A 248,491-nucleotide genomic window follows, 5' to 3' on the forward strand; every position below is an offset into this window, starting at 1 on the left:
ATCCCGCGTTACTCATGTCAGAGGCCATCATCAAGAGTGGGGTCTGAATCCAAGCTTGTCATTCAGGAATGTCCCTACAGATGGCGAATAATCCTGTTTGTGGCTAGTAAGCTTCGGATGAAAGCTAGAAGGGATGGCCAAGGTTGTATGTGGGGTTCTCCTCCGAGGCAACGCACTAATCCAGGTCTGGCAGCAGCTTTAAAGTGAGTAAAGATGCGGAAATAAGGGCCAGAAACTAAGGCTAAGAGGAAAAAATAGCAGTAATTTCAATATGAAAATCAGTTGACGGTAAGGAGTAGCTGTAGAATGACAAAAAAATGCTTGTCAACAATCATGGGTTCCAAAATTTTTGAGCCAGCAACGGCTAATGGCTCTTAAAATTTTGGTGATGAAAGCTGCATAAATCTTCTTTTTGTTAACCAATAAAAATTAAATTAATTTGAACGAGCAAAAATTAATCTAAAGAGATTTTTTTCGGAAAAAATTCTCAATGGAAAGTGAAGATCTAAATTAAACATGAAGAAAGGAGAACACTCCGAAAAGTCAAGTGATCGCAATGATAACCATACCATCAGATTAAGCGTGTCAGACAATTCCACTTTAAATATTTCAAGTTTGTATCTACAGAAACGCAAATGTGATTTTTTTGCCAAAAGAAAGGTCATGGATGTTGAATTTTTTCCCCCAGAGCTTCCTGTATCGAATCAATGGTCCCAGACAAAGGTGCAGCTAAAGAAGGACTCCCACACCAAAGCTCCAAGGTTCCAGCACTGAGCACGGATACCTTCAAATTTTTCTTATGTTTTTAGTTTAATTTAGCTTATGTGTCCGCACCTAATCGGCACCCTGAAGGATTTTGTCGGCTTATTCTATATAATCCCTTTCAAACTCAAAACCCAAGCTGCGTCCCGGGTGATAAGAGATCGGGAGTGATTAATCGGACGAAAATCAAAAGTTGTAGCGTCCCACAGTTCCAGTGTTTAATATATAATGATATCAATTCCTGGAAATCTTAGCAGCTCAAGAATTAATTTGACTGTAGTTTTTGATTTTTCAATGGTATGATTATGATTTTTTTTAAATATATTCTTCTTTCAGTAAGGTGGATCTATATCTACACATTATCTTTGAATTTAGTTCAACATCCACCTGAACGTTCCCTGAAAGTTTCAACTAAATACCATTAGCCAATTCCGAGATAAAGTAGACATGCCCTTATGACAACCTGCATACACATATTGTGTCTTTTTAGTTCAATATCCTTCTCAACATTCCAGGAAAGTTGTATTATGATTAAATTCAACCTTCCCCCTAAAATTTCCTGAAAGTTTCGACCTAACAGCCTCAACTGTTCCTAGGATATTACTGGCTATTTTGACAACCTGGATGCATATGGGGTATTTTGATTTAGTTCAACATCCCAATCTGAATTTCTTGAAAGTTGTAACGTAAAAATCTTAACCGTTCTTAATATATTGTAGCTTTGCCTGTTTGACATCCGTGATGCACAGAGTGTCTTGAAGTTCAACATAGTCTTCATAATTCTCTGAATATTTGAACTTTATACCTTTCCCTATTTCTTCTATAAGTAGGGAAAATATGCCTCTTTAGCCACTTATTTGAAAATAGTGTCGTTTGATTGATCTTGATATCCAGCTTAGCTTTTCTTGAAAGTTTCAAATTAATATCCGCAGCCGTTTTTGAGATGAAAATAGATTCGTTTGACAAGCCCTTTTGAAACCATGGATGTATCTGGTATATTTAGATTTAATGTTACACCCCCTCAACATTCACTGAAAATATAAGTTTAAAACGTTTAATTGTTCCCCTCTCATGACATTCACTGTTCCCCTCCATGTTTCCAAAAATTTTCAACTGAATAATTTTTGCAATTTGTGAGATACTTCAGATAATCCTTTTGAAAACCTGGATGCAGTATGCCGTTTTGACTAGCAGGATTCACTTACACCTTTTGGTTTTGTTCAATAGTTCTACTTGTAGTATTAAAAGTAGCAGTGACTTTTTGCAATCACAGTCGCAATATCTTAAGTAGCAGTATTCGTCGCAGTCATATGGAGTTAATAGTAACTGTTGCAAGCAATATCAGTTACAGTCTCAAGTGGTCACCCTCGCAAGTTGTCGCAGCCTCAAGTAGTCACAGTCACAAGTAGTTGCAGTAGCAGGTAATCGCAGCCACAAGTAGTCAGAGTCACAATAGTAAGTTGTCGCAGCCTCAAGTAGTCACAGTCACAAGTAGTTGCAGTAGCATGTAATCGCAGCCACAAGTAGTCAGAGTCACAATAGTAGCTAGTCTAAGTTTCAGTCACAAGGAGTCACAGTTGCTAAAGGTGACAGTCACAATATATCGTAGTCGAAGATACAAGTAGTTTAGGTCACACTTACTAGTAGTTATAATTGTAGTCGCAAGTAGTCACAGTAGTCTGAAATAAGAATGACTACAGAAGCCATAGCAGTGTTTGGAAATTTTGAAAAGCATCTATCCCAAGGGGCCTTGGAAGTATTATAGTAATGGCCGATTCTAGACCACCTAGGTTACCCCATTAATTTACTTCATTTACAGTCCATTTTACATAATTTCAGCATTAAATATTAGACATTTTGATCATTTTCCATCCCGACATTCAACATGAAAACAGGTCTTTGGAAAACAAAGTTTGGTCTCATTTTTACACTGTTTTGCAATGTGAACACGGGTTCTAGGCCCCGCCTAGATCATCCTATTAATTTACCCCATTTTTTATGAATTCGAACCATTTAAAATAAAAATTTCCAACACTTTCACAGTTTCCCATCATGAGTTTTAAGATCAACGGAGGTCTTGTAAAATAAGAATTTGATGAATTTGTTAAATAAGAGTTTAATTATATTCCGTTTTTCCTATACAACTGAAAAAATGTAATAATTCAACATCATTTGTTATTTAGCAGATAGTTCGATATTAATATCTAAATAAATGTTGTTATCTTTCCCTTTTCTTTTTATAACCTTTAAAATCATGCCTTTATCTAGTTTTTATATTTCTTTTCAAGATATGCTTCTTTAAAATCAAGATAATTTAAGATAATGACAACAATTTTCTTTCCATATTTAGCTGTTACACATTTCATTGCTTTAATTTCTTATTCATTTTCGGCATCCAAGTCTTCTTTTTTAACGGTTCGATCTTATTTATTTTTCATTTTCATTTCTCTTAAAAGATTCTCCATTTATTAGTTAAGGATTTTATTAAACAAACTTTCTGAATCGGAAATTATTTATCTAACAAAATGATTTCCGTCTAACTTGGAGAGTTAGACATCTAACATGGAGAGTAGTTTCTGAAACATATAATGCAACTAAAAGTGCTGAAAACAGAAAAAGATGATAATGCTTCACTAAATAATATGGTACTTGATCATATTAATATGAACAAAATTGAAGAATGAATGGAAATAAATATCCAAAAGAAGATTCAAAACGTGATTTTAGTGAGAACAATGAGGATTATTCTGATACTTATCCAAGATTTTTACATTTAGGGTACAAATATCGAAGCATTGATAGCCGAACTATTATTAACTATAATGGCTATAAAATAATATGTCCATTGTTTCGTTTTGATGTTTCAAAACATGAATTTAATATTTCTACGTCTGTATCAACTGCTGGTATAGAAATCAAGGTTTTTGTTTGATAATGGGCCTGATAATCCATGCAATATTTGCTGCTTTATATTTTCAGAAAGAAACGCAAACCTGGATGTCGTTGAACATAAATTATATGTTAATCTTTAAATTATTTCCAATTCAGAAATACGAAAAATATATGAAACATTCTAAATACTGCTCCTAGTTTATAATGTTTAACGGATAAATAAAACCCTTCTTACTTTCCACACTATATTTTCCAACACTTTAAAAATACAAACCATCTTATCTTAGAATGCTAAGGCTATACTAAGATCAAATAGCACGTCATTAGTCAGATACTTATCTAAGATTTTTACATTTAGGGTACAAATATCGAAGCATTGATAGCCGAACTATTATTAACTATAATGGCTATAAAATAATATGTCCATTGTTTCGTTTTGATGTTTCAAAACATGAATTTAATATTTCTACGTCTGTATCAACTGCTGGTATAGAAATCAAGGTTTTTGTTTGATAATGGGCCTGATAATCCATGCAATATTTGCTGCTTTATATTTTCAGAAAGAAACGCAAACCTGGATGTCGTTGAACATAAATTATATGTTAATCTTTAAATTATTTCCAATTCAGAAATACGAAAAATATATGAAACATTCTAAATACTGCTCCTAGTTTATAATGTTTAACGGATAAATAAAACCCTTCTTACTTTCCACACTATATTTTCCAACACTTTAAAAATACAAACCATCTTATCTTAGAATGCTAAGGCTATACTAAGATCAAATAGCACGTCATTAGTCAGATCGTTTCTGACACTTGTTTGGATTTTTTTCCCAGAATCTTTCACTGGTAAAAGATATCAGGGAAGAAATCCAAAGGTTAGTAAAGGAATAAAAAACATTTCTGATCCAGAAAATTTGTTTAGTAAAATTATTTACTAATAAATGGAGAAACGTTTAAGAGAAATGAAAACGGAAAATAAATATGGTAGAACTATTAGGAAGGAAGATTTAGACATTGGAATGAAATACACGATTAAAGCAATGATATGTGTTACAATTAAATATAGAAAGCAAATCGTTATTATTATTGATTTTAGAGTAAATGATTGATCTATTTGCCCCTAGCTGTTTTGATTCTAAAGCAGCTGATCTTGAAAATAAATTTAAAAAAATAGATAAATGTATGATTTTAAAGTTTATAGAGAGAAAAGGGGAAGAAAACAACAATTATTTAGATATTTACATCGAACTATCAACTAAATATTAAATCACATTAAACTATTACATTTTATCAGTAGTATAGGGAAAATGGAATATAATTAAACTCTTATTTTACAAATTCATCAAATTTTTATTAATTTTTTTAACAATGGGTGAAAATGATGCCAAAATTTGACTTCCAAGGACATACTTTCATTTTGAAAGTCGCGATGGAAAAGGTTCAAAATGTTTGATATTTGATGTTAAAATCATGTAAAATGGACTGAAAATGATTTAAATTGATGGGATGATCTAGGTGGTTTTTAATCGGGAATTACAATAACTTTCTTGGACGCCTGACATTTCATCCAATTTTATGGGTCCATCCTGATTTAAATTAAATAATTAGCTAAGATTCTATTTTTATCCTGCAGCTCAAGTCTTATTAAATCGCTATCCACATCTGTGACCAATAGTTTGAGGTATGTGACCACTAAAAGTAATTGGCGAACTCTAACTCAGTTTTTACGAGTCTCATATCGAACTAAGAGGCCGTCTATCGCGTCGTTATGCTCTAAAGCGTCATGTCAGCCTCCCGGACCGGTGGGAGCATAGTATACAATAATTGTCCACATTCCATGTTTTAGCTGGAAATGAGCCATCAGTTTTCTATCTGATATTTGCTTATAATAGAGAAGGAATCTCTTGGCTCTGGTTTTCAGCAGAAAGCCTATGCCGTTTGTCTTAGTCTTTGTGATCCCAGGCCAAATTAGGCAATATTCTTCACCAATATTCTCGAACTTTCTTCCGACAAGGTGGGTTAACGTGAGCCTAGCCACAGCTACATTGAAGTGTTTTAGTTGGAAAGCAAGCATTGTTGTAGCTTCGGGAAAGGTGAGTGTCAGTACATTCCGGGTGGCGAGCTGTAGTCCACCTTGGTCAAGAAAATTCATTCGATGGTCTGGATTCAGTCCAGGGACATGCTAGGGTCGTGAAAGATTAAAAAAGTGTTGGTCATCCAAGGCGGTTTTATCGTTATTGGTTGCAACAAAATGATTTGAGTGGAAGGTTGCAGGCCCAACCGACTCTAGGCCAGGGATCTGATTAGAGCTAGAACTTGCCAATAGAAAAAAAAATCCATGGAATGGGCTCCACCACCTGATCAGGCTGAGGCTGCCCATTAACAGCCTCAACTTGACCGAAAACCTAACTTTAAAGGTCCTATCTGCAAAAATATGAAATTTTGATATTTTGGCCAGATGAAAGATCATGGACGCGTGTTTATTTGTTTTTTCCTCAGGGATCATCAAATCCACCCAGTGGGTGTAGAACGTTGGGAGAGAGCTCATTCTAAGATAAATGAAAGTTCTAGTACCCTTTTAAGTGGCCAAAAAATTGAAGGACAACTAGGCCCCCTCCAACGCCACTTTTATTTTAAAAAATCCCCAACACAAAATCACCAACTTTGGGATAGCAATTTTGTTCAGCATGGTTAAAAGGCCCAATAACTATGTCTTTGGAGATAACATGGCCCGCAACAGCCCATGGGGAACGGTCTTTAGGTTATGAAATTGGCCATTGTTTACGCATAATATTTGTTATTTAGAGGTATGTATAATTTGTTTGGGGTGGTGAGGGGAGGACAAATAGTCTGCTGGGGGATTTTGCGCTTGGAGAATTTTCCCTGGAGTGGGAAGTTTCTAGGAAGTGAAATTTTTAGGCGAAATTTTATGCGGGGGGGATATTTACGCACAGAGATGTTAAGGGTGATTGTCCGGGGTAAAATTTCAACAGGATTGAATTACCCAGAGGATAATTTCGTGGGGATGGGATTTTTCCATGGAGGTGGAGCCTGATTTCCTGACGTTCTTTAAAAAATCTATATATATATAAAAATAAGTTGTCTGTCTGTGTGTCTGTCTGTGGATCAGGTGACGTCATGTTTCTGTGTTGACTGACGTCATGAAATTAGTTGTCGTCATTTTTGCTTTGACGGTGACGTCATTCAAGATATTTAAGACATATGTTCACGTAGAAATCTATTAATGTTTAAGTTTACAATGACTGATGAACTTACCATGGCAAAAGCCGATGAAGATGCTCAAAGAGTCTATGCCAAAAAACTTGCTGCTGATAGAGAAAGTCAGAAAAGAAAGCGTGCCGAGGAATCAAAAGAACAGCAAGGAAACAGGCTTGAGGCTGATAGAGAAAGAAAGAACAGAAAGCGTGCCGAGGAATCAAAGGAACAGCAAGGAAACAGGCTTGAGGCTGATAGAGAAAGAAAGAACAGAAAGCGTGCCGAGGAATCAAAAGAACAGCAAGGAAACAGGCTTGAGGCTGATAGAGAAAAAAGAACAGAAAGCGTGCCGAGGAACTACCAGAGCAACGCGGAAGCAGACTTGCTGCTAAAAGAGAAAGTGAAAAAAGAAGGCGTGCCGAGGAATTACAAGAACAGCAAGAAATCAGGCTTGCTGCTGATAGAGAAAGTAAGAAAAGAAAGCGTGCCGAGGAATCACAAGAACAGCAAGAAATCAGGCTTGCTGCTGATAGAGAAAGTAAGAAAAGAAAGCGTGCCGAGGAATCAGAGCAACCTGAAAGTTATCGCCTGGCATTCAGGTACAACCCAGTCGATGATTATAGCTTGAGTAGATGTGTTCAAATCGGGACAATGTCTAAAATTTGTCCCTATTGCAAGGCCTTGAAATTCAATGGTGAAACAATGGGAATGTGTTGCGCCTCAGGAAAAGTTAAACTTCCTCTATTGGCTGCACCACCAGAGCCATTGAAGACGAATGAATGCTTGCCTGAAAAATTCTAATTTATGGGCACACGTAAAAATATTAAAATTAACTACAAATATGCGGGTCCGATTGCAAAACGATGACTCTGGTCAAACATTTTCAGATCAATTGCTGACAATTGGAAACGGAAAGCTCCCAGTAGACTCAATTTCAGGACGTATACAACTACCTGCTGATTTCTGTAATTTAGTGACGTCCAAAAATGAATTCATTGAAAAAGTATTTCCGAATATTCTAAAAAATTATAAAAATAATAAATGGCTAAGTGAAAGAGCGATTCTCGCACCCAAAAATATAGACGTCCACGAAATCAACAATATTGTTTTGACCAAGATTCGAGACCAGGCAGTCCTTTACAAGTCAGTCGACACAGTTTTGGAACCAAATGAAGCGGTTAATTATCCATCTGAATTTTTAAATTCCATAGATCTTTCAGGGTTTCCACCACACGTGCTACAACTAAAAATAGGCGTACCAATAATACTTTTAAGAAATATAAACCCACCAAAGCTTTGCAATGGCACTCGACTTGCCGTAAAAAAAACAATGGAAAACCTAATAGAGGCCACAATCTTGACAGGGCCTTTTGAGGGTGAGGCTGTTCTTATTCCTCACATTCCCATGATTCCAACGGATCTGCCTTTTCAATTTAAAAGATTGCAATTCCCAATTCGATTAGCATTTGCAATCACCATTAACAAAGCTCAAGGTCAATCATTAGAAAAATGTGGTATAGATCTTAATACTGATTGTTTTTCCCATGGACAATTGTACGTTGCATGTTCGAGGGTCGGTAAACCTGACAATCTATTTATATGCAGCGACAATTGGACAGCGAAGAATGTTGTATATTCGCAAGTTTTACGCAGTTAATTTGTATTGTATCTATCTATCTATCTATCTATATAAAAACGAGTTGTGTGTATGCATGTTTGTTTGTTTGTAAAAAGAGCGTTTGCATATGATGTCATTATTAGTACATACGGCTTTGTATATGCAGAGACAATGGGAAAGCCAAGAATGTTGTATATTCGCAATTTTTACGTAGTTTAACTCCTGCAGACGAAATGAATGCTTGCCTAAAAAATTCTAATTTATGGGCACACGTAAAAATATTAAAATTAACTACAAATATGCGTGTCCGATTGCAAAACGATGACTCTGGTCAAACAGTAGACTCAATTTCAGGACGTATACAACTACCTGCTGATTTCTGTAATTTAGTGACGTCCAAAAATGAATTGATTGAAAAAGTATTTCCGAATATTCTAAAAAATTATAAAAATAATAAATGGCTAAGTGAAAGAGCGATTCTTGCACCCAAAAATATAGACGTCCACGAAATCAACAATATTGTTTTGACCAAGATTCGAGACCAGGCAGTCCTTTACAAGTCAGTCGACACAGTTTTGGAACCAAATGAAGCGGTTAATTATCCATCTGAATTTTTAAATTCCATAGATCCTTCAGGGTTTCCACCACACGTGCTACAACTAAAAATAGGCGTACCAATAATACTTTTAAGAAATATCAACCCACCAAAGCTTTGAAATGGCACGCGACTTGCCGTAAAAAAAACAATGGAAAACCTAATAGAGGCCACAATCTTGACAGGGCCTTATGAGGGTGAGGCTGTTCTTATTCCTCGCATTCCCATGATTCCAACGGATCTGCTTTTTCAATTTAAAAGATTGCAATTCCCAATTCGATTAGTATTTGCAATCACCATTAACAAAGCTCAAGGTCAATCATTAGAAAAATGTGGTATAGATCTTAATACTGATTGTTTTTCCCATGGACAATTGTACGTTGCATGTTCGAGGGTGGTAAACCTGACAATGTATTTATATGCAGCGACAATTGGACAGCGAAGAATGTTGTATATTCGCAAGTTTTACGCAGTTAATTTGTATTGTATCTATCTATCTATCTATCTATATAAAAACGAGTTGTGTGGATGCATGTTTGTTTGTTTGTAAAAAGAGCGTTTGCATATGACGTCATTATTAGTACATACGGCTTTGTATATGCACAGACAATGGGAAAGCCAAGAATGTTGTTTATTCGCAATTTTTACGTAGTTTGAAACACATATATAAATCTTTCTATATTCACAGGTGGGACACAGGGACACAACTACAATGGCGCATAACTAATATGGCGCGTAACGACTTACGCGCGCGGGGGGGCTTGGGGTGGCGCGAAGCGCCATCCCAACAGCTAGTAATAAATAATACTATAATTGTTTTTAAATTTGAAAATGGGAAAGAGGGCTCGTTGAATTGGGGCCTTAGCTCTATGATTAGAAAAACTTTTACACTGATTGGACTGAAGTTTTCATAGGATATAGTCTCTAGTCTAGGAATACACAAAAGTCACAAAGCATTTGAAGAGACATTCAAAGATATTGGGAAGAAAGCAAAGTCTTACAAACTCAAAAATGTCTGCTGAAAAAAAAATTCTAAGGGAATATTGTGACTGTAGTGACTACTATACTTGTAAGTGGGTTTGAATAGTGAATCAATCGTCTTTTTATTTGGAAATTTCGGGTGAAGTATGCTGTTTAAAACTCAACTAGTCCTCAGTTAATGTACACCTTTAAGGGGTGAGGGAGATAAAACACTAATTCCAAGGACGTCAAAAGGTATTCCTATTCTGTGCTACTACCATGTTCCAGGTTCAATAGCTCCTACTCTCCAAAAAAGTTGGAGGGTGTTCAATGGCGGTATTTCGAACACCAGCATTAGGATTTTCGATTGTGGAGATTTCAGTGGTAAACCTTTCATGTTTTCAAGCCTTTATACGTTAGGAATGACACCATAATTGTATTTCAGTGCCAAGGCATTTTAGATGGAGATGTCATAAAGAAGTTATAAAAAGCTGAAAATATGAATATTGGATTTCCAGTGACATTAAACAGCTCCCTACGATAATCTAGTGTCATATCATTACAATAGAACTAAAACACAAAAATGAAGACTTACCAGCGTTTCTGGCCCTTTTTAAAAAATTACAAGAATTTTTGTGAAACAAACTTTTATTTTAAATTAACAAAAATATTAATTTAAATCATAAAAATCATTCCACAATCAGCATTATCGGCAAGTTTTTCCTGTGAAATAGTTTTTTTTAGTGTGTCTTTAAGATTTTGTCAATATGGACTATCTTTGCACTAGGGCACAGCTATACCTGCAGCCATGATTTTCAAGTGTGTTTGGCCCCGGGCATGAAAAGCTGGTGCTAATATTCAAACCTATAGGACAGAAGCATAATTTGCTGTTTATAGATGGAGGGAATAGTTTTACGTCCAAGCGGCATAAAAGAAAAGACGCAAAAGAATCAACCAACAAATAAAGACAATTTCATTCGAGTCAGCTTTTGTCACCTTCGACAAAACAGGCTGAATTACAGTTTTTGCTTACATTATTGGTTTGATTACATCATTATTGATTATTAATTGTTAAACTATAATTGAGTTGAATGAGGATTTTGTTAAATTGGACTGAATTGCACAGATGATGAATAGAACTGGGGTTGAAACAAATGAGGGTTGAATTGCACACACAGAGGTTGAGTTGAATGAGAGTTGAGTAGCACGATGGTTAAGTTTTATGGGGCTCAGTTGCACGAGGACTCAATTAAACGGCAGTTCAGTTACACAAAGTTTCGGTTGCAAAGGGGTTCTTCAGTTGTACGAAGGTTCAGTTAAAGTAGCATTGAGCGTGACCAGGGTTTCATTAAATGGGGTTCGATCGCACCAGAGTAGATTGCATGAGGGTTCAGAAGCAAAGGGGCTTAGTTGCATGAGCCTTCAGTCACACCAATGTTAAGCTGCATGGGAGCTCAGTAACATGGGGGTTAGTTGTACCTGTGGTCAGATGCACGATGGTTCAGTAGCGAGGAGTTTAGTTACACGTGGGTTCAGTTGAAGTGGAACCTATAAAAATACCGTCTTCAGACTATATGTTTTATTAATATACAAAAAAGGCCTAGAGGACAACCCAAAAATAGACAATAAGTTAATAACCTTTTAAGCTTCCTTAAAGTGAATATACGTAACATTCTGAATTAAAGGAACGTAAATACTACGATGGGGGAGGGGATATCAGTATTTTAGAAATGTCTTGGTGGAGCGCGGCTCAAATACTAGTGGCAGCCATAGATCTAAAGTTTGGACTATGATATTTTTCATAGGCAGTGCAGTAGCACTGCCTAAGTAAATAGTGATTTGGGCATAATGTGCTATTCTTTGTTTTTTTTTTTTTTTTTTTTTTAGACCAGGGCACTACGTATCGAAGGATTTATCGTAAAAACTCTGAAAAGGGTTCATTAGACAGGAAATTGCAAGTTCTAGTGGCTTTTTAATAGTCAAAATTGATTAAAGGGCAACCAGACTCTCCACCCTACCCAAAAGCATGATTTCCCCAAATACATACAATCAAGATTGAAATAGCCATTTTCTTCAGCTTGAAAGGTCTAGTAATTATTCATCTGAAGATGACAACCAATACCACAGTCCTCAGGGCAAGGGTATTTCAAAAATATTGGATGTGGCTTCTTAGATTGAAAATCGGAAATCCTAGTGCCCGTTTTAAGTGTCAAAGCAATTGGCGGGCAACTAGCCTCCCTTCACGGCCTATTTGTTCCAAATCATCCTATTGAAATTTCGAGATAGGCATTTGTTCAAAAACAGTTCAAAGATCATAGACAGTGCAATAGCGCTGCCTAAATAAAGAGCAATGTCGGCACAATGGAAATTGAAATATCTAGTGCTATTTCTAATATTCCAAAGTAACTGAAGGGCAGCCAGCCCCCCTTCCACGACCTTCATTTTACCAAACACATCTAATCAAAAAAATTTTCTAATCATCTAATCTAAAATTTTGAGATATCCCTTTTGTTCAGTGAAGTTTAAAGGTCCAGAAGTTATGTGTTTTAGGATGACAACCCCTCCCCCGCAGCCCTCAAGGCAAGGGTTGTAAGCTAGTGCCCCGATGCCTATTTAAAGTTTTTTTGGAAAGTATGGTCGTATAAACTTTGGAGGAGGATGATTTCATGGAAAATAAGAAGCTCTAGAGCCCTTTTTAAGAGTCAAAGTGATCATGGGCACCCCCCCCCCCGATGTCGTATTTTCCCAAGATACATCCAATAGAAATTTTGAAATATAGATTTTTTTTAAATAGTCAAAAGTTCATGTAACAAGGCTTTTAGGGTTAACACAGCACCCAGAGTCTGGGGGTAAGGGTTATAAGCTACGCCCCGGGGGCATAACTTACATCCCTGCGTATAAAACTTACAAATCACCTTTTGCATACTATTAATTCTACCACTACAGTTACTGCAACTATTGACACTAAGGGTATTAAGGTGAATCTTTCAGGGGCCGTTTAAAGGGAGCTTTAATTAAACGAAACATTATTTGCATGCAGGTTTTCAAAAGGGCACATAAGCAATATTCATAAGCAGCACCACTCTATAATAGCTAGAAATAATATTAAAACTTTTAAAGAAGTTAATTCAAATAAAAAATAAAAGTTCTAGTTTTTTATTTAAGAATAAAAATAGATTGAAAGCCAGGCAGCCCTCCTCCCAAACCCATTCATTTTCCAAACATATCCAGTCAAAATTTTGAGACAGCCATTTTATTCAGTATAGTAGAACGGTCCAGCAACTATGCCTCTAGAGTTGTTGGGTATATCAGACCCCCACAATTATGCCATTAGCCCATTTTCTTTCCAAACAATATGTTGCTTTAAACTACATCAAAAGGTACTGTGTGTATGGTTGCCAACAAGTCACCTCAGCAATATATCCAGAATGACTGGGGATATTAAGTTGAAGCTTGCGGTGCTACTAATAATACTACTTCTGTTCATACAATTTGAAAAATCAAAGGATGTAAATGTATCCAGGTTGTCATTAACATAGATAACATTTTTTGGGAAAGATATTGAGTTTTATTTTACGGGTTAAAACATATGTTAAATATTTTAATTTTTTAGTTTAATAAATAAAAATGATTCAAACTTTAAGGAGCAAATATTAGTCTATGCATATTAAACTGACAATCATGGTCGTATTTTTTCTCTAAAGGGCAATTTATGTTTTGATCTTGATAAGACAGGGGGCTTTTGAGCATGACCAGGTTATTTATTGTAATTTCTGTTCGTTTTGGGTTCCAATTATTTATTAATTGTGATTTGTGGTAATTTTAGTCTTGGAAGATAAGCAAAACTAACGCATAGAATTTTGGGGCTACTAATATTACTACTTCTGGCCTTACAATTAAAAAAAAGTATGCAAGCATATCCAGGGTGTAAAATACCATAGATAATATGTTCTAAGAATGGCACCAAGTTTTATTTTTCAGGTTAAAAAAAATGTTAGACGATTTTAATTTTTACTTTAATACATAAGAAATATTGACACTTCAGGGAATAAGTATCAGTCTATGTCTATTAAACTGACAATCCACGGTCATTTGTTCTTTTGCTTTTTTTTACGTAAAGTGCAAATTGTGTTCTGGTCTTGCAAGAGAATGGGGCTTGTCAGCCATATTCATGTTTATTTTTGTTTGTTTTGAGTTTCACTCGGTTATTCATTGTACTTTATGCTTGTTTTCAGTTTCATTTATTTATTGATGATGATTTGTGGTAGTTTTACACTTGGAAGATTCTTTGACTTTATTTCTGCTCATTTTTGGCTCAATGAAGTTATTTACTTTTCTTTAACAAATTATTTTATGGACAAAGTTCTTAAAACTAATTTATTAGAGATTTAGTGGTTCTATAACAAGTGATGATTTAGCAGTATGTGTTTATGAAATATTTTATGCCCGTAATTTTGAAATATTTGACTGGCGTATTTCGTTTGTACTTTTTAGTTTCTGACGATTTGCTGTTTTTGGCATAAAATTGATGGCTCACATAAGATTAAACTGTTTATAGCCCTTTTGATAAAGTTGTAAAAATAACTGGTTCTCACTGAGAGCCGTGGTGGGCCTCGGTAATCATAAGAACTGCACTGGATATCCAATGTTCCAAAGATACCCTAATGTTTTATCCATTGAGATTGTAATTATTCCAACAGATCTGAAAAATAAATAAAAATTGATTTCTTTGTCGCAATCACTCTACTTTGATCTTCGGCTACATGATACCATATCGTGATATCTTAGATTAAATTAAAAAATTTATGAATGGTTTAGTCACGGATATACATTGCATATTCTCAAAGACTGTTAAGGACTAGTATCTCCAGAACAATGAAAGATAAATTCTTTTTATCTGTTTTGTGTGGTTTAGTTTTGTTTCAAGTAAGATTAGAACACAATTTTATGGCCTTAATGTAGGGAATTTCGAATAAAATTAGAATTATATTTTGCATGGTTGTTTTCATCGGTGGTTTCTCAGCATAAATGGCTCATAAAATGTCTAAATTGATTTGAATCGAAGAATTTTACGACGTTTAGCTCTTCCGTGGTAATCACTAGAAAATAAACAGCAGCCTGCGCTAACAGTAGCGGAAAATCTAAACCTGAATACCATAATAAAATTTGTAATTTAATGAAAAAATCATGATTTTGAGCTGAATGTTGTTATTTCTCAAAATATCGAAAAAAAAGCATCATAACCAAGGCTATGGAGCAAATAACCAACGAGTGTGAAATGACAGTTCAATATACATTTACTGATATTTATTCCTAAGAATCTTAATACTTTCGGATTTTGGAATGTTAAAAAGTGAAAACGTTTAGAATGCATTATGCTTTCAGTAAAGTGCAAATTAGGCTATGGTCTTCCGAAGACGCGGAGGGTGCAAATCTCACTCATCTTAGTTTCTGTTGGTTTGGGTTTGGCTCTGTTATCGATTGTAATTTTTGGCAACTTTGGGTTTCATTTTTCTATTAATGGCTATCATTTGGTAGTTTTAGGCTTGGAAAACTATTTGACTTTATTTCTGTTGATTTTTGTTTTAATTTAGCTCTTTACCTTTCTTCAAAAAAACTTATTCGTGGAAAAGTTTCATAAATTAACTTCTGTATGTTTTCCATTGACATATTTTTTTTTCATTGGAAAAGAAATAATATATATTAAAACTTTGCGGTTTTTTTCTAGAATGAATAACTATTGGCTAACTATTTATATGTCAAAGAAAATTTAAACAATTTGCAATTACATACGTCACTTTGAAGATTTGGACACATACAGTGTTCTTTATTTTAGTTTTACACATCCTCAGGTTATCCTTAAAACTTATTAAATAAAAAAAAACAAGTTTTTTTTAAATTAAAGTAAGAAGCGACATTAAAACTTAAAATGAACAGAAATTAATCCGTATATGAAAGGGGCTTTCCTCCTCAAGGGCCCGCTCTTTACGCTAAAGTTTGAATCTTTCTCTTAACTCTACTTCTTAAAACGGTAAAAAACTCAGCATGAAATTGTGATTCTTTTGATGTAACTATTGTTATAAAAATTCCGTTTTTTAGAGTTTTGGTTACTATTGAGCCAGGTCGCTCCTTACTACAGTTTGTTACCACGAACTGTTTGAAACTTAATACCATCTCCAGAAAATTGTATCTATGCTATTTTGACACTATGCTTTGATTTAGCCCAATATCCCCTCAGTAGTCCCAGACAGTTCCGAGTTAGTACCATAAGCCTTAGTAATATGAAGACTGACAGCATTAGTGGAACTACCACTGCCATTACCTCTTGTCTTGGTAGTAATAGTATGCATGGTATTTTTTTATTAGCTCAACATACTCCTCACCCCTCAGCACGCTCTGAAAGTTTCAACCAAATTTTTTAAGCTGTTCTCGCTTACTGCTGATACAGCTCTTTGCCGGCCCGCACAATTACAGCGTTTGTCAATTTGTTTTAACACACCCTTCCAAATTATTTGAAAATGTCTCCTTCACGTCCTTGACCTTACAAGTAGTATTAGAAGCGGCATTAGAAATAGTAAAGGACACATGCATATAGTACTATTTGGTTTATTTAACATCGCCTTCAACATGCACTGAAAGTTTTAACTTAATACTCTTATCTGTTCCTATGATATAGCTGTCACGGCCTTTTTATAATCTGCATCCACATAGTGTAGTTCAATCTAGAGCAATATTAAATAAAAAACTAGTTTTTTTAATTGAAAGTAAGGAGCGACATTCAAACTTAAAACGAAAAGAAATTACTCGTTATATGAAATGGGTTGTCCCCTCCGCAATCCCTCGCTCTTTAGGCTAAAGCTTTTAATTGTTTTAAAAACAAGAATTGTGGCAAAGAATAAAACTTTAGCGTAAAGAGCGAGGGATTGAGGAGGGGACAACTCATTTCATATACGGAGTAATTTCTGTTCGTTTTAAGTTTTAATGTCGCTCCTTACTTTCAGTTAAAAAAACTAGTTTTTTTTAATTTAATTTCTGAACCTTTTTGAATTAATGCATGTTTGATTTTGGCTCTCCACACAAATTATTAAAACGAACTTTGTATATTAATTCTTTTTTCGGCTAAATGGCTTTCTCTTAGTTTTGATCAGACGATTTTGAGAAATAAGGGGTGGGAAGAAGGTCTAGTTGCCCTCCAATTTTTCGGTTACTTAAAAAGGCAACTAGAACTTTTAATTTTTAACGAACGTTTTTATTAATAAAAATATACGCAACTTAAGAATTAACTTACGAAACAAACTTTTATATTCTTATATTTTTATTATGTATACGAGGTGGTTTGTACCCTCGTTAATACCTCGCTCTTTACGCCAAATCTTAAGTTTTGTCCCAATTCTTTAAGAATGACCCCTGAATCAGAAAGGTCGTAGAATAAATAGTTGAAATTACTAAAAATACTTTAGCATAAAGAGCGAGGTATTTATTTCCTCCTAAATACCTCGCTCTTTATGCTAAAGTATTTTTAGAACCCCTCATATGCGTAATAATCTCTGTTCGTTGTAAGTTTCAATGCTACTCCTTACTTTCAATTGAAAAAACGTTTTCATGTTTATTTTTTCATTGTTTTTTTTTTATAGTAATGCTAGAAAATCCTGCTCCCTTTTCATTGAATTTTCTTCCCCCATGACATATTCCTCAAAGGAAAGATCCTCCCACATACCTTTTTTTTTACTTTTCCCTTCAAGTGCTTAAAATTCCAATGGATGTAAAAATTCAGATTTGATATTTGCAAGCTTTTTATAACTTTATTTCAAAAATAACTAGATATATATTCCTGTTTTATGTGCACATCTATATTTAGATGTAAGCTAAGGTTAATAAGCATACTTTTCCCAACTAATCTCTTTAATGACTTTCTAGTTTTAATGGATTTCGGGTTTCAAATATAGTCAAAGCAAAGTTATCCATGGATATACTCATCAAATAGTTCGTGGTAACGAACTGTAGTAAGGAGCGACCCGGCTCAATAGTAACCGAAACACTAAAAAAGGAATTTTGATACCAATAGCTGCATCAAAACAATTGTATTTTAATCCTGGTTTTAAATATATAAGTTTCATCAAGATTAGTCTTACCCATCAAAAGTTACGAGCCTCAGAAAATTTGCCTCATTTCAGAAAAAAGGGGGAAACACCCCCTAAAAGTCATACAATATTAACGAAAATCACACCATCAGATTCAGCGTATCAGAAAACCATATTGTAGAGTCATATGAAAGAGTCAAACTTTAGCATAAAGAGCGGGGTGTTCAGGAAGAAAAGCCACTTTCATATACGGAGTAATTTCTGTTTGTTTTAAGTTTTAATGTCGTTCCTTACTTTCTGTTACAAAAACTTGTTTTTTTATTTAATTTCTGTACGTTTTTTAATTAATGCATGTTATGATCTTGGCTCTCCGCACATAAATAATTAAAACAAAAATTGCATATTAATTAATTGCAATTAATCGGAAGATTTTGAGAAAAAAGAAGCGAAGGAGGAGGCCTAGTTGCCCTCCAAGTTTTTGATTACTTGAAAAAGCAACTAGAACTTTTAATTTTTTACAAACGTTTTCATTGGTAAAAAATATACGTAACTTACGTAACGAACTTCTATATTCGTAGGTTTGTATTGTGTATATGAGGGGGTTCAACCCTCGTCGATACCTCGCTCTTTACTCTAAAGCTTAGATTGTGTCCCAATTCCTTAAGAATGACCTCTGAATCACAAAGGCCGTAGAATAAATAGTTTTAATTAGTGAAAATACTTTAGCGTAAAAAGCGAGGTATAACGAGGAGGTAAAACCCTCATATGCGTAATAATTTTTGTTCGTTTTAAGTTTTAATGCTGCTCCTTACTTTCAGTAGAAAAAAACTTTTCATATTTATTTTTGCATTGTTTTTTCAAATAAAGCTAGAAAACCCTGCGCCCCTTCATTGAAATTCTCTTCCCCCATAAGAAGTTTCTCCATGGAAATATCCTCCCACATACCCCCCCTCCAACTCTCCCCCCCCCTAAACCAAAAAATACCCCTGAAAACGTCTGTACACTTCCCAGTAAGCATTGCTATTTGTAAACACAGGTCAAAGTTTTCAACTTGCAGCCCCTCCCACGGGGACTGCTGGGAGTAAGTCACCCCTAAAGACATAGTTATTAGGTTTTTCGACTATGGTGAATAGAAGGGCTATCTCAGAATTTTGATCTGGTGATTTTGGGGAAAAATGAGCGTGGGAGGGGGCCTAGGTGCCCTCCAATTTTTTTGGTCACTTAAAAAAGGCGCTAGAACTTTTAATTTCCGTTAGAATGAGTCCTCTCACAAGATTCTAGGACCACTCAGTCGATACGATCACCCCTGGGATAAAAAAAAACAAAAAAAAACAACAAATAAACACGCATCCGTGATCTGTCTTCTGGCAAAAAATTCGAAATTCCACATTTTTGTAGATAGGAGCTTGAAACTTCTACAATAAAGTTCTCTGATACATTGAATCTGATGGTGTGATTTTCGTTGAGATTGTACGACTTTTACGGGGTCTTTCCCCTATTTTCTAAAATGAGGCAAATTTTCTCAGGCTCGTAACTTTTGATGGGTATAACTCATCTTGATGAAACTTATTAATCTGCATATTGTATATTTAAAATCTGCATTAAAATGCGATTTTTTGATGTAGCTATTGGTATCAAAGTTCTATTTTTTAAAGTTTCGGTTACTACTGAGCCGGGTCGCTCCTTACTATAGTTCGTTACCACGAACTGTTTGAACACTGGTCAAAGTTTTTAACTTGCAGCCCCTCCCACAGGGATTGTGGGGGAGTAATTTATCCCCAAAGACATAGTTATTATAGTTTTCGACTATGCGGAACAAAATGGCTATCTCAAAATTTTGAACCGTTGACTTTGGTAAAAAATGAGCGTGGGAGGGGGCCTAGGGGGAGGGGGTCACTTAAAAAGGGCACTAGAACTTTTCATTTCTGTTAGAATGAGCCCTCTTGCGACATTCTAGGACCACTTGGTCGATACGATGACCCCTGGAAAAAAGAAAACAAATAAACACCCACCCGTGATTTGTGTTCTGGCAAAAAATATGAAATTCCACATTTTTGTAGATAGGAGCTTGAAATTTTTGCTAAAGGGTTCTCTGATACGCCAAATGCGATGGTGTGATTTTCGTTAAGATTCTTTGACTTTTACGGAGTGTTTCCCCCTATTTTATAAAATAAGGCAAATTTTCTCAGGCTCGTAACTTTTGATGACGAAGACTAAATATGATGAAACTGATATATTTAGAATCAGAATAAAAATTCGATTCTTTTGACGTATCTCTTAGCATGAAAATTCCGTTTTTTAGAGTTTTGTTTACTATTGAGCCGGGTCGCTCCTTACTACGTTACCACGAACTGTTTGATCCTATTCAACATTCTCTGGAAGTTATAATGATGTTAATTTCTGTTTGTTTTGAGTTTGACTCGGTTATTTATTGTAATTTGTGTTTGTTTTGGGTTTCATTTACTTATTGATGCTGATTTGTGGCAGTTTTGCACTGATTTTTGGTTTAATTGAATTCTTTACTTTTATTCTAAAACTTATTTTGTGGAAAAGTTTTTTTAAATAAAGCCTGCTTTTAGTATGTTGAAAAAAAATTCAACAATATTTAAGAACACACACCCACTTGAAAATATTGACAAAATAGCAGTGTTTAATTTAGTTTTACATCTCTTCATACTAACCTGAAAAACAAAACTTAAGACCATTCGTAGAAAATTCTATATATTCTCTTTGACAGCCTGGATACACGTTCACTTTTAGGATTTAGATATATTTTAGAAGCAGAAGCAGCAATATAAGCAGTTTAAACTTAATGTTTGAACTTAATGCCCTCAGTCGTTTTTGAGATATTGCTGAGATGTCTTACTGGCAAATAGCATACACACAGTGCGTTTTGATTTAATTTTAAAGCAACATTTAGTTTTTAAGTATAATGGGCAAATTAAATAACTGTAGGGAGTTGACCTAACCATATATAGTTATAACCCTAGATATATAGTTAATAAACCATTTAGTTATGCTGAAGAAAATGGTTGTCTTAAAATTTTGATTGGAAGTGCTTGGAAAACTATGAGCTAAATAGGAGAACTGATTGCTCTCCAATCCCTTCTGACTCTTAAACAAGGAACTAGAACTTATAATTTTCAATAGAATTAGCTGCTTTAAAACATCAATGGTATTACTAGCTATGATAGAGTAGCCCTGGCTATGATATTTACTATATGTCCTTTTAAGACCTGTGTGCATATAAGTAAGTAAGTAACGGTAACAGTTGTAGTGGTAACAGTAGAATTAATAGTAGCAGCAGCTTTAGCAGCAGTAGCAGTACTAGCAGTAATGATAATAGTAGTGCTAGTAGTAGTTGTAGGAGTAGAAACATTAGCATTATGATGCAAATATTGTCTTTTGGTTAGTGCAACATCCACCACAACAAGTTTTGTAAGTTTTAACTTCACCCAAAAAACTGTTCCTAAGATTTTGATGATATACGCTTGTGACAACTTGCATACGGATGGCGTGTTGTAACTCAGTTTATCTTCCCACTAAAAGTTTTCTGGAAATTTCAATTTCAAAATTGTATGTATATTTGCAATAGTAGTCAGAGCAGTAGTATTAGTACTCAGCTAAATACAATTAGGTATTGCTATGACAATTTTCGATATATCCTATGGGTAGCCTGTCTATTCATATACTTCTCGGAATTTTAATCTTAATGCTCTTAGCCTTACAAGCAGATAGAAGAGAAGCAGCAGCAATAGTAACAGTAGCAGTAGAACTAGTAAATGTAGCAGCGGTAGTAGTATCAATAGTAGTCTGCCTACATTGCATCTTAGTCAAATTATCTTACTCTTTAAGTATTCTCTGAAAGTTCCAACTTAATACACAATCAATTCTTAGGATGCGCTTTTTTGACAATATAAATGCACATAGTGTCTTTGGTTAGATCAAATTTACCATCAATGTTCTCTCAAATTTTACCTTCATAGACTTAGCCTTAATAGTACTAGTATCACAGTAGTTGCGGTGGTAGCAGGAGAAGTAGTTGCAGTTTAGTGTTGTATTAGTAGCAGTAGCAATACTAACAGCAGTTGTAACAATATTAACAGCGGTAGTAGCACGTACATCCTGCTCAGTTGGTCAGTTGAGCATCCCTTTCATGATGCCCGGAAGTTTCACTTAGACACTGTAAGTTGTTCCATAAATATTGCTGGTGTGCGCTTCTGACCCCCTTTTGACGACAATTTCACCTTAATACTCTAAGCCTTACAAGTTGTTGTAACTGAAGCAGTAATTGGAGTAGTTTAGCAGCCGTAAGCACTTTAGGTATTCTTTGAAAATTCCAACTGAATGCCCAAATCCATTCTCAGGAAACACCCTATTGGCAATCTGCATGCACATAGTGGGTTTTGATTTAGTTCAAATTCACCCTCAATATTCTTTCACATTTTCACCTTCATACGTGGGTAATATTGCTATAATACGTCCAGAGGATGCCCTCCCTCAGGCCATTCTTGAACACATAGAGTTGGCTGTTACGTTTCACTGCATATAGTTTAGCGAGTGTTACGTTTCGAAATCAATTACCTGTTAAGTAAGCATCATTTCACAATAATCTATCAAACAACCTTTTTCAATTACGTAGGTTTTTGCAAACTTAAATGTAAATGAGGAATTTTTAGGCAAATTTAGATGTGTAATGCCCGGACAGTTTTTTGAGGGTCTACGACACTTGTTTTAGTTCCAAACCCTTTGTAATCCGACAACAGGCCTACATTTTTGCGGTGTAGTGCTTTCGAGCACCCAGATTTTTCCAACGTTATCACCGGGCTTGGGCAATAGTTTGTTGATCCTTTGGAGTGCAATACGAAATTACCGTGGACCTTCAGGGGAAGGTAAATTTTAATATTCGGACTAAGAGGAGCATAAAAACTGCCTTTGGTTGGCTTACGAAGTTAGGTCTGGTGGCGAATCTTATTTATTTTGATTGTGATTAAATTTTGTTCTGGTTTTCCGGTTCCAGTTATGCCAGTTCCAGTCATGGTTCCACCGGTTCCAGTCCCGCCATTCCAGTTCCAGATTCAGCAGTTCTACTTCCGTTTCCAGAAGTTTCGGTCCTGGTTCCACTAGTTCCAGTTCCGGAATGGCGAACTATTATTACTTTAGTTTATTTATTCTATTATTGTTATAGTGTGTGGCAAAAGTCTTATGATAAATGAAGACTGTTGCGCCAGATATACATTCATACAGGGACTTGAAGTGTTTAATATTATTGGACTGGACTCGTGGTGGATATTGAGGATTTAGCTGAATCCGTTGAAGAAAGGTCTCAGCAGAAGTTGCAATTTCTTATGGTCTGGTCTCATCATGACAAAATTTCCGTAACCGTTGTTCTCCATAATCTCTTTCATCAGAGTAAGTTAATGAGAACAATTGCTTTGAATCATGCAACGTCAACTTATAAAAAATAACTAAAAAAAACTTAAAAGAATTAAAACATACTAAAAAAAACTAACAAAGAAAAAAAACAAAAAGAAAAAAACTTAAAAGAAAAACTAAAAAAGAAAAAAACTAAAAGAGAAAAAACTAAAATATGACGTCAAAAAATAAACAAATAAAAAACAAAATAAAAAAGGAAAAAAGGAAACAAACTGTAATAAAATATGAAAATCTATAAATTACGTCATGTTCACAACGCGAAACGAAGCTTGAGGTTAATAGAGATAGTACAAAAAGAAGGCGTGTCGCTATATTACAAAAGCAATGCGTGAATATTTATCCTACAACGTCACCAAAAAGGGAATACAAGAGCAACACAAAACCAGGCTTGCGGCTCAAACAGAAAGGGCCACATTAGGAACGTCCAATTTACGTCGTCAATTCGATCCAAAATTATGCATCAATTCGATGTATATATATATATATATATATATATATATATATATATATATATATATATATATATATATATATATATATATATATATATATATATATATATATATATGTATATATGTATATATATATATATATATATATATATATATATATATATATATATATATATATATATATATATATATATATATATATATATATATATATATATATATATATATATATATATATATATATATATATATATATATATATATATATATATATATCAAAACACCAAAACAGGGATCATTGTTTTGGTATTAATGATTTATGATATTTTTTCATATATATATATATATATATATATATATATATATATATATATATATATATATATATATATATATATATATATATATATATATATATATATATATATATATATATATATATATATATATATATATATATATACAATATATATATATATATATACATATATAGATAAAGCAGGGAAATAGTGTATAAAGTGTTGTTCTATTAGGTGAGGTGGTGACTTTTTGCTTTTATTTTTTTAGGAAATCCATTGATAAGTAATTTATTTTGTAGTTTCTAGAATGGCCTCACAAGCCATAAGGTTTTTTGGCGAATTTTTCTTTTTTTTTGTATATTTTGTCTTTTTAATAAATTCTTCTTGTATATATATTATCTATATGGTTGTTCGCAATCCAATTTCTCTTATAAGTTTAAAAAAGCAAATATATTCCAGTGAACTGAAATTTTGTCTCTCGGCATACAATCAGGCTACAAATAAACCCTATGGTTACATTCTATTGGATCTCAATGAAAACACTCCGAGGATTTACGTGTGGTCACGAACATTTTTGACAATGAAATTTCTGTATATCTACCCTTCGTGCTCTTGTACGTACCCTAGTCCACAAAAAGAAAGAAAAATATTTATAAAAGGCGCTTGTTCAAGCGGGTGGTAGATTCTTTTCATTGTTACTACCGATAATCGCAGGACTTGTAAGAACTATTCTCTAGAAATGGCAAAACCCTACAAATTGACGCTGATAGAACTCGCGCTTTCACCAAAAGAGTATTTTGAAGATAATATTGAAAAAATATTTATCTAAAGTTTTATCAAGTGTTTCAGACCTAATGTCTCAATCGATCCGTGAATAAGGGAAAAGACTCTTAACATATCTCATTGAAAACAAAAATGTGTTAATTGATGAAAAATAGAATAAAGTTCTAATCCATGACAAGAGTTACAATTTAGTTGATTTGGTATCAGATTTAATTGCGAATCGTAAAAGACTTGAGTCATTTGATAGTCATTTGTATAATTTTTTAAAGTCATCAAATTTTCCCAAAAGTCTTACTGAGAATAAATACGTATTAAAAGATCAAAGGGATACGGAGAAACATCAAAAGATGTTTATGAATCATTTTTGGATACTACGCCAGTTCGCGATGATGATTTAAAAGGTGTCAAACGTACGTGTCATTCCAACGTAGCTAGTAGGCAAAAGGTTAGTGAATGCTTCACACCATGCTTACGTTAAAGTTGCTAACTTTTAAAACAATTTTTATGAAAGTATTCGTGAAGCGGGAAGTTTAGGCTGCCCCACGATACCCCCCCCACGGCACGAGTAACTGGTGTTAAAAAGAAGCTGGCAACAGAGTATTTACAGAATGAACCTAGCCACACTCTTCATTGAGATCATAAAGTTCGCAGTATTTATTATAGAAAAACTAACTTCTATTTCTCATTGAATATATTACAAGCAGATCTTTTGACTCTACGCCAGATTCAAAGACGTCACAATACCCTGTACAAGTATATCTTATTTGGAATCAGTGTTTTTATTCGCTATGCACATGCCGTTCCATTGCGTTCAAAGAGAGGCGATGAAGTTGCTGGAGCCCTTGAATCTATCTTTGAACAAGATTCTTATAGAAAAATTCAAATGGATCGGGAGAGTTAATTTGTTAATCCACATGTAAAAAAGGTTTTTTGAAATATAATCCAATACTCTCTAATAGTCATATTCCAACAAGGGTGGCATAGTCTGAACATTGGATAATATCAATTCGACTTTTAATCTCAAGATATTCCACATTGAAAAACACTGCCACTTTTATTCAAGATTTAGATCAAATCATGTTCATTTACAATCATCGATCCATTTCCAATCTTAGTCCTTTTGAAGTTCATCACGGTAATAATACACTTAACACTTTTCTTAAGCAATATTTCTATGAAAGGAGGCAATTGGAAAAGAAGATATTTAATGTAGGTGACACACTTCAAATCAATCGAACAAGTAATAGTTTTGAAAAGAAGAATTACTTGTGATCCATTGAACTTTTTAAAGTGTCAAAAGTCTTAGATATTAAGCTTTTAATGTATGGTTTACGTGATATGAAACATGACGAGATTTCTAGTGATTTTTTTTATTATGAATTGCAAAAAATAAAAATCACTGGAATGTATCAAATTGAAAAGATATTAAACAGTCGTAGTCATAAAGGCAAGAGACAGTTGCTTTTTTGTTAGCTCAGATACAACTTGGATTTGATTCTTGGATTTTCGTTGGAGATGCTCACAATGCTTAGCAGTTTTTATGTGACATTCACGTCCAATGTCTCTGACCCACTCTATGATGATTTGAATAGAACAAGCCGTTTTGGACAACAATATTCTTCACCATCAAATTTGATGGAAGGTGTGAAGTTGCTCTATTCAATTGTATTCTTAAAATAAAGACAGGAGAAGATAGGTACACCTATCTTCTTTTTACCTTTTGTTTAATGTAATTAGTAGGAGGATGGCGATAAGGTTTATCAAGTGGAAATGTGTTACCAGCAGGAATAATTTGACCTTCTTCATCAACTAAATGTTTTTGCGTTCTTTTTGGGCCCTATCTTCTTTGGTGGTGTTACTCCGGCATATCGACCCCTATAAGACTGGAGTTTTCTCGGTACTCCAAATAAATTTAACTCCTTTCTTTCATGACAGCGCACACATGCATTTCCAATAAGATTGTCATTCGTACTTTTCTCCTAATTAAAATATTTCTCTGTGCCAGCATTCATTGTTACGATAACTTTATCATGAACACATGTCTTCTTGGAATATTTCATCTTCACTGTTTTAAAACAAGATGTAGATTTTATCCTTTCTAGACAGAAATAATTTTGAAGCAAATCATATGATTCAACAAGTCGGGCAAGATTACGTCAGACTCAACTCAAATTACATAACAGACACCTGCATATCATCTCTATTACGTGATTAAGACTTGCCTCTTGAAGAAGTTTAAAATAAGTGTCGGGACTGGGATTCAAAGGGATATGACTGCCCTTAAAAGCAGATAGGCATCAATACTAACCTATCACATGCCAAGTACCGTGGCCTAACTTCAAAATCGGCAAGATATTTCTTATTAGCAGGCGCATTGGCATTAATGGCAACTAAAACTATCTAAAAAGGCCACAACCTTAGGGAAGAATTTATCAAGGGTGTATCGAACCTATGGTAATGCCGTAACATCATGAAGAGGCTGGCATTGCCTGTGGCTACAAGATAAGTGGCAAGGAGACTAAATATAGACAAGACTGTAAGGTAGCCAAGACGGGGCTTGGCTTGGAAATTTGATACATGGTTGTTTTTTCCTAAAACTGACAAATTGACATTTCTGGCCATCAAAACAATCTAAATAGGTCACAACTTCAAGAAAGAATTCGTATTTTTCCCAGGATTGTTGCATCAAACCTGTGGTGATGTCATAACCTCATAAAAAGGCTCAAATTGTCTGTAGTTAGAAGACAAGCAACAATGAAAATCCATATATAGAAGCTTGTCACCTGCTGAGTGACGGGGCCCCGTGGTGAAGTCACTGATCTCCCGGTACTATATATGTGTATATCAGCTTAAAGGGAAACGTCCTTGAAGCAACGTTTTTTCGCCATAGTAACGTTTTTCAATCTTCTAAATTGTTGCCGTATCAGACAATACTCACTAGGAACTTTTCTCAGATATTGTCCGTTATGAGTAGGTTCAATATTCAAGATCACCACAAAAACCTTTCGCTTTCCGTATGAAAATTGTCTCATGAAGGTATCAATTTCTTAGTCTGTCTTCCAGGCTATCTTAAATTTTTGAACAAAAGACTACTTCGTTTAGTAGATTGAACGCTACGTTTAATCTACTTTTGAGTTTGCTTTTACTTTGTGTTTTTATTCCTCTCTGTCTGAGTGATAAAAAAAAATAATTCTTCATTTTCAATCTTTGTAAATAAGTAATGTACAAGGATTTTTCTAACAAAAATCATTGAAATTTTTTTATAGGTAAGGTCTGAATTCTGCTATATTTTGAACCCAGATTCAGGAAAGCCTAGAATTGCATTTGAGTAAGTATTATTAACAGCCTGTTACTCCTGAGTAAGTATTTTATGTCGTTTTTATTCTTTTTTGATGAGCATTTGGTGATTTTGAGCAAAGATTTATGAAATCCTAGAATGGCTTTTGAGTTATTACACCATATACCTTCTTGAATTATTTATTTTCAATTGGTACACTCGGAACAATGCTTCGGGAGGGCTTAGAATCCTCTTTCTTAAGTATAACTTATCTATTCTTTTAATTTTCTTTCTCAGTATATGAACAAGAAAAACGCTTAGAATGGCTACTTTCACTTTAAGTTATAAATCATTCGTTATTTCAGTCACAACTGTGGACAGAATTATTTACTTGGCAAGAGCTTGATTTAGGTAATAGGTGGCTAGATGGCAACCTCATATTCAAAACTGCTTATTATTATACGAGTCGCTTTTTTGGGGGAAGGGGAACCTTGAAATTCTCAAGTATAGCAATACTAGTTATGAATTATTATGTAAAGCCATACTGGTTATGCAACGTACAGCCGTACAAGCTATGCACAAAGTTAGCAGTGACAGTATTGTGGATCCGAGCAGACCCAAAGGGGTTATACTATTGGAACTACTAGTCCCTCAAGACAATATTAAGTGTACCTATAACGTACCTATAACGGAATAGTACACCTGTACTTTACATAATAGGGTGTTTCTTCTTCAAGGCGCAGGTGCTTGTTACGGAATAAGAAATGTGAAATTTATTGAGGGTGACGCAATCAGTGTTTCCACTTTGCATGCTTCGAAAATCTGTATATCTACCTAAAATTCGTTAGAAAATCGGTAGATGGAGCCACGCTATCGGTAGGGAATTTTTAGACATGCCCAAACCCTCTAAGTGCAAGTTAAGTTCGCAAAAATGCTCAATTTTCTGCTGAAGTCCCAGATCAATTCAGAATTAGATCACTCTACAACGGTCTATCGACTTACGATTAATTATACGACGATTTAAAGCAATTTTTTCTTTAAAACTACAAAAGAGTAATGGGGCGTTGTTTGATCTCGTTGCAATAAGGACGGTTACGAAATGTTGCAGTCGTTGCAAATGTAGCGTTTGGAGTGGTTCTTGTAAATCTCTAGTATACTAATATGGTATACTCTTGAGCTAGCGGCGATTCTAAAATGTTGCAAACGCGGCATTTGCAGTAGTTACTGCAAATCAGCAGTGCCTGTGAATCCGAATTCTCACATAAGGAAAGAACGATTTTCATGTATTAATTAAATTGGCATTTGGTGTTTATGCCTACGTCGGAACAAGATATGTTTAGACACGAATATATTGCCTAGCACGCTTGTAAACACAGATGCTTAGCTAGACACGCATGAGAACGGGGCTTAAAAAATGAACTTTCAATATCCTTAGTTATTATTAATGGAATCCTATTCTACTTAATCAGGTACTGTTCATCATAGTAAAGCATTTAAAATTGGACTTCAAACAACAAATGAGATACTGGATTCAAATGATTAAAGCAACTGATACGCAACTGCAAACGATGGAAGCAAGCCTAGGATCGTATCGGTAGAATATGTTGATTGAATTCTAATCTACTTAATTAGGTACTTTTCATCATAATAAATCAATAAAGCACACTTTGGTCTTCAAACAACAATTCAGGAACAGCGGCAGTTTCAAATATCTAATGCAACTCAAAACAGAAACTCTTGCTCTTCCACCGTAGACATACATCACTAATATTCTGAAGCCATAGCCTAGGATCGTATCAATACATAGGTTGATTGAATTCTAATCTACTTAATTAGGTACTTTTCATCATAATAAATCAATAAAGCACACTTTGGAACAGTGGATTTTTCAAATATCTAATGCAACACAAAACAGAAACTTTTGCTATTATAGACTAACTTTGATCTCTCATATACAATCTTCAACGGTCGCAGATGCTCGTACTTCCTTTAGCCGTTTCTCTAGTTCATGATCAACTATCAGCGACGAAGAATGCATATTCATCCTCTTCGTCCCGCATTTAGTACGAAAGATGGCAGACAAGGTCAGTGTCGACAATTTATTTTGTTTATCAGTCTTCACCTCTTTTAAAATGCTGAAAAGACGTTCTGCAACAACATTCGAGAAAGGCAGTGAAAAGAAAAAGTAAATAACATGCCTTAGATTTACAAACCTTGGTCGACCACTTGGGGTAACAATCGACTAAACGAATCTCCAATATTCTACTGGTGACTGATATAGATCCTTCGGAACATCAACAAAGCTTTGTTCACGCCATTCCGAGTCAATGGCAGCTCTAGGACATGTAGGAGGGAAATGCTTAACTGGAATTGGTGCAAGACTAGAAAGATTGAGCTTAGCAGCATTTGAAGGCTCTACAAGACAGGACATCTCATACAAATCATCATCAAATACGAACCTGGTTTTGATCTGTGTAACTGCTTGCTTGTAAAATTCTCTTGCTGTGAGGTATAGCTTCATCTCTTTATTATGGTTCACCTCAGGGTCGCGGTCTACAAGCTCTGAAATAGCGATCTGGGCATTCAGTCTAAGATAAATTTTTTGGATAGCTACATAATAATTGTCATCATTTACATCAAGTGGATTTTTCAAAGCATTTGCATATCCTACCTCAAGAAAGTTCTTGGAGAGAGTTGCAACAGGTCTTTTTGTTTCTAATTTAAATGTATGGAAAAGGGGGAGACTGTGATTGGAAAAGAGCATTGAATTCAACTAACATGCCCAAAATATAGTCCATGAACATCATCATTATTCTCATAAAGGGGTTTTTCAAGCCACCAAGTGCTAAATCGTTTCCATGGGTAGGATCATCAAACATGGCCTCAGTAAAATATAATGTGAGAGCATCCCATTGCTCAAGAATCCTTTTGACGCAGCTATGTAAAGATAACGATCTAGTTTGTCCAGGGGACAATATCTTGTGATTGTCAATTTCTAAGAAGTCCTGGAAAGCGTTCAATGAATTCACTCGTTTTGCACTATGACTGAAGTGGCTGTGAATGGCTCCAGGATTTCGCTAAATGGCACTGTTCGCAGTCACACCTATTATGTTGAATTAAAAAGAAAAAAATTGGCAAATAATCGCCAAAAGTCGGTAGAAAATCGGTATTTCGGTAGGCTTGAAATTTATTCGGTAGAAAGGTCCGAAAATCGGTAGATCTACCGATAAATCGGTAGAAGTGGAAACATTGGACGCAATCTTGCGTTACTTGTTGGATCTTACAATTTGCCACAGTATTGTTTACGCATCGGAAGGATAAACATCTACGTCTTATCTTTTTAAAGTGACGATGAAACATTCCTAGAGAGTGTTTGTGCATTATAGCATTGAATACAGAGAAAGACAAATATTTGAATTAAGAAACAAGTGGCTAATGGTAAACATTATTGGATATGTATGCGTACATTTCATGGAAGTAAGCGGTTAAATTTCTTTGGAGTACCGAGAAAATTCAAGTGCTATAGAGATGGATATGGGAGAGCAACAACCAGAGGAGTTAGTATTGAAAGAGATTGCAAATATAAAAACTTTTAGTTGATGACGAAGGCCAGCTTCTTGCTACTGGTAACACATTATCACCTGATAAATCTTATCACCATCCTCCTCTTATTACCGTTCGACAAAAGTTACAAAGAAGACAGGTGCACCCCCGCAACATTATCATGCAACATATCTCGTCTAGGCGCCGAAACTGCAACCTATGTAAAAATAATGTAGTAATAGACATTAGCATTTTTTTCTTACTTTTATCTTCACAACCCTTCACTCAACTTCAATTGACCTAATCTTCTTCTTAATCATGCCAATTTATCTCCCGGAAATGAATTTTGAGGTACCAAACCACACACCTTCTCCCTTCTCAAGGTGCCGACATCTGATAACGTTTTGCAATGTTTGTGTGAAACCTTACAAAATAGACCTTCTGCTAAAATGAGCTAAACTTATAGTAAAACCTATAGCGTGCTTTTGTGAAAAGCCCAGATTTCATTCTGTCTAAAACCTGAAGTCTCACTTAAACTATAAAGAAGTTGGAGAGAAAAAAAGAAAAAAAAATTGTTTATTTACCCCGAAAAATAAGAATTTTTGAGTTTTTCTGAATTTCTGAAACAAAAGACTAGTGGTTTCAATCTTTAGTCTTTGGATGTTTGGTACAGTTTCTAAGATATTCATAGTGCACAAGCACAATGGTCCAAAATATCGACACCAAGTTATTACGCCACTAAGAGGTATGGACTATGTACTGACTCGATTACATCAGTTAATAATGTTCAATCAAAGTGCTACAGTGTGGATACCATTTCCTGAAATTTCTTTTGAAAATGCTCCTAACTAAAACACATGTAAAATCTCAAGTTGCCCAATTTATAATCGGCCCATATTTCCTGGAAGATTTATGCACTAATTCTTCCCAGAGTATGAGACAAGATGCCCTTCAAGATGCAAATTTTTATGTTTCGAACTTTTTGACTTGAAACTTCGAAAACGCTATGTCTGTTCACCAAGGGATATAAATTGCATAGGCTGAGAGAATTGCACGAGTTGGAAGTGTATTTGCTAATCCACATTTAAAATAGGTTTTATTGAAAGATACTATAATACCCTCTCAGAGTCCAATAAAGGCCGAATTGGATGAATGATTGATCAAACCTATTCGACTTTCAATCTCAAGATATAGTACATTGAAAAATACTGCTGCTTTTATTCAAGATTTAGATAAGATCATGTTGATTTATAATCAACCCCACCCCCATCAATCCTTTTCCAATCTTAGTCCTCTTGAAGTTCATCTTGGTAACAATACACTTGACACTTTTCTTAAGCAATATTACAATGCAGGGAGGCAAGTGAAAAAGAAGAAATTTAATGTTGGTGACACAGTACGAATCAATCGAACAAGTAATATTGTAAAAAAGGGAATTACTTGTGATCCACTGAACTTTTTAAAGTGTCAAAAGTCTTAGACACTAAGCCTCTAACGTATCGTCTACGCAATATGAAAGATGACGAGATTCTTAGTGGTTTTTACGAGTATGAATAACAAAATGTTCAAAACAGAAGAATGTATCAAATGGTAAAGATATTATATAGTCGAACTCGCAAGTGTTAAAAGCAGCTGCTTGTTCGTTGCCTAGGATACAACTCATGATTTTGACCCTTGAATTGCGGCTGAATGTGTTCGCAATGCCTAATGATTTTTATGTGGCATTCATGTCAAATGTCTCTAAGCCTCTATGATGATTTGAATAAAACAAGCGATTTGAAACATGGACAAAAGTCTTTCCAGCCATAAGGTTCGGGGTGAGGTATGGAGTTTCTCTTTTCGATTGTATTCTTAAAAATACACTTGATATCCTGAGAAAAGATCGTGCATATGACATGAAGTTAGGCCCCATGATTGGTCACTCCTTACCGAGGAATGGATAGAAACAATTAATTTGGGTGAATATCCATTCATCATATTACCATACACAGAATATGATAGTAAGACTGATTTGTGTCATGATATCAATAAAAGAATCTCTTGTCTTAAGAATGGTACATTCCACTTTAACTATTCAATGGAACAAAGAAAAATCTACATTTGTTCCAGGGGCGGATGAAGGGGGCTGGGGGGACCTTAACTCCCCCAAGATTTTTTTGGCGCCCACATTTGCATTCCGTTCTTCTTTTTTTTACTCTTTTTTTTAAGTAAACTTGTCAATTTGATCAATCATTCCTAGCTGATTTACCCAATTTACAACAAAAAGCAAAGCTTTCCAATGAATATAAAGAGTGAAGTTGAAACTTAAAACGAACAAAAATTATTTATCTTCAGCTGGTTCAGTATATAATTGCAAAATTGGCATAAAAATCTTAAATTGCTGCAAATGCTTTTCTACGAACATGGAACTTTCCCCTATTTTACGAACATGGAAACATAAAAGTTTCACTTTCATATTGAAAATGAAAGTTTTTCTTTGTGTTAAACATTCGGTAACACCGAAAAATATAGCTAGTCGTCTATTCACAATGAAAAATTAAAAAGTAGCTATGTAGCTAAAAGCTCAAAATGGATAAGAATGAAAACTCGGGACACGAAAACATTAAACGGATGAGAGACGAAGACTAATGGCTGAATGTGCAAAGGGATCGAAGGATATTTCCAGATATTCTGGTAAAATATCCGAAAATACCCAGGATTCGAAAGGTAAGTTTTGACTAATATTAAATCCCTTCCACTTTCAATTAATCCTTAATTATAAAAGTAAAACTGTTCAAAATAGGGATGAAACCTTTTTATTGACAGTGAATAGATATAAAATTATCCCGATTAAAACTGCTGATGATGAACACTGTATATGTGTTCGAAATATCCAGTTAAATAATTTTATATCTTATTCACTGTCAATAAAAAGGTTTCATCCCTATTTTGAACTGTTTTACTTTCGTCATGGGAAGGCAGTGTGGTCTTCGAAGTTATCTCCTTAATTATAATTTTGTGACTAACTAAATAGCGAATGGCCCGAAAGGTTTTTCGTGTGAATAAATCTATCGATCTATTTATTTTAACTATACAGCTAATTTGGTTGAAATTAGATGACTGAAAGAGATAAAAGAAATCTAGGCCAGGAACAGATCTATGGGATCGGACGGGGTGAACCTCACCCCAAGACTCTTTTGGCACACTTATTCCGTTCTTTTTTCTTTTTTTTTTCTTTTTTGTATAAATTTGTTAACTTGGTGCCCACCTCGAGTCATATTGGCACCCTTGGTCCAGTGGCCCCCGCGCTCAAGATTTTTCTCTTGATCTGTTACAGATTCAGACATGAAACTGCTCGCACGATCAGTTTACGAACCACTTCGTCATGAAATTACAACATATACCTCGTTTTTAGGAAAAATGAATCATATAATCAAACTTGCTTGCTATATCTTCATCTTCAGATTGTATTTTCTTTTTTTGGCAGATTTTTTTTATTCTCTTTCTTAATAGCCCGTCAATTTAGGGTACGGTTTCTGGGCGTCAATGATGGGGATATGATGAGTCAACTTACACCATTAATTTATATTAAGGCATAATTTTTGAACTGCCCCTACCCACTCCCCACTCAAAAAAATCCTTAATTTCAGTTTTTTGACTAATTAAATAGCGAATGGCTCAATAGGAATTTCGTGTGATAGATCTATCTATCTATTTATTATAACTGTATGCATAATTTGGTTGAAATTAGGTGAATGAAATAGTTAAAAGCAAGTTAGGCCAGAAAGAGATCCATGGTTTTGGAGGGGGCAACCCTACTCCCAAGACACTTCTGGCACCCTTATTCGGTTCCTTTTTCTTTTTTTAACATTTTCTTAAAATAAACTTGTCAATTTGGTGCCCTCGTCGAGTCACATTGGCACCCTTGGTCCAGTGCCCCACCCCCAAATTTTTTTCTAGATCCGAATACGTACGCATACGTACATGCCTTACATGTACGTATGGATTCCAAGCTCAATTGTACAAAAATGGTTAAACCTATAGCTAAATTAAACAAAAAAAAAGTTTTTTTAAATGAAAGTAAGGAGCCACATTAAAACTTAAAACGAACAGAAATTACTCCGTATACGAAAGGGGCTTTTCCTCCTCAATGCCCCGCTCTTTACGCTAAAGTTTGACTCTTTCTCTTAACTCTATTTTTAAAACAGTAAAAAACTTCTACATCATGGTTCTCTGATACGCTGAATCTGATGGTGTGATTTTCGTTAAGATCGTATGACTTTTATGGGGTGTTTGCCCCTATTTTCTGAAATGAGGCAAATTTTCCCAGGCTCGTAACTTTCGATGGGTAAGACTAATCTTGATGAAACTTATATATCTAAGACCAGCATTAAAATGCCATTCTTTTGATGTAGTTATTGGTATTAAAATTCCATTTTTTAGTGTTTCGGTTGCTATTGAGCCGGGTCGCTCCTTACTACAGTTCGTTTAGAAAGTCATTAAAGAGATTAGTTGGAAAAAAGTATGCTTGTTAACCTTAGCTTACATCTAAATATAGATATACACGTAAAACAGGAATATATACCTAGTTATTTTTGAAATAAAGTTATAAAAAGCTTGCAAATGCTAAATCTGAATTTTTACACCCATTGAAATTTTAAGCATTTGAAGAGAAAAGTAAAAAAAAAGTATGTTTATTGACCTTACCTTACATCTAAATATGGATCCATACCTTAAAAAGGAATATGCCTGTTTAACATTGATTGTAAAACTTGATTAGGAACATTTGTTGACCTTGGGATGTAGTTAGGTTAGGTGTACGAAACTCTCAGGCATGGAGCCACAGCCTTTACGATCTCCTAGGAAAGTATTTTGAAAAACGTGGCTCCACTTTTTCTCTCTCAAAGGGTACTGCCTTTTGGTGACCTTTTATAATCTTTGTTTTAAACGTTAAACATTGCAAAGCTGATCTTCCCTTCAAATGAAGAAGTAAGAAAGTATTTGTAAGACACACCTCTTTCCCAATTTATAAGGTTTAAAGATCTGTAAATATAAGCTATTTCTTAAATTTAGGGGGGGAAATTCTTGATATGACTTAGAATTCTATTGAATTAACAGGTATTGCATTTTCAAAAACTAACGCCAATAAAAAAGATATTGACAACTTGAAATCCAAGTAAGGGTTTTTGTCAGAATTAAACAGTCTAAGTATAGGTATGTTATGCATAAAATCTTTAAGCTTTAGTAATACAAAAAAGGTAGAGATAGTAGCTAAGCAAAACTTTTCACGGTATGTTTTAGGTTTTGAATTCATTCCTGAAAGTTAAAATCACCTAATTTAAGCCAGTTTCACTAATTCATTTTTATTAGCCTTACATGTACACCGATATGTTCAAATCTTGATAACACACAAATAGCTAAATCTATAGTCAAATTGAGTCTATTTATGAAAAACCGTACTATCATTTTAGCTAAAACTTGAAAATTGTAAAGTAACTGGAGAGACAATTAATAAAAAATAAGTTTATTTAACTTACATTAAAAGAATTGTCCGTTTATTCTTGTCATAGGCAGCGCAATAGCTCTGCCTAAGTACAGAGCAATGCTGGCACAATGTATTATTTATTTATTTGCCTAGACCAGAGCACTTCGTATTGAAGGAGTTGTCGTAGAAACTTCAAAAAGGACCGATTCGATTGGAAATTGAAGGGACTAGTGTTCTTTTTAATACTCAAAAGTGATTGGAGGGCAATAAAACCCCTCCCATGTCTAACATTTCTCCAAATACATCCAATCAAAATTTTGAGATGGCCATTTTATTCAAATCAGTTAAAAGGTCCGGAATTTATATCTTTGAAAATGACAACCCTCTAAAACGCTCTGGCCAAGGGTTGTAAGTTATGCCCTGAGGCACATAGGGTATATACGAAAGGACGATCATAAGAACTCCCGAACAGGCTCATTTGGTTGAAAATCAGACGTTCTAGTGCCCTTTTTAATATTCAGAGTGATCGGAGGATGGTTACCCTCCTGGCACCTCGTATTTTCCCGAAATGCATCTGATAGAAAGTTTAAGATGGCCATTTTTTGTCATAGAAAATTCGTAAATAGCTCATTCGTTTGGAAATTAAAAGGGATAGTGCTCTTTTTAATAGTCGAAAGTGATTGGAGAGCAACTAATCCCCCTCCCGTACCCATCGTTTCTGGAAACATACCTATCAAAATTTTGAGATAGCTATTTTGTTCGACGTAGCTGAAAGGTCAAAAAATTATGTCTTTGAGGATGACAATACCCCTTCCACAGCCCTCAGGGCAAGCTTTGTAAGTTATTCCCTTGGGGAATATAAGGTATATATAGAAAGGGTATTCGTAATATGTTGCCAATAGTCTAAAAATCATATAACAATGTCTTTAGGGTGGACAAAACCCCCCAGAGCCCGTAATACTGCTACGACTATTGCTACTGCTCAAGCTAAGGGTACCAAGGTCAAGCTTTTAAGGAATTAAATTAAAAAAAACAAGTTTTTTTTAAATAAAAGTAAGGAGCGACATTAAAACTTAAGACGAACAGAAATTACTCCGTATATGAAAGGGCTTTTCCTCCTCAACGCCCCGCTCTTTACGCTAAAGTTATTTTCTGTTTTAAAAAATAGAGTTAAGGGAAAGAGTCAAACTTTAGCGTAAAGAGCGGGGCGTTGATGAGGAAGCAGCCCCTTTCTTATACGAAGTAAGTTTATTACTAAAAAAAAAAAAATGCAAATTTCAAAGTAAGTTTGACTCTTCCTCTTAACTCTACTTCTTAAAACAGTAAAAAACTTTAGCGTAAAGAGCAGGGCGTTGAGGAAGAAAAGCCCCTTTCATATACAGAGTAATTTCTGTTCGTTTTAAGTTTAAATGTCGCTCCTTACTTTCATTAAAAAAAACTTATTTTTTATTTAATTTTTGGACGTTATTTAATTAATGCATGTTTTGATCTTGGCTCTCCGCACATAAATAATTAAAAAGAAATTTGCATTGTTTTTTGGCTAAATGGCTTTCTCATAGTTTTAATCGGAAGATTTTTAGGAAAAAAAGGGAGGGAGAAAGCCTAGTTGCCCTCCAATTTTTTGATTACTTAAAAAGGCAGCTAGAACTTTTGTTTTTTTTTACAAACATTCTCATTAGTAAAAAATAGACGTAATTTACGAATTAACTTACGTAACCAACTTCTATATTCGTACGTTTTTATTGCGTATATGAGGGAGTTCACCCCTCGTCAATACCTCGCTCTTTTACACTAAAGCTTAAATTCTGTCCCAATTCCTTAAGAATGGCCATTGAATCACAAAGGCCGTAGTATAAATAGTTGAAATTACCAAGAATGCTTTAGCGTAAAGAGCGAGGTATTACGAGGAGGTAAACCCCTCATATGCGCAATAATTTCTGCTCGTTTTCAGTTTTAATGCTGCTCCTCACTTTCAGTAGAAAAAAACTTTTCATATTTATTTTTTCATTGTTTTTTTAAGTAATGCTAAAAAATCCTGCGTCCCCTTCATTGAAAGTCTCTTCCCCCATGAGGAATTTTTCCATGGAAAGATCCCCCCAGGTAACGCCCAACCTCAACTCTCCCTCTCAAACCAAAAAAATCCCCCTGAAAACGTCGGTACACTTCCCAGTAACCATTGCTACATGTAAACACAGGTCAAAGTTTGTAACTTGCAACCCCTCTCACGGGGGTACGGGGGAGTAAGTCGTGCCCAAAGACATAGTTATTAGGTTTTCGACTATGGTGAATAAAATGGCTATCTCAGAATTTAATGCAGTGGCTTTTGGGAAAAATGAGCGTGGGAGGGGGCCTAGGTGCCCTCCAATTTTTTTGGTTACTTAAAAAGGGCTCTAGAACTTTTAATTTCCGTTAAAATGAGCCCTTCCGCAACATTCTAGCATCACTGAGTCGATACGATCACCCCTGGGGAAAAAAACGAAAAAAAAAAAAACAACAACAAATAAACACGCATCCGTGATTTGTCTTCTGGCAAAAAATGCGAAATTCCACATTTTTGTAGATAGGAGCTTGAAACTTCTACAATAAGGTTCTCTGATACGCTGAATCTGATGGTGTGATTTTTGTTAAGATTGTATGAGTTTTAGGGGATGTTTTTCCCTATTTTCTAAAATGAGGCAAATTTTCTCAGGCTCGTAACTTTTGATAGGTAAGACTAATCTTGATGAAACATATATATTTAAAATCAGCATTAAAATACGATTTTTTATTTAACTATTGGTATCAAAATTCCATAGTTTAGAGTTTCGGTTACTATTGAGCTGGGTCGCTCCTTACTACAGTTCGTTACTACGAACTGTTTGATATATAGGCGGATGTTGAACTAAACCAAAAAAGGCTATGAGCATGTGGACTTTCAAAAAGCTGACAAAGCAATATCTAAAGAACAGCTTATATTACTCATTTAGACCTTTAAGGCTAAGTTGCGGATGATTTTGAACTAGCCAGAAGGTACTATATGTATACTTTTATTTCTACCACTATAGTTAATGTAACTAGTGACGCTAAAGGTATTAAGATGAAACTTCTAGAGAAAGTGTAGCAGTGTCAATTAAAGGCAAAAACTGTATGCATGCAGGTTTTTAAAAAGGCATATAAGCAATATCATAGGCAGCACCACTCCATAATAGCTAGAAATGTAATTGAAACTTTTAAAGGAGCTAATTTAATCCAAAATTAAAAGCGTCGGTGCTTTGTTTAATAGTAACAAGAGATTGGAGGGTAAGCAGCCCTTCTCCCAAGCCTCTTCATTTTCAGAACGCATATAGTCAAAATTTTGAGACAGCCATTTTTTTCAGCATAGCAGATTAATCCAGCAACCATTTCTATAATGATATTAGGCAGGTCAACCCCCCAAATTTATGCAATTGACCCATTATGCCTTAAAACTAAATTTTACTTTAAGATAAAGCAAAATGGAGCCGAGGCATGGCAAGTATCAGCTGGAATCGTCAAGAGAGTTGACGTATTTCATACGAAGAGCCTGAGGAGGATCGAGGGCCTACGATGGTCCGACTTTGTCAGCAATGACCAGCTTCTGCGGATCACAAAGCAGTCTCGGTTTTTGACTCAAGCAGCCGAGCGAACCTTACGATGGTTTGGGCACCTGCTTCTAATGCCACCTTATCTACCCGTTAAGATTGTCTACGACTTCGACCCTATCAAAGCCGGTTGGAAGGCACCTCACGACCGACCCAAGAAATGTTCGTCCGACAGCCTGTCCGAGCCTGTTCATTTACATAAAGAAAAAAGCTTTCGTGTCTGTACAACAGAGTTTGGTTAGACACTGGTGGGACTTGTCAGAAGCAAAATGATAACTGGTCTGAGAAAGTTCACGATCGAATCTTAGCAGTAAATTTGGATTTACAGGCAGCAGATGTTGTATACCAAAAAAATATGATACTAAAACTTTACAACTGGTAACAACCTCCCTTTGAAACATGCAGAAAATCTGACTGACAGACACAAAAAAAAGGTATAAGAGAGTAAACATGAATCAAAAATAAGCATTTGAAGAGGTGATGCAGTTCTCTTTAGCGACTAATGACGAGGAGTTAACAGTTCGTGATTTGGTCAATATGATAGGGAGTTTATCGGTGATTCATAAGAGCCTGTGTGTAGCCAAATTTACATCAAGGGGCTCCTCAATGATAGGTTTTATGATGGAGTAGTGATTGCAGAGAACCACTGTAATGCTAGTGTTGTCACATTAAGGCACACGGCACATGCTATACCACGATAATTTCATGCACAACCAAATGATAGTGACGAAAACCAGAAGAAAATGAACAGTATTAGTGCAGCTGCTGAGTTGTTGAAGAGCGACGTAACATGTATCACTAAAGATATGACTGAGTAAAGTAAGACGGACGACCCGAAAAACCTCGAAGAAAATTTGAACCACCTGCCACAGGCTGAAGTTCTTCCAGGAGAACTTGCTCGTGGGCAAAGATACTTAACTGAAAATAGCTGCCATTGGCCAAAGAACTATGCAAGCCACTCGACTAGGGCCATTAAACCACCTTTTCAAGCAGGATTCACACTGAAGGCTCATATCAGCAAGGAAGCCGCAGTCTAGTTGAAACTCTCTGCCCTAGGGGCTTCTGTTCACCTTACTACGATACCAGTTTTTTTCAGTGAAATGCTTCAGCGTCTACAAACACTGAAATACAGGGCTGCAAGGCAAGTTCTGTATGCATCAGGTTGCTGACAATGTGGATTACAAGGTAAGAACGATTAATGGACACAACACGGTCCATGCAATGGGACTGTTAGTTGCAGTTACGCCACGTTTTCAGTCGTCACGAGCACTCAAATGACGAAAAACAGTCAGCGCGACAGAGATACAGAAGGCGTGAAAAATACTTATCCTTTGCTACAGCGATTCAAGCAACAAGCCTTCCATCCTATATCAGAAACTACCGAGACTCTTTGCACCAAATCCTTAGCGCAATTTGAATCTTTTGCGGAAAATGTCAAGATTGTTTCGCGTTCCAATCCCGAGCTGGTTAGGAACACTACAGACTATTTTTTTCCTACAATGATCCATCGGTTTACCCTGGAAAGGCTTCGGTGAGCTTTATGCCGACGGTAAATTTTATCCCGGATGATCCTATCTGTATTTATGCTACTCTTCATTTCGTTAATGCCCAGTGTGAGAAATGAGGCACCATACCCGCTTTGACCTTTGATAAACCATTTTACTGGAAAGCATTGAATATCATGGAGGCTGAATCAATAGGAGCTCCTTTGAAACGAATAGTTTTACTCATGGGACTGTTTCACAATAGAATTAGCTTCTTAGCTGCCATTGCACATCTGACACAAGTTTCTGGTTTGCACAAATCTTGGGGCTGACATACGTATCGAACTTGTTCTGCAGACTCTCACTGGAAGGGCGTATTCTCGGGATATCACAGCTTTAGTCATTATTAATTGGGCCGTGAATACCTTATTAGCAGCAGAAATGTACAATGTTGGCTTGACATTGGATTTTGATCAGATCAATCTTTGCAACAATTCAGATGAGCTTCAAGTTTTTCACTCAACATTTGTCGTTGTCTTAGAAGGATGCATTAAAGTTAAAGAACTAGAGCAAGAGCCGTCAATTAGCGCTTTTGCAAGCAATCTCGAATCCCTCAAAGTGTAACTGTCATTGACATCATGGACTTTGAAGCTCTGGATTGATGTTTATATGAATGCTGTTGATTTACTGGAGTCTTCAATTGTGACAGAAAGAACAGGCAACTAGAACCTTGCTTTGGCTGAAACACCTATACTGATGAACAAATGCTTTGATTCTTCACATCTTCCAACCATCGCTTATACGCATAGTCCATGCTTATTTTATTTAATGCTGCAGAAAATGACACAAGTCTTGACCAGGTCTGCTACAGGAAATTTCTCGAAAAAACTGGAAGTTCTGGGAAGTATGTAGAAGCAAAAATGCCCCACCAACAATCAATGTTTGCAAGTGTCATTCGCCTTGAGCATACTTCCAAGTACAAGCGTGGAAAAATATTGTTCTATATTTTACAACCTTTGTAAAGGAAAATTACGATCTTTGTGTTCAGATAGATCACCAGTACCACCTTCCTTTCTCTCAGTGTTTCACTGTAATCACAAAGCGAGTGTCTGATGCTGCGATGTTCTTGCAAAAGAATACTTAAAATATACCTGGGCTTGTGGCAGTTTTAAAGGAACAAGTTGTTATATCTGCGAAATAGTTGGTTCTGGAGACCTTGAAGACGATGGTAGCAAAGAAGAACACCTAATTTTTGGATAGATTTGCCACTATCCAATGAATCTCTGTGTTACTGTGATTTGCATCTCCCTTATGTAATTGATCTCTCTGTTGCATTATATCTGAGTATATTGATCTCTAATTTGGAACTAGTGTTTCGTCTCAACTAAAGGAAAGTATTTGACATAATTGTTTTTTTTGTTGCCAAACATGCGTTTCAACTTCCCCTCCTCTTCCTCATTTATACTAACTTTCACAAAACTGAGGTTCCGGGTATACTGTACTTTACATGGACCTAGTCTTGGTTATTACAAAGGAGCGAGGCTGAAATTTTTTTGCCATAAGCCAAGTTTAATATACACCTGCAGGCTAAACCTTTCCCCAACCCCCCTCTCTCTCAAAGCTTTAAGCCCCAGACAATTATTTTGACTTTAAACATTTATTCTCATGTTCATCAACAAAAAAAAGCAAAGAAATGACATATATAATCACACTTGCTGGTATTTACTTCATAAAATGTTCTTCCTTCAACCTCAAATTAAAGCTAAAAAAAACTCAAATTTGTGAAAGAGCTAGAGTGGCAAAGTTTTGGATTCGGATTCACCACAAAAATTTTTTTTGCTCGGGTAGTGAAAGAATCATTTGTATATCAGTTTCTTTGAGGTTGAATCCTTTTTTTCACAAGCTTCCTATACTCATGGTCATTTCTTTTTTTCTTTTTTTTTTAGTAAAGTGCAAGTAGTATTCTGTCTTGATACGGCATGGGGGTTATCAGCTCTACTCGTGCTAATTTTCGCACGGTTTGGGTTTGGCTTCGCTACTTATTATAATTTCAGTTCGTTTTGAATTTCATTTATTTATGGATTGGGATTTGTGGTAGTTTTACGCTTGGCAGATTATTTGACTTTATTTATGCTCATTCTTGGTTTAATGGAGCTCTTTACTTCTCTTTGGAAAACTTATTTAGTCTAAAAAGATTTTTAAATTAATCTCCTAATGTCTGACAAGTGGCTAGACTTGTAGTCAAAATCATTTAATCTATTAAAAGTCAAGATTTCCTTTTGCCTAAAAACCTGAAACTGCAATGAAAATGATATTGAACATAAAGAAAAAATTGATAAAAATTAATTTTGTTTACTTCAAAAAATCCGAATTCCATGGGACCTTTGGTTCCAATCATAGGACGTTTAGTTTATTTTCTAAAATATTCACACTGTACAAGCGCAGGGGTAAAACACAGTGAGACCGGGTGGTCACTTTGTTAAAACAGCCCGCGAGACGTGCAGACCCCATATGTGACCTTAAAATAAAACATTGGATTCATTAACTGGCTACATTTTTCAAACTTAAATATGCAATAATATGGGATAACTTTTGTTTCTCTTGAGCTTTAATAAGTTTGGGATAGTTTCTCAGAATACCTTGAATACCAAAAATGTTTTTGGTCAAAGAGTCCTGTAGACTGAATTCTACAAAGCATGATAATCTTTTCGTAAATTGCAATTATGAAGTTTTCTATATAGATTGAGTAATCCTTTATAGCTTTCGGTACTTGGAAAAAAGAATCTACGGCCACTCTCTATTTGGAGAGATAGTTTTTGTATATTTGAACCTTTTGAAATAAAACTAAAATCTTGAACTATTGACATGACAGCGTGCCTAGTCATGATGAGTCCAAGAATTGAAAATAAACAATCAAACTTTCAAAGGGAACATAAACGAAATAAACGAAAACTTTCAAAGAGAATATAAACCTTTATGTTGGATCCATTTTTTAGGGGTCTTTTCTTCTCTCGCATAATAATTTATTTTGATCTACTTATAGGTGCAATCCAAACGAATATTGTTGTGGAATCGGATGCTGTGTTCGACAGTCCAAAGCTTTCTATCAAATTTGGTATTTCTGGTGAGTGCCAATTACCAAGATTTAATTTAAATAAGAAAATAGCTGATATAAAATTAAAATTTTTATTCTTAGTTCTTACACTTAGAATATAATCTAGTATTGCTAAATCTTCGGAAAATACTGCAGGAAACTGCGAGTACTGCAATTTCAAAATGTAGTAAAAAGTTGCATATTTGTATGTAAGAGCTTGGAAATTCTGCTTCAGAAAATTGATGGTAAGAAAATTGTTGAGATCGTTGGGAAGACCCGGGCACTGTGGACACTTTTTCACCAAATTGCAAATAACTTGTCAGAAAGACTCTTTTTGCACATCCGACTTTACCATCATTAACCTCAGTATCTCAGAAATCTGGGGAAGGTAAATAGGAAGGGTGTGCGAAAGCACAGTATCGTTTTTCCCCAACCTTCCATTCCACTTGCTGGCTGAATAGCCAAGAAACGGAGATCAGCATCTTTGGTAGGGGCTGTAAAGTCCAATGCCGTTTTTTTTACCATTTACCTTATAATGGACACGTAGTATGGGTAATTTGGACTCTGATGTCCATTAAGCCTTAGGTTGCTAAAAGACTTCGTGATCCATAAAAATATCACGGTTAAAGGGGATAGATTACGCAACCTCTTTAGCCAGACTGAATAATTTTCAGTGTGAAAGCCTGTGGAAAAGTTGTACCATGCGGTTCTGCAATATTGTCAACGTCGATGAGCTGGCCAGGCTGGCTAAGTATCCACGCATCAGCAGCTCTATTGCAGTGAGCTTTTAGTGGTCCAAAGACAGATCTATCCAGGGGTGGAGATTTGTGACTTGTGTGGGGTGGGATAGTAAGTATTACAGTTCCGTTCAGTTTAACATAATTCTACTGATACCGGGCAGATATGGCTCGCATAAGTGTTCATGATTAATAAGGTGTTTGAGGTAAGAATGCATCGTGTGTGCTACTTCTGTAAAGGTTTTAACGGCCATCCATCCACTTACATAAGCAGCTCTTTTCATGCTAGTAAGAGCATCAGAGACCATACAATCTTAGGAGTGAACACACGGAAAGACTATAAGGGGGGGGGATCGCTGAACCTGTAGCACTGACTACACAACATATAGTTACAAATTCACCCCTCTTGTCTGATATGAGCTGACCCACCTGCTTAGCAACTTTTGGATCTAAAACTGTCTTAGGATTCTGTATAATTATAAGGCTAGTTTCATCAACATTTCATATAGTACAGGCTTCAAATTTCTGATTTTCTAACACAGCTGAGAGTTGTCAAAAAACTCATTGACTATTGTATGATTGGATGCTGTTGCCAGAGAAATACTCTTGGCCTGAGGAGAACAGATAAACATACTTCGATTTCTTTTTAGGAAGGAAGTAAAACAATCTCCAAGAGCAATTTTACTATTTTGGTTTTTCTTCTGTCAAATTTTATTTGGCTTTGTTTTTTTTTCAATACCACCTTACATTTTTTAATGCCCTTATCAGCTTTAAATGCCTCTGGTTTCCTTAGTGCTTTGGTTTTTTTTCTTGGAAACACCTCTGCAAATCATGATCAGAGTTTCTTTAATTGTCTACCTGTCTGTTCTGTCTGTTCCTGTCTGTTCAGCCCCTGGCTGACTTTTTTAGATAGTTTCTTGCCATCTGAAACAGAATTAGCTATTATAATCTAGACGTGGAGAAGATTTTGCCACAAGTTGGGCATCATGGACACCCCTGTCCATATTACCCTGGTCATCTGTTTTCATATTGCCCCTTTATCAGTTACAGTAAAACGAATAAAACATGACCTGTCCACGAAGTGCATAAACACGGCCTCGTCTAAGTAGTACTCTCTTGAACTTGGCTTAAAGACATTGTGAAACTAAATACTGCTTGTTGAAAATCTTTACTCGTCGAAAACAAGAAAAGAAAATATAAAATTTAAAAAAGAAAATTTATACTCTTAGAAATGAATACATAATCTATACGACTACTACTAACAATCCACCGCAGCACCAAGCCACCTGAGGCCAACAGATCTATGCACCCTCCTCCTCCATTCCAATCTATTCAAAGGATCCCTCTTTACAACCTCCCAGAATGTTCTCATTTCCCTTAAAATCTTTCTTTATGACATCCTCCCACCCCAACTGCAGACGACCTGCTTTCCACTTAGCCCTTGACGGTTGGTCAAAAAGGACAACCTTCGGTAATTTGTCATCTTTCATGGGTAGAGTGAGCCCAAGCCATCTCAACCTTTCTCTCATTATACCCCCTAGAAAGCGGGATGGAACCACATTTCTCGTGCAGCCTGCTGTTTGAAATGCGGTCAGCCAGCCGGCTACCCAGAACAATCCGTAGGCAATTTCTCTGTAAAATATCTAGCAAATCTTCTTCCGCTTTTCAGAGTGCCCCTGCTTTGGAACCATATTCGACCATTGTCATAAATGTAGCTTCCAATATTCTAATCCAGGTTTGCAAACTTGTCTTCCTTTTCTTCCAAACTATGTTCAACTGTGAAAAAAAAACCTTGGCTATTCTACTTTTAACATTTTCACTGCTCCCACCGTCTTTACTAATATTGCTACCAAAATAAGTAAAGCTGTCCATCTGATCAATCTTTTCGTTAGTCAACGTAACCTTATCATTTTCACTTATGCCTAGCACTAGCGACTTAGTGCTAGGTCGTGCTAGTGCTATTAATTATGATATTCATAGCCGTTTTACTGCTTTAGTGGCGAAGGTTCATCCTAATAGTGTGAGCCAAAGACATGTTATGCCTGTTGATAAAGCTAATATTGTGAAATCTCTTCGACGGTTAAAGTCAAAGTCTTGTGACCTTGATGGTATTTGTGCCGCTCATCTTGATCCGAGGTCAGCTGAACTTCTGTCGCATCTTCAGTTATTATTTCAGATGTGCTTTTCAAGGTCTATTGTTCCTGATTCATTTTTATGTGGAAGTGTTACTACTATATTAAAGAAAGGAAAAGATCTAAATTCGTGTAATTCGTACAGGCCAATTACCGTCGCCTGTACTCTAAGTAAATTATTTGAGTATGTTTTACTCCCACATATCGATGAATTTGTTAATTATGAGGCTAACCAGTTCGGCTTCCGGTCAGGTCTGAGCTGTCAACATGCTCATCTTGTTTTAGCGCAGCTTATTAAGGAAGCCACTCGGAATAGTTATAGTCTTTATTTTTGCACTCTTGATATATCTAGAGCAATCAATAGTGTTTGCCATGCTCAGGCTTGGTATGCTCATAGTCAGCTTGGTGAGAATGCGTCTGTGATTCTGGTTTTGAAGTTTTGATATTCAAATTCTTATTTAAGATTAAAGTAAGGAAATGGTGATTTTTTCGGACATATACCAGTTAAGTGTGGAGTGAGACAGGGAGGAGTTCTCTCTCCTCATATCTTTAATGCTTCTATTGAAAATGTTTTGTCTGGTATACGTAGTTCTTGTTTTACAGGATTCACAGACGTATCATACTTAGCTTATGCTGACAACTTGCTTCTTATTAGCCGAACTGAGGCCGGTTTAATTTTCAGATGATTCGGGATATTCAATTTAAGCTTAAACTGGGGTATTCTAAAATTGTTGGAAATTGAGGACATTTCCGGCGACAACCACTTACAAAGCTGTACTCGAGTTTCTGCGACCATTCTGTGTTATTTTGTGCTGTTTTTTTTATGCTTTCGAATAAAGGTGACGTAAAGAGGGTCAAGACGGGTTACTATCGGTATTTAAAGTTCCTACTTTATTTACCACGATCATTTCGGAACCGAAGGTTAATTAGTAAATATCAGGCAACGGATATTGTTCTTTCAGTGGAAAAACTAAGTTCAAATTTAATTGATGAAGCGCCAATCTGTCTTGGTCCTAATAATCATCTTATCCGCCTCTTTTGCTAAATTGTTATTTTTTCTTGTATTTGTGTTATTTGTTTTTGTGTTTTTTTTGTGTTCTTTTTATTATTTGTAGTTCTTTATTTTTCTCCTTGTACTCCACCTTTTCCCTTTTTGTAAGTGGGTAAGAAATAAATTATTATTATTATTATTATAATGAATTTTAATCTAGAGTCACCTGGGGAACATATGAGTAGCAAGTGTATATTAAACAGGTATCATATTGCCCCAGTCTCCCCTGCTCAATTTCTTGGATGTGTCCCTTCTTCTTGTAAAGTTTTGTAATAGTCTCTAGTCAAATAATTTTTAATTAGCAAGTTGAATTTAGTCAGTATTATTTAATTAGAAATCAGCAAAAGTAAAAGAAAAATTGTTTTCAAGCACACATTGTTATCAAAATATGTTTCTTTTTTGTTTTGATTACGGGTTTTGCTTAACATTAGATCTGCCAATAGAGGACTAAGAAGAGCTCCCATCGGTAAACAAAACATCTGTTTATAAAGCTCTCTTCTAAATTAGAAGTAAGAGAATATTCCTTAACAAAGCAACAAATCTTATTATAACACTAATATCCATACTACCTAAGGCTACATCCCGTAACAAATTGAATTTTTTTTGTATTTGATTTTTAATATGTTTTCCTACATTTTAAAATCGCAATTGGAATTTATGAAAATGACATCAAAGCTGCATGGAATTGAAATATGCTCTGATGCAAAAGTCTTTAATTTCTTAGTTTTTTCATTAGAATTTTTCAGATAAAATGTTGGAGTTACTCCAAGAATGAGGAGCACTGCAATTGCAAAATGCAGGAAAATTTTGTGTATTTGCATAGGGGGCTTAAAAATTCTGCTAAAAAAAACCATTATGGTCAAACTGGTTTCCTTGTCAACTTTACACCACAATAACAATTCTTTTCAATAAAAATGAAGAGGTAAATTAGAACTTAAAACAGAAAAAAATTATTCTGCGTATGAGGGGGACTACCCCATATTCTTTGAGCAGAAGTTTCACTAATGCCTAAATGGAAGCGTCGGATTCTTCAGTGCAATAAATATAGACAGTCGGTAATTTTTAGAGTTTTATTTATTGTTTAAGTTTAAAACATTTAGACTTAACATTTTATTCTTAAAAGCAAGTGCGTATTAAATGTTGGTTTTATTCTATTCCCATTGCCCTTGTGATAGAGCATTTGTTCTTGAAGTATTAGGTGAAGAAGGCAAACTTTTACGTACAGACTAGGGACACCCCTCCAAGTTTAAGGTGGATATTTCTGTTAATATTTAGGTGAAATGAAGTTCCTTATTTTCATATCAGAGTTAAGAATAATTTAAGGATGGTTCTTTTAGCTTGCAGCAACTGCTTGTTCAATAAATTGCAAATTATTTGGTGATTCCAGTTCCAGCTTTTAGTTACTTTTTTTTGTTCTTCTGGTTTTTGAGAAGCTTTTTTTTTGTGATAAAGGAGACACATCTCTCTTCTTTTTTTCTTTTTTTTCACCACTCTCTCTCTCTACCTTTGTTTAAAGCTGGTGATGGGTTTAGTTTTTTTTAATTTCTTGTCTTTTTTTTAATAAAGTTTAAAGTTCATCTGAAATATTTTTTTCCTATCCATAAGTTGTGTCCTTTTATAAATGAAGCCTAAAACAGCACAAAATTAAAGCGGAAATTAGCAGAAATAAAATTAGAAATATCGCCTCCTTAAATCCTTTAAAGCTGGAGCGTAATTTAAGCTGTATCAAAAACTCTTTGTATTTTGAATGATTGCTTTTACAACTAAAAATTGGCTGCCAACCATTCAAACACTTTAAAAGGCCAATATCGTTAACGCTTTTACTGGAAACTAAATGCATTTTGAAAAGGTTTTTTTTTCCTTTTGCACAAAGATCAGCAATGAAAATCAATCACAGTATAAGGAAAGCATAATTAAGGGTACAAGAATGAAAAGATTGTTAAAATAGTCATATTCGTGATTTCTAACATAAAATTATATTAAAAAACCCTTTTTTCAACTGAGAGTAATAAGCAACATTAAAACTTAAAACGAACAGAAATTATTATTATGAAAAGAGAAATCACCAATGCAACAGCACAAACACACACAAAAAAAAAGACAGAAGGAGAAAAGGAAGACTGTTTTCCTAAATTAGTTATTAATATAGACCAGCACTTGAATGAGGCCTTAACCCTACTCATCCATGCAATCACATAGGTCAAACAGCATAGCCATACACAATCAACCATAAAGAATAATCCATGGACAGGCAGTCATGTCGTCAATAAGTATGTATACGAAGGGGTTTGCTCCCTCCTCTACACCTCGCTCTTTACACTAAAGTTTTCAGTACTTTTGAAAAGCTTCTTACTGTTCTAATTAAACGACCCTTGTGTTTCAAGAGTCGTTCTTAAGGAATTGGGACAGAATTCAAACTTTAGCGTAAAGAGCAAGGTGTTGAGGAGAGGTAATCCCCTTCATATGCGTAATAATTTCTGTTCGTTTTAAGTTTTAAAGTTGCTCCTTACCTTCAGTTAAAAAAAAATGTTTTTTGTAATTAGTTTTTGATCGTTATTTAAATAATGCAAGGAAATCTGGCCCAACCTCCATGGAAAACTCTCCCTCCCCACGAAAATATTCTCTAGATAATTCAATCACGGTAAAAATTCACCCCTGACAATTACCCTCATCAAATCCATGCGTAAAATTTATACGGAAAAGAGAAAGGATATAAAAAGAATTTTGTTTAGGACCTCAGTGTATAATTTCCCCTGACAAGTTCATCCCTGGAATCTTCCCTTCCCATGGAAAATTCCCTTTTTTAAAAACTCTCAGTAGAAAATTTGTCCCCCCGAGGGGTCACGTCATATCTCAAAGACTAGTTGGGGGGTCTTCCAATCATAATGAAAAAAATGGCTGTATCAAAATTCTGATCGGACGACTTTGGAAAAACGGGTCAGGATGGGGCCTATTTCCCCTCTAATCTCTTTGGTCACTTTAAAAGACACTAAAGCTTTTTATCTCCGTCCAAATGAGCCTTCTCAGGAAATTCTAGGACCACTGGATCAATGCGATCCCCCTGTGAGAAAAAAACAAATAAACACGCAACTGGGATCTTTCTTCTGGCAAAAATGCGAATTTCCGCATTTTCAAACAGTTCGTGGTAACGAACTGTAGTAAGGAGCGATCCAGCTCAATAGTAACCAAAACTTTAAAAATTTTAAAAAAATTGATATCAATAGCTACATCAAAAGAATTGCATTTTAATGCTGATTTCAAATATATAAGTTTCATCAAGTTTAGTATTACCCATCAAAAGTTACGAGCCTGAGAAAATTTGCCTTATTTAGGAAAATAGGGGGAAACACCCCCTAAAAGTTGTAGGATCTTAACGACACCATCAAAGCTTTTAATTGTTTTAAAAAGTAGAATTGCGGCAAAGAGTCCAACTTTAGCGTAAAGAGCGAGGGTTTGCGGAGGGGACAACCCATTTCATATACGGAGTAATTTCTGTTAGTTTTAAGTTTTAACGTCGCTCCTTACTTTCAGTTAGAAAAACTAGTTTTTTTTATGTAATTGCATATAGAAGCTTGAAACTTCTACAGTAGGGTTTTCTGATACACTGAATCTGATAGTATGACGTTCATTAAGATTCTATGATTTTTAGGGGGTGTTTTCCCTTTTTTCGAAAAGCCGGCAAATTTTCCCAGGCTCGTAGCCTTTAATGGGTAGGACTAAACTCAATGAAACTTATATATTTGAAATCAGCATAATAGGCTGATTCTTTAATATACCTATTGGTATCAAAATTTCATTTCTCAGGGTTTCGGTTAATATTGAGCCGGGTCTCTCCTTACTTACAGTTCGTTACCACGAACTGCTTGATTTTACGTTTTTAATGGGAATTTTAAAGGGAAATTCAAAACTTTTCTGTTTGATTCTATTTCATTTAGAAGCATAGGAAATCGGTGCCTAGAAAATTCTTAAACAAACACTGATTATTTATGAACCAATTGCTTCATTTTATTAAAGCAATGTTTTGAATTGGCTATTATGTAGATGATTCGCCAACTGATTTGTTATGTAACGGAAAGGATGAATTTAAAAGGATAAAAGTCTAGATGAAAATTTACTTATTTCAGACTAATATAAGTTTCAAACAAATAGAACAAATAATTGTTTGGATTTGTTGAGCCATCTAACGCGCTTCCCACCCTCACAAATGTGGGACCAAGAAACTGTTTTATGAAAGTTTATAGCAGGTAGGTGAAACAAGCTTTTGGCCCATTTTAGGGCTCCATTTCCTAGGGGAGGGGCTATCACTATTGAAATTATTTTTTTCAATATGGTCCTGTTGGCTCAGAAAAATCGATAATTTTATCCTTCAAGCCAATTTATTCAAGATATTTGGAAAATTAAGTTTTTTTTATCCTTTATTCAATATAGGTTGTTTTGACCATTTCTTGAAAAAATGCTTTTCAGGTTCGATATCAAAGTAACCCAGTATTTTTTTCTTTTCCCTAGGGGCGTCGTTTTTTGGGGTGAGAGGAGGTGCAGGGGTGTAGTTTTCCCCAATATTCTTGGAAAAAAATTAGTATTTAGCCCATGCCCCTTGACTCCCCAGATGGGGACCCCTATTGTCTCCCCCCCAATAGAAATTCCGGAGCTACGCCCCTGTTTATTACAATGGGTCCTAAGGAGTTACAGGTATAAGTTTCAATATACACGCGCTCTCCTCCCCAATAGCCGATGCGCAAATATGCACATGGTCTGAAAAACTCGGTGAAATAAAACTTAAAAGTAACCTACCGTTTTCTTTGTTTGGACTGCATGTATTTTTAGGGTCAAAATGCACCGCTTCCTGGTATTATGTGCATTGAAGCTTGAAAGCTAACAACTGTAAATATTTATTTTCAATCATTCTAAAAGGATGGGCCATGCAAGGTTTTTCCCTAGATAGCATTTTGGTTCTCTTCGATCCAAAGTCCTCCCACCCCAACTGCAGACGGCCTATTTTCCACTTGGCCCTTGAAGGTTCGTCAAAAAGGACAATCTTCGACAATTTGTCATCTTTCATCGACAGAGTGAGCCCAAGCCATCTCAACCTTTCTCTCATTATACCCCTAGAAAGCGGAATAGAACCACATTTCTCGTGAAGCCGGCTGTTTGAAATACGGTCAGCTCCGTCCAAATAAGCCTTCTCAAGAAATTCTAGGACCACTGGGTCAATGCGATCCCCCTGTGAAAAAAAACAAATAAACACGCATCTGGGATCTTTCTTCTGGCAAAAAATGCGAAATCCCACATTTATGTGTGTTATGTATTTATAGAAGCTTGTAACTTCTACAGTAGGGTTTTCTGATACACTGAATCTGATAGTATGACGTTCATTAAGATTCTATGATTTTTAGGGGATGTTTTCTCTTTTTTCGAAAAGCCGGCAAATTTTCTCAGGCTCGTAGCCTTTTGTCGCAGCGTTTTCTCAGACTGCCCAGATGGGGACCCCTATTGTCTCCCCCCTAATAGAAATTCCGGAGCTACGCCCCTGTTTATTGCAATGAGTCCTAAGGAGTTAGAGGTATAAGTTTCAATATACACTTGCTCTCCTCCCCAATAGCCGATGCGCAAATATACACATGGTCTTCGCTTTTGAGCTTAAAACTTAGCATTGGAAATTTTATTTCTGTTCAAATAAGCCCTCTTCCAATATCCTAGGAAGATTGAATCGATTGTATCACTGAAAAAACATAAATCAATAAAAATAAGGGTGTATTCATGACCATCCTTCTCGAGATACACGAAATTCGTTTTTTTTTTGTTGACAAGGCTTAAAACCTCCGATATCCTGAATTTTGCTTTTATAAATAGGCATGGAAAACTTGAAAAATTTTCAAGCTTGAATGACTGTTGTTTTCTTTGCAACTCAGTTCTGATTTAGCATACCGGTGCCGAAATATGTTGTGCGTCATCAGCCCTTTATAAACAGAAATCAGCGTAAATTACGTAGACCAGCTGCAGGCATTAAGTTAAGAAACTATATACTGACCTCAACGAGTCCCGAATCCCCATTCCATGAAATTATCTATTAGCATCATCTGAAGCCTAGACAACTACACAAGCTATCTCTAAAACGATCCCAAATCATATTTTAAAATGTTTCCTATGTTCTAATCCCTTAATTTCTTTGAGTTAAACAAAAGTCTTTAATTTCCTAGTGTCGTCATTGGAATTTAGATATAGAGAAAGGATATAAATTTTTTGGATATAGGATATAAGGATATAAATAATTTTGTTTAGGATTTCTGGCAAATTCACCAGTGTATAATTTCCCCTGACAAGTTCATCCCTGGAATCTTCCCTTCCCATGGAAAATTCTCTTTTATAAAAACTCTCAGTAGAAAATTTGTCCCCCCGAGGGGTCACGTTATATCTAAATGAATAGTTAGGGGGTCTTTCAATCATGATGAAAAAAATGGCTGTATCAAAATTCTGATCGGACGACTTTGGAAAAAAGAGGTCGGGATGGGGCCTATTTCCCCTCTAGTCTCTTTGGCCACTTAAAAAGACACTAAAGCTTCTAATCTATGTCCAAATGAGCCTTCTCAGAAAATTCTAGGACCACTGGGTCAATGCGATCCCCCTGTGAAAAAAAACAAATAAACACGCATCTGGGATCTTTCTTCTGGCAACAAATACGAAATTCCACATTTTTGCATATAGAAGCTTGAAACTTCTACAGTAGGGTTTTCTGATACACTGAATCTGATAGTATGACGTTCATTAAGATTCTATGATTTTTAGGGGTGTTTGCAAATTTTCTCAGGCTCGTAGCCTTTAAAGGGTAGAACTAAACTCAATTAAACTTATATATTTGAAATCAGCATAATAGGCTGATTCTTTAATATACCTATTGGTATCAAAACTTCATTTCTTAAGGTTTCGGTTAATATTGAGCCGGGTCTCTCCTTACTTACAGTTCGTTACCACCAACTGTTTGATTTTACGTTTTCAATGGGAATTTTAAAGGGAAATTCAAAACTTTTCTATTTGATTCTATTTTATTTAGAAGCATAGGAAATCGGTGCCTAAAAATTTTTTAAACAAACATTGATTATTTATGAACCAATTACTTTATTTTTTAAAATGAAATATTCAAAATGAACATTTTTTTTTAATTGGATATTATGTAGATGATTCACCAACTGATTTGCTATGTAACGGAAAGGATGAGTTTAAAAGGATAAAAGTCTAGGTGAAAATTTACTTATTTCAGACTACTATAAGTTTCAAACAAATAGAACAAAGAATTGTTTAGATTTGTTGAGCCATCTAACGCGCTTCCAACCCTCACAAATGTGGGACCAAGAAACTGTTTTATGAAAGTTTATAACAGGTAGGTGAAACAAGCTTTTGGCCCATTTTAGGGCTCCATTTCCTAGGGGAGGGGCTATCACTATTGAAATTATTTTTTTCAATATGGTCCTGTTGGCTCAGAGAATCGATAATTTTATCCTTCAAGCCAATTTATTCAAGATGTTTGGAAAATAGAGTTGGTTTTTTTTTTACCCTTTTACCCCATTTTCAGGTGAACCATTTTTTTTTCGTTAAGGTTTCCCCAACGTTACTGAAATATGCTTCAAACCGAAGAAAAAAGTTTTCTGGTGCATTTTTTGGTCCCATATCTGGTGTCTTGTAATTCCAAACTAAATATTTCTTCTTGTTTATTGGGCTCCAATCGGTCTCAGAAACTTTCAGATTAAGTTTCAGACCGTTCGGAAGAATACAGTTTCTAACTTTGTCATACCTTTGGGGACCCGTTTAGGCTCGAGGATTGCCCTACTTTTTTTAAATTTATTTTATGCATTCAAATCCATTTGTCCCAGGACTTAAAGATTTAAGTTTCAAGCCTATTGGAGGAAAACATGTGACCCGTGTCCACAAAGCAAAGCGTGGTTTCAATATAGGTCGTTTTGACCATTTCTTGGAAAAAATACTTTTCAGGTTCGATATCAAAATAATCCAGTATTTTTTTTCTTTTCCCTAGGGGTGTCGTTTTTGGGGTGGGAGGAGGGGCAAGGGGGTAGTTTTCCCCAATGATTTGTAGAAAAACTAGAATATAGCCAATGCCCCTTGATTCCCCAGATGGAGACCCCTTTTGTCTCCCCCCCCCAATAGAAATTCTGGAGCTACGCCCCTGTTTATTGTAATGGATCCTAAGGAGTTACAGGTATAAGTTTCAATATACACTTGCTCTCCTCCCCAATAGCCGATGCGCAAATATACACATGGTCTGAAAAACTCGGTGAAATGAAACGTAAAAGTAACCTACCGTTTTCTTTGTTTAGACTGCATATATTTTTAGGATTAAAATGCACCGCTTCGTGGTATTATGTGCTTGGAAGCTTGAAAGCTAACAACTGTAAATATTTATTTTTAATCATTCTAAATGGATGGGCCATGTAAGGATTTTCCCTTGATAATATTTTGGTCCTCTTCGAGCCAGAGTTGCTCTTTTATCTACTAAATAACAGAATTTTTACAATGGCATTTTCTCTTTTGAGCTTAAAACTTGGCACTGTAAATTTTATTTCTGTTCAAATAAGCCCTCTTCCAATATTCTAGGAAGAGTGATTCGATTGGATCACTGAAAAAACATAAATCAATAAAAATAAGGGTGTATTCATGACCATCCTTCTCAAGATGCACGAAATTCGTTTTTTTTTTTTTGTTGACAAGGCTTAAAACCTCCGATATCCTGAATTTTGCTTTTATAAATAGGCATGGAAAACTTGAAAAATTTTCAAGCTTGAATGACTGTTGTTTTCTTTGCAACTCAGTTCTGATTTAGCATACCGGTGCCGAAATATGTTGTGCGTCATCAGCCCTTTATAGACAGAAATCAGCATAAATTACGTAGCCGAGCTGCAGGCATCAAGTTAAGAAACTATATACTGACCTCAACGAGTCCCGAATCCCCATTCCATGAAATTATCTATTAGCATCATCTGAAGCCTAGACAACTACACAAGCTATCTCTAAAACGATCCCAAATCAAATTTTAAAATGTTTCCTATATTCTAATCCCTTAAAATTATTTTCTTGAAAATCAAATCTGTCTTGAATTAATAGTGAATTTATATGAATGAAATGAAATGTAAACGATATGAATTATATGGATGAAACTGTAACATAATTTCAGTGAAATTAGATAAATGTCAGTGAACCGAAGTTGATTAATATGAATTGTTTTTATTGTTATTGTTGTGTTGTTATTGTTGAATTGTTATTATTTTTAAACGTTACACTTCTACATTCTCCTTAGGATTTTTATTATCACCCTTATTGGAATCTGCATAGCATTCGGCTATTGGTGTCAAGACAAGGAGCAAACACATGGAAGAAGCTCACGACATTATCCACGGTTCCAAAGAGAACAAAGACAAGAAAGGTATCGTTTTTCTACGCTAAACAACTTGACGTACTAGGGACCACAAAATAAGAACTCTTTTCTCGTTAGACATATTTTAAGTCTTGCCCTAAGATTATGATTTCCCCAAACCTTTCTTTTGTTTGGTTCAAAATCAAATAGGTAAACTTAATTAATTTAATTCAACAAACATTTTTTGTCCGTGTATATTCAAAATTAGCAATCTGAAAAATGTTGAAGAAAACATATTCAAACATATTACTTAAGTTAATTCTTAAGTTACGTATTTTTTTTACTAAGAAAACGTTCGTTAAAAACTAAAAGTTTTAGTTGCCTTTTATAGTAACCGAAAAATTGGAGGGCAACTAGGCCTCCTCCCCCACCCCTTTTTCTCAAAATCATCTGGTCAAACCTAAGAGAAAGCCATTTAGCCAAAAAAAGAATTAATATGGAAATTTCATTTAAATAATTTATGTGCGGAGAGCCAAAATCAAACATGCATTAATTCAAAAACGTTCAGAAATTAAATGAAAAAACTAGTTTTTTTAAATGAAAGTAAGGAGCGACATTAAAACGAACAGAAACTACTATGAGTATGAAAGGGGCTGTTCCCTTCTCAACACCCCGCTCTTTACGCTAAATTTTTTACTGTTTAATAAAGTATAATTGAGAGAAAGAGTCAAATTTTAGCGTAAAGAGTGGGGCATTGAGAAGGGAACAGCCCCTTTAATGCACACAGTGATTTCTGTTCGTTTTAAGTTTTAATGCCGCTCCTTACTTTCGGTTAAAAAAATCTAGTTTTTTTGAATTTAATTAAAGTGTAAGACTGAAGAGTGTCCTTATAAAAAACAGAACTTATTTCGAGTGTGAGAGAGACTGAGGCTACTATTCCTCAACCCCTGCTCGATACATTAAAGCCCAACTATTTGCCCCTATTGAAGAACTGATTAATACAAAGCTTCTTTAAACAGTAAAATTGTCAGGTTAGATGCTTTAACAGCAAATTGGTAAGTATTGCAATTGGCCATTAGCAACATTTGTTGTACTCATAATTTTTTTTAGTAACATCCTATAGCCCAGTACTATAGCATAAAAAGCAAGGAGTTCAGGACGCAACAATCCCCGTCTTGTAAGGCAGATTTCTGTTTCTCTTGTGAATTGTCGCTCCTTGTTTTCACTTGAAAATAAATCGTTTTTTTATTAAATATTAATTAAAAACGTTTTCCACAAAAAAAGTTTTCACAGAAAAGTAGAGAAATCCATTAAACAAAAAATGAACAAAAATAGAATCAAATAATCTACCAAGCATAAAACCACCACAAATCTGCATCAAATCACCACAAATAAATAATCAATAGTCGGCTCGATACCATTAGAGCACAAAAGGATCTCTTCCAATTTTATATTAGAATCCATAGTAAAACTTCGTTTATTAGACATCATGTTACTTCAAGCTCACTTCAATTCTTGAACATTGAACTTCAATGCTTGGCAATCAGATAATAATGCTTCCTAAATTTCCTTATCAGCCAGAAATGAAGATAACATCATCTGTGTCGTAGGACTGATTGGGAACTGTGCGCTTCAAGTAATAGGATGCCTGTGCACTTAAAGCATCGGGATACATGTGCGCTTAAACTGCATACAGGGATACTACTATTGGGACTACCGTAAATATATTTTTCAAAAACAAGGATGCAATAAAATCTGAGACGAAATTGATCTCCCGCCTTCCCCTTCTCCCTAATTAGTGGTACTGGTAGGAATCATATAGTATGATTGTTTCATCAGTATAATCTATATATATATATATATATATATATATATATATATATATATATATATATATATATATATATATATATATATATATATATATATATATATATATATATATATATATATATAAATAAGTTGTCTGTGTGTGTGTTGAGTGACGTCATGTTTGTGTGTCGACTGACGTCATGTTTGTCTACTAACTAGATTAAAGACCGGGACATCGGGACACAAATGACGACCGGGACACCGGGACATCTATATATATATATAAATAAGTTGCCTGTGTGTGTATGTTTGTATGTGTGTCGAGTGACGTCATGTTTGTGTGTCGACTGACGTTATGTTTGTTGATTGACGGAATTACACACCGGGACATCGGGACACAAATGACGACCGGGACATCTATATATATAAAAATAAGTTGTCTGTGTGTCTGTGTGTCGAGTGACGTCATGTTTGTGTGTCGACTGACGTCATGTTTGTTGATTGACGAAATCACACACCGGGACATCGGGACACAAATGACGACGGGGACACCGGGACATTGGGAATATAAATGACGACCGGGACACTCAAAGAGAAAGCGACCGGGACACAAGGAATGTTTGATTAGCAATCACCATCAACAAAGCACCGGGACACAAATGACGACCGGGACACAGGGAATATAAATGACGACCAGGACGCTCAAAGAGAAATTACAGACCAGGACACCGGAACACAAATGACGACCGGGACAAAAATGACGACCGGGAGACCGGGACACAGGGAATATATTGTTTTACCCATGGAAAATTATATATATATATATATATATATATATATATATATATATATATATATATATATATATATATATATATATATATATATATATATATATATATATATATATATTTACAGGTGGGACACAGGGACACAATAGGGAATATAAATGACGACCGGGACACTCAAAGAGAAAGCGACCGGGACACAAGGAATGTTCGAATAGAAATCAGGGACACAGGGAAACAACAACAACGGGGACGCCGGGGGGCACAGGGGGATATATAAATGACGACGGGGACACAGGGAATGTTCGATTACTAATCACTATCAACAAAGTGCAAGGGCAATCATTAGAATAATAAGTTATAAATCTGAATACAGATTGTTTTGCCCATGGACAATTATATGTTGCATGTTCAAGAGTCGGTAAACCTGACAATCTATTTATATGCATAGACAATGGGACAGCCAAGCATGTTGCATATTTGCAAGTTTTACGTAGTTAAAAATATGTTTATATCTATCTATATTCACAGGTGGGACACAGGGACACAACTACAATGGCGCGTAACCAATATGGCGAGTAACGACTTACGCGCGCGGGGAGGGGGGCTTGGGGGGCGCGAAGCACCCCCACCAACTAGGTGTTGGGGTGGCACGAAGCGCCACCCCAACAGCTAGTCTATACATAAAAATAAGTTGTCTGTCTGTCGAGTGACGTCATGTTTGTGTGTCGACTGACGTCATGTTTGTCGACTGACGAAATTACAAACCGGGACATCGAGACACAAATGACGACTGGGACACCGGGACATAGGGAATATAAATGACGACCGGGACACTCAAAGAGAAAGTGACCGGGACACAAGGAATGTTCGATTAGCAGTCACCATAAACAAAGTACCGGGACACAAATGACGACCGGGACACAGGGAATATAAATGATGACCAGGACACTCAAAGAGAAATTACAGACCGGGACACCGAAACACAAATGACGACCGGGACCAAATTGACGACCGGGACACAGGGAATATAAATGACGACCGCGACACTCAGAGAGAAATTACAGACTGGGACACCGGGACACAGGGAAACAACAACAATGGGGACGCCGGGGGGCACAGGTGGATATATAAATGAAGACGGGGACACAGGGAATGTTCGATTAGCAATCACCATCAACAAAGCTCAAGGGCAATCATTAGAATAATGAGGTATAGATCTGAATACAGATTGTTTTGCCCATGGACAATTATATGTTGCATATTCAAGAGTCGGTAAACCTGACAATCTATTTATATGCACAGACAATGGGACAGCCAAGAATGTTGTATATTCGTAAGTTTTACGTAATTATATATATATATATATATATATATATATATATATATATATATATATATATATATATATATATATATATATATATTCACAGGTGGGACACAGGGACACAACTACAATGGCGCGTAACTAATATGGCGCGTAACGACTTACGCGCGTGGGGGGGGGCTTGGAGGGGGGGCTTTGGGGTGGCGCGAAGCGCCCAAAACTAGGTGTTGGGGTGGCCACCCCAACAACTAGTTATACTATAATTATGAATTATTTCTACTCCATTGGTTGGTGCCGTTTTAGTAATTTGATGATGGATGGTTGAATTTTGGAAGTAATCTAGAAATTTTTAAATACAGGTAAATATAACCTGAGTAAAATATTGAATATACAACAGTGAGGAAGATTAATTTTGGGCTTGGAGTTTATGGAAAACAGATTGTTGTTTAGTTCGTAAATTCTGTTATGCTGAAAAAATCTCCATCAGTTTAGTAATTATTTTATTTCCAGCAGTTTAATGTATTTTCCCTTAACCTCTTTGTATTAGTTATGCCTCGTTATTTCATTCAATTTTCATTTTGAAAGATTTTATAAACATTTGTATTCTTCCCCATTCAATTTGTCAGTTTTATGTTCAAATTTTGTATTTTGTATAATTATTCTTTTAAATATTAAAAAACAATATCTGATTTCTTTCAAGGAACACTTTAAGACTAACTCAAGAGTCGGTGCCAAACCAATTAGAAATATCAACAATCACTGGTGGAAAAGGTAATACATTTCCCTTTCTCTCTCTCTCTCTCTCTCTCTCTCTCTCTCTCTCTCTCTCTCTCTCTCTCTCTCTCTCTCTCTCTCTCTCTCCCTTTCTCTCTCTCTCTCTCTCTTGGAAAACTTGTGCGGTTTATTGCGTGATACTTTTAATCCATCGGTTAATTCAAATCAATAAAACATACAGGATCATATTTGACTTTTATTCATATAAACTTTTTTCTTAGTGTAATTACATAAAAAAATTTTTTTTTCAACTGAAAGTTAGGAGCAACATTAAAACTCAAAATGAGCAAATATTATTTCGTACATTAGTAGGGTACTGAGAAGGAGGCAGCCCCTCCCTCGTATACGGAGTAATTTCTGGTCCTTCTAAGTTTTAATGTTATATCTTACTTTCAAATGAAAAAAACTGGGTTTTTTGTTTAATTTTTATTCGTTTTTCAAATAATGCCAAGAATCCCACCCCCTCCTTGGAAGTTCTCCTACAAGAAATAACTGAAAATTCTCCCGCGTAAAGCGCTCCACCTTCCCCCGGGAATTACCCCTGGGTAATTCCATCCTCGCGGCAAATTCCCCCAAGAAAATTTCTTGTTCACTCACTCCGCCTGAAAAAATTTCTTTAGCATACTCTCATTCGGAAAAAAAAACTTTTTTTTATTGAATTTCTGATTGTTTTTCAATTCATGCCGGAACTGCCCTATGTGGAAAAACTTTCACGGACTCCACCGCCAATGGTAGTTTCTCCCACGGAAAATATCCCCATGGAAAATTATTCCTGGTGGTAATTCCCCACGGGACTTTCTCCCACAGAAAATTTTCCCTCCACAGAAGAAGCCCCTAGAGAATTCCAACCCCATTAAAAATTTCCCTTAGAGAATTCCTCCAGAAACTATCGACATTGAGTCGTCGAAAAGGAAGTAAGACAAATAAAACGAATTTCGTATGGGAATTCCGACAACGTCCCCCCGTGCAAAATTTTCTCTTGAATTCTTGCCTCCAGTAGCTCTCCTTAAAATGAAAAATTCGCTGCTTAGCACGTTATCTTTGTAGAAAACCTCCCCCTCAATTGTCTCTATGCTTCGCAATAATAAATACTATTCGGTATGCAAGCAATGGATAGATTTTATAAATTGGAGCCCTTTCTCCTGGGGGTAGTGGGGGGTAATTTCATCCTCAAAGGCAAGCTATTGGACCTTTCAACAAATCTGAACAAAACGAGCCTCCAAAAAGTTTGATCAGCCGCCTTCGGGGAAAAAAGGGGCGCGAGTTAGTGGCCCTCTAATCTTTTTGGTCATTCATAAAGGGCTCCAGAACTTTTAATTTCCTTTTTAATGAGCCCTCTTTCGATCTTCTAGAACCATTTGTTTGGTACGAAAAACAAAAAATAAACAAGCATCCTTGATTTTTCTTTTTTTTGGGCAAAAAATGTTAATTTCAACATTTTTACAGACGAGAGCTGAAAAACTCCATAATAGGGTTTTCTCATACGCTGAATCTGATGGTGTGAATCAAACAGTTCGTGGTAACGAACTGTAGTAAGGAGCGACCCGGCTCAATAGTAACCAAAACTCTAAAAAATGGAATTTTGATACCAATAGCTATATCAAAAGAATCGCATTTTAATGCTGGTTTTAAATATATAAGTTTCATTAAGTTTAGTCTTACCCATCAAAAGTTACGAGCCTGAGAAAATTTGCGTTATTTTAGAAAATAGGGGGAAACACCCCCTAAAAGTCATAGAATCTTAACGAAAATCACACCATCAGATTCAGCGTATCAGAGAACCCTATTGTAGAAGTTTCGAGCTCCTATCTACAAAAATGTGGAATTTTGCATTTTTTGCCAGAAGGCAGATCACGGATGCGTGTTTATTTGTTTTTTTGTTTTTTTGTTTTTTTGTTTTTTTTTTTTTCCCCAGGGGTCATCGTATCGACCAAGTGGTCCTAGAATGTCGCAAGAGGGCTCATTCTAACGGAAATGAAAAGTTCTAGTGCCCTTTTTAAGTGACCAAAAAAATTGGAGGGCATCTAGGCCCCCTCCCACGCTCATTTTTTCCCAAAGTCAACGGATCAAAATTTTGAGATAGCCATTTTGTTTAGCATAGTCGAAAATCATAATAACTATGTTTTTGGGGATGACTTGCTCCCCCACAGCCCCTGGGGGAGGGGTTGCAAGTCCCCTCTATCTATCTCCTCCTAAATACCTCGCTCTTTATGCTAAAGTATTTTTAGAACCCCTCATATGCGTAATAATCTCTGTTCGTTTTAAATTTCAATGCTATTTTTACTTTCATTTGAAAAAACGTTTTCATGTTTATTTTTTCATTGTTTTTTTTATAGTAATGCTAGAAAATCCTGCGCCCTTTTCATTGAATTTTTCTTCCCCCGTGACATATTCTTCAAAGGAAAGATCCTCCCACAAAGCCCTCTCCCATCAACCCCACCCCCCAAACCAAAAAATCCCCATGAAAACGTCTGTGCACTTCCCAATAACCATTACTATATGTAAACACTGGTCAAAGTTTGTAACTTGCAGCCCCTCCCTCAGGGATTGTGGGGGAGTAAGTCATTCCCAAAGACAAAGTTATTATGGTTTTCGACTATGTTGAACAAAATGGCTATCTTAAAATTTTAATCTGTTGACTTTTGGAAAAAAATGAGCATGGGAGGGGGCCTATTTGCCCTCCAATTTTTTGGTCACTTAAAAAGGGCACTAGAACTTTTCATTTCCGTTAGAATGAGCCCTCTCGCGACATCCTAGGACCACTTGGTCGATAAGATGACCCCTGGGAAAAAAACAAGAAAAAAAACAAACAAATAAATAAACACGCACCCGTGATTTGTCTTCTGGCAAAAAATACAAAATTCCACATTTTTTAGATAGGAGCTTGAAATTTTTGCTATAGAGTTCTCTGATATACCGAATGCGATAGTGTGATTTTCGTTAAGATTCTGTGACTTTAAATGGATGTTTCCCCCTTTTTTCCAAAATAGGGCAAATTTTCTCAGGCTCGTAACTTTTGATGACAAAGACTAAATTAATTGAAACTTAATATTTAGAATCAGCGTAAAAATTCGAATCTTTTGATGTATCTTTTAGCATCAAAATTCCGTTTTTTAGAGTTTCGTTTACTATTGAGCCGGGTCGCCCCTTACTACAGTTCCTTACCACGAAGTGTTTGAAAAGAAAATAATTCGGTATTTCGGGGCTTCTGACATTATTACTCCTTTGCGGAAGTTAGGCTCAAAATTGAAAAAGGACTATATTTTTTCTCTGGGCCCCTTCCACCTCTTAGTTCGTTTATTTTCCCGTTGGTTTTCACCTGTTTTCGCTTTATAGTTGTGTTATCTCTTAGCAGTTATTTCGTTAGTTGAGTTATGGTTGTGGTATATATGTTTTATCGCTCGTATAGTTGTGTTATTTTCAAATTATACTCCATAATAGAGAGGCTCCGAACACCCAGCATTGTATATTAAGCTCTTAATTTGACATTTTTTTCTAACGTGACCAGATTCGTCCTGCGCCCTTTTCATTGAATTTTTTTCACCCATGGCATATTTCTCCAAGAAAAGATCCTCCCACATAGCCCCCTCCCTCAACCCTACCCCCAAAACCAAAAAAATCCCCCTGAAAACATCTGTACACTTTCCAATAGCCATTATTATATGTAAACACTGGTTGAAGTTTGTAACTTGCAACCCCTCCCCCAGGGGCTGTGGGGGAGCAAGTCATCCCCAAAAACATAGTTATTATGATTTTCGACTATGCTAAACAAAATGGCTATCTCAAAATTTTGATCCGTTGACTTTGGGAAAAAATGAGCGTGGGAGGGGGCCTAGATGCCCTCCAATTTTTTTGGTCACTTAAAAAGGGCACTAGAACTTTTCATTTCCGTTAGAATGAGCCCTCTTGCGACATTCTAGGACCACTTGGTCGATACGATGACCCCTGGGGAAAAAAAAAAAAACAAAAAAACAAAAAAACAAAAAAACAAATAAACACGCATCCGTGATCTGCCTTCTGGCAAAAAATGCAAAATTCCACATTTTTGTAGATAGGAGCTCGAAACTTCTACAATAGGGTTCTCTGATACGCTGAATCTGATGGTGTTGTCCCCTCCGCAGTCCCTCGCTCTTTACGCTAAAGTTTTTAATTGTTTTAAAAAGTAGAATTGTGGCAAAGAGTCAAACTTTAGCGTAAAGAGCGAGGGACTGCGGAGGGGACAACCCATTTCATATACGGAGTAATTTCTGTTCGTTTTAAGTTTTAATGTCGCTCCTTACTTTCAGTTAAAAAAACTAGTTTTTTTTATTTAATCTCAATAAGAGTCATGAATCTTGGGTGATGTTTATCCCTTTTTATGAAAATAAGCAAAATCTCTTAGGCTTGTAACTTCTGATCGGTAGAATTAAACTTAATGCTTTTTATGCATTGTGAATCAGCATAAAAAGCCAATCCTTTTGATGTATCTATTATTATCAAAATTTTATTCCTTAGAGTCTCGGTGTATTGGGCCGATTCACTTCTTACTTACAATTCGCTATCACGAACTATTGGGCTAAATAAACAAAAAACAAATTTTTTCTACTGAAAGCAAGGAGCAACTTTAAAACTTGCGATACACAGAAGTTTATTTTTTAGGGGGGCTGCCCCCTCTTCAATCCCTCAATCGTTACGCTAAAGTGTTTTATTGCTCTAAAGAAGGTTCGTACTCTAATTCAATGGCCTTTGTGTTTCAGAAATTGTGTTTAAAGCACTGGGAAGAAAAATTAAATTTTTAGCCAGAGGTGGTTCTGGGCCTTAGAGAGCGAGGAAAGCTGCTGTCCCGGTTTTTCTGATATCTGAAATTAAATTCCTTTCATTTGTACACTCTTACGGTACACTTTGCCCCCCTCCCCGCACATTATGAGTCCTAAAACTGCTAACGACTGTAACGCAAACAGTGAAGAACTGAGGAGAGGGCAATCCCTCTTTTATACGGAATAATTTCTATTCCTTATAATTTTAAATATTGCTATTGAAAAAACCTGTTTTTTACCTACATTCTGATCGCTTTTTAGTTCAATCCAGGAAATCCGCTCCCCCGCCATGTAAAATTACCCCCTAAAAATATCTTCCAGTAGAAAATTCCACCTGAATAGTTTCCACATATTTACCAATAACAAAAACAATATGTAAACAATGGGTAAATTCCATAACTTACAGCCGTTTCTCCAGGGGCATTGGGGACCATGTTATCCCCAATGGCACAGTTATTGGGGCTTTCAATTATTCTAAGCAAAATGATCATCTAAAAATTTTGACTGTACGTCTTTGGAGAAAATGGGGCAGGGAGGGGGCTCTTTGCCCCCTAAATTTCTCTGACATTTAAAAACGGAACTAGAACTTTTACTTTCCCTTTGAGTGGAACCTTTTCTTATCTTCTGAGACCAATGGTTTGATGTGATCATCAATGGAAAAAATACGAATAAACACGCATCTATGATCTTTCTTCTGGCAGAAAGTTCAAAATTCTAGATTTTTCTAGATAGGAACTTGAAACCTTTGCAGGAGGATATGGTGGATCTGAAAGTGGGATTTTCATTGAGATCGCTTGAATTTTGGGGGTCTCGCCCCTTTTTCAAAAATTAGGCAAATTTTCTGCGTGAAGTATTAATTGTTATTAAAGTTCCCACTTTTAAGGTTTCAGCTACTACTGGGCTGAGTGGCTCGTTATTTACAGTTACTTACCGTGATATGTTAGAATAATTAAAAAATAAGCTTTTAAATTGATAGTAAGGAGCAATTTTAGAGTTTAAAATGAACAGATACAATTCCGTACATGAAGGGGACTGTCCCTTGCTCAACCCTCGCTGTTTGCGCTAAAATTTGACTTGTTATCTCGATTCCTTGAGGAAGATTTCTCAAACACAATAGTCGGTGAATTCGAATGAGAATTATTTTTAAAGAACTTTAAAATTTTAGCACAAAGAGCGATTGAGGAAGGAATATTCTCCCAAATATACGGAATAATTTATGTTTGTTCTAATTATTAATTTTGCTGCTTTTTTGCTTACTTGTTTTCTTATTTAATTCCACTATAAATATACAAACTGCTCGATGAAACGAATAACTGTTTTGAATCTTTCATCTTTCTACATCTTCTACAATGTTGCATGTGTACTCGTTCTATCAATGGCAGACAATTGAGGATGAGGGCGTTTTCCCTAGGCTTTTCATTGGCATAGGTTTTGAAAACACTTCCTTTTTAATTTTTTTTTTGTCGGAAAAGGCCCTTTATTGGTGATTTAATTAAAAATTGGAAAAAATTGCCCCATAGTACACTTTTTTGTGTCTTATGCCAATTTATTTTGGTGTTATCGAGTAAACTTCATAAAAATTGTTTAGATGTACAAACTGGCTATTAATAGGCCATTAAACATCTCTCCATCACTTTGCAAAAGCATTCTAGTTCAGATAGTGTGTAGAAGATTAACGAATAATGTTAAGGAAGCTGAGAGGGGCTATCTTAAAAAATGAGGGTTTTAAACTAAACATTGTTATAGTACTCTTTTCATTCTTCCTGGCCTTTCCATTCCAGAAATGGTACCCAAAGTGTACCAGCCTTGGTTTTTAAAATACCTTCTTTTCTTAATCTTTGCATTGGATAAAGGATCCTTTTTTGGTAATTCCATTAAAAATTGGAGAAACTCTAAGTGGTGTCTATTTTGGTGTCATATGGTGTCATATTTGGTGTCTAAGTGGTGTCACCTTTGGTGTCATATGGCACTTGAATATGGTGTTATCGAGGCAACTTCACAAAAATCGATCATATATAAAAATTGACTATTAGTAAACCCTTAAACAACTCTCTATCATATTGTGTTAGGCTTCTAGTACTGCTAGTCTTTAGATGATTTAAGAATAATATTAAGAAAGCTGAGGGGAGCTATATTAAAGAGGGGATCTCTAAACCCTAGAATTAGGGCTTTCATAATAAGCTTTTTATTCTTCCCGGTTTTTCTATTCATGAAATGACCCCCAAAGGGCAATATTTGGGTGCAATAAGAAATTTTATGATGAAGTTATGAGTCAAGTCAAAAAAGGGGTTATATAAAAAAAATATTTCAAATTAAATGTTAAACAGCTCTATACGATGTTCCTGTGCCCCACCCAACCTTTCCATTATGAAAATTACACTCAAATTGAAATCTTATGGGGCCATAGGGCACTTTGTGATTGCTTTATGAAGGTCAACTTTTAAAATCGATTAGATATAAAATATTAGCTATCAAATAAGCCCTTAAACAGCTCTTCATGATATTCCTGCTCCCCACTAGAAACGAAGAAAAAAAAGGAGCAGCTTAAAAGAAGACACATCAGTGCTGCTCCTGCAGAAAAATCTCCTGCTGCTCCTGTGATTTGCCTTCTTATTCAAGATGGGGGACTGTAAGTTTACATTATAGGGCTTTTCACTTTGAAAATTCCAGGCATATGTTTTAAGTTTTTTCTGATGTCAATTTCAGGGAGTATCGGGGTCTTCTTTGTAAATTCTTGTAAAAGTGTTTCCAAATAACACTTTAAAATGCCGATCAACCCAAATGAGAATTACCATTCCTGAATCAGCTACATACGACAATGATTTGTCACTAGACGGTTTTTGTAAAAATATTAAATAAAAAAAACAAGTTTTTTCAACTGAGAGTAAGGAGTGACATCAAAACTTAAAACGCACAGAAATTACTTCGTATATGAAAGAGGCTGCTTCCTCATCAACGCCCCGCTCTTTACGCTAAAGTTTGACTCTTTCTCTCAATTCTTCTTTCTAAAATAGTAAAAAACTTTAGCGTAAAGAGCGGGGCGTTGATGAGGAAGCAGCCTCTTTCATATACGAAGTAATTTCTGTGCGTTTTAAGTTTTGATGTCACTCCTTACACTCGTTTTTGAATCAATGCATGTTTTGATTTTGGCTCTCCGCAGAGGAGAGCCAAATTTTTTTTTTTGGCTCAATGGCTTTCTCATAATTTTGATCGAATGATTTTGAGAAAAAAAGAGCGGGGGACGAAGCCTAGTTGCCCCCCGATTTTTTGGTTAATTAAAAAGGCAACTAGAACTTTTAATTTTTTACGAATCTTTTTATTGGTAAAAGATTTACGTAACTTATAAATTAGCTTACGTAAAGAACTTTTGTATTCTCATGTTTTTATTACATATATGAGGGGATTCGCCCCATCGTCAGTACCTCGCTCCTTACACTAAAGCTTAAATTTTATCCCAATTCATTAAGAATGACCCCCTGAATCACAAAAGCCGTAGAATAAGTAGTTGAAATTACCGAAAATACTTTAGCGTAAAGAGCGAGGTATTAGAAGGAGGTGAGCCCCTCATATGGGTAATAATTTCTGTTTGTTTTAAGTTTTATTGCTGTTCCTTACTTCCAGCTGAAAAAGCTTTTTCACTTTTATTTTTTAATTGTTTTTTTTTTTAAATAATGCTAGTAAATCCTGCTCTCCCTTCATGGAAATTTTCTTCTCCCATTACAAATTCTCGAAGGAAAATTCCCCCAGCATATCCCCCTCTTCTCAACCCCTCCCCCAAACCAAAAAAATCCTCCTGAAAACGCCTGTATACTTCCCAATAACCATTACTATATGTAAGCACAGGTCAAAGTTTGTAACTTGTTGCCCCTCCCACGGGGACTGTAGGGGAGTAAGTCGTCCCCAAAGACTTAGTTATAAGGTTTTTCGACTATGCTGAATAAAATGGCTATCTCAGAATTTTGATCCGTTGACTTTGGGAAAATAATTAGCGTGGGAGGGGGCCTAGGTGCCCTCCAATTTTTTTGGTCACTTAAAAAGGGCACTAGAACTTTTTATTTCCGTTAGAATGAGCCCTCTTGCAACATTCTAGGACAACTGGGTCGATACGATCACCCCTGGGGAAAAAAAAAACAAAAACAAAAAAACAAATAAACACGCATCCGTGATCTGCCTTCTGGCAAAAAATGCAAAATTCCACATTTTTGTAGATAGAAGCTCGAAACTTCTACAGTAGGGTTCTCTGATACGCTGAATCTGATGGTGTGATTTTCGTTAAGATTCTATGACTTTTAGGGGGCATTTCCCCCTATTTTCTAAAATAACGCAAATTTTCTCAGGCTCGTAACTTTTGATGGGTAAGACTAAACTTGATGAAACTTATATATTTAAAACCAGCATTAAAATGCGATTCCTTTGATGTAGCTATTGGTATCAAAATTCCATTTTTTAGAGTTTTGGTTACTATTGAGCCGGGTCGCTCCTTACTACAGTTCGTTACCACGAACTGTTTGATATTTAAAACTTTTCTTTTCTATTTGGCGTGGATCACTCATTACATGGTTGCAGCTATCGCGGCAACCATGATTTGGATTATCTAATTCTTTGCATGAAAAACCCTTATCTTTAAGTCTAACCCAATAGAACAAAAACAGTTTCTGAATAAAAGTAAAGAGCCCTATTTAATCTCACAGCAAACAGAAATTATACCGTATACAAGGAGGGCTGTTGTCCTCTTGGTCCAACGTAATCTTTACGATAAAGTTTTAGTTTTTCCACCCAAAATTTCCCCAACTACTTGAGGAAATGAGGAGCTAAATAAGGAGCAGCGTAACATAAAGTTTGTTTTTATTCCACTAGGCCTCAAGAATGCCTTTTTCTCATTCATTTTTGTTGATTCAATCGTCAAGAATGTAAGAGAGCTTTACGTTCCTCTGTGCTTTCATTTGAAAGCTTGTAGTCCTATGTTCAGTTAGGGTTGGATTCACTTTAGTCAGGGTTAGGATAAATTCTCTTACCGAGTCTAGCTAATGTTTACTTTCTCATGAATAACATTTAGGAATCTTTCGGCCTGTCACGAATAGCGAATATAAGCAATAGGAAGCTAACCAAAATTCAATATCCAGTGTTTAAAAATAGGCCTTAGAGTGTCTTCTACTAAAACTGTTTTACGAACTGTTTCACTATAACTTGTTTTACTAACTGTTTCACAAAACTTTATTATGGTGTAATCAAGTCAACTTCATAAAAATCGATTGGATATGAAAATTAGCTATTAATAAGCCGTTAAAAATCTAAAAATATTACAGCACGTAAACCTTAGATTTAGGGTTTTATCTGTGTCATCGTAAGAGTTGAATTTTTAACATACTCAATAAAACAATGGCTCACTCAAAACCAACGTATATATATTCGCTAGGAAAGTACGCAGTATCAGTTCTCACGTCCCAATCTCACGTATCCCCACATAGAGCCTCATATATGGCTGGATAGTCTAAAAAAAGAAGTGAAAATGAATAGCAACTCTCCATTTTCAATTTTGGTTTTTAATAGAAGTGGCTCCTCCATCACAAAAACATCGACGTAACCACTGAATGTATTCTGTTAATACTAAAAAAGAACAGACATCCATTGATTGGACGGTAATTCCAAAACAACATCATTCAAATGTGTTGGATCATCAGCAATAAAACTTGTAAAGTACAGCCGAAGTGGGTTCCACTGTTAAGCAACCTGGTTGACAGATGGATATATTCCAGTGGGTGAAGAACCAACTCTTCTGGCCAGATGCTAAGAGCTTATGAATCTTTTTTTGGGCATCTGTGTTTTTTATTTTCTATGTCTATGTGTAAATGATGAATCATCATCTACAATTTTTTCCTTTCTTTCGTACGAGTTCTTCTTTGGGTATAATACACAGTTTATTTTTAATCTTCAACTCAAGTTTCAACGTGTTACCACAGAGCTATTAGGGTTGCTGATGAAAGGGTAAATTTAACTTCCAAACTCCTAAATACGCAACTTTACGCAATAAATGATTGACAAAAATGCTTTCAGAACTAGATGCAGCGGAAATATACATACATAATAATACATAATATACATAATATACATACATACATACTATATACAAAAATAGTTTTACTGCTGATGATGAACACTGTATATGTGTTCGAAATATCCAGTTAAATAATTTTTTATTTCACTGTCAATAAAAAGGTATCATCCCTATTTTGAACTGTTTTACTTTCGTCATGGAAAGGCAGTGTGGTCTTCGAAGTTATCTAAATATACATACATAATAAAAACTCAAGCAGAAGAAACTTGTAAGTCCTAAATTAATTTCTTGGTAAGTTCCCAAATAGCATGATAAAAATCTATACTAGTAAAAGTAGCTTTTCATATAAACTAAAATTTTACTCACCGCCCCATTTCCTTGTGATGATTTACATTGATCCAATTCTTAAGATTACGAGTTAGCACCAATAGAAGAAGTAGCTTTGAATAATTTCAAATGACACATTGTTTTTAACACGTTTAAACTTGCAAGTTCTTTGCATCAAAATTTATTTTAACCCTTCTTTTCAAGTCCTAAACAACTGAATAGGTTAAACAAATCTTTAAATAAAAATTAAAGAAGCAAATTTAAGCTCAAAACGAACAGAAACTAGACCTACGTTGCCCGGGCAACGTGAAGGGTTGCGGCAACCTTTGTCCGGCTTCACCGACACAAGCTCTCGCAACACAAAGTGTTGCGAGAGCAACACTTTGGTTTTCTTTCTTGGATATCGATCAGTTATCACATGATCAAAGGCTATTCCTCAGCGTTGAAAAAACAACAACAAAATAGTATCGAAAGAAGGGACTAAATTGACTTTGCAGCCAGATGAACTTTATCCTTTTCAATCGTAGACATCGTGACGGATGAAAACTCGGAACAATATTTTATATAATCTAGTTGTGTTGCGAGAGCAACACTTTGGTTTTGTCCCGTTTTTTTTTCTTTTTTCCTATGCCACAGATGTCGGCTTATTCCTGGAAACTAGTAAGGGTCTAACATGTGCGGTTTTTACGGAAAGTGTGGACTTCAGGCCGGATTGGTGAATATGGCATTACATTTTGGAAAGCTCCACAGAACTCTTGCCTGGGGCCAAAAACGATGGTTTTGCTTGTCCTTGAGCCAGAGCCTATGGTGTGCGAAGTGAAGTGGAGTTATGTAGCCTATGCCAGAGAGGAGTATCTGAAGTAGTGCAGCCAAGTTTTCGTTTCATCAAACCATGCTTCTGCTTTCGAGTGGAAAGCTCCGTTCTAGCAGGCAAGCAGGCAGGCGCCACTTTCAAATTGAATATGGACTAAAATCTATATGTGTTAAATATATGCGGCAGTTACCCGGCCCCACAGCCAATATATCTTCATTGAGTGATAAATAAAAAATTGACAGAAGAAAAATGTGGCATTTTCCCACGGGTCCGAAAGTGCTGCCATCTTTCTGATTTAAGATCAAGTGTAGAATGAAATCAACGGGACAAAACCAAAGTGTTGCTCTCGCAACACAATTATCCTTTTCACAAGAAGAGTCCCCTGCTGTCTCTAAGCAAAAGTTTTAATTTGCACCCCAATGCATCTAGAAATAACACTCTAACAGAAAATCAATGAATAAAAAGATTATTTTTTATAAATTATTTTTTATATCACGATAACTCAAGAATGGTATTAAAAATAGAATACTAATTGCTTATTTTACGACTAAAAAGTCAACGGTCTCCGTCGTAGTAGTATGGGAATTTAGCCACTCTGTATGATGTTCTATTGCTACACTAGTCATGGAGGAAATAAAAGGAAAAAAGAGAATACATCAGTACTACCCATGGAAAAACGTAGTATTCCTTGTTGGCCAAGCGAAGGGAATGTAAATTTCTTTTAGACGGCTCACAGTGATGGTGATTTCCATGGCGTAATTTTTGTTTTGATTCGACGCTATTCTTGGGAGTTTCGGGGTATTTTGTTTTTTTAATCCCCGTAAATTTGTTTCCAGAATGACATTTTATGATTAAGACAAATTGAAATACTAGTTACCATTCCTGAATGAACTATAGATACTAATTTTCTCACAAGCCAGATTCTGTTAGCACGCTTTTTATTTTTTGTGTGTGTGTGTGGCTCTTGGCCGTGGTTCGTTCCTTCCTATTTTACACCCACCACTTCAACCATGATAAATAAAAATATAATAAGGGTCTTTATAATACCCAGGTATGAATCTTAACTTCATTAAAGAATTTAGAAGCTTACGGATTTTAGCGATGATTTGCTCAATTATCGAATTCAATGTAACAAGCGTGAATAAAAAAATCTTACTTATTTACATATCTTATTTACTTATTTCCATCCTCATGGGACGTTTTGGGACCACTCCTTTCGAAATTTCACCAACCAGTGCATGATATGCTATTCGGTCAGGTGCAGTTGTCGATAGTTGGGTGATATGTTTTCCATATCACCACAGACCTCTTATGAGGTCTTCCTCGTGGTTGACCCCCTTCAACAGTCCCTTCAAGTGAGATCTTCAGTGGTCGAATATGATCCATTTTCTTGACATACCTAAGCCAGCGTAGTTACTGTCTTCTAACTTTGTTTAAGTTCATGTCTGGTAATTTTAGTCTTCTATGGACCTCTTCATGTGTGACACGATTCCTGTATTTAATCTTCGCTATTCAGAGTAGGCATCTCATTTTGAATGCAAGAAGGGTGCGCCCATTTTTAGCTTTTATTGTCCATGTTTCACACCCATACAGGGCAACGGGTATGATCAGGCTGTTAAAAAGGTGATTCTTCAGATGGTCCGAAAGGTGGCTGGATTTCCATAGATTCAAGATTCCCCTCAATATAAAAACATCCCCTTGGAAGCCTCTGTACACTTCCTAATAACCTTTGCTTTATGTAACAATGGTCAAAGTTTTTGACTTGCAGCCCCTCTTTCGGGCACTATGGGGGATTAAGTTGTTCCGGAAGACATAATTATTGGGGCTTTTGACTATACTGACCGAAATGGCTACCTCAAAATTGTGAACCCGTGAGTTGGGAGAAAAAATGAGCGTGGGAGAGGGCCTAGGTGCCCTCCAATTTTTTGGTCACTTTAAAAGGGCATTATAACTTTTAATTTCCGTTAGAATGAGCCCTCTTACGACATTTTAGGACCACTGGTCGATGCGATCACCCCTGAGAAAAAAAAAACAACAAATAAACACGCATCCGGGATTTGTCTTCTGGCAAAAAACACCAAATTCCACATTTTTGTAGATAGGAGCTTGAAACTTTTTTTAGGGGGTGTTTCCCCTTATTCTCTAAAATAAGGTAAATTTTCTCAGGTTCGTAATTTTTGATGAAAAAGACTAAGCTTGATGAACCTTATATATTTAGAATCAGCATAAAAATGCGACTCTTTTGATGTAACTATTGGTATCAAAATTTTATTTTTTAGAGTCTTGGTTACTATTGAGCCGGATCGCTCCTTACTACACTTCGTTAACACGAACTGTTTGACAAATAGGATAAAACCCATGGGAAACAGGGTTTTTGAAATTACGTGCAAAACATCAAATTTATTTTAGTTTTTAACTTTGGAGTCGTGCACTGTACAATACTCAAGGATGAAGAAATTTTTCGGGGTATCATCATAAAGGTTTTTATGAGGTCATAATACTAAAATGACTGGACTATAAAATATATCCATCATATGCTACCAAGACAAATAAAGTGAATGAAAAAAGGGCATTTTTTAACAATGTGAAATGAACCAAAATTACAGTAAACAGCCAAATAAAGCTCAAAACGAACAGAAACTACCAAAAAGAGGAGTAGAATTAACGCCCTCTGTGAGGGCGTTAAGAACCAGAATATAATTTGTACTCTGCTGAAAACAATATCTGTTTCAACAAAGTGTTTTTATTTTTCATAATATAAAATATCACCATCGTAACCAAAATAACAGTATATCCAAGATAATGAAAAAAAATTAATGTGGATTGACAGTTTAATTTACATGATAATATTTAATCCCAAAATACTTAATAATTTTGAATTTAATAAAACCGCAAGGGCGAAACTCTTTTTAGTGAAGTGCAAAGTATTTTCTGATCCTTAGAGGCACAGATGGAGTTAACTCTACTTTGATAGTTTGATAATTGTTTCTTTTTGATAGTTTCCGTTCATTTTGAGTTTTACTTGGCTTTCTACTTTAATTTCTGTTCGTTTTGGGTTTCATTTATTTATTGATGGTGATTCATGGTAGGTTCAAGTCATAAAATTATTTAAATTTATTGCTGCTCGTCTCTATTTTAATGTATCCTTTTACTTTCCGTTGAATTTTATTTGAACGGAAGTTAAAAGTTATAGTGCCCTTTTAAAGTGATCAAAAAGATTGGAGGGAGCTAGACCCTCTCCTACGCCCATTTTTTCTTAAAATCGTCCCATCTAAATTTTAAGATAACCATTTTGTTCAGCATAGCTGAAATGCCGAATACTATGTCTTTTGAGATAACATTGCCCCCCATAGCCCATTGGAAAAGGTCTTTATGCTATAAATTTGCCCATTGTTTATGCATTGAATCTGTTATTGTGAAGTATGCAAACATTTTTCGGATGGGGTAAACAAGCTCTCTGCTGGGGATATTTGTCATGGGGAGAAGTTGCCACGGGAAAACATTTTCCAGGGGTGAATTTTCAGGGGAAATTTGCCAGAAATTCTATTAGAAATTCTTCTTATGTCTTGCTTTCCCTTTGCCGACTCAATTTTACGAGCGGGATGTTAAGTGTAATTTTCTGGAGTCAAATATCCCCAGGATTGAATTGTCTAGAGAATTGAACTTTCCCTAGTTCATACCCCAATCCGGTCTTGAGATATACCACCTATGTCGTTTTGAAAACCTGGAGGTATTTAAACCAGTTTTGTTTAGTTTGATACTGGTGGTAGTACTAGTAGTAGTAGTAGCAAAAGTGGTAGTATTAGTTGCCCTAAAAAATTTAGCTTTTCGCTCAAAGCCGATGCTGGAATTTAGCTGATATGCTGATATAATCGCCATGTTCATTGTGTATTTCAAGTTAGTTCAAAATCTCCTTCAGAATGCCCAAAAACCATCAACTTTATCCTACAAGCCATTCTTCAGATATTTTTGATACGCTCCTTTGACAACTTATATGCACATAGCGTATTTTTATTTAGTTCAATACTGCCTTCGCCATTTTCTGAGAGTTTTGCCTTAATACCCTTAATATTGGCAATAATATTTTCGTTGCTTCAGCAGGAATAGAACACAGGGAGTAGTACTAGTGATAATGGCATTAGTTTTTGCATAATGCCTTTTTGGTTAGTTCAACATTCCTCAACGTATTCTGATATTTTCGACTTAAAACTTTGAGCGTTTTCGAAGATAATATTGCTACACCATTTAGATAGCTTGCAAGCACATACTGTGCATTGATTTAGTCCAACATCCCCATCAACAATCCTGAAAGTATCAACTTAATACCTTTGGCCTTAGTAATATTAGTATCAACAGCAGTAACAGTTGTAGTACTACTATCAGTGGTCGTAGTAGTCGCACTAGTAGTCTTAGTAGTAGTATGCGCACAGTTTCTTTCAATAGTTCAATATGTCCCTTAACATGCGTTGAAAAATCCAACTTAATGCTCAAAGCTGTTCCGGAGATATTGCTGATACGCCCATTTGACAGCTTGTATACATATAGCGTGCCTGGATTCAATTTAAAATCCTCCTCAACATATCCTGAAAATGTCTCCTTGGGATACATTGTCTTATTAGTAACAGTAGTAGTAGCATTAGAAGCAGTAGTATTAATGTCCATATAGTTCCTTTTGGTTTGTGTAACATCCTCCTCAACACTCCCTAAGAGCTTGGAAGTTTTCAAAGAGATGAAGACCTTAGAAGATTCTAGTTTTACTCCATAGCTTCAGTTTAGATCTAATAGACTAAGGGCGATAACAATTGCTTGGTAATGCCTTTTTAATTTAGCATAATTTGATTGACAAAAACTGATTTTGTTTACTAAAAACCTATATCTATTTAAATGAATTGTAACAACTAAGGTCTTTCCGATATTTGCATTACTAAGTTTCATTTGAGGATTTTGGAAAAACAAGACTTGAGAAGAACAGATTTGAGAAATCAAAACAAAACAAAAAGGTGGATACAAAAGGAATGAGTAGGTCACCGAATTAGAATAAGAAAAAAATACACCATTGCTTTCCACAATCACATTGATGTGATTAATATTCTTTAAGAAAATGGAGCGAATCAAAACATGACGAATACTTTTGATAAAACAGGCTCACATTATTCTTCTGAAAATGACAGACTAGATGCTTTTTGGTTGCAGGTATCAAATGTTGCCACTATAGATGGCTTTGATAGTGACGTATTAACACTAACTATTGGCAGTGAGGAAACATCAATCAGATGTTATCAGATATTTTTTAGAAAATGGAGCAAATCCAAACGTAAAAATCAAATCTCTAAATACAGCCGTACTATTAGTTGTTAATAAAAATCTATTAGATGTAATTCAACATCTTTCAGAAAAGAAAGCAAACCCAAATGGGACCAATAGTGGCAGGTAAATTGCTTTACATCTTGCTGCTGAAATAGGAGAGCTAAGCTTTTGCCGGTTACTAGTTTTAAAAAGCGTAGATGCTTTCAATGTTTTCAAAAATACGCCTTTACAGTATGATATAAGACAAAATCATATAATTGTGACAGGGCAAAACAGAAAATCCATAATTATTCAATTGTAGATTCACAGCATGAAGTTTCGCGTCTACCAACTTACAGTGGAGTGACAAAAAACATGTCTCTTTATCCTTCGGTCTATTCTTGTTTACCTGACCGCAGATATTCTGAGGAGCCACCACCTAAATATGAAGATGTGCATCCTCTAGCTACAGAGCAGCGTAGCCTAACTAGTAGTTCCAGTTCACTTCAACAGCAAAGAGAGATCAACAGTTTACCAGGTGAGTCTATTTTCATGTGTCATGAAGACAGTTGCAAAAGCTTTGCAGAACAAGGCTATACGAAAAATATAACTTTCTAACACCTCAATATTCAGACGTAATTTTCCAGGCCAGATTTAGGCCATCTGTACCTTATGTTTTAATAAAAAACATTTGGCACACAAGGCAGTCCCTCTAGAAAAGGTGAAAAGGGGGAAGGGTGCTAACTACAGGCCTTGAGTATTATTTTCACTTAATTCAACCATTGTTAAAGCTATTTTGTTAATATTAGGCTTCTTCTCCAAATACTTTTCATACATGTTGATATGTTATGTCTTGCCATATGTTGCTGATTGTTGGTGATATGTTGTTGATACATTTTATGTTAATATTATTTTATGTCTTAACCAACAAATTTTTAACTGAATTTTCTCCTGTTTCAATAACTCTAGATATAAAAGAGATTAGCGTAGTTTTAATATATATATATATATATATATATATATATATATATATATATATATATATATATATATATATATATATATATATATATATATATATATATATATATATATATATATATATATATATATATATATATATATATATATATATATATATATATATATGTATATATGTATATAACTGTCTTCTTTGCAAATCATATTTAGATATACAACACGTTTCTATGGAAATTGAGAGAAAAAAGTAGCGAAAGTAGAATAGCAAGATAACGTATGTACAAATATTATCATACAGCATCAATTTTTGAAATTCAAACGCACTTCACAACAAATTTCTTTATACAGCTAATAAACATATTTTTGTCTAGCTTGAACTAATGACAATGTTTGCTACATCCTCAAAGTTAAAGTCCTTTGTCGAGACTTCTGCAGTTGCAAATACAACAAGAAATAAGTTCGTATTTCAATAATTCTTTCATATAAGTAAAGCATGTCACACTAAGAGTTCACTCGGTATTACACCTCGGAATTACACCCCATAAGCTCCATACCTGCATTTCTATCTCAATATGTGTGTCTCATTCCCATAGATTTAAAGGACAGAGGGGCCAGTATTTGTAAGTACTCATTTGACTACAAAAATATGTGCTCTGTTTTGCAACAATAATTGTATCCATCTATCTTCTCTCGGTCAACATTTCTCGATCCATGCAGCCAACAACATTCGAAAGTAAATTGCTTCACTACTAGCCAAACATTCAGTAAATCCAAGATGAAACTTATCGTCACAGGGAAATGAAAGTGTGTTTAGGGGGACGTATCTCATTCGATTTGCTCAAATGATTCCCTTGCGAAAAAATAAACACATAAAATCTCCCCTGATGCCTCCCAAGAATAAAGATATTTGCAGCTGAGAAGATGTTTGAATTTTAATAATAATATTACAAGTTAAGAGAGAAGTGACGTAACATGTTCTAAAATGGTGCCAACAGGAACTTGATAAAAAAGGAAGGTTGTCACAAAACAAGTAAACTTGACCATTAGACAGTTTGTGGTAACCAACTTTAAGTAAGAAGCGACTCGGGTCAACAGTAACCGAATCTCTAAAGAAGAAAGTTTTGAGAACAATTAATCAAACAGTTTGTGGTAACGAACTGTAGTAAGGAGCGACCCGGCTCAATAGTAACCAAAACTCGAAAAAACGGAATTTTTATAACAATAATTACATCAAAAGAATTGCATTTTAATGCTGATTGTAAATATATAAGTTTCATTAAGTTTAGACTTACCCGTCAAAAATTAAGAGCCTAAGAAAATTTGCCTTATTTTTGAAAATAGGGGAAAATACCCCTTAAAAGTCATAGAATTTTAACAAAAATCACACCATCAGATTCAGCGTATCAGAGAGCCCTATAGTAGAAGTTTCAAGCTCCTATATACGAAATGTGGAATTTTGCATTTTTTGCCACAATACAGACCACGGATGCGTGTTTATTTGTTTTTGTTTTTTTTGTTGTTTTTTCCCAGGGGTGATCGTATTGACCCAGTGGTCCTATAATGTGGTGAAAGGGGTCATTCTAAAGGAAATTAAAAGTTCTAGTGCCTTTTATAAGTGACCAAAAAATTGGATGGCTCCTAGGCCCCCTCCCACGCTCATTTTTTTTCCCAAGTCACCGGATCAAAATTCTGAGATAGCAATTTTATTCAGCATAGTCGAAAAACCTAATAACTATGTATTTGGGGACGAGTTACTCCCCCACAGTGCCCGTGGGAGGGGCTGCAAGCTACAAGCTTTGACCAGTGTTTACACATAGTAATGGTTATTGGGAAGTGTAAAGACGATTTCGGGGGAATTTTTTTGGTTGTGGGGGAGGGGTTGAGGGGAGAGGGCTATGTGGGGGGAAATTTCCATGGAGAAATTTGTAATAGGGGAAGAAAATTTCCATGAAGGGGGCGCAGGATTTTTAGCATTTTTCTTAAAGAACAATTAAAAAGTAAATATGAAAAGTTTTTTCAACTGAAAGTAAGGAGCAGCATTAAAACTTAAAACGAAAAGAAATTATTACGCATATGAAGGGTTTACCTCCTCCAAATATCTCGCTCTTTACGCTAAAGTAATTATATTAATTTCAACTATTTATTCTACGGCCTTTGTGATTCAGGGGTCATTCTTAAGGAATTAGGACAAAATTTAAGCTTTAGTGTAAAGAGCAAGGTATTAACGAGAGGGTGAATCTCCTCATATACGTAATAAAAACAAACGAATTTAGAAGTTCGTTACGTAAGTTAATTCGTAAGTCATGTATATTTTTACTAATAGAAACGATCGTAAAGAATTAAAAGTGCTAGTTGCCTTTTTAAATAACCAAAAAATTGGAGGGTAACTAGGCCTACTCCCCCGCTCCTTTTTTCTCAAAATAGTCCGATCAAAACTATGAGAAAGCCATTTAGCCAAAAAAATAAATTAATATGCAAATTTTGTTTCAATTATTCATGTGTAAAGAGCCAAAATCAAAACATGCATTAATTCAAAAACGTTCAGCAATTAAATTAAATAAAAACAAGTTTTTTTTCTGAGAGCGATATTAAAACTTAAAACGAACAGAAATTACTCCGTGTATGAAAGGGGCTGTTCCCCTTCAACACCCCGCTCTTTACGCTAAAGTTTTCATTGTTTTAAAAAATAGAGTTGAGAGAAAGAGTCAAACTTTAGCGTAAAGAGCGGGGCGTTGATGGGGGAACAGCCCCTTTCATATACGGAGTAATTTCTGTTCGTTTTAAATTTTAATATCGCTCCTTACTTTCAGTTAAAAAAAACTTGTTTTTTTTTAATTTAATACATCAAAAGAATCGATTTTTTATGCTGGCAAGCAATGTAGATGAAAATCACTCCGTCAAATTTAACATACCAGAGAAACCTAATTGTACATTTTTCAAGCTCCTATCTACAAAAACGTGCAATTTGGTATTTTTCTTTTTCCCAGATGAAAGATCACGGATGTTTGTTCTTTTTTTGGGGGGGGGTTGAATGTATCAAGCCAATGGTCTTAGAAAACCGATAGAGGACTCATTTGAACGGAAGCTAAGATTTCGAGTGCATTTTTTAAAAAGAATTTGCCAAGAGAAAGTGACGTTTTTGGCCATTTTAAGGCACATATGCTAGGATTTGCCCTAAAGAGGGCCCAATTGCATTCGACTTAAAATTCTGAGACAGCCAATATATTTAAAAGCATCGGGAAATCTATATATTGAGCCTCCCAGTTTCAGAAGAAGTTATGCTGCACGGTGGCCCATTCGTTCCTACAAAGTCACGTAGTCCATGTAGTTAACATTGACATTTGTTTAAAGCTTCTTTTAATTTGGTTGATTTAAATAATTTTTAACAGAACTATAAACAGTGATGTATAATTGTGTATCAGTTATCATGAAGAAGCGGTTGAGTTTTTTTTAGTCGGGGGGGGGGAGAGGTCCGTAGGCCTTAAGTACTGCATTTTAATTCTCTCTTGGTCTTACCATGAGCCTTCAGATAAATATAGGAATGGGTTTTCTACATATTTTTGTTTTCATCAGAGTGATCGTGTATTCGAAAAGCAAATGCACTAAAAAAGCCCTTTCTCTTGTTGCCTTGATGTACATAAATTAAATTTTGATTTAAAGAGTTGGGGTTGGAAATGGTAGCCCTGTTCATGTTTAGGGTAACCCTATGAAAAATCAAGGATATACCATAAGAAATGAGAAGAAATTAATTATAATTTTTTTAATGATGATCGGAAGAGAGAGCGATATTAAAACTTAAAATGAATAATTATCTTCCAGTATATGAAGGGGTTGCCCTCTCCACAATTCCCAGTTTTTTACGCTGAAGTTTCACTTTCTGTCCAGTTTTTTAAAAGCGACTGCTAAAACACAAGGGCTGCTGAATTGGAATAAGAAGTATCTTTAATGCACTTTACAACTTTAGCGTAAAGAGCGGGCGTTTGAGAAGCAGTCAACCCCTCTCTGATATACGGTATGATTTCTGTTCATTCTAAGCATTAACGTTGCTCTTTATTTTCATCGGAGAAATATTACTTTCAAATGAAATACTGAAAATTATTGAAAATTTTAAGACCGTAGTAAGGAGCCACGTTAATCTTTAAATGGATAGCAATCCCCTGCTCTGAACGATGTTTGGTAATTTGTCCTTTACCCTAAGCATTAAAAATTCAAAACAATAAAACATAATTTAAATCTTATGTCTAAGACAAGTTTTTTTTTTACCGATCTGACACCAATGACAATGGGGGAAGCCAGGGGCAACCCCCCCCCCTTGGGTTTTGAAAAATACTTCCATCAGCAATACCATTAAATTTTACTGAGATATCTAAAATACGTTAATTAATTGATTGACCAGGAAGACTTTTAATGATTCATTTAATTTTTTTTCCTTTTTTTATCAATGTTGCTCTGTGTTTTCAGTTTTGTGATTATTTATTTATAGACGAGGTATGAATACGTAGGAGTATATTATAAGCATAGAAACAACTATCATATACAACCCAATGGGTTTCCCTGATTTATGTTGAAAGATGATGCTTAAGTATTGCATTTGATAATAAATTTATTTGTCTGGTAAAAAAAATTGCTTTGTCATTCAAAATGCCTTTGTTAAAATTTTCATGGGAAAAAAAGAAAATTAATCCTACTCCATAAATTAGTAAAAAATGTACTTTGCCCCATACCCTCCCACCGAATCTTTTTGAATCCGCGCCAATGTTTAAAACTGAAAAACACTGAAAAAAATATCTCACACTATTCTATTGCAGAATCCCAAGCCCCAAAGCTAGTTCTTTCAATCCCTTGACTCAAATTTGTTATTTTATTTTATATCTACACTACTGTCTGAAATTTGTGACCAATGGGGTACATCTCTGTTTTCAAAGCTACTTTTTAATTTTATTAAGTCGGGGGGGGGGGAAGCCCTTCTAGTCCTTCCCTGAATTCAATTGTCTCCTAGATGCTGCAATTACTGATAGAAAATCGCTGTTATAAATATTTACTGTTAGAATATGGACGTTTTTTTCTGAGTTTATTTGTGTTAAAGTTTCTTGATTTTTTTTTTTGCATATCACAACCCCTTCAGTCTGGCAATTTTGTCAACTCTGCCCCATTGTCTTCCAAGAGAATGTCTTCTATAATCTGTACAAAAAATGGGGTTCAACCGCGCTCTCTAGGACTAAAATGAAAAAGAAATTAGGATGGTCACATTCTACAAATGATCGATGATATATTTCAAAGACCTTTTTTTTGTCCATCTATATGAGCAAAGGAAAAGCCATCAGTTCCAAAATGGGTTAGGAAGCTGTCATAAAAGGACTTAGAGGAAGTTCGAGCCTTATGGGAAGCGTCAAAGAGTGAAGCTTTGAATAGACTGGAATGATGGAGGAGCTGTATTATGCGTGAGCTAGTAGTAGTAGTGGTAGTAGGTAGTTAGTAGTAGTAGTAGTAGTGTAGTAGTAGTAGTAGTAGTGGTAGTAGGTAGTGGTAGTAGTAGTAGTAGTAGTAATAGTAGTAGTAGTGGTAGTAGTAGCAGTAGTAGCAGTATTGGTAGTAGTAGTAGTAGTAGTAGTAGTAGTATAATCAGCAGTAATATAAGTAGTAGTAGTTGTTGTTGTAGAATTAGTAGCAGTAATAGTAGTAGCAGTAGTAGTAGCTGTAGTAGTAGTAGAGGCAGTAGTGGTGGTAATAGTAGTAATAGCATTTGCAGTAATAGTAGTAGTAGTAATAGCAGTAGTAGTAGTATAAGTAGTAGTAGTAGCAGAAATGTACCTTTAGTAGCCTTAGTATTAGTAGTAGTGGTAGCACTAGTAGTAGTGGCAGTAATATTGATTTTTCTTAAATATCATACCCAATAGATTTTGGGTTACTGATTTTTTTTCACTAAATTTCTTAAAACTAAATAACAAACATTACTGAAAAAAACTCACACTTTAAGGTCTTGTTGAGGATCCCACTGATGAATCAAGTCAGGTCCTACCCAGAGCTGACGATACTTTGAATTTGAACATGAATTCTACAGATGAAGAACTGCCGAGCGAAAGACTAGAGCTTGCTACAATTCCGCGATTTACCAACTCTGGCATAGGAAGACCAAGATTTCATAGTGCAAAAATTTGATATAAATGTACTACTTTCTGACAGTATATAATGTGTTTGAACTTTTATTTTTTTTTTCTGCATTTGACCAAAATTGGAGGAATAAAACTAAAATGAATTTTCTTACGATGCTAGACTGATGGTTTGAAAACAGAGGCTTGCGGAAACCCGGAGTGTTCCGTAATAGTATTAAGGCTACTGTGAAAGTTTTAAAGGTCCTCCCATCCTCTCTCAACAACACTGAACCAGGGACGTACACAGGAACTCATTTCATGGGGGCTGCATACTGAAGTAGATTTAAGATCTTGGAAGAAAGATGGAAACAGTAGAACTATACGGAACATATACAGATAATGTATAAAACAATTTAAGAACAGTAGTAAAACCTAAAAAGTTTTGTGGAAGAGGCTCTGGGCCCAAATGATACCCTCGCATAAATGGCTTGTGTAAGTGTAGTCAAATTAGCCCAAACCAATTAAAAAAGATGATTCTGAAAAGAGAAAAAACTCTATTGAATTGTATTTTAGTTCGAGGTTGTAAAAAATTTGCAAGTTCGCAGTATTTTCCGTGTTTGAAGATGATAAAAGAGAAGACACTCACGAGACAACTGATATCAAGAAAATCTTTTGCTAAGGAGTTGCTGCTGAGGGTAATGCTTGGAGGTTCGCAGGCCTACTTTGCAGCTTTTATGACGCGAAGGCTGAATCAAACAGAAGCGCACTCAGATACAGGCCCACTCAAAGAGGAGTAACCTGAATGCTAGAATACGAAAAAGCCATCTTTTTCAATGGAAAGGACGGTTCTTCGAAGAGAAAAAATGTCGCATCATGGTATTTTAAAATGGAGAAGCCAAATAATTACTTCCATGATATGTTTTGGTCAGTCAGCCCCCATATCGAATCCTTAGGCATTTTAGACTGTATCGACCTTTTTCTGTTAATGCCAAAAGATCCAGGTTCTCTATTAGATATCTGTCGATTTTAAATAAATTTGAATTGAGAGACCAAACTCCAACTGTGTGATTTACCCTAAATCAGGATGAATTGAAAAAGAAAGTATCAACTATTATTTCATGAGCTTTGATGAAGGAGCATAGGCAAATTCTATTTTCTTTCTTATTGTTCGCTTGAACGTGTCAAAGTTACCTTCCTTGCACTGCTTCCCCAATATTTCTTTTCTTGTCCAGGATTTCTTTTTCTAATTTTGTGTTTTTGTGTTATCTATTCATTTACTCTTTGTTCGTGTGGAAAAATTGAATTCTTATCTTTGTTATACCCAAAAACAATGGGCACAACATTCTGTTAGGCGTGTATTACTTATTGTAATCTTGTGTTTTATTGGGTTGTGTAAATAAAGCTATTCATTTTTTCATTCATTCAGTCTTACAGCAAAGCAGAAAAATTATAGTGAAGAATATACACATATTGAAAATTAATTGATTTCACCAGTAAGTCATTGCGTGCTCAAATAACCAAGAAAGAAAAATTGTTAGATTTAAGACAAAGCTTGTTTTTATTGAAATCCTAAGGACAAGGATACTTGATATTACTGGGATGATTATCTGAATATGTCACAGACTAAGTCAAAAAGAAAAATGGAAAAAAACATATATTTCGATTTAACTCTATAAATTCAGGAAAATTGCAGTCTTTAGTCCTGTGTTTAAATCATTTTTATTTTTGGCCTAGCTTTCCTTTTTTCGGTTTTACTTTAGTTTTGGGCTAGCTCTTTAATTTTCCATTTTTAAAAACTTGCTGTTCAAAGAGAACATGTTTGTGTTTTGATTTTTATTCCCTTTTTCGCTTTCGTTAAGATTAATTTCAAAGTTTTTTTTAATACTTGAAATGTTTTTTTTGGACTGAAGACGAAATGGCGGAGGTCTTCCCTTTTGTTTTTCTCATTCAACTGCTGAAAATTATCTTCTTTGTTTTTTTTGTTTATCTTGTCTTTGTTTGGTTGTATAACATATATATCATCTAATTTTTATGTATTTCAAGCCAAAAATATCATAAGGTTACCCATCAAGTACACAAATCACTTGAAAATTTGAAACTGATGTCTTCGTGTTTAAATCTTCTGTTACAAAAGGAAAATTCGAATATTTATAGATAGTGTTTCCGTCGGTTTCCGTTTCGAAGTAAAACTCACTTTAATTAGAACCTTATGTTTCCAGCCGAGATACATTCCAAAGATTTCTTTTGAAGAGATATTCTTTGTTAGTATGCTTAGATTAGAAACAAAAATAAAATGTTGATATTTAAGCAAATTTTTGCATATTTGAAAGCTCTTTTTATTGGGAATGCGGTCAAAAATAGTCCAGAGGATAGCCTAACTAGCGAGAATCTGAACCAAAACATTGGTAAGTGAGTTATTATTATTATTTAGCTGTACAACAAGTTTGGCCTCTATGTTTATTTTTTGCAAGTAGCAATTGCTGAAAAAATATTTTAATAACTATTTTTCAATTCGCTAATAGTTGTTCAACATTCAGCTACACAATTCAAAATTTTAGCAAAAATTTCGAAACTTGAGTGATATTTGAATTAAATCGATCAAAAGAGTTTGAAACTGGATTACATTTAAAAAAGATTCGAATTAAAAAATAAGATAATAACAATATTTATGTTTAACCTTTCAACATTCTTAAAACGTCAAGACATCTACATAAAAGCATCCCCCCACCCCTGAGCCCACCAATCTTAGGTTCATTCGTACCTGAAAACCCCAATTTTCGAATGTTTTTCTTTTGTTCCATTTACAATTATAAAGTTTTTAAGGCAGTACCACATTTTCCCCGGAAATTGTCCTTTTTGGCCAACGTCTGAGATCCTTCGTCTGAAGTGGGAGGATGTCATAAATAGAGATTTAAAGGAAATCGGGACTTCCTGGGAGGGTGTAAAGAGGGAGGCCTTAATAGATTGGGTTGGAGAAGGAGCGTGCACAGCTGTTTTGGCCTCATGTTTGGCAGATTTTGCAATCCCGTTTCTTTTTTTTCAATTTAGCACCTGCTACTGCAAAAAAATTGCTTAAAAGCATGTAGATATCTTTTTCATTAGAATCAAACTCTCGATTCTTCTAATTTATTAAGATGTATATGGTTGCGCAAATCTCTACCTAGCGAATTCAATGAATCAGACTTCTTTTTTAGTTCTTTAGTACTTTAGTACTTTAGTACTATTTTTAGAAAACAGGAAGACGAGGATTTTTTATGACTGATTTTTAACCACTTCCCTTCGTCAAAGTTTCGTCTTATGCAAAAGCTTAAATCAGGTGAAATATATCATTATAGGAAATATCAAGCACAAAGAAAATTTGTGCACAAAGGAAATTTGTGCACAAGGAAAAATATGCGAAATTTGGAAACTTAAGCAGGAAGGAGATTTGTGCCTGCTATAAGCAAAAAATCAATTGATGACTATGTCATTGGCTGGCCGTACCTCAAAATTTAATTTCATCAAGTACATATAATGTAGGAAAAAATTTCAGATCTAGGTCCGTTGCATTTATTATCAGAGGAAATGTTTATGATACAAAAATTCACGAATATGTCATAATGGCTCAATAATTTTACAGTAATAGTGCGACAGTATCGTAATAATGCCGTAAATAGATATAATAGCATTCAATCAAATGATTCAAACCTACAAAAACGTTTCAAATTCTCAATTAATGAAAAGGGGGTGAATAATTTTGGTGGCAGGTTCTTTTCTTTTTCTCTGGCAAAGTCGTTTTGTGGATATCCTTTCTTAATACTTATTCATAAAATCCAATCTCTTTTATGTCCTAAGAAAGGTAATGTTTGATAAAGTAAACTTGATTAAAAAGGGTCTCGATTCAAGAAAATTTTAATATCCTAGAATGCAAATTTTAACAATGATTTTGCAAATGCTAGGAGAATTTAATTGCTATAAATTTTGGCTCGATATTCTTTTTTTGATAATTTGCTTTTTTGGAAATTCGACTGTCTTTGTACCTTAAAATATGTTGTTGAGGAGATTTTTCTAACGAAAATATTAATGCTTCATTTTGAAATGTAATCAAATATTATTTTTAACACACTTCGTTTTTTGTGATAATTCTTCTGAAGTTTTTGCTGTTTCCAATATCAAAAGTCTGACCACAAAAACCTCAAAACAAGAAAAAACATTGACACTTGTAAATAGATTTTACATATTTATTGTAAATAACAACAATGTAGTTACAAAAATTAGGGTAATCTAACATGATATATAGTAGAACATTTATGATTAGAGGGAATGGGTGGGGGAAACAATTTACGCTAAATTCATAAAAAACAGTTGAAAATCATTACTTAGGAAAAATAATATGTTTTTAATAAAAGTAGATTTAAAGCTACAAGGCGAGATATGATACTTACATCTCATTCTTTGTCAAATTTCCAATAATTCTAAAAATTTTTGAATTTCCTCAAAAGTCGATGGCACATCATTTTCTTTCAGTTCAGTATTGCAAATGGTGCAACTCTATTACAGGACTGCCATTGTCCAAGAAAAAAAAACATTATTTATTTCTCGTTTTAATTTTGAAGTTAATGTTATGACAAGTAAAACCACACAGGTTAAGATACGATTTATTACAATTGTAATTATTACAATTTATACAATTTATTAGAATTATTAATTAGTTGCATTAGTTTGTTAATGATTACTTTGCATGCTAGGTTTTGGCAGACGACAACAGAGCTTGTATGTGTTATCTTTATCCTTTACTCTACAGTCTAAATTAGAAGTAAAGTTGCAATTTGCTGCAACTATTTATTAATTGTATTAGTTAGTTAATTATTAGATAATCATGCTATTTTTTGGTAGAGGACAACAAATAGGGAAATACCCTACAGATATGTAAATTACCTCCATACGAGGCACGGACCATGGGGGACCTTGTCCCTGGAGTCCATAATAGAAACTGGGGCTCCCTTTCCTGGAGCCATAAATACAGGTGAAGGAGGAAGAAATGTACGCTCAACAGCACCCACTGGCGTGTCCACACGTACCATGAGTTACAAACCTTCTACCAGTAATGGGTTAAGCTGCATGGTGATGCAGATCACCATCATGGGAGAATCCTCTATAAGAGGACATCTGCGGCAGTGCGTAAGATCTAGATCTATGGACAACGGCCTCTGCAAAAGGCTGCCTCGACCCCTTCAGGGTACCTGCAAGACTGGGGAACTTGCGGGTTAACTTTTTGGTAAAATTCTAGTTAATTGACTTCTTGCTATCTCAGAAAGGGTTTAGGTTAGGAAAATGAAACTTTTAGAGATGGGTCTAAAGGCTAAAGTATACCCTGGGAGAGTATTTCAAAGTACCCACCTCCACTCCTCCCTCTAGAGGGCCCTGAAATTTGCCTACATGACAGGTCTATACCTATTGAAATTTTGACAAAACAACAATTTACCTTAATTTTCAGTTACCAGCTGCCTTTTCTCTGCCTTTAGTTCTTAAAATGCAATTCCTGTTATTTGAGTAGAATTCTGAGCCTTATCAATGTTTTTTTTCCAAAATTTAGGAAATGTATTTGCATATCTTTAAAACCTTATAAATTGGGATTGAGCAAAGTTTTCAAGCTGAAAACAATTTTTGTTGTATTTTATTCAAGCAGAAGATCTATTTTGCAAGGTTTCAATTTTATAACATACATATTTTTAAAGTTCATCAACGGTCAGGGCCCTCTAGAGGGAGAAGTAGTGGAGGTGGGTATTTCAAAATACCTTCTCGGGACATACTTTAGCCTTTAGACCCATCCCTGAAAGTTTCATTTTCCTAACCCAAACCCTTTCCGAGATAGCAAGAAGTCAATTAACTAGAATTTTACCAACTTTTCTCACTTGAGGAGTGTCACCCTTGAGGAAATTATAGCCTAGTAAATAACACAGCACTCGCATGGATTCTGATTATTATACATTTTTCTGGACTTTATTCGTTTTGATGGATGTTTTCGGGCTGAAATGCCTCCTCTTAGCTAATTTATCTACTATGGGTTGCCTCCCCTTAGTAGCATAATATTTGTAGGCATGAATATATAATGAGCCGGAGGTAATAGCCTTGGGACTGTCTGTGCAGGATTTCGACACTTGTTGATAGAAAAACATCGCCAAGTGCTGAAAACCATGTTGTGACCAAGATGGGCCCAGGATTGCACGAAGCCTCCAACTTACTGGAGGTCCCAGGGACTTCTTGCTGTCCGGTTCTAAGCAGGCTTAAGCACTTCAGTGTACACTTGAGAAGATATGTTGGTCCCCGTCCCGCAATGGTATCCGGGATCATTGCTTCTCCTGACGCCGAAATAATTTCAGTGATTTAAAGAACATGAAATTTGGAGCTTGGAATGTTACAACATTAAAAAATGTCTATCGTATTGACATTTCGACTGGCGAATTCAGACGGTTTGAACTGGATTTATTAGGAGCTTCAGAAACTCATATCCCACGGGCAGGAAGCATGAAATTAGGCGACATAGAATTTTTTTTTCTCAGGCAGGAAGGATGGAGTACATAGGCAGTGAGTAGGCTTCAGGATGAATAAGGAAGCTGCTAAGTCCTGTTTAGGCTGGGAAGGTATTAATAATAGAATATTAATTGCTCATTTTATGACAAAAAGTCCAGGGTATCAGTTATAGTAGTATGTGCCCCTGTTGAACCAACTGACGGAGATACTAGTGACTAAGATGAATTTTACTTACAGTTAAAGGAGCAAATAGACAGGGTAGGTTACCAGGTAGAAATACGGTGTTTTTACTAGGAGATTTTAACGCTCATGTTGGTAGAAATAGGGATAGATGGTATCCTAGCCTAGGTGAATTTTGTGTACGAAAAGAAAACAGCAATGGCTACAGACTTTTGCAATTTTGTAGGTATAACAACCTAGTTATAACCAATACGGTGTTTGGTCATAAAATGGCCCATAAGTTGACATGGTATTCACGTGATGGTAAGACATCAAACCTCAATGATTATGTTATTGTAAACCGAAGACTAGCAAGATCGATACAAGATACTAGGATGTTAAAATTAAAGATCACCATCTAGCAGTGTCTAAGGTTAATTTAAAGCTGAAATTTCGGAAGGTTAACTACCTCCCGAAAAGTCATGATGTTGGTAGACTCCAGGATGACGATTTGAGAGAAACATTCCAGGAACAGTTGAATACTAGCTTGAGAGTTTAAAATTTGACGATATGGAAGATGGATGGAATAGTTTTAAAAAACAATATGTGAAGTTGCTGATGGTGTCTTAGGGAGGACTGTTATGACTACAACTAGGAATATTAATGAAAAAGCTTTATGATTAATAGAGAGTAGAAGGGGTTTGTACAAGAATTATCTGAGTGACAGATCATATGAAAACAAAAGAAATGTAAAGAAAGTGGAGAAAGCATTAAAATATGAACTAAGGAGATGTGAAGTGGAGGCCATGGATAAAATTGCTGGGGATCTGGAAGATGCAGCTAGACGGCATAATAGTAAATATTATACTGGCATGTTAATGAATTGAGAGGGAGCAGTCAATCCGGACTAGTCTCAGTTAAAGATAGGAATGAGGCCACAATTAGTGATAAGGAAATTGTTAAAGAGAGATGGGCGGAACATTTTGACAACGTGCTAAACCGAGATACACTTGCAGGAAAAGATATAGATGAAAATGAAAAAGTTTGTGATACCTTGGATGTGAAGGAAGATTTGTTTTGTGAGGAAGAATTAGCGACAGTACTAAGGACTAAAAAATAATAAGGCTCCAGGTGCTGATAGTGTGATAAATGAATTTCTTAAATATGGTGGCTCTGAGGTTAGAAATAAGCTGCTGAAGATTATGAATAAGATTTTTGAAAAAGGGGGAAGTACCTAATGATTTTAGAAAAACTTTAATTAAACCACTGTATGAGAAAGGTGATAAGAGTGAGTATCGTAATTATCAAGGCATTAGTCTGGTCTCTGTAGGTAGCGAATTCCTTAGTAATATGATACTTTTTAGACTGAGGGATGCTGTAAACAAAGTTTCAAGAGAAGAACAGTGCGGTTTTAGGAAAGGAAGAGGGTGTGTCAACCAAGTTTTCACTCTTAGGTTATAATTGAGAAGTCCCTTCGTTGTCAAACACCTTTGTTCTCAGTTTTATCGATTATGAGCAAGCGTTCGATTCTGTTGCTAGAAGAGCTTTAGCAAAGGTCTTATTCTTATATGGTATACCAGACAAATAGATTAAAGTGATTTGTGCTATGTACAAGAATAATACTGCTGCGGTTAAGGTAGGAAATGAGATTAGCAACTGGTTTTGCATTAAATAAGGAGTTAAGCAGGGTTGTGTTCTATCCCTCTTTATATGGATCATTTTGATGGACTTCGTCTCAAGGAGCACAGGAGAGGCAATTGGAGACAACAGATTCAAATGGGGAGGAAAACGTCCTCTGGACTTAAATTATGCTGATGATTTAAGGCATATTAGATGAAAGTTTGAGCAAAATGAATGAATTTCTAGAGGTTTTCCGAATTCAGGGTACTAGAATAGGTTTGAAAATTAATGTTAAGAAGACCAAGTCACTAAGGCTAAGAATAAGTGAAAATGAATAGGTGACGTTGGGTAACGAAAGATTGATCAGGTGGGCAGCTTCACTTACCTTGGTAGTATTATTAGTAAAGACGGTGGGAGCAGTGAAGATGTTAAAGGTAGAATATCTAAGGCTCAGGGTGTTTTTACACAGTTAAAAAGGGTTTGGAAGAATAGGAAGATAAGTCTGCAAACCAAGATTAGAATATTGGAAGCAATTATGATGACAGTGGTCAAATAAGGCTCCGAAGCATGGGTGCACCGAAAATCAGAAGAAAATTTACTAGATGTTTTCAAGAGAAACTGCTTACGGATTGTTCTGGGTACCCGGCTGACTGATCGCACTTCAAACAGTAGGTTGTCCGAAAAATTTGGTTCAATCCCACTTTCTAGGGCTATAATGAAAGAAAGGTTGAGATGGCTAGGCCACGTTCTGCGGATGAAGGTTGACAGATTGACGAAGATTGTCCTTTTTGGCCAACCAACTGGGGATACACGGGAAGCAAGTCGTCGATGTCATAGATAAAGATTTAAAGGAAATGGGAACTTTCTGGGAAGGCATAAATAGGGAGGCCTTGAATGGATTAGTTTGGAGGATAAGCGTGCGTAGCTGTGTTGACCTCAGGTGGCTTGGTGCTGTAGTGAGTTATTAATAGTAGTAATAGTAGTTTTAAACTAAAATAAAACTGATCAAAGATGAACGTCATCAAAACTTGTTTGAAAGAAGATTATTCAAGAACGATGATGGTTTTAGTTTTGATTAAAATTTAGACCTTTAGTACTATCGTTTTTTTTCTTTTTTATCCTCAGAATACTGAGGAGATAATCCAGTATAATTTTGTTAATTTACATATTCTAATAGCTAGCTTTTTAAAAATAAAATTTAATTTAATAGCCTTCCGAAGAAAATCAAAATGTATCGTTTTCTAACGCTGTTTGTATAAAATATGACAAAAACTATGCTTTTAAATTCTGAGTTCCTTTTAAGATAACCCTTCTGGCATCAGAAATGATTATCAGAGTAATCTTTTCTTTTTTTACGACAATTAATATAATTTTATCTTTCTTACAAAAAAAAAAAAAAAAAAAACAATTTGCAATTGCAAAACACCAAGTAGTAAAATTCCGTAAGATGTAGGGTTTCCACAGGCCCGAAAAATTAAACTGTGTAAATTTTTAAGAAATACCTTAAAATACAAGAACACTAAATTAAGATTTTTATTTGGCTTTTGTGGCTAAGAATGGAAATAAATTCTTTAAGGGTAAAGACTATTAAAATCATCATGTATTTTTTGGAAAGGCTTAAAGTGAAAAATTTAGATTGTTTCTTTTCGTTCCAGTTCAGCTAGGAAACGATAAGCAATTCTGCACAAAAACCAATAAAGAAATCCCTGTACAAAAATGTCTCTAGGGAGAAAATATCACTATTTCTATTTACCTGAGGTGGCAACCCTAATTTTAAGTGAATGTGCAACTTTTTTCACTGGGTCTTCCGCATTCTTCTGCTGGGACAATTTTGGTTCAATCTAAATATGTATAACCCCCCCCCTCTCTCCTAAAATACTAAAAAGTAGAAATTGTATCCGATTCTCGTCACATTTAAAATAATATGGGACTGTAAGGTAGAACTTTTTTTTAGCTTTGCTGTCTCCCTGGCAATCCTTTCCCTGGCTGGTGTCTTTACCCTCTTGCAATAGTTTATGGAAGCTCATGAATATTATGTATTTCATTATTTAGTTTGATTATGTGTCTCATTTGGACCCATTTCAAATAAAGGCTTATGGTTTTATATACAAAATCTGTTATTTTTTTTCAAATTTTTTACATTTGAACATTTCGTTATGGCTTATGGATTTTAGCACAAGCGCGAAGGGATTTAAATTGCAAATATATACGTCTTTCCTTATTTGTTGCAACCAGTTAAATTTGTTATACATTTTTTGTTGCATTTTCAAGGATCTCATTTAAAAAAGGAACTCGATATTTTTTTTTTACAAACCATCAATCTGCAAAATTAGTATAATTAAGGAAAATGATTACATAGAAAAACAAAACAGAACATTCCCAAAAAGCAAAAATAAAAACTGAAAAACAGATATTACAACAATATTGGGTTTTAATCATTAAATATATTGACGTTCATACGCAGCAGATTTTTCCTACAGTGCAATTTTGTACAGGACTTTTTGTAAACAACAATTATTCACTTACTTATTGGATGGTTACGAAAATGAAGAATCTAAAACCGATCACTTTAACCGTTTTAAACCTACCTAACTTATATACTATTAATACCAAAGTAAATGAAATTAAGAAAAGGCTATATAGATTGCCACATAATACAAAAGCAAGGAAAAAATTGTGTGGATGATTTTTAGTCACCTAAGCAAACATTTTTCTACTCAAGTCGGTAATTATAATTTCTTTTTCTCTTTAGCTTCTCAAAATGGATGTTTGATACTACTCCCTTCTGATGTTCCAAGTCGGCCACCTTTGATGTACGAGCTTAAGGGATTATTACTAATGCCAAAGAAGATTAATTCGACCCGAAGGATTTTTCTAGCTAATAACGAGGCGATTACACTTTACTGTCCAGGGGTTGGTAATTTCTTGGAGAAAACTCAGGAGCAAATATCAGAAATGACATGCACAGATGGAGCAATCTTCACAGCTTCCAAAGAAAATGTATCTTTTTCAATGCTATCATGCAGATCTCCTATTAAAGAATCGTTAGTGGAAGAAGATAGATGCGGAAATTCGAGAAAAGGCACAAAAGTTCTAATTGGGTGGATCAGCAGTACTGTTTTTAAGAGGCAAATTCTTGTCTGCCATAATAAAGATACAATGCGAACATCTTATACACACTCAACCATAAATGGAACTGGCATTGAAGCGAAGGACCTTGGAAATGCCAGACCTGGTTTCAAAAAAGGAAGCTACTTTCCAGGAATCGATTTAGAGACTTTATATAGTCAAAGTAATCAAAAATCATGGTTTAATTTTACTTTTGGAAGTGAATTGAGTAAAAAGTATATAGATGTCCCAAAGAATTTATATTTCGCAAGAGGTCACCTTACTCCGGAAGCTGACTTCGTATATGACTCAATGCAAGATGCAACTTTCTATCACATCAATGCAGCTCCACAGTATCAGGTGTTTAACAATGGGAACTGGAAGCAATTAGAAATTGCAGTACGGGAGCTTTCTGCTAAGCTGAATCGAGATCTTGAGGTAACTTATTTAGAAGCGAATATTGTTTAGAAAAAAGGTTTAATACGAGACATGGGGATCCCCTTGACAGGAGGGGTAAGTATTGAAATGCTCGTTGAGGTAATAAGGAGTTTTAAGGAAATTGAGATTTAATCCCCTGGCTATAAGCAACGAATTTCTAAATAGAATGGGCACAATATTCACTAATGAGGCGGGTGTTTTGGAATCCCACTGTCCCCACCTTTTTACGCCTATCATGCGGTCGAACTTGTGTGCTAAATTTTGTGGCATTCCTTGAAGCAAAGTAAAAATGCAAAAGATAAAATGCATCTCCCAAAGATATAACAGAATTTCAAAACTCAGAAAACAATATAGTCATAACTTCCTATACTTAAAGGAAAACTTCTTCGACCTTATTTTCAAACTTTCATTTGCAATTTCATTATTTCATAAATTGTGAAATTTTTCTTGCTTTAAACAGCAAGATTGGATAAATGTGTTCAAATTATTTTAGTTACACGGGGGGGGGGCAGCCTTACTTAATTTCATTTTAAATGTTTAAGTTGAATTTTGAAGAGAACTTTAATATGAAGAAATTACTTAGTATTTTAGAAAATATTTCTTACTAATCCTAGGCATATTAAAAAAAGACAAAAATCTACATCCTTGTATAAGAATAAAGAACAAAGCCAGGTCGACAATTGTCAAAATTAAAGTCAGTTAGATGAAATTATGAAACAAAATCCAATGCAAAAGACTAAAACAGGAGTTAGAATCATTATTTTACTGAAGCGACTTGTTATTAGAATTTTTTAGGGTTTTCAAGTTTAACTTTTCACAAAGAAATACTATTTCTGTGGGCAACAAATTTGATTAGAAATTTTAAGGCATAATTTTATTCAACTTCCAGATTTAATTCTAAACCATAAATAAAGATATTGAACCAGACTTGGTATGAATTTAAGTAAATTAATTTGCAGTTAAAAAAAAACACAGCAAGATTATTTCGTAAATTGCACTTTGAAGCTACAAGTTTCATAGAAAAAAAAAATAGAAATTATGATGTTTTATCCAGAACTCATCAAAGATTTATTTCAGTTTTGACCAAAAACTATCAAAAGCATCACAAATCAATGCAGCAATACCTACAAATAATTTGTGTAGACTTTCCTCAAAGTGCGCTATTTTCAAGGAATGTGTATTTATTTTGAATAGCCCACTTTGTTGACGCAGTATTTCTGATTCATATTTGAAACAAATAGAATATCTTATTTGTCTTATAAGAAAATCATTTTAAAAAGATTGGTACTTTCACTTTTGATAATCCTTGAATACAGATTTGAATATGTCCCCCAACTAATGCTATTCACATTCGGCCTTAGCACTTCCCTGGTGTCGAATACTTGAACTATTTATCACCAAAAACGACATCGGTAGTCTTTTTCAATTTATATTTCATGATTCTTTATGAATTTACTTGTTAATATTTCAAATTTAGTTTTAGTAATTACTAACATATATTTATTTTTTTTTATCCTAACTAAAACTTGGGACGTTAAATAGCTTTTACCAACTGTTATCGGTCAAAACATAATTCAGACAATTAGCACGAGCTATCGCGCTGCTAAGCCTGGGCTGGAATGGGGAAATTCTTAAGAAGATTAATTTGACACTATGTTTCAGAAAAAAAAGAATTCAGGCAGTAGCGGTGCCATTAGGCAGACAGCGCTTCCAGATGGAGCAGTGTATGTGGCATCAGATTTAACATTCTACATGTGCTTACAGCATCTTTAATAGGGGTGCATTTCAAAAACCATCTCTTGCAGAAATATTTAGAGCTAGGTAAAACAACTATCAAATTGGGTGTGCAATAAGAGTTAGATAAATAAAAGCTTTTTATTTTGAGCAAAATTAAAATGAATAATATTGCACGACCAAGCTGTGAAGCTGAGTTTAATGTTAACGCACGGGTCATAAGAAATATCAGTAGAAAAAGCACTATTTAGTTAGAAGGTTGTCATAGAGAATTACAAATTTTGTAGTATGTAGAGAATGAATTAAGTGGCAGTTTTAGATCTTTGTGAGCCTTTATGAAGACAGGAAACAATACCACACTAGACAGCTACTATGTACTTAAAACCTTTTTCTAAGACCCTTTCGTCTCTTTATTGACCCAAAATTGACAAATGAAGGTTTCATCCAAATCGTGTAACTGTTCTAGATGATAATAGGTATTATATCCTATGCTGTTCCAATGTGCCCAAACATCTCCCTAAATTTGGGAGATTTAATGGCTAATTCTGGTGTCTTCATTTTGTCCCTTTTTTATGAAGTGCAATTAGGCTGTTAGTCTTTAGACGAAATTTACATCTTCTATGCTAGAATCTATCTTAGTACCTACATTTATCAACTATATCTTACTATCGTGTTATCTACATTCCCATTATCTTTTAATCTGCAATACATTATCGCGCATCAATAATTATCTATCATATTGCCCCATTCATTTCTTGTCAATCTTATTATCTATATTATATCATGTGCACTTTCCTTTTATTATTTAAATCTAAATTATTTTATTATCTATATATCATCTAATATTGCGTATCATTAAAATTGTGACATAAACAGCTCACCCAGATAAATCGAAGTTTCATGCAATGATGTTCTGATTCTACAATTGAGAAAAAGCAACTGATTGAACTTTAACTGAATATCCTGTTTTAAATTTCGTATCGTCAATGTTATATTATTATCTACAATCATGTCTTATTATCTACATTTATACATTATCTAGCTTATTATCTACATTACCTTATTATCTACAATTACGTTTTATTATCTAAAAAATTGGCATTAAGGGAAGTTAAAACTGCGAAATTTTTTGATTCTGCAACTGAAAATGGGCAACTGAGTAAACTCCAATCGAATATTTATTTTAGCTTCCTATCATCTTTAATTTAACCACTTTAATTAAATGCCTGTATAAAAAAGGTGACAAGAGTGAGTGTCGTAATTATTGAGGCATTAGTCTGGTCTCTGTAGGTAGCAGATTACTTAGTAATATGATACTTTTTAGACTGAGAGATGCTGTAGACAAAGTTTTAAGAGAAGAACGGTGCTGTTTTAGAAAAGTTAGAGGAGTGTCGACCAAGTTTTCACTCTTAGGTTAATAATTGAGAAGTGCCTTCATTATCAAACACCTTTGGTCCTCAGTTTTATAGATTATGAGCAAGCGTTCGATTCTGTTGATAGAAGAGCTTTAGCAAAGGTCTTATCCTTATATGGAATACCAGACAAATACATTAAAGTGATTTGTGCTATGTACGAGAATAATACTGCTGTGGTTAAGGTAGGAAATGAGTTTAGCAACTGGTTTTGTGTTATATCAGGGGTTAAGAAGGGTTGTTTTCTATCCCCCTTTATCCGGTTCATTTTGATGGAATTCATCTTAAGGAGCACAGGAAAGGCAATTAGAGACCACGGAATTAATTGGGGAGGAAAAATTCTCCTGGACTTAAATTATGCTGATGATTTAAGCATATTAGATGAAAGTGTGAGCAAAGTGAATGATATGGCTCTGAAGCATGGGCGCTCCGAAAAGCGGATGAAAATTTACTAGATGTTTTCCAAAGAAATTGCCTTCGGATCGTTCTGGGTACCTGGAGCTACACGGAAGGCAGGTCGTCCTTGTCTTGAGTGGGAGCATGTCATAAATAAGGATTTAAAGGAAATGGGAACTTCCTGGGAGGGTGTAAAGAGGGAGGCCTTGGATAGATTAGGTTGGAGGAGGAGCGTGCGTAGCTGTTTTGGCCTTAGGCGGCTTGGTGCTGGGGTTAGTTATTAGTAGTAATAGTAGTAGTAGTAGTATCATCTCTACTCCCTTTATCTATAATTGCATTTCATTATTACTACCAAAAAATGTTTTATCTGCCTCATTATCGACACCTACATTATTTACTATCTACTAATCCGTCTTATTATCTCATCAGGTACGTTTTTCTCATATCTATCTTGTTATTTACATTTAAATCATCTTATTATTTACAACTCGTGTTAACTCACCTTCAAATTCGGCCTTAGTAGCCTACTGCAATTAACATAAACTGCTTATTCTAATGGTCTTCAAAAATGCAATTAAAAAGGGTAACCGAGGGAACTTCTAGTGAATCTTCTTTTTCTACATGCACTATCTCCACTCATATACAATAATGTATTTTATCTTTTTAGGTATTAACTGGCACATATGGCACTTTGTCACTTCCAGATGAAAATGGCAACAAAATAAATATATTCCTTGGTAAGGATGTTAATGGCAATGAAGTAATTCCAGCACCACTATTCTTTTGGAAAGTGGTCACTGATCCAATTCTCAAGCAAGCCAATGCATTCATTGGCCTTAATAACCCTTTCGTAGTTGAGCTTATAGATGAACATAAGCTATGCAAAGATATGTGGAACGACATTTCCTTGACTATTGCTTCGAGACACGACTTTTCCAAAGGTTATCTATATTGCTGCAAAGTAGAAGAACTAAGATCAGCCATTCCTGATATACCGAGCATAGACCAACGTGGCCTGTTACGTTTTGAGCGTTAATTATTTGAGACAAAATCAATAGCCTTCACTAGTTTTTTTATAACTATTTGATTTCATTATAAACGATATAAAATTCTCAGTTTATCCAGAAGAGTAACATTTTTGTCAAATAATTCAATAAGGATACAATCCTACTACGCAGCAAAATTGTCCACAAATTCAAGGTTTTGAAGAACTGAAAGATGAATCTTACAAAATTAACATGTAAATAATATACAACGTAAAAAGAAATTAGAAAAGGTCATACATTTAGAGAATCAATTAGGCAATTTAGCCTAGTCACCTTCAATTAATAGATTCTTTATAAAGAAACTTGACTTTACTTTGAAAAAAGGGCGCATCTGCTGAAAATTAGGCTGCCACAGGCCAGATTCTGAACAGCATTGTGGGATATGGCATACAAATGTCATTCAACTGAGTTATCACTGATAAATGACCAGGCTTATTCTATTTTGGGCGGAAATTTGTTTTAAAGAATCGCTAGAGTTAACAAAAGTAATATACTAATACTGGATCAATATATATGAGACAGATTTTCTATTAATCTATAAGCATGATTATTATCTAAACACGATTTTGTACAAAAACAACTTTAAATTAAATCGACATTCGAAAAAAAAGTGAAAGGTTTCAAACTTCACATCGACAGTTTATTTCACATCGAAACAAAAGCACTATAATGGACAATCTGGAACCCTAACGGAAACTCTCTCAAAAACCTGATCCGTTCACGTTTTAATTTATAGCAAGCTCGTTGTCATTACAAATGGAATTAGTGCATATTGAAAGTAAATTTCCAAATTTATTCACTATTTCTTAGTGTTGCCTAGCCTAAACCACTTGTGTCATTATCTAAAAGCGTCCTATCTGGTCATATATTGTAGCCATATGGAAGGCATTCGTCTCCGAATGGGGTGCAAAAAGATTAGTAGAAAGGATTTAAAGGAGATTAAAACCTCACAAGATGATGCAATGAGTGAAGCAAAGAACAAATAGAGCTGGAAGAGGACCGTATATAGATGTGTTGACCCCTGGTGGCTGGGTGCTGTAGTGTGCTGTCATTATTAGCAGTAGTGAATTTTGTATTTTAAGGTATGCCTTGTTTTATCGGTCGTGTTGGTAAGATTTTATGCTTCTGTTCTTCAAAATATTTGAATTTTTCCAAAAAGTTCGGCAGTGGTAATCTTGCTCTGTAGCAAGATTCTTGATCAGAAAATCTTGTAGGGTAGCTAGTGAAAACCGGATTCTTGCAATCAAATTGTCAATGAAGATCGACATTCTCCAATCCAACATTTAATTTGACAATCCAATCATCGCTGAGTTCCGACTCTGGTAAATTGTATTTTTTGACGATTATTTGGAAATAGTTTGCACTCAATATTTCTGATACCAATTTCATCAGTAAATCTTGTATTTTATCAAACAGTTCGTGGTAACGAACTGACCGAAACTCTACAAAATGGAATTTTGATACCAATAGTTGCAAACCAATAGTTGCTGTCACCTGTCGACGATATCACGCTTATTGAGTCCTGTAAACAAAGACTACAAGAATTTCTAGAAGATGTACGTGACAGAGGCCGACTTATGGGACTAAGAATCAACGCTGATAAAACAAAAAGTATGGCAGTAACCGATTCACCTTTACACCTGAGATGCGATAACCAGGACATTGAGCAGGTTCTAGAATTTAAATATCTTGGGAGCACAGTGTTAAATACGGGATCAACTGAAAAAGATACATCATGCCGCATTGGGCAGGCCTCCGGCACATTCAACAGACTGAAACCGATATGGAGGTCGCAGAATTTCTCCCTCCGACTCAAGCTTCGTCTATTCAATAGCAACGTCATTCCCGTCCTGTTATATGCTTCCGAAACCTGGCATCTGAATAACACGCAAGAAAGGCGAATTCTAGCTTTTGAGAATACATGTCTCCGGAGAATACTAAACATCCATTGGTCACAAAAAATCTCTAATGAGAAGGTGAGACGGATGACCGGACAACCCATAGTGACAGATGTCATTAGGACACGTCGGTGGAAATACTTGGGGCATGTACTTCGTATGGACGATTCCCGGATCCCGAAAGCGACGTTCCAGAGGCAACCAGAAGGAAGAAGAAGAAGAGGCAGGCCGCGCAATACACTGCGGCGCACCTATCAGACGGACCTGCGAAACATAAATGCTTTCCTTCAACCGGCGTGGGAAGATGTCCTTGCTGCGGCGCACATGAGGGATGACTGGCGGCTTCTCGTTGATGCCCTGGGCGCCTCTGGGGGCACAAGGATGATCTAAGGTCTAAGGTAAGGTAATTTGTCACCGTAACCTTGACCATTACCAAAAAAAAAATATTCCAAAATTTAGCATCAACTGATTTATCTTCTTATGAGTGCTTACGACTTTTTTATTATTTTTGTTGGGAGCTCCGTTTGATGAATTATCAATAAATGTTATTAGTTCTATATTCAATTCAATTATTCTCAGTTTTCATTACCAAATGTTTCAACTACGTTGATTTCAATTTTCAGTATTACAATGACTGGGTTAGCCTATTTGGTGCACTACTATGCATCTTTGTGATGTTTTTAATGAGCTGGGTAACTGCACTGATCACATTCGCTGCCTTTATTGTCCTCTACCTTGTGGTTGTCTATAGAAAACCTGGTAAGTAACATATTGATCTATTGTTATTATAAATTTTGTTGAGCTGAACAGGAATTTTCCTGAAAATGTTGATTTAAGGTTCGTCGTAAGAACAAAAGAATATATTTTATGATTTGAGTGCCAAGCGGGTATAATTGCTGAACAGTTGTCAAAAAGTGGACAAATTAGAGTAATAGAACGTTAAAAAGCTTTTAGTATCAAATGCTAAATAGATGATTCTCTTCGTAGAGAGAATTTTACTTTGGACACACCTTCCTCCTTAACTTACAATGGTCACCAATATTATTGGAAATAAACTCTTATTTTGTCATTTTTGCTTCCTTTGCAATATTAAATATAAAAAAAACAAGTTTTTTTAAATGAAAGTAAGGAGCAACATTAAAACTTAAAACGAACAGAAATTACTCCGTATATGAAAGGGGCTTTTCCTCCTCAACGCCTCGCTCTTTACGCTAAAGTTTCACTCTTTCTCTTAACTCTATTTTTAAAACAGTAATAAACTTTAGCATAAAGAGCGGGGCGTTGAGGAGGAAAAGCCCATTTCATATACGGAGTAATTTCTGTTCGTTTTAAGTTTTAATTTTTGCTCCTTACTTTCATTTAAAAAAACATGTTTTTTTTAATTTAATTTTACTAATAGCCCAGTGTGAAGACATTAATTTTTTTCAAAAAGAAGTTTGAAACTTCTTTTGAAAGTAAAACTTCTTTCGACTGAAAGCAAAAGCAACATTAAAACTTAAAAATAAATAGAAATTGTTCCGTATTTGAGGGGTCTACCCCTTTCTTAACCCTTGCTCTTTATGCTAAAGCCTTAAACTCCTTTAAAAATACTTCTCATCAAAATTCGACGGCCCTTGTGTCTGAGTAGTCTTTCTTAAAGAATTGTGAGAAAAAGTCAAACTTTTGCGTAAAGGACAAGGACCGAGGAAGTGGCATCTTTCCTCATACACGGAATAGTTTCTGCACGTTTTTTAAATTTGCTCTTTACTTACAGTTGAAAAATCTTGGTTTTTACTTTATTTCTTACCCTTTTTTAAAATCATACCAGGAAATTTCCTTCTCCCCTCCGTTTGCAATTTCTCCTACAAGATTCGCCGGGGAACTTTCCTTCCCATAGAAAATTTATTTCCTAGATTGTTTTGGCCCCCTCCCCTAGATTTTGTAAAAAACCCTTTTGAGGGTGTTGAAAAACAGCTTTTTAGTATTTTTGTTAAAATAGCTGAAAAACTGCAACCACCTTAGATTTAGAAAAATCAATTTCATTACCCCTCCCCCTCCTACATTTCGTGAGCTGCAATGTGGCTGCCACCGCATCTGAGTGGACAAACTAAGAAAATACGGCATGAGTTTTACGACTTTTTTTGGAAGCAGTTCTTCGTATGAGAAATGCAGTTTCTGGTATCTGAAAAACAGTTACTCCAGCAGGTTGAGTCAAAGAGTATGGGCCGTCATCTTCCAGGTGACACTTATCAAGCATTCCGGCTGTAGCATTTCACAAAGCCTATGACAAACAACAGGAGACTGTAAGACCCAAAAACACAATTCGTATTTTACAACCATTTTTGAAGAGCAGATGTTTAAACAATGGAGGCTATTTCAGGCATCCTGATATAACAAGAAATCGTACGTCCAACTATTTGAAACATTTAATCAAGAATGTTTAGTCAAATGGTGAGGTCTAGATATCTCAATATGACACAAAATGTTAAATAATACGTTTTGTCTTTCTGCAGCCGATTTCGGCTTAAGGTGAGATAGAACAGAAACATTGTATATAGGTCTCAATTCAAAATAGGCTAATTTGCACCAATGGGGGTAGTGAAACTTCATATTTGGCTCTTATATTTTCCAGAAAAAACGACAAGATAAAGCTGTGTACTGTCCTCGTTTAGTTTCGAACAGGAATATTTTTAAAATATATTGTAGCCGAACAGAAGTGGTACAACCCGAATTGGCACAAATTAGTCCCATTTTGGCAATGAGATAAAGCAAGTTCAAGCAGGGGCACACACAGAAAAACAAATGGTAAGATCTCTTTAAACAAAAAATAAATAAATCAGAAATGATACAAGTTCTTAGATATTAATCATTATATTTCTTAATAAAGGAAATACAATGTTAGCACAAGGACTTTTTCCAAGACCTCAGCTTCGGATAAAATATATTACTGGTCGATACGATCTCAAAAAAAAAACAAAAAAAAAAAAAAAAAAAAAAAAAAAAAAAAAAAAAAAAAAAAAAAAAAAAAAAAAACACAGAAATGATACCAATTCTTAGATATTAATCATTCCCATTTAATTGTACAAAGGAAATACAAAGTTTGCACAAGAACTTTTGCCGAGACCTCAGCTTCGGATGAAATATATTACTGGCGCAATAACCAAAACAAAAAGTATCAAGTTCTATTTTAAATACAAGTTCCAACCATTAAAAACTTCTTTATTTAACTTCGAAATTAAAAAACTCAAATCCATTTCCATAAACTAGAATTTGTGGGTGTAATACATAGACTCCATGGATGTCAGAGACTGTCGTACACACTGTCTGAACATGTTCAAGTTGAGCGTTATCATTGTTGATTTTCCAGACGGATATTCGTTGATCCGAAGAAACCGAAACTAGCAATGATGCAGAAAGCCACCTAACTCCTAAAATACACAACCATTTGAAATACATTAAAGAGAGGGATGGAAACAGAAAAAAAGAATAAGAAGTAATGAGAACCATCCCTTTCTTCTTCTTGTTCTCTAAATAATTTTTCAGACCAAATAGCCTTTTCATTTATAGTTGAGACGACAATGCATTAAAAACCGGTAAAACTTTTATAAGACTGTACAAGATTAAACAAAAACCTCAAATAAAAATAATTGCAAAAATTCCAATATTTCGGCTTCGCATCTCCAGTTATCAACTGAAAACAACTAGCCTAAGCAAAATTTATAAAGAAAATAAGAAGAAAAAAGTAACAATGAAACCCTTTACAAAAAAAAACTAAAAATTAAACAAAATCCAATATGGCACAGAAGCAAAGCACAAAAAACTAAGGTATCAAAGAAAGATGTATGGTATATGTGTACTATGTGTACATGTTCAGAAAATATCTTCTGAAATGGAATTCTATTAAAAAATTTTTGGCCCTCGGATAAAGCTGGACCTGGATCAACCGTAATATTTTCTCAATAAAAAAAAAAAAACTATTTCATCTTAATGGAGTTCGATATTAGAAGATATTTTGGGCTAATCCATATAACACACACATAGCATGCTTTGATACCTTACTATTTTATGTTTTGGCTTCGGCCAGATCGAATTTTATTTAATTAGAATTTTTCCTCTTTTTTTTGTTGATTTTTTTGTCAGTTGCCAGATTGCCTATATGTCCTGTGAACATGGTCAGTCATAAGTCTTTGAATAATTTTTTTGGAATCTCCAATTGCGTTCAAATGGCTCATAGAACTGATAGACTATTTGAATTATTCTTACTCTATGACCATCTACCTTAGTTCTGCCCTAGGAAGGATGATAGACTATCTATCAACAAGTGAAAAGAATTATTTTTATACAATTTTGAAAAAAAGTTATGCCAGCTTTGCCTCTCACAGAGACCATCTCTCTTGGCTTTACTCTATTTAGCCATGGCCCTACTGAGCCTTGTTTACTTTATAAGTCTTGTCTAGGCTAGTTTTCTTTCCGTTGATAAAGGCTTCCGGATGTGAGGTCAAAATATTAAGATTGTTATTAGTATCTTTCTTTTGAAAAGTTTTTGTTTTAATTTTTCACTATCTTATTAAAAAACTTACCTTCTTTAATATATTGTTATTCTGATTATATTTCATTATTCTATGAGTTCCTTCAGACTACTTCCCATACTTCGTCGGAGCTAAACACGAAATGCAAGCCTTCTTATGAATCGAATATCTACTATTTGATATCAACTTCAATTAGCCAAGAGTTTGGCTTACTAGTTAGTTTAATCCAAATGCATCCTGATTTGGAAGGGAGTTACCTCGTGAAACAAAAATTATGAAATGAAATATGGAGGGGAAATAGGAAGAGACTAGAAAAGAAGTAAATGAGAAGTAGCAAAGACAAGTAAAAAAGAAGATTAAAAAAGAAACGTCCACTTTTTCCTTTTATCTAAAGTTAATTCTAATGGGTCTTGAGTTTGAGGAGGGAGTCCAAAGTCTACTAAGTATAAATTTCAGTGCCTTTTTTGATAATTACTTCTTTACTTACCGTTCACTACCATGAACGGTTTGATTTAAATTGCATCTTTGGTTTAATAAATTGCTACGAAAAAATATGATTAATATAGTATAGCTTTATTCTCCTATTAGCGTATCTTGTCATTATTATATTGTACTTCTCCAAATTCTATATTTAAAAATTGCGTGATCATCAGAATCTAAATCTATTAGTTTACTGTAGTTAGAGTAGCCCCTTTTGTTCTTAGTAAAAACATGCACCTTACATATCGAAACCAAATGATTTGGAAGGGAAGTACCTCGTGAAAAAAAATTCATGAATCGAAAAATGGAGGGGAAATGGGAAGAGATAAAAAAGAAGAAAATAAAATCGTCCACTTTTTTCTTTTCTCTAAAGTTACTTCTAATAGGTCTTGAAAATTTGAGAATTTAAGGAGGGAGCTCTAAGTTTACTAACTAAATATAAATTTTAGTGCCTTTTTAGATAATAAAAGACTTAATCATTTATTTTAATCATTGTGAGTAATAAATTTACAATACTAGGCTACATAGGCCAAAATTGTCAACAGAAAAATATTGTGAGACGGGCAATCTTGACAAATCTGCTGGCGAGTCATAAAACTGGATGTTTACTATGGTGCAGTTTTCACCAGGGTCGCAAACCTTGTGGGTTTTTATCCACTTTCAAAGATTATGTTAATTTTAAGGTAATAACTGGGGCTATTTTTTTTTTTATCTAATTTTAGCTAATAAAGTTTGCTTTTTTAAGCGCTTATGTTAAAAATTATGAATTTTACACACTGGAAACAACAGAATAAACAGATTATTATAGACGTCTGGTTTCTATTGACGAGCGTGGCTCTTTATTGTTCACTACCATGAACGGTTTGACTTAGAGAGCATCTGTAGTTTACTAAATTGTTATGAAAAAACATGATTAATATAGTGTAGCTTTCTGAGTTTTTGACTAAATCTTGAATTTATAATTAGTAAAGTTATATTTTAAGATTTTTGACAGGGTATTAGATTAATTGTTAGTTTAGTGTAGTAGATTAGTCAGTACGATGGAGCATGATTGTGAAGATGGCGGGTCAATATAAAACTAATCTAGAATTAGTGTTTTTTTGGGGGGGGTTTTCTAGGTTGAAGAAAAAACAGAAAAAGGATCCTGGAGCATAGAGAAGAAATTCTAGAAGCTCCATTCAATTACACCAACAACAACAATAGTGCAGCTTTATTCTCCTATTAGCGTATCTTGTCATTTTTATTTTATTTTTTATTGCATTGTACTTTTCGAAATCCTGTATTTAAAATTGCGTGATCATCAAAGGCTAAATCTATTCAGCAGCTCATGAAAAAAGAATCGCACCATAATGCTCCTGCTTAAATACATAAGCCAACACGCAGGGACATGAGCGGGGTGGGAGGTGCCACTGGAAGATCCATCCAATCACTCAAGAGAATATAAATATTTTGGAGACACCAATTCGCATTTTTGTGTTTTGACTCCGTCGCACTTCTTGAAAAGTACCTGATAACACAAACTCGATAGGAGCAAAACACAGGTAAAAAATACATCACTTTTTCCATATGCAACTATAGCTAAAGGTTAAGAAATAAAAGAAACATCTAAACTGTGGAGGAGGAGCGGGTCTGGTGTTTCATGACAGTGCAGGTTTTAGAAGAAAATACTCAAAATGTAATGCTTTTTATTGTAAGTTTTTTCAATGTTTAATTATGTTGGGTATAGCAGTATTAACATATCTCAATTACTGATAGGCAACTGAGACAATAAATGAAGAGATCTGGTAAAATCATAAAAGAATAAAAAAATATAGCATATCAACAAACTAACCAGTAATCTGCGCAGAGTGAGCTGATTCACGACTCCACTCTTTTGCACTTCCCACAACCTTTGCAAAGATCTTCCCATCATCTCCACCAGAAGCTACAACTAAGTCGTTATTCACTGTGAATACATCTATGTCATTCACACCAGATTGGTGACTATAATACACTTGCTGAGGAGCTTCTCTAGAGAATGAGTCCACATCCCACGTGGCAATTCTTCCGTCGGTGGCAGTGGAAAAAACGTATTTTTGTGCGATAGCAGTCTTGAGTACGCAATGATTGTGCCAGTTAGTGTGAGAAATGAGTGACAGTTTTTGATCAGGGACCGAATAAAAAAATTTCCTAGAAAACAAAGTCAATTAGAGGCCTTTTCCACTGACAAACCAAATTTTGAAATCACAGTCTGAATTGTAAACTTCCTGTTCCACTTATAATTCAGGTTATGAAAATTATGTACTACTGACAATCAGGATTGTAAGTGTCGGAGAACCGCCAAAGCCTGTTACCACTATTTTCTAATTTTTATCTCCTCTTTCGTAGTGCAATTGTGAGACCGAGTACATGAATACTCGACGTCCTTCGGTGACTACATTTACGCCCTAGAGATCATTAGCCAGTCCCTAGAGTTGTGTTTTATTTGTGTGTTTATATTCAATAAAATCAAAGTCACTTATAAACTATTGGACATCTCCCAAAAATGGCATTCGATATCACCTCTTTGTTTCGAGAGAGCGAGTTCACAATCTAGATTGTGAGCTCGACAACTACGCTCGAAAGGGAGATTGCGGATCTGGGTTATTAGTTTTGCCCAGACGGCAGTTGAGTTTACAAACTTTGTTGTTCCACAGATTGTGATTCGACAATCCAGTTTTATAAACTGGTTTTATAAGCTCCTCTGTTCTACTGATAATTGTCAATCTTGTTTTAACAATCGGGTTTGTCAGTAAAAACCACCTTAGGTCAGTGTAATATTGGATATTTCCAGCACAAAGAAAAGCAAAACAAAATTTATGACACATTACTGAGTACTATGTAAAAACTCGAAGATTTTGCACTCAAAGGGATCTAATCAAAAGCCAGCACTCGTGTTGGTTCTATGCAGATAATGGATAGATTATTGGAGTAATACTCAACGTGACTTTTTTCATAAACCGATTCTGTGATACAGTGTGTTACTCAATTTTTTTTTTCGGGAAAAGAGTGCTTTGAAAGGAAAATATTTAGCCGTTATTTTACTTGACGGGAGCATCTTAGACTGGTGCTCTAGTTTGTGATCTTTGTGCTCTGGTCACAAAGTGAAGCATCTTGAATAGGAGTCGGCACCAGTTCCGGTTCCGGTTCCGTTTCTGTTTTTTTTTTCGCCGTTTTCTGTTTTGTATTTTTTTTTTTTAGAAAACGGAAAAAACAGAAAACAGGTAGCTGTTTTTTTCATTACCGCTTTTGTTTTTGTTCCATTTCATTTCTTATCGTATTTGCCGTTTCTGTTTTTCTTAAACCCGTTTTTCTTCATTTTCTGTGTTTTGGTTGCGAATAAAATCATATCGCATTCTTGCCACTTTTATTGGATTTGGACACTTGCCATGTATAGAGTCTGGATTCTTGATAACCACGAATCCAAACAAAATCCAAGCATCCAGGGTGAGTTTCGTCTGTTCAGAAAATGTCTGAATGAAAAGGAGCTTGTAATCAGAGAAATTTAAGATAGGGTAATGTAGCTACATAGACATATTAAATTAAAAATAAAACAATTTTTTTAACTGAAAATAAGGAGCAATATTAAAGCTTAAAAAGAAAAGAGAAATTATTATGTATATAGGGGGTTCGCCCCCTCGTCAATAGCTCCCTCTTTACGCCAAAGTTTTTCTAGTACTTTCAAATTTATTCTAATTAAACGGCCTTTGTGATGCAGGAGCCATTCTTAAAGAATTGGAACAAAATTCGAACTTTAGCATAAAGAGCGAGGTATTGACAAGGGGGCGAACACACTTCACATACGTAATAATTTCTGTTCGTTTAAAGTTTAATGGTGCTCCTTACTTTTGAAAAAAAACTTGTTTCTCTAATTTAATTTATTATTGTTTTTTAAATAATGCTTGTAAATCGAGCGCCACTTCATGGAGATTCTCTTCCCCCAAGAAATATTCCTCCATGGAAAGATCCTCCCACGTAACCCTCTCTCCCAACCTCCGCCCCACCAGAAAATCCCCCTGAAAACGTCTGTTACTTCCCAATAACCAATATTATAAGTAAACAATGGGCAAAGTTCATAACTTGCAGCCCTTCCATCAGGGACTGTGGGGATTAAGTCGTCCTCAAAGACGTAGTTATTAAATTTTTCGACTATGCTATACAAAATGTTTATCTCAAACTCTTGATCCAGTAAATTTGGGTAAAAATGAGTGTGGGAGGGGGCCTAGTTACCCTCCAATTTTTTGATCACTTAAAAAGGACACAAGAAATTTTAATTTTCCTTCGAAAGAGTCCTTTCGCGACATTCCGACCCCCTACTCTTGAACCCTCTTCACACATTGATTTTACAAAAAGACAAATCGGGAATGCTACTTATAATGTCTTTTAGTTTTCACACGTCACCGTCACTTCAGAAACGCTTTTGGTTGACGTGATAGCCATAAATACCAAATTTGGTGTTCTCTGCGAGGAGAAATTTTGATCATCCTTTCGTTACTTAACGCAGCTTTCTCTATAAGGAGATGCCGCGAAACAGTGACGCATTCCTTTTCCTTCACGTGAAAAGAGCGCTTTGCAAGGAGAAAACTTAGCCGGTCTTTTACTTGATGAAGCCATTTCAAACGTCGTCACTTCCTTATCATTTTTAGTTGGTGCAACAATATAGCATGCCAAATTTAGAGCCCAACAAATTGTAGTTTCTTAAACGGCTTTCATGCATTGATTATTCACAAAATGATTAATACAGAATGCTACTTAACGCGGCTTTCAGTAAAAGCCAATGCTGTCATACAGTGCCTGAGTACATTTTTTTCTTTGTTTCGCGATGAAAGAGCGCGGTCTTTGCGAGGGTAGCAATTGCCCCACCATTTTTTAATGGACAGATTTCAAAAATTGTCACTTTTTTAAAGCTTAAGATTTGGCATGACTACGGTGCTTACTAAATTTGGTGCTTTTCTCGCAAAGTGTGGCCACTTAAACCGTGTCTGCAGAATGACTTAATGGAGTGAAGACTCCAGTTTTTAATTTCGCCAGGAAAACGCTTCGGAATATGGCCAACATTTTATTAAATAGAGAGATCTTAAATGTTTAGGGCGAGAATGCCGTGAATACCAACACCCTATTGCATCCATCATAGCAAAAGGAATTTTTTTTTTTTTATAAACAGCTTATATTCTTTTTACTGACCCCAAACACTTCAAAATCAATAAAAATGGTTAACAAGAATCTGTATACTTTCTTAAAATGTTAAGTTGTATCAAAATAAGATTGTGCCTTCAAGTGAAGTCCAAACTTTAATAGACTGGAATTTAACAAATTGCAGCCAAGTTTGGAGTTTTCTAGTTCAATGTGGTACTACTTCACTATCAGTGTTGCTAGTAACTAATTTTTAACTAATTTAATTTTTAATTAATTGATTTAATTATTTTAATTAATAGATAACACTGCACTTGAAAGCTTGGTCAAAGCATGTCATTTTTGGCTTGTGTTAGGTAGGAGCATTACGGACGACAAAATTTAGTGCTCTCCTCATATATCACAGTTCACTTTAGTAAAGGAGACTCTAGAACGCGTAAATTCGTCAAAGATATTCTTTTACCACAGAACATACAAAAGAAAGAGCATTAATATATAGAACAAGATATATGAATCCTCGTTTCAAATGGATGTTTTTTTTCCAACATTGTCTTCAAAAGGAAGAGTGAGACCATAATCGGAGACCTTTGTTTCCCTAGTGAAGCTATCCAACATCAGAAGAAACTCGCAGCAACACTGGGAACTGAGTTTGATACATCATACCAGGTTACCAGCTCTGATAGATCTATTGACGAAGTCTGTGATATTGACGAAGTCTATCATATGGCTAGATATCCCTTTGTGATTGATCTTTGCTCTGAAAACAATGTTCACTATCAATTGCCATTGATCTCCTTATATCCAAATTATGTTTACTAAACTAGATTTTTGCTACAAGACATGTGTCGAGTTTGAATAAATGTAAAGTCGAACAGAATTGGAAACACATTGACAACATAGCATACATCTTGGATCCATCATTCCCTACTTTATTATTGTCAAGCGAGGTCCAGCCTTATAATAGGCAAAATCGAAATGTTCGCTACGCAAACGGTTATCAAATCTAATGACTTAGCTCAAAGTATTAATTGCTAAAATTTAATTGAATGAAAGCTTCTACTAGCCCCTTATACAAATTAGACAGAATGAGGGAAAAACAGAGAGAAGTGAAAGATGATATTTTTAAGCTTATTGGTATAAAGCTGAGGACAATGAGAGAATCGAAGGATTTCCTTTTCCGGGAAAAAATTTAGATTATGGACATAAATCTCTGTAACCTTGTTCCTTCCTTTTTTGTAAGCTATATGTACCTGATTTCTCCATCAGAACAGGAACAATATACGACAAAGGAATCTTTAAGAGCATCAGTGATTTTGAGGTCGTTGTAACGAGTTTCTGGATCGAAGCCTTGTGCCACCAATCCTCGGAGCATATGGGAACAGGTTTGCATTAGTTCAATTTCTGAACCTTAAAAAAGAATATAATTAGTGTATTTTCATACAGTAAAAAGTAAGGCCAATTACGGTTCATATGCCCCTCTCCCACCAACCCCCCTCCCCCTCTGAAAAAGGAGGAAGGAAGAGGAGACAGATAGATAAAGAGAGAAATGGTGCGGGCTTACTATTCAATCTGGAAAACATAGAACATCAATTGATTTTACAAATTTTAGAATGATGATATGTACTGGCAATCAAATCCACTGTGCAATAGAAAAAGGTATGAACTTAAAATAAGTTCAAATACGGCGAAAATTGGCCTAAACCAATATCCCTCAAAGTTTCGTTAAACATAACCTGTAAGACTAGTTTCAATTCTTTCCTATTTTAATCTTTCCAAAAAACAAAGAGATCTAAAACTCTTCTTTCAAAAATCTTTGGCAATGAATTTTCACCAAAATCTAATGGAGATAAAAAAAAAAAGATGTCACTGATATGTACTAAACCGTCATCACAACAAACTACTGTGAAAGTACAAACTACTTTTGTCTGTGTTCCAGAGAAGAAAGTATAATAGTTGAAATGCACTTGGAGACTTAGCAAAGAAAATATAGTTTTACAAAACAAAAATCAAGATAGAAAGAAGAAAAGGAATTAAGTACCAACTATTGAACATCAGCGAACAAAGTAGTATTTTGGTGCTTTTTGACGATAAATTGTACATTCTCTATTAAAATTTAAATACTTTAAACAGGGTCGTATCCAGGGTTTTTTTTCTGGGGGGTGGGGTGGAGATGTTACAAATTTTTTTGGGGGGAGGGGTTAAAAAATTTAAAAAACGCATAAAAAAATTCCCTAGCCCCTCCCCGTGGATACAAATTTGCCTTTAAACTCTCCATTTAAAGCAACAGCATAAAATATTTTTACATGGACTGAATATTAGGCATAAATGATGCCTGAACAAATTAAATAATAACAAGTTTTTTAATTGAAAGCAAGAAGCGACATTAATACTTAAAACGAACAGAGACTATTCCATATACGAAACGGACTGTCCCCTCCTCAAAGCCCCGCTCTTTACGCTCAAGACTGCCTTTTCGTCACAACTCTACCTTTTTAAAGTAACAGAAAACCTTAGCGTAAAGAGCGGGGTGTTGAGAAGGGGACAGTCCCTTTCATATACGGAATAATTTCCGTTCGTTTTAGGTTTTAATGTCGCTTCTTACTTTCAGTGAAAAAAAAACTTGTTTATTTTTATTTAATTTCTGAACGTTTTTTTAACTAATGTAGGTTTGAATTTGGCTCCCCATAAATGAACAATAAAAAGGAATTCGCATATCAGTTTTGGCAAATTTTCCTCCTGTGTAAAATACCCTCTAGAAAGTTCACCTCTAGAAACTGCTCTCCCAATGGCAAATCTCAACGTATAAAACCAAAATTACTTATTATAGTTATGAGGGGGCTGTCCCTTCATACATTGCCGGGAAATCTGGCCCCCCCTCCATGGAAAACTCCTTCCCCTCACGGAAAATTCCTCCATGTAAAATTCTTCACACAGAATACCCCCCTCCCCATCACCGGGAAAATTCCCCAGACAATGCCATTATAGCTGAAAATTACTCCTATAAAATTTCTTGCGGAAGGATAATCCTCCCGCCTGCGGAAGGATACCCTAGACAATTCAACCCCGTTAATATTTCCCGGGCAAATCCCCTTAATTTCTCCAAATGTAAAATTGAATCGGCAAAGAGAAAGTAAAACAACTAAAAAAATGAAAATATAAAAAATCTTGACAAATTCCCCCAGTGTAAGATTTTCCTTGGAAAGTTCAACCTCCAGGAACTTCCCTCCCCATGGAATATCATCCCCGTAGAAATCCCCTCAGTAAAAATTTCCATCCCTACCCGGAAAAGGTCTGTATGCTTTTCAATAAGAAATACTGTACGTAAACAATGGGCAAACTTCCTCAATAACAAACATATCCCCAGGGTCTGTGGGGGGTTATGTTATCCTCAAGGACATAGTTACTGGGATTTTCAACTATGTTGAACAAAATGGCTATCTTAGAATTTTGATCAAATGGCCTTTAGGAAAAAAGGTGGGTGAGAGGGGTTATTGCCCTCTAATCTTTTTGGTCATTTAAACAGGGAACTAGAACTTTTAATTTCCGTTCGAATGAGTCCTTTCTCGATATTCAACGACTATTGGTTCGATGCGATCACCACTGGGAAAAATAAACAAACAAACAAAAAATTGAAATAAACACGCATCCGTGATCTTTCTTTTGCAGATGGAAGCTGCAAAGGGAGTTTCCTCCCTTTTTCGAAAGTCAGGCAAATTTTAACAGGCTCGTAGCTTTTGATGCGTAACACTAAACTTAATGAGCCTCGTATATTTGGAATCAACATAATAAGTCAATTCCTTTGATATATCTATTGATACCAAAATCCGTTTTTTAGAGTTTTTTAATTGTTTTATATTTTACGTAGAGACTCCAGAACGATAGTACTTACAAAAGAGGAGATATGTAAATGGAGAAAAATGAACAAACCCTAGTTACTCAACACTATTGAACTAAGCTTTGTCTTAGTGTTATAGTGATAGATTGGAGTGATAGGGATAGATTGGAACAATACAACATAAAATACAACACAATTATAGAATGCAACATAAATATACAATAAAATAAAACACAATATGGGATACTACAATATAAAACTGGAACAGCAACAGCATAAACTGACAACTAAAAGTTGAAAAATCAGAACGTTGCCCATTCTATAATTAGAATCAGAATTAGAAATTAGAATTATAAATTAAAATTAGAATTAGAATTAGAAAGAGACATAAGACAGTATGTTAAAGTGCATTTTGTAATATTTTTTTATTTTTGAAATTAAAATCACAACTTCGAATAACGAAAAAAATGAAAAAAAAAGTCAAAAACAGAAAAAACAAGGGTTGAGTCCAGTTTCAAGCAAAAAAAAAAAGAGGGTAATTCGGGGTTTAGTACGGCTTTAGTACATTTTAGTCCAAAGACAAAAAACACTGGTTGAGTGCAGTTCCAAGCAAAAAAAAGAATTGAAGGTAATTCGGGGTATATGGTTTAACTATTTAATAATTACTTAATAGTGACTGAATGAATCGTTAAATTTGACCGAATACATATTTCTGGTGTAAGAAAAACAAGGGTTGAGTCCAGTTTCAAGCACACAAAAATTGAGGGTATTTCGGGGTTTACGGCTTTAGTACATTTTAGTCCAAATACAAAAAAAAGAAACAAAAAAAAGGAAAAAAACAAGGCTTGAGTGCAGTTCCAAGCAAAAAAAAATTTAAGGTAATTCGGGGTATATGGTTTTGATATTCAAAAATTACTTAATAGTGCTCCTACTACTCCAACACCTACTACTACTATCATTACACCTACTACTACAACGACTACTGCTACTACTACTACTACTTCTCCTACTACTACTCTTACTACTACTACTACTACTACTACTACAACTACTGCTACTACTACCACTACTACTAGTACTACTGCTACTACTACTACTACTGCACCCAGAACATGAAAATGGCGTCACAAAAATGCGTCACAAAAATCATCCAGCAGAGCCAAAGGTTCGTGGACAGATTTATTCTAATGATGATTGAAACTGAAATAAAAAGCTCATTTTCTTATCTTGAAACTATTATCCGGATTGATTCTAAGCAATCCATTTTATTACAAATACTATTACTACTACTAGTAACAGTTCATTGTAACACCAAGTTGACTGAGGCCCACAAAGCTGCGCAAGCTTCTCCTCTGCACCAATCTCTAGAAGGCTTTACCCTTTACTCTCTTCGTGAAGGACGTTCAATTTTTACTCCTTACTTCCTTTACTCTTTACTTCCTTTAAATTCTTTCTTTCGACCTATTCCCACCCCCTCCGCGGAAAAGCTGCTTATTGTTTTGCCGAAGTTACATGGCCGAACAGCACGATATTTGCCAATTTATTATCCTTCCTCCTAACTCATGAACCAGCACTAAATACGAGATAGAATTCCATTCTTTGCACTACTTCTTGTTTGATAGACGGTCAACCAAACGAATATCTAAACTATCTTAGACAATCCCTCTAAAAAAAAACCTTTAGGACACAAGTACAATATATAAAATCATCAAAATAAAGCAGAGTAATTTAGGGCGAACCCAACAACTATCTTCAGGTTGTTCAAAGCAGTAATAAGTACATTCAAAACTGCAAACAGCTTGCCTACAGAAAATTGACCTATCCGCCATTATTCTTTAAAAAACTCTCATTAGTGCAAAACATTTAAGCATTTGAAGGTTGAAGATTTGCATCTGAATCGCACAATTTTGCACCCAGTATTGAATATTTTCATTTAGACAGAAAATTCCTCAATGATTGATACCCGAAAGACAAAGAGAATAGGAATGAGTCACTAAAAACACTTCAACTAAAAACACTAAAACTAAACAAGAGCTAAGAGCTCGTATGGCACTTGTGACGAGGCGAGAAGAGCTAAGAGCCAAGAGATCATATGGTATGAGCTCTAACAAAATTCTATGAATCAATAGATTGATTTAAAAAGGAAAATAAGAGGCTTAATTCCGGTCAAGATTTAAAAGAAGAGCTCTGAGTCACAAAGTCCTTCTAAATATCGAAATTCATTAAGATCCGATCACCCACTCGTAATTTATAAATACCTAATTTTTTCTAATTTTTCCTCTCCCTTTTGCCCCCCATATGGTCGAATCTGGGAAAACGACTTTATCAAGTCAAATTGTGCAGCTCCCTGACACGCCTACCAATTTTCATCGCCCTAGCACGTCCAGAAGCATCGAACTCGCCAAATCACTGAACCCCTCCCCCCAACTCCCCCAAAGAGAGCGAATCCAGTACGATTCTGTCAATCACGTATCAAGGACATTTGTTTATTCTATCCACCAAGCTTCATCCCGATTCCTCCACTCCAAGTGTTTTTCCAAGATTTCCCCCTCCAACTCCCCCCAATGTCAAAAGATCTGGTCGGGATTAGAAATAAGAGCTCTGAGACATGAATTCCTTCTAAAAATCAAATTTCATTACGATCCGATCATCTATTCATAAGATAAAAATACCCCAATTTTCATGTTTTCCAAGAATTCCGGTTTCCCCCTCCAACTCCCCGAATGTCACAGGATCTGGTCGGAATTTGAAACTAGAACTTTAAAGCACAAGATCCTTCTAAATATCAAATTTCATTAAGATCTGGTCACCCTTTCGTAAGTTACAAATACCTCAATTTTCAAAATTACCCCCCCCCCCCCAAATCAACCAAAGAGAGCAGATCCGGTCCAGTTATGTCAGTCACGTATCTTAGACAGGTTTCTATTATTCCCATCCAGTTTCATCCTGATCTCACCGCTTTAAGTATTTTCTAAGATTTCAGGTCCCCCAACTGCCCCCCCCCCAATTACGCATGATCCGGTTGAGATTTAAAATAAGATATCTGAGTTACGAGCTCCTTCTATATATGAAGTTTCATGAAGATCTGATCACTCCTTCGTAAGTTAAAAATACGTCATTTTTTCTTATTTTTCAGAATTACCCCCCCCCCCCCCCAATTGAGCGGATCCGTTCCAATTATGTAAATCACGTATGCAAGACTTCTGCTTATTTTTCCAAATAAGTTTCATCCCAATCCCTCCAATCTAGGCATTTTCCATCATTTCAGGTTTCCCTACCCCAAACTTCCCCCAATGCCACCAAATCCGGTCAGGATTTAAAATAAGAGCTTTGAGACACGATATCCTTCTAACTATCAAATTTCATGGAGATCTAATCACCTGTTCGTAAGTTAAAAATACCTCATTTTTCTAATTTTTCAGAATCAACCCCCCCCCCCCCCAACTACCCCAAAGAGAGCGGATCCGTTCTGGTTATGTCAATCTGGTAATGTATCTAGGACTCGTGTTTTTTTCCATCAAATTTCATCCCGATCCCTCCACTCTAAGTGTTTTCCAAGTTTTAGGTTTCCCCCTCCCAACTCCCCCCCAATGTCACCAGATCCGGTCGGGTTTAAAATAAGAGCTCTGAGCCACGATATCCTTCTAAATATCAAATTTCATTGAGTTCCGATCACCCGTTCGTAAGTTAAAAATACCTCATTTTTTTAATTTTTCAGAAATACCCCCCCCCCAACTACCCCAAAGAGGGCGGATCCGTTCCGTTTATGTCAATCATCTATCTAGGACTTGTGTTTATTTTTCCCACCACGTTGCATCCCGATCCCTCCACTCTCAGTGTTTTCCAAGTTTTAGGTTTCCCCCTCCCAACTCCCCGCCCCCGTCACCAGATCCGGTCGGGATTTAAAATAAGCTGTAAGACACGATATCCTTCTAAACATCAAATTTCATTGAGATCCGATCACCCGTTCGTAAGTTGAAAATACTTCATTTTTTCTAATTTTTAAGAATTACTCCCCCCCAACTACCCCAAAGAGAGTGAATCAGTTCCGATTATGTCAATCATGTATCTGGGACTTGCGCTTATTTTTCCCATCAAGTTTCATCCCGATCCCTCCACTCTAAGTGTTTTCCAAGATTTTAGGTTCCCCCCTCCAACTCCCCCCAATGTCATCAGATGCGGTCGGGATTGAAAATAAAAGCTCTGAGATACAATATCATTCCGAACATCAAATTTCATTAAGATCCAATCACCCGCTCATAAGTTAAAAATACTTCATTTTTTTCTATTTTTTCCGAATTAACCGGCCCCCCACTCCCCCCAGATGGTCAAGTCGGGAAAACGACTATTTCTAATTTAATCTGGTCCGGTCCCTGATACGCTTGCCAAATTTCATCGTCCTAGCTTACCTGGAAGTGCCTAAAGTAGCAAAACCGGGACTTTAGGTTTCCCCCCTCCAACTCCCCCCAATGTCATCAGATCCGGTCGGGATTTAAAATAATAGCTCTGAGACACAATATCATTCCAAACATCAAATTTCATTAAGATCCAATCACCCACTCATAAGTTAAAAATACTTCATTTTTTCTATTTTTTGCGAATTAACCGGCCCCCCACTCCCCCCCCCCCAGATGGTCAAATCGGGAAAACGACTATTTCTAATTTTATCTGGTCAGGTCCCTGATACGCTTGCCGAATTTCATCGTCCTAGCTTACCTGGAAGTGCCTAAAGTAGCAAAACCGGGACCGATAGACCGACAGACAGACAGACCGACAGAATTGGCGATTGCTATATGTCACTTGGTTAATACCAAGTGCCGTAAAAACACTGTTCACCAAAAACAATTTTCTTGCATAGTAGTCGATAAAAACTATTATACTTGCATAAGATTGACAAAGACCATAACAAAGTGGTTTCCAACCTGTTGGGCGCACCCCCCCCCCCTCCAGGGGGAGCAAGACTGTTGCAAGGGGGCATGCAACTATGTCAAATAGGTGAAAAAAATGAATCAGTATTATACATAATCCGCACGTTTTGGCTACGAGTAAAGGACGATTTTACCTACTTTGACAAACAAAGCTTTATAAATTTTATTGCCATTTGTAACATCTTAATGATCTTGCTTAATGATTGAAAAGGACCTGAGAATCACGATTTCTTCAACGATACAAAGGTTTGAGAAAATTTGTGCTGAAAAACAAGTTCAACCGTCGAATTAAATTTTTATGTTGTAGTTTCTTTTTTGTTTTGTTTTTATATTTCTTATAATAAACATATTAGATTCCTACATAATATTGCATATTATTTTGTAGCCCATTAAATAGATTATAATATCAGTTGAGTATTTATGAAATTTGATTTTTGGATAAAATTAACGGGACGCAACATTTTGTTTCTTAAAGGGGGGCACACCATTTTTTTAAGGGAGGCACTGGTGCAAAAAGGTTGGAAACCACTGCCATAACAGGTTTAAAGCAAGGAAGATGTGTGATTCCCCCCCCCCCCTCTATTTATAAACATCCTTCATATACGGGAAATTGGAGAAAGTAACCCTTGATATTTGTGTGGAGAACCACCTAGAAACACTGAAAAATAGTCATTTAAAAATAAACTTTTTTTATTCAGACCCCTCTCTTCAGGAAAATGTTCTGATACTCAGACTCCCCCCCCCCGGAGTCAGACCTGTGTGCAGCTTTCTATAAGTACTGATATTCATCATCCAAGTCTTTGGAATCTTGTAGATTAATTCCCCTTTCCGGGAGCTTTCCACACTTCGGTATCTAAACACAATTAGACAGCCAATAGTGGCGGCAATGAGGGACTTAAACGTCCAACAGCTATGACCAGCAAGAATTTGCGTACCCTCAGTTTCCTAAATTCTAAGGCTGCACCAAAGGGTTAATCTAGATAATGAGACACCATTCCCTAAGATTCTTTTTTAGCTTGAAGTCAACACCAGAGCAATCACTGTTCTAAGTCTACAAGTTTTGTGACGTTTTAGAAAATACTTATTATAGCCTATATTTTTAAGTCTGTAACAATAGCCTATAGATTGCAAAATATCACTATTCATTTCTTTAAAGGCTTATTAGGCTAAGCCAGTAAGCTGAATCAGGTGTTCATTACAAATGAATTATTATTACCTCTGTCAAGTATTTTAGATATACAAAGTTCGGCTCTTCCTCCTCCAGAAATAAGAAATTGCAAGCTGCCTCCTAGAGAGCACACAGCAACGGCTCTCACACTGCTTCGGTGGAATTTAAATTTTTTGGACCACTTCAACATCGAGTGACTGAAGAGCGAAAGTCGAATTGTAGTATCATCACTGCCACTTATTAGAAGAAAATCGCCATGTGTTTTCTTAACAATTGTGGCCGTATTGATCACTTTTGTATGAAAACCAGACTAGGAAAAAAAAATACTCATCAATAATGAGACTTAATTCAAGAACGAGGAAGGCTAAATTAAAATTCGCAATAAAAATATAGGTATTGAGAAATTTGTCGGCGACATTCGACGATTTTGGTAATAAAAATTCGTGAACTTGGAAAGACTGGAATGAAAATTTTGAATCAGAATTCAGTAAGAGGGTAATTTGAAAAGGCTGGGAGAAAATTCGGAATAAAAAAAAAAAGGCGAAAACCTGTATCAACGCTTAAACTGTAAGAAAGGAATCCTATATTATCCATTTTGGTAAAAAAAAAAGGGAGGTGGGGGAGAGCTAATATAATCCAATATGCAATAAATAAACTTCGAATCATAAATATCTGCAAGTGCGCACTTCCTAAGATCTCTCCTTTTTACTATTTTTTCTGTTTACCAGTAACCAGCTTGTTTTTTAAGTTTTTTCTAAGGGGGTTGGGGGTGCCCAAAAAGGGCCGCGTGTTTTTTTTCTGAGTGTTTCAACATTTGGTGCTTTTGCCCATTTTTTGTCTTCCAGAAGAAAAGGGGGAGGAAAACCTCCAGTTCTCCTCACTGGGCGTCCTTGGTCAGGAGCATCAAAGACACGGTCCTCACTCTAAAATATTTAGATTTAGCCAGCTACCTAAATTACTGGTGTTTGAAGCATACGATATTTGATACAGAATGTATTAAAGTCAATTCAACCATAATAATAATGATAATTTATTTATGACTCGACATACAAACACTTGGAAATAAGGAATAAAAGAAAAAAAAAACAAAACAAATCAACTCTGTATGTAAACACTTAGGTTATATAACACACCGTTCTGTCAACTGAATTGTTGATTAGAGTTATAGCTTTAGGCTTAGTTAAACACACTACTACACAAACACTTTGAAACCAACGAGTAAGAAGAAACTAAAACCAACCCTGTATAGAACACTTAGCAGGAGTAGCAGAGTAAAAAGAAAACTAAAAGAAAATGAAGTAGCAACATTACCCAAATAAGCCACCCCTACGAGCAGTCAAAATGTTCAAAAATCTAGTTTTTCAGCGGCTTCAAACAGTTTATCACGAAGAGTTAAAACCTTTTAAGATCTGATGCCTCATACTAAGTGACCGGTTCTTAATTTCAAGTCGATGACGCTACATAGGGCAAGAGCTTCATGGCATCCACAGGCGTCAAACATTCAAGGTGCTTTAAGAAATTGGATAACCAACCAAAAATAACTTAAGCATGATCAAAGTTTAAAAAAAAAAAAAGTTTGTATGGAGCCACCTGATTGTACTTGACCCGATAAGCAACTATTTTTGAATAAGCAACTTGGATCTTTCTGTCGTCAATCATCAATAAGCTTCGAAGCTGTGTCAAAGATGTATTTACTGGAATTAAGTTATTTCGATAAAATAGGATGATCAGAACAGAGCGGGAATTTGCTACTTTAATACTCACACTTTTCAATATTAAAGGTTAACCCATTTCGAAAAATAAATCATAGAATATCACCAGGGTGCACTCTACACGGGTAACTTTCAGCCACAAATGTGCATATTCATCCCAATATTATAAAACGAAAATAACTGAAAGATTGACACGGTTAGAATATAGCGAATATAAAGCTAGGGTGTACAAAGCACTGTCAAACGCCTTCGATAGGTTAATAGCTTAAGATCCTTTGATGGGTGCAAAAATTCAATGGGATATCTTAAACTTTTAGCGGAAGATTGGTCAGTATGACCGCAACCAATTTTCTTTAGAAACTTAATTTATTTTTATCATTTTCATATGGTGATCTACAGTTTATGGTTATATGGTTTTCAATTTCTTTTCTTATCGTCGGCTAAATAATGTTACTAAAAACGTGAACTGTTTCAACTGTTTTATATAATCAACTTAATACAATAAGAGACATTAGCCCTCAAACACCTTATATATATGTAGACAGTACGATCATCTCCTATCTCCACAATTAGACAAAGCCAGACCGCAATGCAACTCCTCCAGAGAACATCCAACTAAACCAAGAGAATAAAAAGGGACATTAGATGTTTTTATGGGTAGGCACACGTGTGGTATCGGTATTCACAGCCTGGAGAACAGGAAAAGAAATCAAACGAATCGATTGTCTAGGGGATAAAGAAGAATGAAATACGTTGAAGAGATAAGAAGAAAAAGGAAAATAAATGGTTTGAATGTAATAATGCAAAAGGTAAAGATAACATTGGTTTGAGAATGGAAAGGAAAACAAAGAATGAATTTATGAGGATAATCAAGGTAAAAATAAGCTTTATTTTAACAATGCCATTACTTGATGACATTTGATCAGGAAGTTAGGTACTTCGCACTGATATTTCAGTTTCATAGTTTTATCAGTTTTTTCTCAAAGGGAAAATATGTGGTCGGCTTGAATGCAAACTCGTAGCTAAATCAAATTTAGTCACTTCCTTTTTCATCTTTATTGATATTGCTTTGATTTTTATTGTTTGTAGTACTGAGGAGCTCATTAACGAGATATTCAAATACTATAAATACTAGTTTTTTTTTTTAAATTGCCTCTTTGGTAAAAAAAAAGAGATAATCAAATATTTAAACTACTAAAATTAAAATAATTACTTGCTAGCTTATTTTCCTTGGTTGGGATTTCTTTTGATTTCATGATTCTTAAATTTAATTTCGTTAAATTTAGCTCATGTGCGCAATAAAAATATCAAATAGACTGTTCAAGGGGTCAGTCCTTGCAGCCAACTTCCCAGTTCAGGTCTTTGCACTCAAGCCAAATTCGATGAAAGTTCCAGCGGATAAGACAAAGATATTCAAAAGCAAAAAGGGGCATTTAAATCAAGCTTTCAAATATTTAAGCTTAATTCTTATTAATCTTTCAAATATTTAACTTCTACAGACGGATTAGACTACGATATTCAAAAGCAGGAAGGGGCATTATAAAATTATGTTAGCTACCGCAAAAAGCCTAAGTGAGGACAATTTTCTTAAAAAGCGTAGCTAATTATGACAAGACAGCTAAAACGAGAATTGAATGTAAAGAATCAAAAGAAAAAAAAAGAATAAAAAACTCAACTCCTTCCCTTTCTCCAAAAAATTAAGTCCTAGAAATGCGCATGACCAAAATCATTTGTTTTGGCATCTGCAAAAGTATTTTGCTACATCATATATCAAAGCTTAAAAATTAAGCTTCAGCAAATTGTACAAGCAAGGCCATTGGTGAATCTAATGAGGAGCCATGCCCCCCTCGCTCTGGCTCCATACATGCCTTGGACAAAACAAAGTTTGATTAGGAACTGACAATAAACTTGGTAACTGGAATGATTATATAACTTTATATAATCTTAACACAATTCAGAAACATTACAAGTTTTATACCAAACTTGTATGTAACCCAAAACTGGAAATAATGAAAAGAATCGTGAGGGTCAACTTAATGAGTTTTAAACAAAAATGCTTTCTGTTGAGAAGTTTTACGCAATTTGAAAGTTCGTGGCAAAATATTTACAACAATAATAACAACAAGCATCACTATATTCTTCTTATAATACAAATACAATCCTTCAGATGTCCTTAAATGTTCGGAAAACTCACAAACAATTTCACGAAAAACAGTTCTTAACAGACGTTTGGTATTTTCATGTATAGGGCTATTCCACCAGTTATTAGAAGAATAAGAATGGTCCTACATCAAATTTCCAAGGACATTTTTATGGCCAAAAAAAGAAAATAAAAGAGAAGAATTCAAAGAAAAAATCATTGTGTGGTTTACAATAAAGCTAGAAACCTCATTCAGGAAACTAGTCGTTCATGAGTTATTACCTTACTTAATCCCGAGTCACTGTGTATTCTTTCGTGTGTATGTTTTACTTTTTCTCAGCTTCATGGGGACCTCCCCCGGCACCAAAGTTTTCCACCATCTTTTACCTCTGATAAGATTAATTATAGTCTTCGCAATACAAAAAATCATATTCAAGTTCCTATTACTCCTTGCGTAAGGTCAGATTTTAACCCTTTAATGGCGAGTCATGTTGTATGGAAGAAGTTGCTTGAACCAGCTCGAAGGATCCACTCATTCGGTTTGTTCCAAAAAATTGTTTAAAATTCTTTATCTTTATAGAAGTTATATTCTATCTATTTATTTTTTTTTTATATATATTTATTATTATTTTGTTGGAGTCTATTTAATCTACTCAATTAATATAGTCTGGTAAATCTATTTAGTTTTGTTTTCTATAGTTTTTATTTTACTTATATTATCTTTACTTTTCTTTTTTCCTCGTCTCTCTGTGAGTAAGTAATTATTTTTTTTTTCTCTGAGTATGAAACTCGTTTTTCTTCCCTCTTCTTTACAGGCCAATGAGCCTTTGAGGGGAAAGTAAAATATTATATTGTATGTGTATTTCATGATGAATAAATCTTATCTTATCAAAGGGAATATTTTTCCTTACCAAGAAGAAAGAAGTTCTGACGGTCCATTGCGAAACATTACTATCTAAAACCAGAGATTATTGTGAAACCTAATAGATAATCTGTGCTAAAACTATTAGGATGCCTCTTTGTGGTAAAACATTTTGTAGCAATTTTCAGATAGTCCCGCCACTTCACGGATCCCTCTCCCACTATTTATGAAATTCTGGCTATTTCCTTGTTACAGCGTTGATCAGAAGTTATCAATGGAAATTTTCGTATTTACAAAAAAAATTAATCCGAACCCCCCCCCCCCCTTTTACAAATCTGGATCCACCATTCAGTCAAGTCATAAGCCATACCTGTGAGATGCGACAGTAGCAAACCACTTCGCCGGCTCACCCCCTTTATTTCTGCTTTCGCAATCATAAATGATGCAGGATCGCACCATTTTTCAAAGTTGATCGGGCAACTGAGGAATATACGGTGAATCGTCTACATAAAGGAAATGGGAGGAGCTTTTATACACGCCGAGACTCTTGGTGACAGACAATTTTTAGTATGATCGTACTGTCTAGAATTCTGTCCTGTGCCACCAACAGAGAACATAGCTTGTTGGGTATATCGACGAAAACATTCATTAATGTCAACATAATGATGATGATCGTTCAGGGAATTAGTTTTAAGGTTTTGAAGGAATACTTTTATATTCTTCTTTTCCTCGGAACCAGGCCTTGGCGTCATACTTTTAAAGCAAAAGGCAAGGATATCTGAAATGCACTCTGTTTTACACATATTGCTTTCCATCAAAAAGTTTTCGGAGCAAAAAAAAAAGATACCTATAAGCCTTTATCTCATTTTCGCCTTATAAATCTTTTTTTTTTTGTAAAAGAAAAACAAAAACAAGGACAAAACCGAAGTATTACTTACGCAACGCAAATAAGAAGCAGCAAGTCATATAAATATATCACACTAAATTTAAGTCTTTGCGGATTTTATATTTTTGGCGTTTTATTTAAAGTTCTTTATTTCATTCCACACTATTTATTTTGTGCTTGCATTGAGAAATTTAAATTATTCTCGTCCAGTGGGGTAATTTACTCTGAGGCAGGGGTCAACTGCCCCCTCCAGATCACAGTTTGTCAGACTCCAGTTTTTCCTATTTCTTTTCTTAATTTTCTTTATTTTATTAAATCGATTTAAATAACCCGTCAATTACCGAACCCAAAGGACTTTTCCCTGAGATGCAGCAAACTATGTTGCAGGTTTTTCGTTAATAGAAATTTAGGCCTGTTAAGTGTTAGGTTGGGTTTGTCCACGAAACAATTTATAAGATGACTCATCGATTCATCCATGATCCTTACTATAATAAACATTATAAGGGTAGGTTCCGAAAGAAGTGAAATATCACTTTGGGAATCAAATCTCACAGCGGGGGAGAATAGTGAATCCTCCTATGAGCCAAATTGAAAATTACAAAGATTATCATGTTCATTTTTAGAAGCATTATCATACTACCACACTAGGTAGCATGACCAGCATCTAGATTTCTTCTTCTTCCTTTTTAAGGTTTAGATAAATTTTGTTGCAAGGGATCAATTTGCACTCTCGCTCATTAAAATGAAAACTAGCAGAAATTTGTTAGACGGCTATTTGAAATTAGGGCGACAGGCCAAGGCCGTATTCAAGGGAGGAGTAAGGAGGGTTTAATGTTCGCCCGGCTGAAATGTTCACCCGGCTCGGAAAAAGGTAAGGCATAAACCATTTTTGATGCCTTTTCTATAGCTTTTTTTACCCACCCCCGAAAAAATCCTCCCGAAGGAAAATCCTGGATACGGCACTGCAACAGACCTTTTGTCTTCGTTCCGGACAGTTAGTTCATTTTTGGCTATTAACTAAGAGTCTTTATAAAGAAATTCGACAACGTCAGTCAGCCAAATATAAGATTTGTTAATTTAGAGAGAAGATTTTCCTTCTTACCTTTATCGCCACTTTCTTAAAAACATCTCTGTTTATGTTACATTTGAACAGGGCTCTTTCCTTAATAAAACAGAAAGTGTCAATTAATTGGCCATCAGTATGGTGGTAGTCCCAAGATCTCTGTGCTCCCCCACATACAATAGATGCCATTGTTCGCTCTCCACCTTCGGTTCTTATAAAGAAATGATTCTGAGAACAAATAAGAATAATAGTATAAACAAAAGTATAAATAAAACAGCCACGTTATCTTTGTATCTATCGACGGGAAAAGGAGATTCTGAGAATCTGATGATTCTGAGAACAAATAAGAATAATAGTATAAACAAAAGTATAAATAAAACAGCCAATTAAAAGGAGAGACAATTAGGACAACTAAGTTATATAGAGACTGTTCTTGATCATGATTTCTCAAACTACAGGGGTTTGCAGTAGTTTAGAAAATACTAAGCGTTTGCATGAAGTATGTTTTATTTATTGACGGATAAATTTCAATCATATGTACATAAAAATACGAATAACAAGTGAGAAAATTAAGCTCTACCAATAAAAGAAAACTATTACGCTCAAATTTATATTCAACAAAGAGGAATCTTGCGATAATTAATCTATTTTTAGCCTAACTCGGGGGGGGGGGCTAAGAAGGCAGAGGAAGCCTGTTTTAAACTCATAAATACGACATGAACCCTCCCTCACCGGTCCTTGGGATTTCGATAAATATTAATTCATAATTGCGAGACATAATTGAAGAAATTTCCAAATTGTGTTTAAATGATAGCCTAATTTCAAAACTTGAGACGATTTAATTTTTCCCTCTTCGTTCTAGAGAAAATATTCCGGGATAACCCAAATTTAGTTTCTTCTTTTGAGGCATACGACAAATTTATCAGTTGCTTTCTAATAAAACTACTGACAGAGGCAAACACAGATGCGCACGCTTCTTCTCCTTCTGAATCTAATCAAACCCTCCCTCTTAAAACCCTCCCTCTTAAAACCCTCCAAAGAAGTTCGTATTTCTCTTTCTTTCCTTACGAAATTTCCCCACCCCATTCGACGACGACCTGCTTTCCTTTTGGTTCTAGACGGTTGGCCGACAATCATTGGCAATCAGTCACCCTTCATCTGTAGAACGTGTTCTAGACATCTCAGCCTTTCTCTCATTATAGCCCAAAACTGCTTTTTTTGTTCTGCTTACTGTTTGAGAAACAGTCAGTCAGTCGAATACCCTAAACAGTCCGTTGGTAATTTCTCTGGAAAACATCTAGCAATTCCCCCTCTGTATTTCAGAGTGCCCACACGTCAGAACCATACTTGGCCACTGTCATCACTGTGGCATCCAATTTTCTAATCTTGGTTTACAAACCAATCTGAGAATAGGAACATAAGTCTGTGAACTAAGAATATTTGAAACCCCAGTGATGACATAGGAATGTCTTTCATCTCATTTATCATAGTTTCTTTGAGTCCATTAACAGTCCTTGTACTATTTTGAACACTCTTTCCATTAGAATAAAAATACAGAGAAAAACCTGACAGACGAAGATCTGGTATACTGGGGAACTTCTTAAAGTAAGTCCAAGACAAACCAGCTGGCTACAACAGAAATTCAGCTACAAATTTCTAGAAAGTATTTGAGCTGGGAGGGCTGGCTTCACCTTGCCATAACCATAACTTAGTGATAAGTCGGTGAAAGGCAAGGTATACCCAGGAACTGGGTTTATTTCTGATCTTTGTACACTTAGCTGTAAGCCCCTGAAGCATGCTAAGAGTCTTGAATGTTTTGACTGGCTCTTTGAGATCCCTCTCGGTCCATTCTTTCAAATTGTTTCATCAATTACTGAATTCTGCTCTAGGAGGAACTTCTAAGATTTAAATTAATGCACATAATTGTCCTCTATTATCTTGAATGAACCTGTGTTTTCATTGTGTTTGGTAAAATACATTTTCTAGAGCTCTTGCTCATGTCTTGCTGCTTCCGTTGACATTGTTGGAAGTCAATAGGTCAGCCAAAAATCAAGCAATAAAATCCACGTCTTCGGATATCTATCTTTTTTCGGATCATACGGCAATTGTCAGATATAATAGGACAATTCGTAAAATATTAAACAAAAACCAGACCTAATATCAAAGATCTTTGATGCATGCATGTAAATAAGATGTGGGAGACAAAATCCAGAAGCAAAGGGGTCAAACTCCCTGTACTAAAAAATAAGAGCAATTAGTGGCTGATTCTTGGTTCATCCATGTATTAATCCACCCACCCTTTAAAAAGTAGAAAATAAATAAAACTTTACAAAATAAGGAGATGATAATCACCAGTTATTTTGTTTACAGTAATGTTTCTCCATTTATTTTAAGATTTGAGGCAACATTTGCTCCTTTTCTTTTCTTGTTGTTGACATTCTACCTCTTTCGTGCTGATGAAATGTACGTTGTACTGGGGCTCGTACTGATGGAACGTTTCAATTCAAATACCATTTAGAGTCTATTTGAAAACCCTGTCTCGCAACCTAGGCATAATGGCAGCCTAGGCATGGAAAACGTAAGCGGTTTTCCCTCTATTTGCCCTACTCCTTCAACATTTTTCCCTTATCCATCTATATATGGCGTACTGCAGTAGCGTTTGGCTTGGTCTATTGTCTTCCATTGTTCGGGCTTTACGAATTTTACAAAACAACGCTATTCGATTGTTGGTTTACCCACAACCCTAAGATTCGTTAAAGGACGCCTGTGAGTGATTAAGAATACTGCCAGCTTCTGGATTAAGAGATTTTACACACTTTTCTTTATTCTTAGGCAACAACATGATACAAATCTTTCATATTTTGACAATAAAGCAAATTTGAGACCTTCGGTAAACGATTATAACACTCGATCTTCTACAGAGTTTAATGCTTCACCGGTTGTTTCGACCCTGTCAACGTTTTCTGTTTCATAGGGGGATTCAGAGTTAGAAACACATTGATCAGAATATAAAAAAAATGCTAGTGACGGTTTCTTCGTTTAACAGTGTAATTGAGAAAACACTTTTTTTAAGTATGAGTTTTAGTTGTTTTTTGGAGGGGGGGGGGGGGTAAATAAAAGAAGTAAATTAATAACTACCACCTCTGAAGGTATGAGCCATTTAATGAAATTGTTTATTATACGGTTTATGGTGTCGATTAGGAATTTTGCATTAAAATGTCAGTTTTTTGTTTTCTTTGTTTATATTTTTCTTCTTTTGTTTTTAGCGTATATTTTGCCAACATTTCGGACAAGTTTTTCGCTTCTGTGCGTGATCGTTAAACTGTAGTTGTTGTTTATTTGTATTAAATTTATCTGTCTCTCACTTTCTCCCTTTAATCTGAATTTGTTTTGTCACTTGTGAATGCAAAGTAATTTCTACGAAATTCTGAAAAGATATCAAACGTAAGCTAAAAAAGTATATATTAATCATAAATACAAATTAAAAAATTATATTTGTCTTCTCAATGATAGAAATAATAAAAAAAAAATAAAAGATATATCTTAGTAAATATATATGCTTGACAAGGGTATAAAACATTGCAAGAGCATTTACCTTGATATAAATATAATTTACTGTTTATCCACGTACAAAATCAAAACTAAATCACGTTTTTTAGATACTTTAGCTTTTATCATAGATATATCTTTTGTAATAGAAAGTTTAAGCTGTGTAGCAGATTTTAAATTAAGTTTTAAGCAGATATAAAGTTTTTGCAAATGTATCTCTTCCATCTTCAAACTGTTGTATAGGCATGGTATTTCGTCTTCGCAACTCTCAAGTTCTTGATGATCTAGAAATAAAATTCGTTCTGGAATTTCGGAATAGTTTAAAGTTTCAGGATTTCAACATTTTGAGTTTGGTACGTTAACTTCTTGCTGACAAAATGAAGATAGAACTGAACATAGAACAGTAGCCAATTTTCAGCATCAAAACATAGTCCCAAATGCCAAGGCCTTAACAAACAAAAATGAGAGAGTTGAATTCAACACTTTCACGGAAATGTCTTCACGGGTAAATAGAACTTGGTCAGGGTTACAAAAAAAAACTTTTAAAAAACGCATCAAGAATTTGTTTATTTTCATTATTATTACATTTTTGCGAATCACATAAACATTTCTGGGGGAATGGGGGGGCCAAAACTTCTCTATCTTCTCCTTTATTACCATTTCTCAAAATGAAAACCGATTTCTTACGCCTATTAAAAATATATATGTAACTCACTACTGTTTTTGAATTTGACTAAGTCTGCAGCAATTTTCCAGAATGAAATAAAAATCTCTTTTTTCAGCATTCCAAATTGTATAAACAAGAATAGAAATTACAATATCCGAACTCAGAAAGTAAACTTGTTAGTGATTATTTAATACCAGATTCCTATAGAGTATGAAATCCTATCTTTGAGCCCAGGATCATAAGTTTGCTTTTTATTTCTAGAACAAAATTCTGGAAATATCAATGTGGGCATTCAAAATTCTGAATTTCCTTTCACGAGGCCTTCGATTCGGATCGAATATCCAAAAAAGAAAAATATACGCATGAGACTGGGAACCACAACCACGCATTACGGGATGACTTACCCCCAACCACAAATTGCACTTCCCGCCGAAGGCATATAATCAGGACACGGGCACCTGCCCTATGCAGACCATTGGTCAGCATACGACAAAGTCAAAAAAAAAGAGGCTTGGAGCCATAAGCGGATTAAACAAGTCTAGCTGCGGTCCCACTCAAACTTGGATGAAGGGAAGGGGGAGTATGCACAATATTGCCATCTGCAAACTTACTAGAAGGTGTTACTGTATCTCAGTCACATTTGATAAAAAGTAAAGGCCAGTATCATATCTCTTCCCATAGGCTACCCGGGCATAATTTAGCTTCCACTGGTAACTTGAAGAGGGAACAGTCCCCAAAGTACTCGTCACAAAATCATCTACCAAAAGGGACGGTCTGGTCGACCATGAAGAAATTTGGCGTGAAGTGAGGGCTGGTGTTCCAGTTATGCCTTCTGTAGCCTCAGAACCCCACCCAAACTCTACGGAGAATGGGCAGAGGGTCCCAAGATTTTCTTTATAACAGCATTTAAATAAAATAGTTGAGCCTTAACCGAGTGTAACAGAAAATAAGAGTAAATGTCCTTAATTTTCTAGTTTTAAGTCAATATTTGCTGCTCTATGGGGTGTCCATCAAATCAATCCTCAAGCCGTTCTCCTCAATGATATAGCTGGTACGCTACCTCAATAGCCGGAGTACTATACTGTCATTCGAATTACATCGCTAATTCACCGCGAATAGATTTTAGTCCCACAGGAACCTATAGTTCCAAAACGCCTAGGCATATTGGAGACAAAAATATTAAGCCCCTCTCTGCCCACTCCTCCAGGTAAAACTTTAAGGTTCATTTCCACTGTCCTTCCAGTACACTCTCAAACCTTCAACTTGATAGCCCAACCCATTCCACAAATACCACAGGCACACTAATCTGATTGCCTGGCAACAAATAGTGTCTTTTGCGTTACCTCACCGCTTGATCGTGGATAGATTCCAAGTCCCAGAATGGCTTATAGCGTAGATATATTTTTGAGAGTTCATACAGTAAACACCTTTATTGGATACAATCTGGATATAATCTCATTATACAGTAAGACTCAATCGTGATTCCCTATGGACTTCTCTTAATCAACCTTGAACTTGGATGTTCTGAGTGAAAATTCCCTTGGGAACTTTGATTAAGAATTAACCTGAGTGATTTCCCTAGAGTCATTTAGTATCCGATTGTTTTGATCTATTTACTATTGACATTTTTGCAATTTGAACTTGGTGTACTCAGTAGCGATATTTATTATGGATCCGGAGCAGTGTGGGATCTGTTTAAAAAGAATTACAAGCAAAACAGGCGGCGTGCAGTGTATCAAATGTAATAAATGGTCTCATTTTAGTTGTGGAAAAACTAAATACTCTAATGACTTGAAGAAGACCTTTGTGTGCGTAATTTGTACACAAAAAGATTCCCCTAAGACCTTTACTCTGAAAAAACTGAGATCGAAAAATAATAGTCCGAAACAGCAAAGTAACAACGATAAAATCCAAGATCAACTTAAAAAGAACACTATCTTCCCAGTAGAAAACTTGTCATCTAAATCTCCAGGCATTCCTGGCGGTGCACTGAGAATTATGGATACTATAGAAAATATCACCGAGGAAAGAATCGATACTATAGAAAATATCACCGAGGAAAGAAATGACTACTCAGGTCCTGATCTGAGCTGCCTCTTATGTGACGAACCGACAAAAGACAGCCCTTCGTTTGATTGTCACCTTTGCTTACACCGCATGCATGCGGCCTGCGCTGCAATTGATGCAGACATAGTTCTTGCTCTGCAGAAACCCTCGGGACGTTTCTTTCTTTTTACCTGTGAGAAGTGCTTAAACCAGGGTAATATAACCAGCTCTAGAGTTCTCAGTAATAATGTATCTGTTCAATGCAGTAGCTTTCTTATTAGTCAAACAACACAAACCGACCTAGAGTATTCTCAGTCTCCGCATACAGAAGAAGAGGGTGTTACAACAGATCATATTCCTGAACGACGTGTCTGCAGATTTCACATAAGGCGAGGCTGTAGAAAGGCGGAGAATTGCACGTTTCTCCATATTTGCTTGGATTATTTCAAAGGCATCTGCCGTGATGAGTGTTGTATTCTGCCTCACAGATCTCTGTGTAAAAAATTTGCTCATGGCCTTTGTTTCATGAACTGTTGTCCTAATGTGCATCTCACTTCCCCCAGAAGGAAAAAGCTACGTTCCAATACTGAATTGCGAAGTTCAAAAAACGGGGAGCGAAAAATTCCACCTCTGTTAAAACATGGTTGCCAAAGACAACAGTTTACAGTCCCACTTATGAGTTTGAAGCTCAAACCACCTGTCTTAAATCAGCCAATGCAGATCCCTCCCCCCTCATACCAACCACTCCTCGTGAAAACCTGGAGAAACTGGCAAGAACCAACATCTGCCAGCCTTCCGACAATATATCCAGTACTAACAACCAACCAATTTGGAATTCCAAAGAAATCAAAGATTCACCCACCCCTCAAACCATGTCTTCCGAGTATCCCAACTTGGAACCGATTCAATGTGTTGGCAAGGAGATTCGAGACCGCAGTGTAAAGCCCCCCTTTCGTCCCTATATATTTCCAAAAATACTATTATCAAATGTCCGGTCACTTATGAACAAATTAGAAGAGGTTGAACTATGCTTGAAGAATGAACTGGTTGATATTGCTTGTATCTGTGAATCATGGTCCGCGACTGAAGATGTTGTAGCATTTGAAGGATATGATACCTATTTCAAACCTAGAATGACACCCAATGATATTTCAGTAACACATGGTGGTGGTGTTGGTATTATTTGTCGATCGTCTATAAGAAATCGAGTTCTCACTTTCAGTAATATACCAAATAAGCATGGTTTTGAAGTATTATGGTTGTGGTGCAGGCCTAAGAAGCTTCCCAAGGAAGTGGCATCACTGGTGATATGTGTTGTTTACTATCCGCCCCGTGGCCCCTATCGTAAAGACCTTGTGAATTACTTACAGAATTGCACTGACAATGTACGATCTTTGTACCCTAATGCTGGTATCATAATGTGTGGTGACTTTAATGACTTAGATGCCAAATGGCTAAGTAGTTCACTATCACTTAAGCAGGTTGTGAATGTGCCCACAAGAGGTAACCGTATGTTGGATCTCATTTTTAGCAACTGTCCTGAATATTATAATACTCCAGTTACATTACCCCCATTAGGTTTGAGTGATCACTTGTGTGTTGCTTGGACACCCAATCATTTTATCCCAAATCGACAAATAAATAGTGTGGTGTACAGGCCTTTCTCACCTGAACTAGTAAATCTCTACAAGAATTGGCTCACAGATCGTGACTGGCGTGATATTCTCTCATTGTCTGACGGTGACAAAATGGCAAGTTTATTCTGTAAGGAACTATTCGAAAAATACTGTGAAATTTTCCCACCAAAAAAAATATATGTGAAATCTAATGATAAACCATGGATTACTCAAGAGATTCGGAATCTGATAAAAGTGAGGAACGAATTGCATTTAACTGGATCCGTAAAAGATTTCAAAAGAGTAAGAAATTTAATTGTATATAAAATAAGATGTTCTCGTAAGCAGTATGGGTCTAAAATAATAAGCAAAATATATAAATCCAACCCAAGGAAGTTCCATGACTTAGTTCAGAACATTATCGGGAAAAAAGTAAGCAGAGTTGAAGTGAGAGATGTCAATGGTAAACCCCTGTTACCTAGTGAAATTAATAACTTTTTTGCATCTGTTTGTAAAATTCATCCGCAACTAAGAACATTACCACCGAATGATTCAGTTTCAAATATCCCTATACTAGAGATTTGTTCAGTTGCTAAAAAGTTAAAAGCACTTGATTCTCGTAAATCTAGTTATCCTAGTGAGATACCAATTAAATTGATTATTGAGTGTGCTGATCTTTTATCTACTCCTTTAACGGCAATTTTTAACCAGTGTTTTATTGATGGTAATTTCCCATGTATTTTTAAACAGGCATATGTAACGCCAATCCCCAAATGCAAGGCACCTAAAGATATAACCGAGATGAGGCCGATTTCGAAAACTCCAGCTCTCTCAAAAGTATTTGAAAGTTTTATTTTTGATTGTTTATTTGAGGACATAAATGATAATATTGATCCCCAACAATTTGGATTTAGATCCGGGCATAGTACTGTTCATTATTTGGTTGCATTATTGGATACTATCCTTAAGCACTTAGAGAATAATGGGGCCTATGTTGAAGCATTATTTGCAGACATAGTTAAGGCTTTTGATAGTCTTGATCATAATGTAGTTGTGGAAGAAGCAAAGGCTATGGGTGCCCGTCCATTTGTTGTACGAATGCTAGCTAGTTTTCTTTTTGAAAGATCTCAGTGTGTCCAACTTCCTGATCATGAGCCATCTGAATTTGTAAATATTTTTTGTGGTTCGCCACAAGGGACTAAATTAGGCCCGCTTTCTTTTCTTATTGTTTTTAACCGTATTTTAACAACAATACGTGAGCGTTTTAAATTTGCTGATGATTTAACTGTTTTATCACTGCGACTAAGCCCTCCGACTACTGAACAGTCTGACTTGATCAAAATCTATCATGATCTAAAAGCTGAATTAGGAAAGGTAAAACTGGCGGTCAGTGAAACTAAGAGCTCTTATATGACATTTTCCTTCCTAAAGGGTAACAACCACTCTTCTCATAATTCCATACTGCCAACAAAGAAAACTGTTAAAATACTTGGGATTCTTTTGGACGATGATTTAAGATGGAATTCGCACGTTGACTATCTGACTAAAAAAGGCGCCTCGCTTTTACATTCATTTTCCAACCTAAAAAGATTTGGTACACCAACTGAGGTTTTAAAGTCTGTATACTGCAGCTATGTTAGACCTTCTCTTGAGTATGCATGCCCTGCTTGGCATCCGGGATTGACAAAAGATCAAACAGATAGACTTGAGACAATACAAAAAAGAGCTGTAAAAATTATACTTGGACAAAACTACTCAACTTACGAAGATGCCCTGAAACAACTCAATTTGGACTCACTTGATAGTCGTAGACATGGCTTAACATATAGATTTGGACTAAATTGTTTAAATTCCCCAGCACATTGTCGTCTACTACCCAACTTTGCGAGCCCCCCGACTGGAGGACCAGTTACTAGACTTCGACAAATAAAAAACAATTGTCCACAGTTACTGACTTGCTCAGCATATAGTACTGAGAGATATCGCAAATCATTTGTTCCATATTTTACCCGTCATTTTAATAATATTGACGCGACTAATATTTAATGTTTGATTAATATATTGTTTGTTTAAATTTTCCTGTGAGTGTTTTTGAAGGTATAAATTATTTTTGTCATGACATGCTAATGCTAGCTCCGGCTATTGTAGTGAATAAATATATTCTATTCTATTCTATTCCTCTTAGCTATCCCTGAGATATTGCAGATATAGTATTTTGATAGCCTGAATGGACCCAACATCTTTTGTTAATCTCTTCCCCCTCCACTTAAGTCAAAATTCAAGGCTTATCCTCCCCCCTCCCACGTACTCTCTGAAGTTTCCAGCCTGGACCCCTAAGCAATTCCCGAGATGTTGCAGACTACATACTTTGAAAACTCGGATGCAAATAATGTCTTTTAATGTATTCGGGTACGTATGTTGCTTCACCAAAGCATTGGAGGAAAACTGGGAATCAAGACCCAGCGAATAATCCATTAGAGTTTCAAGTTTACTGGACAACCAAGGCCAAACATTCCTGCCTTTTCTATTAAGACCTACTAATGAGTAACGGCTAGAATACATAATTTGAGACCATTACCCCTGAGGGTACGGGGATCATGTCAACCCCGGAGGCATACTCATCAGATCCATTTAACTATTCTGAATAAAATTTTTATCTTAAATTTTGATCCGCTACTATGAGGAGGGGACAGGTTACAGGGGATAGTCAAAGGTAGAACGGCACAGGAGGGTTCTCGTTGCCCAGCAACTACTTCTGGCCCTTGATAAGAGCACTAGATTTTCAGCTCCCTACTGAACGGGCTTCCTCCCAAATTTCTACAAGAATACCTTCCATTCGAAGTGGTCAGAAAAAATAAATATGAAATGCAGTGATCACGGCTCTTTATTAAGGCAACACTAGTACGTAGCTTCTTATACGTTTCCCAATAATACCTTTATCTTGTTTCATCATTTTTGTTTAGGGGTTGGCGTTGGCTGTTACATGACAGCATTTTTTTTAATAAAAATATATTTCCTAACTAGAAAACACAGCGAATCGTACTTACTCCATAAAAACCAAGCTGAATATCATCTTGCACAAATCTTGAAATCCATCCATTTTTCTCATGTACTTCAGAGAGTAGAACCAAAGTATTGGTTTCTTTGTCAAAATGAAATTTTTTAACTGAGCTGTCTCTACCAGCAGATACCACAGTGCTGCTATTTGTACACATAACGTCGCTGACCCCTTGTTTCCCATGAGCGTGCTTAAAGAAACAAACGGGTGCCTAAAATTCAAAATTGAACTTAGTAAAAAAAAAAAAAAATAAATAATTAGAGACACTGAAAAGCTGAAAAGAGAATTTATCAGAAGTTTAGCCATGATCCTATACTAAAAGAGTTCTACAACAGCAAAAGCCTTTGCATTTGCATTATATATATCGTACATACTAAACTATATGTACATCATATATACTATTATTTATATTATACTATTTTATTTCCATTATATTACTATATTCTATATAAATTTTATATTATTCAACAAGAAAACACAAAAACAAGAACACAAACAACAACAAAAAACGTAACTTTACGATTTAAGGGAAGCCGTTAAAACGAAGACCATCACCGAATTGCATCATCAGTTTGTGCAAGATCTACGGGTCCTAACTAAAGAAGAAGAATCGAAATAAGAGTTGTTTACTGGAAGAATTAAGCAAGTTCGTGTTATTAGGCATAAATTGCTGCATGAAGATCACTTGAAAGGATGGCAGGTAAATAAAGAGATCACCATACAGAGTGAAAAAAAACTTGAATTAGGTTTTTAAAAGAACAGTAGTAAAAATAAAAACTTCTTCGAGAAGATAAAGGTAAATAAAGAAACAATTTAGTAAAATTGCTCATAGATCAGTACGTGAAGATTTATATATAAAAAAGAAATATAAATAAACAATTTCGGGAATTAAACAAATATTTGTGAGCGAAAATTCATAAAAAAAATTAAATAAAAAATTTTTAATGTCAAAAACTTAAAGAATAAAACAACATTTTGAAAGGTTCCAAAAAGGCTATTAGAAAAAAAAAGAAAGAAGGAAGAGCAACCACGTGATTCACATAAAAAATCAACAAGCGAATTATACAATTTATATTCATAAACAATACAGAAAAACAAATAAATAAACCATTCCGTTAAATTACACATAGATCAGTACGTGAAGATCCATATATAAAAAAAACATAAATAAACAGTTTTGTTAAATTACACATATATTAGTGGGGGAAAATTCATAAAAAAAATTGTTTTGAGGGGAAATTCATTCAAAAACTTAAAGAATAAAACAACATTTTGAAAGGTTCCAAAAAGGGTATTAGAAAAAAAAGAAAGTAGGAAGAGCCACCACGTGATTCACATAAAAAATCAACAAGCGATTTATACAATTTATATTCATAAACAATACAGAAAAACAAATAAATAAACCATTCCGTTAAATTACACATAGATCAGTACGTAAAAATCCATATATAAAAAAAACATAAATAAACAGTTTTGTTAAATTACACATATATTAGTGGGGGAAAATTCATAAAAAAAAATTGTTTTGAGGGGAAATTCATTCAAAAACTTAAAGAATAAAACAACATTTTGAAAGGTTCCAAAAAGGGTATTAGAAAAAAAAAGAAAGTAGGAAGAGCAACCACGTGATTCACATAAAAAATCAACAAGCGATTTATACAATTTATATTCATAAACAATACAGAAAAACAAATAAATAAACCATTCCGTTAAATTACACATAGATCAGAACGTGAAGATCCATATATAAAAAAAACATAAAAAACAGTTTTGTTAAATTACACATATATTAGTGGGGGAAAATTCATAAAAAAAAATTGTTTTGAGGGGAAATTCATTCAAAAACTTAAAGAATAAAACAACACTTTGAAAGGTTCCAAAAAGGGTATTAGAAAAAAAAGAAAGTAGGAAGAGCCACCACGTGATTCACATAAAAAATCAACAAGCGATTTATACAATTTATATTCATAAACAATACAGAAAAACAAATAAATAAACCATTCCGTTAAATTACACATAGATCAGTACGTAAAGATCCATATATAAAAAAAACATAAATAAACAGTTTTGTTAAATTACACATATATTAGTGGGGGAAAATTCATAAAAAAAAATTGTTTTGAGGGGAAATTCATTCAAAAACTTAAAGAATAAAACAACATTTTGAAAGGTTCCAAAAAGGGTATTAGAAAAAAAAAGAAAGTAGGAAGAGCAGCCACGTGATTCACATAAAAAATCAACAAGCGATTTATACAATTTATATTCATAAACAATACAGAAAAACAAATAAATAAACCATTCCGTTAAATTACACATAGATCAGAACGTGAAGATCCATATATAAAAAAAACATAAAAAACAGTTTTGTTAAATTACACATATATTAGTGGGGGAAAATTCATAAAAAAAAATTGTTTTGAGGGGAAATTCATTCAAAAACTTAAAGAATAAAACAGCACTTTGAAAGGTTCCAAAAAGGGTATTAGAAAAAAAAGAAAGTAGGAAGAGCCACCACGTGATTCACATAAAAAATCAACAAGCGATTTATACAATTTATATTCAAAAACGATAAAGAAAAAAAACATTCCGTTCAATTACAAATAGATCAGTACGTGAAGATCTATATATAAAAAAATATAAATAAACAGTTTTGTTAAATTACACATATATTAGTGAGGGAAAATTCATAAAAAAATTAAATAAAAAATTATTAATGGCACAAACTTAAAGAATAAAACAATATTCTGAACGGTTCCATAAAGGGTATTAGAAAAAGAAAAGAAAGAAGGAAGAGCAACCATGTGATTCACATAAAAAATCAACAAGCGATTTATTAAATTTATATTCATAAACAATAAAGAAAAACAAATAAATAAACCATTCGTGAAATTACACATAGATCAGTTCCAAAAAGGGTATTAGAAAAAGAAAAGAAAGAAGGAAGAGCAACCATGTGATTCACATAAAAAATCGACAAGCGATTTATAAAATTTATATTCATAAACAGTAAAGATAAACAAATAAATAAACCAATCCGTGAAATTACACATAGATAAAGAAAAAACTAAATTTTGAACGGTTCAAAAAAGAGTAATAGAAAAAGAAAAGAGAAAAGAAATAGCAACCACATATTTTTTTTATAAGAAATAAACAAGCGACTTTGCGCAATTACAAACAAATTAGTTTATTAACATCGATGAAAAAATCAAAATAATATACAATAATAGAAAGAAACAAAGAGGCAAAAGACATATGCGTAACAGTAAAAAGAACGCAACGGCCCCACATTTTTCTCCAAGGAGACGCAGAAAATGCTGAAAATGTAAAGACATTTGCTTATATGGTGGAAAATAACAATGTAGTATATTAGAGAGAATACAAGTCAGAATTTCGTAAACGAAACATGGAGCTTTCTCATTATACAAAGCCATGTATGTCTTTTCTTGTGGTAAAATACATTATTAAATTAAATATGATAGTGGTGAAGTGGCATGTTAAATAACAAGGAGTAGCATACCAAGGATTTACTTGTGAAGAGCAAGAGAAATGGGGGTGAGGAGAAGCATATGAACTTCCAATACGGTTTTTGCTATATTATAAAAGTAAGGCCAACTTTAATATAATTTGTGCGTTAAATCTGGACTATAAATATTTCTTATAATCCCTTCTTATGGTATTTACCTTGTAAAAAAAGGCTATTATAGATCCCTTGTGCAGACATCGAGTTTCCTCTATACCCAAATTCAGCATCATACTAGTCTCAGAAGGAGCTAAATTGTTTAGAGTTAAATTGTGGCTCCAAAGCGTAATAAAATCAATTTTTTTGTTTTACTACATACGCCTCACGAGATTGTATAAAAGCAAAAAACTATAAAAAGTGGTTTGAACCCAGTCAGTAGTCCATCAAGAGCGACAGGGCCATATCCAGAATATTTTTGGGGGGTGTTTGACGTGGGGAATTTTTTCAAAAGGGGGAAAGAACGTCACAAAACGCATAACATATTTGTTTCTATCCATATTTGTTACATTCCTACGAGTCAGAAAAACATTTTTTGTACCCCATACCCCCCCCCCCTCCCCGCACACACACACACCCTGGATATGGCCTTGAGAGCGAATAATGCGTTTTGGACACTTCTATACACAAACACAGTTTATCCACTTAAGAATCACTAAAGGCTCAAAGGGGTAAGCAAAAAGTAAGATCTCCAGATAAAGACCGGAATGAGAATGTAGAAACAACCCTGATTCTTTGAGGGTTTCTTAGAAGGCTAAAGCAAAATTTTAAACAGGGCAGGAATAATGAGGTTTAGTAAGACTGTCGGCCTGACTCGATTTAATACTTTTATTTTATTATTATTATAGATTTTATTTTATTATATTATTAGAGATTTTATTTTATTATATTTTATTATTATTATTATTTATTTTATTTTATTATCATTTTACTATTTATTTTATTATTATTATTTATTATTATTAAATTTTATTTATTATTAGAGGCTGCAACAATTTTTCAGCAATTTTTGTCCGTCCGTGGCCGAGTGGTTAACGCGCCGAACTCACGAGCGAAGGGTCGCTGGTTCAAATCTCGGTGGTGCCGACCGTTTGGTTTAGGACGAGGGTTAGTGGCGTTTCCCCGTAAGACAAGCCAAAAGTCCACCCAGCTTCAAATGGGTACCTAGAGAAATCTAGGGAAAAGCACGGGAAAGCGTCGGATGGCTTGCCCCCAACCACGCATTGCACCCCGGCCGAGGGCTGAGAATCAGGAGATCGGCACCTGCGCTACGCGAACCCTAATCGGTTTGCATGCGAAAGTTTGCTTTGCTTTGCTTTGCTGCAACAATTTTTCAGCAGTATGAACACACCAAGATTCTTTTTGCTTTTGAAATTTTTTGGTATGCTAATTTTCTGCAGTTTTGCGGTTCAACGTGATACACCATTTGTGCTACCACTCGATAGCTAAGATTCAGCTTTATTCCTCCTCCAAATCATCTTTTCAAATTTAGTTTCTTTTTTAGACTAAAAATTGCGTTGAAAAGTCGTGAAAATCTGAAGAAAACAGAAAGACTTCCTATTTTACAAGCAAGTTTAATTGGTCCTTTAAGAAAGAGCCTAAGAATTATCCGGCTCAGTGAAAGGAAGGATCTCAAACTAATTAGTCTTGTGATATAATATCTCTTTCTTATGGTGCGGCTGTAGATCATCGCAAAATCGCATGTTTTACAGGGAACATAAAACAGGATACTTAATCAAGTTAACAATAAAATGATTTGATATCTTCATAGGCTCAATGTCATTCTAATGAAAAATAGCTCGTTAATATTGACAGACATCGATTTGATTTGATATCAAGAAAAATCTTAATTTTGCATATTGCCCAATTGAAATTGTTATATTAACATATGTGATAAGAACAACGCCTCTAGGGAAATAGGGTTGAATAATTTAGTGTTTTATAATGTTTTTTTTGTTTTTTAGATACGACAATTCGATTAAACATGTCTAGGCCTGAATATGACTGATTAATGTCCTTACTTGACCTTAACCAAGACTGCCCTTACCAATTATTAAAATAAAATAAATAAAAACAAGCCACTTACAAAAATGACTAAAGTTAGCCAAGATGGTAATACTATTTCAACGCCACTGACGCGCAAAGATAATGAGAACACGGCAGGGGCGTTGGTTGAGCCCCCGATATTTGTGCAAAGATGACCGTTTTAGGGAAAATAAGCTAGAGTGCACCATAAATTGGTTATTTTAGATACAAAAAGACATGTTTTGCATTTTTTGGAAATTTTTTTTTGGTCACTTCACCCTCTGAGCATTTCAAAATGTCCATATACGTATAGATCATTATGGCTACTGAAGGATTTGTATTTTATTGACGTCATTCTAGAAATACACCAAAAACACAAGATAATTCAATCGCCAGCTGAGAATTTGACGGGTTCAGGACGTTGACGTACAGAGATATATTTCAGTCCCAATCGTCGATCGTGTGATTCAATATCATGATGACCCTGACAGCAAACATAGAAACGCGCTCTTTACTGTTATATGAACATAGTTTTCATTATATAAATTAATAAGTAATTTTTTGTGTTTAAGGGAATGGGGGAGGGCTTTTTTCTGTCCAGTCAGCACAAAAGAGTATTTCATAATCTCCACGTACGTTGGTCAAATTATGGCTACCAAGAAATGATCCATTTCTTGATTTAATCGAAAAATGTTCTAAAGACGTAAAATAATTCAATTACCAGCAGAGAATTTGTCTGTTCCAAAACATCGACGTAGAGAGATATATTACCATCTCGGTCACCAATAATGAGATTTGATGTGTCAGTAATCCAAGCAGCAACCGTAGAAACGCGCTCTTTACTATTAGGCAGCTCCAACTTCGCTACTATGTTAGCTATGCCTGTACTTTCATCTGGAATTAAACATTAAAAAACTACTTAAAATATTTTACTGAATAGTAAGTAAAACTTTACATTTTAATGTTTACTAATATGGAAAAATACTGATTAACATGAAAAACAGGAGTCAATAACTCTCCAGCTTTGGTACTAGATCAGCTGTTCTTGTGTTTATGTCTTAGAAATGTGTCTCAATAATATTTACTAATTCTAAAGTCTAAAATCAAAGATTAGGATTTAAATAAAAATTAATGCATGACTAAATGTTATTAGAAATATTTTAATAATGTACTTTACTAAATATAAGAAAATAACAATATGTTCCATCTTAATGGACATTGTTGCTTTGGAAAGTGAATGATTGGGGATTTTTCCAACATGACTTTTGCTCAAGAGTTATAACATGAAAGGTCAGATGTCTTTTTCCCTTTTTTTCTACGCCATCGATTTTGATTTCTTGAGAGAAAATGGTAAGAGTCTAACCACTGTGGCTTTCACGAAAGTGTGGATCTCAGCCCAGGTTAATCGTTACGATATTATATTTTGGAAAACTGAGTATAATTCTTGTCTTAGAGCAAAAAGCTTGGGAATAATTTGTCCTTGAGCAAGAGCCAATACTGTATGTATGTATGCATAAATTTATTGTCTATCATGAATGTAAAAATACAACACTGACTGAGTAATATATAAATAAAAGGAAAAAGAAACGAATGGCTTCTAACAAATACCAATAAAAACAAAACAAAGAACAACTGACGAGAAAAAATACAAAATAAGGGCAATCTTACAAGGGTAAACATCGAAGGACAATCTCAAGGGTGCTTTCACCAATAATCTGCTTCCTATATCATTCGTTTCTTTCCTGCACCGCGGACACTGGACTAGCAACTCCGTACCACGAGGGTAGGGAGCTGTTGGTAGTCCAGAGAGGCAGCTGTGGGAAATATTTCACATACTCAAAAAAAACTTCTGGATATCCTCAACAGCCGAAGCAATAAGAAGAAACCAAAATAGCGCAAGGGCGAGCAAATGCAGTAAAAAAAAGACACATTATAGAGGATACGGCGGTTAAATTTAAGCTTTAATGGAACTAGTAAACCGTACACTTCCTAGAATTCCTGGCAAAAGTTCTTTCAGATGTTGACACATGGTACGAAGCTTTGAACTAATCACTGCACCAAGGTACATAAATGTATGTTGTGCTATAACAACGTTTTCATCCAGCTGAATATTTGTTGGGCAATGCCAGCTACGATTGAACACCAAGAACTCAGTCTTGCTCTCCTTAAATCGAAGACCAATACGTTATACGTTTATACTCGCTCGCTATCGCAGATTCAAAATTTTTCTCAGTTCCAAAATCTGTTCTTCTAACATCAAGGAAGTAGTCCGCATAGTTAGCTAGGGAAACATCAATACCTTTGAAAATATATTTGATTAGGATTTTTTCTTGTGACACAATGACAATATTGTTAAACAGGGGCGGAGATGTAACAGCATCCTATCTAATATCTTTTTACTAGAATACAAGCAGTAAATTCCAGTGCAAAAGGTGAAACGGTGACCTTAACTCTGCCATTTTACTTTTTATACATACCACGTATCGCTTTGATGATGGAAGTATCAACTCCACGCTTATAAACAGTCAATAAGATATGCTAGTATACACCTGTGTCGAAAGCTCTAGACACGTCTAACCCAGCATAATATAATACCTAGTTATTTTCATGAGCATGTAAAAGTAAATTAGCAATCATATAGTGAGCATGGTCACGGCCTACTCCTTTTTTGAAGCCGAATTGATTGTCTGATGTACCACACTTTTCAGATACCTCATCAGTAATTCTAGAAGGCAATCGGGTAGGCACTAGTTTTAAACTGGATTTTGACTAGTCTCAAAGTGCTGAAGTGAGTTCCGTTGCCATACACAAAGTTTTTTATTTAAGAATGACCAGTAGAATAACCAGTAGTATAAAACACAAAGGAGCATTTTCCCTCGGGTACGAAAGTGCTGTCATCTACAACTACTAGGTGTTTCTGTTGGTGATTTCAGTTGCTTCTTTTTATTTTCTGCGTTTGTGACTCAGCCGTCGGAAAAACGTCAAATCCTGCTAAGCTTTCATTGTCATCTCATTAGTAAAGAAACAGAGCCTTAACATGGGCTCTTATGTAGTGGTAGCATTAGAAAGTGGGTAAGCAACAAGAAAATCAGTTTTTGGCCAAATACAAATATTTTTTACCCTGATCAATAGTCCCTGATGAGCTGATAAATGTAATCTGTTTTTTCGTATATAATTTGTTATAAATAAAAACTATTTTGAAAATTTAGAAAATTATTTAGAACTATGAACAACTTTCATGTTGTGATATAAATTGAAAAAAAAAATCTAGATGGAGACTTTGTGAAAAATGGTTGGAGTACCAAACCGCAGTAAAAACGAGCTTGTTTCAGAATACAGTTGGTGTTTCCCCTCTGCTGATCTTGACCGAAATAGAGACAGGTAGCACCTTGTTCGAATCAGAACGGTACAAAGTGGGCCCAATGGACTCTCCAATAAACCAACATACGGCCTCATTCAAATGCATATTTGTTGTAGAATCGATTAACCACAGTATGCTAGGGCTCAATATGAACACTTGCTCCAGTTTCCAGTGGCAGGGAGGGTTGCCTACAAGAGATTGGTGGGCCAAGTCCTTGTTTGGGTGCCTTATAAAGTGACCAAACCATTTCTGTCTTCTGTTCCAGACAATATCTGAGATCTTTTGGTTGCAGATCTGCATCAACTAAGCAAATTTAAAAATAAAAAAAAAAACGTGAGTTTATTTTCCTTCTCATTAGTATTCGTATTACATTTTCATTACAGGGCTTATTTCTTATTGATTTTCTTATTTCTTATTTTCTTTTCATTTTGGATGGAATAATTATGCTTTCTTATCTTCTTATATTTCCTATAATTAATTAATTTCGTATTTAAGGGTGTTTATTCGCTTATGGTTTGTATAGTGTTAATTTTTTTTGCATTAGTCGTGGCCCCTAAAGGCTTTTAGAGTTCATTAATCTCGTATTATATTACAACGCGTTGAGAATGTCTTGTATTCTGGGTTATAAAATCCCCATAGAACACTCTTACTTGGAATTACTGTACTTAAGGTTTTAACTAAAATTCACGGTCTTTTAGCATACGTAACTGCAATTTCCTCTGATAAAAAATAGAATTTTGGAGCCGAAGTCAATAAAAAAATCTGCTCACAGAGCATAATAAGGTTAAACATATCTTAAGTCAATAAACATATCCGCTCACCCATCATAATAAAATTAATCATAATGTAAGTCAATAAACATATCCACTCACCAAGTATAATAAGATTAAACATATCTTAAGCCAATAAACATATCCACTCTCCGATCATAATAAGATTTAACATATCTAGTCAATAAACATACCCACTCATCTTAAGTCAATAAACATATCCACTCACTGAGCATGGTAAGATCAAACATATCGTAAGTCAATAAACATATCCACTCACTGAGCATAATAAGATTCAGGATTCCATGTCTTCCGCATACAACGATAGACTGCTTGTCCACCCAGTGTAAAGAAACAACTCCTTCTTTCAAATATATGCTCGAGAGAAGCTTATCCGATTCGAGATCATCTACAAATACATTAAAATTATCAGATTTTATTAAGATTCAAATTTAAGCTTTCCTTTTTAACCTTAAATTAAATACATACTAAGAGTTAACAAAATACTGCTTTTACCGTGATTCTTTAGTTTGTTTTATTATTTTGAATCGGTACCATTTCAGATTAGGGACTCCTCAGAAGACATCGTCTTAATGCAACGAAAGTAGTACCGTTAGATTCCATGTTTTATACTCTTATCGAATATTATTTTTGCATCTTGTTTTACATTGCAAACACATTTTTGCACCCCTTGGTTATTTGCACCTCTTACACACCAACTAAAAATCGACCAATACTGAAATTCTTACGTTATAACACGGTGGAACATCCTATTTTGCATATTTTGTTTTATCCCTTTGATAGTACAATGTTGTTTCAAATCATGATAAGCAAAATATATTTTTAGCGATATATGAGACCATAAGGGGGGGGGGATTTTCAGAGAAGCGACCAGGATATTTGGGAATAGCATAAAATAAGGAACCTAATGTTACTGCTTTGAGGTGCAAATAATTTTTGCTGGGATGCAGGGGTGCAAAACCTGGGGTGCAGAGTAAAAAACACAAATGCGACATCGAAATGCGCACAAATTATGGAATCTAACAGTACCCTTTTCAATTTATTAAGGTATTTCCTTCTGAGAAACCAGCAATCCAGGAAGGTACTTTTTGAATTACAAAATTATTTTTGTATCATTTAGAGAAGATAAAAAACAATATTTAGAATAAAGTTTCTTTTATAAGTAAATAATCTAAAGGCAGCCAACAACCGAATATTGTTGTCCAGCTACAATATTCGTTAGCCACTGTGCTAAAAGTGGGGTAGCAAAGTAGCAATGCTACATAGCAGTTTTCAAAATTGTTGGCAGATTTTGTCTGAGAATACCATTTTTACATATACAAATAATTTTTGCTCAAACAAAAGCCGTCAAAACACAAGTTGTACTCTGCAGTGCAAAAAATGGGCGTAGCATAGTAGCAATGCTACTTGGCAGTTTTCGTGGCCTACTAAAATTTGTTGGCAGATTTTGTCTAAAAATACCGGTGCTTCCACTATCCCCGAATTTCAGAGAATTTGCACAGAAGTCTGTCTTCTCAAAAGAAATTGTTCCCCAAAAATCCCCTTTCATTGAGGGTTGCCACCCCTAGTGCTTCATCATTAGTGACAATCCACCCCTAGCAACGATCACTTTTACTTAACTTGTAATAATTTTTTCGCTACTTTCCAAAGTTTTTTTCTCAATTATTTACTACACATCAAAAACCTGATATAGATCAGTGAATTACTTACCTTTCTTCCTGTGCTAATATAAGCACAATGTTTAAAAGACTAAGTCATTTTATCAAAGATTCTCTTGTTACTCGTGGTAAATAATTTCATTTGAACATATTTATACTCAGTGTAATTCTGAGCATTGCTACAAAGAAGGTTGTTTTAGACATCTGGACAATGACACTGATTTTTTTTTTTTTTTTGCTATTTCGGTTAATTTTCAAACGTCCGAAAATACAAGATAGTTGGATTGAAAAATTATTCGAAAATGAAAAAGAAAAATCAAAAAAGCATGGTACCTATGCAGAGAGGGTGGGGGATTTTATGATAAATTTTGGGATATTTTCATAATCATGCTACAAATTAGATGAATAGTTATGCTCTTTTAAAACATAAGCGTCACTTTACTCAGAAATTAAATGGACCGTTTAAGACAATAATGTTTGCTCTTATTTTCTGCAATTTAGTTTGAGTCTTATTTTCTTTTACTCTAGGTTTCGGGCATAATGTATTAATCATAAACACATAATAATTGAATGCATATTATATTAACGGGTACTTATATATTATACCACCAACACTCAAGTTTACAATGGCTAAAACTAAAAAACAAACCGGTTTTATCTGTCTGTATTAAGAAACAATTAGCTTACGCTCAGTGGAAAACAAGTGGTGGGTGTCCAAATAGATTGGAATTATATGATTTGGGCTATATATTTGCACATTAGTAAAGTGGGGTGGGTTTCCCATAGTCTGTCGTATCCATGACAACAAGTGAATTGCTTTTGTCTGCTTTGGCTATTATAATAAAAGGGTCTTTGCGGAGATTAGACAGTATTTTTATCTCGTGCAAATTTTCCAGTGTGGAAGTGGTAGAAGGCTTAACCTTTTTTTTTTGCTGTTATAAAGGGTAGTTATATGACCAGATCTAACTTCACCAGGATTAGAAACAGATGGATAGTGTTAATGCAAATTTTCAGTTCACCTTAGAAGTTGAAATTGAAAATAAACTACCGTTTTTAGATGTGTTAATTATTCATAATACTGATAAACTGGATTTTACTACCTATTGAAAGCCAACAGAAAGCAAAAGATATCTTCACTTTAATTCAAATCACACCCCCCCCCCCACAAGTTAAAAGAGCAGTTGTAACTTCTCTCATTGATCGTGTCCTGAACATTTGCTCCGATTCGTATATAAATGTAGAAATAAATTTTATCAGAGATATTCTTTTTGGTAATGGATACCCCATTCCTTTTATCAATAAGATAATTAACCGTAGACTAAAAAGACATTCCCGTAAAATCGAAGAAGATATTTCACAATGTGAGGCAACTGATAAGCCCTCAAATATTATCTATCTTCTGTATATCCCAAAAATCACAACAAAATTGAAAAATATTTGCACAAAAAAATCTGTATGTAGTTTTTACTAATAATTTTAGAATCATTAATTTCCTAAATTCCTTTAAAGATAAAACCCCAGTTACTCGCCAAAGAGGGGTCTATCAAATACCTAGCGACTGTGGAAATTACTATGTTGGCAGGACCCATCAGAATCTAGAAAAACAACTACATCAGTCGTTAATATAACTACGTTACTATAGCACGTTAATATAACTAACGTGTTTGTTAGTTATGGAAAGGCAATGTGGTCTTCGTCGCTATTCTTACGAGATGTATGTATCTCTTCTGCAAGAAGAGATGTATCTCTTCTCATGCTGCTGCTTTTTAAAACTTATTCAAACTAAAGGCTATAGGATCCAAAAATCCGCAGAGATTTATGTACATCGTTATGGAACAAATTCGATGTCTTGGCTGTTGAGGCAAAAGACTCAGAAAGCGTCGAACAGAAATGGGAGCAAATAAAAAGTATACACACGGCAATTGCCGATGAAAAGCTAGGTTTCCGAAAGAAACCAAAGGAAAGGTGAATCTCTGAAGTAACATGTAAACTGATTGACGAATGAAAGACACTAAAGCAGGCCACAAAACAATAATACAAAGAAAAAGATAAAGAGGTAAAAAAGAGTGCAAGAAAGGACAAGAGACAGTTCCTTGAAAAGAGAGCAGCTTTAACTGAAAGAGCCGCTACGAAGGGTGACTCCGAGATTGTCTACCTATTGACATATAAAATTGTAGGGAAGCAGAGCAGCCGAAACACCCTTGTCAAGGACAGAAATAGCATATCTGATTCAGAAAAAAATTGATAAGAGATGGGTTTCCCATTTCGAAAAACTTTTGAACAGATCGAGAACCTGTGACCCAGCGAATGTACCTGATATCCTTTTTATGAATTTAGATATCAATACAGATCCTCCGAGTGCGAGGAGATCATGCATGCACCAGAAAAGTTAAAAATAGACGAACCCTGAGTATTGATGGCATTCCAGCAGAAATGCTGAAGTACTCAATTAGTACCTGCATATCCGTTTTGTTCTCTCTCTCTCTTCACCAAAATAAGACTTTATGGAAGGTCCCAAGAGATTGGAGCAGATTCATTATAGTCAAACTCTTCAAAAAGGGAGACTTGACGAACTGACATAACTGGAAAGGCATCAATGTTCTCCATGTCTCATCCAAACTAATAGCCCCTGTCATTTTGCAGCGTCTGTAAAAAGCACCTAACGCAACTCTACGAGAAGAGCAGCATGGTTTCAGAACTAGGAGATTATGTCCTCATCTAATATTTGTACTGAGAATGCTTGTCGAAGAGTGAAAAGAAGTAGAAAAGTAAGTAAGAAATTAAAAAAGGGGGAAAGAAAGAACGTAAAAAGAAAGATGAAAAGCTACTAAAAATTTGTAATCCTGCTGGGGCCAAACAAAGAGCCAAATGTGCTCTAATGGGGTAGGTTTATGAAAGTAGGAAAGTAAGTAAGAAATTAAAAAAGAGAAGAAAAAAGTAAAATAGAAAGAAAGGAAGAGAAAAGACTAAAAATTGGTAATCCTGCAGGGGCCAAACAAAGACCCAAATGTGCTCTAATTGGGCAGATTTAAAAAAGTAGAAAAGTAAGTAAAGAGTTAAAAAAAAGGGAAGGAAAAAAAGAAAGTGGGGTAGGTTTATGGAAGTATGAAAGTAAGAAATTACAAAAAGGGAAGGAAAGAAAGTAAAAGAGAAAGAAAGAAATGAGAAAAAGCTCCTAAAAACTGGTAATCCTGCTGGGACCAGACAAAGAGCCAAATGCGTTCTAATGGGATAGGTTAAACTACGTAGGAAATTAACTAAGAAAGTAAGTAAGAAATTAAAAAAGGGAAAAGAAAGAACGTAATTAGAGACTAAGCGAAAAAGTTACCGAAAATTGGTAATCCTGCTAGGGCCAAACAACGAGCAAAATGTGCTCTAACAGAGCAGGTTTATGAAAGTAGGAAAGTAAGTAAGAAACTAAAAAAGGGTAAGGAAAGAACGTAAATAGAAACTATGAGAAAAAGTTACTAAAAATTGGTAATCATGCTGGGGCCAAACAACGAGCAAAATGTGCTCTAATGGGGCAGGTTTATGAAAGTAGGAAATTAAGTAAGAAATAAAAAAAAGGAAAGAAAGAAAGTAAAAAAGAAAGAAAGAAGGAGAAAAAGCTGCTAAAAATTGGTAATCCTGCAGGGGCCAAACAAAGGCCCAAATATGCTCTAATGAGGCAGATTTGAGAAAGTAGAAAAGTAAGTAAAAGGTTATAAAAAGGGAAGGAAAGAAAGCAAAAAGAAAGAAAGAAAGAGAAAAGGCTGCTAAATATTGGTAATCCTGCTGGGGCCAAACAAAGAGCCAACTGTGCTCTAATGGGGCAGGTTTATGAAAGTAGGAAAGTAAGTAAGAAATTAAAAAAAGTGAAGAAAAGAAAGTGAAAAAGAAAAAAAAAAAACAGCTAAAAATTGGTGATTCTGCTGGGGCCAAACAAAGGTCTAAATGTGCTCTAATGAGGCAGGTTTAAGAAAGTAGGGAAGCAAGTAAGAAATTAAAAAAGGGCAAGGAAAGAAAATAAAAAAGAAAGAAAGAAGAGAAAAGCTGCTAAAATTTGGTAATGCTGCTGGGGCCAACCAAGGAGCCAAATGTGTTCTAATGGAGCAGGTTAAAATACGTAGCAAATTAAGTGAGAAAGGAAGCAAGAAATTAAAAAAGTGGAAGGAAAGAACGTAAAAAGAAGGAAAGAGAAAAAGCTGCTAAAAATTAGTAATCCTGCTGGGGTCAAACAAAAAGCCAAATGTGCTCTAATGGGGCAGGTTTATGAAAGTATGAAAGTAAGTAAGTAATTAAAAAAAAAGGAAGGAAACAAAGTAATAAGGAAGAAAGAAAGAAAAAAGGTTGCTAAAAATTAGTAACCCTGCAGTGGCCGAACAAAGACACAAATGTGCTCTAAAGGGGCAGATCTAAGAAAATTGGAAAGTAAGTAAAAAATTAAAAAAGGGAAGGTAAAAAGTAAAAAAGAAAGAAATAAAGAGAAAAAACTGCTAAAAATGGGTAACCCTTCTGGGGCCAGACAAAAAGCCTAATGTGCTCTAATGGGCAGGTTTAAAAAAGTAGGCAATTAAGTAAGAAAGTAGGAAATTAACTAAAAAGGAAGTAAGAAAGTAAGGAAGTAAAAAAAGGAAATAAAAGAAAGTAAAACGAAAGAAAAAAGAAAAAATGTACGTGAACAAAAGAAAGCACGACATTTCAAGAAAGTTGGTTCTTAGGGGAGGGAGCAAAAGTATGAATAGAGCATATCCACCCACATTAAAATGAGTGGGATGGAAAAGAAGCGTCTGTAGCTGTGTTTTCTTAAATGATTCAATGTTGGGACAACCACATTTTTTCTGAAACACTACGGACAGCAAGACGAAGAACAATATTATTCACACACTTCACTGAAGTCGTAGCTTGTTACAAATCCCTCAAAGTTTGCCACATTTTAAAATTAGCTTGCCTTTGTTTTCTGCATATAATTTTGTATGTTTTTCCAAATTTTGAGAACACTGAGTCTTTTATCTAATAGTGACAAAACTTATCCGAGTTAACAAGTTTAACATATCTGACAACTAATCCAGACCGTCTTAAGTAGTAATCGTCTTAGACTCTGAAGTCATTTACGTCTTTTGAAACGCTAAGGATAGGTGTTGGGCTTGTCCGATAAGTAATCTTGGTATGCTCGAACACACTAGGAATACTCAACAGTACTAGATAATATAGAAACAAAATCAGAAACTAATTAATGCCATCTACATTTCAGTTAAGAACTATTCATAGATGGTGTATAAAATATACAGATCCGGTATCTGAAAAACATGATATCCTTTACATTCTACTAACCCTAGAAATAAACAGGCACAAAAAAAACCTTAAGCAGAGATAAACTTACCTAAAAAATAAAAAAGAATATCTCCCACCATCTTTCCAAGACAGAAATATTTCTCACCAGCCTTTACGAGTGTTGCGTTTTCAACCTTAAAATCATTTAATATTTGAGTCCACTTGTTTTGGACTTTCTTAAAAATGATTCCATTGCTGTCAATGACCAACAGTTCTCCCGAAGGTAAGATGATCACGTTGCTTGGATGTCCTGCATCATTTGAAGGGAAACCAAGTTTTTCCGAAACAAAAGGCTTTCTTTCTTCTATTCGCCAAGCAAAAACCCCTCCATCATCACCACTGGAATACTACAAAATTTAAGTTCAATTATAGAGAGAACCATAGAAGAGAGAGAAAATAGATAGAGGGAGATATATAATTGATAAACAGGGAAGTATCATAAAGAGAGGGAGAGAAATAGATATAGAGAGGGCAAAGTAATATAGTTGGTGAGGGGGGTCTATGTTCAAAACTGTTGCCCTAAAACATTTCGCTTCATCTTCTATACTATAAATCTGTAAGATATGAGTACTTGCAGATTGCCATATGTTAATAGCGAATAATATATGAGCTAGCTAGGTTATTTTATTTCTGCTAGGTTATTTCTTTGCTAGGTTATTATGCTAGTTCTGCTATTTTATTTCAAGATAATTTTGGGCCTTAATTACTTTCTAATTTTGTATTTAATATCAAACCAGCGATTACACCATGTAATAACCGTAATGATTTCTACAAAGCCAAATTTTCAGATTACCCAGAAATTACAGATATTTATCGAGTGCAGGCATACCCTTGTTAATGAAACTAAATGACCTGTCGAAAAGTTTACGATAAAAAAACTGAAGTCACCTTTTCCCGCAAGATTTCATTTTTAATCTGAGCTCTAAATTCATCTTCTTATCTTCAAATGACAACTTGAACAAATTCACTGAGCTTACACTTTCTCATCAAAACTTTCATTTCGACTATTGCTAATTAGGGATTAATCATGCCTGTGTATCTCGTCATATATTAATCCACAATTTAAGATCCATTCAATCATCTATTAAAATTAAAATTAAGTTCGCAAAAGACAGTTATTTACTACTTGTTTACTCTTACCTCCAAAACTTTTCAATGAAAAGGAGATTAACGCTCTTTTTTCGAAATAATGGTGAGCACTGTACATTTATATACATTTTAATTTTAGCATACGAAGCCGTGTAGTCAGATGAAGAAGGTCCTTCAGATTCAGTTAGCGACCGAGGATAGGTAGGACAAATTAGGCCCATTGGCCTTTCGGGTACAGCTGGTATTCGGGTACAGCCGGTGGGTGACAAGATATATTAAATTAACTCGAAAATTGTGATCGAATGCATTTTATCTGGTTAAGTTTCTTAATCTCACTATATCTGACTGTTGAGAGATTTTTTTTTTCTAAAAAAATAAGTGCTTCTCATTAAGGTGGATCAGTGATAGCCACAAGCTAAATATATATTTAGCTTAGTCCTATGAAAAAACGAAAATACCTCAGTAAATATTGTCTAGTAATAGTTGCGAATGTTTTTGGTACCCAAAGTAAAAACCAGCCTTTGAGAATAAATCTGACTCTTTCTTCAACTTAATATAAATTGGTTAAAAATCTGCATTATTCTAATCGTTCAGAAACGGTAATAAACTAGATCTACGGTGCATGAGTAATGTGAGGTGTTGCGAAAACGTTTTTTCGGCTTCGCCGAGCAAAGTGTAGCAAGAGCAACACTTTGGTTTTGTTTCCTCGCTTCGATTAAACGCTGAAGTTGTTAATCTGTAAGGATTTTAAAATAAACAATTCCCCTATATGTATTACCTCCGGAACCAAATTGGTCCCACCATCAAATACACCGGAAACAAATAATATGTACACTAACTAGCGAAAGTTGCAAAGCCCTCATTGCCAAAGATAATTGCGAGCTGACAGCCGACTGTTGCTGAAACATCCCCTATATGTCTTATGGTTGGTATCGCCGTATTTTTAGTTTTGGTGTGTATCTTACTACTGAAGCTGCCAACTCTTTAAACTTTCAAACTGGTACATCTTATGAAGGAATTTTTCTACCAAAAAACGGATGACATATACTTTGATCAGCTCATCAAGAGCTACCGACTGCCTTCGAAAATAAAATCTATCTGTCTTAGTTCAAAAGTAGACTTTTTTGCCGTAGGCCAAGTTTCTAACATCATCACTTGAGCAAAGGATAAACTCTAATTTCTTTAGCAATGAGAGACCTTTTAAAGTTTAAGAGGCACATATGATACCAATTCTCAACTGCAATCCCAAGTGCGAAAAACCAAATAACAAACTCAGCTGAAATCACGAACAGAAAGGGGTAGAAACAATAGATTTGCAGCACTTTCGGACCTGTGGGAAAAAACCACTTTTTGTTTCTGTAAATTTTTCTATTTATCACTCAAAGAAGATATATTGGCTGTGGGGTCGGGTAGCTACCGCATACATTTAGCATTTATAGATCTTAGACCATCTTCAATTTGAAACTGGCGCCTGCCTGCTTGTCTGCTAGAACAGAGCTTTCCACTCGAAAGCAGAAACATGGTTTGATGAAACAAAAGCTTGACTGCATAACTTCAGATAGTTCTCTCTGACATAGGCTATAAAACTCCACTTCACTCCATACGATACAGGCTCTGGCTCAAAGACAAGCAAAAACCATCCTTTTTGGCCACAGACAAGAGTTCTACGAAGCTTTACAAAATGCAAAGTCATATTCATCAATCCGGCCGAAGGTCCACACTTTTCGTAAAAACCGCATAGGTTACACCCTTACCAACTTCTAGGAATAAGCTGAAATTGAGGTGTTAGGAACAAAAAAAAAAAACTACGACAAAACCTAAAACAATTAATACAATCCGAAATAACTTGGGAAATGAAATAAATGGCAGCAGTCCGTAATACAGCAATTCGTAAAATGCAGCAAATGATTTTAATCCGAAGTAATTTGGATAATATAAATCATTACTACTATTAATAACAACTTACCGCAGCACCAAGCTGCCTGAGGCCAACACAGCTAGGCATGCCCCTCCTCTATCCCAGTATCTTCAAAGCCTCCCTCTTTACACCCTCCTAGGAAGTTCCTATTCCCCTTAATTTTTTCTTTGCTACAACTTCCCACCCCAACCGCCGACGACCTGTTTTCCGTTTAGCCCTAGACGGTTGGCCGAAAAGGAGAATCTCAGGAAATCTGTCATCCTTCATCCACAGAACGTGCCCTAGCCATCTCAACCTTTCTCCAATTGTAGCACTAGAGAGAGGAATTGAACCACACTTTTTGTACAGCCAACTGTTTGAAATACCGTCAGTCAGTCGAGTACCCAAAACAACTCGTAGGCAATTTACTGTCCTGGAATAATTTCTCTTTTTCTTGAAAAGACGTTTTTTTCATCTTCTTTGTTCTTGTTGTTTGGATTAATCTGGAGACGCTTGCTTATGAGCTCATTACCAGAATCGAATTTTGAGCCCTGCAGTGTGTTGCTATAGCTGGGTTCCTACTCTGGGTCCCGTATTACCAAGATGAGATCAAACACGCTTCAGCCTCACAGTCTGTCATCTTTTTTAGCTGTATTTTGATTTAAATAGCTATGCGATTAAAATATATGCATACGGGAATGTTATAATACTAAAGCAACAGGGTATTTATATCATATAATACGTCACAATATTATATAATAATATAATACTTCATATATTAAATAAACTATAAGATTTCTACTTCATTTATCTTTTGTTTTTTATACAATTAGGTCTGGAGTCTTGCCAGTTCTTTTTTTTCTTTTTTTTGATAAAAGGATTTGGATTTCGATTCGTTCTGAAGAAAATATGCAGAAGAAACAGCATAAAGATAAATTGTACCAAAAGTTTTGTGTCTTCAGAATAGTCAATGCATCGAACACTGGCTCCGTCATGACTTTGCCATTTGTCAAGAAGCTCTCCCTCATATGACCATAAGCAGATAAATGAATCCTGAAAAAATAATATTCTTTGTAAAATATCCCATACGCCGCTTTTATGGATGGTACTGATCAGATTTGTGCATACAAATTTATGTGGGGAGAGAAGAGAAGAGAAATTTGTGGAATGAGTGTATAATATTAATTAAACAGAAATGCTGAGTACAGAATATGCGTTCCAAAGATTAAATATCATTAATCATAACTATTAATTTGTTACTACCTTACCTCCTAAAATGGAGCCCAAGACTCTATACTGAAGAGGGTTAAAGAATCTAAAAACTCACATAAACACACAAAAGTAGGGAAATGGTACGAAAAGTATAAGAAATAAGAAAAGAATGCATCCTGAGATTAGGGGGGTACGGGGGTACGATTTTGAGCAAAATCAATCAATCAACATCTATCTAACTGTTAACACTTAAAAATTTTGAAAATCCTTAGTGATTTTAAATGTACCAGAAATAAGTCGAGGGTGACAAAAAGAAGGTTTCTAGATTTTTGAATATTTTCAATGAACATTGAAAATGTTGAACATTTTCGATTTTTGAACATTGTATAGCAGTTTGAAGCTGCTTTTTTCGAAGCCAGTTTTCTTGGTTAAAGCAGAAACCTTACAATTTTTCGTTTGTGGGCCATTTAATGTAAAGAAAAATTAGTTCTGACAGAAAGCGCTGTTTTTAACTGACCAAAACAGAAAAGGACCAAAAGGAGCTTTAATTTAATGAAGGCGGATCAGTGCAATAATTTATTGTAACGAATGGTGTCGGCTTTAAGCATAGATCAGACAATACAATACAGTGCAATACTACTATAAAACATCTAGCAAACCCCCATCTTTTTTTTGGAGCGCCCATGCTTCTGAGCTACATTTGCACCCTCTTTTATAAGATAATTTGCACCCTCCTTTATGCAGTACCTAGCTACCCACCCCCTTTTGATGCATGTTTACCTACTCTTGATGCACGTTTCTGAATTATTGCGCTTTTTATTTTGGAATAATTTCTGTATTTTTGATGTAGTTGCGCTATTTCTGGTCTTTTTTCTCAAGGTTCAAGATTCTTTATTACAATAACAATAAAATACAGAGTTTCACCCATTTTTTCCGTTGGCGGGGAGGACGGGGCTCCGTTGGCGTATACCAACGGAAAAAAAAACAACAACAAAAAAAACCATCATACTGGTGAAATAAATACAACTATTCTTGCCTGTATTTCTTATTAAAGAAATAACATGCCACTCCAACCTACTGCCACACACACGTTCATTTGAGACAATGCTAACTTAATAATACCAATTATCAGGCTTACAATGGGCAGGGAATACAGAATGATCATATCCAAACAATCACAAAATAATAAATACAAGGTACCATTCTTTACCTAATTAAAATTTTAATTTTTAAAGCATTGAGTGAGCAACGTTCGGGGCCGAGATCCAATGGCAGTAAGTGACAACATTACATCTATGGATGCAACAAACTTAGACCAAATCAAAGGAACCCCATACCGCACTGTAAATTTTGACCTCTCAGATTTTGGCAAAGGGATTAATAGACGAGGCCCAGATCGAGTAGAAATGGGCATTTGGTACATATAGAACACAGGTTCATTTGATAAAAACATGAAGGAAGATTTTCACGGTCGAATTTAACTTTAAACAAAAATATAGAAGGCTGGATACTAAGACTCACCGGGAGAATATCCATAATATTAAATAATGATTTTGTAATTGATTTATTTCGCAAAAGGGAAGGGGATGTAGAAATGACTTAAGGACACGAGCAGCCTTATTCTGTATGTTTTAAAGTGGAATAAGATTAGACTAAAATGTATTTAGATAAACGGGTCCCGTATAATCAAAATGAAATTGCACTAAAGCAAAATAAAGGGATTTAAATGTTGAGTAAGAAATTAAATGATCTAACCAGTTCACAATACCAACGCCCTCTGATACTTTCGCACAACATTGATGTGATCCTTCTATGAAAGATTTTCGTCGATAACTACATCCAGATAACGAATACTTCTCAATCTTTCAATAGATGATAAACCGTCTCCAACCATAACGCAAATGTTAGTTAATTTTGGAAACCTGCATTCAACTCTACAATAAATAAGAAGTTTTGTATTTTCTTACTAAGCAGTTTTATTATCATCAATCCATTTTGAAATACGACTTTATATATGGAAAAATTTATTTGAAGCTCATTTAAAGCTTTACCCCACACAGAAGCAGCTTTATCATCAGTAAACCTTGTATCTAGAGAAGCTGAAGCTGTATCAAAACACAGATCATTAATATAAGGAAGACAGAAAAGAGTACTCAAAATTGAACCCTGAGGGACACCAGCCGATGACGATAGTGGAAGGAAGGAGAAGCAGAATTATTAACTACAGTAACTTGTGTTCTCTCAGAAAGATATGATTTTACTAAATCCAATGCTTTCCCACGAACCCCCGAATGATTAAGCTTAGAAATTAAAATAAAATGAGAAATTGAGTCCAACTCTTTTTGAATGTACAGGAACAGGTTTGCAGGAATTTCTCCTTTGTCAAGACAATCACTCACAAGCCGGCTAATAATGATCATAGATGCCCAGTCCCATGTCCCTTTCGAAAACCAAATTGGAAGCCTTGAAAATAATTCTGATATTTCAATAAAAAATATACATCCGATTAAATAACGCTCTTTCTACAATTTTCGAAAATGCATACTGTATTGAGACTGAACTACTTTCATAAGGTTAGAAAAAGAACCAGGTAACGTTTCAGAATTGCCACGTTTCACAAGTGCAATAATGTTCATCACCCCGGATTCAGCGACTGTAGGCAGGAACATTGATTTGTCTAAAGGTGGTGGTAGGTACTTACAGTGTGAATTATAATCTGACAATAGTTACGATAAAGTTGCTGTTTTTTACCTATAGTACCAAAATGATAATTCAAAACGTCGGCAATTTCATTTTCATCATATACCATAATACCATATTGACCAATCATTTCACTCGGTTGTGAAGACTTCTCATGTTTCCCAACTAACGAATGAATTTACCTCTATGTTTTTTTTTTGGCTACCTTGTGATTGCAAAAACTGAGCCTCAAAATATAGCTTTTTTGCATTACAAATCAGTTTTGATAACGTGTTTTTATAATTAAAAAAATTTGCTTTATCGTTCCGATTTGGTTCTGAAACCTATTATTTCAATAGCGAATTTTTTTTACCTGAATTGATCTCAGATACTTGGCAAAATCCACGGCTTAGTAGGCGTATCATATTTTTTACACTTACGAGACACAAACGGATATTCTTCGTTTAAACCATTTTGAAATTTTTCGAGGAACATCACTGTAGCCTCTTCGGGGCACTTTAATTCAAGAATATATTTCCACTCGATTCCTGGCAACTTATTTTAAAGATTAAAAATATTAACTTCACTAAAATTCATCTTTCTAATATTCATCACATTTTTAGGTAAAAATGCAATTCGGGTAAATAAATTCGGGTAAATAAATTCGCTATTGAAATAATATGTTTCAGAACCAAATCGGAACGATAAAGCAAATTTTTTTAATTATAAAAACACATTATCAAAACTGATTTGTAATGCGAAAAAGCTATATTTTGAGGCTCAGTTTTTGCAATCACAAGGTAGTCAAAAAAAAGACATAGAGGTAAATTCATTCGTTAGTTGTGAAACATGAGAAGTCTTCACAACCGAGTGATATTGGTTGGTTAATTTACAGAGGATTATTGTTTGGATATTTATTTCATTGCGCAACTATTGAAATTGTGTACAATGCTATATAGTGCTGTGAACAATTTGCTTTTGATAATTGGATAATTAAAATCGTGTACGCAACTATTTAAGTTGTGTAACGTACTGTGAACAATTTGCTTTGAATAATTGGATTTTGGATAATTAAAATTGTGTACACAACTTCTGAATATATATCTTGTGAGTATTGCTACCTGATTTGCTATTGCTTTTACTGACAACTATTGTGGCCCCGCCCACGGATTTTGATGAAATTTGATCATTTCACCGGACGATGCCAGGTGAAAGACTTGTCAGGAATCCCGTGTTGAATTTCATTTCACGGGCTAGAAATGCAGGTTGTTCAGCTGATAATATTGTAAAAATTGCTTGCGATTTTTTCAAAGGATATATGTTAATTGAAGCAAAGAAGATTTCGTGGGCTGACGCCTCTATTACTAGGGTAACTGAGCGCCCCAAAGTGACTGATAATGTAAGTGGTATGGTTCGAGCCTTTGATCTTTGTGATGAGAAAAAGATCAGCCTACCTCAGTATCTGATTTTTGAGCCAGATCAGGTCCCATGTGTGCCAGGGGAGACAACAGCTACGTTAACTCGAAAGGTTAATGAACTCTACATGGAATTTAAAAGCTTCGCTGAGCACCATAAAGCAAGGTCAGTAGTGCAAACTATTCCTGATATGAAACCTCCCCCACCCGCAAAACCGTCCTATTCAGTTATTGTGAAAAATACACCAAAAAACTTGAATAATCCTGACGCTCGAAAAGATTTCCTGGATAAAGCTTGTGGGGGTGTCAGTTCAAGCATAGTTGTTTTGAGGCCTAGGAGGGATGCATGGCAAGTAGTTCTGTCGGACAAGGGTGCCGCCAATACTTTGGCAGATGCATTAAGCAAAGCAGACCAATCCATTAACGCTAAAGTGAAGAGTCCTGCCTTTTTCGGTATAGTACGCCGAGTGCCTGACGGAACATCTAAAAGTGACCTATGCGATCTCGCTAATAACTGTATAGAAGTTGTTCAGTTAGGAAGTACGAGGTCTTTTCGATTAAAGTTTGAGTCACGTGACCACCTAAACTATGCCACTGAGAATCCCCTTGTTATTGGTTACGAGCGTCTACCTATAACTGAGTACAAGTTTTTGCCTACCCAGTGCTACAAATGCCAGTGCTACGGCCATGCTGCAAATAACTGTAAAGCTTCCCTGAGATGCTCTAAATGCGCTGGTGACCACCAGAACTCCAAAGAAAACCCGTGTCAACTTGTCATGAAATGTGCTCTCTGTGGCTCCTCCGACCACCCCTGTTATTCGTATAAATGTCCAGAAGCACAGAAACTACTGCTTAAGAAATGAACAGTCAAACAAACACAAGTACAAGTACTTTACAAGATTTTACGTTTCTTAATAATTTGTCACTGTGCAATAATGTTGTTTTTAATTATTACGATGACCAAAATAATCTGTCCACCAACACCTTAGCTAGCCCCGATAGCCCTTTAAACCAAATTAACTGTAAATATCTCGACACTTTTGATTTTGTGAAAAATTTGAAACCTAAGCTAATGGAAGAGACCAAACTTAATGTAATTTGCTTTAATATCAGAAGCATACGAGATAAGTGGGCTAATTTTAAAGATTTAATTTTAACAAATGGTTACTGCCCTTTCGACGTAATTGGAATAACGGAGACGTGGCTTTCAGAAATTGATGATACTAATGAATTTTCCCTCACTGGCTTTCAAGCTATTCATATTGAAAGAAAATTAACCAAGTCCTCTGGTGGCATTTCTCTTTACATCCGATCAAGTCTAAAATTCACCAGACTATTAGATTGTGAATTCTTGTTCTCACAACCTATAAATAATAGATGCATTTATTCAATAATCGTCGACATAAGTGTAGACGAGAATTCTTTTATTTTTTCGTTATTTTATAAACCACCCTCATTTCCGACACCTTTCTTTTGTAATCAGTTTGATGATTTTTCTAGTTTTATTAATTTACCACAAAAGAAGCCAATAGTTTTTGGGGACTTCAATTGTAATTTATTAAATGTTAGCAATAACAATGATAGTGATACCTTCTTTGAAACATTTACCTCAAGTGGTCTTCTTCTCACAATCCTTTTTCCTACTAGAGTTGATCCCATGAGGTCTACCGCTACTTTAATTGATAACATTTTTGTATCCACTTCCCTGGGAAACCACCTGTCCTCCAAAATAATATTTTCTGACCTGTCAGATCACTTTCCAATCTATCTTTCCTTACCCTCCCTATCAGCTACTCAACCCCGTAGAACTAATACCCCTACGTCTAATAGAATATATAATACTGTGAATATGAACCGGTTCACGGATTGTTTGAAATCCTTCGACTGGTCCAAGACTTTGGATTGTCAGGATGTTAATTCAGCCACAAGTAGTTTTACACAGGGATTGAGTGATCTTATTAGTTCAACCTTTCCAGTTCGTAAATCAAACCGAAAAACTACCCATATACGCCCCTGGATGTCAAATAGCCTGATAATCTCTTCATACCGAAAAAATGACCTATATAAGTTAGCTTGCAAAACCAGTAGCGTTATTGACCTGACTGATTATAAAAAATACAAAAACATATATACCAAACTCATCCGGGAAGCAAAGAAAAATTATTATTATTCAAAAATCTCTCACTGCAAAGGGAACTTGCAAAAAATTTGGTCTACAATAAATGAAATCCTTTCAAAAAAAAGGAATTCAAGATCTGTTCCTATTAACCTTAGGGACATCAGTGGCAGATTAATTGACCCAATTTTAGTACCGGATGCTTTTAATAATTATTTCACTAATATTCCAAATGCTAACTCCTGTTCCTTCTCACAGTCAGTACACCCTAGCAAGAATCCCAGATCCATGTTTTTCCCTCCAACTGATCGCAAAGAGGTGCTTCAAGTTATCGAATCTCTCTCTAATAGTAGTACACCTGACTTCTTTGGCATAAGTAATAAGCTTCTTAGGACCGAATCTTCCTATGTTTGTGAACCCATCGTGCACATAGTAAACCTGTCTATGACCAATGGAGTCTTCCCAGAAATATTTAAATCAGCAATTGTTATCCCGATTCATAAAAAAGGCGATCCGTCTGAGATAAGCAATTATCGTCCAATCTCACTTCTCCCAGTTATATCTAAGGTGCCCGAGAGAATTATATTCCGACGTCTTTCTCCCTTTGTATTTGGGAATCATTCATCAGATTCGTTGATTTCTCCTCATCAATATGGCTTCCGTGCCAAATTTTCAACTGCTCATGCACTAATAGACGCCACACAGTTTATACGTTCCCAACTTGACCTTAAAAATACTGTATTGGGCTTATTTCTGGATTTTTCAAAGGCCTTTGACATGGTTGATCACAGTGTTTTATTAAGTAAACTCAATAACCTAGGGATTCGCGGAGTTCCTTTCTCATGGTTCGGCTCTTATCTCTCTGGTAGAGTACAGAGTGTGAGACTGGGCGGGGTGACTTCACATCCCCTACCTGTCCGGAGGGGCGTCCCACAGGGCTCTGTTCTTGGTCCAATACTTTTCCTCCTTTATATTAATGATTTGATTACGGACCTGGGCCCATCAGTGCACCCAGTACTTTTTGCTGACGATAGCAACTTTTTCATCACCGGTCCTAATTTACCATCCGTCGTCACCTCTACTCAAACCCTTCTGAATAGAGTACAGGAGTGGTGTCTCATTAACTGCATGACCATTAACAGCAAGAAAAGTCAGGTGGTATTATTTCAAACCCCTTACAAAAAAAATGAAGATCAGCCAGCACTTGGCCTAAAATATTCTACCAATCTCCTCCCGCAGGTCGAAGTTGCCAAGTTTCTTGGTGTCCACATAGACTCCTGCCTATCATTTGCAACACATGTGTCCTATATCAGAGCCATAATTTTGCGACAGGTAAGTATAATTAATCGTGTGAATTATTTTCTTCCTCCCGATATCCTTGTCACCCTTTATTATTCTTTTATTTACCCATATATCTCATACTGCGGATCTGTATGGGGCAATACTTATCCTTCATTTACCAATAAATTAAAATCTGCTCAAAACCGTGCCGTCAAAGCAGTTTTTCGATTGCCACGACTATATCCCACCAAGGACTTGTACTCCGATTTTGGTATTATCCCTTTTGAACAAATCATCAAAAAGTTAAATCTATCCCTTGCATACTCCGCTTACCATAAAAATCTTCCTCCCCACTTATTATCTTATTTTAATAGTAATAATTCTGAAGGTCACTGTCTCCGTTCATCCAACCGTTCCTTCATTGTCCCCAGGTGTATCTCTAGTTCCGCCCAGCGATCCCCAATTTATAAATCTATAATTCAATGGAATTTAATACCCTCCAGTGTCGAGCTATCCACAAGTTTTCGGACGCTATATAACAATTTACTAAAATCTTGATATCATATTTCTCTAAATGTTTGTTCAATTTGCTTTAATTACCCTTGTTTTCTCTTTTCTTTTTTTTCTCTCTCTTTTTCATTTACAATTTTTTGTTGTTTTGGTCCTTAACAAGTTCGCTTCTAGGATCTTTATTATTATTGTTGTTATGTATTTTCTTTTCTTTTTGAATAAATTGAATTGAATTGAATTGAAATGATTGGTCAATATGGTATTATGGTATATGATGAAAATGAAATTGCCACAAAAATACGTAGACCATTTCTCTGGAAAACATCTAGCAAATCCTCATTTGTTTTTTGGAGCGCCCATGCTTCTGAGCTACATTTGACCACTGTCAACACTGTAGCTTCCAGTATTCTAATCTTGGTTTGTAGACTAATCTTTCTATTCTTCCAAACTTTTTTTTAACTGTGAAAAAAACATCCTGAGTCTTGGCTATTCTGTATTCTAACATGTTCACTGCGCCCACTGCCTTCACCCGTCAGGGTTCACCCATAAATAGTTGCTTTTAACGACAACCCGTGGAATATTTGATATTCTACAATTTTTTTGGCATTTAGCAGTGCAATATTTACTAGTAGAATTACTTGACAGTATAATTAAATAGCAGAATTATTACAAAGTATACGAGAGGTAAGACAGAAGATAGTTGACAACAGGTATTGAAGTACATAGTAGAATATTTCAGAGCAGAATTAAATTATTTGATAGTGGAATTTTTTCTAGAATAGAACATTTTTATTTATACCTAAATATATACATACAAGCTAGATAAACAGGACCAATGCCTAGTGACCTATCCTATACCTGATGTTTGATAGAAAAGAACTTCATGCTACTTCGAGAACGAAAAAAAAGCCATGCAAGAGTAGGTTCAGAGGAACTGAAAAAGCGGCACCCCCCGATACACAAAATTCGTTATTTACCCTGGGAGAAACACTGCTGTTAACTTGTAAGTTGAAAAAAGGCAAACGATCATTTTCCAACTTTATTTACACTTCTCGTAAACCCTACTCTTATAGTCATTACCTGTTAGTGCTAGAGGGTTTGCGAATGAATTTTTGGAGGTTTTGCGAGTTCAGGGTGCTAGAATAGGTTTATAAATTAATGTTAAGAAAACCAAGTCACTTAGGCTAGGAATAAGCAAAGATGAAAACGTAACGTTTGGTAACACAAAGCATGATCACATGGACAGCTTCACTTACCTTGGTAGCAACATTGGTAAAGGCAGTGGGAGCAGTGAACATGTTAGAATACAGAATAGCCAAGACTCAGGATGTTTTTTTAAAAGTTAAAAAAAAAGTTTGGAAGAATAGAAAGATTAGTCTGCAAACCAAGATTAGAATACTGGAAGCTACAGTGTTGAGCGGTCAAATGTAGCTCCGAAGCATGGGCGCTCGGATGTTTTCCAGAGAAATGGTCTACGTATTTTTCTGGGTACGCGGTTTGCTGACCATATTTCAAACAGTAGGCTGTACAATAAGTGTGGTTCAATCCTGTTTTCTAAGGCTATAATGAGAGAAAAATTGAGATGGCTAGGGCACGTTCTGCGGGTGAAGGAAGACACATTGCCGAAGATAACCATTTTCGGCCAACCATCTGGGGTTAAACAAAAGGCAGGTCATTTGCGGTTGGGGAGGGAAGATGTCATAAAGAAAGATTTAATAGAAATGGGAACTTCTCGGAGGGGTGTAAAGAGGGAGTCTTTGAATAAAATGGGATGGAGGAGGATCATGCTTAGCTGTGTTGGCCTCAGGCAGCTTGGTGTTGCGGTGAGTTGTTAGTTGTTAATAGTAGTAGTAGTACTACTACTATTGCTAGTAACAACAGGACCAGGCGTTTCCCACCTAACCTCGAATCTTAAATTCATCTGTTATGTGAGAATTTAATTAACCATAAACTCCCCTGCTCTCCAGTTTGTTTTACATCCTATAATCATGGCGGTCAAGCAACGATTATCATCGTCATCACGAAAAATACTGAACTCGTACTTGTCTGTCAAATAAATAATTATTTACATTTTTTAATAGCTTTTATGATTGGTTTTTTCATTATATAGTCCAACCGTTATTCATATTTGACCAATATACTTGTATCCTATTTCCTTGTTTGGTATTCGTAATATAACGCTTTGGCTTTTAATACAACTGTCTATATATCTATCTATTCGACGGTTTATCATTACACTATATGGTTACGGAATTCTAACTTCGAATATACTATCACTAATTTAGGCATTAATATTAGCTATAGTGGGGATTGCTTTCCTTTATATATTATTTATGGTTTTTGGTTGATAAGGAATTTTCTGGAACCATTATTATCTGAGTTACGCTTGCAAAGTATGATATTCAATAATTGAAGTGAGTTGGAAGTGAAAGGATGTATAATAAACGAAGTTTTGACAAGGATTCTAATATACAGTGGATAGAGATCTGTTGGTGCAATAATGATATCGAGCCTATTACTGATTATTGATAATGGATTGTGACTACAACCGGCCAGTTATCATTATTGTAATGTAATAGCCCTGAGCAAATGGGTTTTCCAGTACCGGGCTTGCGCATGAGTTTGAGTCCCCACAGTCTCATCCAGGACCCAATGCCCCCTCCCCCAGCTTTTTTTTACTTTTAAATTTTTTCAACTTATTTTTTGGGGACTTAGAATTTTCTTGGGAAGAAATATTCTGGAACATGTAATTTTTGGACTCAGAATTTTTTTGGGATTTTTCAGAATTTTTATCAGAATTCTTTTGGGATTCAGAAAATTTCCTGTTATGTATTCGAGAGTCTAGAGCTAAACGGAAAGCAGATCATCCTCGTCTGGGATGGGAGGATGTCATAAAGAAAGAATGAAAGGAAATATCCTGGGAATGTGAAAAGAGTGAGGCTTTGAATAGATTGGGATGGAGGAGGAGCGTGCGTAGCTGTGTTGGTATCAGGCGGCTTGTCGCTGTGGTGAGTTGTTAGTAATAGCAGTAGTTTCTAAGAATTTCAAGAATGATGCGTTATCTGGTAGTGCGTAAGCATTCATATTGTTAGTGAAACAATAAAATACATCCTGTGACATCTCTCACATCTTATCTTTTGAGACACAGATACTGTTGCAGCCCAGACTCCAATATAAGTTGCTACAACCTTTCTTGACATAATTCAAAGAATTAGAATCTTGATTTTCGAGAATTTCTTAGCATGTTTCCGAGAACTACAATAATAATGCTTTATCTGGTATTGCAAAATCATTCATGTTGTCAGTGAAACAATACAATACATCATCTGACAGCCCTCACTTCTGGTCTTCTGAGATAACGACCGAGTCAGCAACATTTTAGCCTTCAAAACAGTGTTCTATGAGATTTCTGGGTTTTTGGGACTTAAAATTATTAAATTTTTTTGGATTTGGAATTTTTGGGAACTTCGAATTATTTAGTAGAGTGATGTCAAAAAAAGGTGTTAGCAACTCCAACAGTACATCGTAGTATGAGCTGCCAGAGTATCTGTGTCTCAAAAGACCATATGTGAGGGTTGTCACATGATGTATTATACTGTTTCACTGACAACATGAATAATTCATTCATGAAATTTTCGGAAGGTGCTGCATCATTCTTGAAAGGTGCTGACAACTCCAATAGTACATCAGAGTAAGGGTTCCCACACCAGCCGTGTCTCAAATGACCAGATGTGAGAACTGTCAAAGGATGAATTGTATTGTTTCACTGGCAACATGAGTAATCACGCAACACCAGATTATGCATCATTGTCCTAAAATAATTCCCCCAAAGTCCCCAAAAGATTTCAAGTCCCCAAAAAAAAATAATTCTAAGTCTCAAAAAAATATAAATTTTATAATATCAATGGAAAACTGTTTGGAAGGTAAAAATGTTGTTGACTTAGTTGTTGTCATAGAAGACAAGATGTGAGGGTTGTCACAGGCATTGTATTGTTTCACAGACAACATGAATGATTGCGCAGTACCATATAATCCATCATTCTTGAAATTCTCGGAAACATGCCAGAAAATTCTCAGAAACCAGGATGCATATTCTTGGAATGATGTCAAAAACGGTGTTAGCAACTCCAATAATACATAGGAGTAGTGGCTGCAGCAGTATTTGTGTCTCAAAAGATCATATGTGAGGGCTGTCACAGGATGTATTCGATTGTTTCACTGACAACATGAATAATTACGCAATACTGGATAACGCATCATTCTTGAAATTCTCGAAAACATATTAGGAAATTTTCGGAATCTCAAAATAATTTAAGTCCCCAGAAAATTCTAAGCCCAAAAATTATATGTTTCAAAATAATTCGAAGTCCCAAAAAACTGTGTTGAAAAAAATTTGAAAAAACATCAAAGTTAAAAAAATTGGGGTGAGGGGGGCGAGAAGTTGAAGGGGCATTGGAGCCCTGAAGGGGGACTTGGGGTCTTGAAGGGGGACACGGGCCCTGGTGGGAAGCATTGGGTCCTGGATAAGAATGTAGGGACCCAAACACATCCGCAAGCCCGGTAATGAAAAACAGATGTGCTCAGGGCAATTAAATTACAATAATGATACCTGGCCGGTTGTAGTCATAATCAATTATTGATAATCAATAATCAATAATCGGATCAATACCAATATAGTACAAAATATGTCTACCAATTGTATATTATAATCCATATCAAAACTTCGTATATTAGACATGTCATACCGAACTCACTTCAATTATTGAATAACGTTCTTGCAAACACAACTCAGATAAAAGTGGTTCCAGAAATTTCTTATCAACCAGAAATGATTACGTAACACCGGATCTTTGACAGACCCGATGCCTCCAATAGCACGCTGGGACAGGATTCTTGCCGTATCCAAAGGGACTATACGAGGGGTTTGTTACTTCAATGGCACATCGGGGTGGGGCTCTCACAGAATCCAGAGGGGGGATACTACTTACAGATTTTTCGCCTGTGGTTACACCCCTGCTTTAAGAATATTCCCGTTTTAAACAACAATTTATTTAGATTTCACAACTAAAGAGTTATGTTGAAGAGAAAGCGTAAGTATAAAAGAACTTCGTTTAAATAAGCGTAAGCTAGGGAAATATAATTTTTTATGGCGTGAAACTGCCCGTTGCCATTTAATCTGCTATACTTTTCTACATTTATAAACACTTCTTAATCAATTTACATTTTTGTACGTTTATTATACAAATTTTTTAAGTAATTGATTTTGTTACGTGTTTAATACGAATATAAATCGCTTGTTTCAGTTTATACCATTTAGCATAATTTACAGATTAATTCTGCATATTGTATTGTTTAGAAGTTGACTTTTCCTCAGTTGTTTGTGGGTTCTTTCTTTTCTTTTCCCTTACTCCACTTCTTTTTGCATGTTTGAAGGCGGGCAAAGATAACTTTATTTTATATCTATCTTCAAATAAAGGGCTAATGATAAATGAGAAATCGAACAGATAAACTGAAATTCCCTTAATGCCTATAATTGTACTATTTTGTATCATTGAAAAAATGTCATTCCGTATTTCTTTTTCTTTTCACATTCGTTATTTTCAGTTTCAATTTTCGCATACGATAAGTTGATTTGATCTATATATAGTTTTTCCCTTCCAAAAACTTTATAGGTAAAGGAGAGTGTCGATTACATAACGTTTTATGCACCAATGCCTTTTTTCTTAAAAGTTCAGGAAGTTTAAAAGTGATCATTATGAGAAGCTTGTGTTTCGTGCTAAACTTTTACTCATGTATAAATAGCGACGTACTGTTGATGTTATAAGCTGCAAGGATTCTGAGGGAAAACCTTGCCAGTCAAATCACGGATTTCTTAAGAATGATATCTTCGAAGTGTAGTGCAAATTATATCAAATCAAACCTAGTAAAGTTTTATATGTTTTTAGAATCTTTGATGGCCTAGAACAAGATTAGAACTGTGTATTTACTTCACTCCAGCGTATTCATTTACTTTGTAAGTCGACATTTTCCATCATTGTATGTTAACTTAGATTACCTATTATTAGCCAACATTGTCACTCCGAATCCATCTTAAGCTAAAACTGCTTGTGTGAACATTCCTAAAAAGGCAACTGGAGTGGGTTTCTCCTCTGCAAAGGCTCTCAATCTTACATGATGAGCGTTGAACTTTTATTATACTTTATATCTCTGTGTTTCCTTCTTAGTGTGTGTTTACATCTCAGATTTAAACGAAGCGGAGGTAAGATTAGTTTGTTAGCAGGTCAGTAGTGAGGCCTTTTTGGATTTATAGCATCCCTATCCCTACTTTTAAAGACATCCCTATCCACTAATTCCGACGACAGCAAGCAGGTGCATTTTACGTCATAGGAAATGTTTACTTTTGCATGTTATGTTCGCTTGTTAAATAATAAAGAGTGTTAAAAAAAAACCTAAGAGGGCTAAGAAAAAACCTACGAGACCCCACCAAATCATGATTTCTTTGGTGGTTACGTAATAAGGTGGGTTATCTAAACCAAGCATATTTAAAAACCTAAGGATGTAGGGAAAAGCCTTCAGGATCCGCAAGTCAGGATGCACACGTTACCTAATAGTTTATTTGATTCTTTAAAAAAGCCTACGAGACCCCACCAAATCATGATTTCTTCGGTGGTTACGTAACAGGGTGGGTTTTTGTAACGGAAGCATGTTTAGAAAACTTAAGAGTGTAGGGAAAAACCTTCAGGATTCACTAGTCAAGGTGAAGACGTTACCTAATAGTTCCCTTGATTCTTCAAACAAACCTACCAGACCCCCGCCAAATCAAGAATTTTATTGGTTGTTATGTTTGAAAACCTTAAGGGTCCTCCGATTGGTAATATTCTGACTACGCCACTAGACTCGCCATGTCCAGATTGGGAAAGTTCATCCCTAGTCAAGGTGCAAATGTTACCAAATAGTTCCATTGATACTTTAAAAAAAGGCCGCTCCCGCCAAACTCGCCCTGTCTAGATTGGGGAAGCTCATCCCTAACTCAAGTATTTTTACCAAGATTCTAAATTCTGGCAGAGGGCAGCCAAATCTTATATGGCAGTTGAATTGAACTGGATTCCTCCTCCATCCCAATATACTCAAAGCCTCCCTCTTTACACCCTCCCAAAAAGTTCTTATTTCCCTTAAGTCTTTCCCTGCAATATCTTCCACCCCATTCGGAGACGACCTGCTTTTCGTTTGAGTTGGCCGACAAGGACGATCATTGGCAAACCGGGGTGAAAGGCAGAGGAGATATTCTGCAAACCAGTAATAAATTCGCCGTAGTTGTTTTGTTTCCACTACCGTGACTTACTTCTTTTTTTCTGTCTCTCTTTAGTTTTTTTTATGTTTACAAGAGTTCATAAACAAACCCAATTCAATTCAAATGCCATATAAAATTCGGCTGCTCTCTGCCAAAACTTAGTACCTTGGGAAAAATATTTGAGTTAGGGATGAACCTTCCCAATCTGGACATGGCAAGTCCAATGGTGTAGTCAGAATATTATCTATCTTCTACAGTTTCTGAGATACAACTAGGTATTCATACACAACTATTACCCTTCCTATTGCCCGGTGATTATCGTCCAATTAAAAGCTACCCGTCTCTTCTTCTCTCTTTAAAATCCCCCCGTAACAACCCAGAACACTTCACACATGTAAGTAAAATCATTGTCAGGCCAAAATATTTTAGATAGGCATGGAAATCCCCAAATCTCGACACGGCGAGTCCGATGGCACAGTCATAAAGTTTTTTGTCCTAAATTCGTGGTACCAGGTACAGTTAAAAATCTGATTTGCCGCAAGTCCTTTATTGATGTTTTAGATGACTGTTGAACCTTCTTTTGAAACAGTCAACATAGAAACTTTTAGAGATACCTTCCCCGGGAAGATCATTTCAGATCAAAATGCAATGTCAATTAAAGCTGTCCTTCAAACCCTCTGTTCTTGGCGTGCAAACATTAAGATAATCGGACCATGATGTGTGTCTTCGTGTCAGTCTTGTCCATAGGACACTTCATTGGTAACGACTGAACCAGCCCCATTCTGGAATTTTCGGAATGGTGCCAACGACGTTTTCAGAGCACCAGCATACAGCGGACATCCAAAACCGAGAACGAACATACTACAGTCGCAAAATATAGTTTCAATGTCCAACAGAAAACGGGTTGGCAAGGACAGGAATAAAACGGACTTCGAAAAACCAACTCACGAAAGTCTTTATTTTTGTCTCTTTATCTCGTTCAAAAAAATGTAAAAACCATTATTTTGCTCTTTTTTTCTCTAAAGCTTGAAAAATCGAGGTACTAGATTTTTGCGCAGGACAGCCGAACTACAAAAATGGAATAAAAAGCTTCAATTTTAACAAAATAGGACATTGCGTCTCATGTTGTCTTAAATGATACCAAACCAATTGAAATAGCTAATGAAGCATTACCTCTCCCGCACTAACGATGACGTCCTCCAGTAGAAGCGACCTCCAAACTCGAGCTGAATGACCATGCAACACAAGATGGGGCACAATAGTTGCATCTTCCCACTTGAATGAAGAATCACACATAGAGAAATCCACTTTCCATGTTCGTATGCTTCGATCATCTGATGTCGAGCAAATCAATTGGCGCTTTTGACAATAGGCAAGTGAAAATATGACTCCCTGAAAAATTAATGTATATCAGGATAAGTCACATACTTGATAAATTTAGTTTTAACGTAGTTGGTAACCCTTTCTTCTTCCACTTTTGCCTGGCGTTGAACAGACACAAGGAAATCGAACAAGGAATCCAATGGAAATAGAAAGCTGGCTTTCAAGACCGGTCATCATAGTCCTGTTATCTCAGTTACGACTTGAAGAACAAATGCTAAAACAATTATTGTTTTGAAAGGCAATACTGGATTTATTTTTCAGATTCAAGAATGCTATCTGCAAAGCATTATTATACCTCAGCGTAAAAAGTAAGGATTTCGAAGCCCCCTCATATACAGAATAATTTCAGTTCGTTTTTAGTTTTAATGTGACTATTTACTTTTCATCTATACTTGCTCTTTTATTTTAAAAAAAGAAAGAGCATTGACAAAAGAAAAATAAAACAAAACTAAAGGGAAAAACACATAGCTGAAAACACTAATAGAGACGGTAGTACCAACGTCAATAGACATTAAAATGACAGTAATACAATACAAGAATATAGTAGATCATATTTTTTCTTGCCAAACATTTTCGATATTTAAGATACGGATGCTCAAAGAAGAAAATCTGTTTGGCCAGTTTACCAAGAAGCATACTTGAGATACTGAATGAGCTTATACATCTATAATAAACATTCCCATTGATCCCCAATTAGACATATTGAGTAAAACTCTCTAACTTTAAGCCACATTTAAAAGGCAGTGAAAGTAGGCGTTAACCTAGAAATCGTTTCTAGATCTATAACTGGCACAAAGCACACACAATATTAGATAAATATGGCCGTTTTAGCTTGAAAATGTTGCATCTGTACGGCCCTTGAAATTCCTCTCGAGGGCCTCAAGTTAGCGACAATAAATTACGAATTACTTTTTACAATTTGTTAACAAATATTGAACAGACTATATAACAGCGAAGTTTAAGAATTTTATAAAGTCAGCTGGTCATTTCTCACCTGGTGGCCTTTTAGTCTATGCAAGACCCGACAGGTAGCTGAAGAATTCTGTAAAGTGGGACTCCAAATTAGTATTTCTTGAAATACTGTGCCAGCAAATAAAACCATATTAGAAACATCTTCTCCTTCAATATGACCAGAATATCTGAAGTGAGGCTGTTAAGGAGAAAAAAGAAATGGAAGAAAAAACTCATGTGATTTTTCCCAGACAACTGAGAACTGATTTTAACAAAATAAAGAGAAAATCAAGAGTTTTTAGAAAATGGAATTATACAGACATTTCCCCCTATGGAGCTTGAGCATTCTTGAGGATACTGGATTAGTCCCATTATACATTGCCGTAAACATCAATAAAAATATATATATATATATATATATATATATATATATATATATATATATATATATATATATATATATATATATATATATATAGCACTTTTGTTCTTGATTTTTGAAACCAAGATATAAAGAAAAGTTTTGACTCAATGCAAAAAACTGGTAAGAGATACGTCAGGATTGAAACAAACAGAGATCTAGAGAGATAGGAGAAGCTTACAGGTAACTGAAGTCTATGGCCTAGACCAAGGCTGTGGAAACAGAGTCGTGGAGTCAAAATTTTAATTTTTTTTTCCTAAATGGAGTCGGAGTTACAAAAATAATATAAGAACCTTTGGAGTCAGAGCTGGAGTTATGGGAACATACACAGGCTGGAGTTAAACCAAATTCTCTTAAATACAACTAAAAAGTGACAATAATAGCCACAATTAATATTGTAGGCTAGTTAAAAGTAAGAGCTCTGATAATAGGATTTTTAGAACTAAAGAATTTATTTAAGGGGCAATTTGTAAACTGTAAAATTAGCAGGAATGTTCAAGTCAAGAGTTTTTTTGAAGAAAACCTTAGGAGTCAGAGCTGGAGTCGGGGCAAATATGTTAAGAGTTTCAGGAGCCAGAGTCAGAATTTGAGTCGACAGTAAAGTGGACCGACTCTACACCCTTGGCCTTGGACAAGCACAGCTGAAAGCTTCTTAACGCCTGTTCTGCAAAAATCAATGTGGAATCTAAAATAGAAACTGGTAAAAGAGAAAACTAAAAGAAGACAGAAGGAGTGAAGAGGAGATAGAGGAAGTTCATACGAGAAAAAATAAGTCTACAAGGAAGATAGAGCTTAAAACTTGCAGTACTTTCTTTAAAAACGAACAGAGAACATAAATTCGAACTGGTAAAAATGAAAAAAAGAAGTAAAAAAAGGATTCATGAGAACATTGGTAGGGAAGGGGTGTCTAAAAGTAAAAAAAAAACTACAGAGATGATGCAGCTAAAATCTTACAAACTGTTCTTTAAAAACTAATAGAAAACCTAAATTGGAACTGATGAAAACTAAACAAGGGTGAAACGGGTGGTGCTGTAGAGATAAGACAGTCAATATGTAAGACAGTAGTTTATAAAAGAAACAAAGTTAATATCCCATGACTCGTTCTTTGGGTATTAATAAAATTGGAACTGTTGAAAACAAAAAACGAAATAAAATGGATACAGGAAAGTCTACAGGGTATACAGAAGCCTATGAAGGAACCTTACAACTTGGTTCTTAAAGTTAATGATGAACCTAAAATGAAATTGGGAAAAGAGAAATTTGGAAGCCAAACAGATAGGGTTATGAAAAGATATGGAGAGTCTAAAGCTGAAATAGAAGTCTATATAGTAGATATAGTTGAAGTACCATGGACAGTTGAAAGAGAAATTGCTCGTTCAAGTTGGTTCAGGGTAAACTCACACAGCCACATACATCTTGAAAAATTAGGAATACCCAGGAGCTCAATTTTTAACAAAAAAAAAGACCTACAGATGCTGTCGTGCAGTTCTAGTACTAAGTGGAAACCAGGTTTGAAATTATGGAAGGTGTAAAAATCTGCAGAAAATGAGCAAATAAATATACCATCTTGGAGCTCTAGAAAGTGCAAGTTTCTTGACTAGTGATAGCAAAAACCAACGCTACCATAAATTGGCAGTAAACTGGCCAAAAAAACGGCGATTGAATGAATGTAATTTTGTAAGAATGCTACCCTAACATCTTGTTACTAAATGGGAATTAAAAAGAAATGTATATATTATTGAAGAGTTAAAATTGTAAGCTATGCATTAATATATTTACTATTAAAATCATTCAAGACTAAACACTTCAAAAAAGTTACTTACTTACAAGAACAACTTAGAAAGACCAATTATCTTACTTTTTTTTACATATTTATGAATTTAGGGTTCCGAAGATTATTTACACACCACTAGAATACTTACTTTCTTCTGATTCTGAATGTATCACTTTTATGTTTAATGTCTGTTATATGAAGCACAAAGATTAAATAAGAGAAATAGCACAAATTCCAAGATAGGAATCTAGATTTGACGCATATTTTCAGTGTTATAAACGTATTGACCGAAAGATAAGGACTCAGCTTGAACTTAGCAATTCACTCAATTCACACCAATTGCTTAAACAAGCAATAACGCGTGAGGGGATCAAAGGATTGTCTATTTAAGTTTTCACAAACGAAAAGCACCGTGAAATTTACGGAATTGCTACTCGCTTATTTTTGCTTTGTCGTACAGCATGGCAACACTGTCCACAAAACTTTGTGCAAAGCTTATTACCTAAATATCAGGTCAACAATTAAAAGAAATATCACAAGAAATCCCAGTTTCCAAATGTGCGTAGACCTAGGACGGATCCAAGGGGCAAAAGATGTTTTCACTTTCATGCCCTTGGTACTTTAATATTTTACAAATCGTTCTAGAACCTAAATGAAGACAGAATCTAAATTGGAACTGATAAAATAAAATAAAATTAGAAATAATACAGATGGGGGTAAGGAAACACGGAGAAATTTATAATTGAAAGGAGGTCTATAGGTAATATTACCTTAATAGCCAATAAACGGTTCCTTGAAAACTAATATAGATCTACATCAAAACTGTTGAAATAGAAAGTAAGAAGAAGTAAGTAGAGAAAGTGAGAAGGATGGCAAAAGGAGAACATGCAGCCAACTCAAGGCAACCAACAATTCTTGCTTAACAAATCGAACTAGACTCCTTGAGGAAACAAATCTTGTTAAGATTAAACAGATTAAAACCATCTAAGTAAAAAAAAAACCTGAACAGTTAGTAAAGCGAAGATTTATAAACAACGGAAATAAGTAAGTGTTTAAACCTTAAAAAGGAATAACAAAAAAAAACTAGAAATCAAACAATTATCAAAGGTTATTGTTGTTGATCTTCATCCTGAAGATAATTTTCAAGTTCAACTTCAAATTAAAATTTGACATTCTTCAGAATAATATTCCAACAGAAAGTAGCCTAATTTAAGGAATAACTCATTATTTCTCAAACGCATTATCGAAGTGATATTTAAAAGAGACTTTTATATACTTCAAATAGATATACAAGGGAGTTTTAATTCCCAAAGTTAGATTATATTACAAACTACAAGATTTGAAAGTATAGGTTTTTAGGAAGTCCAATTGACCGGAAAAGTGGCCTAATTTCATTGACCGAGCCATTAGTTCCCAGACAGACAGTTTAAAGGGGTTTATGTAAGTACCAAAAGGATATTCAGGGGCTTTAGATCCAAAGAAGGTCACTTCTAAAATTCCCGTTTCAATTACAAATTAGGATTTGTGGAAATATTATCCTCAGAAAGGACATTCCACCAGATAGTAGTCCAACTTGTATGAAAAAGTAGTTCTCGAATATAAAAAAGTTTCCAAGGAGATTCTCTAAAGACATAGAAGGATATACATTGGCTCTTCTGTTTGTTAGTTGCCAAAACTATAGTATTCCAAATAATGAATAAAAATCTTTTAAGATTTAGATTACAGATTGCAAAACGAGAAAGAATTAGAAAGAGATTTAGATTACAGATTGCAAAATGAGAAAGAATTAGAAAGAGAAACTAGAGAATTTTTATAAAAAAAAAGAAAATTGGAGCTTTCCGGAAACGATCAAAATTCCATCCGTGGGAATTAAACTAAAAGGATACAATAAACATTTTTCTTCGCAAACAAAAACGTTGATAACTGACAAATCATTGTGAAACAAGGACATGGCATAATTGTGAGCCAACAGGCAAAAAAGACTACCATCACTACTCCATTTGATTGTTTGGACCCAATCTTCTAACGACGAACAAGATTCTTGTCTACAAAAGAGTGCACATATTTAGTAAGTGTGACCAGTAATCAACATGAAAAAAAATAGGATTTATGGGTAAGTATTGTTGAACCGACGTCAAGAGTAAGAAAAAACAAGATCTCCAGTTGACCCCCGCTTTGTTTCGTCACCCTTGATTTTGTTTTTCGATACTTTGGTTAGCTTCAGCAGAATCCCATTGGATTTGTAGCTTTCTATTGATTTTTTGTTTCTTTTTTTGTCAAAATTAAGCAGTAAAAAAGATAAGTAAACAAAGTTACAAAATACTCCAACAAAACAGCAAAAAAGTACGGTATGTGTTCAATATCATGACTGGTGAAAGACTACTGAGACACTTATAAATTATTCTTTTATTTGCTCTAAGCAAGATGATCTTCAAATTATAATGAATAAAGGGGCTAATTTCCGTCTTTCTCATCATCTGAAGCCATCGAGTGTTCTTGATGGCTTGGAAAATGATTTTGATTTATTTATTGATAAGTGGTGTAAGAAAGAGAATAAAAATAAAGAGAGTTTTCAAAGTTGGAAGAATTTAATTATTAGTAGAATAAGAAATAAAATATATTCTAACTTAAAAAATAGTAACACTAAATCATTAATTTGTAATGCGAAGATTAAACAAGAAATTGCTAATCTAAAGAATGAATTTGTAATTGTGCCAGTGGATAAAGCTAATAATAATTTTGCCATAATTTGTCAGAAGCTGTATTGTGATATCTTAAAAAGGGAGTTATCCACAACTAATGTTTACGAAAAGGTAAATATAGAGGATGAGAATTTAATTGAAAAGACTGAAGAAATACTTTTTAAAAATTTTAATATTAAAATAAATGACAATGATAAAAAGTTCCCTTTCCTATATTGGACTGTAAAATTTCATAAGAATCCCCCTAAACCACGGTTTATTGCTGGAGCAGCTAAATGTCCAACCCGCATTGCTGCTACTGACTCTCTTTAATTTTAAAGGAAATTGTAAATAAACTTAAAACCTATTGTTCTGGTATTAAAAGATAAGTAAACAAAGTTACAAAATACTCCAACAAAACAGCAAAAAAGTACGGTATGTGTTCAATATCATGACTGGTGAAAGACTACTGAGACACTTATAAATTATTCTTTTATTTGCTCTAAGCAAGATGATCTTCAAATTATAATGAATAAAGGGGCTAATTTCCGTCTTTCTCATCATCTGAAGCCATCGAGTGTTCTTGATGGCTTGGAAAATGATTTTGATTTATTTATTGATAAGTGGCGTAAGAAAGAGAATAAAAATAAAGAGAGTTTTCAAAGTTGGAAGAATGTAATTATTAGTAGAATAAGAAATAAAATATATTCTAACTTAAAAAATAGTAACACTAAATCATTATTTTATAATGCGAAGATTAAACAAGCAATTGCTAATCTAAAGAATGAATTTGTAATTGTGCCAGTGGATAAAGCTAATAATAATTTTGCCATAATTTGTCAGAAGCTGTATTGTGATATCTTAAAAAGGGAGTTATCCACAACTAATGTTTACGAAAAGGTAAATATAGAGGATGAGAATTTAATTGAAAAGACTGAAGAAATACTTTTTAAAAATTTTAATATTAAAATAAATGACAATGATAAAAAGTTCCCTTTCCTATATTGGACTGTAAAATTTCATAAGAATCCCCCTAAACCACGGTTTATTGCTGGAGCAGCTAAATGTCCAACCCGCATTGCTGCTACTGACCTCTCTTTAATTTTAAAGGAAATTGTAAATAAACTTAAAACCTATTGTTCTGGTATTAAAAAATTTTCGAATTTTAATCCATATTGGAGTGTTAATAATTCACTGCAGGTGATAGATTCTTTAACAATGGTTTCAGCTAAAAGAATTGAGTCTTTCGATTTTGCGACAATGTATACTAATTTATCACTTAATGTAGTGTTTGATAATTTAAAAACTGTTATCAAGAAATCTTTCCTCTTATCTAGTAAAAGGTTCTTAAAAATAGACATTTATAATAAAAAAGCTATATGGACAAACTGCTTTAATACTACAGTTAACTTGAGATGTTACAGCTTGGATATGATTTTTGAGTTATTGGAATTTGTTTTATACAATACTTATATAAGATTTGGGGGTGATTTGTACAAGCAAATTATGGGAATTCCCATGGGGGGGAATGCCAGCCCATTTATAGCTGACTTGTTTTTAAGTCAACTAGAATATAAATATATGATGGATAAGAATAATCCAATTAATTTAAAACATGCTTTGTCAAATAATAAAAGATATTTAGATGATATTTTGGTCTTAAATTGTAAGGATTTCATTGATATTTCTAAAAATATATATCCATCAGAGCTTATTCTTGAGCCTAGTCATGGCGCTGGTTATGAAGATCATTTCTTAGATTTAAATATTAATATTTGTGATAATAATAAATTAAGTTTGAAAATGTATAATAAAACGGATGATTTCGATTTTGAAGTGATTAGTTTCCCATTCCCTGAAAGTAATATACACTCAAATATCACATATTCAGCGTTTTTCTCACAGTTACTTCGTTATGCAAGGATTTGTAGTAATTATATTGATTTTAAAAATAGATGTAAAATCTTAAGCCAAAAATTGATATCAAGAGGTTTTTCTGCAAATAAATTAACTTGGCAATTTAAAAAATTTAGTTTTCATTATAACGAACTTTTAAATAAATATCAAAAGAATTATCTAGAAATACTTAAAGAAATTTTGAACTAATTTCGGAGTTTCGAGAAATGTTGTCACAGCGCCATTTATTTTGAATTGTGTTTCTAATTGAGCGAATTTTCTTAAAAATTAGCCACATGGTAATGATGAATTCTATAATTGTTTAGTTCATTCAGGTTTTTTGCAATGTGTTAATATTTGTGATTTGGTAAAATTTATAATATTTAGTTTGCCTATTGTTGCTAAAGGGAGGGATATATTAACAGGATAAGCTTGTTTTGGTTTTACTTGGTTGTTTTACATTTGCTGTTTTTTTTTCATAGGCATGTATTTTGGGGGTGATACCTGACGCGGGGATGCCATGGATATTCTGTGGTAGCCACAACACTGTGCTGGGTAGAGAATTTAGAGTGACGAAACCCTATATAGGCCAGTGTATTCTCCTGATGAGCCCTTGTGTTGGGTGTTGCCTCTGAATTATTTGTCTATATTATTTTTTCTATTGTTTAGTAAATGACGACTTATACTTATTGACGACATGACTGACTGTCCATGGATTATTCTTTATGGTTGATTGTGTGTGGCTATGCTGTTTGACCTATGTGATTGTATGGATGAGTAGGGTTAAGGCCTCATTCAAGTACTGGTCTATATTAATCACTAATTTAGAAAAATAGTCTTCCTTTTCTCCTTCTGTCTCTTTTTTTTTTTTTTTTTTTTTTTTTTTTTTTTTTTTTTTTTTTTTTTTTTTTTTTTTTTTTTTTTTTTTTTTTTTTTTTTACTGTTGCATTGGTGATTTCTCTTTTCATGATATTATTCCAGGTTGGATCCAGTGCTGGTGGAGAAAATCCAGTCGCTGTCCAGTGCTGGACAGCGAGCTGTCCTAAACAACTAAACAACTCGGCCGTCCTTCTTTTAATGAACTTCTTGGCCAAGTATTTCACCTTCTAAGTGTATAGAAGCTTCTTTCTGGAGTAACAGTGGTTACAGACAACGTCACTAGAACATCAAGAAGAAAATAAATATTTGGGGAAAAGGAAGAATAGCATTCCTGATGAGAACACAAAAAGGTCTTTCTGCGATCAGGCATTTATACAAGTTTCCGTGCCCAAGTTTAACAACTTGCTTCAAACAGTCTGCTTTGGGTAGAACATCACCATATAACTCAAGCACAGACTTAAATTTCAGGGCCTTGGCATAACAGAAACAATCTTAGAAGGGACAATGACACAGAGATTAGACACAATCTTCTGGTAAAGCTCAAAACGTTGTTTCAGCTGTGATATGAAGTAGCCTCACAAAGGAATAAACAGAGAGGTTCTATAGTGAGCAAGCATATCAGAATCAGATAAAAACTCCTTCCACCTCTGCTCCTTGAACGAGTCATCTCAAATCCTAAAAAATTGGAAAATCGGTTAAGATTCGTAAAAATAGTAGCAAAAGTAGTAGCAGCATTCTCTCCCATCTCTATAGTTCTGGAAAGGACAGGCTGTGCACGTCTACAAGCAGCAACCAGATCTTAGTCGACGAACTGAAGAGTCTAAAACAAGGCAGAAAGATTACTTTGTCACATGTAGACACATCACAAACTGTTATTGATTTCTTATATCTAGCAGCTGCAACGCTTTTACAGACGTTTCAACATAACTATTCTCCTCAAGAACTTCAAAAAAAACACATAATACGTCGATAGAGCCCAAATAAATGCATAACTGAACCGTGACGACTGACCCATCTTGTTTTACAGAGTCCAATAATATTCTATTTTTGCAAATCGAATAGGAATTCATTGATTTTTTCATAAAATGTTTTTGTTCTAAATGGCAAAGAACCATATAAGTTTCAGACTAGTGATAAGGTTCTGAAGACTCGCTTAAAGGCTGAAATTTAAAAGATGGACAAAATGAAAAGTTGAGACTGTATGTACTACAGTGCATGTAAAGTGTCTTTGGGTACGGTTTGCTTATAACTGTCTGAACACCCCTGAGATGACTTCTCATTGCTGCTGCTCCATCGCAGCCCTGACCAACCATCTTTTTCAGATTAAAGCCCAAGGCTTCCAAGGAACTGTAGGATTGACAAAAAAGAACTTTTCCCAGCTAAATTGGTAACCGAAACAAAACCAAGAAAATCCTCAAGAAAATTTCCAGCAGATGGAAACAGATACTTGCTCAATATTTGGAACACCCACCCTTTTACAAGTACAAAAAGCAAGGGCCTGCAGTCACTTTTTTTCAAATATTGCTGAAGAAGTTCTCCACGTGCGGCCCTTGAAAGAAAATGTTTCATTATACTTTCGTTACGATGTCTTGCTGTCAGTTGTGATAAAGCTGGGAAGGTGTCATTATTATAAAGTGGTTCTGGCCCCATGATTGAAACTGAGACGGTATCCTTGGCACCCCACAAGGCAAGTTGTTGCACTCCTCAAAATATTATACTTTCAACAATTACCATCAGCGATTTTTCTTAAACCACAATTTCCTTGCTGTCTTATTGAATAATGTTACTATAGTACTTTTTCACTGAAACAGAGATAAAGCACCATTTTTGCGAAACTGTGTTTTTTGATGACTTGTGTAACATTCAATTGCACCCTTCCACTTTCTGAACGTTTGTTGACAAGACTGCGTGAGTACTGATGGTTACCTTTCCTAGTTGTTTTGGATGAAAAAAGAACACAAAATCTGCAAAAAGCAGCACCCTCATGTGAAGAATAGGACAGCTAGTTGAAACGAGTCAGGCAACTCAACTATAGTTTCAACTTTCTATTCCCAGATGCTGAAAAAGTGAAGGAGATGTATGGATATTAAGGGCTCTGTAGCAGATAAATTTCTGGCACTGCATCAGGTGTTAAGGATTTATTTAAAAATTGACCAATTATAATTTGGAACCAACAAAGAATACTTTGTAGGTGTGGGCTCTAAAGTAATTATGTGAGCATTAGTTGGATTGGAGTTATAAAGTTCAGCAGCATAAGCAACCGTTTAAGTATCTTGCAATCCCAGAGAATCAGATGAACAATCTATAAATCGCTTGTTAACGTTATCATATGCAGCACAATAACGGGGCCTAAGTAAAGAGCGATGTGGGCACATATGTTTGTTTTTTCACCAAGGCACTTTGTATAAAGGAGTTATTGTAGAAACTTTGGAAGGAGCTCATTGGATTGAAAATTTTTAGTACTCGTTCTAAGAGTCAAAAGTGATTGGTGGGCAACACACCCCGCCCCCTTCTCGCCCATCAATTCTCCAAACACGTTCAATAACAATTTTGAGATAGCCATTTTGTTCAGAATAGTGGACAAGCCCATTAACTGTGTCTCTGGGATGTCAGCCACTCCCCACCCCCTACAGCTCTCAGGGCAAGGACTATAGGTTGTGCAATTTGCCTGTTGTTTAAATATTAATTTTTTAAAAAAATCACACAATAAGCTTTTCAAAGAAAAGTAAAGAGCTAACTTAAACCTAAAATGAACAGAATTACAGTAAAAAAAATTGAAAGCATAGAACTATCACAAAACACCTTTAATAAATAAATGAAACCACAACAAACAGAAATTACAATACATAATCAAGTCAAACTCAAAACTAGTAGATACTAAGTTGAGTAGGGCTGACCCCCCTCCCCCTGCCTTCTGAAGACCAGTGCATAATTTGCACTTTACTGACAATAATCTATACTTCAAGCTGAATGCATGTATCTCTCACAATATCAAAAAAATACTCTGTCAAAACCAAGCTTACTGAAAAAAAAAATGGTTGTGGATTGAGAGTTTAACATCTGTATACTGGTACTTATTTCTTAGTCTTAGTCTAATAATTGTGGATTTAATAAAGTTAAAAAAAAGTGAAAACATTTGAAATATATTTTTTTTGAGTAAAATGTAAATTATGTTCTGGTCTTCAGAAGGTATGAAGGCATCAGCTCTACTCATCTTAGTTTCTGCTCATTTTTAGTTTGACTTGTTTATTTACTGTAATTTCTGTTTGCTTTGGTTTTCATTTATTTTTTGATGGTGTATTGTGGTAGTCTTACTCTTGTAAAATGACTTTACATTATTTCTAATAATTTTTATTTAATGTAGCTCTTAACTTTTCTTTGAAAAGCTTATTTTGTGAAAAAGTTTTTAAAATTAATCATCAGATATGCCCATTCTGGTTTGCTTGGCCATAAAAAAATGAAACTTCACAATACTTCTTCATTTCATAAATTGCTTTTAACTTCGCAGTCATAAATAGTATTGGGTGAACATTCAATCCAATCTTTTGAATCCTTTGCTCATAGGCATTAGTTCACGCGCTTATCTCAAAACTTGTTTCGCAACACATGAACTATGTAATGAAATAGCTTATTGATTCTTGTTAGAGACCTTTTTCTACATGCATTTTTAGACCAATCTAAAAGTCGTAGTTTTTTGGCGGGAGGGCTATAACAGGTAAACCCTATGAATGAAAAAATGAAAATATCAAATGAAAAGAAATGAAACAAATGTGTATGAGGTAAAATTCAATAAACGCATACAAATGCCTTTATTTACATTAGTGTTAGCTTGTGCCTGTAGCAACCTTCAAGAATTTTTCACTTTTTTCCAAAAATACTAAATTATGGTTTGTTGCTTCACTTCTTTTTCAAGATTTATGTTAAACTAGTCTCTTTTTTTCATCATTAACTTGCTCCTTTTTCTGCTTTTCATTTGCTGAAGGGCTTTCTCCATTATGCAATCCAGAAATGCTAGTTTGGCATAACTCAACTTCCTGTTTTTAAATTAGACATGCATTCTGCAATAAATAAGTAAATCTAAAGGTTTTATAAGGGAACCAAATACATTTTCTGCATCATGTTTTCTGTGTTATCCAAACTTTAGACAGGCTTCACTTTAAATGTACACACATGTAGGGGAGAGGGGGCAGGTCCATCATAAGGGTAGGTTAGGACATTGGCACTGCAAACCACAATCTTGAAGTTTAAACTACGCGCCGTTTCTTTTCAGAACTTGTAAACGTATACGGATCTTATGTAAAAAATTCCTGCAGCTGCAGTCAAGCATTCATAGAAAACAGAGCTAAGTGACACTTTTTTTGCATGAAAGCAAGTTTCACGGAATATCTTTGACACCTTGTTTTCGTAATTTACGCTGTTGTTGATTTTTCTGTTGACATTAAAACATTGAGGCTATCATGCCGTACAACAAAGATCAGATCAAGAGTCTGAAAGTAGCAAATAAGATTCTTAAGAATGTCCAAACCTGCACTAGAGGCAGTTTTGGATAAACATGATTGAGGCAGGTTCGGACATGTCCAGACCTGCCTCAAGTAATTTATGTTTCACCAAAATAAGATCTGTATTTTTTTAAGAAGCCTTTATAACTGGAGTTTTAGGTTTAAAGTCTTGCAAACTTGTCCTACTTGTTAACCAAGTCTCTTTTCTTTCAGACATGGTTTGAATGGTTTGAAAATACAAATTACTGTAGAGCATATCTGGAACCTAGACAAGACAGGTGTTAACATCATGGGTAGGCCTGAAGTTATTGCTGGAACTGGTGTCAAACAAGTTCGAAAGGAATCATCAGCTGAGCAAGGCAAGCTTATGTCTGTCTGCTGTTTTATCAATGCCTTTGATATTTCTTCCAAGAGTCATAAGGCTCAACTAGAAGGTATCCGCAGGACGTGACCAAGCCACTCTAAGCAGTGCTTTTTAATGGTGGTAGCAACATCTCTTCTAATCTTGTAGAGTTGGGAATGTCAGAGTTACATATACGATCTTGCCGGCAAATTCTAAATATTTGGCGTAAACATCCATGTTTGAAGGCAGCTAGTGCTCTCTCGTGTTGAAGCTTCAAGGACCAAGTTTCACATCCATAGAGAAGGATGGTTTAGACCACGGCGGTATAGATTCGACTTTCAGTTGGAATAGAGATTTCTTGGTGGTTCCAAAGGGGTTTTCAAAGGGATGTGAAAGCAAATTGGGCCTTATATATTCTTTGCTGGATGTCTGAGTTTGAAGAGCCATCAGTGCTAAAGTACTGAGCCTAGGTAAATAAAGCACTCAACCCTTTCTAGCTGAGTTGCATTCATGCTCAAAGATATTTAGGTTGGATGATTCATGATCATAAATTTAGTTTTCTCTGTGCTTACTTTAAGTCCGATCAGATTTGACCATTCAACAATATTATCTAGCATCTTTTGAGCATGTTCAGCATCAGAGAGGATTTCAACATCATCAGCATAATCCAAATTGGTCAAGGATAGATTTTCTCCAATTTGGGCACCATTGTGTTGCATTAGGACATTTTCTAGCACCCAGTCTATACAACAGTTAACCAGGATTGGAGAGAGAACACAACCTTGATTTACTCCACTTTTGACAAAGAATAATTCAATTTCCTTGCCATAGATTCTTATCTGACTTGTTGACTCTGAGTATTATGCCTGAATAAGTTTAATAAACTTTACAGGCATGCCATCAATCTCCAAGATTTTCCAGAGCTTGTGACAAGTAATGGAGCCAAAGGCTGCAGAGTAGTCAAGGAATATTAATGCTAGAGGTATATTATACCTTTGGAACTGCTGGATAGTAAGTCCATCCTCTGCCTGGTCTGAAGCCAGCTGATCTTTCAGCAACTGGATGACTAGTCACCTGTTCCAGATGATCCAAATTACTGACATAGGTAAGCTAGTTGGTAAAGCATATCCAGCAGCTTTTATCATGCAAAACATCATATCTGCTTTCTCTAAGCCTGGTATTTGGCCATTCAGCACAAATGCATTTAGCAATGAAGATTTCTATTTATTTATTAATACCAAATACGGTAAGCTTTCAAGCTTGTCGCACAAACATAATAAATAGAAATTATGACAATACTGACAACATAATACACACATACAAATCAATGAAAATAACAACTACAACAAACACTGACAAATAATACTATAAATTATTTTAAAATGATTTACTTTGAAAATTTGTTTCTGCTAGTTTTGTTTTGAATCTGTTTATGTCATCTGTTAGAAATGTTTTAGGTGGAAAGGTCATTCCATGGCTTCCACACCCTGCTGTAAAATGAAAGTTGGCCTATTTTCCTTTTTGAAAGTGAGGGGTACAATTTACGTGGGTGATAACGGGTCCTGTTAGTGTCATTAAATGTGAAGAACTGTGATGTACTTATATTATCAATGCCTTTGATTTTACGGAATGTGTTAATAATGTCTGCCCTATCCCTTTTAAATTGGAGACTTGGCAATCCTAGCCAGTGCAGTCTATTTTCATACGGCAAATGTTTCAAATAAGGTACAAGCTTAGTTGCTCTTTGCTGTATTTTTTCAACCCTTGCTGTCTTTTTTATTCAATGGATATCATACCGACGAATTGTATTCGAGTATAGCTGATAGTTTGCCTTACGTTTGCCTTAATAGCTGATAGTTTGCCTTACGAGTTACTCCAGAGACATGCCTGTCAAACCTAAGACTAGAATCAAAATGAACACCAAGGTCACGGACATTTTCAACAGGTAAGATTGAATGTCCAGCAAGATGGTATTGGTAACTTTGTTCTACTTTGCCGAAGTAATGGACGACCCTACACTTATTTTCGTTGACAAACATGGAGTTAGCATTACACCAATTGTGCACTGCAACCAAGTCTTTTTGAAGCAACGAAGCTTCATCTGAATTTGTCAAGGAGCGGTAGAGCTTTACATCATCTGCGAACATTTTAACTGTGGAATGGTGGACAACAAGAGGCAAGTCATTGATGAAAAGGCAGAAAAGTACTGGACCAAGGCAACTACCTTGTGGAACGCCACTTAAAACTATCTCAGCAGAGGAAAAAACATCACCTACAATCACTTTCTGCGTACTGCCTGTTAGATAATCGCCAATCCAATTCAACGTTCTGGCACCAAGGTGATATACCTCACACTTTTGAAGTAAAAGCGGAATGGAAATTTTATCAAACGCCTTAGAAAAATCTATATTAATGCAATCAGACCTGAGACCTTCATCTGCCATCCTATGGAAGTCAGTAATTACTTTCGAAAGATGTGTATTACATGAACGTTTTTTACGGAAACCGTGTTGAGATGGATGCCAAAGAAGATTTGATTCGAAATAATTTTGTATTCTCTTGACAATTAGTTTTTCCATAACTCTGGTTGTTTTTTACGGAAACCGTGTTGAGATGGATGCCAAAGAAGATTTGATTCGGAATAATTTTGTATTCCCTTGACAATTAGTTTTTCCATAACTCTGAAAAAATCGAAGTGTTTGATATTGGTCTATAATTTTTAAATTGTGTTTTTGTGCCACTTTTATACAGGGGTTTAATTATTGCTTTTTTCCATGCCAAAGGGCAAGTACCAGACGCCAGACACAGATTATACAAATATGTCAGTGGTTCAGTGAGTACTGTTGCAAGCTCTTGGATCATATGGTTTGAAAATTCAGGAATGTCTGGTGATTTATTTGTGTCAAGATGCTTCAGGACCTCAAAAACTTGTTGATCATCAAAGTCAGAATCATCAAAATCTATTGCGAAATTGGTAGAAAAATTAGGATCAATAGGAGTTTCACTGTGAGGTCGTGTAAAAACAGATGAGAAAAGTTTATTAAAATGTTCAGCTTTTTCATTATCATCGTCTATATTTGTCTGTATTTCAGGGTCAGTGAATGAAGTTGAGGATGGGGACTGTGAAGTCTGGTTTTTTCTTATATATTTCCAAAACCTTTTTGGGCAACTTTGAGCAGATGCAATGATAGAAGATTCAAGTGCCTCACGATTTGACCAAAGAAGCCTAGTTGCTCTATTTCTTGCTCTTTTATATCTTATCCATGACTCAGTGCTTCTTATTTTAATATACTCACGCCACAGATAATTTTTTCGCTAATAGCTTGTAGAATTTCTCGAGTAAGAGTTTGCCTATTTTTATAGAGCTGACTATAAATTAAAGTCGGAATAAACTTATTTTGACCCACTACCAAAGCTTCATGAATCAGCTCAAATACCTCATTAACATTGTATTTATTTTCCCTTAACTGTTCCGTGATACGTAGTGATAAAATGAAATTTCGGAAAGACTCATAATCACCTTAGTGTAATTATATTTAAGGGTCTGTTTTAGAGGAGTAGAATCAGTACCTGAAGATTTTAATGACAGTTTAAGAATGGTGTGATCACTTTTTCCTAATGGAGGTAGAATTTCAATATTTCTAACATCGTCAGGAGATTTTGTTATTACCAAGTCAAGGATAGAAGGATTCGAATCTTCCTGAAATCGTGTAGGCTCCTGAATGTGTTGGCATAGGTACGTGTCCTGCAATTTTTGAAGGGAATGATGCTCAAATGATTGATTAGAAAGCGAGGTTATTTGATTTTTCCAATCAACGGAAGGTAGGTTAAAATCACCCACCACTAATACCCTTGAACTAACTATTGAAACATTGTGAAGATACTGTAATAAATTTGCATTATCATTTGGAGATAGCTCATTAACACTAGGACTTCTATACAGAAGATTTCTATGCTACATCAGTGAGTGGGAGACTAGAGAAGCTTTTATCACCAGTAGTGGCAACCATGAGCCCTGACTTTTTTTTTACATCTATGAGTGATATACTGCAACAGGCTTCTCAAAATGACAATACACAAAGTGATATACTGCAACTACAGGTCACAAAAATGGCAATACAGACCGAACATCCACCTTACCTGTTGGATCAGCAACTGAAAATGCTCCACATCTGCTTCCTGAAGACATTAGACCATATCTAAGACCTACACCCCACAAGACTGACAGTAAAGACTGTAAGAAAAGGGCTTCAAAGGTATTCACATATACTCCTGAAAAGGGTGCAATCAAAGCAGCTCAGAAACAAGGAAGAAAGAGCCAGATTAGGGAAGGGGAAAAGGTCATCAAAACAAGAGCCAAGAGCTCGAATGGCAGCTCTGACAAGGTCAGAAGGGCCAAGAGCTAAGAGCCTTCAGCCACCCTGATGGTTGAATCAGGGAAAACGACTGTTTTACAGTCAAGTTGTGCAGGTCCCTGACATGCCTACCAATTTTCATTGTCCTAGCACATCCAGGAGCACTAAACTTGCCAAAGCATCAAACTCGCCAAAGTACTGGACCCCCCCCCCCAAAAAAAAAAAACCAAAGAGAGCGAATCCAGTCTGTTTATGTCAATAATGTATCAAGGACTTGTGCTTATTGTTCCTACCAAGTTTCATCCCAATCTCTCGACTGTAAGCATTTTCCAAGATTTCGGTTTCCCCCTCCAACTCCCCAAATGTCACCAGATCTGGTCAGGATTTATAGTAAGAGCTCAGAGACACAAGATCCTTCAAAATATCACTTCCATTAAGATCTGATAAGTCATTTGTAAGTTAAAAATACCTCATTTTTTCTGATTTTTCCAAATTAACCATCCTTCCACTCCCTCCCCCAGATGGTTGAATGGGGGAATCAACCATTTCTAATTTAATCTAATCTAGTCTCTGATATGCCTGCCAACTTTCATTGTCCTAGCCTATCTGGAAGTTCCTGAACTGGCAAAACCAGGACTGACAGACAGACAGACCAACAGAAATTGCAATCACTATATGTTACTTGGTAAATACCAAGTGCCATAAAAAACCCAAGAACCCTTTGAAACCTATTCTGGAAGAAAAAATCTAATTCAGACCCAGCAATAACACAGTATAACGATGAATGTGACTAGGACAAGAGTTCACATTTCACAGAAGAGCCTGTTGATCTGGAGACAGTGCTTCTGGAGGATTTTGTCTTCATTAAGTTTGAGAAGAAAAACTTGTTCATCTACTATGCTGGACTTGTGCTCAAGATGGAGAAGGATGAGGTCAAGATCAGGTTTACAAAGAAAATGTTAGACAATAGCGTGAAGATTGTTTTTCCAGATGTGGGTGATAATGCTTATGTTAATATTAAAGATATCAGCTGAAACTACCATGCCTACAATTAGTGGAGGACTGCTCAGATTGCCTCAGCAATGATGTTTTGGGTAAATCTGGGCAGTATCTAGACCCTTTGCTAGGAAGGTTTAACATTTTTACGCTTTTTTATTTTTTTGCTACAACATTTTACTATATATCTGAAATAAAAGCAAAATAAAATTCTACCCCCAATATATCGAAACCTACCCTAGTCTGAGGCAGGTCGAGACAGAAATAGCTCATAGAAAAAATGGTAAGTGCAAAGAGAGGGCTGAGGGCAACCAGATTCTACAAAGTAATAATTACAGAGAGATATCATTATTCTAGATAATTGGACAAAAATGGATTGAGTTGCACTTCAAAAACATTCTTGGGGTGCCAAAAAGCAAAAACATGACAAACCTGTCCCTTCTCCCCTAATATAATATATATATATATATATATATATATATATATATATATATATATATATATATATATATATATATATATATATATATATATATATATATATATATTATGTGTGTGTGTGTACAAGAGAGAGAGACAGACAGAAAGATAGAGAAGAGAATGTAATTACTTCATACTACTTTTCAGGCAAGACACAGCAACAGACTTGCCTCCTGATACAGCAACTACAGTTTTGTCTTCATTAAATGAGATACTATGAATGGAGTTACCCCATGATAGCTCCAGTAAGCAATTTTGAGAGTCAGCTTTCTGGGAGATGAGCTTGGTACCACTACCTAGAATTTACCAGCAATGAATATATTTTCAAAGCCTGGTTAAAGCATGATAGTACATACAGCCTAGTCAGTTCAGAAATGCATATTTTGTTGTTGTTGTTTTTTTCTTAACTATATATTTCGTTTATCTTGACATATTAAAATGTCTTGTATTTTTGCAAATATTTGGTGGAAGTCTTTTATGATACAGTAAGTGTTGATTAGCTACGAAGGGAAATCATTTTTAGGGCAGAGTATTCCCATTGATATATCAATAAACAATAAGTAAACTTCAAATTACAATTCCAAGATATATAACAGCTTTGGGATCTGTAAGGAAAAATAAGTAGAATTTGTCTGAACCATTTGAGGCATACATTCCTACAGATAATTCATAAGGATTCAAGGGCTCCAATAAAAAGATTTAGGCCTTAAGGCAATATTTGAGTTATCTGGTGCTATGGTTTTGATATCTGGTTCTATTGTAATCCCTTAGGCCATCTGATCAACATTATGAGGTTCATATTTTATACTTTCTCTGTGGCTGCTCAATTTTGCACATGGGGAATTTTCTGAAAGGGGTGGGAAATGTTGTCCAGGGGTAAACACTGGCTCCCATAAAGTTCAGCTTATCAGAGAACCCTCTTGCATAAGTTTCAAGCCTCTATCCACAAAAAAGTGAAAATTCTTCATTTCTTTAGAAGAATAATTACAGATGTAGGTTTATATTTTTTTCCAGGGGTGATTGTATTATCTTCAATCAGACTTTCTAGTAATAGGATGAATAGCAATGTGTCAAAACTAATGGTCTTAAAAATTGAGAAAAAGCTCATTCAAATAGAAATTTGTTCTTTTTAAGTAACAAAAAGACTATACCACAACATAGTGATGTTTCCTATAATTTGTGGCATAGAACTACAATTCTTACCTAAATATGACCAAAAACTTGCTTATTAGAAATTCTGACATGGCTAGTTAATTTTAAATTATTAGTAAATTTTCTTTCATTTTTATGGAAGTTTAAATGGGCTACCATTACTATGATTAGATGTACTGACTGCATCACAAATGTAGAAGTATGTCAAAGGCTCCGGTGTATTGAAACTATTCTCAGAAAATGGCTATTGTGCTGGTTTAGTCACATCAAGCAAATGCAGCCAAACCACCTCCCAAAATCACACATGACCTGGATTTCTACATGGCCTTGATCCACAAAAATGATGGAATTAAGAACTTTAACTTCAACAGTGTCAAGTTATACCAGATAATACATACTGCACCTGAAAGAACAATGTACCAGGCCCTTATGCATGAGTTAGCAGTAGTAGTGGCCCCAAAACAGTCCAACATAGGTAGCTGGGACCTAAGTAAGTAAGGTAAGATTTCAATGTTGTACAAGTTCTTTTTGCTTGATGGGTGTCAGGCTCTTTCTACAACATCCTACCAAATAACATTTTGAGAATGTTGTTGTTATTGTTTGATCATTTGGAGATGCTATTGCACAATCTCCTTGTAATTATCTAGCCTCTACAAAAATCTTCTATTGTTGTAGTCTATAGATAAGATTTTGTTGAGTACAGGATAATATCTGCCACTTCCTCAATAAAGTCACTATATTTATCTAAACTAAAATTTGGAAATAGCACCGAATCTTCACTGTAGTCACAACCATATTTGGTACACACTTCCGTGAGGGATTTTCTCAGGTTAATTGTATTTTGGCACCGTTCCAGTAAGTGTTTGATAGAGCTTGGTTCGTTAGAACAATTACAATTTTCACTGCTCACTAAATTCAATCTTTTGAGGTGTTGGTTTGATCTAGCATGTTCATCCCTTAATCTGAATAACAGATTTGCACCTTTTCTATTATCAGGTATTGACGATTTATTAGGAGGTTTACCTTTAAAACATTGAACTAATCTGTTTGATGAATGCTCATTGTTATATATTATTTCACTTCTTTTAATTTCCCACTTTACTCTTCTGGTTTTACTTAAATAAGACCTGTATTCTGTGTTCAGTGGTTCAAAAAAAGCAGCATCTTTTGCCATCAAATCCACTGTATTATTACACTGAATATCACAATGGCGTGGGCACCATTGAATAGCCATCCCTATATTCTTAGAATTACATGATAGGACACTTTCATAAATAGTTTCTATGTCTAAATTTTTCTACTATGGATGGCAGTTATTGCTGATTTACTGTCTGAAAGAATCACTGCATATTCTCCATTTGTACATTCTAGTTCAATTTGCATCACAGTTTTTTTGATGGCTAGTATTTCAGCTGTGAAAACAGATGCCATTCATCAAGACGTTCTTGTAATATTTCATTTGTTTTCTCTGACCAGACAGCAAAACCAACTTTTGTTCCTATTTTTGAGCCAACAGTATAATAACAGAAATGATTATTATAATGGGAATCCAGAGTTTGTAATAAACACAATTTTTTAAGGGGGGCTAAATCTGATCTCGAGCATTTTGTTTCTGTTTCGAGTTGAATTCTTAAATTTCTAGCTTGCTGATTTAAGGTTGCCTTTTTTGCTTCCAGGAAGGTTAAATTCAGTCCAAAGCCCTCAATCATATTTATCAGTTTTGGTATCATAGATGGTTTGTTTTCCCAATTACTTGTTGTTTCTGTATAAGCTTTACTTATCTCTATTAGTTGTTGATTTGGATGATTAGGAATTTTCATCACCTTTAATATATAGTTAAGAGCTAAATGGTGAACTCTAGACATGATTGACATAATTCCAGTCTCCATTTTTAATGCGGGAATAGGGGTAGATTTCATAGCTCCAGCCATTATTTTTAAGGTTTAATTTTCCACAACTTCAAGTTTTTTAAAGTTCTTTGCTGAGAAAGAATATTCAATTCTAGATCTGACAGCTGCAGCATAGAATAATCTCAGGATCTTTCTATTGGCACCCCAGTCTTTACATGTCAGACATTTCATAACATTTACTGCTTGATTAGCTGATCTCACTATATTTTCTATGTGGTTATTCATGTTGAGCAAAGAGTCTAGCAAAACACCTGAATACTTTGTTTGATTGACAAACGGGACAATTAAATTGTCTACACGGATGGTTAAACTATTTTGGTGCTGACTTCTATATGGAGAAAAAATAATGCCTACTGTTTTGCTTGAAAATTGTAGTTTCTTTTCTAAAGACCAATTTACAGCATCTTCAACTGCTTTTTTATTTTAATGAATGCTCCATGAGGACTACTATCAGTGGCCCAAACTGCAATATCATCTGCAAATATTTTCCCCTTTATATTATCTAAAGGAAAATCACTCATGCAAAGGTTAAATAATTTGGGCTTGGAACACCTCCTTGTGGGACACCATGATTGATATGAAGACTATTTGAAAATTTATCACATGATTTTACATATGTTTTTTCTGTTTGTAGTAATGTGCACATAAGTCCTTAACATCTTTCCCTTAACTGAATCAGAAACTTTAGTCATAATAACATCCCAAGGAATTGAATCAAATGCTGATCTAAGATCAAAGAATACAGCTGCCACACAGCTCTTGCTCCCAATTGCACTGTTTATGTCATTCTCCAAGGTGATGATGGCATCTATTGTACATCTTCTTTTTCTGAAACCAACTCGTTGATTTATTAATGCTTTATCAAAGACTGAATTGATTTTTTTTATCATATGCTCCATTATTTTTATAAAACTGCTATTAAGTGATATTGGTCAGTCGTTATCTGAGTTTAAGGAAGGCTTTCCTGGTTTTAAAATTGGGATTATTACACTTGTGCTCCAAGCAGTGGGCACTTTACTGATATTCAAGCAAGTATTGTATAATCTAAGGAGGAACTCTCTAGATGTTGGTCCAAGGTTCTTGATTATGTCATAAGTAACACCATCCATCCCAAGTGATTTATTGGATGGTAATGATTGAATAACCCTTTCTAACTCTTCCTCAGTGAATTCGGTATCATTTGGATCTATTTCCATCATTAAGTTTTTTATTTTAGATTTGATTATCTGCTTTTCTGCTGGAGTGAGATCTGGCAAGTTCTCTCTTTTTGCCAGGAATTTCTTTGCAAATAGATTGGCTTTATCAGCAGGATCCCAAAGTAAATCATTATTTTCATCTTGCAGTATGTAGTCAATATTTTTACTAAATTTACCTGAGATTGCATTTAAAGTATTCCAAACAAGTTTGATAGGGGTAAACCTATTCAGCTTATTTTCACAATACAATCTCCTTGTTTTTCTTTTTAATTGCAGGATGGTATGTTCAACTTTGGCCTCAATACTTTTATATTTAATTAATAGTTCTGTTGAAAAGTTGGATGCATCTCTTCAACATGTTGATTCCAACCATGTAAGTGTCTTATTCTTTTCCTACTTTGATAGCAACTGTTACAAATGTTATCATATGCATTTTCAAAAACTGCTAAAAATGAAAGTGCATCCAAATTTGGGTCCCCTGTCTCATTGGGAGTGTTATTATCAATATATCTGCTCATTAATTCTAGATCAGCTCTTTTTGGTTTCCTTGCTTTTAATTTTGAGTTTGCAGGTGGCCTCCTTATACAGCAAAAATTTATTTCAATTAATTTATGAGGTGTACTGATTTCTATGTCATTTCTTAAATTGTAATCTGTATTGTACTTGAGTAAGTTCTATTCATATTACCAGAGGTTGTAGTATTTGCTGGGGTTAATATTGAAATTGGGGTTAAAATCTACATTATCATTTAGAAAGTCAGCAAGGTCTTTACCTGCTCTATTAAGTGTGGCACTTGTTTCCCAGAGGTATGAGTGAGCATTAAAATCTCCAAGAAAAATTTTCAGTCTATCCATTTCAGTGTAGATAAGGTCTAAACTGTATTTAATAGCATTAATTCCTTTATTATTGTAAATGTTTGCAAAAGAATAATATTTTCCATCTTTTCTAAGGGACTTTACAATCACAGCTTCAATATTTTGAAGCAAATCACTGATGTCTATTGACTCAATAACTTGGAATATATCCAGATTAACAAAAAATTGCAACACCACCTCTTTCCAACTTTCCATGTAACTCTTTTTTTTAAACTACATTTTTTGATTTGAAAGATTTCCTGGAATTTTGGACATTTTTTGTCTCCACTAATATGTTCATTGCTCAAACAGTTTCTACATTTAATTTCATCTTTTTAGCAATTCACAGAGTCATGACCTTTTGAATTGCATTTACCACAGATTATATCAGCACTTCTGCAGAATTCAATTGTGTGCCCATACAAGTGACATTTTCTTGGTTTGGGGATCCACTGTCAAACTTTGAAACTTAATGGCCCATAAAAAATTTTCTCTTGCATATTTCCATTAAAATATACTATTAGTGAACTGGTTGGGACCATGTTTTGTCCATCTCTCCTCAACAATTGATTAATCTTGATCATGCTATATTTTTGTTTTAAGTATAGCTCCATTTACTTTAAATCTTCATCATCCAGTTAATCTGATATCCAGATGACACCTTTCCTTTCACTAATGCTCTTGGGCACAGTTACTTCAACTTGATATCCCTTCACAGAGCTCAATTTGAGTATTTTTTCATATTCATTTGGACCTTTAACCTTTGCTAGGATATCTCCTTTAGTCATGAACTTAATGTCATTTTCAACTGTAAAATTTTCACAGTCAACACAGGGGGATTTTACCAATTTTTGAATCATCTTCTTTTTGTATAACTTTGATAATTACAGGGAACACTTGCATTTCATTGCTGAGATTATTGTCCTGTTCTCTATGTTCAGTTGAAGAGGTTGATTCCTGTCTTAGTCTTTTATTTCCAGGTTGACTAATCACATCTGTATCACTTGTGGTATCCTCTATACCACTCTTATTTTTCATCTTAATGCTGACTTTACCCTTTTTAGGGTGAGTCATTCTGAAAATAAGTTTAATTCCCAAGGAATTTTAGTCTCAATTGCTTTTGTAAAGTTAGTGTAAAAATTTTTCCCAGTTTATTTTATGTTTACTCACCACATGCTAAAACAGAACTTACATTTTGAGAATAATAAAAATAGCTGTAAAATTATAGTTAATTGACTTCTTGCTATCTTGAAAAGGGTTTAGGTTAGGAAAATGAAACTTTCAGGGATGGGTCTACAGGCTAAAGTATGTCCTGGGAAGGTATTTTAAAGTGCCCACCTCTACTCCTTCTCTCTCTATATGGCTCTGAAATTTGTCCACATGACAGGTGAGATTATTATACTACATGATTATATACTACATTATATACTACAGATTATATACTACATATATTATTATATATTATTATATATATATATATATATATATATATTATATATTATAATATATATTAGAGATTATATACTACATTATTATACTACATGACAGGTGAGATTATATGACAGGTGAGATTATTAAAACCTATTGAAATTTTGACAAAACAACATTTTACCTTAATCTTCAGTTACTAATTGCTTTTTCTCTGCCTTTAGTTCTGAAAATGCAATTAATGTTATTTGAGTAGAATTTTGAGCCATATCAATGTTTTTTTTCAAAATTTAGGAAATGTATTTGCATATCTTTAAAACCTTATAAAATGCAATTGAGCAAAGTTATGAAGCTGAAAACAATTTTTTTGTACTTCAATTAAGCAGAAGATCTATTTTGCAAGATTTCACTTTTATAATACACATATTTTAAAGGTCATCAAAGGTCAGGGCCCTCTAAAGGGAGAAGGAGTGGAGGTAGCTTCAAAATACCCTCCCAGGAAACACTTTAGTCTGTAGGTTCATCCCTGAAAGTTTCATTTTTCCTAACCTAAACCCTTTCTGAGATAGGAAGAAGTCCATTAACTAAAATTTTACCAAAATAGCAATTACCATTCCTAGATCAGCTGCAAATGGTAATTTTTCATCAATAGACAGTTTTTAACAACATATTTTGAAAAATGTGGTTAAGGTAGTGGGCTCAAATTGGAATTTGCCCCAGGGGTAATTATTGCATTTAAAAGTGCATAAGAAAGGCACAAAATGATACAGTTGCTTGATTCCTAACTAGATTATGTTAACTTATAATATCACCGAGAAGTAACCTTCAAAATCCCTTAACAGGGCATAGTTGAGGCTTTCTAACCAGTGCCAAATTGTAGAATACTCACCTTGCTTTGCTTGCATTAGTGTCTTATTTATAGTGTTTTATTTATTCTTCCTTGTATGAGTGATTGCTTGCTTGCTTGTACATATCGCTTTTTCATGAGCTGGTTGCCATTTGTACTCATCAGCCTGTGCTAGCTCTCTTAGGCTTTTGTTTAATGAGGACAAGTTTGGTATGTACCTCGACAAGTAGTTAAGCATGCCTAGAAGTTTTGAAGCTGCTCGCTGTTTTCTGGCGGTGGCATTTCCGTAATAGCCCGAGTTTTTTCAGGGTCGCGCTTTATTCCTTCCGAGGTCAGAAGATGCCCAAAGTATGGGATGCTCTCTGCACCAAACACACATTTCTCTTGGTTAAACTTCACATTTTTCTCACGCGCACGTTCTAGTGCTGCCTTCAGTCTTTCATCGTGTTCACTATCATCAGCACCACAAATGACTATGTCATTGACTATTAGGCCTAGATTGAGGTTTTCAAAGGCCTCTTCCATTTTTCTCTGGAAATCGTCTTGTGCTGAGTTTAGGCCAAAGGGGTACCTTTTGAATTTGTAACGACCATAGATGGTGTTAAAAGTTGTCAAGTCGGATGATTCATCATCAAGCATCATTGACCAGAATCCACTAGTGGCATCGAGTTTGGAGAAAATCTTAGCTCCAGCACACCTCTGGGTGATGCTCTCGAATGTTGGGATCGGATAATGTGGTCTTTTTAGGTTCTTGTTCAGGTCCACGGGGTCCAGACATATCCTTAAGTTCACATTTGCTTTCTCCACTATTACAACAGAATTAACCCAGTCAGTAGGCTTTGTAACTTTCTCAATGATTTTCATCTGTTCCAGGCGATCGAGTTCAGCCTTTAATCTTTTCTCTAATGCAAATGGTACACGTTTTGGGGGTTGAACTGTAGGAACTGCTCCTTCCTTCAGCGTCAGCTTACACACGCCAGGAAGTTGGCCAATACCTTCAAAGACATCAGCGTATTGGTCTATCATGATCTTGATTCGATCAGGGCAAGGTTGCATTGTTTGCACATCAAATATGAATTTGACAAGACCAAGATCAACACTGGTTTGCCTACTAATTATTGGCACTTTCTGAGTGTCAACCACGAAGAATTTGTGCTTCTGTCCAGGCCTATCTTTGTATTGTATTTCAGCTTCACACACTCCATATACGTTCAACTTCCCGTTGGTATAGCTTGTAAGGATACTGTTGGTTTTGTTTAGTGTGGGACGGGGACAACATCTCTCATATTCCTTAAATGGAAGTATGTTGGCATCTGCTCCTGTATCAAGCTTGAAGCTGATGTACTTCTTTTGTGTACTGAAGTACAGATCAATGTGATGGTCTTTGGTTTGATTCATTGAATGAATTGAATCAATATACAACTCGCTTCCCGAGCAAGGGGAGAAGTCTAATGCATGTATATCCTGAGAACCAGAGCTTGTTCCTGCAATTCCTAGCTGGTGAACTGTTTTACTCTTGCAAACTCTAGCATAATGGTTGATCTTACCACACTTCGAGCATGTTTTTCCTTTTGTGGGGCACTTGTGTCCACGGGAATATTGTCCACCACACATATAACATTCAGGATATTTGCTCACAACATCGACTTCTTGTTTGATAGCTGTCTTGTGCTCAGCCTCATTCATAGTTAGTAGTTGTGCTTGGGTTTCTTCCATTGCTCGGCTTGTGTTAATGGCAGTAGTTAGAGTGAGTGTTGATCCCTGTGTAAGCAACTTTTCTCTGATTCTGTCATTTCTTATACCAAAAACTAGCCTGTCCTTGACCATTTCATCTTCTGAATTCCCAAATGAGCAGTCTTTTGCTAAGATCTTGAGACTTGTTACATATTGTTCAACTGTCTCTATAGCATCCTGGTTCCTTTTGTGAAATTTGTATCTGGCAAAAATGGGGTTTGCCATTGGTTCCACATAAGTGTCAAACTTTGCCAGGTATGCAGATACATTCTGTTCTGAGTCAGCAATAGTGAAGGTGTTAAATATATCCCTGCCTTTTTCACCAACCCATATGAGCAAGTATGAGCATTTCACAGTTTCTGCTTTACCACTAAGGGGGCCACTGAACATTAATTTTGCATGCTGCTTAAATCTATTCCATGAATGTTTCAAGTTTTGTGAATTCCAGTCGATTGTTGGTGTTGAGCAATGAACTGAATCCATCTTTACTTGGTTACTTCTGACACCATGTAGAAGTTTAATTGTTTATTATAACCCAAGCACCTTGTCTTGTGTTCCAGCTTTTTGACTTTCTGGAACTACAGAGACGAACTTGTAGTCAACCAAGGCATAATCTTGAAGGGGACAAGAGTTGTAGTGCCCCCATCCATGCAGCATGAGATCCTACAACAATTGCATGTATCACATCTTGGCATCGCCAAAACCAAGCAGTGCACTAGGACTGTCGTATTCTGGCCTGATATCACAAAAGATATCACTTCATATATATCCCAGTGTGATGCATGCAATGCCTTTCATGACAAGCAGCAGCAAGAGCCGCTTATATGCTCAGAGATCCCAAAGCTACCCTGGAAACACATTGCCATTGACATCTTCAAGTGGCAAAATCGCCAGTATCTTATCACTGTTGACTACTATAGTCGATTCTTTGAGCTTGATAAGCTCATCTCATTGACATCATCAGCTATCATTGTTAAATTAAAGAGCCAATTTAGTTGCCATGGAATACCAAAATTACTTACATCTGATAATGCTCCAAATTTTCTGTCATCAGAATTTGAGCAATTTGCCAAATTATGGGACTTTAGCCACAAAACGAGCAGTCCCAAATATCCACAAGCTAATGGACTTGTCAAAAAGACAGTCCAAACTGCCAAAAAACTCATGTCAAAGGCACTAGAGGACAAATCGGATCCATACTTAGCAATCCTTGAATATCAAAACACACCAATTGATGATAGTCACAACTCACCTCCAGAATTGCTGATGCGTCGCCAGCTTCGTTCCATACTACTGGTGATTTCATCACAACTCAAACCAAAAATAGTGCCTTACTCGTCGTTTGAATTCAACAAACAAAAGAAACAAGGAATTCAGAAATCTTACCATGACCAAACAGCAAAATCACTGACTGCATTGAAGGAAGGGCAACCAGTTTGGGTCAAACTTAGTGACAAAAAGAGGTGGGAAAGAGCATTGCTAATCAAAGTTCTTGAAGATGCTCCCTGCTCATATCTGGTGAAGACTCAAAATGGCTCAACTTATCAGAGGAACCGACGACACATCAGGCCCCAAATGAGTCCAAATGATGATCCTCTAGGGACCAAAACAGATAATACTCTTCATCCCTCACCAAGACCCATCTTTGATGGCCCATCATTTGGAGCTGGAAACGTCTCGCCATTTGGAACCACACCATTGCCACAAGTACTCTCGGATCCATCATCTCTAGAGCAAGCATTAACGTCTCCTCTTGCCCTTAGAACTCCAGGGCCTATAGCTGTACCTCCACAGAGCAATGAGGATGTCTCTACCCAGATGCTGAGAGATACCAGATATACCACTTGTTCTGGTCGGTTAGTCAAACCTGTCATTCCCTTGGATCTTTGAAGTAGTAGCTTATAAAGAAGAGGAGATGTAGAATACTCACCTTGCTTTGCTTGCATTAGTGTCTTATTTATAGTGTTTTATTTATTCTTCCTTGTATGAGTGATTGCTTGCTTGCTTGTACATATCGCTTTTTCTTTTTATAGGTGCTTGGGTTATAATAAACAATTAAACTTCTACAAACATATTTTGAAAAATGTGGTTAAGGTAGTGGGCTCAAATTGGAATTTGCCCCAGGGGTAATTATTGCATTTAAAAGTGCATAAGAAAGGCACAAAATGATACAGTTGCTTGATTCCTAACTAGATTATGTTAACTTATAATATCACCAAGAAGTAACCTTCAAAATCCCTTAACAGGGCATAGTTGAGGCTTTCTAACCAGTGCCAAATTTTCATTCACCTAAGTCAACTACTTTCAAAAATAGTATAAAAAAACACCTCATCTAAAACCTAACCAAAAATTTCAATTTAATTTTTTATTTTGCTTACCGTAATACAGACACTCATTTTCATATTTCAAAGCAAGACAAGGCACAAAAGCCTTTTTCTCTGAAAGTACAACCATTAAGCGATTTTAAATTTAATTGCGATTTCGGCGTTGAGATTTCAAATCGGGAAAAACATGGAAAAGGTGAATCTCCGATTTGGCTGTTTTTTTAAATGAATCGAAGATCCTTGTAAAATTAAATATAAAAAAAAACAATGTTTTCCCCTGAGAGTAGGGAGCAACATTAAAAATAAACAAAATGAAACTATTAATTATATGAGGGGGGTTTCTCCCTCCTCCGTACCTTGCTCTTTTCCCTAAAGTTTAATTTGTTGTTCTAATTATTTAAATATATACGACAAATCTTAGGTAATATAAGATGCTTGAATAAGGCTCTAGTGGACAAAGAGAAGGCACATAGTTTCAGATTAATCACCAGACCATATTACAGTCACAATTTGGTAAAATCTATATTATAAACAACTATAGCATCAAATAAATATTTTGCTCATTATTCAAATTCCTTGATTTGAACAATGATCAATTTGCAACCAAAAAATTAGTGAGCGGCAAATCACATGTAAAATTTAACGCATAATTTTTTTAAAAGAGATGATTGATGGTTTGAAAAAAAAAATTATCTCTGACTTGAATCAGGGAAAAGATACAAAGACAACACATTATTTTTTCAGGGAAAATAATGTTGACGCAAATTTGCAAGCCAATTTCATGTCATTTGAATTTTCTGCTTCTGTATGTGACGTCTAAATCAAGGAAAATCTGTGAATTTCATAAAATTTGTCTTTTATCAATAATGTTGCTAAGGAATAGACTGTGCAGATTCTGCTGCAGTGGAGGGTCGACAAGAGATACACTATTTCTGGAAGGCAGAATAGCTTTTGCTTCCTAGTTTTCCCGCTAACTCTAGTGAAGTCAAAATTATAATAGAGTGTAGGTGTAGTCAAAATTATAAGGTTGTAGTACTTGTTACAAAGTTACCCCTGAAAACTGTTATATTGAGCAAACCATTCAACTAAAGACCCTGATATTCCTTACGAAAGGACATAGAAAAGCACAAATCATCCAAAAGGGGCAAGACATTAGCAATGTTGCTGTAAAGTGTTACACTTGTTGACCTTGATTTGTACCAAATGTCTATTTTGGAGAACTACGGTTTGAACCATGGGTGTAAGAGATGAGACTATTTTAATCTAAGTGACCTTCTGATCATTTTAAAATAGAAGTTTAAATCTTTGCGTCTGCTTTATATGCTGAGGACATAGAGTTGATATCAGGGATGCCCTGCAACGATTTAACCTTACCTTAAGCCTTGGGCACTTAAGTAACTTCTAACCCAATTGGAACATATAAGAAAACTCTCACTCTTCTTTCATCGATGTAAGCAAATGTGAGACTGGAAAAAAGTTAAAGATAGCTTCTAGAAAGATGCTTATGTCCTTTGTTAGAAAAGGCAGGCGCACAAAGCCAAATGGCTGCTATATGTAATGCTGAAAGTCATAGAACAATGCCATCAGTCTCAGTTCAGTGGAAATATGTCAGCATACTGAAAGCTGAACAGGGTAAGAAATAAGCTTGTCCACTGTGGCAAGAAACTGTTCGAGCAAGACAAAGTTAAGGAGCTAGAAGATGCAGCTGGTAAAGATGACGATGAGGCATTTTATGGACATCTCCATGGACTTATTTCCAAGCAACCCACTTCAGTCGGCCCCATTGTTGCTCCCTATGAATTCCCACTGCCGAATCAGTCAGGCCAGCTAGTGAGATGAAAAGAACCCTTCTCCATTCTTCTTAACACCGACGCTGTCCCATATCCCGGCCCAGATCTCATATGAAATCTGGTTATCGTAAAATATTCCATTCCCCTCCCCGATGAAATCAATAAATCCATGAAGAGAATGAAAAATAACCACGCACCTGGTTGCTATGAAATAGCTGTTGAGCTTTTAAACTGTGGGATTCCTGTCTTGCCGCTGTGACTCCAAACTTTGTTTTGCATAATATAGCGCAAGGAGATTATTCCGAAGGTTTAGCGTGTTGAAATAAGTATGCCACTATGGAAACAAAAAGGATCCAGGAGCCAATGCTTTAACCACGGAGGTATAGCATTGCTTTTTGTTCCTACTAGACTGTTTGCAATCACTCTCCGTGACAGTATGTTTTGAAGAAACCGAAGAATCAAGCAAGCAGGATTAATGCCTGACCACTTGACAATCAAACATATGTTCACTATGTGACAAGTGATAGAAAAGAAATAGGAATTTCGAAAGAAGGCTTTCATAGGCTTTGTTAACTTTATCGCCACGTTTGACTCTTTGGATGGAAAATCCCTGTGGCTTCTATTAAGAACAACTGGTCTGCTGAAAAAATACTGCTCTCTCTTTGAGAGACTGCATAAACAAACCTCAAGATATTTAGAAGTCAAAGGGAAACATAGCCAGCCATGATACATTTCTCTTGAAGATTGGTAGAGATATGCCATGGCTCCTGGACTATTTAATTGCGTCATTGACTAAGTTATGAGGAGAACCACTACCGGCCTGAAGTTTGGTGATAGACTTTTGGATAATGCTGACCTTGCCAACGACATAACCCTCACGATGAGCACCCCCGAGAAGCTAGTTGCGTTGTTGACAGCTACAAAAGAAAAAGTTAACACATTTGGGTGCGATATCAGCTGGAGCAAAACAAAAATCATGCTCAATAATCCACAATCTTCGCAAGACCCTCCCCCCCCCCTTGTAGTCAAAGTATGTTGATTTCAATTAGCAGTCTTGAACGATTTCACGTACCTTCACTCCAGTCTTTCAAATGATTGATCCGACAAGAGCAAACTCAACGCACGATTTGTCAAGGCCACTTTGGTCCTAAGGAGACTCAACAACCTTTAGTGACACGTTTCTTGTAAGCCGTCTTGCAAAGATTCGGATATTTAATGCACCAGTAGACACAGTCCTACTATGTGGCACAGATACTGAGCCAGCAACCACCATGACTTTGAGGAAGCTGGATGCAATTTAAAGCAAAGGACTCAAAGAGATAAAAGGACTTTGCTGATATGACTTTATCAATGACGCAAACCTCCTGTCCCAAACGATGCAGATTATCTTCTCCCTTCTAATTGTACATTGTACACTGAGATTGTATGGACGCCTTCTCCAAATTTCAGAAGAAACCCTATGATATGTTGCATCGTCCATGATTTCATCATACAGATAAGAAAACTAGTATCGTAACATTTAATCTTTCTTAATTAAAAAAAAGAATTAGATCTTCATTTTGATTAGTCAAGGATAAGTTTTTAAACAGGGGAAGCTGAACATTATAAACCTTGACTTTTCTGTCAATAGGTATGAATAAGTTAAGCTCGGGTATGACTACAATCTTTAAATCTCTGTTTCTAAAACTGTTTTGAATAGATGAAAATGCACTTTTTGAGAGTGTATTTTAATGCTTAGCTTTACCTGTGTTTTAAATTTGTGCGCAGTTTGACTTCTCTTTTGAATGACCAGTGCCGAAAATAGCTGCGTATGTCTGAAGACACACATATCTGAAGACACCGCTTTTGAAAATGCATCTCATACAGACGCACTCTAATCCACCCTATGAAACATTCTGCCCATTTGCCATGGCTAGCACAAGTGAGGATATGATTTCTGATTCGGAAAAGGTACTTGCTTCTGGCTTGTCTTTTACTTTATTACTTGCACGGTTGCTTTTCCTTGCAGCTGAATTATGTTCTAAGATAATCCTTTCGAATAGGCCTATAGAAATTGTTAAGCCAGGCCTTTTTAGTGGCGTTGCTTCAGGGGGGGTGGTGGCAGTTGCCCACCAATAATGTGGAATAAAAATTATTATATAGCTTATGCCCCTTGACTCTCTGATTGAGACCTCTTATGCCCCCCCCAATAAAATGCTGGAGCTATGCCCCTGGACCTATTCTAGAAGTAAGTCACTGTAAATGTAGTTGTCAGCAATAGTATGGGCTGCTTCTTTTTGTTCCTGGGACTGACTGATGCTTGCATCTCATTCATGCCACTCAAACAACAGGGCATGGCGAATTAGGTTAGCCTAACTATGCCTAGGCTATTGTAGCCTATAGGTCTGACACAGAGTTTCAAGTTGGAAAATTTTTAGCCCAGCAATGGTTAGTAAATAATAGTTTTCCTGATTCACCTCTTGGAGCTCATTGCAAATCAGCTATAGATCTGGGGACTAATTGAAGGGAACCTCAAAAAATTCTCTAAAAGAAGGACATCATAAGCATTTACTAGCCTAAATTCTATGGTAAAATCCTAGTCTAGAAGCTTCTTGCTGTTTTGAAAGGTGGCTAGTTAGGTAAGTGAGTATTAGTATATGATCAGCTATCTTTAGAAGGAAACATGCTAAGAAACCGATTCTTACTTCATGGTAGGCCCTATACAGAAGATTGTTGGTTAATTGTTCCTCACTTTACCCCAACACCCTAATGTGCAAATTATATATTTCCTGTTCATTTTTCTATTTCTTGATTTCATCATGGTTTCTTCAATTTATGAGTATCAAATAGAAGCAAGAAAGGAGCACATAGCAAAATGTATAGGAAATACATAAATTTCTGTTCATTTTTCTGTTTCTTGATTTCATCATAATCTCTCCAATTTATGGGTATTAAGTAGAAAATAAGAAAGTAGCTTATAGGAAACTGCTTGGGAAATATATAAATTGGGCTATATTTAGGGAGTATTGTAAAGTGAAGTGTGCTAAGGAATGATTAACAAAAATGTTTCTCCATATTATTAAGTAAGAATTGTTTCCTGTCCAGCAGGCTTAATTGTAGACTGATACCAGCATATGAAAATTTCAGAAAGTAATTCAGGGTCAAAAAGATATCCTGGGAATTATTGTCTTCCTAGTAAGTGTCTACTAATTTTTTTTTCTAATGCTTAGAAGATTGCATATATGACAGGTCTATACCTAACTGAATTCTGACAGAAAACAATACATCTTAATTTTGTGTTTTTAATCTTTTTTTTATTGGCTTTAGTTTTGAGAATGCAATTCCTAATATTTCAATAGAACTTTAAGCCATATCAAGAATGTTTTCCTAAATATAAAAACTAGATTTAAAAGTCTTTAAAACCTCAGATATCAAGTTTGAGCCAAGATGTGAGCCTCAAAACACTTTTTTATGCCTTGGATGAGCAGAAAATTCATTATCCAAGGTTTTCCTTTTATTATTCAAAGATTGTCAAAGTTCCTCAAAGGTCAGTGCCCTATGGAGAGAGAAGGAGTAAAGCTTGGTGCTTGAAAATGTCTTTCCAGGACACCATTTAGGCTCAGGACACATTCCAGAGAGTTTCATTCACCTAACTGCTATTTTCCATAATAGTATAAAGCTAGGATTCTACCAAGATCTCATTCCTAAAGGTGCATTGCTTTGCTTTATCTAAGATGGATAAATATACAGCTCACCTAATATATTTCCATTATGTTTTATGACAGCACTATTTTCTTTACTGTTGAGCAGCATTTGCTCCTGTAAAATATTAGCATGTGCTGTTTGCTATTGTAAAATATAATAGAAGTATATTGGCTAAAATGGGCTTTATACTTATTCATCAGAGAGGAGAGGATAATGTGAAGTATTGCACTTTTATGAATTAGATAAGGGTAAATGTTTAGTGGGTAACCCCTTTTGATGGAAAAATGTTTGTAAAAAAAAATCCCTAAAAAAAAACTTTGTAAAAAACAAAGTTTTCAAAGAAAAGTAAAAATCCATGTTCAACTCAAGACCAGCAGAAATAAAGTCCTACCATAAATTTTTACTGAAGGATAAATGAAACCCAAAACAACCAGAAATTAAAATAAACAATAATTTTAAATATGAAGATAACAGATATTGGGAAATAAATAAATATTAAAACAAGTAAAAATTAAATATTGAAGTCAAACTTGTAAATTAAAATTAGTACCATTAGATTTCATATTTTAAGCTCTTTCACAGACAGGACTGTGGAGTTTTAGTAAATGGAGTTGGAGCTAAATGGAAATATTGAAAATGTCTTGAGTTGGAGTTAGAGTTTGTTTTAGCTTATAAAATCCAGCTGAATTAATCTTTAAAACAGGGCTGCAGATTTGAGCTTTAATAAATTTTTGTTGGGTGGTGTTAGTTATAACTTATAACTGACTCTACAGCCCTGTTTACAAATATCATGGTCAATTTTTGACAATCAACAACACCCCATCACATGATGGTCCCAGTTATAGCTTTAGAATATTGCATCTAAAAGTTTGTTTGAAGTTGGAGAATGTACTTTTGGATGGTGAGCTCCCTGAATTCATCAGAATAAAGTAAGGAGCCATCTTATCACCAATTATCTACAAAATCACATCTATTCCTGTGCAGATTGAATTAGAGTTCAAAGAGTTAACAGCTAAATGAGTTTCAATCCAATTGGATAAAACATATACTTAAATCTCAACAGCTTGCACAACCAACTAGTTTTAACTGCTACTGTATATAAGTGAATTGATATAGCAGTGATGTCAGAATTTTCAAATTAGAGAATTTTGCAAGCAGGAAACACAGGCAAAAAGTGTTAACTGAATTTTCCTGACAAATCTAGAGCAGCTGTTTGAAGTTGGGAGGGGTTTAAGAATATGAGAAGAAGCCCCCCTTTTGATATTCAAGTGTTTTCCTGCTAGTTGACTTTATTTGCCTCCAGAGCTATGCAAGCAGGGGATAGAGCATATGCTCAGTTTTGATACTACAAACTTTGGCCATGTAAAATCATACAAGTGATATGTATCAAGGATGGTGGCTGTAATTATGAGGTTACCTGTTATGGTAGTGATGAAGTTAAAATCATGATGTCAGAGAATATTTGGTGTTACTTAACAAAGCATGCTGACGCTTTAAAGGATTGGTAAAACAAATTTCCAAGGGCTATTAAGCTGTGCATGAAGGATTTGGATGGTCTACCTAATGATTTATCAAACTGTTGACTTTGCGAGAAGGAATTGAAGATGAGATCAGAAAACAAGTAACTAATGAGTTTGCAAAGTTAGACACCATGTCTCCACAGCTGTTTAGAAATGAAATTCTGGACACTATAACACAGGCTGTGTATAAAGCTGTAGAACTACAGTTCTAGTCTAATATCAATCAAATTGAGAAAGGTCTTAATAATTTGAAGTGCAAAATCACCCAGAATGGTGCTAAAATTAAAAAAATTAGAAACTAAACTTGATGATCTTAGCCAGACCTCTCTTCTTAACAAGATCATTGTTTCAGGGATTGAAACAACCACTTGGGACCTACCTACTCTAGGCAAAAAAGTCTTAGATTGTCTGAATGCACATATGGGACTCCATCTTAATAATACTATGCTCAAGACTGTAAGGCATTTAGGGTCTTTTGACCAGTCTCAGTGGCCAATTGAACTTACTTTTGTATCTGAAGTGACATCTGGCAAAGTCCTCCATAATCAAAAAAAGCTCAAAGGTTTGCTTATTTTTGTCAACAAGGCCCTCACCAAAGAAAGGCAGGAAGTTTTCAAACTAGCGCGTAAGAAATTCGACAAGAAGAACGTGTGGGCCATGAGAGGAGTTATTTATGTGAAAAGTGCCTTGCAAAATATTCCATGTAAATCAATTAGTGAAATAGTTGAAATCCATGATTTTGCTAATGAGCCATCAATACATGGACTGCTTTCAGATTTTCTTGGATTCCCATTTAAAATTAGATGCAATTTTGAAAACATCTATTGGTGGTGATAAGGACATGCCTTATGTTAAAATTTACCCAACTGTGATTTTTCTTCAGAAGACACTTTAGAGTGTGAGCCTGACAGATGTAAATTCCCAGTCACTGTGCTTCATGTTAATGCTCAAGGTTTACAAAGTACATATAATGAACTCAAGTTTTTGCTACCATCTAGTCCAAAAGATATTGTGGCTGTAGGTAAAACGTTTTTGTCTAGTTCTTCACCTATGTCTATGTTTGAGGTTCCTATGATGAAAAGTGTATCTTGCAGTATGAAATTGAATGTACAAGGTGGACAGGTGATCTGTAATTGCCAGGATTGGTCTTTTGGTGAAAAAGAGGATTATCAATTTGGGAAGAGGGGTTATTTGAAATGCTATTTGTGGAAATTAACTCCACAAGTGGTGATTTGTTGATATTTGGTTCAGTATATAGACCTCCATCAAGTAACCCAAAAAGGTTTTTGAGGTTTTTGAGTTGGTTATTTTAAAACTCAGCAATTCAAAGAAACCAGTTATTATATCAGGGGACTTCAATTTTCATTTGCTGAATTTAGATCTTAGTACTCATAAGGAATTTTTGAATATTATGGTGTGTGCTGGTCTTCTTCCAAGCATTTCTCTCCCAGCTAGGGTTACAAATACTACAGCTACACTGATTGATAATATATTTTTTTCTGTTAATTCAGTTAAAGCACTGAAAGCCTCTGTAATTTTATCTGATGTGTTGGACCATTTCATGGTGAGTGTTCTTCAGGATTTAGGGAGAGTTAATACTCATTCTTGGGATGCTAGAGATGATACTTCACATGAATGATTTGAGTGGATTGATTTTAAGCTACTACGTGAACTAAATAATAGTAATGATTGGAGTTTAGTTTATGGTTCAAATGATGTTAATGTTGCATTTTCTAAATTTATTTCTGATATGACATGGCTCAGAAAGGAGGCTACCTACTGTAACTCAGTTTATACATGGGAGATATTCAAAAAAATTTGGTCCTTGGAATACTGAAGGAATTTTGATTTCAATTAAGAATAAGAATATACAATTTAAGAGGTATTTAAAAAATCTAAGTGATGCCTCTTTTGAAGAATATAAAGAATATAGGAATAAGTTAAATTCAATTGTTAGATATGCAAAGAGAACATATTATAAAGATAAGTTTATTCAGTATAAGTCAGATATGAAAAAAATTTGGCATTTGATTAATGAAAGAATTCAACCTAGCCATAAATCTAAATCTAGTGTTGATTGCCTGGAAGTTGATGGAAGGAAGGTAACTGACTGTAAAGAAATCTTGAATATATTGAGAGAACATTTTAGTTCAGTAGGAAAAAAGCTTAGACTGGATTTTTTTCCTCCATTGTTAAATGACCCTACCATTTCTTTTGATAACAATCATCAAACTGAATTTTTCTAAAACAACGCCCCAACATGTGAAAAAAATTATCATGAAGCTTGAAAATAATTATTTGTCTGATGAATTTAGTTTTTCTACTCGAACATTAAAGCAGGTAGCTACTGATGTTGCCCCATTACTTGCACACATATATAATTTGTCATTTGTACAGGCGGTTTTTTCCCTGATTTGTTGAAGAAAGCTAATGTTATTGCACTACATAAAGGCGGAATTACTAGTGATCCTTCAAATTATAGAGGTATATCACTTTTATCAGTGTTTAGTAAACTTTTGGAAAAGATAGCAAACCATCAGCTCCATAATTATTTAAATGGTAAAAATATAATTCATCCTTCTCAGTTTGGTTTCATGAAAGGAAAATCAATAGAGTGGGCGATTCATCAACTTTTGCTTGAGATAAATAATGCAATTGACAGTGATCAGTATGCATTGGCGGTATTTCTTGATGTCGCCAAGGCCTTTGACACAGTTGACCATTGTCTGTTGTTAATGAAACAATGTAGTTTTGCATCAAAATCTTAATTTTTTTTTTAAACTAATCTTATGGGCAGAAGACTTGAATGTCATGATAGAATTAATGGTATCCGTTTGGAAAGTTTTTTGACAAGTTGTGGGGTCCCTTGGGGGTCTGTCCTTGAACTGACCCTATTCCTTCTATTTATAAATGATTTGCCCAAGGTATTACCACTTTGTAAAATTGTAATGTTTGCAGATGATGTTGTTATTTTTGTATCCCATGCTGATTTATCCATACTTTTTCATAATCTTAATAACACATTTTTATCTGCAGGGGATTGGTATGCCAGAAATTTACTTTCGTTAAATGAGAAGAAATGTCAATATATGCTGTTTTCTTGATCTGGTTCTCAGAAAACAGACCAGTTTTCTCTTTATTTAAATGATAGGGTACTAAAACGTGTTGATCAATTTAAACATCTTGGAATTATTTTGGATGAAAATCTGTCTTTCCATGAACATGTGAAAACAATGTCTCTAAAAATTTCGGGAAATATCGGCATTCTTTCTCGTTTACGCCATTTTTTCCCAAGGGATATTTTAAAGACAATATATTTTTCTTTTTTTAATCCATATTTTCTTTATTGTGTTTCTGTTTGGGCATCAACTTTTCTTTCAACGTTTAAACCTCTTCAAACTCAATAAAAATAAAGCCCTTAGATTAATTTTTAATGTTAATAACAGATCCTCAGTTAGCCATCTTTATAGATCTTCCAGTTTCTTCTCTGTTCATCAACATAATTTTATTGCCATTTCCAATATTTGCCACAACTATGTTTTTTGACAACTTTCACTAAATTTCCCAGGATTATTCCCAACAAATTCACAATTCCACAATTACCCAACATCTCATAGTTCTGATTTCTCTTTTGAAATTAGGCCAACAGGGCGAGCAGGATTTAATTTGCATCATATTGGTCCAAAAGTTAGGAATTTAATCCCAATAGCTGTGAGAAATTGTAATGATAGAAACAAACTTCTGAAGTTGTTAAGAAATCATTTTGCTAGTCTCCCATAATATTTTCCGTTGTGAGTGTTGAAGTTTGGTTTCCGTAAGAAGTGCACATTAGTTCAAGCCGAAGTAATGACAGTTTTTTTTTTTTTTTTTTTTTTTTTTTTTTTTTTTTTTTTTTTTTTTTTTTTTTTTTTTTTTTTTTGGTGATACACCACGTGCTTAAGTATGCCATTAGGCATTTGCGCTGTTTGTTTATATGGTTTAATTCTTGTTGTAAATAAACATGTATCTATCTAAAAAAAGGGATGGACACATTGGTGCTTTATTATGCAGATGATATGTTAAATCCTTGCTGGTTAATAGCTAGTCTTCAACAGAGTTTTGATAACCTTTCAGAGGGATATCTAAAAGTAGGACTGAGTGTAAATGCTCTTTTCATTAAAATTCAATGGGCCTTGGGTTGGACCAGTCTTTATTAAAGAATTGCAACACAAAATAAACTTTAGTATAAAGATTGGGGCTGAGGAAGGGGCATTTGATTTCTAAAGTCAGGTAGTGATAGGACCTCTAAGTAAGAGGAAGGAGAGTAGCCCTAATTTCTTGTCAGTAAGTTATCTTTCAGAAAATACTGCTTGACCTCTGTCCAATTCAGTTAGAAAGAACAGCAAATATCATAATTGGGCCTTTTGGGAGTCAGGGCCTATTTTAACAGCTGTGGGGGCAGGTAAAGGAGGTGTAGGTCTCTAAATTCTTATAATCAACATGTAAATAAGAAAAGGAAAATAAGCATTACTATCTTAGTGAGTGTTGGCAACTAATGTCGTATTGTTGGCAAGGGGGGAAGGGGTCTATCTTTTCATAAGAATTTGGTATTTTAATGGAAAGCTTCAGTTGTTGGTGTGTTGGCAAGGGAAAGAGGGAGGAGGGATCTGTATTTTTTCATAAGAATTAGGTAGTTTAATTTAAAGCTTCAGTGGCTGGATTGATGGTATGCTTGTAATTCTGCTGGTTCCAAGTTATAAATTGTTTGACAAAAATATTTATATTTTCAGATTAAAATTGTGTCAGATTTTTTACAACATGCACCACCCGGAGAATTTAATGAAGTATTTTCAGGTAATTTCTTCTGTTTTTTATGGGAAGGGAGGAAGGACCTTATATAGACTGATGGTGTTCCTTATAACCACACCTGTCAATATTCAAAAATAGAAAAGTGAAGAAACCCTAATAAAAAAAACAAATTATATTCATTAGGGTTTTAGTTCATCTTCATGTGATTTTCAGTAGCTAGTTGATTACTACTGTCAAATCTAAACTTTTGCTGTCTTTTGTTTTTGCTTCTAGAATAAACGAATTAGTTTGCTATTAAGTGTGGGCTGTATATTACCTAGTGGTGTTAGTTCATGAAAATTGGGATTGTGGGAATTAATGTATTTTACAAATCTAGTGAAAAATGTCATTTTTTTTTCAATTGAAATTCCAGAAAGTGGAATTTTCAATGAAAATAAAAGGTATTTTTATTTTTTAGGGAGAGGGCAAAGACCTATACCTCCAAACTTACCGGAATTGATGCCACTGATTTTACTTTAGTGGTAGCATCAACTTATCTTAAACTAAGTGATCTTAATAAAGCAATTGCATAAGCTGTAACACCACATTATAATAAGTCAAACAGGTCATAACACATTCCATCTTCCAAACAATGAATCCTGATGGCCTTGTTTCTTGTTTATGTATGTAGGATTCATTTAATTCTTAAGCTATTTATAATTTGATGTTGATCAGTGTCAAATTAAAAAAAAAAAAAAATTGTCCATGGTTTTTCTTCTAAACAAGTTGAATACTATACAGCATAGTGGTTGCAAAATATGCAGAATACTTGGCTGTCTTGTTTAAAATGGTGTGATACCTTTCAAAATTTAACGTTAAAATTATAAGTTCAGTGTCTTGACTTACTTGTCTTAAGTCCTATCTGGTTTTGGTGGTTGGCCTCTCTCCTCACGAGCAAATGTATTTGTCGCCTATACTGCTCTCTGTTTTGTACCATTCTGAGAAGACCAGGGAGGTTGCAGGCGGAGAAGTTCTCCTTCCAGCGCTTCGGAGAGTGAGAACCGTGGATGTGACAGGCGATTTTCGGTAGTTGGTCCTTGAACATGCGCTGGACGTGCCCATGCCACTGAATTGTGGGACACAGACCCTGTTCAGGATGATAGTGTTATACTGCAGTCTTTTGAGTAGGTTGGTATTTGAGACTTGCTTTAAGTATGTTATGTCAGTAATTTGATGCAGCAGCTTTGTCTCAAACGCAGCGAGTCGCCTGGAGTCATCTACTCTGACTGTTCATGTTTCACAACTGTTCATAGCTATAGGAATGATGATGGAGCAGAATAGTTTAAGTTTTAACTTCATGAAGATTCGATTTTGCTTCTGTATTGGCATCAGAGCTTTGAAGCTGGCGCTAACCAGAGCAAGGCGTCTTTTGATGTCCACTGAGTGATTATTGTCGCTCGTGATCTGGCTCCCCAGATAGGTGAATCTGTCTATCCATTCTATTTCCGCTCTATTTAGCTCATTTCTTGGTGGGGATGGGTTATTGAACCTTGACACGCACATGGCTTTCGTTTTATCCTCATTGATTTTCATTTCGAAGGTTCCTGTAACTACTTCCAGGTTATCTGCTTTGATTTGGAGTTCAGCGACGGATCTTTTCGATGGATTTTTGTTTTTTAATGTCTACATTGTGTATCTCTGTTAGATGCCAGAAAAAGAAAAAGCAGGAAATCCATCAAACTTCGTCAGTGGTTGTTAACAAATGGGTACTTGTATGATATACCTACCTGATATTCTTCTAATGTGTTTCTCCGACGTTCAATCCTAATGAAATATACCAAAGTAAAATGCAAATATAATACTTCAGAAGCAAATTTGGGCTATAAATTTGTACATTAGGGGGTTGGGGGTACAATATAGCGACTCTCCATTCTAATGTGTTAGGTACAATATTCTGCATATTATGTAGTAAGAATTGCTTTCTAACTTCACACTGTCCAAATCCTTTACCCTCATCCCCCTAATGTGCAAATATATAGCCCAAATTATATTTCTCCATCTATTCTGTTACTTCTCTTTGCCTTGTCTCATTCAAAGCTAAAAGAAACTAACGAAAAAAACGGCTATATAATGCGTCAGTGAATGAACCACTTGAGCGGTAGGGGGTTTACCATACAAGTACCGTTTTGGCTTTAATCAAAGGTCTAACTTTATTTGAATCCAGTCATAAATTCTATAAAACAATACAGAACAAAAGTATGGAGAACATTTTGGCGAAAAATGTTTCGTTTATTTTTGGCTCTATGTAAAGTAACATTGAAAAAATCAAATTTATTGAAAATAAAGCTAATATTTTTATTTATGTTTGTATTACTAAATCTGTGATTTTACTGGGTAATCCTAGATGGCGATTATTTGGGTTTTCTTGGATACAAACTTAATCTCCCTTCCCCTTTTATAAGTTTGTGATATCCTTTCCTTAGTTTTGTTTTCAGTTTTTTAACGGTATATTACCAAGTCATTTTTTTTAATTCTGCACATAATTCTATATTACGTACTTGCAATACAGTTTGCGGAAACGGTTTATCTTCACAGTTCCATTGCTCAGAGAGATCAAGCTTCAGTACGAAACATATGACCCCTAGAGTATGCAATAACCTTCCAATATGTATTAAAGAAGCTTCCAATTTAATTTTTTTAAACCAAATTAAGGAAGCATTACATAAGTAATGCGATTTAGCACCTTTATTGTTTCCTTGTTTTTGTGGGAGATTTGGTTTGTTAAGTTTTTAGGGTTTGTTTTAAGTCCTTGAATTGACAGTTAAGTCGTTACTGTATTAAGAATTAACTTTCTTTTAGTCATTCTAGCATTGGCGTACAGAGCATCTTGTCTAGAGGGGGGTGGCTAATTCTGTGATGGAGGGGGGGGGGCTTATAAATGCTTCCTGAGATCCTTTGAATATAGGTCTTCAGAAATTCGTCATTCTATGTTTCGTCAAAACAGTGTTTAGCATTTTCCACGTTCTACTTTTCCATCAATACTATAATATAATAGACGCACTATCCTACTTCCTACTTCCAGAAAACATAAATACTATAAGAACGATTTGACACAAATCACATTACGGATAGACAACAGCTTTTTGCTCTAAGAATTCAATGCAAAAGTTTAAAGTTGGGAAAAATTAAATATCAAAATTGGTATGAGGGGAGACCAGTCGACGGTTAGCCAAAGTAAATAATCTTAGTATAAAAACCTATGGGGACTTTTGGTGAATTATATAAGCTCTGACAGATGGCAGTGTATGTTTTTAAATGTCATTCCTTGATTAATACTTTTGCCAAAAATATCAGATTGGATCGGGGTTTATGGTGATTAAGTCTGGAATTTTATTCAATTTTTGTCTGAAGGCCTATGCCTAATTACGAATTCTAGAAAAGGCGTAAACTCACGTTGCATTCTCTTATTTTTGAATGTCTATTGGCAGCTTAAGACGTACCATCTTCACTGGTTTGCTGTTAGCATTTTATCATCTCGCGTAATGGCGAGCTCCCATTTTCAGCCACAATACCCGGGGTTGGGAGGCTGTACCAAGATGTCCGAAAGTGGGCTATGCTTGTAAAAGCTGTGTAAACAGCATATTTTAAGGTTGAAGGCAAGCTCAAAACCCAAAACTTGGTTAATTTTGGTGTTGTTTAATCCTGTCAGACAATTAGGTGAACTGAAATTCTAATTTTTCCTGTTAAATTTCATCCAAGATAAAATGCTCAAAAGGGAAACAGAAAAGAAAAGAATGAAAGGTGGATGGGATCCAGAAGAAAAGAAAACAGCAGTTTTTTCAGTCTTAGTCAACAAAAAGAAGTCGGGTTCTCTGAAAGTGCCTTGAGTGTCCCTAGAGGAACACTGCAACCCTACATGAAAAAAGTTGAGAAGCTGTATATCCCTCTACAAAGGCTGAACCTGAGTTTCTTTACCCCCTTTTACAACACATGGTAAATATTTACAGAGGGACCAGAAAAAGGACTAAAAACTTACTTGAAAACGATAGGTGATATGCATTTCGACTCTACTTCCCTAGAAGCACAGAAATTTGCATACACTTAAGCCATTATTAAGAGTATTAAAGTACCGGATAACTGGAAATGGAAAGGTAGTGGAGACAGTGGAGAAATTGCAGGTAAAGATGCGTACCGTGGTTTTATGGATTTTCTTAAAACTCTATCAACAAGAACGCCAGAAGGTACAAGCTTATGACAGGCAACTGCTTTCAACCCTCACAGTGCAGGAGCTTTCTTTAACAACTTGGAGCGAGGTCTAGATAAACACATTTTCAAAGACATTTGGAATGTTGTCAAATTGGGTCTGGAAACATCATCAAGTCTGGTAAGATCATTGTACAGCGAGGCCAGAAGTAAGTGGGGAAGGTCATGTCTGTAGAAAGAGGTCAGTTGAACACGATTTGTGATGGTATTAACGCATTGGGAAGACAGTCCCTCCTCTACTTATTTCCCCGGGAAAACAGTGTCCAAAAATTTTACTCAAGGGAGCTTTACCACGAACCATCAAGATCGCCTCAGAAAATACTTCTGGCTAGATGACTGTCTCTCATTGTTTGCTTTACTTGCAGCATTTTATCAATCAAGTCAAATCTTCCAAATAGTCACTTCTACTTCTGAAAAAAACGACCAGATCAGCCAATACGCCATTGAATTGCTTGATCTAGCTAAAAATAATGGTATTGTACTTTTAACTGTCCCTCCCCACACTACTCACAAACTTCAGCCTCTAGAAAGGACACTCATAGGGCACCTTAAGGCCTACTGCAACCAGGGAATAGCAAGTTTTATGACTGTCCATAAATTTAAGACTATACCTGTGTATAACATTACTGAGCTACTTAGGGAAGCATGTATAAAGGCTTTCACTCCTGAGAATATAATCAGTGGATTCAAAGCAGGTTGGGTGTACCCCACCAACAAAAATGTCTTCAATGCTTATGAGTTCCTTTCAACATATGTCTCAGACGTAATGCCTGCCACATCTAGTGAAGCATGCACCAAGGAAGTTTCTATTCTCAGCGCAAGTTCTCTGCGACATTTTGACTCTTATTTTATTATAGACCATTTTTGCATCATTTTTGTTAAAAGAGATCGTCCTCTGTCACATTTAGACCCTGAAATGGATGCAGCACAGGTTCTTTCTCTAAGTGAGATTAAAAGGTTAGTGTATGATTTGTTAAAAGAGATTGTCCATGCAAACCCCTTTTCAAAAGGCTCAACACAAAAAACAAACAGGAAAAAAAAACAACGAAAAAGTCAAAAGTGCTTATGGACTTCCGGAATAAAAGATTTCTTTGTCGAGAAACTTTTAGTGCCGAAAGGAAGACAGCTAGAGAAGTGAAAAGGCTAAAAAGCAAAAGTTATCTTTCTTGTAACAAGAGTTGCAGTTGGAGTGACATAGATGAACCTGTATACAACAGCTCTTCAGACTCTAGTATGGACGCAAAAGACGACCCCTCCCCCTTACCAGCAACTTCCAATTTGACACTGAGACAGTCAAGGCTTGTGATTACATTCTGGTTGAGCTGAAGAGCAACAAAAGGAATCCTATTCGCCATATTAGTTATATCAAAAAGTAGTAACTGAAGAACTTAAATTCCAGTTTCTGAAAGAAACTGGAGCAAGAGACTTTGCGCTACCTGACGAGACGGATAGTATCTTGAAGACAGATGTTGAAATGAAACTGCAACCACTTACAGGTGGAACACCAAGATTAGCCCTCCCCCGTCCCCCTCCCTACGCCCATTATTATTAGCTATTTACATATGCTTGTATTGATGTATCTACTACGTATAATTGACAGCGTTGGTAAAATAACACATTTACTTGTGTACATCGATCCAGCAAAGGCTAATTAAAAGCGAGAGATAGCTGAGAGTGATGCTCCCAGTATAGAGGTAATGGGATCCAACGCAAAATTGACCCTTTTTCTTTAGAATAAATTCATATTTGGGTAAATGTTGCACTAGTAGAGAAAAAGTCGATATTAGACTGTTTTATGCATGCAGATGGATAAAGAATTCAATAAGGAGTGGGGGGGGGGTCATAAGCTATTATTTTCAATGTTTTAGTTTGTTTTGTTTCTTTTTAGGTGGGGACGTTACTTCAGATTGTTCTATGGTAGGGTAGCAAATTTTCTCGAATCCTCACAAAAGGATAGGCCTATACCCTGGCGTTTTTCTTACAGATTTTTGCTACTCCCCAGAAAGGGTTTGTTGCTAGTTGATACTTAGTAAATGCTGAATTCTACCATTTTAGCCTAGTCTTCTGATTAGTTTAATGTTTGATGTATTTTTTTCAAGAATAAATTATCTTGTATATGATTAAAAGGCCATTTTCGTAGTAAAGTGTCTGAAAGCGAATTACGCCTTTTGAAGTCTGTCTTATTGAACTAATAAGTTTTACCAAATTTACTTTTGAAGTTTGGTTTAAAGCACAACATCAATGTTCTGATACTGTCTATCTTCGCTATTCTTCACTGTATCTTATTCTACCTTGTGAATTTTTTTGGTGTCCATTAGGCTCACTTTAATCTTTATTTTGAGAATCTTTTTAAAATCCCGACTGTTCTTTTTAGTAGTGAAATGCCCATTGGTGCATTTGCTGTTGATTAGGAAAGCATTTTTGTATTTGCAAGTTTTGAATTTCATTTTAACTGACTGTTGGTAAAGCTGAAAATCAACAGAATCATGCCACTGGAAAGTGGCTGAAAACATCGGTTTGTCTTTTGGAATAAAAAGCAGCGGTAAATAAAAGCCAAGTAAATGATTAATTAAAGTGACCTAAACAGCAGCAGGTTTCATTGCTTCTCCAACCAGTGGCGTCAATCGATGACCATTGGCCCCTCCCCTCACCTCAATTTTTTTGAATTGACGCCACTATCTGCAACCTTAAACTAATAAACTCCCACTGTTATTAACATACCTAATGATCTATTTAAACTTTTTAGATGTAAGAGTCCTTCTTGACAACGATAGTTTATTAAAAGATGGTGTTAGCGCTGCTGTTGAGCAATATAACAAGGACCAGTTTACATCGGTTCGAATTCCAAATTCAGAATATCAAGCACTAGTCACTGAACATAACAGTCTTGGACCAGGTCGATTCTTTGATCCTAGAACCAAACAATCTTTCAAATATGACCACTATAGACGGGAACCATCAGAATTTCAGGTAAACTTCAGTTTTTATTTTGTGGCAGCGTGGCAGCGAAGAAGAGATAGAGCTTGTAAAAGCTAATAAAAAGAGGAAAGAAATGCAAGTAAATGCATAATCAATATTCGTATATTCGTTACCACGAACTGTAAGTAAGGAGCAACCCAGCTCAATAGTACCCGAAACTCTAAAACAAAATAGAATTTTGATACAAATAGATACATCAAAAGAATCGGATTTTTATGCTGATTTTAAATATATAAGTTTCATCAATTTTAGTTATACCTATCAAAAGTTAAGAGCCTGACAAAATTCGCATTATTTTCGAAAAAAGGGAAAATGCCCTCTAAAAGTCATAGAATCTTAATGAAAATCACACCGTCAGATTCAGCATATCAGAGAACCCTGTTGTAGAGGTTTCAAGCTCCTGTCTGCAAAAATGTAGAATTTTGTAGTTTTTGCCTGAAGAAAGATCACGGAAGCGTGTTTATTTGTTTTTTTTTTCCAGGGTTGATCGTATCAGCCCAGGTGTCCTAGAATGTCGCGAATGGGCCCATTCGAATGGAAATTAAAATTTCTAGTTTTCTTTTTAAATGACCAAAAATTGAAGGGCAAGTAGGCCCCCTCCCACTCTCATTTTTACCCAAAGTCACCGGATCAAAATTGTTAGATAGCCATTTTGTTAACTTGAAACGAACAAAATCTATTCCGTATATGAAAGGGGCTGTCCCCTCCTCAACGTCTCGCTCTCTACGCTAAAGTTTGACCCTTTCTTACAGTTCTATTTTTTTAAACAATAAAAACTTTGGCACAAAGAGTGAGGCGTTGAGGAGACGACCTTTTTCATATACGGAATAATATCTGTTCGTTTTAAATTTTAATGTCGCTCCTTAGTTTCAGTAGAAAAAACTTGTTTTTATGGCACTTGGTATTTACCAAGTGACATATAGCGATCGAAACTTCTGTCTGTCGGTCCCGGTTTTGTTAGTTTGGGCCCTTCCAGATAAGCTAGGACGATGTAATTGGGCAGGCGTATCAGAAACCAGACAAGATTAAATTAGAAATAGTCGTTTCTCTGATTCAGCCATCTGGTTGGGGATGAGGTATTTTTAACTTACGAACAGGTGATCGGATCCTAATGAAATTTGATATTTAGAAGGATGTCGTGTCTCTGGGCTCTTATTTTAAATCCCAACCAGATCCGGTGACATTGGGGGGAGTTGGAGGAGAAACCGGAAATCTTGGTAAACGCTTAGAGTGGAGAGATCGGGATGAAACTTTGTGGGAAGAATAAGCACAAGTCTTAGATACGTAATTGACATAACCGGACCGGATCTGCTCTCTTTGGGGGAGTTGGGGGGATTCCAGTGCTTGGCGAGTTCGGTGCCACTGGAGGTGCTAGGACGATGAAAATTGGTAGGCGTGTCAGGGACCTGCACAGATCGACTCGATGACAGTCTTTTTCTTGATTTGATCATTTAGGGGGGGGCTCGGAGGGAGGGAAATCATGAAAATTGAGGTATGTTCATCTTACGAATGGGTGGTCGGATCTTAATGAAACTTGATATATAGAAAGATCTCATGTCTCAGATGCTCCATTTTCAATTCGAGACATGGGGAGTGGAGGGGGGAAATGGAAATCTTGGAAAACTCAGAGTGGAGAGATCGGGATGAAACTCGATGGAAAGAATAAGCAAAAGTTCTTGATACGGGATTGACATAACCCACTGGATTCGCTCTCTTTGTGGGAGTTGAGGGGATTTATAGTACTGTGGCGAGTTCGAGAATAAGTACAAGTTATAGATACGTGATTGACATAAGCGGACCGGATCCGATCTCTTTGGGGGAGTGGAGGGATTTCTAGGTGCTTCTTGACGTGCTAGGACGATGAATTCCATAACTCTAGTACCGAGTCTAATTTTAGGTTCCAACCTCGTCACAAGGGCCATATAAGCTCTTGGCTCTTGTTTTTTTTTATTTAATGTTAAAGAAGAAATTAATCAAGACCTGCAGTTCATCACTTCCAATTCAAAGAAAAGAAAAGTAAAATGTTTCAGTCGACGAAGCACATTGCACCAAAAATGCTTTAGATTAAGATGAGCAAAGAGGGGGAAATGTGGTTCCATCATTTCTAATTTTAGTTACGTCTAAGTGCAAGCTATGAAGTGATAAGTTGCTTCTGTCTCTCTCTCTCTCTCTCTCTCTCTCTCTCTCTCTCTCTCTCTCTCTCTCTCTCTCTCTCTCTCTCTCTCTCTCTCTCTCTCTCTCTCTCTTCTCTTCTCTTTCTCTCTCTCTCTTTTTTTCTTCAGCTTATAATGTATTCTTTCGAGTCTCTGTCTTGATGCTTTATTCCAGCTGTAAGGCAGAAACAAATACGCCTGGAAGGCGAATTTTCTGCATTTTTCATCGACCTTTAGCGTCCATATTTTGCAAGCGTATATGGTTACAAAGATTATTAGCGAATCAAATAGGATTTGCAATTTTTTGATGGATGTTTGTTTTGCAGAAGAGGTACAACCTCTTGAAGCTTGCTCTCGTAGGTATTCTGTTTACAGGAAGCACTTAGAAAATTTACATTATAGTTGAGTCAGGACGATTTAATAGAATTTTAACTGGGCTTAAAATGCAATTCCATGGAAATCAAAAATAGATCGTTATTTTTGTTATATAAGGATCATTAAAACTTAATCGTTTTAAGAATCATAACCATTAAGGTTGGTGTTTTTTCTTTTAAAGGTAATTCATTATTTAAGTATTTGGGTATAATTTGGGAATTAATTTTCGGAATTCACTACTAAAAACATAACTCTAGAATCAAAAGAATGCCTTTCTGTGGGCTCCTAATAAAAGTGATTGATTGAATATTTAGGGTTTGTTTTCAAGGATGCAAAATCACTCTCAATGGAAAATCAGTTAATTTAGTTTCTTTCAAGGATTTCATATCTTTCATTCAATTGATTATGATCTATTATAACGCACTAAAACTGTGCCCGTCAGCTTATTGGTTTTTGTTTTATTTTGTGTCCCTTTTAAAATAAATACGTCTTTCTGTAAAAAAAGAAGGGAAATTAAATCGTTAAGCAGAAGAGTGTAATAAAAATATCTTATAGAAAGAGGTATATTTTTGACTCATGCACCAAAAGTGCATGCTTTTCTTCTTTTGCTATTTAATATTTATAAAGTTATGTCAGATACGCATAGAAATTAGTAATTTAATTTCTTTCTGTTGAACTACCTGTTGTATTTTTCATGGTAGTGATGGTCTATATTTCATTTTTTGATTATTTTCTACATCTCAAAATTAGTATATTTAAAAAAAAATTCTGATTTTTTTTTCTAGCCGTATGAGATCGGCAACAGTGGTGAGCCGTGGCGTTCTGCTCTAGAAAAGGAGTTCACTGAATACACTTTCAATCATTATAAACACGGTACTTCAAGTGTGTTTGCTCATGTTCGGGATGACACAGTTACCTTGGTCGCTTGTATTGAAGACCATCAATTTCAACCAAAGAACTATTGGTAAGTTTGGGGAAAAAAGGATAAATATCTATTTGGGCAACCAGCAACCATGCTATGATTGCATATTCTAGGGTTTGCATATTAATTCACTAACTCAATAAGCCATACCAAGATGAATATATCAATATGCCAACATTCCAGAAGATCAATATATTATTCCTCGGCCCCCTTTCGAATGTGCTCCTCGCTACAGTTGCAAATCTATCGTACAGCCCTATCCCTTCGATATAGCCCATATAGCTAGATACCTCTACAATATAGCTCGATATAACCCATGGTTAAGTTGGTTGATTACAGGTGTTTGGAATTGTTTCCTGTGCTCCGTTTTTCTTGTGATTGATTAGATTGTCCTTCCAGGACAGTCCCCAAAAATGGTAGGATCTCGATGAAAACTGTTTCATCAATTTTTAAAATTAATTGAGAAACATTTTTATGTACCTATGAAAAAAAAAAATATCAAAATTTCGTATTTGTTTCTGAGAAGAATAGTTGTGAATACTTTTAATAAATGTGTGTATATCTATTTGGATAAGGATCAGCGATGTTGACGTTCAATTTGATAGTGCGAAAAAAAATATAAATTGATGTTATTATTGATATATTTACTGAAAATTGAACGTTTATTAAATATGTGATTAAATGGCCGCTTCAAGTGATGTGGATATCGTCGGGGTAACTGGGCACGCATTTGCTAAGTTGTAAATGCTGTAAGAGAAGCTTTTGGGGACGACTCATGTGAAGCCAGGTCTCCCTAAGGAAAATGATTTTTATAAAACTAACTTTTTTTGTGTAAGAACGAGGCTTTCAGTAGACTTGACCTTCTTGTGTCCTATAAGAAAATTGGTTTTACACTTTTAGCTATTCATTAAGGAAGTTTTGTGTCATTAACCAAAATTCGTTCGACCTGAAGAATAATTTTTGTAACTGAATAAAAACTTTTTAGCGTTAGGCTCCCTTGGCTCAGGAGCTTACGGATGCAATTTTCTTGACTTTTGGGGAAAAAATTGCCCATTTTCGGGCTAACCATTAGCCCATCATTATTTTTCTAATTGTGCATTTGGCTCTCAAAATAATAAGGAACAAATAAAAAAATCACAACTTTTTAATTAAATATATATTTGAATAAAAACTAAAATTTTGACTTAAAAGTTGAAAGGTTAATTTCTTTTCCTAATCTAATTAATTAAAATTTTAAGTCAATTATTAAATGCTAAGTAAATAACATCACACGTCAATGCATGCAAAATCTTAAGTTAGCTATTAAAACACAATCGAAAATTGTATGGAATCATATATTTACTAAGCCAGTTAAAGAGTCTGAAAATGTTCAACTCTCTTAGCATTTGACTCTCAGCATATGTAAAAGTAAAATACGAAAGATCTCATATAAATTTATCGAAGAGCATGTGAAGGTTTAAAATTTTCAAAAATGTAATATATTAAGAAAATTACAAGATTTTATGCATATATTTTTGAGTTCTACGTGATGGGAAGAAGGTGTGAATTAGTGAAATCTTTTTTTGACATTCTTCATGAAAAATTGTAGATTCTTGGCTGTCTTTAAAGCTAAAGAAGTTAAGATTGGTTAGCTTAGATTTACTGAATGGGCTCTCTTTATTACGCTTAGTAATCAATAATAAAAGAGAAATACGCAATCGACTTTAGTAAGTTACTGACGACGCCAATATACCGAACAAACTCTCATTTTCTAGTCGGTGGTTTTCTGCATAATTCCAGAAATTAATAAAAAAAAAATGGTCCTCGCTTCCAATGAACATAGGTTGGATCATAGCATATATGTACGTATGAATCTAATACACATGATAAATAAATAAAAATACGGCTGATGGAGTAGAAGAAAAGAAAACCTTCGAACAAACACAAACACAGGAACAAAATATAAAATATTCCAAGGAATGAGCGAACGAGCCCTAAAGAAAACAGTCAACAGAGAGTAATTTTGAAGATGCTTACACTAGTAAATTGGAATCCACTTGGGAAACCCACCTGGATCGGAATAGAACCTCCTCTGCAAGAAAGCTTAGGAGTAACTCTTTGCTGCAAAAACCTTCTACTGCCCAGCTCGATCATCCCACTTTACAAGTCTTGCATTATACCCATCGCCGAGTTTTGATGCCCGCTACATGCTGGTGCTCCGAAAACATTGCTTGCAGCATTTCAAAAGATTAAGAATAGGGGGTAATAGGGCGGGTTCAGTCGTTCCCCATGACTCTTTCCAGTTTGTTAGCGAAAGGTTTGACATAGTGTTGAGGGATTTTGTTACAAATACATAGCTTCACCTCTTTCTATAGAGCTTTCTCATATTGCGCCCCCCTCCCCCGTTGTCCAGCCGACAAAATAGATACGAAGGCACACAGGTTGGTCTAATGATCTTATGGTTGATACGCTGAGTTCAGAGTACTTCTAGAACAGCTTCATTTGACGTTGCACTTCGATTTGGAACAATCTTCCTGCGGACGTTATCCGTAAAAGTCTTCCTATCGACTTATTTTAAAAGAAGATTCAACAATCATTTACAACCTCGGGATGGAACGATGTAAAAGACTAGTAGCAAATCAGATCTGTACCTGGCACCGCCGACTTAGGAATAAGAAAAAATGCTTCCAGATCCTCTAATAGTTTTCCGAAGATGATATTTGTGCACGATTTAAAGATTTGGAAAATGTTCCAACATTCTTTTAGGTCTGTCCAGTTCGCTTCAGTTTATTTTTCCAGGGCTAGAACTTATGGATTTGACGATTTAACGTCCAGCCTACTAAGCCTATATATTGATATCCGACCTTCCGAGGGGGCTCCCAACCTAATTCAGTTTTGCACCCCTTTGAATTTTAATACACGATCTCATATCCGCTTTATAACATGTGTCATGGTTTTTTGTTGAAATACAGAGGTATTATATTTGTCCATTATGAAGCATGCCCCTTAAAGACTTTTAGCTTTGATAAGTATCATCATATCCAGTAGTTGCGTAAAAATTATTTCTAAAATCACTTATATTTTCTTCTTTTTCTCTCCCTTCCTATATTTGTGCACCCTTGGTTGAATAACAGTTTAAATCAAAGTTTTGCTTCAAAAAGTATTTTCTACCAAAACTGAAGTTGCAGTAATTATCTATCGTTCATGGATCCTATAGCTTACACGATCTGCCAAATGCAAGAACATCTTTATACTTTATTACTTAGACTTCATTACTTAGAAGAGTCGCAACTAGCGTGAACACACGAAGATTATGTCAATTAAATATATGGGCGATCCCTATTTTTAACAAATTAGTTTTTGAAAATCTTCTAGTGTAAACACGCTGTTTCTGGAAACTGGAATAGACTTTTCAGATTAAACTAGCTGTGATCTAACTAAAAATATTTAAACGTCTGTTGTGAATTTCCAACACACCATAAAGTATTCTCTGTCTTTCATATTACTTGCTTTTCCAAATTTATCTTTTGTTTGCATGGGTCAACACTGCCTCGTTGTCTCATTGTCAGGTCAGCTGTCCAGACAATATTGTATGGTAAATTGAATAAAGTTTAAAGTTCAGATTTCTGCAGTTTTGAAATTACTTGGAAATCCACTTTGGGTCACAATTCTACATTTTCAATATCTGAAGATCCTGAAATTGTAAATGGTGCAAAATACTTGGGTTTCAGAAACTACACGCTCAACTGCATTCATTTTGAATAAAAGGATTTTCTTTTTTTTTTTTTTTTTGTACATGTGCAGTTTAACTGTCAAATGAAGAATAATTATTGGTTTGGTAAGTTGACCTTTTAACCAGATTCTAGATACTTCTGCCGTCTTCTGCTCCTTAAATATAAATGATTCCTTTTCATCGCAGGAATGGGCGATGGCGCTCTCAGTGGCACTGCACATTTACACCAGGTATAGGTGGCTCTACTGAGCTCTGTGGTGTCATGAAGGTTCAAGTTCACTACTATGAAGATGGAAATGTGCAATTAGTCTGTGCGAAGGAGGCTAAAGGAAATCTTGTCGTTACCGTAAGTAGGATTATTACTGCGGTTCTATGGAAATTTAGTTGTTTTTTTTTTTTTCTTCTTCTTACTTCCATCATTGAAGAAAGAAAATTACTATTGAGAATTAAAGAATGATCAAACTCGAGAGAATTATAAAATCCCAAAAGATCTAAAGCGGAACTGGACTAAAATGAAAAAAAAAGAATAAATTCTTAAAACAAGAATGAGTCTATGGCCAGTAGGAAAAAAGAGAATTATTACACGAATCAAGCAAGGCATTCTCAGGGTGGAGAAGAATAAATTTAAAATAAACTACATAAAAAAGGACGGAGAAGAATAAATTTAAAATAAACTACATAAAAAAGGTGGAAAATTAAAAATCAAAAAAGAATATAGAGAAAATAATCAAACCGAATATATGCAATTTCTAATCCATGACATAAAAATTAAAGTAGAATATATATATTAAAAGAGCCACTTTACAGAAGCAGCGGAGTTGCTTTCGTGAAGTAACCGTAAAGCAAAGAAAAAATTATTGGGGAGATCAAACTCGAGATAATTATAGACTCAGTAGAAGTAAAGGGAGGGACTGTGCTCTCCCTGTGCTATTATGGATGTCTTCTCAATCAAACAGGTCGTGGTAACGAACTGTAGTAAGGAGCAACCCGGCTCAATAGTAAACGAAACTCTAAAAAACGGAATTTTGATGCTAAAAGATACATCAAAAGAATCGGATTTGAATGCTGATTTTAAATATATGTGTTTCAGCAAATTCAGTCTTTGTCATCAAGAGTTACGAGCCTGAGGAAATTTGCCTTATTTTGGAAAATAGGGGGAAACACCCCCTAAAAGTCACCATCGCATTCAGCGTATTAGAGAACCATATAGCAAAAATTTCAAGCTCCTATCTACAAAAATGTGGAATTTCGTGTTTTTTTTGCCAGAAGGCAGATCACGGGTGCTTTTTTTTTTCAGGGGTCATCGTATTGACCAAGTTGTCCTAGAATGCCGCAAGAGGGCTCATTCTAAAGGAAATGAGTAGTTCTAGTACCCTTTTTAAGTGACCAAAAAAATTGGAGGGCACCTAGGCCCCCTTCCACGCTCATTTTTTTTTTCCCAAAGTCAACGGATCAAAATTTTCAGATAGCCATTTTGTTCCACATAGTCGAAAACCATAATAACTATGTCTTTGGGGATGACTTACTCCCCCACAGTCCCTGGGGAGGGGCTGCAAGTTACAAACTTTGACCAGTGTTTACATACAGTAATGGTTATTGGGAATTGTAGAGACGTTTTCAGGGGGATTTTTTTGGTTTGGAGGTAGGGTTAAGTTTTTGGGGGCTATGTGGGAGGATCTTTCCTTGGAGGATTATGTCATGGGAGAAGAGAAATTCAATGAAAAGGGCGCGGGATTTTCTAGCATTACTATAAAAAAAAAAAACAATGAAAAAATAAACATGAAAAAGTTTATTCAATTGAAAGTAAGGAGTACCATTAAAACTTAAAACGAACAGAAATTACTCCGTATATGAAATGGGTTGTCCCCTCCGCAATCCCTCGCTCTTTACGCTAAAGTTTGACTCTTTGCCACAATTCTGCTTTTTAAAACAATTAAAAACTTTAGAGTAAAGAGCGAGGGATTGCGGAGGGGACAACCCATTTCATATACGGAGTAATTTCTGTTCGTTTTAAGTTTTAATGTCACTCTTTACTTTCAGCTAAAAAAAACTAGTTTTTTTATTTAATGTTAGATAGTATCTACCGATATAATTTGATTTATCTCTTTTCGGTGAGTTCTCTGAGTTAAAGAATTTAGATCAGGATTTCAAGCAACAAAAGCCTATGTGTTTTTTTTTGTTATTATTATCTCTCCCTCTCTCTCTCTCTCTCTTTCTTTTTCTCTCTTTCTCTCTTCCGCTTACCCTCTGTCCGTGCAGGTATGGTTATTCAATCCTCTTTGATCTGTTTCAGAGTGAGATACAAACTGCCAAAGAATTCGTCCAGGCTGTTCAAGACGCTGAAAAAGAATATCAACTTGCAATCTGTGAAAATTACCAGACAATGTCCGATACAACCTTTAAAGCGTTGAGGCGCCAATTGCCTGTCACTAGGACCAAAATTGACTGGGGAAAAATCGTTTCTTATAGCATTGGCAAGGAATTGAAGAGTCAATAAGGAAGAAATTCATGTGAACTGTTATTGCCTGTGGTTTCATTTCAAGGAAATGTGTTGTTGCTTTTTAATTTGTATGTCCTTAATTTTATCTGAGGTGCACATTCAAGTTTTAGTTAGAGAGGACCGGTAGTCCTCTATGGTGATTACAATGTTTATAAATAATAGATTCGTGGTTTATATTGGAAGAAGAAGATTGACTTATTTTTAAATAGGAATATCAAAATCCTGGGTACAGTAATGTTATGTTGAACACAGCAATGATCATGTCATATGATGCATTCAATGACCGTTAAGTGTCAAAGCTGTCTGCCTAGTCAGAAGAGGGTTGGGTTCAACTGATTATGGCAAGTTTTTTTATTGCTCATTTTCACAAATCATGGCCTCTTCTTGCTCGCTTGAAAGACACCTCTGGTTAGACTAGAGAAGGGACTCTGTGGACTTGATAAAAAGTATTTTTGATTTGTTGTTAACATAATGTCTAGTAATTCTTTCTCGATTTCTTCTTCTTTTTTAAATATTTGTGTTTTTTTTTACTTTAAAAAGAATGCTTTAAGATAAATAAATGCAATCAATAACTAGTTCTAGCTCAGATTCTGACTCTTTTCCATTGACAAGTTGTTGTGTGACGATGTTATGGGACGAATAAAGCTCCCAACCGCTTATTTTAGATCCTAAAAAGCACCGGCTTAGGTGCCGTGCTCAGATTTTAGTGAGAAACCTAAATATCCTAAATTAGAACATAAGGAGGTAAAAATGCCTATTGATCATATAACACACTGGAAATTCTGAATAATCAAAAATTGTTTTCAAATTCGGCAATCACAGGTAATCCTGATCGAATATTTGGAGGCTTTTTTTTCTACCGAACTGTATTTTTGATTAAACTTTAAAAACAGGTTCTTTCATCTGAGATTTTGGAGTAACGTCAATACTTAAAACGAACAGAAGTTATTTCCTATATGAGGGGGATGTCCCTTCATTGACCCTTGGTCTTTACGCTAAAGCTAGACGTTTTGTCACAATTCTTTATGAAAGCCTGCCCAAGCACAAAGGCCATTAAATTTAATGAAAACTCTTTTGAAAGACATTATGGACGTTTTATTGTAAAGAGCAAAAAGAATGAGTTTTAGTGTAAAAGGGACTTTTTAGCTTGATCATTCTCTAATTCCCAATGATAATTTTCTTCCTTCGATGACGGTAGTAATTAAAAACAAACTAAATTCCGATCGAATGCCAGCTACGATCCTACCGATGGCAGCGACAAGATTTCTGTTGACCTCCTTCGCACAGACTAATTGCACATTTCCATCTTCATAGTAGTGAACCTGAATTACACCACAGAGCTCGGTAGAGCTACCTGTACCTGGTGTAAATGTGCAATGCCACCGAGAGCGCCATTTCGAAGGTCGAGGAAGGGGCAGCCACCCTCATCTACGGAATAATTTCTGTTCATTTCAGGTTTTGATGTTGCTCCTTAGTTCCAGTTGAAAAAAGTTCTTTTTCAAATCTAATTCCTCATCGTTTCGGAAATTATGCCGGTAATTTCCCCTTCCCCCTTTGTAGAAGATTCCTCCTTGTGGAGAATCCCACCGTGGGCCCGAATGATTATTGTACATATTTTAGAGATGATTATTAAAATTTACATTCCCTCTGCAAGTTTTTAGCATGCGACTTCCATCTATCAAAGTAAAGTCGACAATTTTGCTATCATTCGATAGCTGAGATTCTGCTTAATCCATCTACCGAATTAAGTTTTTGGAATTTGCTTCTTTTTTATATTGAAGAATACGTTGGAAACATAGCAAGCTTTTCCTATTTCTAAGCGAGTTTAGATTTATTTTAAGATAAAGTTAAAGTAATATAATAATTCTGGTTCAATCATCGTATAGGTCTGAAGCTAACAAATCCAGTGGTATAAGCAGATTTTCCTTTCAATGCAAGTTACAGCCTGTCATAAAAACGCACGTTTTGGAGGAGACGTAAATCTGAAGTACGTTTCATGCTGCGAAGGTGTAATGGGAAGTCCTAAGTACTATTTTGACCATTCCAGTCACTTTTAATAATGTCGAAAGCGACGATCAACATTTAACATTCTAAAAATTCCAAAAAGTTGTATTTGGTTTGCTAACAATTGTGCACTGCTTTGTTGCATTTAGTAGATTCAAGGCATAACAAGAAAGTATTCGTTTTTTATTGAAATTATTTCATATTAAAGGAAACCATATCCATAAAAGTTAACTCACGATATAGGCTTCCGAGCTTAGACTGCTAAAATTAAATTCTTTCTTTTTTTGTTGCAATTTTTAATGGTAGTAAATTATTAGAAGTTCAATTTGAAATGTTACGAATGAGAGCATGTCAAACAAAACCCAAATGATGTTTGTTAGTTTTTGTTCTTAGGGGAAACTACATATTCCTGTAGCGCTGAAATGCAGGAAGGGTGCTTTTTCAGAAAGAAAAGTTAGTAGTTTTGAAAAGTCTTGGAGTAGATTTCGAAAATATACCCTTTCAGAACTGACAAGATACAGCAATTACAAAGAATATTGTATACTATTCGACGTGTCTACAAGGGTGACGTCAGGTTTTCTATGAATGTACAAAATTGCATATAAGTTACTGAGTATGCAAGTAAGACACACTTGGTCAATTCTGCGTATTTTTAAAGAAATACTTTGAAATGAAAAGTTACGAATATTATGAAATTATAATAATGATATTTGAATACGAATATTTTGTGCATGGGTTTAGAAGAGTAACGTGTCATTGGGAAGTCCTTGCAAGGTAAATTCTGAACCTAAGACTAATCGATATCAGGCATGCAAAAATTAGTTTATTGTGGGGGAACACCAACAAGGGGGGAGAGAAGAAGTTTGATGAAACTTCAACTTGGACTATATTTTATTCCTGTTTTACTTTTCTGTTCGTATGAAACTCTGCCAAGTTCATATTTCTTTAAAAAAAAAGAGAAGAGTTTCATGTTTAAACGATATGTTTGAATTGATTCCGTTTTAGTTTTCAAATTGTTTTTTAGTCGCACAATGATTAAATAAAGTCCAAGCTGAAGTTTTGTCAAACTTCTTCCCTCTCCCTTTGTTGGTGTCCCCCCAAAATAAACCAATTTTGCATGCTTAATATCGATTAGTCTTATGTTCAGAATCTACATTTCAAGGACTTCCCAATGACACGTTACTCTTCTAAACCCATTCAAAAATATCCATATTCAAATATTCTTCTTAAAATTTCATAATATCGTAATTTTTTTCATTTCTAAGTATTTCTTTAAAAATACGCAGAATTAACCAAGTGTGTCTTACTTGCATAGTAGCTTACATGCAATTTTGTACATTCAGAGAAAAATATTGAAACTAAAAACCTAACCATATGGTCACTCATGTAGACAAGTCGAATAGTATAGAATATTCTTTGTAATTGCTATGTCTTGTTGGTTCTGTAAGGGCATATTTTTGAAATCTGCTCTGAGTTCTTATTTTCGGGATAAAATGTATTTTATACATTATAAAGATTTCCTGGCGGTCCTTCTTTTCCAAAGATGTTTTCTAATGCGGATTGATTTTAAGTTGATACAGCTGAAGCTGATAGTAAGTCCAGAATCAGCAGGAAAATCAGATCTTTTCTTGCAAATTTATTTACGAAAATATTAACAGCGTTTCTATATTTTTTGAGTGTTAAATTGAAATTTCCGGGCGGATTCAGTGAGCAAGAAAAATTTTTACTTTTAAAGGGAAAACGAATGAAAGATTCAGCTAGCAGATAAGAAGCACCATAGATTTTTCTCTTATGAAGGGGTAATCGATTTTACCGACTGTCTTGTTATTTTTGGTAGTCTAAATCGATATATTGGTAGATAAATATGTGAGAAAAAAGATACCCCTCTCTCGTAGCAGTGAGTGTGATGGTAAATTATAGTGTGGTTTTTAGTGGTGGTATTTAGATAAGTAAGACAAATTAAGCTTTTGGTGGTCAGTTTTGGTCAACTGTCCGGCACCTGTCTTCATATTCTCTTATAAACTCGCTCGTGCATGGATCACACTCCCACACCACTTTTTTTGTCGGGTGCTTCTTTGCTTCTCGAAAGTCGAAATGTACAACACTTCTATCTGAGGAAATAAATCCACGTCTATTGATTAAAACTTGGGAACTAAACTTTAATATTTTTAACATTGTTGATGGTCTTTACACTTGTCATGCTTCTTTAATTGTCTTTTGAAATAAATAATCCTGCGTACTTGCAATTTCCTTATGGAGCTTCAGTTGAAACCTTTTATGTTCAGTTAATAAGCACCCGTTATTTTCTAATATGAGTTTGAGAAAAAGCAGAGAAATAACGTTTCGGATCAGGATCCCATCGTTTTCTTTTGGAAGCGATGTGGAAAGTCAAGATGAAAAATCAAGTCCATGTCGTAGAACTACAATATACGACGCTTTTAATAAATCAAGTAGGTTGTTTTGTTTTTCGGGTTTTTATTACTTCCACAATATCGATATTTCTGTATTTCAAATTCCTAGCTTAGGAATTCTTTCAACCTTTAGAATTCACCATCATTGCTGTGGCTAAAAAAAAAAAAGCTCAGGTGCAAAGTTTTTAATTTTTCGGGGGCAGTTGACAATCATCCTATTAAACCTGTCGCAGCATATTAAAAATAATTATTATTGGATCCTAAAAAGCTCCTGTTCCATCTCAGGAGTCATCCCCAAGGGAGCGCTTGTTGACTGGCTCCATTCCTAAAAACTTGGTCCCACCCTAAAAACTTGGATTTTGTATTTTTGCTGATTCTGGAGTCTTCTTTTCCTTCACAGACCAGCCCTTTTTTATCTTCAATGTTGAGTCCTTATTTCTCTGGCTTATTGCCTAAGCTTGGGTAGACATTTTTTTTTTTGACGGAATTAATAAAGGAAAAGATTGTTCATAATACACCTCTAGAGACGAATGACCCATCCCCTCTAGAAAAATTGAAACATAGAGGGCTACAAACACCTTATACTTTGGCCTACCCCTAAACTTTGTTCCTTTGGATGAGGATATGGCCAATACTGAAATATACCTGAACTGGCGAGCAACGATAGAGAAGGGTGCCATAGGGATTCCAACATAATTGTTTAAAATTGAAACATATTTGGCATTTATTTAAGCCAAAAAATTGAAAGTAATAACATTTGCATGTAGTAGAGCTGAGTAAATTCAACAAGCCTTTTTTTAAAACGACTCACTTAGATTTGGATGTGCCCTTATGCTTCTGAAGATTGCATACTTTTAGGCAACACTGATATGTTACGTGAAATAACTGGAGTAAACACTTCTTCGATTTTGCTGGCTTTGACTAATGTTACTTGCTTTGTTTTTGCTGTTTTTTTTTTTCAGAAAACTTCAAATTTAAGACTATTATATGTCATTTTTTTTTAAATAATATTTCAGCACTTTTGATGCTAGAGTCAAAAATAAAAACGATTTCTGTCTCTATATGTCTTTTTTTAACATATTGACAAATTATATATACGACACGTGAAAATTAGCTTTTGGATATTTCAGAAAATAAATGTAATTATTGGCAGCAGACCCCATCTTTTTAACACGATTTTGTTGGTTTGAACTTAAACATTTTTAAAGGACTTGACTTCGAGTTTATTTTGAAATCAGCTGCTTTGTCCTCATTATGAGAAAAATATTGACCTGAATAGCTTCCTTACTTTTTTTTACTCCCAAGATTCATTGCAAATTTGGCACATTTCAGAAAATAAATGTAATTATTGGCAGTAGACAGCACGATTTTGTTGATTTGAACTCAACATCTTTGAAAGACTTGACTTTGAGTTTATTTTCAAATGAGCTGCTTTGTCCTCATCAAGAGAAAAATACTAACTTGAACAGCTTCCTTACCTTTTTTTTTTTTACTCCCAAGATTCATTGCAAATTTGGCACATTTCAGAAAATAAATGTAGTTATTGGAGTAGACACCACGATTTTGTTGATTTGAACTCAACATCTTTGATAGACTTGACTTTGAGTTTATTTTCAAATAAGCTGCTTTGTCCTCATCAAGAGAAAAATATTAATTTGAACAGCCTCCTTACTTTTTTTACTCCCAAGATTCATTGCTCATTTTTTCTAGGATTTGGTTCGGTTCTTGTCTTTGTCTTTTTTCAGTTTTGGTCTTTATTAGAGTAGATTTTTAAGAGAAATTGAAAAAAGCCTGATTTGTAAGCAGTACTTCGTGATAGTGGCGGGGCTTAGCACTATACCAATTCGAGACAGAAGAGTGGAGAAGAAATGTCAATGACAATAGGACCTATGACAATCACCTATTTCTGAGGTTTAGCTTATATAGGAACTTCGAAGTCAAATTACCATTGCGGGCTGTGAATAAAATGAAAACAACAAATACTTCTACTGAAAGTAAGAAACAACATTGAAACTTAAGACGAACAGAAATTATTCCGTATATAGCGGGAAGTGCCCCTTACTCAACCCCTTTCTTATTACGCTAAAGTTTTTCAATCGTACAGTTTGTGGTAACGAACTATAAGACAGGAGTGACCCGGCTCAATAGTAACCGAAGCTCTAAAAAAATAGAACTTCGATACCCATGGATACATGAAAAGAATTGACTTATTGCGTTGATTCCAAATATATAAGTTTCATTAAGTTTAGTCTTACCCAATAAAAGCTATAACTCTGAGAAAATTTGTCTAATTTTCAAAAAAAGGGGAAAGACCCCCTAGAAGTCTTTGAACTTTAGTGAAACTCATACTATTAGATTCAACGTATCAAAGAACCCCACTATACAGGTTTAAAACTCTTATCTGCAAAAATGTTGAATTTTTTTATTTTTGCCATAATAAAGATCACGGATGTGCGTTTATTTGTGTTGTTTTTTTTCCAGGGGTGATCGTACGTATCGACTCAGTGGCCCTAGAACGTCAGGAGAGGGCTCATTGTAACGAAAATCAGACGTTTCAGTGCCCTTTTTAAGTGAACAAAAAATCGGAGAGCAACTAGACCCCCTCCCACGATACTTTTTTCCCGATATTGTCCAATCAAAATTTTAAGATAGCTATTTTGTTCAGCAGAGTCGAAAGGCCCAATAATTATGTCATTTGAGATATCATGATCACCCACAGCTCCTGGGGATAGGTCTTTAAGCAATAAATTTACCTATAGTTTACGTACATTATTCGTTATTGAGGAGTATGCATACCTTTTTCATGTGGGGTGGAGAGGACGAATTTTCTGCCGGGGACGAATTTTCTCCATAGAAAATTATCGCACGGGATAATTTTCTATGTAGAGGGAAGTTTCCAGAGGGTAAGCTTTTCAGGGGAAATTTTACACTGGGGTAAATTGCAAGAATTCTTATGCGAAATTTCTTTATATGTTTTTCTTTCTCTTTAGCGATTCCATTTTAGCGCGTGTAGATGTTAAGGGTAATTGCCCAAGGTAAATTTTCTCCCTGATTGAATTGTCCAGAGAATATTTCCGTGGGGAGGGGATTTTTCCGTGGACGTGGAGCCAGATATCGTGGCATTATTGAAAAAACGATCAAATTAAATACAAAACAAGTTTTTTTAACTGAAAGTAAGGAGCAACAACGAACAGAAATTATTCTGTATATGAAATTGACTGTCCCCTCCTAAACGCCTCGCTCTTTGCGTTAAAGTTTGACTCTTTG

General features: G+C 35.2%; 4 protein-coding genes across 8 annotated transcripts; 3 read left to right on the forward strand and 1 right to left on the reverse strand.

Annotated features, from left to right (window-relative positions):
- The first annotated feature begins 90,094 nt into the window (after window positions 1–90,094).
- On the forward strand, window positions 90,095–104,393 carry LOC136027020 (uncharacterized). The gene is made up of 3 exons (XM_065703926.1): window positions 90,095–90,298; window positions 98,938–99,731; window positions 103,941–104,393. Exons 1-3 carry the CDS (start codon window positions 90,187–90,189, stop codon window positions 104,307–104,309), a joined length of 1,275 nt encoding a protein of 424 aa, XP_065559998.1. The 5' UTR covers window positions 90,095–90,186; the 3' UTR covers window positions 104,310–104,393.
- Window positions 104,394–105,896: 1,503 nt separating this feature from the next.
- LOC136027686 (uncharacterized) lies at window positions 105,897–106,607 on the forward strand. Its single transcript, XM_065705134.1, has one exon. It carries the CDS (start codon window positions 105,897–105,899, stop codon window positions 106,605–106,607), a length of 711 nt encoding a protein of 236 aa, XP_065561206.1.
- A 2,792-nt stretch (window positions 106,608–109,399) lies between these two features.
- Window positions 109,400–212,314, reverse strand: LOC136027021 (tRNA (34-2'-O)-methyltransferase regulator WDR6-like). Of its 5 annotated transcripts, XM_065703927.1 has the most exons (15): window positions 212,199–212,314; window positions 200,830–200,995; window positions 186,457–186,615; window positions 182,419–182,563; window positions 181,215–181,433; window positions 164,480–164,590; window positions 160,601–160,898; window positions 153,840–153,968; window positions 150,150–150,322; window positions 143,876–144,097; window positions 132,990–133,178; window positions 126,336–126,597; window positions 117,607–117,763; window positions 113,037–113,374; window positions 109,400–109,624 (listed from the first exon to the last, which is right to left on the reverse strand). In XM_065703927.1, exons 1-15 carry the CDS (start codon window positions 212,272–212,274, stop codon window positions 109,416–109,418), a joined length of 2,853 nt encoding a protein of 950 aa, XP_065559999.1. In that variant the 5' UTR covers window positions 212,275–212,314; the 3' UTR covers window positions 109,400–109,415. The 5 variants fall into 5 exon arrangements, with proteins under 5 accessions (XP_065559999.1, XP_065560002.1, XP_065560003.1 ...); XM_065703930.1 differs by lacking the exon at window positions 200,830–200,995 and having other exon boundaries at window positions 212,199–212,303; XM_065703931.1 differs by lacking the exon at window positions 200,830–200,995 and having other exon boundaries at window positions 182,419–182,574; window positions 186,557–186,615; window positions 212,199–212,287.
- Window positions 212,315–215,735: 3,421 nt separating this feature from the next.
- On the forward strand, window positions 215,736–241,384 carry LOC136027022 (F-actin-capping protein subunit alpha-like). The gene is made up of 6 exons (XM_065703932.1): window positions 215,736–215,884; window positions 223,908–223,971; window positions 230,915–231,138; window positions 234,461–234,639; window positions 238,496–238,655; window positions 240,603–241,384. Exons 1-6 carry the CDS (start codon window positions 215,786–215,788, stop codon window positions 240,804–240,806), a joined length of 930 nt encoding a protein of 309 aa, XP_065560004.1. The 5' UTR covers window positions 215,736–215,785; the 3' UTR covers window positions 240,807–241,384.
- The last annotated feature ends 7,107 nt before the right edge of the window (window positions 241,385–248,491 follow it).

Source organism: Artemia franciscana, chromosome 5, assembly GCF_032884065.1.
Source record: "Artemia franciscana chromosome 5, ASM3288406v1, whole genome shotgun sequence".
NCBI lineage: Eukaryota > Metazoa > Arthropoda > Branchiopoda > Anostraca > Artemiidae > Artemia > Artemia franciscana.

Excerpts from the sequence above, each read along its gene's own strand:
- LOC136027022 (XM_065703932.1), top strand. The coding sequence starts at position 215,786 with ATGCATCTCATACAGACGCACTCTAATCCACCCTATGAAACATTCTGC. Across the intron at positions 215,885-223,907 it reads TGATTTCTGATTCGGAAAAG|ATTAAAATTGTGTCAGATTT; the intron begins GTACTTGCTTCT and ends TTATATTTTCAG. Across the intron at positions 223,972-230,914 it reads ATTTAATGAAGTATTTTCAG|ATGTAAGAGTCCTTCTTGAC; the intron begins GTAATTTCTTCT and ends TAAACTTTTTAG.
- LOC136027020 (XM_065703926.1), top strand. The coding sequence starts at position 90,187 with ATGTTGATATTTAAGCAAATTTTTGCATATTTGAAAGCTCTTTTTATT. Across the intron at positions 90,299-98,937 it reads GAATCTGAACCAAAACATTG|CTTCTCAAAATGGATGTTTG; the intron begins GTAAGTGAGTTA and ends TTTTCTCTTTAG. Across the intron at positions 99,732-103,940 it reads AGCTGAATCGAGATCTTGAG|GTATTAACTGGCACATATGG; the intron begins GTAACTTATTTA and ends TTATCTTTTTAG.
- LOC136027686 (XM_065705134.1), top strand. The coding sequence starts at position 105,897 with ATGGGACTAAGAATCAACGCTGATAAAACAAAAAGTATGGCAGTAACC.
- LOC136027021 (XM_065703927.1), bottom strand. The coding sequence starts at position 212,274 with ATGGTTGTACTTTCAGAGAAAAAGGCTTTTGTGCCTTGTCTTGCTTTG. Across the intron at positions 186,616-200,829 it reads TGCCTGAAAAGTAGTATGAA|ACAAGAATCTTGTTCGTCGT; the intron begins GTAATTACATTC and ends ACTCTTTTGTAG. Across the intron at positions 164,591-181,214 it reads TCATCGTTAGTGCGGGAGAG|GATTCATTTATCTGCTTATG; the intron begins GTAATGCTTCAT and ends TTATTTTTTCAG.